Genomic DNA, 281,109 nt, shown 5'->3' with positions numbered 1-281,109 from the left:
TGAGAGATGCTGGAAAAATAGACAAGAACCTTAGGCTGGAAAAGATGATGGAGTGGCTTTTTGCTGGACTCTTTTTGCATAGCCATGGACAGGAGCATTTTTCCTGTGATCCAGAGACTGCGTCCGGGGGGGGGCAGTGCCTCAGAACCAAGAGGGTTCAGTGTCGGTGCCCCTCAGCCCCAGGGGCAAACAAATTTGGGGGGCACAGGTGTCCCGAAAGTGAGAGACTGTGCCCTTTGTGGAACTGGACAAAGCAGCCTTACAAAGGACAAGCCTAGAAGCAGCTCTGCTCCATGGGCAGTGCTGGGAGCACTGGACAAGAAAGGAAGGGGTCACCATGGCACAAGAAGGACTCCTCTCTTCTTGACAGATTGAGAATGGAGTATTTACAGGCTGATGATGGACTGAGAGTTGAAAGTTGGCAGATAGATGTATTGGAAATGTGGTGGGGGCCAGGAGGAAATGTTTCTGTCAAGTTTTCATTTTCCCTGTGTGTGTTTCTTTGGATTTCTAGTAGTAGTGTAGTTAAGAAAGCTTTCTTTCCTCTATTTCTAAGTAGAAGCTTGCTTTGCTTATTGCTGGTCACATCTCCCAGCAGACACCAGGGAGGAGGTATTTTCATGGGGGCACTGGTATTGCGCCAGTGTCAAAGCATGACAAAATGTCACGGGCCAGGCCCGGCCTAGTGGGCCACAGGTGCTAGCTGCCGCTGCCCTTCTGGGTGTTCAGTCCAGAGCAGGTTTCAAGAGGTGGTCCGAAGAAAAGGGAAAAAAGAAACAAAAACCACAGTGCAGGGAACGTCCTTGCCTCAGCAAGCCAAAACCAACTCAAAGCAAAGGAGAGCTCTGGCCCGCTGTCTGTTCATCCACAGACAACACAGTCCAGGAGCAGGAATGTGGAGGGGTGAGTGCAGTGTCTAAAACAAAGTGCATGCTTCTTCTCTTCCCCCCTTCACCCTCTGCAACAAGTCTTAAAGGTGCAAGACTTCTTATTCAGCAGACTTCTTATTCATCAACAGAACAAGATGATTGGGGATAAAAGCATCATCTAGTCAACCAAGGACAACTGCCTCTCTCTTTCTCCTCCTCTTTTCTATTCTCTTCCTCTCCCTAATTCCTTACACACATTTGCTGTGGTCATTCTGTAAAGGTGCATTTGTTTGGATCCTGCAATCCCCTTTGCCTCTTGTCTGTTGCACTCCGAGATCAGTTAAGGAACCATCACCACCCCCGCTGGTATGAGCGGATGGTGACAATACCTTCTTTCAAGCTGAAATTGCTTCTAGTCCATAGAAACACACGGGTAGGTAAAAGTAGACTCTAAAAGATAATATTCAGGATGTATTTGCCTTGTCTTCCCATTCAAGCAAATGAAGAAAGCAGACAGGAGGTCTTCAGATAACATGCTATGCGAATGGAAAAGATTCTGTCCTTATTTGAAGCAACTGAGAAACTGACACAGTGAAATACAGTTCAGACAGATGGAAGGGTCACATCTGATGTCAAATCTCTACTTTTCATGTTGGAATGAAACAAGATTTCTTGAAGTACAATCCTATCAAATGAAGGTGAATTTGCAGAAGCAATTGAACTGGGTCTGTTTTATAAACACCTTGTTTTCTAATTCAACTGAGGATTCAGGAAGGCAAGCTTGGAATGAAAAGGACTTAGAAACATACAAATACCAAGACTAGCAGTTCATTAGCTTTAACAATCTCTTTAAAATAAGAGTTACTTTTAACTTCTTCTTCCAGTAGGTCTGAAGACATTAGGAATGATGTAATTAAAAAAAACAACAAACAAAACAAAAAAAAAAACAAAACAAAAACAAAAAAAAAACAAAAACGACTTTGTCAAAAAGCTTGGAGAAACCAGAGAAATTATGATTTTGAGGGGTTAAGGAGTCCTTTCAAAGTTGTCTCTGGGAAAAGAGAGAAAAAACCACTAGTTGACTGTGGAGTATATTCCAAACCTGCCGTGAAGCATGGAAGGGGCAAGAGCCTGTAATAAAACTACTATGCTGGCTTCATCTGTTGAAAGCATTCCAGAATGGTTGAAATTATGAATCACATCATGTGGGATTAAAAATTAAAAAAAAAAAAAAAAAAAAAAGAAAAAGAAAAAAGAAGAAAACATAAGGAGAAGAATATTTTGAACATGTTTTCCCATTGCAAGATGGTAGAACGGCTTGATTTCATTTTGTTCCTGATTTATAGCTTACGAAGTGTCTTACAATCAAGAGGGAGAGTGTTGACACTAACCATACAATTTGGATGGATCTCTTTGCACAGCAGCAGATACGGTTTAGCACTCCACAATTCAGTCCCCAAAAGTGTATGGGTGTGACAGATTTAACCTAACTGCCCAGTCCACCAGAATGCTTAATTCTCTTGAAAAATGCTTTGCTGTATCTCATGATCTGGACATGTCTCTCTCTAGCTCCGCTTTCAGCTCCTTCATCTTTCATCTACAGGATGAGATCCAATTTAGCTTAGCAAGGATATAGCCTTTCAAAACCACATCTTTTCTCTTCTCTATTCATACAAGTCCATTTCTACTGCAGGGAACCGTTTGGAAGATGCTAGTTGTTTTGTTTCTCAGCTATGTTGTTGCATCAAATAGCTCTTCTTTGAATTTTTTCCCTGCTAAAATATAGGCTCTGTGCTGAAATGATTGTGATGCTAACTCACGATCATCTCTTCTTCAGTCGTACAGAGTATGCAGCCAAGTATTCTTCTGAGGACATTCATTTGATGAGAAATGCTGAAGCTCTGACTTTAGTTGCAAAGGTCACTGACTGACAGCTTGCAAAATTGTTAAGTCCAGTAGCAGCAGGAAAAGTGTGCTGTTGCTCTGTCTGTAAATGTCATGTCAGCTACTGTTGGCATAAAAAGCATGAGCATAAGAAAAGATACCTGCATGGGTAGAAAAGAAACAAAGAAGACATTTGTTGTCATTTCTGCACTAAGGAACAAGAAGAAGTAGGAAGCGCTAATTTCAGTGGCTAAGAGAGTATCATCCTTGGGCCAGTTCTCTTCAACATCTTTTGAACAAGCTGGACACAGCACTTGAAGGAATATGAAGCAAGTTTGCCAAAGACACTAAACTGGGAGGAGCTGTGAACTAACTCCTTTGAGGGCACAGAGACCTTGCAGAGAGATGGTGCCAAAGAGGAGACATGGGCAATTTTCGCTGCCTGGAAGTCTATGCACAAATGACAAAAGGGATGGGACTGCTGAGGACCGCGTCTCAAGCTGTTGTATTTTCCGGCATCAGTCTGATGACATGCTGATGACAATGGGAAGCTGCCAGCAGCTGACGTCCCCAGCAGCAGACAAAGAACTTCATGTAACAACTTCCTTTCCAAGTTTTTTCACCAATCCCACAAAGCAAAAGCATCTTGACAGTGGTTCTATCCAATCGCTAGAAACACACGTACCTGTGGTTAAAACAATGCTTGCTTCTTTCGAAGAAAAGACCTGCTTGTGAGCCTTAAGATACAATGCACAGAGCTCCATTCTTAAGCTTAGAACTTCCTAACATCCGGCTAGATCTACTTTGCTGTAGCTTTGGCAGTTCTTCTAGACAAGCCATTAATACACAGACCAGTTTTCTATTTGTCCTTACTTTTCTACTTCTCATCTCATTTTTCTGCTGACAAACCTTATGACTACTGCTTAGCTTCAATGACAGTTCTGCTCTCTCTGAGGCCTGCCTTTTGCAGCTTTCCCAAAGCCCTCTGTTTTTGAGCATTCCCACAGGCAATCAGCAAGCAGATGGAGTTGAACAAGGGCACGTGCTGGATTCAGCACCGGCCACAGGGCAGTCCTGGTGTGTGTACAGACTAGGGAGCAAGAGTCTGGAGAGAAGCACTGCAGAAAGGGAGCCAGGCTCCTGGCCAATGGCAAGCTGAATGTGCATCAGCAGTGCCCTGGCAGCCAGGAGGGCCAAGCCTGTCCTGGGGTGCATCAGGCACAGCATCGCCAGTTGGGCAAGGGAGGGCATTGTCTTTGCTCTGCTCTGCTCTGCTCTGCTCTGCTCTGCTCTGCTCTGCTCTAGGGCGGCCTCACCCTGGTATTAGAAAGTCCTCAAATGAGGTCTACAAGGACAGGACTCCAAGAAATGGCATGCAGCTGAGTCGGGGGAAGTTTAGGTCGGGTATCAGGAAAAAGTTTTTAACCAGAGGATGGCTGGGCACTGGAAGAGTCTCTCCAGGGAGCAGTCACAGCATCACGCCTGTCTGAGTTTTGGACATTGCTCTCAGGCATATGGTGTGATTCTCGAGGATGGTCCCATGCAGCGCCAAGAGTTGGACTTGATGATCCTGATGGGCCCCTTCCAATTCAACTGATTCGACCACTCGATGGTTCTGTCCTGGCCGCTCAAGGTATGTTGCTTGGTCTCATCAGATTTTGATCTGCTCTTGTTGCTCAGACTTTGTCACTACTGGCTAATGATGTTTCTCACAAAAGACCAAGTGCTTTTTCTCCATTTTCTCAAGACATTGGAACATGCACCCTAGAATCCTGAAAAAGTCTTTTCCTTGAAACAACACTGTCTCCTGCCCAGTAGTCTTTCCAGATCCTAAGGAGAAAGAAGGCAAAACGAGGGGACGTATTACAAGGAAGCATTGCCAAGTTTCTGGTTCTTTAGCAGTAGATTTATACTTCCACTCTTCTTTTCTATCAAATCCTGCTTTTGTAGAACATCCCATTTTCTAGCAAGACACATTGCTTCAACTGAGCCCATCAGTCTCTGTGAAAATCTATTGTCAAAAGCACAAAACATATGACTAGGCAGTGACAAGTGAGGGAAAAAAAGAGTATGAGAAGCAGTTCGGTGATACTAAAGCGAGACAAGAAGGAGGAGGATGTGCTCCAGTTGACGGAGCAGAGAATCCCTCACAGTCCCTGGAGGACATCATCATGAAGCACGTTATATCCCAGCAGTCCCTGGAGAACCCTCCCAACAGTCCCTGGAGGAACGCATACCTCCACTGCAGCTCGTGGAGGGCTCCATGCCACAGCAGGTGAACGTGCCTTGAAGGAAGCCGCAGGTTGTGGAGGGAGGGCCAGAAAACCATCCTTGACCTCTTCTTTAGTGTAAGAGTACCTGCAAATGTTCAACAGCTGCTAACTGGAATCTATTCTCTTTCCACTTCTTGTCTTAGCTAAGTAAGAAGACAATCCAAGAATTAAAAGCCTAAATTCTTTCACTTGAGGCTCCCATGCTCCCTGCCATTCCCTTCAAATGTGCTTTGCTATGTAGTAAAAGTCATGATCAAGTTCTTAAGGCTTGATGTTCAGGCTTTTCAGAAAACAGGGAGTGCAAATCACTCTTGTCACTGTCATTTTTTTCATACAACGCAAAAAGTGAAATGACTCTTTTTGAAGGACTTACGGAAATCAAGTGGTAGAGGTGGTGCGACTGAAGAGTAGAATGAATCTGAAAAGAGAATCTCATGGAACTACCTCAGCTGTGTACAAGTTTTTTACCAGGAACTCGAGGCTTTTAAAGAGACTTAGCACACAAGAGTTATCTCTGGGCATATTTGAGTATGTAAGGTACATTCATCTTTCAATCGTTCTATCTGTTTTACAGTTATGAGTTAGCCTTTAAATTTGATGTGAAAAGAAATAGTTGGGATTCCGATCATTTCCATTTCTGAAGCATTGCAGTTGTTGACAGTTTTTGCTGTCTCCTGAGGGCAGGAAAATAGTCTTTGGACCAAGACTGAAACAAACTAGATGGAAAAAATGGTTTTCCTCATTCTTTTCTGTCTATTCTAACAGGCACAGCAGCAAGAGCACTGCCAGGAGTCTGAGTGGCCTTACCACTCCTGGATGACAAACTTGTAGGGGCTATGATTTGATTTGCACACATTTCTGATGCCGGTTGTTAGCTGTTGTGCAGAAAGATCTGGCAACTGTTTTCACAGGAGGACACTCCTCAATTGCTTCACTTGTCTCTGAAGCAGAGAACTAAGCTGGCACTCCATTTCTGAGATCTTGCTTTGCTAGCCCCCAAACCCATTTCCTTCAAATGCATTTTACTCTCAACCAAAGCACTTCATTCCTTCATGGTGTCATCTCTTGTTCTTCATGTTCGCGGGATTGTTTTAGAACATATTCCAGGAAGCAGGTAGAACATCTCTCTTAAGTAGTATCCATCACTTGGCTTTGGTTCATGCATCATAACATCTGCAAGGAATGTCATTTACAATCAACAGATGGGCTGGAGGAACAGGCCACAGCTTTAGGAATCTTTCTCCAATTCATTTTGCTTTTAAATTTAGCTCTTATAATTTCAAGTGTGTCTTTTTCAAAACAATCAATTATTTCTTACCTGTGCCACAATAAAGAACAATCAACGGTGGCTGACCATCCTCCAACAATTCCAAGAAGAAGAATGGTCTGAGCCCCCAGTGCAGCACACGGAGTCTGTCATCAAGCCAGAGTCCTGCAGGCGTTTTCTCAGCCTGGAGAAGAGCAGACTCTGGGCAAATTGTTAGAGCAGCTCTCCAGTAGCTGAAGACAGCCTAGCAGAAGGAGGCAGAATGAGCTAGAGAAGGGCATGGGGTGATAGGAAAAGTGTGGATGGCTTTAAAACCTCAAGAGTATATGTTTCCTTTGGATTTTGGGAAGAAATTCCTTGCCAGGAGGGTCGTGAGAGACTGGAACATGCTGTGGGTGACCCATTCCTGCAAGGGTTCAAGGCCAGCTTGAATGGGTCTTTGAGCTGAAGGTGGTCTAGTGGAAGGTGTCCCTGCCAATGACGGGGGGGTGAAATTAGGTGAATTTAAGGTCCCTTCCAAACCCAAACATTCTATTCTTCTATGGTAATATTCATTCTGTGCAGTAGCAGTAAGTAGTTGAAGATAGAAAGAACAGACTATTCATTCTGAGAAACTGCTACCCAAGGAGTTGAACTGTTTGGGTCTCACATATATGTTCCATTGAGCAATACTATAGCTAGTATCTAGTCTTCGCTCTTTATCATACATGCAAATATTTTATCATTTTTTACATTTCTGACACTTGGGAATTTTTTCTTTCTTTTCCTTCCTTCCTTCCTTCCTTCCTTCCTTCCTTCCTTCCTTCCTTCCTTCCTTCCTTCCTTCCTTCCTTCCTTCCTTCCTTCCTTCCTTCCAGTCCATCCTTCCTTCCGCCACATCCTTCTGCTACTTCCTTCCCTCCCTCCCTCCACTTTGATGTTAATTTGTAAACTGTCAAGTAGTTACAGGAAATTACTCTTCTTTAAATATCATTTTAAAGCTTAGAAATGAAGAAATAAGAAAATTGTGTCAAAACAGTGCATTTAAAAGTGCTTTTAAAGTGAGAATTAGCTACTGAAAATTCAAAAATACAAAATTGAAATGATGGAATGGATGGCTTGAAGGGATATTCTTTGTATTTCTGTGATACAAATGAGGATCTCAATTTTTACAAGTTCTAAAAACACATCTTGAACGTTACTACTTTCAGCAACAAAAATACTTCCAAAACAAGGGAATTGATTGATGCAGATGCAAATGTCATCTTCCAAAAGTCATCATCAAGTCCAAAGGATTACCCTCCTTTTACACCGTAAGCTTGATGCAGATTTCTATTCTCACATCAACACAGAAGAATTTTTCAAATGACTAGAAAATCTTGAAAAGCAAATTAACCTTTGAGAAACAAGATCCAAAAAAGAGCAGGAAATTGTATACATCCACACTTACTACATGTTGGTTACTAAATATCGGCTTTGGTTTGTGGGCGAGTACATTTGCCCTTCACACACGCAGATACCCCTCTTCCTCCAGCACAAAGATGTGTTATCACATCTTTGGGTCTCAAAGAATGGACAATCTTTTTTCCCATAGATAGGTTTTTGTTCTCAAAGTAAAAGCGTATGTTTCCTGGATCTATTACCTGGAATTTTTTCCTGGAAAGTAATGTGCTTGTGTCGGTTCAAAATGGGGAGGAGGGGACAGGGACCCCAGCGATTTGAAAACAACTTGCAGCTTAACTAAGAAAGAGGGGTGCTTCTCGAATGTGCAGCAAATGAAAGATCAGGGGCACAATCAGAGAAAGTTTGATGTTCTGGTAGACTTTCTCATTACAACAGCTTTTAAAATTATAGAAAGCAGTACCTTTCCGCTCTCCTGCCTTTTCCATTCACATTAACATTCGAATACAAGGCGTCTTAGACAACTTTCTTTTGCTTCGTGCAAAACACTCTGCATACCTCCGTGCAACTTCTAGAACAAGATCAGGGATGTTTTCTGCCCTGGCACAGTTTCTCCTTGCGAGACAGAGTGGAAAAGCTTTTTGATAAGATGTAAGTGACAAGAGACGCTAAAGATGAAGATACGGAGCTCCCCGAAGCTAAGCGCTGGTCCCGGGAATCTTTCGGTAGAAGCCGCGCTCCGGAGCACACTGCGACCGGCACAATGCTCTGCCACCGGCAGAATGCTCTGCGACCAGCAGAATGCTCTGCCACTGGCACAATGCTCTGCACGACCAGCACAATTCTCTGCCACCGGTACAATGCTCTGCCACCAGCCCAATGATCTGCCACTGGCACAATGCTCTGCATGCTAAGAAGCCACTTCTTCGCCTCCGGGAGACGGAGAGTGTGGCAGCTTCCAAAAGGCCAAGAACGAAGCCACACAACACTGACATTGTGTGTGCAGCTTGCAAACTGATAGAAAACAGCACCTTACCACTCTTCTGCCTTTTCCATTCACATTAATATGGCAATAGAAGGAGTTTTGGACAACTTTCTATTCCTGCGTGCAAAATACTCTGTAGACCTCCGTGCAACCTCTAGAACACGATGGGAGATGTTTTCTGTCCTGGCACAGCTTCTCCTTGCGAGACATATTGGAAAAGCTTTTTGCTAACATGTAGGCGACAAGACACACTAAAGACGAAGATACGGAGCTCTCCAAAGCTAAGCGCCGGTCATGGGCGTCTTTCGGCAGAAGCCGCGCTCCGGAGCGCACCACGACTGGCACAATGCTCTCTGCACGAAGAGGCCACTTCTTCAGCTCCAGGAGACAGAGTGCGCAGCACCTTCCGAGAGGCGAAGATCGGAGCCACACAACACTGGCATTGTATGTGCAGCTTTCAAACTGAGAGAGGACAGGAGCTTACCACTCTGCTGCCTTTTCCATTCTCATTGACTTTCGTTCAGAAGGAGTCCCCATACAACATTCTTTTGCTTCTTGCTAAACACTATGCAGGCCAGATCAGGGGACGTTTTCTGTACTGGCACAGTTTCTCCTTGCGAGACCTACTGGGAAAACTTTTCGCTCAGACATAAGTTAAAAGAGAGGCAGAAGACGGAGATATGGAGCTCTCTGATGGTAGGTGCTGGTCCCTGGCGTCTTTTGGCAGAAGCCGCACTTCCGAGGGAAGCGCGAACGGCACAATGCTCTCTGCACAAAGAAGCCATTCTTCGCCTCAATAAGACGGAGACCGTGGCAGCTCCCGAGAGGCGAAGAAGGAAGCCTCGCAACACCGGGATTTTGTGCGCAGATTTCAAACTGAGAGAGGACAGTACCTTATCACTCTCCTGCCTTTTACATTCACATTTACATAAATAGGGAAGAAGTTCCGTAACCACTTTCCTTGGCATCCTGCTAAATTTTTGCAGCCTTCCATTCAACTTCTTGGTAAAGGTTGGGGGACGTTTTCTGTGCTGGCACAGTTTTACCATGCAAGACATAATGGAAAAGCTTTTCACTAAAATGTAGGCAACAAGAGATGCTAAAGACGAACATACAAATCTCTGCGGACCAAGTGCCGGTCCCGGGGGTCTCTCAGCAGAGAGAGGGCTGTGCCAAGTAAGAATTTGTAAACTTTACTGGATTTCCCCAAAACTAAATCTACCAGAACCAGGACCATGTAAGGCTTTAGAGCACCAAACACCACGTTTCAACTGATAACCAGACCATGGGGAAATGACTTCTTTTTCCCCATGGGAAATGGCCTCTCTTTCTGGCCACTCGCTCCGACCGACAGAGCAGTGCCAGGTTAGAAATGGGAAAACTTTTCTGCATTTCTCCAAAACTAAAGCAACCAGAGACTGGGACCCTGCACGTCCTTAAAGCCCCAAACATCACCTATCAACTGATTCCCAGACCCTGGGGAAAGGACTTTTTTTCCTAAAGGAAAATGGCCTCCGTTTGAGCCGACTCGTTCTGGCTGACAGGGTGGTGCCAGGTTAGAAACTGGCAAACTTTGTTGGATTTCTTGAAAACTAAAGGTGCCGGCAACTAGGTCCCTGAAACTCCTATGACCCATAAAAGCCAATTTTCATCAGATTCCCGAACCATGAAGATGTACCTACTTTTTCCCACAGAAAATGGCCTCCGTTTTGTGGCCACCTACCTTTTCCAAAAGGGCGGTGATAAGCTAGCAATGGGCAAACTCTGTTGGATTTGCCTAACACTAAATATCCCATCAACAAGGACCCTGCAAGTCCTTAGAGCCCCAAACATCACCTTTTGATCCCCAGACCCTGAGGAAAGGACTTGTTTTCTAAAGAGAAAATGGCTTCCGTTTGAGGCCACTCCTGATGGCCAATGGTGTTGTGCAGGATTTCTCCAAAACTAAAGATGCCAGCAACTAGGACCTTGCACGTCTTTAGAACTCCAAGGGCCACCTTTTACTGATACCCAGACTCCGGGGAAAGGACTTCTTTCCCCCTGGGGAAATGACCTAAGTTTGCGGCTTCTCACTCTGACCGACACTGGGGCGCCAGATTAGAAATTGGCCAGCTTTCCTGGATTTCTCCAAAAAAAAAAGCTGCCAGCAACTAGGACCCTGCACATCCTTAAACCCCAAAATGTCAGCTTTCAACTAATACCCAGACCCTGGGGAAATGACTTCTTTTTCCCACAGAAAATGGCCTCCGTTTTGCGGCCACTCACCCGGGCCGACTAGGCGGTGCCATGTTAGAAATTAGAAAACTTTGTTGGATATCTCTATAACAAAAGCTATCAGCAACTAGGACCCTGCAATGCTGTAGAACCCCAAACGTCACCGTTCAACTGATATCCAGACACTGGGAAAAGACTTTTGTTCCCATGGAAAATGGCTTCCGTTTGAGGCCAGTATTCCTGGCCAACAGTGATGTGCAAGTTTAAAAATGGGCAAACTTTGATGTATTTCTCCAAAACAAAAGCTGCCAGCAACTAGGAGCCTGCAAGTCCTTAGAGCCCCAAACATCACCTTTCAACTGATCCCCAGACCCTGGGGAAAGGATTTCTTTTTCCCATGAAAAATGGCCTGCGTTTGCGGACACATGACCTGAGTCACAGGATGGCACTTAGCTCGACACTGGCAAACTTTGCTGGATTGCTCCAGAACTAAAGCTGCCAGCAACTAGGACCCGGCAAGTCCTTTGTGGCCCAAACTCCACCTTTAGACTAATACTCAGGCCCTGGAGAAATGACTTCTTTTTCCCATAGAATATGGCCTCCATTTGGGGCCACTCGCACAGGCCAACAGGGCAGTGCCAGGTTAGGAATTGGAAGACATTGGTAGATTTCTCCAAAACTAAAGCTACCAGGAACTAGGACCCTGCAAGGTTTTAGAGCTCTAAAAGTCACCTTTCAACTAATACCCAGATGTTGTAGTGTGTTTTTATTTTGATGGTTATTGTTTGATTTGTTGTTTGGTAGTTATTTGGACTTTTTCCCCCCCTGCTTTTGGAGTCACACAGATTGTCTTTGTTATTCAGTTGAGCCAGGTGTTGGTTTATCTCTTTGCTACTTAGCTACATTTCTGCCAAGTTTCAAAACCTTTCCTCCCACATCCAGTTGTTAACCCCTCCTGTCCCAAGCAGTTTTCTTCCCTTGTATCCCTTGCACTTGTGTTCCACCCGGAGTTCTCCTGATTAGTTGAACATTGTATCCTCCCTTGAGACCTGTCCCCCCTTTATAAGCTGTTGTTTGCCCTCAGCTCATGGCCTGGGACCCCAAGGCTCAGGGAGTGTAACATCAAATAAAGTAACCCAGTGCCACCCCAGGCCCATGCTGCTGCTGTGGCCTTTTTGTACTGTGTTGCACCTCGCTGGTAGCTGGGATTCTGTGGAGCTCCGAAAGGGGGACTGTCACCCCCCCACTATCACCATCTAGCTGGGATGTGCGACACCCAGGTTCTGGGGAAATGACTAATTTTTCCCACAGAAAATGGCCTCTGTTTGCAGCATCTCGCCCGGGCCGATACTGCAGCGCCTATCTCTAAATTGGCAAACTTTGCTGGATTTCTCCAAAACTAAAGCTGGCAGCAACTATGTCCCTGCAAGGTTTTGGAGCCCTAAAAGTCACCTTTCAACTGATACCCAGACTCTGGGGAAAGGACTTCTTTCTCCCACAGGAAATGGCCTCCATTTGCAGCATCTTGCCGGGGCCGATAGGGCAGTGCCTAGCTCTAAATTGGCAAACTTTGCTGTATTTCTCCAAAACTAAAGCTGCCAGCAACTACGACGCTGCAAATCCTTAGAGCCCCAAATGTCACCTTTCAACTGATGCCAAGACTCTGGAGAAATGACTAATTTTTCCCACAGAAAATGGCCTCCATTTGCAGCATCTTGCCGGGGCTGATAGGGCAGTGCCTAGCTCTAAATCGGCAAACTTTGCTGTATTTCTCCAAAACTAAAGCTGCCAGCAACTAGGTCCCTAGAAGGCTTTAGAGCCCTAAAAGTCACCTTTAAACTGATACCCAGACTCTGAGGAAAGGACTTCTTTTTCCCACAGAAAATGGCCTCCCTGTTAGGCCACTCGCACTGGCCAAGCTAGAAGTTGGAAAACTTTGCTGGATTTCTCTAAACTAAAGCTGCCAGCAACTAAAAGCCTGCAAGTCCTTAAAGCCCTAAAGGAAAGCTTTCATAAGATGCCCAGACCCTGGGGAAATTACTTCTTTTTCCCATGGAAAATGGCTGCCATTTGTGGCCACTTGACCTGGGTCACAGGATGGCGCTTAGCTCGACAGTGGCAAACTTTGCAGGATTTCTTCAAAACAAAATCTGCCAGCAACTAGGACCCTGCAAGATTTTAGAGCCCCAAACGTCACCTTTCAACTGATACACAAACTCTGGGGAAATTACTAATTTTTCCCACAGAAAATGGCCTCCATTTGCAGCATCTTGCAAGGGCCGATAAGGCAGTGCCTAGCTCTAAATTGGAAAACTTTGCTGCATTTCTCCAGAACTAATGCTGCCAGCGACTAGGACCCTGCAAGGTTTTAGAGCCCTCAAAGTGACCTTTCAACTGATACCAAGACCCTGAGGAAAGGACTTCTTTTTCCAACTGAAAATGGCCTCCATTTGCAGCACGTCGTCCTGACCGACAGGGCGGCGCCAGGTTAGAAATCTGCAAATTTTGCTGAATTTCTACAAAACTAAAGCTGCCAGCAACTAGGACCCTGCAAGTGCTTAGAGCCCTAAAAGTCATCTTTCAAAGGACCCTAACCCTAAACCAGACCCTGAGGAAAGGATTTCTTTTTCCCATGGAAAAAGTCTGCGTTTGCGGCCACTCGACCTGGGTCACAGGATGGCACTTAGCTTGTGTCCTAGGGTGAGGTTATGATGCTTGTATCCCCATTCATATGTTCTGTTTCTGCAGGATATTATGTTCTGTGTCTTTAAGACTGGCTTTGAAGAGTGGAAGTTTTGTTTGGGTTTTTCTTATCAGGGACACAGAGATGTATTTAAGGCTGCTTTGGCTTTCTTACTTTCACTTTCTGCTTTGCTTGCTCTCTCTCACTTCTGCTTGCTTTTGCTTCTGCTCTTTAGCTAGTTTAGCTAAACAGTCCAAATTTCTTCCTGGACTGTTTATCCTCTTCTTTTTCCTGACCATCTCGAACCTGCTCCGGACTGGGACCTGGGAACACCGTGTGGCTTGCAGCAGCTGCCCAGCACCGGAGGGACTGAGAACAGAGTGACCACCCCCCAAGAGGGACTTTCTGAATTTGTCATCTGTTTCAGAGTGGTGTCACCTGGTATTGTTCATTTTGTGTGCTGGGGGGTACTGTGCCTGTTAAATAAACAGGTTCTTTCCACTTCTCTCCGAGGAATTCTTCCCGAACCGGTTGAGGGGAGGGGCCGTGTGGGTTTGCTTTCTGGAGGGGCCCCCTTTGGAGATTTCTCTCCCAAATTTGCCCTAAACCAGGACAGCTCAACACTGGCAAACTTTGCTGGATTGCTCCAGAACTAAAGCTGCCAGCAACTAGGACCCTGCAAGTCCTTTGTGGCCCAAACTCCACCTTTAGACTGATACCCAGGCCCTGGAGAAATGACTTCTTTTTCCCACAGAATATGGCCTCAATTACCGGGCACTCACACAGGCTGACAGGGAAGTACCAGGTTAGAAATTGGCAGATATTGGTAGATTTCTCCAAAACTAAAGCTAGCAGCAACTAGGAGCCTGAAAGTCCTTAGAGCCCTAAAGGATACCTTTCATCTGATCCCCAGACCCTGGAGAAATTACTTCTTTTTCCCACAGAAAATGTCCTCCAATTGCGGCCACTTAACCTGGGTCACAGGATGGCGCTCTGCTCGAAATTGGCAAACTTTGCAGAATTTCTCAAAACCTAAAGCTGACCGCAACTGGGACCCTGCTAGCCTTTAGAGCCCCAAATGCCACCTTTCATCTGAGCCCCAGATCCTGGGAAAATGACTTCTTTTTCCCATGGAAAATGGCCTCCTTTAGCGGCCACTCGCCCTGGCAGACAGGGCGCTGCCAAGCTCGAAATTGCAAACTTTGTTGGATTTCTCCAAAACTAAAGCTGCCAGCAACTTGGACGCTGCCAGTTCTTAGAGCCCCAAATGCCACCTATCATCTGATCCCCAGATGCTGGGGAAATTACTTCTTTTTACCATGGAAAATGGCCTCCGTTTGTGGCCACACGACCTGGGTCACAGGAAGGTGCTTAGCTCGACACTGACAAACTTTTCTGGATTTCTCAAAACTAAAGCTGCCAGCAACTAGGACCCTCCAAGTCCTTAGTGGCCCAAAGGCCACCTTTTATCTGATCCCCATATCCTGAGGAAATTACTCCTTTTCCCCACAGAATACGGCCTCCGTTTGCAGGCACTCGCCATGGCAGACAGGGAGGTGACAAGCTCAAAAGAGGCAGACTTTGCTGGATTTCTCCTAAACTAAATCTGCCATCAACTAGGATCCTGCTTGTCCTTAGAGCCCCAAATGCCACCTATCAAGTGATCCCCACACCTTGGGGAAATCACTTCTTTTTCCCACAGAAAATGGCGTCTGTTTGTGGCCACTCGCCCTTGCCGACAGGCAGTGCCAAACTGGAAATCGGCAAACTTTGCGGGATTTCTCCAAAACTAAAGCCTCCAGCAACTAGGACCCTGCAAGGTTTTAGAGACCCAAACGTCACCTTTAACCTGATTCCCTCATTCTTGGGAAATTACTTCTATTTCCCACAGAAAATGGCCTCTGTTTGCAACCACTTGACGTGGGTCACAGGATGGCGCTTAGCTCGACACTGGCAAACTTTGCTGGATTTCTCCAAAACTAAAGCTGCCAGCAACTAGGACCCTGCTAGTCCTTAGAGCCCCAAAGGCCACTGTTAAACTGATACCCAGACCCATGGGAAATGACCTCATTTCTCATGAAAAAATAGCCTGCCTTGCAGCCACTCACCCTGGCCAACAGGGCAGTGCCAAGCTGGAAATTGGCAAACTTTGCAGGATTTCTCCAAAACTAAAGCTGCCAGCAACTAGGGCCCTGCAAGTATTAAGCAACACAACGGCCAACTTTCAAGTAATTCCCAGACCATTGTGGAAATTACTTCTTTTTCCAAAGGAATATGGCCTCAATTTTGGGCCACTTGCCCTGACTGACATGGAAGTCCATGATAGAGAATGCCAAACTTTGCTGTATTTCTCCAAAACTGAAGCTGCCAGCAACTAGTACCCTGCAAGTCCTTAGCGGTCCCAAATGCCACCTTTCAACTGATATGCAGACCCTGGGGAAATCACTTCTTTTTCCCACAGAAAATGGCCTCCGTTTGCGGACACTCACCCTGGTCGACACAGGGGTTTCAAGCTCAAAATTCACAAACTTTGCTGGATTTCTCCAAAACTAAAGCTGCCATCAACTAGGATGCGGTCGCTCACTGGAAGTGGCCCGGCACGCTCCACAGAGCGGAGACTCTGAGAGGGAGAGTTCGCGAGCGGCCACAGTCTGTCCTGGCCAGAGGACGACTGGCTGTCGAGGGACAGAGCCAATCCCCCGGCGACCTGGGACCCCTGGGCGGTATAGCCACAGGCGGCGTCCCAGAGAGGAGAGACGAAGAGGAGCACAGGCAGCGGCAATAGCGAAACGGTGGAGCAGGTGAAGAACGACGCGAGTCAGTCAGCTTGCCGCGGTAGGAGAAGGGTTTATTAAGGGGCAGGGAAGGCACGAGCGGGAAAGGGGTCACGACAAACTGACCACGATCCTCCCCCTGGTCAGGCCTTATAAAGCCGACCCCAGGGGGAGGGAGAAACAATACAGAACCAATCATACGACAATACGTCAAATGAGGTGACATTGGGCCACGAATCAACAGAACTTAAAGGAGTGGCTCTCCCCCCTAGCCCAATCACCACCCGAACCCCGAGGAACTTTCCAGACCCTGGGAGTGGGGAGGGGGTGATGGACAGGGGGGTCACCAGGGAAACAGAGGAGGGGGAACATTAATTGACAAAGGAATTAACATAAAACAAGGAGGACCCGGCTGATTGACAAATAACAGACACCGTGGGAGGGGGAGGGAACCCTGGAAATCCCCTGCTCAGTCGCCATCTTAACTCAATGAAACTTAATGAGAATAAAATATAAAACTTGTAAAACTCAACTACAGAACAGTAGAACAATGAAAAACAACATGCACCCCAACACTAGGACCCTGCAAGTCCTTAGGGCCCCAAAGGCCACTGTTAAACCGATACCCAGACCCTGGGGAAATGTCTTCTTTTTCCCACAGAAAATGGCCTCCATTTGCAGCATCTCGCCCTGGCTGACACTGCGGTGCCAAGCACGAAATTGGCAGACTTTGCTGGCTTTCTCCAAAACTAAAGCTGCGAGCAACTAGGACTCGGCAAGTCTTCAGCAGTCCAATGGCCAGCTTTCAAGTGGTATCCAGACCCTGTTATGAATATGAACGAGGCCAAACTTTCTCCAGAGAAAGAGGTTCTCGTCTATTAAAATTGCTACAAGGAACAGAGTACCCAGGATAAGCCCAGGCACCCACACAGCAAGCCAAAAACCAAAACAGTGCGCTAACCCCAAGTGCACTGGGTTCTTCCCAAAAACAAACCAGTATCCAAAAAGAAGAACCCCAACCCAACTGAATTTCCTCCATTTGTAGCCCCCTTTGAGTCCAGGATTGGTCCATTTTGGATCCGCATGATGATTGGTTCATTTCCAGGCTTCTCATTGGTCTTTAACGCCGTTCATTCTGGACCAATCGTTTCCGCAGGGCTTCGAATGATTGGTCAGGTCTTCTGTCCAATCCCGCTTTGACCTCGCCTTGCCCCGCCAGACCACTGTTCCACCAAATCCTGGACTCTTCTAGAACATTCTAATAAGCCCCCCCCTTTAACATAATACAATTAATATAACATAATTAATACAATATAATTGAACTATATACCCTAATTTAACTTAACTTTTACCTATAACAACCCTGTGGGAATGACTTCTGTTTTCAACGGAGTATGGCCTCAATTTGGGGCCACTTACCCTGCCTGACATGGCAAGGCCATGCTAGAAATTGCCAAACTTTGCTGGATTTCTCCAAAATTAACGCTGCCAGCAACTAGAACCCTGCAAGGATTTTGAGCCCAAAAGGCCACCTTTCAACTGATCTGCAAACCCTTGAGAAATGACTTTTTTTTCCCCACAGAAATGGACTCCCTTTGGGGCCACTTGCCATTGCCGATAAGGTGGTGCCAAATTGGAAATTGGCAAACTTTGCTGGATTTCTCCAAAACTAAAGCTGCCAGCAGCTAGGACCCTGCAAGTCCTTGAGCCACAAATGGTTAAATCTGATACCCAGGCCCTGGGGAAATGACTTTACTCATGGAAAATGGACTCCGTTTGCTGCAGCTCCCACTGGCAGACTGTGACGTGCCAAGCAAGAAATTGGCAAACTTTGCTGAATTTCTCCAAAACTAAAGCTGTCAGCAACTAGGACCTCTCCAATACTAAGAGCCCCAAAGGCCACCTTTTATCTGATACCCAGACCCTGGGGAAATTACTTCGTTTTCCCTTTGAATATAGCCTCCATTTGTAGCCACTCCCACTGGCAGAATGAGATGTACCAAGCTCGAAATTGGCAAACTTTGCTGGGTTTCTCCAAAACTAAAGCTGCCAGCAACAAGGATTCTGCAAATCCTTAGCAGCCCAATGGTCACCTTACAAGTGATACCCAGACCCTGGGGAAATTACTTCTTTTTCCCAGGGAAAATGGCCTCCATTTGCAGCCACTCACCCTGACTGACAGGGTTGTGCCAATGTGAAATTGGCAAACTTTTCTGGATTTCTCCAAAACTAAAGCTGCCAGCAACTAGGACCCTGCAAGTCCTTAGAGCCCCGAAGGCCAATATTAAACTGATCCCCAGACTCTGGGGAAATTACTTCATTTTCCCATGGAAAATGGCCTCTGTTTTTGGCCACTCACCCTGGGCGACAGTGCGGTGCCAAGCTCAAACTTGGCAAACTTTTCTGTATTTCTCCAAAACCAAAGCTGCCAGCATATAGTGCTGGGGTGCTAGATTCTGAGCCCAGGCTAGTTGCAGCACCAGCCAGTAGCCTGGCGTGGCAGCAGCTGCAGCAGTGGAGCAGCAGCTCCAGGACAGACACCGCCTCCGGCGAGCTGCTGCCTAAGGACAACTTCCCCACGGCAGAGGTGAGGAAGCGTCGCCCTTGGCCGAAGGCTAGAAACAGCTCCAGCTAAGCACCAAGAAAAACAGAAGTCCGACAGCTGTCTGCAGCACGAAGAGGATTTATTCAAAAAGCTTGGAGGGCGGCAGGCAACTCCCGAGAGATGGGCAGGGCGAAACACTCTTTTAAGAGGCTCCGGGAGGGCGGTGTCGCCTATCTCCGGGCAAATCATAATACAAGGAATTAAGATAGACATAACATAATAACAAATGAGGTGCTACTTGAGGAGGAGACACACTCTTTGATCCAATTACCTTCTACTCAGAGAAGAAGGAGCTCGAAAAGGGGCAGTGAACAGAGAGAGACAGACAGTGCTGTAACTAAGGAAACAAGGGAGGGGTCCAGGAGAAACTATAGCAACATAGGCGGGGATAAATGACAGCCATAAAAAGGGATACAATGGTGGCGGGAGTTGCCATGACAACCAAGGGGGGGGCAGAAAACTGACAGAGACTGTGGCGGGGAGTCCGAGGCAGAACCATTTGAACAGCTGAACGGGGGAGAACGGAACATACCAACTATACAGAACTTACAAAACTTTACATAAAACATTCTGAACAAATAGAACTAGAAACTCAGGCACACCACAACAATCTAGGACCCTGAAAGTCTTTTGCAGCCCAATGGCCAGCTTTCTAGTGATACCTAGACCCTCTGGAAATGTCTTCTTTTTCCCATGGAATATGGCCTCAATTTGGGGCCACTTGCCCTGCCTGACATGGCAGGGCCACGCTAGAAATTTGCAGACTTTGCTAGATTTCTCTAAAACTAAAGCTGCCAGCAACTAGGACCCTGCAAGTCCTTAGAGCCACAAAGGCCACTGTTAAACTGATACCCAGACCCTGGGGAAATGACTTCTATTTCCCAGGAAAAATGGCCTCTGTTTTCAGCCCCTCACCCTCACCAACAGGGCGGGGCCAAGATCAAAATTGGCAAACTTTGCCAGATCTGTCGAGAACTAAAGCTGCCAGCAACTAGGACCCTGCAAGGTTTTTGAACCCCAATGGCCACATTTCAACTGATACCCAGACCCTGGAGAAATGACTAATTTTTCCCACAGAAAATGGACTCCATTTGGCGGCCAGTCACCCTGACCAACAGTGCGGTGCCAAGCTCAAAATTGGCAAACCTTGCTGGATTTCTCCAAAACAAAGCTGCTAGCAACTACAACCCTGCAAGTCCTTAGAGCCTCAAACGATTTAATCTGATACTCAGACCCTGGGGAAATTACTTCGTTTTCTCATGGAAAATGGTCTGCCTTTGCGTCCGCTTGCACTTGCAGACTGTGACCTGCCAGGGCGAGAAATTGGCAAACTTTGCTGGATTTCTCCAAAAGAAAAGCTGCCAGCAACAGTGACCCTGCAAGTCCTTAGAGCCCAAAAAGCCATCGTTCATCTGATACACAAACCCTTGGGAAATGACTTCTTTTTCGCATTGAAAAGAGCCTCCCTTTGGGGCCACTCGTACTTGTATAATGTGGCCAGCCGAGCTAGAAATTTGCCAACTCTGCAGGATTTCTCCAAAACTAAAGCTGTCAGCAACTAGGACCCTGCAAGTCCTTAGAGCCACAAAGGCCACCTTTAATCTGATCCCCAGACCCTGAGGAAATGACTTTTTTTTCCCATGAAAAATGGCCTCCCTTTGTAGCCACTCCCACTGGCACTTATCACTGGTACTTAAGACCGGTTTGCAGCAGCAATTCCAGTCCCATCCAAGACCTGACTGTTTTACGCTGAGAGAGAGAAAACCTCTGAATAGTTTGATATATTTCTAGTGCCATCACAGAGATATTTTCTTCCATTTTCAAGCCCTTTATTTTTTATTTTATATACATAAAAGTTATATTTGCTTTTTAAAGCCCTATATATCTATATTTAGAATTTCTAATACTCCAATATCCTGTATATAGTACAGTAGATACTAGGTTGTATTTTGAAATCAATTTTAACAATAATATTTTTTTATATACCTAAAAGAAATGGTACAGGTTTTTGTATTTTTTGCACAAACACCCCCAAAACTTCCAGGCAATTTTGGGGTTTACAGCTCCAAAAGGGCTGTAACCTCCCTTTTTTGGGAGGACCCCCACCTAACCACTCTTTTAGTCTACCTTCTCCTCCACTGCATCTTCACTCTCTCCCAGTGACATTCAGCTCCCCCAAATTACCATCTCTGTATCACCTCCTAACGTGGGCTCCCTCATAGCTCATTCCCCAGTTCTAAGGGAGGGAAAGGCAGCCAGTATGGTTTTATTCCATCACTCACTCACCAAGTTACTTCAGCAAGTCTGTTGGCACTTGGGGGCCCTGACACTGGAAATGACCCCAGGACGCCTGACATTGTTCCACAGCAGTGCTTGTCAGACTGGTTAGTTGGTCACCTCCTGGAGCAACAGGCTGCTGGACAGAGGTGGAGTCCACCAAAATTGAGCAGCAGGGTCCATGATGAGAGAAGAGGAAGAGGCAGGAGGAGGTTTTTAATTTTTTTATTATTTTCTTCACAATGTGTTTTTCCCAGGGAAGATGATTTGGGCTGTGAGGCATCTGCATTTCCCACTCCTGGAAGGAGCTTGGATCATCCCCAACTTACCCATGACATGGGAAGGAGTCCTGGGAGCAAGGCCAGGTGGGCACTGCCCCTCACATCTGGAGCCAGGCGACACTATGGAGCCACAACAATCCCAAAGGGCTTGGAACAGCCCCAGGATTTTGCTGGGGATGCCATGGTGAGAGCACTCTACTTCAAACTCAAGGAGAAAACACCACGCCTTTTTTTCAAGTATTTTTCCAATAGTTGAGGAACTCACAGCAAGGGGAAGGGAGCAGGAGACAACAGTGATGCTCAACAAGATCTCACATTTATTAATGAGAAGTGATTAATGGTGAAAAGAAAGGCAATGCCCAGTCCTCATTGGCTTAACAAGAAACTGAAACATAGTCACTACACATTTTACAATATTTCTTCCTTGGTTTGTTTTGGGCTTTTTATTGTCCAAAATTCATTTTCCTGTAAACAAGACAAGTTTTTACCACTGTTCTCAGCTTTCAAAAAATCAAATTCATCCAGACCTAATCTTTAAATCTATATACTGCACAAGAACAGAACATTTCTTAGGACTCCTAGTACTTGACTTTTGAGTAACAAAGGGTCAGAGAAAAATGAACCACCTTTAAGACATAACCTCTTGGACAATTTTCTGTTCAATTCTTCTTAGGCCAAAACCCCAAATTCCTCACAGAACTCCTCCTCTTCTGGTCCGGGGAAAGAAAAAAAAAATAAAGTTACTCCACTTTGCATGGTGGATGCTATAATTCAGTGTTCCAAGTGCAAATATCAAAACCAGGGAAGGAGGCCCAACAGGGTGGAAAGAGGAGGAACAATGAGATTTAAAAATTAGACAAAAAAAAAAGGCATATGCCACTTATGGACTTGAAAATCTAAAAACCATAGTAAAAAGACAAAAACAAAGGGTATGCTCTGAAATCACAACCAAAGCCAAAAGAAATGGGACAGGTTTTACCTCTACTCTACCTAGAAGGGATTTTTTTGTAGTTGTTTTTGGTTTTTTTAGTCCTATGTCTTGTGATATTCCAATACTTTTTTTTTTTTTTAATTGGAAGCTTGTAAAAGTCTTTTTGAAGTCAAAGGAATTAAGAAAAAAAAGTCCTAATTCTTTCTGGGATACTCTTGCTCCTTTCTCTCTCTGAAAGACAGCTGAGATGCAATGGCCTTTTACTTGACACGGCCTTGGCGTTCCTGCAAAAAAAATAACAGAGATCATATTAACTGAGAGCAGTTTTATTCGCCACTGTTACACATCAGCATTCCAAGACATGGCTCTCCCATGGACCCTGTCCCAGCAAAGCCAAGGAAAGAGGATTGTTCTTGTCGAAAGAAGCGCTGCTACTGCATCCAGTCATTGCAGAGATGTGACACTGCTGAGGTCAAACAGCTCCTTATTCTCCTTTTTTTATCTCAGATGATTCACCACCTGCAGAGCTCCATCCAGCTCTGGGGATTCCAACATCAGAAGGATGTGGAACTGCTGGAGGAACTCCAGAGGAGACCACAGAAACACTCTGAGGACTGGAGCCCCTCTGCTCTGGAGATACGCTGGAGCCGTTCATCCAGGGAGACCTCTGAGGCCCTTTCTGGTGCCTAATGGGGCTCCAAGAGAGCTGGAGAGGAACTATGGACAAGAGCCTGGAGGGACAGGGCAAGGAGGAATGGCTTCCCACTGCGTGAGGGCAGGGTTAGGTGAGATCTTGGGAAGAAATCCTTCCCTGTGAGGGTGGTGAGACCTTGGCACAGGGCGCCCAGAGAAGCTGTGGCTGCCTCATCCTTTTAAGTGTCCAAGGTCAGGTTGGACAGGGCTTGGAGCAGCCTGGTCTAGAAGAAGGTATATCTGCATTGGAATGAGATGGTCTTTAAGTTCCCTTCCAACCCAAACCATTCCATGATTCTATGAAAAAATGCCACCTGAACTCCCATGTAGGCATCAAAGTAGGCTGGAGCTCAAACCCAGGGAGCACTGACATCAGTCTTGGTCTGCAGGGACTGAAACAGTCCCAGCCCCCCAGCAGAAAATCTCTCCAATACCCCTGTCACAACTTGGTGGTATCTCACTTGAAAAACAAGAACTTCACAGGAATTTCCCACTGACTGCTATCACCCTGGGTTTTCCTCCAGCACTGTAGAAACACCCTGTCCAAACACTTGCACCAGAACAAAGAGACAGCACAGCACCAAATACCCCCAGACACCAAAGGCTGCCACCCCCTTTGCTGTTCTCAGCACTCCATGCCCATCTCTTCAGAGTTCTGTTTGAGTTTAATGGAGAAGCTCTCACAGAAGCAGGTCCAGGCTTCTTCAAAGGGTTATGAGGTGTTTGAAGTGTCATTCCCAGATCATAAGACACCACCTCAAAAATGAAACCTGTCAGCAGCCAGAGGGCCCTGAGCTGATGCTTCTCCCTGGCTCTGCCTCTTCCCTGAAGACAGTCAGGTCCCTGTAGTCCAGGCATGACATGCACTGCAGGGCTCCAGCTCCTGCGGAGTGACCCCACCACCACCTAGCTAGTCCAAGAGGTGCCAAGTCCATCCCACTTCCACAGCAAAGCTGTACCTGCAGCAGGTACCCACAGGTACAGCAGGTTTTCCCTCTTCACTCAGAGAGGAGATGCTGTCAAGGCTCTGAACCTAGTACTTTGGTTCAGCTGAGGATGTTTCCCTGCATGTCCCTCTCTGCCTGGAGTTGTATCACCTGAAATAAGGGCAGCAACAGAGTCCCCTGCCTGCTTCCCATGGTCCCATGCTAACCTGCTGATGGGAGGCATCTTCCCATCTTGGCAGCTCATGCAACCTCTGCCACAAGCACACAGGCTGCTACAGGAAACCCCATCCTTTGCCACTGCTGAATCCAGGGAGAGCCCATCCCCAGACAGCTTCAATCCTGGGACAACAGCATGTGCAGCCATCTATCCTTAGAAACCTTCCCAAAAAGGGAGGCCTGGTCTCCAGCTTAGAACACCACCACTGGCTTTAGCCTCACCCACAAACCCAAGGAGGCTTTACTTCCCATTCCTCTGTAGGATGCAGAGCAAGGCCAGCATGATCCTCTGCTGTCTTCTGGGGACGGGGATCAGACGAAGGCACATGTTCTCATCAAGAACAGTTACTCAAGTAAGTCAATTTAATTCCCCTTTTCCTGTAATTCTGCCCAAGTCTGTTGCAGGTGCTTTCATTGCCAAAACACCACAACAGCACAGCAAAATCCAACTGCTAGGTTGGGAAGCAGAGCCAGGCCTGAACACAGAGCACAAGAAGCACCACAGGGAGAGCCATAAATCCAAAGGAAGGTGCCAAGCCCTGTTCCTGGTTCAGCAGCTAGCATGTTGTGTTACACAGGGACAGATGGCAATGTCACACATCCCTTTGGGAAGCAGCTGCAACTGCCTGAGCTAATGTAACCACTTCCCAAATGCAGACATGGGATAAGCTGGCTGCCATGTTCAATCATGCCTTGTACATCTCCAGGGCCAGTGTCCTGGGCTGGGACAGCGGCCAAGGTTCCTGCTGCACACATCACCCTGTTAGCTGAGCGGCTGGACCCCAATCAATCACCTCTTCCTGCTGAGATGATGCTGCTCCCAAGGCCTGCACGCAGCTAATAAGGAGCCAACCCCAGGGAAAATCCCCCCCTGAAATACCGATGTGTCAGAACAGAGCCTAGAGCAGACGTCCCCCATGTCACCAAGCTAGAGAGGGGGCCAAAGTGAACATCTTCACTTCAGACCTGCTGTAAACCAGGACTGGGGAAGGGGGTCCCCAAAAGGTCCCCATTCCCCTTCAGTCAAGAGCCTGCCTCAAGGAGCATGGCAGAGGGGAATAGAGGAAAGGTGGCTGGATATGAAAGGAGGTGGATCCCTGATCCAAAACCACAGAACCTAAATGGTTTGGGCTAGAGAGCTGAAATCTCATCTTGCCATAGACAGGCACACTTTCCACTAGACCAGGTTCTTCCAGGCCCTGTCCAACCCGGCCTTGAACAATTCTGGGGATGGGGCAGCCACAGTTTCTCTGGGCACCCTGTGCCAGAGCCTCACCACACTCCCAGGGAACAATCCCTTCCCAATATCCCATCTGGCAATAAGAAGCCATTCCCTGTGTTCTGTCCCTCCACTCCTTGTCCAAAGTCCCTCTTCAGCTGTCTTGGAGCCTCTTTGGGCACTAGAAGGGCCTCTAAGGTCCCCCTGGAGCCTTCTGTTCTCCAAGTGAACATCCGCAGCTCTCCCAGCCTGGCTCCAGCTCTCGGAGCATCTCTGTGGCCTCCTCTGGACTTTCTCCAGCAGCTCCACATCCTTCTGATGCTGGAATCCCCAGAGCTGGATCCAGTACTGCATGTAAGGTGTCATCTGAGTAGAGCAGAGGGATCCAAGACATCTTGTCCTCAGGAGCATTACAGTGATCATTCAACCACCAGCCAGAGCTACCAGAATACACAGCAAGGCTAAACCACATTGCAAACATTTGTCCTTCCTGGCTCATCCTTGTCCAAATCCACAGGCTATGTAACAGTGTGTCACAGCCGACCCAGCTACAGCCCCAGAAGACAAAGCAGCATCTGCGCACGCAGACTGGGCTTTGCTCTGGGATACGATCCCTGGAGAGCAAAGGGATTCCATCAGGAAGTGTTTTATGCCCTTTGGCTGCACTTTCATTAAACTTGGGTCATATCTTATTGATCCACATGGGAAGAAATAAGAAAGACACCTGCTCAGACTCATCCCCATCCATCAAACCCCTCAGGAACAAGAAGGGCAAGAGCAGCGCGTCATGGAAATGGCTGATTTGTGCCATGGCTCAAATCCTGTGCTGACACAAAGCAAGTATGCAAACAGGAGCTCTCTCTGATCATACCACTCAAAGCAACTTCAGTCCTGTCACTACTGTCCCCAGGGGCTGCAGCCATGTCACAAGCCAGGTCCTGATAACAGCAATTGAGCAATATGAGATCACCTTATATATTCACACTGCAGGGGAGCCAACAACAAAAGGATCAAATGTTTGCACCTGACAAAATGACAGTGAGAGACAACACTGCCCATCTGTTCAGAGGCTCTGACCTTGATTGACAACCAAGGTTCAGCATCAACACTCCCAGCAAAGGTAAGGATTTTACTGCTACACCACAGATAGGGAAATAGCCAGACTAAGCCAAAGGAGGACCTGGAGAAGAAGCCAGGGCACAGCTCCCAGCTGTGCAGCATACAAACCCTAGTTTGGTGGGACCTGCCTGAGCTGCAGGCAGGCACAGTCTCAGTTTGGCCTGAGAAAGTCCTCCAAGCAAAAGGCATCACTCACCCAGTGCCTGCCCATAGAGGAAACAGCAGGCAATTCCTTCATTGGAGCAATGAAACTCCCAGTATCATTCCCCAAAATGCTAAGACACCCATCCAGAAAATCCTGAGTTGGACCCACAAGGATCATCAAGTCCAGCTCCTGGCCCTGAACAGGACACGGCAACAATCCCACCCCATGTTAGAGAGCATTGTCCAAATGCTTCTGGAACTCTGGCAGCCTTGGGGCCCATGACCATTCCCTGGAGAGCCTGTAATCAAACTCTGGCCTTGGTACACACAGACACACATCAAGCACCTCAACAGCCCCACTTAGGCTGCGATGTTGCACTTCGCTGTTTGATGCAATCCCCAGCCAAACAACCCAGCAGGACTTCCATGTGCCCGTGTCTCCAAGGCAGACATCTTATATCACTGCCTTAGAAATCACGAGTTACTGCAGCCCATGGCCCTCCCAGCAGGATCTGCTCAAGGAAGACACAGCACAAATGATGGATGATGTATCACTTGTATATTACGCTCCACAAGCAGTCTCAAGTCCCAGTGCTTTCAAACCAAACATGACTTTTCCTGTTGTCAGCATTAGAAAGCCATAAGGGTTACCAAAAAAGCTACATCCTTGTCTAGAAAAGGGGATAAAAATCATGTAGTGATCTGCTTATAGCCTGACACCTTCATCCTACTTCCCATTCACTTAATGGGGCTCACCTCCAAGGAAGACAGGAGATGAGGCAAATAAAAGTGATTCTTTGTCATGACAGGACAGGCCTTTTGTTCTACAGATCAAAATCCAACACAGCAAACCCATATATCCACAGAACTCTAAACAGAACAAACTCATATCAGTGAACAAGCAGGAGCCAAGAAGAGACATGGCCTTGGACACCTAATTTCCATGTCAGAGCAACCAGCCTGGGACAAGAAGGGCATGAAGACAGCCAAGGCTTTTCCTCTACAGGAGGGTTTACACAAGGTGGTCCGTGCTATTGGATTTCCTCAGGCACACTGCTGTTCCCCAGAATCTTTCCAGGCACCTTTTAAAACTGATTCAATCAATTGCAAAGAACAAACCTCCTCTTAAACAAACCTCCTCTTAAACATCATATTTAATTGCCTGAATAAAGCAGCCCAATTCCCATAAACATTTCTAATTACTCTTACATAGGAACTCTTGTCCCACAGGGCAGGAAACCAAATAGTGAAAAGCTGAGAACATGCATGAATATTTAGAGCAAAGGAGACAGAGCAAGCTGGGAGGATTCCCAGTGACATTCCATGGAAGGACAACTTGGCTCACAACACAGCCTGGAACTGGACTGGCTGACTTTGGAGCACAAAAAAAAAAATAACACGAGTCCTTTCCAGTCATTAGGAAGAAAGAAAATTCTCCTGGTCTTCAACAACCAGGGAGATTCTTATTCTTCCCCATCACTACAAGGGAAATACATTTCATTACTTTGGTTACCTTAAGCAATCATTCAGGCAAAAAGTCTTACCACAAGTGCCACAAAACTCTTCAGAAAAGGAAGGAACTCCACTTTAATGTTTCAAAATCTTCACTGCTTTAGAGTTAAAGCCTTGGCAGTGCCCTCTGTCACACCATGCAGGTGTAACGTCAAAGACAGAAAACCCACAGAGCTTCAGTGGAATCTGTGGCTCCACATATTCATAAAACATCTAGAAAGAGGACTGACCAAGTTTACTGATGATATTAAGCTACTCAGAGTAATAAAAACAGCAGTTGACTAAGTGGACAACTTTGTGAGAAAAAGCTGCTGAATTTTACAGGTACACTTGGCCTACCAGGTTGAGAAAAATTCAACAATACGTGTACATAAAATCCCTGCCCTAATTCCAAGAGTACAGGTTCCAAACTGACCATTAACCATCAGAAACATGACCTGTAACTCCAGAAAACTGACTAACCTGAAGAAAGGCAAATGTCACCCTGAACAAAACATACCACTGTGTTGTTATACAAAACCAGACAGGATTTATCCTGAGCAGAGTGTAGTTTTGCTCATCTCCACCTCCACAGGCATGAAGCAGAACTGAAGAAGTGTCACAGAAAAACAGGAATGAGCAAGGGACAGAAGCATTTCCATCTGCAGAGCTACTGTGCTTTAACTCTCTGGCCTGGAAGACAGATGACTGGAAAGGCAGAGTAGGCACAGAAGAGAGTGAAATAATTGCTCACCATCTTTTCTCACACAAGAAAAAGGGAGAATCATGAGGCAGACTCAAAGCAAATCAAAAGGACACATTTCCCCACACAACACATAAATTAGCTGAAGCACTGCAGATCCTGTGGATGCTCAAGGAGTTCATTGAGATCATGGACAGAAAAGTCATTAATTGAGAAAGACAAAGATACATCCTCGGGGTAATGTAAATTCCAAAGCCAATATATTGTTCAAGGGAAAGAAAACCTTCAGAGATGAATATGTACTGTACTGTCCTCACAGCTGTTTGCTCTCAACTGTTATTGCCAGCTGGACACAGGACTTTCTAAAGTGGAAAGAGAAGGGATACCCAAGCAATGGCTCCCTCTGTGCTCATCAGACACGCAGCTCCTGCAGCCACAGGAGACACACACAGACTTGGATCTGACTGACTGCAGCTGTCCTGGTATTTGAGGCTTAAACACCACCTCCATCCCAAGTAAGACAGAAGAGACACTTCATGCTATCACCACTACGAAAAGGTGCTAAGAAAAAGACACCACAATATTCTGTATTGAGAATATTCTGTATTGTGAGGGGACAAGAGGAGATCTATTTGCCTGCTTCTGAGAGCCAGGAAGAGCAAATTCACAAGCTCAGGTAGAAGAATCAACACTCCGTATAGCATGTCCCATCATTTTACAGCCACTTGAAAGGGAACATAAAGCCACATTCACTGGAACAGTTTTGTATTTCACCTTTTTTTTTTTTTTCCTCCTCTAAGTGTATCAAGAACATGGCTCTGGAATCAGCTGAACTCTAAATCAGGCTGAAACAGCCAAAAGGCTGATGATCAAGACTTCTCGATTTCCTTTATTTTGTAATGATGATTTGGAATTTGGAAATTCTCTGAAGGTATTTTACAGATGGTACCACAAATAACAGAGCTGAGATGGAGAGAGCAGAGCCCCTCCCCACTCTGCATAGATACAATGAAGGAAACTGAAGAGTGTGGCTTCCTTTTTCCCCAAGATTAGAAACAAAATACAAGCCTTTTAGGTAGATTTTATATAAATCTTCCAAACTGGGATTACATTACAATAGCTCTGCAGTTAACCACACAAAAGAGCAGCTCAGCATTGTACTTTTAAGAAAAAACATTCTAATTATACAGAACCAGAGATTTCCAAGTTCTTGCACAAACCCCAAATGGTTCATTATTAACTGCTCAAACACACTGTTATATGACTTATATGTCAATTAAAAAGGTTCATACTGGGGACTAGTCACTGGAAGGAGCTACAAATAACTTCTATCCTAGCCATCAGTTTGGGTAATGACCATCCTTGTTTAACAGGGACTTCCCTAGGAACTGCTGTGGTAGAGCAGGGTGCTGGCACTGTTCTGGCTGACAAGCCTCCAGTGATTTGTACCACTAAGGAACTAATTATTAACTCACAAAGCCATAAGACAGCACAATTACTACCAGGTACAAACCAGAACATGCAGGAAAATGAGAGGACTAATTGTAGTGAGAGTGACCACAACACGAAACAAGGAACTTCGTGAACCTGAAACAGAAAAAAATAAAACAGTTTCTTTCAGGCAAAAAGCTGGTGCAGAATTACAGTTTCAATAAGAACAAGGAAAGAACATTGTGCATGGAGCTGCTCTTGATCGACTGCTCACAGAACAATGCACTTCAACTGTTTTCTTGGGATCCTAATCGGCTTTCAAGCAATGTCTTGTGACCCACTGTACTTCTGCATTAGGGAAAAATCCAGGGAACTGAACCAGACCACGCACTGGGGTTTCACTGAACGAAACAGACGGCAAAGAGTCTTGCTTGGAAGATAAGAACTTTTTCTGGGGAAGCAGATGTTAATAAAATAACCTGAAACACATACCTGTGTAAGTTGCTCTTAACCTTGGTGCCAGCAAGTTATCCAGAACTCTTGGAGCAAAAAATAAGAGGAAGAAAACCAAAGCAACCCCTGCTGCTGACAGCTTACACACTCCCTTCTGCATTCCAAGCCCTCCACAGTGCTTCTAGGGAATTTGCCAGCCATACACATACAATTTATCACAGAACCACAGGCTGGTTTGGGTTGGAAGGGACCTGAAAGCCCACCCCATTCCACTCCCTGCCATGGACAGGGACACCTTCCACTAGACCAGCCAGCTCCAAGCCCTGTCCAGCCTGGCCTTGGACGCTTCCAGGGATCCAGGGGCAGCCACAGCTTCTCTGGACAACCCTTGCCAGGACCTCAAAACCCTTACAGAAATTAATTTCTCCTCAATATCTAATCTGAATCTACCCTATTTCAGTTTAAGGTCATTCCTCCATCATAATTCATCTGCTGAAGGGAAAAAAAAATTATAAATTTTAAAACATTAATTTGAAGTCATTCATATGTTCATAATCAATTCAATTAACATATTTATAAGAACAATTAGTTCAGGGTATTCTACAGCTCAGAGCTGAAATCATGCAGCTGAGATAATCTGGAGTGGGGGGACATGAAGCTTTGCCCACACCAAGAGGGCAAGAAGTAGGCTGGGAACAAGTTCACAAGAACAGGGTGTGGAATAAATTTCCCATGGCTGAGGCCATATTTCTAAGAGGTGAGAAACCCCATTGCAGATGGCCTGCACTCTGTCTGGCCCAACACCAATCCCAGTCCTTGAATCCTAGAATGGCCTGGGTTGGAAAGGACCTTATAAATCTTCTAGTTCCAACCCTCTGCCATGGACAGGGATAAAACAATTGAAAAATTTAAACAGTGCATCTCAACAGGCCCTTAAACTAACATCAACAAGTCAACTTTAAATATTATTTTATAATATTAACATTACATTAAAATATTATTTTAAAGACTTCTAACACAACACTAGTAGTGAGAGACAGGACTACAAGGCAAGTGGTTTGCCCTTCCACTGCTCTGATTCCACTTCAATTGCAGTGAAAAGGCACCTAGCCCCAGCTGCTCCTGTTTTAGGGATGAGGAAACACAGCTCCCTGCCTCACAGCAGAAAACACGGATTAGAGCATCAGACGGATCTAAGTCTTCCCTCCAGTTTTCGCCTTTATGTAGACACAGCTAGAATATTGATAATGGGACCCTGGAAAATGCTAAAGATAGATTCTGAAAATGTTAGGCTTTGTGTTTTCTCAGATCACTGCACCTGTGTAAGCAGTATGATAAATTATATAATTGTTAAGATGTGATGATTGTTTAGTAATTAAATATAATTATTATATAATCATAGGAAGAATCATGAGAAACTATGTTGGAAGCTTAAGGGGGGCTATGCTTAGCTGAAATCTATGTATACAATAGAACAATATAAGTTTAATAATTAACATGAAAGTTATATAATGATAGAATATAAAAGCATGTTAACCTCGAATGTATGTTGGAATCAGATTTGAGGTGAAAACACCCCTGATTCCCAGAGCTCTTAATAAAAGCACCTACATATAATCGCTTATGTGATTATGTGTTTCTGAACGCTAACAACATCAGCAAAAATCTGTGAGTGCTGTTAAGGGCTCGCTTAAAAATATCATAAGCACAAAATATTCCTTACAAACAGCCAGTGCCAAGCCACTGGAATAAGCAGGATGGTTTGTTTCCTCCACTCCTGGGCAAATATACAAGCATGGACACCGACCTACAGGATTTAAACAGCCTGGACATAAACTGAAACCATATGCATTGCTGAACAGCATAGCAGAAATTCTGTCTTGGTGTATCAATCAATTAATTTCACTACGGCCACAATTTGGAGCAGAAAACAGCAAATAGCCCTAGGATCACCAAATGAAAGGAACTGTGTGAGTGGAAGGAGTGTTCCCTTGCTGCCACAGAGAACAGTTGGCTTTGCCTTGATACGGAATATTCAGGAATTGAATCTTCAAGTCAGAAATACTGTCCTGTGGAACACGGTAAAGCCAAAGCAAATGCAGCATTCTCCAGGACAACTCTAACAGCAGGAGAAAAGAGTGCTGGTCCACCCTATAGGGAATATTCTCCCTCCTCCCCTCTGAAATTACAAATTGGGAAGAAGTAAAAAAGAGCTTTGTAAAATCCATCAGAAAGCATTCATGTATTCCAGTGACTGTGAAATAGCCTGCCCATTTCAAACAGGCTCATACAAAACCCCTCAGTTTCCCCTTAAATCACATGTTCCGAGGAGACAGTGACACTTGCCAGTATTAATACTCCCTTAACCAGCAGACAGCATCAGCTGAGGCACAAAGCAGCACAATTCCAGAAATAACAGATCCAATCTGGCCAATCCGACCTCTGTGCTTTGAGGCTGATCCTCATCATGACAAACCCCACCAAAGCTCTCCCCGTTCTGCACAGCTCAGCTTGACTCAACACTCAAAGTCCCAGCAGACAGTGTCTCTTCTCAGCTACAAATCTGACCATTAAACACTCTACACAGCACTGGTTTTCATGATAGCCTTCCTAAAATCCCTGGAACCTGTGAGTAGCCAAATATCTCAAGCCTGAGCAGGCAGAAAGAACCAAAATAAACTTCCCTTGGAGTTTTCCACTGAATGCATTTCCACAAAACACAAGCTGTCAACCTTTCACACCAAGCAGATCATTATGGGAGACCTTTACTACAAGGTCAACGCAGCATTCCTAGAAATCCAAGTGCATGACCATGGGGCAGGGATTGTGTTGTCATTTTGATTGTTTAAAGCAAAGATAAAATAATTCTTACATGGAAGAAGTCAGTGACAAGCTCTACCATAAAAGCAGCTATTCTGAGTTTCAAGACTGCTCTGAACAAGATTGCACTGCAAGTTGGTTCCACCATTGTGGGTCAGGAGAATATTCAAACCTTTTAAAAAAATGGATTAGTAGAACAAAGCAACACATGGAAAAGGAATGGGGATTAGCTTTAGAGGAACAGGATGGGCACAGGCAACAGGAAAAGAAAGAGGATTTATTTCAGTGTTTTCAACACTAAACTAACTACCCACCCCTCTCCCTTCACTGGACAATGGAAACAGCATAAACACTATACGTTTTTCATCTAATTTCTTGGACCTGCTTTAGGGGATTCTGAAGAAATGACCAACAGTGAGAAGTATAAAAGAATAATCAAGAGTTTCCAGACTTTCACAAGTGATCATCCATCCATCTGCTCAGGCAGCAAGCCACAACCAAACTGCAAATGAGACAAAGATTTGGGCAAGCTGCAGCTGAATGAAACAACGGCAGCTCAGGATAAGTTTGAAGCAAGCCAAACCTTGAAACATTTAAGCTTCAAAGAATACAACTGCAGAGCATCAACATCTCACACTGTAGGGGAAACAAAAGAGCTGGGAGCAATGGAATCTCCCCAGCACAAAAAGCAGGCAGGGAGCTACTGCCAGACCAGCGTTTTAACTTTCCAGTGCTTCAATTCTGGTTCCTCATATATTTTTTAAATTCAGGTGATTACTTGAGATGCCTCAAGCATACAGAGCATGGTTTGGGCTTTCTGGCACCTCTAGTCCCATGGCAGGAATCACTCCAAGAAAAAAGAAAACCCTCCTCCACCAAAAATAACTGTTCCTCAATGAAACCATGAAAGAGAAGTTACAGAAACCTTAATCACATTCCAGGCTGTGTCAGTGAATGACTGAGGAGGTCAAACTGTTGCTGTAAGAATGACCAAGGCCCAGAGAGTCACGTCCTCCGTGCCAGATGTTACACGGGCCCGAGCATGAAACACAGGATGAGTAAATAGCAAAGAGCAAACACCAACTGTGTTTACACAGCTCCCTTCTCCTCTGTGAATTCCAAAGACCTATGACTAAGTTCCTTTGCAGAGAAAGAGTGCTTTCCTAATCAACTACTGCTGCATCCACTAGAACGTGGTTCAGAAAGGCAGCACTGGCACTCAGACTATCACTGCTGCTTTCAACTCTCCACACCAGCACGTCTCAAGAAGCAAGCAAGGGGCGGAGACTTCAAAATGCAACTGAAAAGATGAATAAAGATAGTTTACAGCTTTAAAAAAAGTGCTAAGCCTTACTTATAGTATATTCCTGATTTTCAGACTTTAAACAGCAAATGCAGCAGCCTTCCAGAAGAGCCCATCATTCTGTCTGCTTTTCCCAAAGCCTTCTCTCTTTTCCTCCTCCTTCTGCTTACCCACACCTAGTATTAACTCTTTTCATCCATCCATCCCTAACCTGTCCTTAAGGAGCATTTTCCCCCTTCCCCTGCATTCTCCCACTGTGCCAAGGTCTGACTCTCTAACAATGCTAACTGTTGCTCCCTGAAGTCAGGTCTGGAGGGTTTCACAGAATCCCATAAGGATTTAGGTTGGAAAGTACCTTACAGATGATCCTGCTCCACCCCTTGCTGTGGGCAGGCACACCTTCCACTAGACCAGGCAACTCCATCCAACCTGGTCTTGAACATTTCCATAGATGAGGCAGCCACAGCTTCTCTGGGCCAATCTGTGCCAGTTTCCCCACCCTCACAGGGAAGATAAAGGCTGGACAACAAGTGTAACAATTCTACGAGGTGAAATCACACAAAACAATCAGGTCCTCACAAAACACCAGTTTACACCTTCACACCTTGCCATTTATTATTCCTCCCTTACAGACTTTCGCTAAGCACTGCAAGTTACCACATTTATGCTTAATTATTATAATTTATACGATGCTCCATGTAAAATATATATAAAAAATTTAAAACTGCATTCACTGTCACAGTGAGCAGCTGCAGCTCCTGATTCTGTTCTTCAAGTGTTGGGGGAAAAGTTCCCCATTGCTCAAACTAAAGAGATCATCAGGAAACTTGGCAAACTCCCAGCCAGCTGTGCTAATGCTAATTTTTATAATTATTGTTTTGATCAAACATAAGCCAGATCCACATTGAGGGGAAGGGCAGCCCCAGGTGACTTTACTACAGCTGAACCCAAGTAAGATTCAAAGCCCACTGGTTCCTGAATTTGGGGCAGGATTTTCAATTAATGTATCATTAAGGAGTAGATGATGACAGGAAGATTTGAGAGCAGCTGCAAGGCAAGTTGGGAGCTCAGCTTATGTACCACACTGCTGGCAGCACCATGCAGGTGACAGCCCACCATGACCCCAAAGAGAGCAAGGAGGAACACAGCAACCATGTCCACAGGACAACCAGGCATGGACTGCAATCGCAGTGAGGGAGATTTAGGTTGGGCATTAGACAAAGCCTCCTTACAGGAAGGATAATTAAGGAGAGGGATAGATTGCCTGGGGAGGGACAGGAACTGCTGTTCCTGAAGGTTTTACAAGTGGAGGGAGACATCTGTCATGCTGACCCCACTGTGGCCAGGGGGTGGATTAGCAGCCATTCTAAGACCCAGCTCTGGTTTCTAACAACTTCCCAAATGCCTTGCGGGTCTCCAGTTTCAAACTGCTATGATCCAGGAGCTAATAATGGCACAGAAATACATTTTGTTTACATCACAGCACTCGGCAAAGGCTGAGATTCAGCATAACGAATACACAGTCAATCGCAGGCAGGGCCTGGGCAAGGCTTCTCACCCCGCTCTGCCAAGTGCTGGCACCTATTTCATAGAATCATGGAACAGTTTTGATTGGAAGAGATGTTAAAGATCATCTAATTCTAACTCATGGGCAGGGACACCTTCTGCTAGACCAGGCAGCTCCAAGCCCCAACCAACCTGGCCTTGGACACTTCCAGGGATGGGGCAGCCACAGGTTCTCTAGGCAACCCGTGCCAGGGCCTCACCACCGTCACAGGGAACAATTTTCTTCTAACATCCAATCAAAATATATTCTCTCAATTTAAAGCCATTCCCCTTGTCCTGTCTCTCCAGGCCCTCGTAAATAGTCTCATTTCATCTTTCTTGAGCTTCCATCAGGCACTAGAAGGTCACAATTAGATCACCCCAAAGCCTTCTCTTCTCCTGGCATAATAATCCAAATTCTCTTAGTCTTTCCTCACAGGAGAAGTACTCAATCCCTCTAATCACCTTGGCGGCTTTTCTGGACATTCTTCCCTGCAAAGTCAGGCTACTATTTGGGTGTGGGTTCCAGGTATGAGGAGGCAGATAGCCAAAAGGCAGGCTAATATCCACAAGCCCACAGCCCAGAGTTTGTCCAGCGCAAGGCAGCACTCACCACCTCTTGCCCTGCAGAACTCAGACAAGACACACAAACATGTTACCTTTTTAACATTTTCCTCCTCCTCTTGGCGTTTCTCATAGTGTGAGAAGTCATCAAAGATGGAGGTGGTGTGCTTGTAGGTGGCAATAATTTTCAACACCTGCTTAGCCTTTTCCAGAGGCACCTCCTGAGTGTCCCTGGAGTTGGTCACTGGTTTATTCTCGTTGTTCTCTAGGCGGATGTGTCGCAGCTGGCTGTTGGGAACGTCCTTCACAAAAATCCACCTGACATCAAAACGTCCCTTCCATTTGTCCTGGGACCACACACCTGCACAGGTGTTATAGTCCACAGCAGATTTCATTTCTGCTACGCCGCAGAAGTGACCACTACCATTGACACTGAACAGTAAGTATACGGGGCCCTTCCCATTCATGGAGCGATAGGCTGCATCCAGTCTCTTGTTGCCATGCTCTGTACTGCACCAGATATTGTATTTAATGGAACGGTGGATATCGTCCTCAGAGTAACTCTTAATGATGAAAACCCGCCCATGCTTTGGGTTCCAGTCAAAATCCTTGGGGTTATAGTTGTTAACAGATCTCAACTTCTCCAAGACTGGGTGTGGCTCAGAAGGAGAACCAGAACTGGCCTGAGCCTGTCCCACTCCGTTACCGTCCACTCCATTCTGGCCAAAGCCGTTGCCACGATTCCGAGGGGCAACCCAGCGGGTGGGCTGTGCCGGTGGCACAGGCAGTGGGGCTGGCGGTGGCAGTGCCGGCGGCTGCTGCCCACCCGGAGTCTGGGTAACCAGTGGGCTACTACTGATCTGTTGGCCATGGGGCTGTGGAGACACCTGTGGTGGCTGCTGAGCAAGATTCTGGACCAAGGTCTGTGATGGGGCTTTTGCCACTGGCCCTTTGTTATCCCAAGTTCCGATATCCATGTTATGTTTTATGGGAGGCGGCGGAAGACTTGGCCCTGCAATGCCATTCTTGGGCTTCAGCTTGGGCTGCTGCTTGGCAGGTTTGCTGGCAATGTCAGCCCACGAGGTTGGCTTTGGTGGGGCAATCGTTGCCGGAGGCAAACTGTTCGATGTCACAATATTACTGGTGATAGATCCACTCCCCACGGCTGAGCCAATGACTTTCGGGACACTGTTCACCACGTCCGTGCTGCCCAGCTTGAGGGCTGCCATACCCTGGTCAATAGTGTTCATGCCAGGAGCCTTGTTGAGGGTCTCATTGGCAAAGGCTGACTGCCCATCAATCATGGCCCCTCCCAGTGAGCTGGGAGCATAGGCATAGTTGCTGCTGTAGCCAGAGCTTTGAGTGGATTGTCCCTGAGAATTGTTATTCCCCCAAGCTGAAAAGTCAATCCCACTTGGAAAGAAGTTAAAGCCGTGCTGCCCAAGGAATGGAGTGCTGCCAAGGGCCCCTGGCTGCCCGAACATGGCATCGGGAAGGAAGTGAGGCTCCCCATTGCTTAGCTGTCCATATGAGGTCAGGTAGGGCATGGGGGGGTCTCCCCCTGTGGACCAGGCAGCTTCGCCTAAGGAGTAGGAGAATCCAATGGAGGGACTGAAGTAGCTTGGTAGGTAGGAATCAGACATTGCAGTGTATGCATTATTCTGAAAGAAAACCACAAAAACATAAGCACTGAATTGTTAGGAGTTGAACCAATTTTAAGGGACCAGGAGTAAAGGCACCTTAGACTTCCCCATGCTGTACTCCTTCCTACTTTAGGACTGGGCAGATAAATAGGCCCAGCCTTGAACACCTCCTTTGTTAGAAGGGCTCTAAAATCTGTTCCATTCCCAGAAAGGTTAAAGACAAAGGCTAAGAAAGGTTAAAGACAAAGCTTCTCATGCCAAGAGGGGAGTGTGTGGTGTTCCTGACATACACTGGACACTGGGAATCCCCGGAGCTCCTGCTCAGGCTATAAATCCAGTATCTTGCATCCAAATATCATCTTCTGCTAGTAGCTACCTCCAACAAGGATTTTTCCTGCTTGTGTAACATACTTAACCCATATTAGGGGGTTCCAGGGAGGATCTGGGGAAAGAATGCAGAGAGAAGGAGAATAAGAAAGAAAAGGATCCAGTAGGAACACACAGTGAAAATCACAAGTGTCCCTGATTGCTTTCCTTAAACTTACTAGCCATGAAAACAGCTTTATTCCTACAATTTGAAGTTCCACACTTCACAATACTCCAAGCAATTGCAAACAAATAGGGATTTAAGGCCTATTCCTCAAAACACAAACTCCTCCCATGCTGTGGGTACACACTGAAAATTACCTGAAAATGGGAAGTAATCAACAGAAGCCTTTTGCAGCACAGTGACAGCACCAGCACAAGCAGGTTTCAAATCCAGAGAGGAAAATAAAAACGCGCCTCCATGCCTTGATCTCCTTTTTAACATCCAAGTAGACTTTAGGTTACAAAAAACAAATGCCTAATTTGACAATTAGGGAAGTCTCTGACATCCCCAAGATTTGCTTACATGGAAAACATCTGTCATTTCCCATTCAAACCCAGGTCCCCTCTGGGGAGTGGTTTCAGTCCTGCTAATGGGCATCATCCTGAGTAATTTGAACCTGTGAGCAGCAGCCTCACCTGCCCAGCCCCCAAGACACCAGCCCAGTACAGACGAGATCAAAGGTGCATTCAGTTCCCAGCTAAAAGCTTGGCTTGCAGCAGGCTCTGCTCCATTTTTCATTGAATCACGTACTCACATGCGAAGCACAGCTCCCAGAGGATTTTATGCCACGCTGAAATCCAGGGAGTCTCTCAAGATGGCTCTGGCACTCTCCAGAAAGAGCCGGTTTGCCACTACCTTCTACTTACAGGAGAGCAACAGGTTTGGGGTTAACCAACCCCCAACTTTACAGAAATTAATAGGAATTATTTAACACCATGTGTTCAGAGACAAGATTTCTGTGGTACTGCCTGAAAACTCAAGAGATGCTCTGTTCAACCTTTGATTTCACAAATGTCTCCCAAAAGCAAATTAGTAAAAAAACTCACTCTCATCCAGAGTTCTACTAACTGAGGAACTCAATCCTGCTAAACCCAGGACTCAATATGTCCAAAAGCACCAACACCGACACTAACTTGTAAGACAAATGAAACTTAAACTTCCTATTACTATTTTGAGCCACTAAAATCACTTCATAAGTTTATTGCCTCAATGATAAAAGTAACATTTTCTCTCCTGAACTCAGCTTTAAAGAAACAGGAACATGCCAGCCCATCCCTAAACCTGAGGCAGAGCCTCTCTCCATAAGAGTACTCAAAGCACATCACCGTCAGATAAAAAAAAAAATCTTTCTTCTTGCCAGCTCAAAATATTTTCCCACTGGTCAATTATGTCCAACTTTGACATATCCAACACAGGGCATATTAAGCTATGACCTGTAGAATACTAAGCACCTGCATACAGGTAGTAAGGGAGCAGAGTAGCTCAAGAGTTGAGCACAGGCAGCTCAGAGCAGATTTGGGACACAGTCACTGCTGTTCTCCACCTGAACATCTTCAACACTGCTTTGTCATCAAACACAGCACCTCACTCTGCTCCCCTGCCCTCGCACAACTGACACACTTGCTGATTACCATGCAAATAAAACAACACCAGCTTCTCATTCTCTCCATGACTAAGACTCTTTGCACAGTTATTTCCTCAAATTCACTGCTCCTCTTCACCTCAGACCAAGGTTCTTAGTGAGCCTTGCCGTTGAGCTTTTGGATTTTAAAGGGTTAAAAAATCATTTACTGTGTATCTGAGCTTTAAAATACACAGTAACCTCCTGGGAACTGAAAAGTAACAGTCATACCTGAAAGAGCAGGTGGGGAAAATACGGAGCAGTGAAACTTTACAACATGGTTACCTCACGGGTGTGTGGAGAGCTCAGGAAGCAACTCCAAAACTCATTTACTTCAATTATTCAGAGTAGTTTCTGTAACTCCCTTTCCCATCTCCACCAAAGAGGTGTACCCCTGGATACCTATGTATTTTTGCCTCCCTCCAGACCAAGCTCTGGAGGTTTTGGACTCTACACAGCACAACAAGGAACTGAGAGTCACTCAAAGGTTCCACTCCAAGTTAACTTGTTGGTTTCACCTTGCTCTGGCTCAGTTTCTGCCTCCTGGGGCACATACAACCACTTCCTTATTTTTAAAATTAATTTTTGCCAGCCTGAGACACACTGAAAGAAATTAAAGATCCAGAAATACTTCATCAAAACATGTAAAAGAGAGTAAAATACTGTGTTGCTTCAAAATTATAGTAAACTTTTTTGTCTTTGGGAAATTAAATAAAACAGCAGTTTGTATGAAAAACATCCATATTCAGAAAGAAGCTGGGAATTAGGGATGTTGATAGCTGAGAAAGAAAAAAAACAGCATTAAACAACAGCTACTAGGAAAGCACCTGCTTTTATTCAAGACTTGAGAAAGTAATAACATTCTCTCACCCTATGAAGGCTGAGCTTAGGCTTGTAATTTTTCAGGGGGTTGAATGCAGTGAGTTGTCTTGATGCACAGGCTGAATTCTGAAGATTATGAACAGCTGACAGACAAAGAATACTTATCCTCAGATCTTTAGCACAAACTAGAAAATACTTGCTGAAAATTTAACTGAGACAGTAACCTGTTCATGTGTTCCAATAAAACATGCATCACGTTTACATGAGAAAAATAACGTACTGAAAAATAAAAATATGCAAAAATACAGCAAGGGGAAACTAGAACAGCTTATTTTTACTGATCACAACTGGAAAGAGAAGGCAAGAGAACAACCTGTCTGCCCCAGTGCTATTACAGATGTTTATCTATGTACTCACTTGTACATCTAATCAGCTGAACTCCATCTGTTCTGTGTCACTCCCCTGCAGCTCATTACAGAAAACAAACACCAATTAACAGTGGTGTTACTCTAAGAGAAAGTGAAGAGGAAAAGTAGCTGCAAGTTTGACTTCCAGGATCTGGTCACAAAGCTCCAAAACTGTCTGGCTCAACTTCTCAGAAAGTCTCAACACTCGTATCACATGTGGGCTCTGGGTTTGGGGTTTTTTTGTAAAAATCAGAGAAATCCCCCTGATAGACATCATCAGTTGACTTAGTGTTGAGGTAAGAAGGTTGATCTGATCCTCTGAAAGGTGCAGTAGCCTGATGAGAAGCAACTTCACAACCCAACTCAGCACATTTCTCTGGTGTAAAGAACCAGAAACCAACACAGTCACAACACTAAAACTGAAAGAGCAGAAATGGTGACTTTGAGACAGTCACGTTGAAAAAAAAGAGCTGGACACCAACTCTAGGAAGTTCTCAAAAAGTTGCTAAAAACCTTCCTACCTCACCCACCACAATCTAAGGGCAGTCAATGATTTCTAGCAGCAGAAATACAGATATAGGATAGAATATTAGTTAAGGCAGCTGGCAAACATCAAGAAGAAATCAGTGGAGATGGGGAACATACAAAGAGGCCAAACTTCCCTCCACTGGAGGAGCAGGAAACCTTGCTGCTCTTGGTCCTCCTGCCTGCAACAGGTACTCACCGGGCGAGCCTGGGGATTCAGGTAGGGCTCAAAGTCATCATCATTCAACCCATCTTTCTGGTGCACAGAGCCGTTTTGCACTGAGAAGAGATGTGTAAAGTTAGAAAAACCTAGGCAATAAGCTCCCATTATTATGAGCTTAAAGTTTTTAAAGCCAAACCCTAGAATATAATGAACTTCTGCCAATTCTAACACACCACGCTCAGCCCACGGCACACAGACACTTTCCCACCGCACAGGCATCACCTGCAAACTGTCCCCAGCCCAGCAGCCAGGCCTGGTCGCAGGGTCTATTTCCCTCTCGGCAGAAGGATCCTCCCTCTCCCAGCCAGGCCCGCCCGGCCTCCCAGGATCTCACCTTTGTTGCCTTGGCCCTTGGGTCTCTGACGCGCCAGCAGCGACGTGGGGAAAGAAAAAGGGAAAGCGGTAAGTCAGAGGAATAGACCCGGCTCAGGTGAGGATACAGACCCGGCCCAGTGAGGGGAGGACAGAGCTGGGGAGGGTAAACAGACCCGGCCGAGTGAGGGGAGGACAGATCTGGGGTGGGTAAACAGACCCGTCAGAGCGGGGGAAGCCAAGGCCCGGCAGGGACAGACCCGGCCCGGAGAGGGGAGAGATCCGGCCCGGCAGGGTCGAGCCCTGCGGAGACAGGCCCGACCTGGCCGCACCACAATGGAGCGCGGCCATGCGACGGGAGAGGAGTGAGGCAGCAGCCGCCGCCCGGCCTGGGGCGCAACCCGTTAGGCCCAGAGCCGCGGCTTCGCCCAGCAGGGCCGTCCCGGTATCGGCGGGGGGACTCCTACCTGCTCCAGGAGGCTGCTAGCCGACATGGCTCCGCGGCGGGGCTGCTGGCGGGGCGGGGCGGGGCGGGAGGCGGCGGCGCTTTGTCCGGGCCCGGCGGGCTCGGGGCGGCCCTGGCGGACTCGGGGCGGCCGCCGGCAGGGCGGGGGGACGCTCTATCCCACCATCTCCACCCCACCCCCCCGGCCGCGCGTCTCTATGGCCCGGGCCCGCCGCCTCGCGCTTCCCCCGCCCGGTCACGCGGCACCGCGCGCACCCAGGCACAATGGCGGGAAATAGGGGGGAAAACGGGGGGAATGTAGGCTTGGGGGGCGCAGTGCATGCCGGGACGGCGGACGACCGGAGCGGGGGAGGCAGCGCCCCCATTCGACTGGAAGTGGGAGACCTCTTAAAGGGCAAGGCGGCCTCGCTGAGGTTCTAAGCAAAAAATGGCAAATTCGGGGCCCGGCTGCGGGCTCAGCCCAACCTCATCCTGTCGCGCGCGACATTTTAGCTCCCCCCATCCCCAGTCCAGCACTCCAGGTGCAGAGAACCCAGGGAACATCGCAGTCCCATGGGACCCCCACCCAGGTCAAGGGGGCTACCTGGGTGCTGGGTAGGTGTACAGCAATCAGGGAGTGCAGAGTCACCCCACTTTCTGGCCAAAAGACACAAACAGCTCCAGCAGGGACCTGACAGGATCTGCTGTATGCCTAGACTGGGGAAGGGGGTCCCCAAAAGGTCCCCATTCCCCTTCAATCATGGACCTGAGGAAGCCAGAGGAGAATGGAGGGAAGCTGGCTGGATGTGGAAGGAGATGGATCCCTGATCCAAAACCACAGAATCCCAGACTGGTTCGAGCTGGAAGAGGCCTGAAAGCTCATCTTATTCTACTCCCTGCCGTGGGCAGGGACACCTTCCACTGTCTCAGGCTGCTCCAAGCCCCATCCAACCTGGCTTTGGACACTGCCAGGGACCCAGGGGCAGCTACAGCTTCTCTGGGCACCCTGTGCCAGAGCCTCCCCACCCTCACAGGGAAGAATTCTTTCCCATAACTCCATCTAACTCTGCCCTCTGGCAGCGGGAAGCCATTCCTCTTTGTCCTGTCCCTCCAGGCCCTTTGTCAAAGTTCCCCTCCAGCCCTCTTGGAGCCCCTTTAGGCACTGGAAGGGGCTCTGTCTCCCCAGAACCTTCTCTTCTCCAGGCTGAGCATGGGATCTGGCTCCCACAGCTGTTCCCACCTCCACTCCAAGCCAGGAAGCACTTCCCAGAGGCCAATGTCAGAGCAGCAGCGACCACTCCTCAAAAATGGAGGTTCAAGAATCCCTGCCCATCCCCTGCTCTCCCCAAGGCGGTGGAGGCACTGCCTTTCACCTCTCCAATGAAAAAATCCATTGGAGCTTAACTCCGTTTTTCCTTTTAATACAAAAAAATAGCCAGACACATCTTCTTGCCCTTCCTCCACCCTCCCCAGGTGTGTTTCCTTTGCTTAGTATTTCCAGCCAAGCAGCTCCCACCCTCCCAGCCTCCCAAATCTCCGCACCTCTGAAGCCACCCGTTGCTTTCCCCCTCCATTTTCCCAGTGTGGCAAAGCCCAAATGGATCTCCAGCCACCGGAAAAAAAAAGAGGGAAAGTGGGAAAACAGAGGGGTCCACCGTATTTCAGCAATGTGCCAGTTCTAACCCTGCCAAGAGATTACAGGAAGAAAGAAGAAAAAGTAATACAAAAATAAAACCACCAAACAAGAAGCGACAAGCACGGAGCAGCCTCAGCACACAGTGTAAACAGAAGCTGTCCTGATCCAAAATCTGTCTCTCCCAGAAAGCAACAGCACAACATGCTTTGTACACCCTGAAAGGTCCCTGGGGTGCTGAGCGCCAAGGGGGAGGACTGGGTTTGAGCTTGAGTTGATATTTTTTGCCTTATACAAAAGGCTGAAGTGATTTCGGAGTCTTCAAGTGGCATTTGCAGCACCGAGCCTTGCCAGGCAGGGAAAGGGATGGGGGAAAAGTGCCATGGGAAGAAGAGGGATTGGGATACAGGGACCCTAAGAGAAGGTCCCAGGGCTTTGCAGCTGGGAAATCTGGACAAGGGAAGGGAGAGAGCAAACAAATACAAAAAAATAGAGATATAAAAACAATTTGTGTGGAGGAGGAGAACATGGACAGTAAATTCATTGTACTGTCGGCCTCCTCAAAGCAAGAAAAATAATAAAAATCCCATTTGAGGTGACAGTGAAGGGTCTGATGGAATTCCCTTTCCCTGGGGAAAATAAAAATACAAATGAGGTACCTGTTCCACCCCAAATCCGTCACCCCTTCTCACAGCCACATCCACACTCAAGTGTTATTGTCTCTCAAATAAAGTCTCTGGGCCAGGGCAGCCCTGGAGCAGAAGCACCGAGGCATGGCTAGTTCCTCCTGGTTGGGCTGTCCAGCAGAGATTCAGTCTCTCCTTGATCCTGCCATGGGTGGTATTGTTCAGTGCTGCACTGAGACAGAGCCTTATCCATGTCTCATGTGTTTCTCCAGCTTTGTTTAAAAAAAAAAAACCAAACTTTTTACATATACATATATATATATATATATATATATATATATACACAGTACAATGAAAATATCCATGGTAACAACTGGGGTGGCTGGAAAAGATGCTTAACAAAAAAGCCTGAAATAAAACGAATTCCCAACTCTTCCCCTAACTGATGCTTGCCTTCCCCACTAGTCTTCCAAGACCACAATCTCCACATTATGGACCTGGTGCTGATGGTCTTCCACATCTCCCACCACTTTCTCCTCAGTCCTCAGCTCTGTCTCCAGGATCACAGCTTTGCCCTCTGATTCGTCTGTGTCCGCCTCAGGATCCGGCGCTGGGTCGATCTCTATGATGGTCTGCCCATCGTCCGAGGTGCCTTCCACAGCTTGGATGGTGGAAGTGATGCCAGACTCCATGGCCACTAGTTCCACAGGGTTGACCATGGTCGCCACATTGGCCAGGGCCCCGGTGTCCTGCATGGCTGCTGAGCTCAGCAGTGCCAGGCTGGAGGACGGGTGCAGGGTGACGGTGTCCGAGGAGCTGGTCTTGGAGGATGAAACCACGGTGGCATATCGGAAGAGCTGGGAGCCAGACGGCAAGGTATGAACAGTCACTGGGCTGGAGCCTTGGCTGAGGGCTGCCACTGGGATGTTGCCCATAGAGAACTGTTGTCCAACGGGCGCAATGGCAATGGGGGAGATGACAGTGAACTGAGGCTGCTGGATGGGGGTGGAAGGGCTGAGGATGGTAGCGGAGGCTGGGCGCTGCAGACGGGGTCTCTTGGGAGGCTTGGGAGTGCTCATGGGCATCAGCACCACATTCTGGATGGTTTGAGACTTGGTCTTCTGGTCCCTGGCAAGTTTCTTCTGTTCTTCCAGCTGCCGCTCCAGGTCTGCATAGGGAATGGTTGAGCAACATGTCACGGCAGGGTAAGTAGGAGCTCCTGGGGCTCCAGAACCAACCATCACTCCCACGTTTGTGACAGGAGGTCACCCAACCACCCAGCGAGCCTGATCTTGGCTTCTCCCTTGAGATCAAATGGCACTGAAGGAAAAGGCTAGGTTCTCCTGCCACCTACATAGACCTGGTCAATGTTCCAGCTGCCAGCGCCTGGTAACAGGTAACATTCCATACGTGTTGGCTACTCCTACTGACAAAGAGATGGACATTTCTGCTCCCCACAAGGTAAAACCCACCTGCAAGGGAGAGTGGATAAACCCCCCCAGGAAGCTGGAATTGCTTCCTGAGCTTGGCTGGGTCACCTCCCCAGGAGCCAAGCACCTGCACTGGGGACAGCTAGCAGGATGCCGGGGTCCATGAAACATCCCCCTCAACACTTATCAGTGGGAACATTGGGAGCCAGAAGTAGCACAGTGACCTCATTTATCCAGGGCAGCAGGGGACTAGGACATCTCATATAACAACAGATCCTACAGTACATGGTGGGGAGGGAGACACATCCAATGAGCAGCTCTGGGGATCCCAGGTCAGTCAGTGGCTTCAGCTCAGAGAAAACTGAGCAGGATACTCAATAGCACTATAAGACAAGAAGATAGCCCAGATAGCCAAGACAAGCAGAAGCTCTGCACCCCATACTCAGAGAGGCTTATTAGCTTGGGTACAGCACAACACTGTCCACGGCTCAGATGATCATGGCATAGCGCTGAGCTGGCAGGTCTTGTCCCTAATCCTGAGGGAATTGGACTGATGCCTGCAGCACCCCCGCTGCAGCAAAGGGCACAGACTTTGAGTTGTCCAAAGTCCCAAGCAATTGCTCTCTGTGAGACAGGGGAGAGAGGAAATTTCACTCAAGCCCTAAGACAGAAAAGGATTGGGATGCACTTGTTTTGGGGCAGCCTGTACTGAACACTAACCCTAATTAATTGAGGAAAAGGAAAGAGTATTCCCAAGAGTAGCAGCAGGATGTGAACTCTTGTTAGGCCCTTTACCTGCCAGTGTGTAAAGAAACTGTTCCTCTCCTTGCTCTGTCTGGTTTTTCCTGTTGTCCAGTACCTTCTTGACTGTGTCCATTAAGCCAAATGTATGGGCGACGTTGTTCAGGACTGCAGCATCTCCAAGGAAGGGGCACAGGGATGTTAAGACTTGGGCACTCAAAAGATGCTCCTGTTACACCAAATATTTTCTACTACTTTTTAAAACTCTCTCTGTTCTTTCACAAGGGCTAGCTGAAAAAAAGGAAACTCAACTCCCTCATCCTTCTGACATCCCAGGATTAAATCATCCCATTCACATGATAAATCAAATTTGACAGAGCTGTGTCACTCAAGCAGCTCCTAATTGCTGCAAATGAAAGTGTAATTTGCAATCACGGAGATACAAAGGAGCTCTCCACCTACAAACCATCACCCCCATGCTCCTGACAGTGTCATTAACATGCCAAGCTCCACAGAAAGCTGTGCAAAATGTCTGTTATAATCCACTAACTTCAATCACTCATAGTTCCCAAAACCTGACACCTATCAGACACAAAGATGGACCAGCCCAAAGTTAAATTAGAAAATTTAAAAAATATATATCCTGAGTAAAATGAAGTTTGTGGCTACATGTATGTTCTCCCAGGAAGAGCATCAACAAGAGGTGTTCACAGGGGCATGTGCCAAATCAGATTAGGGAGCCTGTTACAAGTTAAAAATAACCCTAAAAAGGGAAGGGGGATATATTTTTAACCCAGATAATTTCCCTCATCTGGTTCAGCCCCCAAAACAGGTTTTCTGGCACCAGTAAAAGCAGAATAAGAAGTGAGGGGGCAGGACCTGTTTAGGACTGCAGTGTCACAGAGAAGTGTTTGAATAACTCCAGTCCAAGTGACTCTGGGAAAGCTTCCATCAGGGCTGGGAGCTGTGGACAGTCATCTGATGGTCCGAGCGAGCTGCCAGGTTCACTTTGCTCAGGGAACAGGAGGGAATGGTGTATCCTTGTCCTTTGAAGTAAAGGCACTTCACAGCTGGGCAGGCTGAGAACACAGACTATGCTCCCACAACTCAGCTAATGAGTGGGAACTCGCTCCCCATCCTGACTCACCAGCTTCACATGCTGGAATAGACCCTTAGCACTGTTTTTTTTTTGCTTGCAACTGCCCTTTTGAGGCTTTTTCCTCACAACCTACCTGTCATCTGGAAGGGAGACTGACCCAACCGCTGCTGCACACCTCTTAGGACTTCTTCTATTTCCTTTTGGATGTTGCACACCACCTCTTCCATCAGCCCCACATCAGCTATTCCTTTCCAGAACATCAGTGTGTCCTCTGGCACAAAAGAGGAGGAAAAGTCAACATATACAAGCATTTGGCATTTTTCCCACAGGGTCACCTTAAACCTCTAAGGCAAATGTATCTTTTCAAGGTGACTACCTTTGCAAGGTAGCTTAGCTACTGGGGTGGACAGGACGTGTGAAAAAAATAACCAACCCCAAACCAAGTAAAATGGACTCAGCAAATCAGGAATAGGTTTTTAAGCAGGTCCATGACTTCCAAGGCAACATTTCACATTTTTGCAAGATGCAAAGCTTAAAATCATCATTTGAGGAAATTCTAGCTAAGCTTCCATACTGATACAAGGGGACAGAAGGCCAGAGAGACACGACAAAGAACAAACATTACTCTGCTCTTTGTTGGTTCCAGCCTGGCTCCAGGCTGGCAGATGTATTTCACATTCTTTGAATAAAACAGAAAAGCCCCTCACTGCAACCAGTAACATCTGGTCTGAGGTATTATCCATCAGCCATGAGGCCAGAGCTAAAGTCCTGCAGTGGTGAGGAGCTCCATTGGCAGAAACCCTGAATGCCTGGGTGATGCTGAAGATCTAAGAGGCTGAGGGACAGCTTTGTCATTGCCCAAACTTTACTTATTTGCAAGATTTAGGTTTCCAAAAATGTAACGGGGAGGAGAGGGGAAGAAAACACCCAACAAGCAGCCTAAGCTTACCTGAAATCTCATCCGTGTCCTTTTTCATGCCTTCCTCAGTGGCCATGGTGACAGCAGCTGTCAGAGCCGAGTTCCACTCTATCCCCTCCTCCATACTCTCCTCCGACAGTGCAATCTGGGTGATGCTCCCTGCCAGAAAGCCCCCATCAATTCACTCTGACAGCCTGAATCCCTGCTTTGCTGCCCAACCCCTCAGCCCTCCTCAGGCTCTCTTTCACCCCTTGGGTAAGGTTTATGCTTGGCTTCTTTCAACCAAACCAGTTAAAAGCAAGTATTGCTGCTTCTCATTGGAAATGTGACTGTGCAAAGCTCTGGAGCTTCTGGAGGGAAAACCATGTGCCTTGCACAGTGGAGTCCTGGCTCAAGGGAGCAGAAAGAGATCAGAATAAAGAAGGGAACAAATAAGGCTCAGCCCAGCCACCCTTCTCCCCTTGCATCATCCACAGGAAGCTCTGCACTCCTCATCCCTCATGAAATGGAGCTAGGGTCCCAGCTGGTTTATTAAAGGGAAATGGATCTGACCCAATTTAAAATTTCCAGATCAAATTTGGGACTTACCAATGTGCAGCCACTGTAAGTTGGCTATGGTGCTTTCCAAGAGAGTCTCCTTAGCCTATGGACAACTCTGCCACGTCACCCACCCAGGGGCAGAGAAATGTAACCCACCCAGCTTAACAATGGGGTACAGTTGGGAATAGTCTTCTCCCTTAACCTCAGCAAAGAGATCAATATCTGATCTGGAGCACAGGAACACTCAGAACTTACAGCTGGAATGACAATCAAATCATGTCCAACCACCACATCCTGTTCATGGATGTTCTGAAGGAGGACAGCATTTCTAAATTCACTCCTGAGACCAACTCATGCCTTTATAACAGACTCGCAAATGGGAAATATATCGGAAAATGCTGTGCAAGCTCTCACAAGTGTTTGCTCCCATGATGATCCCAGAACAAAGATCCCTGCAAGGCTCTCAATCCTTCTCCTGGCTATGAAGGCTGCCTCTCTGGAAAGCAGCTTCTTGATGCCAGCTGTTTTCCAGCCTTCCCAGTCCCGTAGAACAGAGCCCCTGACAGATGCTGCCAAGACTTCTCCAAACAGATACAAGAAGCATTTTCCTTTCCAGAAACCAGAGCAATCTCCTGGTGGGACTGCCCTGATGTGCCCGGGAAGAAGGTGTAAAGTGTGTGTAGGAGGGAGAGGAACATCAGAGGGAAGTTCCCATGGCATTGGTAACTGGTTTCCTACCATCGGCTGAGGTTGGAGTCTGCACCACGCTCTGCTGCCCCGGCACTGGTGCTCTGGCACTGCTGATCAGGAGATCAAACTTGGTGCTTCGACAGGTGTTGGTGCAAACTTTGTCGTGTTGGTAGAAGTCAATCTGCCCTGAATCCATCATCTTCCTGTGCAGGGAGTAGGGATAGAATCAGGCTCAGTTCAAATCTCAGCCTAGACACAAAAGGGAGTATTCCACCTGGGAATGCTATGGTCATGGGAAGGAAAGAGAAAAGGAGATTCCCCAGGCCACTCTGCACCCAAAAAATCTCCTGCAAGGCTTTAAAATGGCAAACACAAGAGACTCCCAGCTTCACACACACTGTTTCAGTCCTGTTCCAGCCCAGGTTCCCCAGGCGATGCCACTTCTGTCCAGGGTGAGGGATCCTGACCCTCACATCATGGGGCCAGGATCTCTGCAGGCTGCAGGTACTGTGGGCCTCCAAGAGCCCTCCTGGAGACTGCAAGGCAGACAAAATGCCTGCTGGGGGTCCTGCAGCTGCAGGGGTAGAGCCCTGAAGCTGGACAGGGGTCAAATACCTTAGCATGATTCCTCCAAGGCGAATAGCTCTCTTCCAGTCCTTCAGGGTAGACTTCCCAGCCAGGTGAACAAAGTGCTTCGGGCTAATCAGTTGGTCATTGAACTGGCAACAAGACAAGCAAAGGGTAATATCACTTGGGAGGACTGGGACATCCAATACAGCTCATGTGAGCCCCTACTTCCACCCAGAGAGAGGAGCTGCTTCTCAGACCCCTCCCAGCTTTGATCCCCTGGGCACAGCAATGCTCATAGCTCCAGGAAGCATGTCTGTAGGGATGACCTGCCAACCACAGGCATTCACAGCCCTAACCAAAAACAGCCCTGAAGGGTTTATATGAACCAAATAATCTCCTATGAACATGTAGGGTCATTTTGGAGATCATTACAGGAGGTTTCTGTTACATCCAATGGCCCAGCAGCATCCAGCTGACACAGGTCTTCCTTTGAGCATCTGTTCTGCCCTGCTCCAGTGACTTGAGTAGCTCCTGCTGAGGGGCAGGAGCACCAGGGGCTTGGCTGTCAAACTGCCATGCTCTCAAGTGGGAAAAGGTAATATCAGGATTTCCCTTCTCGATGCAACCTGCTAGCCAAGGAAGTGACAGAAGTGGAATACCAGGACACCAAGGAAAAGGGAGGAGGCAAAGCTCTGCCAGATCTCAACACATATCTCCTGCTTGCCTTCAGTCCTTCCTCAAGGGCAAATACCGCTGAAATATGAAGTGGGTGATATCCTTCCCTCCTTAATCCACTATTTGCATGCTTCTCCCCATAAAAAACAACTTTGGCACCAACAATCCAAGGACTCAGGATGAAACACAAAAACTAAGGAATTCCTGTGGAGGCCAACCAGCACACATGAAGAGCAGAAAGGAATCCACTGTGAATTTCTCCTTTACCTTCACACACTTGACATTAATTCCTGGGCAGACAAACTTCTTCCAGAGGAGGATGGCTTTGCTCTCCCCACAGGTGATGGGATAGGCAATCTCGATTTCCTCACTCGTTTCAAGGGTGCTGGGGTCTGAGGGAGGAATGGCTCAAAATGAAACTTTCCACCCAAGAGGCTCCCCACAAGGCGGGAGCTGAAACCTCATAGGTTATGAGACCTGCACTTGGGAAACCAAAAAAAAAGGGCAGATCCCAGCTCAGGATCAGTCCTCTCCATCTTCTCAGAGTTAGTTCAGCACTAACAACAATACTGCCGGCGGCCGCAACTCTAACAGCAACTGGCACCTGCTTTTTGGTATAACATTTGGCTCCAAATGAAGCTCATCTATAAGGAAACATGAAATCAGAAATCCAACGCATCTGTAAGGGGGGAGGTGTCAATGAGAACAATCTTAGTAGCAACAAAATGGTTTAAAATTTGAAGCACAGATATCTCTCAGATTTTTGCAGCTCTGTTATCTCTTTAGCAATGATATCAGATATTTACTGATAATATATTCTCTTCATGTGCAGAGTTTTTGCTAATCCTGCCAAAAGACCCAAACCGACACAGAAATCAGAACTCTAGTCAAGATCTACTGACAGCATCCAGTGACAGGAGCCTTTTTCCACACACTGCTCAGGATGGGAGAGAGCAGTTGGAGCCAACCTGCTCAGTTCTTATGAACATCCAATCCAAACCATCAGACGGCTGGTTCAGCAAAGACCCCACAACCAGAGCCTGATGCTTCAGTCACCACATCCTCATCACTATCATTCCTGCTGCCAGTGTCTGCACACTAGGACTAGGGTGACATCCCGGCTCCCCTGGACCCCATGGGAGCCCTTACCATTCATTGAAGGAGAGCCAGGATCTCACTTCCAGGACTTTGAGACCAAGCAGTAACAGCAGACTCTTATTCCAGAGAAAGCCCAGCCCCTTTACCCACATCCATGCCTGGGAATCAGCATCTGCAGGGGCAGAGCCAGAAAGAAGCCCAGCGAACTGGAGAAAACCAGCCCTGCACAGGAGGGGATTCATCCACACCAAGCTGGATGGAAACTCACCAATCCCTTCTTCCAGCTTGTGGATGGTGTGGGTTTCCACGGCCACCACAGCGGCACTGGCCTCGGAGCCCTCTTGGTAAATCCTGTGGTGAAAGCGGCCATCCATAAACAAACTATATAAATCATGGGAAATTAGGATTCACAGGGTTAAAAAAAAATCAGTAAATTTCTTTTTGCCTGTCCTCAAGGGACATTAATTTTGTCTGATACAGTTGCAATCACCTGGAATTTTTTGGTGAACACTAATAAAACAAAACACTAATAATCCCAAGGGCTGATAGATGCAGAGGTATTCCCAGTACTGTCATCCCACCCTCCACTCTGCCAGCACCACTGAGGCAGCTCTTCAGGCTTCCCTGTGCCCTTTCCTTTGCCCTTGGTCACCCTCGACATAGGAAGCAGAGCCCAGTGTCCTAGGATTTCCCTTCCAGCCCTGCATGACACTGCAACACAGATGACCACAAAGGGAAGCCACTGTCAGGCCCACAGTCACCCTGCCCCTGCAAATATTATCAAATTAGAGCCAGTTTTTTTTTCCATCCTGATTGATCTAGAGTGAAGATGAAGCCACTCGCTGCAGCAGCTGCCAGGGAGCTACAAAATTCCCTCCACATCCCAGCCCCACTTTATTTTAGAAGAGGATTATTTTAGGAGAGAGCTGGCACAGTGGCACATGAAGGTCTGAACACACAGACCACCACATCCAGCACCTGCAGTGTGGCAAAAACTAACCCAGGGACTGGAGAAGGAAGAGAGAGACTGGGACAGCACTGCTTCCACAATCTGGGAGCACTGCACCAACACAGCCTTGCAGGACAATTTCAGCCCTCGGAGGCCCCATGACAACCATACACACAAAAGATTTAATCTGTTGTATTTTCTCTCTCCCCTTCATGGCACAAAACTGATGCAGATCTGGAAAACACAGTGACACTCTGTACCCACACCATGAAAACCCACAGGGCTCCCCCCCATCCCACCTCGCACCTCCCAGGTAGTACCATCCTACTCACCCTTGCTGCACCGGCTGGAGCTGCAAGATCACTTGGGTTTTGGTATCCTCTGGGCTCTCCCCTTCATTCCCGTCACTTGGTACAACCACCACATCACCCACAGGGACGCTCACCTCGGCATTCGCCATCTCTCACATGAATGTGGCAAGGTTTTCTCCTCCCTGTGGATCACGAGAGCTGGGAACAGATCCCAAAGGCAGATCCCCCCAGTGTCATCCCACTCATAACTTCCCGAGCCAGCAGCTCTTTCCAGCTCTGAACTCCCAGCCTGGCACCAAGGAAGAGACCCACATTGGTGGGTTTTGGCAAGAGTGTATTTTCAACACAGAGCTTCTCCTACTGGCCCTGGACAGCAGTGCCTCCAGCCACCCCTGGAATGCTCTGGTCCACCCCTGGCATGCTCTGATACCTCACTACCCGGAACATGCCTGTGGATGATCCTTCCCAGGAGAAGCTGGTGTCAAGGTGTGGTGTTAACACAGGAGGACCTGACAGGGGGTCCCGGAGAAGCTGCACTCCCAGGGGATGTGCCTATGGTTGTGCACATGGGACAGAGGTAGTTTGGTTACAGTGTGTGGCTGAAGGTCATCCCTGCAAGCCTGAGGTCTACAAGCTGCTGGGAAAGCCAGTCTCAGAATCGTGGAATGGTTCAGGTAAGAAGGAACTTGAAAGCTCATCTCGTCCCACCTCCGGCCAAGGACAGGGACACCTTTCACTCGACCAGGTTGGTCCAAGCCCCATCCAGCCTGGTCTTGGACACTTCCAGGGATCCAGGGGCAGCCAGCTTCTCTGGGCAACCTATGCCAGGGCCTCACCACTCTCATAGGGAACAATTTCTTCCCAATATCCCATGTAAATCTCAGAGATTTCAGGTCAGGATCTCCTGGTGAGTGACAGGGGCTTCGGTATTCCCTGGTTGGGATACACCAGGACAAACCTGGGGAGCCGCCGACACCGGGGCCACGCACCCACCCGGCTCCAGGAGTGGGACTCCCGCGGTTTCCCGCACCTCATCCCGCACCGGGGGACAGACAGAGCCACCCGGGACCTCGAGAGAGACGGCAGAGCTTCGCCAGGATATCTGGCGCGGGGGGGGTCAATAGGACACGGACAAATCGCGGCGGCGATCACGCCGAGGCCTTAAGGGAGAACGGGGGAGCTACACAAGAGAACCCAGCCCGCCCCCGCGGGGTCTCCGGGCGGCGGCTCGGGGGTCGCCGCCTCCCCCGCACCGGGGTCGAGAGGTCACGTGACACAGAACCCGTGGGACCACCCCGCGGCGCGCACGGCGGCGAAGGGGCGTGGCCTGCCCGGGGGAGGGGGCGTGGCCTCGGCCCCCCTCCCCACGGCGCTGGCTACCCCCCGCTGCCCCCCCCCCACCCCCCACCCCGAGCGGCGCGCGCGCGACGCCCGCCCTCGCGGCAGCGGCGGCGGCACGTACGGCGGCGACCCCTCCCTCCCCTCTCGGCGGAGCCAGGCCCCCTCCCGTCCTGCCCCGCCCCTTCGCGCCGCATGGCCCCTCCCGGCCCCCGTAGCGCGGCGCCGGCTGGGCCTTACCGTCGGCGAGCGGCCGAAACCGGGGGCTGTGGGACGGGGGAACGGGGGGATGGGGAGGGGGGAGGCGGGCCGGGCAGCAGCAACGCATGCGCAGTGCCCGCCGCGGCCTCGGCCGCCAGCACTTCCGGCCGCCGCCTGCCTTAAAGGGGCCGACCGGTGAAGCACGCGGCGTTTTGCTGCTCCCTGGCGGCCGCCGGCAGTATTGCCTTCGCGGCGTCACCCACCAGCCCAAGCCAGGAGTTGCCGGCGGGGCTGTCACGGCGAAGTTCGCTCCCCCCCGGTCACAGCAGAGAGACGTGGAACGCACTACAGGGCATCTCCCGCCCCGCCCCAAGCCAGCCCCGGCGGGACCACCGGGACCTCCCACGGCCGGCCTGCCGAATCTCCCACTGCACCGGCGTGCGTGCCGGTCGACTGACAACGACTCTGACCAATGGTGACGCGGGGTCGGGCGGTGACAGCCAATGGGGGCGCCCAATGGGGGCGTGGTAGGGCGGAGAAGGGCGTGGCCGCGGCGACGGCGCTGCGGAGCCGTGGCGGGGCCAGGGTGGCGGCGGAGGGAGGAGGATGCGGGCGGGCGGTGGGGCGGCGGAGGGGGTGCTGATACTGGTCTGCCAGTGCCTCCTGCTCGGCTCTCTGGGGCTGCGCTCGGCCGGCGCACAGGACGGTGAGTGCTGATTGCGGAGCACCGACCGGCAGCGGGACATCCCATACCGGGACGCGGCACCGGGAGCCCCACTCCCACCGGTGCCGTCGGAGCTTCTGCTTCGCTCGCCGGGATGGGACCGGAACTTGGTGCGGTATGGGGACTGGGAAGGGGGACCGGACGGGCTCGCCTCTGCCCCGGGACGGGCTCTTCGCTGTGTCTGGACCGGGATCGAATCAAGATGGGCTCACGGGATCGGTTCCCCGCTGTGACCAGAGCAGACCACACCGGCACAGGGTCGTCATGGTGCGCCTGCCCCGGTTCTTTTCCTGAACGGGATCTCTGCCATCCCTCTGTCCCGGTACCGACCCGGGACAGGGTCCTTGCCGGCCCTTTGCTCCGGTACCGAACCCAAACAGAATCCTCGCCATCCCTCTGTCCCGGTACCGGACTGGACGGGGTCCCCGCCCTCCATCTGTCCTGGTACTGGTCCGGGACGGGGTCCCCAGTATCCCTCTGCTCCGGTACAGGACGGACGACCTCTGTCCCTGCTCCCACCACCCCCGCATCACGCCGGTCCTGCACCAGCCCATTTTCCCCGCAGCCCCCTTAGCTCTCTCTGTCCCTGCCCCCCGGTGGCGACTACGCCGGGGGTCCCGAGAGTCCCGCGTTCGGCTCCATCCCGCCTGCAGGGCTTTCCTGGGGAACCCCTAATCCACTGGTTAAGAGGATCGCTGAGGTTTACGTGCAGAGCCGGGCAGTGACCTCCATCCCGGGAATGCCACTCCCGGGGAATTTGTAGCCGCGGGGTCCAGGACGACCCCGAGGAAATGTTCACCCAAACAAACAAACCTTTGATCCCAAAGTTCATGTTTCCCGGTGTCACTCGTCCCCAGCTCATCCAAGAGCGAGGCAACAACGATGGGTCATCCAAAGCATTATTCCCGAGGGGAAACTGAGGCACGGGAACAGGCTGGGATCACTGGAGCAGAATCCCAGTACGTTCCCGGTCAAAAAGTGTGGTTTGGGGCACATCATGCAACGGGTTTCCACCGGATCCCCAAACCACTGGTGGACACGGGGAGCTTTCCCAAGGCCAGCAGCATGATCTCAGAGGCAGGAATGTGCCGGGCTTTTGTCGGAGCATCGCCCTGTTGTGTCTTTCTTGCATCCTGTGAGAAAGCAAACAAATCCCTGGCAGGAATGATCCCAGCGAGGCCAGGCTGAGTTCACCCTCGCCCACTGGAAATCCAGTTTTCACATTTTTTGGGAGGGGAGTAAAGTTTCTGTGGCTGGGGGCAAGTCCCCCGTGGCTCTGTCTTGGCTATTCCTGGCCCCTCGGTATCATCTTTGGAGCCAAATTCCCAGGAATGCCTGCATCTCTCAGTTTATCTCTGGCATTCCCTCTCGACACGCGCTAGTCACACTCAGGATGTTTTCAACAAAGATTTCCTTTCCTTGGATGTGTTTTTTCTGGAATGGGTCCCCACAACTTCTCTGCACTACCAGTATGGATATAGAGCTGGGGGGTCCATCCAAGACCCCCCAGTTGGGCTCACATGTCCAGCTGTCCTGGCCATAGAGGGTTTTCCATGCAGATCCCAGTGGCTTCAACTTTCTGTGCTAGAAACTCCCCCTCAGATACCCTAAATTTCTCTCCCCCAGCAGAGCATCCCTTCTGGGAGCTATTGTCCTAGCAGCCCTGGGGTCCCTGCTGCCCCCCCAGCCCCCACTCTTGGAGGGCCTGATCCTTCCCAGCTCTGTTCTGTCAGTGGACACTGCCCAGAAAGGCAAAAAAGTTGGTGATTTTTCCCAGTCCCACAGAATAAACCTCCCCCAGTTTGGATGCAAGCCCTTCCCACAGGCTGAGGAGGAGAGGACTCTGTGCTGGGGCTGGCATCTTTCACTGCCAGCCCCCTGGTTTTTATTCCTGTAGGATTTTCCCTTGCTGGCGCTTTGTGTTGTCTCCCAGTGACAGCAAGGGGAGCCAAGGCTGGGTAATTCTATGCCCACCGTCCCTTTTCTTTCTGGCTGTGCCAGGATTATGCTTGGCAGGAGCAACAGCTTTTGGGGGATGTGAGGAGGAGGTGTTGAGCACTGGACCCCTACAAATGCCTGGCCCACACAGTGGGGCTAAGTGGTGCTTTCCCCCTTTCCCTGCACCCCAATTCTGCCCAGAAATTATGGCCAGGTCTCAATGCCTGATGCTTTCAGCTTATTTCCAGGCTATTCCCTCATGCTCAGAGGCAGTGAGCCCAGAGAAAAGCCCCTTTTGTGGTGAGTCTGGCATCACCCTGGGAAAGATGCAATGGGGATGCAGCTGCCCAAGGTTATCCTCAAGGTCAAGGCTGCAGTCAGGGGTTCCTGGGGCTGCTCAGTGCTGTACAGCCCCATGGAGTGGGGATATTCTCTCCTTGAATCCTTTTATATCCCCCCAAATCGGGGTTGTCCTGGACTGGAGGATGTAGAGGAGCTGGAGGTAGAGGGTCATGCTGGGTGGCTGTGGGGGAAGCTATGGCAGCTTCATCCCTGGATTCCCATGTGGACAGTTCCCAGTGCCAGGAGCATCCAGAAAAGCCACCAGAAAATAATGCTTTGGATGAGGAAAACATCTGAAGAGGCTGCAGGTGCCCAGGGGTTGTTCTGGGGGCTTCACCAAGGGGGAAAACTGAGGCAGGGAACAGCCTGTCTGAGCACTATCCCCGGTGTGTCTGCAGGAAACGGCTGTGGCCACACGCTGCTGACACCCCACAGTGGCACCCTGAGCTCCAAGAACTACCCAGGCACGTATCCCAACCACACCATGTGTTGCTGGCGGCTCCAAGCCCCCCCGGGCTCCTCCCTACTCCTGGCATTTGGGGATGTGGATCTGGAGCCCTCAGAGCACTGTGCCCGCAGCTCCTTGCTGCTTGCTGACCCCCAGACTGGCACTGCCTACGGTAAGGGGGTCCTGGGGGAATGGAGGCAAGGGTGATACAATGTTGTGGATAGGGAGAATATCAGGAAAATCTGGGGTTTTAGCTGATTTCATCATGAGGAGGGAGAACATCTAAGGAGGGAGGTAAACAAGTGGGGCAGTATCCAAGGAGGGGGATATCCAAGGAGGGGGTATCCAAGGAGGGGAATATCAGAGGACAAGGGGTATCTGGTATGCGATGAGTGGGTTATCCAAAGAAGAGAAATATCCAAGGAAGCGGATACCCAAGTAGTGGGGGTGGGGATACCCAAAGATAAGGGTCGATATCCAGGGAGGAGGATATAGAAGGAGAGTAATATTTGCGAATGGGAATATCTGAGGAGGTGGGTACCCAAGGAGATGATTATTGCAAAGCCTGGGGGGAAACTGCCCAGCTGGGACCAGATGCAGCCACTGAATAATTAATTTGTCGGCCCAGCCACTGCCCGAACACTTCCAGGATTTTCCCAGACAGATTTAATGGTCTTGGAGGGATTTGGCAGCACTGGGAACATGACGAATGCTGAGGAAAACATCTTGGGGGTGGGGGGAAGAATCAAGTGGTGGGGTGGGATGGAGGAGCAGCGCTGGTGAGGGGCAGGGGCTGGACAGGAGATGCAATGGGAAATGCGGGATCGAAAGGAGCTGGCTTGGATCCATGGGACTCGGAGCTTTCCCTGTTCTTCAGGGCTTTCACCCTTTCTGGGCTGGTTCCCAAAGGGGTGACAGCACGCAGGGTCCCTGGACCCCATCCACTCTGCTGTGGTGTCAGGGACATAATTGTCCCTAAAGCTAAGAGACATCCTGGCCCCATGCTGAGATACAGCAATGTGGAAAAGGGGGGGGAATCCCAGATGATGCTCTTGGGGGGCTGGGGGAGGTGGCCAGGCACCCACAGACCCTTTGGGTGCCACCAGAGCCATGCCAGCATGACACAGAGCTTGGGTTCCACTCCCTCTCCCGTGGCTGACACTGGTCCTTGAGAAGTTCCAGATGTTTTCTGGGAAGTGGCTGGAGCAGGCAGAGGCTGTGGGCTCCTTCCCTGACTCAGAGCTGGTATCTGGCCCCTGGCCTGATTCTGCTGGGATGTGGCAGGGTCTCCATGAGAGTGGCAGCCTCTGGGGCTCAGCTGAGAGGTCGCCAGCTCCCAGGGTATCACCGAGATCCATACAGAGGTGGCATCAGTGACCCAGGGCAGCGCTGCCATCTGGCAACCAGTGGAAGGGAAATTTGCATGGGGCTCATCTGCATCTCATCTGCATATGGTGCAGATCTCAGTTCTATCACATATGTGAGATCTCTGCGCACACATGTGTCCCACATCCCCTGGGATCGACCTCCTGGTTCAATATGACCCAGGCAGGATGAGGGTGTGGGTCAGGGTAGAGAAACTGAGGCACAGGGGGAGTTGTCACCAGCAGCCCCAGGGGAACACAGGGACACAGTTCCCTGTCCCCAGGACAACGATGGCATTTGCTCAAAACACCTCTGGGTGTCCAGAGGCCCAAGTGATATGCATGATACAGAGCAGAGCGATGCAAGGGACGGGGGTGGTGGCAGTCCAGGGAGTGGGGCCACGTTCTGTCCCCAGCTGGAACCAGAGATGTCCCTAAGGAATCCGCCTGCCTGCTAAGCCAAAGTTTTAATCAGGGAGATAGAATTGCAAATTAATGTGGATTAAATGGGGGGAGGGGGCAGTTTAGGAGGCAGCTTCAGCAGCACCTATGAAAGGGGGCATGTGGAGGAGACAAGGACACGGCTCCCATTATGGGGTCTTGTGGGGTGATGCCATGTGTACCAGTCCCTGCAGTGGGGGATGTGGTGGCAGGTGCCCAGTGAGGGCAATGGAGCCACACTGGGGCTGGGACCAGCCTGGGCAGGGGACCATCTGTCATGATGTTGCCCTGGCCTGGGACCACCCTGGGTGTGGGACTATCCCAAAACATGAAACCATCTTCAAGATGGGACCAGCCTGGCATGGGTCCATGCTTCATGGGACCACCCTTCAGCACTCTGGTGGGGATGGGTCACTCTGGGTGTGGAACAACTCTGGGACAGCCTGAGCACAGCCCAAATGCCTGAGCCCCCCTGGCCGTGGTGAGGGCCAGGCCAGGGGAGGTGAAGTCCTGGGGTCTAGGTGTCGAAGTGTGTCTCCAGGGACCCCAAATCCTCTCCTTGGTGCCATCCCTGCTGGCAGGGCCCTACTGCAGGAACTCCGTCCCTTCTGCCCCACTCCTGGTGACAAACTCCAGCACTGTGACCGTCCTGTTCAACAGCACCAGCCACCGCTCGGGACGAGGCCTCCTCGTGTCCTATGCCACCTCACAGCACCCAGGTATGGGGGCAGCATCCCCTGGGATGCAGAGACACCCCTGGGATGTGTCCTGGCCCATGCAAGGACGTGAAGGAAGCTCCTTGCTGACTCCAGGATGAGCTTCCATTGCCCTGAGCTCCCGAACTTCCATGTTCTCCCTGGCTGGGGGCAAACATGGGAGACCCGCAGGCCATACAGCCAGCTGGGACCCCTTTGAGAACCCTGAACCCCCAAGTCAGGTGGCACCCCAATATCAGGCAGAGCCACAGGCAGCATAGATTGTGCCACGGGGCCAATGGCTGCAGGGACCAAGGGGCCATCCCTCCCTGCCCCTCCAGACACGTGGGCATGAAGGGCAGAACCCAAGTGAGGAACAGGATTCAGTTGGGAAGGGGAATGGAGTGCCCTGAGGCAGAAGTGGGTATGTGCTGTGGGGCAGGTGGGGATCCCTCACCCTGGGGTGTTCCTGCCTTGCAGACCTGATCTCCTGCCTAGTTCGAGGCACCCACTACACCCAGGAGTACATCAGGTGAGTGGTCGGGGTGGGGAATGGTCCCATGTTGGTGTCCCCTGCTGCAGGGTCCCTATCAGTCCTGGTTTCATCCCCATCCCTCTCCTGACGTACAGCTCCGGTGGGATGGGGAGCAGAGTGGGTATGAAGAGGGGGTTTGGATGGGAGGGAGCCCTGACCCACCCCTTACCATGTGTTTCAGTGTGTACTGCCCCGCGGGCTGCAAGGACATCCATGGGGACATCTGGGGCAACCCAAGCCAGGGCTACCGGGACGTAAGTGTGGGCACCATGGTGCACCTGCTGGGGATGGTCCCCACAGCATGTGTGGCCACTGCTTGTCACCCTCAGCAACCCAGAGGTGATGAGTGTGGCCTTGGGGTGCCCCACGGGGAGCTCAGGCCTGCCGTGGGGGGCTGCCCTTACTCCCCACTCCCTGCAGACATCGGTGCTGTGCAAGGCAGCTGTGCATGCTGGGGTGATTGCGGATGAGCTGGGAGGGCAGGTCACCCTGTCCCGAGAGAAGGGGATCACGCTCTATGAGTCGGCCTTTGCCAATGGGCTCCGCTCCAAAAGGTGGGTGAGGCGTGGCTGGACTGCACCCCCCATGGAGCTGTGGCACCCACCCACACTGACACTGGGAAACTGCCACCCCTCAGACACCCTAGGGTTTGTTCACCCTGTTTGATGCTCCTCCTGCTTTCTTCCACACAGGGGATCTCTCTCTGAGAAGCGACTTGTATTCCACAAAGGTATTTTTTTCCCATTTCCCTTGAAATTAAGGCAGGATTTTAGCTGTCAGACCTGCTGCCACCCCCCTGTGCCTAGTTGGGATTTCGAGGTTCCCAGTGTGCTGTCTCCTGTCCCCAGCCTGTGATGATGTGCTGGAGGTGGTCACCTTCAATGCCTCATCCTGGTGGCATGAGGTGGATGTGCTGGGCCAGGACCGAGCCTGGGTGGCCGAACGGGCAGCACTTAGCACCACTGGCCACTCCTGGGCAGCTGAACCCGGTGCCAAGGCTGCCTGGCTGGAGCTGGACCTGGGCACCCGAAGGAATGTCACAGGTGAGAGTTGGCCATTAGAGGGGGACAACAGCTGCCTGTGTCCCCATGCTACCCTGATCACTGTCCTCCCGCTGTGCCAGCTTCACTGATCCCCACAAAAATGCCCAGGGCAGTTGCACCTCCATAATTCCCAGGATACACTGGAGTTCATTGTGCCATGGTTTTACTGGTGCAAACAGGGATGCAGAGCACACCAGCCCCTCAGGCTGCTCCTGTCCTCCTTTTGTTCCTTTGCCCCCCTCATCTGCAGCCATTTCTGGGATGAACAAGTTAATATTATGCTCTTGCATCTGGTGCCAGTGAGCATCTTTTGTGCGGCCCGAGCCTACCAAAAGCAGGGGCTTTATGTGCCAGCGACAAGCGACTGCAGCGAGGAAAATGGGAACATTGTCCAGCCAGAGGCTGGAGGAGGGAGGAATGCAGGGCTAGCAGCCAGGGCTGGAGGTTATCAGTTCGTGGGGGCAGACCAGAGTATCCCACACTGGAATCTGCCACGCAAATCCCCTCCCAGGGTCAGAAGGATCCCCCTCTGCCAGGTGACATGTCCTGCCCTACTAGTCCTTTCCCAGCTGGGTCTTGAGTATCTCAGAGATAAAGGGCTATTCCAGATGGGAGAAGAGGGCAGTGGGGTAGAGAGCAGCCCTTCCCCAGCCCCACAACCCCTAACTGACAGCAGGGAACTCCCTCCTGCATTCATAGGCATCATCACAAAGGGCTCCTCTGAGCAGCACGACTACTACGTGACGTCCTACCATGTCTCCTCTAGCCGTGACGGGAAGAATTGGAGACCCTACAGAGGCAGCAGTGGTCAGGAGGACAAGGTGGGCATGTGGAGAATATCCCTGAGCAGGCTGAGACCCCCTGCCAGTGGATATTTAGCCACTGGCGCCTCTTCACCCTCTCTGGTAGGTGTTTGAAGGAAATGCTGACAGCCAGGGGGAGGTCTCTAACGCCTTTATCCCCCCCATCGTCGCCCGCTACATCCGTGTCACACCGCAGAGTTGGCACCAGCGTGTTGCCCTGAAGGTGGCCCTGACGGGCTGCCAGCTGGCACGGGTCCGCATACCCCGTCCCTATGGTGAGACCCTCCACAGGAGCTCACACCCCCATATCTGAAACATCTTCCTGGGACCTTCACCTTCCTGTGCACCCTGTGGTGGTTCCACAGTAACGGTCCCTGCTCTGTCCTGTAGTGCCCAGTGTCCCCAAGGAGGTGCTTGAAGCCACCAGCCACCCAGCCAGCCGCACCCCCATCCCTGGCATTGCCCTGCACCCGGAGAAGGCAGGTGGGTGCCATGGGGGGGCTGTCCTTGGGGTGCAGCATTGTCTTTTGGTGTTCAAGGTGCCACTGGGGCTTCATCCCACCGTGGGTACACATTTTTCTCCTCTAGTGGCCCCAGGTGGGCTTCTGGCACTCATGGGTGCAAAGGGGTGGGATAGGGGCCCAGGGCACTGACACTGCCCTCCCTCCCTAGGCTCCACACTGCTGGTGATGCTGCTTATTGGAGGCTTTGTGCTTCTCTGCTCCTGCCTCCTGCTCCTGGCTTTCCTCTGCCACAGGAAGAGGTTGGTCCTGCCTTGTCCCCTGCTTTACCCTGGGGGACTCAGCATCACCTCCCCAAATTCCAGCAGCTTCATCTAGCTGCTCACCAGGTCCCAAGGGGCCCCTAAGGCAATGGGTGTGAGGAGGTAGGTGGTGGTGGGCACAGGGTAGCTGGGACCTCTTGTCTTATCTTGCATCTCCCCTTGGCAGGAAGTCAACAGTGGAGCTGAACTGCGGGATCACAAAAGGTAAAAGGGTTCACAACTTCTCCCTAAAATCAGGGGTCTGTGTGCCGTGGGGTGCAGCTGGTTTAACTGATGCTGCTGCCAAGCTTGGACTTGTTCCACGCCCCAGGGATACCTGCACGTCCAGGTGACAGTCTGTGACAACCAAGGCTTTCCTCTCCCTGTCCAGGGTACCCCAAGCTGGAGTCGAGCCAGGTCTGCTCCCTGCAGAGCCTGCCAGCCCCCAGCCTGGCCTCCTTCCCCATGGCCCCCACACCAGGGGATCTCAGCTGGACCCCTTCATCAGGTAACAGGGACATCAGGGCAGGAACTGGTCCCTCAGCCCAGAGCTGGAGCCAAATCTTCCCAATTGTACCTCCTTCCCCATTCTGGTCTGACCCCTCCTGCATCGTGGACCTGTGCAACAAGAAGGCCCTGATAAATTAGACATGCCCATTTAATTATTATAATTAATTATTATCATTTATTGTAATAGCACCACACATTATTTAGTAGTAGTAAGTAGTCCACCTCAATTACAGCTGTTGGCACTGGAGGGTGGCTGGGGACAGCAGGAGCCCCTCTCTGTGGTGTGGCAAAGGAATGTGGGGTCTCCATGGGTGGGTACCCTGTGTTGGGTGGGTTTTAGCAGTTTTTCTATCCCTGAAAGTCCAAACATGCTCAGTTTTTCAACCAACCTCACCCACCTCTGCTGCAGCACCACCACCCACCTTCCTGACATGGCAGCCTCCCTGTTTCAGAGTACACTGAGCCAGACCTGGTGCAGGTGAACCCCAGCAGCCAGACAGGTCCCTCCACCTTCAAGCCACTCTTAGAAGAGGGCTACACTCTACCACTGGTCCTGAACCACTACGACATCCCAGGGAAGCACAATGAGTATGCGGAGCCACTGCCGCCAGAGCCTGAGTACGCCATGCCATTCAGTGAGCCGGAGCCTGCCGGGATGCACCGCAGCACTTGCATCATCACAGGACCTGCCGGATGCTCCCTGGTGCAGTACCAGACCCCTGCCCTGCGGCCCGGGGAGCTGCCAGCTGCGGTGGAGGAGACTGGCACCCCCTATTCTGAGGGGTCCCGTGGGTGGCCTAGGCACTGTCCCCTCGCACACGTGTACCATGAAGCTTTGTGAGGAGGGGAGTACAGCAGCACGGTATTGGGCAGGGGGGAAAGCGTGTAAGGGAGGACCTTCCCCGCGCTCGCAGTGGGCTTTTTAAAAGTAATCATATGTAAATATATGCTTTATATATAGAAAGACAGATATGGAGTGGAGTGCCTTGCATCGCCTGGTGGCCGCGGATGCAACCAATGCACCCGCGCCAGAGTGTTACAGTCCTTGTCCCACCTTTCCCGCCGTCCGTGGTGTCTCGGCTCCAAGCGCCAGGAGCCCCTCCCAGCTGCAAACGCCGCTGGCAGGCCATTCTCTGTCGTTTACCGATGCCGGGGTGCCGGAACAGGCGGTTACCGGCAGCCCTCCCTCACAAAAATTGTGCTTCCGAAATCTCTTGATGTCGATTCCGCGGGGGTGGCGCGCGACCCTCCCCGTGCCACGCACGGCAGAAGCCCTTTTTGAATCAACGCTCACGCCCCACCCACCACCGGAGAGCGCCGGTGTACCGGCTAGGACAGGGCGACAGACGTCTCAGCTACTAAACATGATGATCGGTATGTCTAGGCTTTCATCCGTCCTCAACTCATTTCTTATTGCCATTTCTGTGGTTTTCCCTCAAAAAAGCGCCGTTTTCCCCGCTTTTTAGCCGGCCAGGGTTATGCAAATCGCGCGGGGCATGCTGGGCACACCTCTTTCCTGAGGCAGCGCGGGGAGAAGGAGCGCTTTTGGCGGGAGCGCTATGGCGCGCACGCGCGCGCAGGCGAACTCGCCCCTGATTGGCGATGATGCGCGCGCGCGCAGGGGACTCGCTCCCCATTGGCAGCGGCGACGGCCGGAAGCGGAAGCGCTGCCGAGTGGCGGCGGGCGGCGGTGGCGGCGGGGCTTGGACTGCCCGCGGGTCATGGGGAGGTACGGAGGGCTTGAGGGGGCTGCGCGGACTACCTGGGGGTTCCACATCGGCTGTTGCAAATCCGGGAGGGAGCACAAGAGTGAGCGCCGAGTCAGTCCCGGTGGCGGTCGGTGACCTTCGCTCTGCCCCGCGACTCCCGGCGGGGACGTTCTGCACTGGGAGGGGGATTCGTTCCCATCCCGGCTGTCTCCGTGGGGTGAGCGCTTCAAGCTCGGAAGTTCAGCGTGGAGAAGAGCAGGCCCCGGGGAGATTCTTAGAGCGCCTTCCAGCGCCTGAAGGGACTCCAGGGGAGCTGAAGAGGAACTTTGGACAAGGATCTGGAGGGAAAGGACAAGGAGAATGGCTTCCCACTGCCAGAGGGCAGGGATAGATGGGATACTAGGAACGAATTTCTCCCTGTGAGGGTAGTGGGGGCCTGGCTCAGGTTGCCCAGGGAGACTGTGGCTGCTTCATCCCTGGAAGTGCCCAAGGCCAGGTTTGACGGGGCTTGTAGCCACTTTGGACAGTGGAAAGTGTCCCTGCCCATGGCAGGGGATGGAATGAGATGACGTTAAACTTTCTTCGCACGCAAACCATTCTGAGACTGTATGATTGTATTTAGATATTTGGTAAAATTCACTATGGTTAATGGAAGTGGGAGCCCCCTGAGCACTCCAGTGAATGTGCTGTTTGTCATTAACGTGGATTTTAGTTACGGCTCTAATGCTGTGCTGTCACAGAACTGAACAATTCGTCGTGCTGATCGCAGCACCCAAACCTCCTCTTGGCCTGGAGGGAGCTGCTGCTGTGAGGATGTGGGCTTACCTGCACATCAGCAGGTACCAGGATGCTCTGTTTCCTGGCAGAAAAATGAATTTTGAGCATATTTTTCTTCAGAATCCTGTGGGATGATGTTCTCTGCAGCAGCGACTCTGTGTGATCTATTCTGACAATGCAGTCTGTGGCACTGTAGTGAGGACAATTTGTGAAACTGTTTCCTCTAACCATCTTATATAGAATTGGTGATACAAAAAATATCTAGTGTTTCTGTAGGAGTAAGAGTTACGTGAAAGAGGAGGATGCCAGAGTAGATAATGCTGACTGGTGACATTCTGGGAAGGGTGTGGGCTATGGTTTCTCCACTCACTGGGCTCACAGCAGTTGCTGATGTAATTAAAGATCTAGATACTCAGATAGCTGTAAGTAAATGGGGCTGGCATGTGGGATTTACCCTGTGGATCTGGTCCTCCCATTAGTTTTGTATTCAGGGATCTTAGTGGAATGTGAAGGGTGCAGTAAGATTGGGCATAAACCAACAAAATGATTTTAGGCTGCTAAAGTGCTTCTGCCCAAGGATACTGGGGCTTTGTGTCCGAGGATTTCGGTGCTTCCTTCCCTCCTTAGTGGGTAGGAGTTCCTGCTTTGTGGATCTGTGAAGTGAGGCATAGGGTGAACAGCCTGAGATCAACCCCAGCTAAAACCTAGACTGAAGGTCCCTCTCAATCGTGTGCTGGACTTCTCAGCCAGGAGTGTCAGCTGAGGGGTTTAGGGTGCGAGCGTAATGATTTTTCATTGTTAATTCAATTAAAATGGAGCTGGAAACTTGCCGAGGGCACTGCAGAAGGCTGTTAGGGACATAAATTCCCCTCAGAGGGCTCCATGTCTGCAGGTGCATGAGTGTGCATTGGAGTGAAGTACTAAAGCTTCTAAATTCTCTCATGTACTTTCTTGTGTGGGTTTTGATATTAATTAATCCAAACTGACTAGGCTTGCTTTGATGAAGGGAAATGTCTATTTGTAGATCAGGGAGCAGACACTGTGTGTCCCTAAAACTGGTTAAACAAACTCTTCTTGTGAGTTCAGCCGTAGCTTCTCAGCCATCTCTGGCTGAGAAGGCTTTGCCATAAAACCGTTCCTTAAACTCTCTTTCCTGTGACAGGCCCATCAATGCTGCCCACGGTGGTTGTGATAGTGGAAGGTGCAGGGTTTGGATGAATTTCCTGTCGTGGAGCACTGAAAACAGAGCAAAATTTCATTGAGCCTGAGGCTTAGAACAGAAACAGAGGAGGTGCCAGTCAGTGTTCGCCCCATGACCAACAACCTGAGTAACTTCAGCACCTGGAGGATCTATGTAACCACACAATCCACTTGTAGTTCACCATTGTGAGCTCTGTGAATTCCACTCCATTTCCTGCGGCTGTCAGTTGCCCAGTGTGGGCACACACATGTTCCTCCACCTCTGAGCACCAGATTGTGTTCTCAGAACCCAAAATGAACCAATGTTGTCAGTCCCACATGGAGGAGTCACTGCAGGCCGAGCTGTGAGCGTGATGCTGCCAAAAGTGAGACCCCAGGGAGGCTGGGTCCTGCTTTCTCTCTGGGGCTCTGGATTGTGGGGATGAGGGATTGCATGCTGCTGCAGCAGGAACAAACCATGTCCTGCAATTAAATCTGCTCTGAGTGGTCTGTTCTTTGTGGGAATTGGGTTCAGGAAGGCTGTGTGGGGTTGGATGTGGTGGAGTTCAGCTCAAGGGATGAATGGGTGGGTGGGTCAGTGCTGTCACCAGCATGCAGCCACTGTGATGCTGGAAAACTTAATTTTCTGTACAGCAAGGGAAGGTTTTCTCTGCTACTAAGCATCACTTCTCCCTTCATGCTGTGAGCAGAGATTCCTGATCTATAAACTGCAGGCCCTGTCAGAACACTGCAGTTTTCTTTGGACAAAGACCAGTTCACCCTGCTGAATTCCTTCTGTTTGCTAACCATGGCTTTTTTCTCCCTTTCCAGTTGATTGGTTTGGATCCCCACAACCCCAAGAAGAAGCAGGACCTAGACAAGCTTTATGATCTAAAAGCTAAAGCCCAACAGATTATGAACCAGTTTGGCCCTTCTGCCTTGATCAACCTCTCCAACTTCTCCTCGATCAAGCCAGAACCAGCCAGCACCCCCCCCCAGAGCTCCATGGCCAACAGCACTACTGTGGCAAAGATGCCAGGGACACCCAGTGGAGGAGGGCGGCTCAGTCCTGAAAGCAACCAGGTAATTCCATCCTGAGTTTGGGACAGCAGGGATGATGCTCGGGCATCACAAGTATCACAGATTTGCCTGTGGCTTTGTTCGCCTTCTTTAAATCACCAGCAGAAATATAATGTTTATTAAATTTACTCAGTTACTGAGTGAACAAAACTTCCTCACAGAGTTCTTCTCTCCCAGGTGCTTCCTGGCTGGATGGGGTTTGGATGCTGTAGGTGTAGAGCTTTTTCCAGTCTTAGGAAAGTGTATATTGGAGTGTGACAGGGGAAGTTATTTTTAAGTGGGGTTTAGATGGGAACAATATGGGGAGAAGTGGGTGGTGAGGTGCTGGTTGCCCAGAGAAGCTGTGGCTGCCCCATCCCTGAGAGTGTCCAAGGCCAGGTTGCATGAGGCTTGGAGCTGCCTGGGATAGTGGAAGGTGTTCCTGCCCATGGCAGGGGGTGGAATGGGATGAGCTTTAAGGTCCCTTCCAACCCAACCTGGCACAGGAGCCTTTGATGCGCATAAAACAAACTGGTGCCCAGGGAATGTCCCGGCATTGCTCCCTGATGGCTGTGCTGGCACCCAGACTGTTAGGAAGTGCACTAAACCCCAGCATAAAACAGCCACAGCAGTGAAGGAATGAGGAAGGGCAGGAATTTCCCATGTATCTGGTTGACCCGACCAGGCTGACAACTTCCATCCATATCTTTTAAGACTCGGCAACCAGTTGTTCAGCCCAGTGTGGTTTCTGCTCCTGCCGCGTCTGACTGCCCTGGAATAACCCAGCACTCCCACAACTCTGTTTTCCACGTGAAGCACTAAAGCTGATAAGTGCTAGAGCGATGGAAATGCTTCCCTCATGCCCTAGGCACAACTTTAGTCACTGATACGCGGATTGCACTTGCTGTCTGCTTCTTAACACTTGTAGTTTTGTCTTTCCACTCCTTGTCAGCCGCATTTTCATGCTAGAAACATTTATTCTGGCTGCTGCACTCCAGTTGCTGTCCAGAGCAACCGCTGGTGCTTGAAAATGACTCCTGAACACCTGATATTTCTTATCTCTGCCATTCCTGAGCTGATAGACTGTGTCAACAGTGTGACTCGGCCCTGGGGGCATGGGGGAGGAGATGGTTGTGGTTGTAGCTGTGCTCTAAGGGCAGCTTCTTTGCAGGAGCAGGGCAGTAAATCCTTCCTCTCCTCCCACACGCTCAGGTTTTAACCAAGAAGAAATTGCAAGACCTGGTGCGTGAGGTGGATCCGAACGAGCAGCTGGATGAAGATGTGGAAGAAGTAGGTTCCAGCCCATGGAAGGGACTGCAGAAAGAGTTAATTTGTAATTTGTCACAGATCAGTGGCCGTTTGTGCAAGGAGGGAGCATTTAGTTCATGTAACACTTGTTTTCCTATGTAGCCTTCAGCCACCCCTGGTTTTCTGCATCTCAGTCCCAAAAAGGCTTTTAAAACAGCAATTGCAGCAGACACCTATGAAATCCACTTCTTTGAGTGGAATTTTGCACACCACAATATAAGAAAGATCTAAAGCTATTAGTGGGCTCCCAAAGGAGACTCTGAAGATGGGGAAGAATCAGGAGGGACCATAAGAGGAGCGGCTGAGGGCACTTGGTGTGTTCAGCTGGAGCAAAGGAGATTGAGGGCAGAGCTCAGTGGGGACTGCAGCTCCTCCTGAGATGCAGCTCCGACCTCTGCTCCCTGTGGCAGGGACAGGAGCCAGGGAATGGCTGGAGCAGGGTCAGGCTGGAGATCAGGGAAAGGTTCTTCCCCCAGAGGGTGCAGGGCACTGGCCAGGGTCCCCAGGCAGCCAGACTCAAAGAGCATTTGGACAATGCTCTCAGGCACAGGATGGAGGTTGCTGGGCTGACCTGTGCAGGGCAAGGAGCTGGCCTGGATGATCCTTGCAGGTCCCTCCCAATTCAGGGCATTCTGTAATTCTAAATACCAGTTTCTGAGGGCTTGTTTTCATCTTCCCACATAATTTCAACTGCTCAGTGCTGACCAGACTGATTGTTGCCCTTGTTCCACCACAGATGCTGCTACAGATCGCCGATGACTTCATTGAGAGTGTGGTGACAGCCGCCTGCCAGCTTGCACGGCACCGCAAGTCCAACACTCTGGAAGTCAAAGATGTCCAGTTGCACCTTGGTGAGTGACTCTTACCTGTTTTTTTCCCTTCTACCCCCAGCTCTCAGATCCTCCTGAAGTCAGGGCACAGTTGTGGTGCTGTGGTGGAAGCCTGTGAGTAGATAATGCATCCCTGCTCGTGGCAAGGGGTTGGAACTGGATGAGCTTTAATGTCTCTTCCAACTGAAACCATTCTGTGAATTCCAGAGCGCCAGTGGAACATGTGGATCCCGGGCTTTGGTTCTGAAGAAATCAGGCCCTACAAAAAAGCCTGCACTACAGAAGCTCACAAACAGGTAAGGAGCCCTCACAGCACCAGGAATCACATGGAAGGCTGATATGAGGATGGAGGTCATGACCTCCTGGCACTGTGAATTTATGGCCTCTTCCAAGTTGTTCAGACCAGAAATAACTTCCAAAGCCTCCTGACCTGTTTGTGCAACAGGCTGAGGTTGCTGTGTCTCCTCAGTTATGTTGGCTTTGCCCAAAGAGAAGCAGCAGCTCTTGGTGCTGAGGAGCTTGGAAGGGTTAAAACCAACTGGGAGCTGCACACAGGCACTTCTCAGCTGCCCCTGGCAACTCCATCTCTGTGCAAAGGAACTGAAAACTCCCTTAATTTTGCTTTTAAACTGCATTGGACCATTGTTATTTAAGCTGTGGTCAGAGCCTAGAAGGAGCTGCCCTGCAGTGGGTTCATGAGTGATGCTGCAGCTCCCACTGGGCAGAGAGAGGGGCCTTGAGATGGGCTTTGATTCCACTGCCCCAGGTTGCCAAGTGGAGAAGCACAGATACTTCCTTCTCCTCTTCAGCCTGGAACCCCATTAAGATTCAAACAGACCTGAAAGACCTGTGTGGAAGCAAGTCAGACCGCGTCCTGGGAGCACCTGGGATGCCTTGTTTCTGCTGTGGGTGGTTGTGCAGTCACCCACTCTGAGCTGCTCAGCTTCCCATGGTTTTCCCTCTCTTGTTGCAGAGAATGGCACTGATCCGCAAAACTACCAAGAAATAGCCCCTGGACACAGCTGGAGACACCACCAATGCAGTTTGGGATACCTGCTGCTCCACTGAAGCCTCCATGATGTCACCTGTGGGATATTTTTTTAATGCTTTACAGAGAAGCATCTATTTTTTATTAACGGTGCAGCAATATCTTGACTTGATGAAGAGACCTGCCAAAAACATTCTACCCCCTCTTCTTGTTCCTCCTCAAAGTGCAACATATCTCAAACAGACTTTTATTTGTGACTTGAAGGTGGTTTATTGTACAAGTGATTATCCAAGGGACAGAGCATTTGATTGTGTGTGGGACAGTATTAGAAACATCTGTAGAGGTTTTTGTTTCCTCCTTCCTGCCCCTACCTGCTCCAGTACTTTGTAATGTCAGTGTTTATATAAATACTTGTGTTTGTTTTACATGAATAAAGAAATTATTCTAAGCTGCTGGTACAGGCTTGTGCTCTTCAGGCAGCATTGCACAGGGATGGCAGGGGGAGGGTCCCTGTCACCTCAGCTCTGTGTGTGTGGTGCTGTTCTGTGGGAGATCTCATGAGAGTTTACAGGGAACAGAATCGTGGAATATCCTGAGCTGGAAAAGATCTCCAAGGATTATTGAGTCCAGTTCCTGGCCTGCCCAGGACACCCCACCAATCCCACCCTATGCCTGAGAGCACTGTCCAACGCTCTCTGAAGCTGTGGCAGCCCTGGGGTGTGCCTATTCCATGGGGAGCCTGGTCATTGCCCGAGCACCCTCTGAGGGAAGAACTGTTTCCTAATATGCAATCTATGCCTCCCCTGACACAGCTTCAGCTGTTCGCTCAGATCCTGTCTGGTCACAGGGAGCAGAGACTGGAGGTGTCACTTGGGAGGAGCTGCACATGCTGGTGAGTCTGCCCTGTTTCCTCCAGGGTGAACAAACCAAGTGCCCTCAGCTGCTCTTCCAGAGGTTTCCTCCCCTCCAGACCCTTCTAGACCACAAGAATTTGGCCAGTCCCTCACCTGCCAGTCAGGATGGCCAGGTCATTTCCCTCCTGACCTCCAACCCATTGCTGGGATATTTGGACTGTTGGGAGGGGGATGTTGTGACAAAGCAGGAACTCAGAGTCCCCCTGATTCTGTTTGTGCCTGGACATTGAAAAGGCCACATGCCCCTGACTATTCCCACTGCTCTGCTCAGACCTCAGGGAAGCTGCAGGGGCTGTTGTGGGGATGCAGGAGTTGACAGCACTGCAAACCCCTGCATGACAGGAAGGCTCAGGAAGGCTCCTGCAGCTCTAGGCAGAGCTGGGCTCATCCTCCTTGTCCAGCTCTCTGGAGGCTCCCGGTACCTGCAGGGGAAATCAGGGTGGGTGAAGTGATTCCATGACCATCTTGGACTCACTCCTCATGTCGCTGTGGGATGAGGAGCCTGGGGAGCTCCTTTCTGCAGAGAAGGAGGAAAGGGAGAAAGAGCCTGGGGAGCTGCTTTCCCTTGTAGAGAAGGTTTTTTTTTCAAATTATATTGTATGAAGATTAATCTGAAAGGGAAAGTGGGCATTTCCTCAGAATGGTATGTGGTTATTTTTGCTTTGGACTCAACTAGGCATGTACTCAGCCGGAGTGGCAGATACATCATCCGAGTTCCACAATAAATTTGTCACTTTTAATTCTATTTGAAAAGACTTAAAGATTTAGGGCTTTATGGTAGGGATCTCAGTCAGTACAAGAGAGCATAGGGGAAGGGGTAACATTGACCTCTGCAAGCCTGTGGGGTTCCACCTGGGGACTTCACCTTTCCAACGCGCTTCCCATGCCACCCCTGCCTGTGCCTAGCTGCTCCATATCCACTTCCCCTCCCCAGCCCAGCATGTCCCTGCCTTGCCAGTGTCCTCAGCTCTAGCACAAGCATCTCTTCCGTTTCTCCTCCTTCTCCAGTGCCTGAGCCTTGGGCAGCACTGGCAGTGGGATGCTGCTCTTCACCCCGTCCCACGCCTCAGTGGCCACCAACTGCCCCGTCTGCAGCGCTTGGTAAATGGCCACTGTCAGCATCTGGAAGGCCAGGACCACATTGGAAGCATCTTTGGCTGAGGTCTCCACGTACTGGATACCCAGTGAGGCCGCCAACTTCTCCGCCTCCATCTGGCCCACCCGGCGCTGCCCAGCCAGGTCACTCTTGTGCCCCACAAGCAGGAAGACCATGCGGAAGGGTTGGATCGTGTCAGTCACCTCCCGGTGCCATTGCCGGATGCTCTCGAAGGACGTGCGGTTGGTGATGTCGAAAAGCAGCATCCCCCCGGCTGAGTTGCGGTAGTAGGAGCGAGTCACAGACCTGGGGTAGGTACACCAAGAGCAGGGGAGTGAGTGGCCCCTGGGGTTTCCTGTGTCACCTTGGGCAGCATGTTCCCTGCCTACAGAGTGGCCCTGGCTAGGACCTGCTCCTGCAAGCAGCACCCATCTTGCATTCAAAGCACCATGAGAGGAGTGAGAATCAGCCTTTTGCTGTGTCAATAAGAGCTCCAGGGGCAGCTCTGTCCGTGCTGAGCCACCAAAGTTCATCTCTCTCCTGCAGCCCCCAAGTGGCCCTGTGTCTGCAGCCATGTCCCCAGGGCTCCACCATCCCTGCTGTCATGGTCCTGGAACTCTTCTGTTCCTGCTGCCATGTTCCCAGTACTTTCCCCTCTCTGCTGCAACACTCCTGGAACTTTCCCAGTCCTGCAAACCCAGATCTGCCACTCTCATCCCCTGCAGCCACATCTCCCAAGCTTTCCTGTTCCCAGGAGCTGCCTGGCTGGTGGAGACAGCCCCACAGCCAGGTGTGAGGCTCCTAGCAGCTGAGGAAGAAGTTTTTCCCAGCCCTCAGTGGGTTCCCAGCTGTTCACCAGTCCCTCTGCAGCTGGTGTCGCAGGGGGGTTCTTAGGGAAGTACTGTACCCCCTTTAGAGCTGGAGCAAGGGCTCACAAGGCAGTCCCAAGGGCTCCTTTCCCTTGGCTTTTGACATGGTGGTTCCTCACCCAAACGGACAAGTGGGAACACAGCCACATCAACAACCTCCTTGGGATTGGAATCACAACACTCCACCCCAAATCTGGAGGGGGACACCCATCTCCACCACCCCTCCTGACCCCATGGACCCACCTGAACCTCTCCTGCCCGGCTGTGTCCCAGAACTGCAGCTTCACTTGCAGCCCTGGCTCCAGCTCCACGAATTGGACGTAGAAGTCCACCCCCACCGTCTGGTTGACAGTGTCCAGGAAGACACCTTCGGTGTAGCGCCGCAACAGTGAGGATTTCCCCGCTGTCGAGTCCCCCAGCATGATTACCCGGAACTGGTACTGCCACCGTGGCTCCATCGGTGCTTCTGCCGCCTGCCAGGACCTGCCAGTCCCGCACCAGGAGCGTGTTCAGGCAGGCAGGGAGCTCCTCCACCCAGGAGGCGTTCCCAGTACCATTGGTGCTGCATGGCAGCTTTGGAGCCCCTTTGTCCCCTTTATTTTGGCTCTATCCAGCAGGAAGCAGTCAGGGGTGCCTGCTCCCATTTTCCCATGGACAGGACACCCTGAAAAGTGTCCCAGACAAGGGGAGCTATTGCCCCACCAGTGATGCCCCCCAAAGCAGACAATCTCCCATGCCATGGATTGAGTGCTGTGCCCCTGCCTGAGATGAAGTGCTTGGCACAGCCTTTATTTAGTGTGGAAAAGCCTTAGGTTTATTAAAAACACTCCTACATCAGAGTACTATTTTTTTCAGAGCCCCCAAATTAAGGTTTGAAATAAACCCAAGCCCAGGTGGGAGACCCAACCCTCATGATTACCCAAGGGCTGCAGGTGCTGGGTGGAGAGAGAAGCATTCCCACAACTGGGGGTCCCACGTCCCCCTATCCCCATCAGCACTGGCAGCGCTTGCGGGGCTTCCTCCACGCCAGAGGCTGGCAGTGACTCTGGTTGGGAATGAGCCTGATGCCATCACATCCCTGGTGTGGGGCAAGGATCCCCTGGCCCAGTGCCTGCTGGATACCTCCAGCCAGTGTCTGGAAGGCCAACTCCACGTTGAGGTTGCTGTGGGCTGAGGTCTCCACAAAGGCCATGCCCAGAGTGGCAGCAAGGTGTCCAGCTTCCTCTGCTGACACAGCTCGCTCATCCACCAGGTCACACTTGTGTCCCACCAGGACAAAGGCAGGCAGCCGGTCCCCCGCAGCCTCGTGGTACCACTCAGGAACGTGTTCAAAAGATGCCCGGTTGGTGAGGTCAAACACCAGCAGCACCCCCGCCGCGCTCCGGTAGAAGGACTTGGTGATGGATCTGGGCATACCCAGCAGGTTTTCAAAGGATACTGGGAAGCTCTAACACCAACAACCCTAGGATGGGGCTTGGGAGATTTTTAGGTGACAGGTCAGACTGCAAGAGCGGGAAAGGGAGACCTGTCTTGGGTATTTTCACTGCTGTTTTCTGTTCAGCATCCCTCTCCCCAGACTGGGGGGCTCCAGAGGAGACCTGTGGGGTTTTCAGGGACTCTGTAGTACTGTTTATCCCTGCAAAAGCCCCAGATCTGTGGGGATGGAGCAGCACTGAACAGAAATAGGGCACCACCAGAGCCAACCCTAGGGTCCCCAAAAGGTTTCCAGGGTTGGGGAGGGCCTGGGAGCCCAGCTCCAGGCACACCACTTTGGCCTTCAGCCCTTCGTGCCCCATTTGAGCCTCTCTCACACTCCCAGGTCCTCCTGGCTCCAGCCTGATGCAATCAGGAAAGAAACCACCCAGCCCCAGCCCACAGCAACGAGCACCTGGCCCTGCTCCCTTGGCTGCTCCCCTGAACAGCTACAGTGTCACTGCAAGCTCAGCACAAGGTGTCACTGGCCCCTAAAGAATCACCATCTCAGTGAGCCATTGCTGTCTGTCTCTGCACACCCAGCTGGGGATTTACAAACACCCCAGAGTGGGAAGATGACTCGGTGGCATGCTGGGGTCCACATACCCGCCTCACCTGAACCGCTCCTGGCCAGCTGTGTCCCAGAGCTGCAGCTTGGCCTTGCCGGTGGGTGGCATCAAGATAGTCCGGCTGTAGAACTCGACGCCGACAGTGGGGCCTGGCATGGCTGTCCCACCAGGACCCCCACCCGGCCTATCAGTGAAGCAGCGCAGCAGTGAGGACTTGCCCACGGCTGCATCTCCCAGCACGATGACACGGAACTGGAAGTGTCCCTCGGGATCAGGATCCTGGGGGGAATCTGTCACTGTCTCCATGGCTGAGCTGACTAGATCCCGACCCACCGTGTTCCTGCTGTGCTAGCAGCGACAGACAGGTCTCCACCCTTGTCCCCACCCCACCGCGGGACAAGGACGGCTCTGGCCCCGCAGTCACCCGGACAAACAAACAGTCCCAGGGAGGGAGCAGCTGCCAGCTCCGTCCTCATCCTTCCTGGTAACACTGAGGAAAGAAGTTTTCTTCCCAGGTGTACATACAAAAAAGGCTTTGGAGCTGCTGCATAGTTCTTTTAACCACTTAAGAAAACCACTGAATTTATTTACTTGGCTTTTTTATTCCCTTGTTTTTGAAACTATTTTTATCCATTTACCTATTTCCCAACCACCAAACTCCAAAACCCGAACCCTAGCAACAGCCCAGCATTTCAAACCTTAGCAGCAGCACAGCTTCAGCTCTAATCACATTGGCATTTACTCTCCATTTGCTGTGGCCAGGATGTTTAGTGTTGCCACATGCCAGCTCTGGATGTCCACCTCTACTAGCAGTCTCTCATGTCCCCACTGCCTGGCTTTGGTGACAACAGGGACAACCAGGCAGTAAGTGCAGACTCCCTGCTGTCCCCAGGAGCCAAGATCCTGGGAAATGCTCCACAGGGAAGGGGCTCTCACCACCTGCAGGTAGGAGACTAGAGGAGTCAGAGGCACCAGCCCAATATTCCAGGACAAAAATTTACCTCAAGCTCAGGGACTTTGCCACAGCCCAGCCACCCAGGGACAGAAATAAGAGTGGCTCCAACTCAGAGGCTGTGGCTCCCCACAACCAATTTTTCTCCATGGTGAGAAAACAGGGAACCACAATCACCAACTCTCCAGCTGAGGGTGTTGGAACATCCCAAGGTTGCAAGGAGCTGCTCTAGCCCCTCCGTGAAGGCCCACGGTGTTTCTGCATTCTAGGGACCCCTGCAGAGGGCTGTGGGGGACATCCCACTGGCAGGTGCTACAGCAAGCACAGGAACTTGCCTCGGAGCACTGGTGAACTCCACTGGAAGGGGATCCTCAGGCTCCATGGCTCAGCCAGCCCAGCCTCACCCCATCCCAATGCAACTCAAACACTGGAGACACCACAAAGATTTGAAATAATTGCATTTATTCAAACTCCTATCACACACAGAATATTCCAAGCTGGAAGGGACCCACATGGATCACTGAGTTCAGCTCTTAAGCGAATGGCCCATACAGGATCAAACCCACTGCCTTGGCATTACTGGCTCTCTCCTCTAATCAAGTATTTAATATCCAGACCCCCTCCTGAGAAAACTGCATGGAACAGACTGTTCTTCTATGCAGAGCATCTGAACCGGAGCTTCAGATATACCTGGAGCCAAACCAGTTCTACCTGCCTCCACTGCAGGTGAGTGGAGCCCAGAAGTGGCTGATCCCACTTGGCAGAGCTCATAGCTCAGGAAGGAGCCAGGATCCGGCTCTGCAGAGCTCCCACTTCTGGAGGAGGGCTGGGAAAGAACAGGCTGGCACTGCAGCACCAAGTCCCTCAGGGATGGTTCACCCTCTGCTTAGACCTGAAAAAAGGGATAAAAAAGAATCCAGCTGAAGGATGAGCAGTCAGGCTCAGCACTGTGTGAGATTCCATTCACATTCCAGAACTCCTGGATGTCCCCTCCCTGCCCTGTGGTTTTGGGCAGTTCATGCCTGGCCTCAGCCCCATATCCGCAGGACTCATCCAACAGTCTCCAGACTCAGGAATCATCATAGACCAGGCTGCACTGCCACTGATCTCATCCACATCCTGCACCACAGAGCACAGCTCTGGTCAATGAAAAGCCTCAGAAACAAGGTTGATAATTCCCACCTGCACAGTCCAGGTGAAAAGCTGCCACTTCCAGCACAGTCAGCTTCAACTGCCCCCTGTCCTCCAGACCTCACTCCAGATCACACAATCCCAGAATGGTTTGAGTTAGAAGGCACCTCAAAAGCTCACCCCATTCCACAGCCAGCCATGGGCAGGGATACTGTCCACCAGACCAGGATAGCCTAAGACACATCCAACCTGGCCCTGGACACTTCAGGGAATGGGGCAGCCACAGCTTCTCTTGGCAACCAGGGCCTTCTCACTCTCACAGCCAAGAACTTCCTCCCAGTATCTAGTTTCCACTTACTGCCCATCCCAACACCAGGAGTTCTCCAGAGGACACTCACATGCTCCACACTGCACCTTCCTCACAACTCCGGTCCTATAGAAAGCAAGCTGAAGCCCTTGGGACAGGGCTCACAGATTTGAATCTTTTTCCACAGAGTTACTGCTGAAAAAACAGAGCCAGAGTTTAGTGCCTGAAGCCAATGGGTCACTGTAAATCCACGGCTCAGATATTCCCGACAAATTCCAGCCCCTCAACCCTCATGGCATGTCTGCCCCCTGGGCCCCATGCTTATCTCTTCTCCTGACCTGGAGTTTCCTTCCTAACTAGAATTCCCAAAATAGTCACTCCAGCGCAGCCTGTCTTCCTAGTGGCCCCTCTCAGCACAGGACACACCTGCAGAGAGCCCAAGACCAGCATGAATGTTACTCTTCCTCCTTTTTCGACCACAAGATCGGTACTCAGATCTGGTGGGAAAGGGATTTGGAGGGATGGGCTGTGGAGTTTCAACAAGGGTACTACCCTCTCACCTGGGTTTATCCATCAGATGGGTGAGCTCTGGAACAGCCAGGACCCCTGGAAGACATCACAACATACCCCCAATATCAGCAGTAGGCTGCAGACTTTTGTGGAACCCCTTTGACTCATTACACCCTGGAACCCCAAGCAAGGAACAGCCCAATTCCCAAAAATGTATTGGAGGGGTGAGTGACAGTCCCAGGCAGAAGAGGCCCAGCAGTCAAAGACCTTCCCATTGCTCTGGCATGTTGTTGGAGACCTGTAGCTACTGCATGGAGCCACAGCTCTTGGATTAACATGCAGGTTAACACAGAGTTTATCTGGTAAAGCCTGTGATGGAGTGATTGAGCGTCTCTGGGATCAGGGTTAACACCCAGTTCTGCCTCTAGCGGGCCCCAGAGACAGGAATTGCCCTTATCTCACCCATACGCCGTATGGATGGAGCAAGTACTAAGGGAGTTTGCAGGGCCCAGCCCCAAGAACAAGCCCCGTGGAGGATGCACAGCCTCGGAACAGCACATGCTAGCACTGTCCAATAGCAGAGGGGCAGGAAACGCTGCTAGTTCCTACTCCGGTCCAGGGACGCATCAAAACCAACCAACTCTCAGCCTCTCAAAAGAGGACTCCAGAACCAGGATCGCCCATCTCACCTGCCCAAAGCTGGGGCTATCACCAGCCATCCCATGTCCCGGGATCACCTTCTACGCCAGGATGCTGCTGGGGAAGAAGAGAGCTTTAAATAAATTGCAAGGGAAGTTAAAATAAAAAACTACAGAAAGAAGGGATACACACCTTCCCCCTCTCCCCACACCGTGCATCAATTTGGACCCCAGGGGCAGGGATTTGCGGCAGCCGCCTCCTTCCAGCACCAGTACGCCCCCCTAGCCCATGGCGGGCCATGTACTTTTCCGAAATGTTGCCGGACAGTTACGAAGGCTCCAACTGAGCGGCGACCGTCGAGGAAAACCCCTTTGCTCTCGGCTCCTTTTTGACTGCATCTACCACAGCACCGACAGACGCAGCTTCGATAGGGCCGGGCGGCTCTTCCACCCGCGGCCGCCTGTCCCGGGACAGGGCATTAGCTCAGCCTGGGGGGGTCCCCCACTCACCCGGGGCCGGGCCTGGCCTGAGGAGGAGGGCGGGGACAAGGCCGCGCTGCCCTTCGCAGCCTTCGAAGCGCACCGAAGCGCCGCCGCCGGACGCGATGCTCACAGGGCGCCGATGCGGCGGAGCCGAGTGGCGGGAGAGCCCCAGAGAGGACGGATGGCGGCGGATGGTCCCCGATGGCCGCCGCGGAACCTCCCCCGCTCGCCGCCATGGCAGAAAGAGGCGGAAACCCTTCCGCGGCCATTTTTTATAGCGCTGCAGCGCGGGCTCCGATTGGCTGCTGGTGCCGGGCTCTCCCGCAGAGGCTTCTGGGCGTTGTAGGTCGCGCTGCCTACAGTCCCAAACATCGTTCCTGCCTTTCTCCCTTCCAGCCTCCCACTCCACCCCATCCCAAATGATAAACGAGACTCCCGAACACTCTGCTCTAGTGGCAGGTGTTCCTGCCCATGGCAGCAGGTGGAATGAGATGAGCTTTCAGTCCTCTCCCAACCCAAACTATTTCATGATCCCATGATTCACAACCCGCACTAGCAAGGGGAGCAGCTGCACACACTCACCCCACCTAAATGACTCTCCAGTCCGGGTGGGACAAGTACTATTTCTCTCTCCTTCTCCATGCAAGGTCAACACCAGGGGCTGCTCTTTGAAAATTTGAAAACAGCAGCTGCATTTCCCCTTCTCCTTCCTCCCTTTTGGAACGGGTGGGGGGAACACTCCACCCTCGGAGAATAGAAGGAAAGGTTCTTGGAAACAGAAGTCTGTTTGCCAACACAATACCTCTGTAAAGCTCCCGGTTCATTACTCATAATTCGTAGAAAGTATTTAAAATGGCAGCACCTGTCAACGGGCTGGAAGGAAGTGCTGGAACAGCTGCTGGTGCTGATGCTGAAGGCACAGTCATAGTGGGAAATCAGCTGGAAATGCCTGAGAGTGCTTCCTGCCCAAGTCCTGGAGAAAGGGCAAAATGGATGGTCATGTTTTAATCTGTTCTGAGCAAATGAACAGATGAAAAAATTCCCAGTGTTCAGTAATGGCCTTTTGAGCTGGTAATTCCATCAAACATGGCAGATCAGCAACAAAATAAACCCTCAGCCATTTAAGGCAAAGTCTGGGAACAAGCTCCAAACTTTGTGTGGCCAAACTCTCCCCAAGATAGCCCTTGCCAAAGCTGTCAGGGACAAGGTACAAGCTGCTCCCAGTCTCCTCCTACATGGATCTCACAGCTGCTCTGCCAAGTCACAAGGCAATCCCTGGAGTCTCCTTGGCACAGCCACAGATAGATGAGCCTAAAAATCATGTCAAATCCTAGGGCAGACTAAAGCTTGGGAGATCACTGTGGAAAAAACATCAACCTTCCCCAGAAATTCAAACCTTGGCAAAGACTGCTTGGGAAGAGACTCTTCCAAATGGTGAACTGGGAGAATCCCCAAAGAGCAGCAATGAAAAGTACTGGATGCTCAGCAGACCTCAGCCTGCCATGACAAGATGGATGGAGATCCAAGAGGGGCAGAGAAAAATCCCACTGCATGTCCACGGTCAGCGAAGCCCTGATGAAACCTCCCGAGAATCTCTCACCAGCCTCTTCCACAGCACAGGACAGAGAGCACATGCTGGAAGAGGCTGCAGTTCCCAGTACCTGACAGATGGGAGCAGACAATGCACAGAGATGTGAAAACTATCTGTAAGGAAAAGCAGGTATGCATTAGTGATCCAGGGGGACTGTTGTGCCTATGGCTCCCTGGAATGCATCAAGGGGCTGAAGCAAGTCTTGGCCATGGTCAGCTCTCAATCTCTCCCAATTGTGTTATCCACCATTGCTTTTTCCCTGGAAATTTTACAGCTGAGTCAGCATGATCTTTGAATGATAGAATCATGAGACATCCTGATTTGGAAGGGACTCACGTGGATCATCAAATCCAACAGAACTGCACAGAACACCCCAAGAATCCCACCATGTGCCTGGGAAAAATGAGTGTGTGCTGAGCAGGACCCCAAACACCTACTTAAAAAACTGACTGCACTTGGAAAAAACATTTTGACTTGGAATAACTCCTAAGGATGAAAAAAAAAGAGATATTTTCTGAAAAAATGCTCTAACCAGGAAAAAAAGGAAAGTGAGCTCTGTCAGTGACATTTCCCGAAGTAGCTCTATCAGTTCCTGCTACTGCATTTCAAACCATACCCCATCCTGCCACTGAATTAGTTTGATGGTTCAGCAATTCCCAAGCTAAACCCAGAAATGGGTGTATCCAGTAAGCTTTATAAGATCACTGGAAGATAGCAAGGCAGGAATGTAAAAATTTCTCAGATCTTGTTTAGCAAAAACTGAAGATTAACAAGCCAGTAATGAGATAGCCAGTACAGGAAGATTAGAGTCAAATATTTATTTCTGTTCCTCAAAAGAGATTTAGAGAAATTCCTAAGGGTGTTGTGTATGTCTCAGTATGTGGGATATGAACCTGTCTCCAGAAACTGATCCAAGTAACAGGAATTTTCTATAGTCAGACTCACATGGAAAAAAAAATCACTGTCAGCCCCTTTCAACCCTCTTATAATTTGCTAAAGAAATGCTTCCAGACTCCTCATCCCTTTGGAAGTGGGTGAGGATCGTCCCCAGGGCACCCCAATGTGTATTGTCAAGCTTTTAATTAAACACAGACTAATGGCAAGAGCCCTCCCTGCAGCCTCAGAGCTCAGCCTTTGGAAATCACCCCTCTGCGCCCTTAAACACCCATGTTCCTTCAGCTCTGCTGAACATTCCCAGTCTGTGTAACTCAAACGAGAATCGGAGTCCCTACACTTTCATCTAAATTGGATGATCTCAACTCCATCAAAGAACACAATAAGAATATTTGAGTTGTTTTTGGAATTGCTATAAACCCTGCCTGCTGAACGGCAGAGTGCTTCTTGATCTCTGTTGCCGATATGGATGCAATTTTCAGGAGCTGTGATATCATCTGCCTTGGACTTCTTGCCTTTAGCACATAGAGATAAAAGCAGATTTTATCTTACTACATGGAGTACTTGTCTATCATCCTGTGTGACACTAAATGGTAATTAATCTGGGCTTTTCCTGTAGCCATCCAGGAAAAACAAAATCCCACACTCTATTTAACTGGGATTCCGAAAGGAAAACCTTACAAATCCCAGGAGGTGGCTGTTTTGTAGCTCAATATAAAAGTCTCTCCTTTTATATATAAGACTATATAAGACACAGCAATAATGGCTGGGAGCTGAAAACAAACATTAAGATGAGTAAGTGATGTTAAAAAAAACAAAACAAACCCAAATAATGCAGAGGTTTAACAGCTCCAAACAACCCTGGCTGAGGTTCTCCCAAGCAACCCCAAAAGCCTGGCTCATACTTCCAGGGAATGAGGCCCAGAGCCTTGCATCAACCTCTCTCCTGAAACAAAAGCTGGAGCTATTTTAAGCTCTGCAGCACCAGTAAACAGGAGTCAGCAGGTCATCTCTGCTGGCTTCTGCACTCACAAATTATTCCTCACAAGGGTCTGTACATGCCCAGCTCTTCCAGGAATTAGGGGTTAGGATGGGCTGGATTAATATTTACCATTTTTCTTTCCACCACAAAACAAAAGCAGAGAGCAAAAGGATTTTCCCACAGGGTTGCTGTCTGATCCCTGATAACCTGCTCCTCTCTCCTCTAGAGACAGACTTGTATAGATAAGAGTTTATCCAGGCATTAGGGAATACTCCACAGGCAGCAATGCTAGGCAGATGAGAACAGCAAAATAAATTTATATTGATAAATAAATGTGGCTTCACCCCCTGGAGGAAAATGGGACGGCCACATTGTAAAAGCCAAAATTCATGGAGAGTAGGAAAAGACAACTCCAAAATAGGAGAAGGGCAGGCACACAGGGCAGCACAGTAACAGAATGATCTAGAAAGTGTTTTAAATGCCCTTCTTTACATCATTTCTGCAATGCCACTCTGCTGAACTTCCCAAGAAGAGGGGGTGTCTTGAGCTGAGTGGCCACATCAGAAGATATAAAGCTCTGCTCTCTTCCACTTCTGCTGCTTCCGAAACTCCTGGCATACGCAGGGAACATTCCCTTCCTTACATTCAGAGCAACTGAAGGTGAGACAGCAGCACAGTCAGGGGCACAGCACGAGGAAAATTCACAGCAGATGAGAATGCAGGAGTGCAGCAGTCCTCTAGTTCCTCTAGTCACTCATTAGGAATAACCTAACTCCAGTCACATCACCATTCCCCTCACATCCCACTTCCAGTTGATAAAAAGGAGACCACAGACTGACAAATAGGTCATAATTATGGACACAAACAAAGGTGTAGTAGAAGTAACTTTATCAAAGTATTTAAATTTTATGGTAAATCTCTGCATCAACATGGGCAGGGAGGCAACGAAATGCTCTGCAGTAGCAATTTCAGTTACCAAACTATTCCTTGGATAGACATTTATTACAGGTAGTTTCTCTGTTCCTATTTCTCCAAGAGTTTAAGGCACAAAAGCCTGAAAAAGGGCTTATAAAATGTATATAAGTGCTATTACTTTCACTTTCACCTCTAATGCAACATATCAGCTTAAATATATTGCTTGTCCACCCAGCTTATACAACATCCAGTAAAAAACTGCTTTCCAGGTTAACAAACATTTGTTGCACAATATATCAAGGCAATTGCTCTGACCCGTTTTTGCTGCAAGATCTTAAGTTTCACTCTGACTGGACAGTGGAAGACACTACAAAATCGCATCATCTCAATGAGACCATCATGGTATGTCCACAACGGAAAAAAATAGGCATGATACACAAAATAACATTTAAATATGGTTGCTGGAAAAGGTGTTTTAAACTGCTGGTGCATGGGGAATTATTTCCTCATACACAGGTGGAGAAGCAGGCCAGGTGTGCAAGATACCACCAGGTAAAAGCTTTATAACACTCCTTTCTGCCTTTGCTCTCCAAAGTGCTCTTTGGGTTGATTGCTTAAGAATATCAAACTTGCAAGCTCAAGATCACAGCTTAAGTTAACCACAACATAAACTTTCATCCCATGCTCAAGTTATAGCAACCTCACCCAGTCACTGGAAAGATTTTGAGACATTTTAGTGGTGTCTAAAAATTATCTTTTTTGAAATAACACATTCATGAGCATTGGGTCAAATGACTTAAGACAGTTGAACGGGCAGCAAAGCAGAAAGATGGGCAGGAACCAAATTGCAAAGGGTAATTTTACTTAAAAGACCAACTTTTTTATTGTGCGATGGAGTAGAGTTTCTCTCCTGTGCCATCTTGTTGAAAGTTTATAAATTACAATTCCCAGTATGTATTAAGTGTTCATTTCAAGACAAAAGGAATAAAACTTGTCGCAGTTCTAATTTTCACCATGAATAAAGGTTACCGTGATGCTCCTACAATACTTGTTCTCTACAGGAAAGGCCACAGTCCCCCTGTACTCTGAGTACCTGGCCTGGGTGGGGAAAGGGCCACCCCTCACAACTGCAGGATCCAGGGGCAGTGTAACAGTCTGGAGCACACTGGGAGGATGTCTCACAGACACCACGCCTCAGCAACGAGGCTATAACACAGCTGGGATCTCTGATGAGACAGTGTCCAAAGGCTGCCAATGACAGTCCATCAAGGCATCATAGAGCTCTTCACTCTGTTCCATAAACTGCTTGTTTGCTTCATGGACATCTAAATGAGGTGTGGGATCTATGGGAGGAAAGACGGAAAATATGTCACACATCAAAGGTGTTCAGAAAAAAAACACCCTGTAAACAAGTTGGTATATTAAAACAAACATGGGGAGAGTCTCAATATCTCCAGGTCAGGTGTCAAGAGGACAGTGCCAGACTCTTTTCAGTGGTGCCCATTGACAGGACAAGGAGCAACCACTTCAACATGAACAAGAAGTTCTTTTCATGGAGGGTGGCAGAGCACTGGAACAGCTTCCCAGGGAGGGTGTGGAGTCCCTCTCTCTGGAGACTTTCCAAACCCACCTGGATGTGTTCCTGTGTCCCATACTCTATGTTAGCCTGCATTAGCAGAGAATTGGACTGGATGATCTCCAGAGGTCCTTCCAAACCCAAGTATTCTGTGATTCTGTGAGTCACCAAACATTCCCAGCACTTGCCCAATCATAAACCTGACCCCATCAGTCCTACTCAATTTCTCTGCAATAAGATAAGGAATACCTACATCCAAACATGTCCCTTTTGACAACAGTGATTGCCCCACAGGACAGCCAGTGGAGAGAACACACACCTGCACCTCACAGCCCAGTGCAGCCACCTGCACTGCCCGAAGGGGTTTGCCCTGATGAAAAGGGCAGAAACAGAGGCAGGGACACTCATTCCCTTCTGCTCTCTCCACTGTGAGGTCACAAATGATGGATGGATGGATGGATGGATGGATGGATGGATGGATGGATGGATGGATGGATGGATGGATGGATGGATGGATGGTGGATGGATGGGAGCATTCTGTGCTGCTGCAACCAGTCACCAGAGCTCATCTGCCAAAGCCTCCAGCAGTTCAAAGCTGGAGTCACAGTTAGGAATGAAGGGAGTGTCAGTGGCACCACGGCATCATGGTGAGCATAGCCCTATTTTACATGTGGAACAAATGCTTGGAAAGCATTTTGGAGCTGGACAACAAGCGTGCAGGTCCAATCCTGCCACTCCAAATGCACAGCGATGGACTCCCCAGACCCCTGTAGGGTGTAAAGCTCACCTGACAACACCAGCAACCCAAAGCTCAGGTTATCAGAGTAGCACAATCACAAAGGTCAGTGAATGACTCTCAGTACAAAGCTGAAGGATTGGAAAGACTCTAAAACACATCAGGAACAAAAAGTTTGTAAACATGTAGCTTCCCTGTGAGGGAGGTGAGGCCCTAGCACAGGTTGCCCAGGGAAGCTGTGGTTGCCCCATTTCTTTAAATGTCCAAGGCCAGGTTGGACAGGGCTTGGAGTGACCTGGTCAAGTGAAAGGTGTCCCTGCCCATGGCAGTGGGTGGATAAAGATGGCTTTAGAAGTTCCACCCCACTCAAACCATTCCAGGATTCTATGTTTGGTTTTAGCTACATCATGTTGTAACACATTACAGGAGAAGAGATTTAAGGAAAGGAATGATACAGTGACAATACATTCATTCAGTTTCCTACAAAGGTAGGAATCTTTCATTTAATCAACCAGGAAAAGAAATATCCAGAGATATCCCAATTCTAGTCCTGGTATGTTTGGTTCAGCAAAAGGAAAGCTCTCCTAGAATGCTTTTAACAGCTTCCACACACATCATCACGCATATCTGTGAATCCTGTAGATCTGTTACTATCCAATTTTTAATTTTTTTGTTTTTTAAGAATAGAGTAAGATACACTGCATTGTGCATATTGCACTCAAGACAGAAATCTGGAATGGCTGGCATGAAATTATAGTTTCATGCATCAATAAATAAAAGCTAGTTGTACAGGTATCTAAAACCCCAATCTGGTTTAGTGACCCATTTCAAGCAACAACTGCTTGAAATATTTTATCAGTGTGGTGACTAATATTACTCCCTTTTACTTGTAAACTAAAACACAATGAAGTATTCTGGGCTCTAAATGTCAGGATTTTATAGAAAACCAGAATATCTACTTTTTTCTTGGTAGCGTATCAGAAAAAGAAACCCTAGTAAAAAAAGGATAACAATTTCAGTACTACAGAAGATTAAAATCTCAGGGCTGGGAAAGTCAAACAGTTTCAGTCCTCACCAGGTTCAGAACAGGAGCAGCAACAGTAAAACCAGGATGCAACTGTTCTAGGTGATAGTGACTCACAAATTTTCTCAGATTTACTCGAAGATAAAGGTATATTATAAATTGAAATTAGGGCCAATATGAGAAAGTCTATCTCCAAGCAGTGCAGAACATACAACAACTTCAATTTGAGAAACATACCTTCCAATGCATCTTCACCAACTTCTTCATATGTCTGCAAGGAAAAACAACCCCCTTAGGACAGTGGATAATTATCTTTTCTTTTGCAAGCATTGCTTGTTGATTAGTACTGTCAGAGACTGACTTTTATACTGGAATTATTACAACAGAATTCTTCACACCTAAGCCTGTATTCCATTCCTAACACTCCATAGGCAAGACCCTACACTAAACCTCTGTCAGAGGCTGTTCTTGAAATTCCAGGATTGAAGTGGGGTGACTGTTCTGATGTGTTCTATCCTTTATAATAGAGTTTATGAAGGATCCCAAAGGCACTCAGCACTGCCTGTACCTGTACTCTTCTGCCATCACAACTGTACTAAGAGACCTTTTGTGTCCTCCAGACTTTTTTTTACTTCAGCAATATACTCTCTATAATGCAACAGGACACACTAGGGGCTGAACACTAAATAGTAGCGATATTAAGACTTCATTATTAAAAGGTATATACTAAGATCTCTTGGTGTGTTCAGTTTGGAGCAGAGCAGACTGAGGACAGAGCTCATTAGGGTCTGCACCTCCTCCTGAGGGACAGCTCCATTTCTGCTCTCCATGACCAGGGACAGGACCTGAGGGAATGGCTGGAGCTGTGTCAGGGGAGGTCAGGCTGGATATCCAGAAAAATTATTCCCCCAGAAGGAGCTTGGGCACTGAACCGACTCCTCCGGGAATAGTCACGGTCCCAAGGCTGCCTCAGCTCCAGAAGCATTTGAACAATGCTCTCAGGCACAGGGTGGGATTGTTGGGGTGTCCTGGGCAGGGCCAGGAGCTGGATTCAATGATTCCTGTGGGTCCTTTCCAGCTCAGGACATTCTGTGATTCTCAGAACTGAAGATGAGATGTTCCCATCCCACCTTTCAAGCTCTGTGGTGTTTTTGTGCTGCCCTACCTGCATGGTGCTCTGCGTGTAGCCATACTGGGGGTAGCTGTAGCTGTAACTGCCCGTGTTCTGGTCATACCCCCACTGAGCGTAGTAGTTGTGATACTGTTGGTAATACTGGTTGTAATTATAGTTGTACATCTGATTGTACTCCATTGGTTTCACACGATTACTTCAAAAATAAAGCAGGATAAAAATAGCAATAAAATAGCAATAAACAATTTTTTAAAATTGCAATAAAATAGCACAGAATAAGTATGAAAAAAGCAGTGAAATAGCTTAAGATACAATGTGGTAAAGAGACAAGGCTTAGTCTAACAAGCAAATTTCAATCTTCAAAATATATTCACTATTTACTGCAGCCATATTTATTATTTGCATAAAGAAGTGGTTTAAATTTAATACCCTTTCCTGTATTCATATTCCTCTTCATTAATAAACATGACTTTCATTCTTTATGAGCTAATTGGATATCACTTCCTGGCTTTGGGAAGGGAAGAGTTCAGGACTATGAGCTTCAGTTTAGAACAATCCTGAACCACAATCCAGATACTGGAGTCCCTTCTTCTGTCTGGTAAAGAGGATGAATTTAAGTGATCCGCAACTTTCTGAGAGAAAGTACTGAGTCCTGCTTTACATGAAGAGTTAAAGACTTAAAGCCTGGCAAAAAACCTCACGATTTCTTTTGTAAGAATGGAAAAAACTTTCCCTTCTGCCACTGTCAGACAGAAACCTAAGCAAGGACTCGTCTCCTTTCTCTCTGAACAGGGTGATCTTCAATGCACAGACTTGAGAAAGTTCATTAAATACAAACAACTAGTAAACAAAAAATAAATACCCTGAGAACGGACTAAAATTTCTATTCCTTGCCACTTTATGAAGTGGCAGCATTCCCAAGGAACACCATTCCACCTAACTACCAAGATTTGAAATAATGAGATGACAAATATAGTTTGGAAATGAAAATATGTCACACATAAAGCTATTTCTACTAATGATGAACTTAGTGAGAAGCAGGAAGAAGGAAACATCAATCTTCTCACCACAATGCACCCATTTTTTCTGCTTTTCTCTTCCTTTCCCCACCCCCAAGCCTTTGAGGTGACTGAAAATCTAAATATTATTCAAATAGGGAGCAATTACTATGATTCGTATTACCCTAGTGCTACGAGCCCCAAGTCAGACCAGGATCTCATTGTATCAGGTTCTGAACAAACACAGAAAAAAAAGTTAATCCCTGCCCCAAAAGTCTTATGTGTAGTAGACATCATAATAGAATTAGCAAGGTAGTTGAGCTTTGCTATTCAGACATCATTAAGAAGATTTAAACTATTTCAATTTAATGCAAAGGAACATACATTTTAAAAACAATCATATTTAACTACAGTGTGTGCACATGTGTACGGATTTAACAACATATACAATTCAAAACAGTGTAAAATGCTTAGTCTTGAGCTAATTTTATAATTTCTTTGAACTCCTGGGCATTCTGATACTCCCCATATTCATGGGTATTCTTTCATTTTGTGATGGCCACATCCAGGACATGTATCCAAAGCACTAAAAGGCATTTAAAACGAGATGTGATTTTTCATATAAATGTCCAGCTGTTCTTCTACTCACGCTTTTGGTATAGCCACACTCAAGCGTACAGGTTTAGAGCCCAACCCCACAGCTCCCTGACACTCTGTCAGCGCTCTCTTCTGTTCCAGTTCATCTGTGAATTTCACGAACCCATAACCTCTGCAGAGACATAGAAAAACTCACATAAAGCCAACCCCAAAGAGCAATGCCACCTTATAAAAATTAGTTACAGTGAAGTTTGATTTGGTTTGGGAAACACAGTGCACAAAAAAGTTCATTAGGGTTGTTGTCCCTGCTCTTGGGAGAGATGAAATTATTCTGCATTTCAGTTGCTTTTCCAGAATACCTGAAGCCACACGTCCAAGCTCTGGCAGTACTTTCAAGGGCTTGTCAATGTAACGTAGTTCTTGTGCCAGTGGATTCTGGGGAACTGGAAGTGAGCTGACACAAGCCATGTTGAAATGTGTGAACTGACACATGGTAAAGCCCCAAAACTCTGCTGGGAGGATACTGATAATCTCAAAAGCGCAGCTGGAATGGGGGCAGCACAGCCAGTGTAGGAATGTGGCCTCGCTGATGGAGTGATAAAATTATCCTTTGTCTCCTTAAAAATTAAAAAAGCCCAGAAGTTTCTCTCCTCAATTAGGTAAAAATACACCTCATAGGACCTGGGGGACTTCACCTCAAACTTTAAGATAACCAACTGGACAGAAGCCAAAAAGTCCCGCCTAAGCAATTCACTAGAAAAAGAAGACAACAAAGGAACTAATAGCTTTTATGAGCTCCTGTTTTACCAGGAGCAAGAGTGTCTTGCACCTGGCTCGGATTTTCCCTGTAAAGAGCTTTGTTATTTTGCCTTTTATTAAAACTTTTGCGTTTCCCACACTGCCACAGAAGCCATCCTGCTAATTTTATGCCACCTGAGGTGGCTGAGCTATCTCGGGTGTGATACAGATCTCCAAGAGCTAATAAGACCTGGCTGGAAAAGACTGTTATATCAATGCAGAACCCCTGGACTCTGCAACAAGCCTTCATTGTGATGTGGCAGCACTGCACGTCAGCCAGACAGAAAACTCCAACTCCCTCCAACCCCAACAGTTCTTTGCATGGGATTTTGATGCTGTAGTGAGTCAGAAGCAACGCAACAGCATCCAAGAGGGCAGTGCCATGATCCCATCATGGGATGGGCTGCCTAACGCAGCAGAAAGATCAAAGGCTTAGATGTGGGAGGGTAAGAGGAATCCATCTAAGCAAAGGAAGAAGTTTGGGAGGGAAGGGCTTGTCTACCTGGGGAAAAGAACGAGCCGTAACCAAGGGTGTAAATTTACAGTGCATTATCTATTCTGTGGGAACTGCTAAACACCAGGTTATGTTCTATTTTGAAAGCAGCATCATGTACTACTCATGGGAGGTCCCCACTGGCAGCTATTTCAGAGCAGTTCATGCCCCAGAAAATGCAGTACCTCGCACAACAAGCTCCACACACAAGATATATAAATATCTTATATATATATATACACACATAGGTATGGATGTATCCTCCTCACAAAAAGACCAGATCAAAGCTTAGACTTATCTACATACAAACTAGATTATTAAACACAAGCAAAACTCTACACAGACCCATGTTCATTTAACTTGCCCTCTGCCAAAGGTCTATGGCAAATTAATCCAGAGCAAGTCAACTTCTAAGTCAGTTTAAGGTGTTCACACACAAACCCAGCTAAGTTTCTAAGCTGCCAAAAGACTCCTCCAGATTTTCAGATGGGACCAGGAGCATGTAAGAGAAACTGGGAAGACTGGCAGTTCCAAAACAGAAACAGATAGAGATGGATGCAGTGTACAGGAATAGATGCTGGGTGCTGCAAGGGAGACAGTGATTCTTCCAAGTCTTCCAGACACTGATTCTTCCAACTCTTCCACACATTTCGCTTTTCCACACCAATGGTTAAACCACTGGTGAGGAAAGAAATAATTTTTTCCTGACCAGGACCTCCCTGGAGACCTTCTGTCCTGCCCCTGAAGTTTGGAAAACCCCAGCACCTGTATCCTCAGCAGAAAGCAGAGAAGTAGGCACAGCACCACAGCACCATGCTCCAAGCTCCTCTCCTGTCTGGACAAGAGGTGCTGGGAAGAGGCCTTCCTGATCCCCCAGCCCTGGCTGGAAGGGCCAGGGCTTCACTGGGCATGTCCACAAGCCCTAAGCTCCTCTCTCACATCACACTGACACCTGCAGATGCCTCAGTTTTGAGCAATTGCACAAGTCTCAACAAAGCCCCTGGCACCAACACTCTGGCACTGCTAGGGGAGACAGCTTTGCTCTTCCCAGAAACAGTACTCTAAGTCCCTGCTCCTCCCTCGCTTCCCAAGCTACCACAGCTTGGGAAGCTACCCAGCAGCTACCTTTCCTTGAGGTCTGCAGCACCAACACCTGTTCTATAGACAAAGACTGAAGCAGGTGCAGCACAACAGGAACTGTGGGGTTTACACTGAGGAGGAGCAGAAGGCACACAGAGCCCAACTCAGCAGTGTCAGTCCCAGGGGAGGTGGCAATGACAGCATGAGGACCCAACAGCCAGAGAGACTGAGTAGCTCTGCAAGAGGTTCAAGATGCACATGAAGAGGAACTTCATGACTGGGGAGAAGTGCAGCTCTGGAACAGGCTGCCCAGACAGCCTGAATTAACTCCATCCTGGGAGGTTTTCCAGGCTACACAATCCATGGATGATATGATCTAGTGCTGGCTGCAGTCCTGTTAGGAGCTGGACCACAGACCTCCAGAGATTCCTTCAAACCAACCTGTCTAAGACTAAGAAACCACATATGAGAAGGTGGAGGGACCTACAGCCATAACCTGTATCTTATCCCAACATTCTCAGAGGTGTTATATCACAAAATTGTGCTTCACTGAAGCCATGCTCTGCTTTGAAAACAAGGATGCTCACCAACTGCTCCTTCCCTGGAAAATACAGCTTAATTTCGTGCTATTTAGAAAATGTTTTAATTACATTAAGAGATCCAACCTCTTGATACCTGTTTTTAGCAAGACATTTTCAGGAAAGACAAACAAGGCAGCTACTGAGAACCTGACAGTGAATCATAGCTTTGTGTGCCCTACCCTATTTGAAAGAAAACATATACAGCTCTCACAGGAATATACACTCAATAGCCTGAAGTTTGTAAAGCACAATTCCACCCAAGAGTCCAGGAAGAGAGTGTTTCAAGATTACTTAAGATATTTTTCAGCATTTTAAGAAGTGCAATAACACACAAAGGGCCTCACACTGACAGAGGAGTGACAATACCCATGGTGGCTATCAAAACTCAAGCAAATTGCAGACTGAACGGCCAAAACCATTACATTTTAAGATTACTAAAATCTAAGCTAAAAGAATTTTTTTCCCCTTGCTGTATTCTATTTTTCCTGTTGCCACATGTGAAGTAAAAAAAAAAAAAAGTGAATAAAAGACAACTTACTTGGATACTCCTGCCTGGTCCAAAACAACTTTTCCACCTCTACACGATGGATAAACTTTAACAAAAAATTCATACAGCATCCCATCATCCACATCAGGAGTCAGGTCTCCAACAAAAAGGGAATATTCTGGACTAAAGAAATCAAAAGAAAACATCTTAAATACAATCATTAAAAAAAAAAGGGGACATGCTGAGTGACAGTAGTGCAGTAGTGACAGTTACCATTTAGCCTAAATATCTGAACTCAGAGAAGAGTGACACTAAAAGACCATTTAATGGAGAATGTAAATGCCACTAGTTAAGCTGCTTAACTAAAATTTTGATTGACACTGCTTTTTCAAGTTAATTGAAGCAGCACAACCAATCAACTTAATACTGCTTTTTATTTAAAGATTATTTCCAAGCTTATCACTCACAGGATATTTCTGATTTCTAAAACAGCAAGAAAAAATATCTCATTTATAGATATTCTATTTCCAATACATAGATGTAAATTATAATATATAGATCTTAAATTATAATATATGAATTAGATACTTTGATGCTACAAAGTTTAAATACCTTAAAGGACACTGGATAAATCTGCTGTGTCACACACAGTGCAAAACACAAAACTGGCAGTCTAAGTTCTCTTCCTTCTACTAAAGACTGGCAGTGATGAACTTTGGTTTTACATATTTTGAATACTTTTTGCAAGGCAATTAATAGAGAGACATTAAGCAGGAAAAATTAATATTTAAATTGAGCACTTACCAGTTATCAGGCTGTTTTCCATATGTTGCATAATTCAATTTAAATCGCTTCGCCTGAAACAAGGCAAAAATGAATCCATACATTCAAATGTTGTCATGTGAATTCAAGCAATTAGGGAAAAATACAATAAGCTGATTTAATACAACTTAATGCTGACACATGTTCAATGCCTTCATGCCAGCCAGTTAAGGTAACAAGCACGTTTTTATTTAGCATCAGTACAGATATAATAATGAAAATCAAAATGTAAACAGAGGTAGAAATAACAAATGTTAAATTTCTTCCGATTTTAAGGTCTTAAAATGAAATGACAGTACCATTACTGGACTTTTGTGATTTAACACAAACACTAGCAGACCAGAATCCAACACACTGGAAAATGGAATCAACCTGAGTCTGGAAGTGTGCCTAAATACTTGGTTCTGGACATTTAGTAAGACTGACAATTAAAGGGTTCTGAAAGAACTACATGGGACACTGGAGTCCTCTTTAAATTTTGCATCTGAATTTATTTTTAAAACAAGTCTCGCAGCAGCCCAGATTTGTGCCCTCTGGCACATCTGAAACTCTGTCCCCCACCTACCAGACTTTTAGCAACTTTTATCCAACTTACATCTAAGTTTAGACCAAGATCTAAGGAGACCAAGATCTTTGAATCAGCTCTTAGAGATCAGGGGCTAATCTCAGGATCAGGATTTCAGATCCTAAAATCGGGATTTCAGATCACAATCAGAAATGCCCTAGGGATCAGGGTACTTGTTCAGTACAGTGAAGAGCCCTCATATGATGGATTTCCTTCCCTCAAAACCAGGTAAATACTTCTTGGGAAATAGAGCACAGACTTAACTCTAGGCTATAATCCTGTTCCTTGCTTGCTTGCATTCTCTGGAGCACAGTACTACACAACTTTCTGTGGATTATTTACAAGCTAACACAAAATTTAGATTCCACTTTGAAGCACGTACATCTTTTTTGGGGGAGGTCTTGCTCTTCACTGCAATATTCTGGGTTTAAAATCAACAAGACACCCGAGAGTACTTCCACTCAGATGGGAACTGGGAACACCAATGCTTGGAAAAGAAAAACACCACCAGCACCATGGCTCTCTGTTATTCCCTTGACTGATTCAGTATTTAAAAATAAATAAAAGCATGAGCCACACTCAAGTTTTCTGTAAACAAAATTCTCTAAATGTAAAGGATGAGCTGGGCAGTTGCCTGCTGAGTGCATTGATTTGGGCTGCTTTGGATCTCTGCCTGACATCTGTAGTTCTCTCCATGTGTTATGTAAATCATCCCTCCACACAGCACTGTGTTTTGAACAAAACTGTGAAGAAAGATAGGTATTCCCAAAACCAGATTTCCATTATTATCTTACTCCTTGCTCTCTGTCTCTCCAGTGACTATAGAAGGCACCCAGGATGATCAGCTTGCCTTAATCATGAGCAAACATGTGAAACAGGTATCTCCAGGCCTCTCATCGACTCCTTTTAACAGGGCACATCACCCTCTCAGGAATGTTGACTAAAAAGCTCAATCTGAACTTCCCAGTCTCCTCCGGGTACTAACCACTCTGAAATAGGAATCCATTTACTTTGTATATCATACCATAAGTGAGGTGATTCTAGAGCTGCTTTATGAATCATTCACCCCAGCTTACTGCAGCCAGCTCCTGTGGGTACAACAGACAGCTGTGTCAGCCATCCCATTTTAATCTACCACATATTCAAGTCAACATCCTAAAATTAGCCTCTCTGCCTATTCCTCTTCTTCTCCCTAACTACCCAGCTTTTATGTAGAAGAGACGCTAGTTATGCACTGCAATTATTCAATACTCTGTCTCATTCTCCACTGTAAAGAGGTTTGAGTAACCTCTGTTTGCTAAGGGCCAAGAACAATACAAAATTAAGAGTCAGGTTTCTCTTGCCAATCAATGTTACTCAAAAGACAGTGTAAACTTGCAAGTTCATCCTCTACACACGCAGCTAAATCCTCAGGTTGCCTCATCCCTGCAAATGCTCAAAGCCTGGTTGGATGGGGTATAGAGCAACTTGGTCTAGTGGAAGGTGTTCCTACCCATGATAGGGGATGAAATATGATAAGCTTTAATGTCCCATCCAACCCAAACCACTCTGTGACTCCATGATTATACAAAAGGAGAGAGATGGAAGAATTGAGGCAGACATACACTATACTCAGTCTAATTTCTTCCTTGTTCTTCTCAGGTTTCTGATTAGTCCAACTTTGGTAACAGCAGCAATGGTTAGATATAAAAAGCATCACACTCCACAACACTTCTACACTTGAATTTTATCTAGACAGTCACAAAGAAATCAGTGGTTTTTCTCAACAATTTTCTGAGCAAGAACATTAGCAGTTTTATAGTCATAACTTCAATTCTAAAGCAAAGACGAATCCCTGTTTGCTAACCATTGAATTATCTGTAATCACTAAAAATACACATTCTACACTATCTGTCCCTACCAAGTTTTGGTTCTCAACTGGCTGATCCCATTTACTTACCGGTGTAGCACCAGGAAGTGGTTTTCCATTGATTTTGTGTAAACATTTCTCTGCAGTAGCTAGATCTGCAAATTCTACAAAGCAATAGCCTGCTGGAATTCTGAACATACAACACAGAAGAGAAGAGACAAAAGTTATAAACTTAAAACACATTTGATGAGGAAAGCTGTATTTTACATAACTGGTAAGAAATTTGCTATGTTGCAATACATGGAAGAGCTTCTTTCTAAAGTATAAATATTGGCTACCAAAGAGAAGCCAGATCTCAAGAGACAGCCCCTACTTACCATAAGTCAGGTAAATAAGCACATAGAAGATGGTTTAGCCTACAGTTTACTTCCTACTTTCATTGACTATCAATTTGCCCGCCCAAGTTTAAATTACTGAAAACTGAAATTACAACACTTAAAAGAATAATGAATAAGAATGAAACTACTTTATTCTGCATAAATCACTCATTTTATTTCAAATGAACTTTAAAGGTTCTCTTATTGCTCTGAGTCCAACTTCCCACCTCTGCCAGCATCACATAGCTGTACGACAGACTAGCAACCAAAGCCTGGGGAGGCGTAATTCCCAGAGGGATGGAATGAGATACATACACTGCTCTGGCTGAGTGCTGGAGCACTGCAGGATGCAGGCCAAACCGTGTTTGTTGAGGGGAGGCTGAAGAGCCAGCAGTGCCCTCTCCATTGCTCTCATCAATATTCACATATTGGTGGCAGCAATAGTGAGAAACTCAAAGGGAAAATTCACTCTGATATGGAAGGACCACAGCGAGGCTTCAGTCCAAATGCGCTCGGAGAACAAACAGAAACAGTTACCCTGTCAACCTGTTTCGAATGATTTTTACACTCAGTACAAGCTCTCCCATGGTGGCAAAGGCTCTTGAAACAAAGTTTTCATCCATATAGGGCTCCAGCTATAAAAGTAAAAAGAGAAAGAAAGTTAGATTAGGGCATCTACAAAAAAGAGAATATATGTGTCAATGTCCCTCTAAGCAGTTAAAACATTATTGAGAAGGATTTTACCCTTACACTTCAAAAAGAAGACTCATTTAAGAGGGTCGATGCCACTCAAAACCAGCAGGCATGCATGAACCAGGCTCAACAGTCTGCAAAGTGGAACCCAAGAGACAGCGTGAATTTCAGAGAACAAGGGAGCTTCACAGAAGGACAAAAGCCACTCAGAAACATACAGCAACAAACTGAGCATTTCCTACAGGGAGCAGGGGAGAAGGTGGCAGGCTCCTTCTCCAGGTGCAAGCGAGTCCAAGGCTGGGCCAGCACTGTGGATACACAGTGTGGCACAACCCCGGGTGGCATGTGGCAGGTGACACTGCCCCGTGGAGCTGTGGTAGGGGTCTGCAGAGTGGTGTCTGCCTCGCACAACCCCAGTTATACCAGGGCAACACTCGGGGGAAACCCTGGAATCGCGTCCCACAGCAGCTCTACACTTCATCCTGCCCATGGGAGCACTGACCATGTTCATGTCACAGGGAAGGACTGCACTGTGCAGGTAAGAGTGCATGTGAACATGCTGGAGAGCAAGTGTCTGCGTGGTGTAAGGTACTGACAAGTAGGAAATGGTGCTGGAATTTGGATCAAATATACTACGAAGAGCCTGAGTGAACAGGGCACCTCTGTGTATAACAGAAACTGGAGGAGGGTACTAACCAAAATTAGAATGGGGAGCGGTGCGTGTGACAAGTAACATGGAGCTGAAAAATGTATGTATAAAATATATATAGCTCCATGTATTTACCTGTGTAAGACAGGTGGCTCATGGTAACCTACAGCCCTCAAGTATTTGTGTATCCGTCAGGTACCAGGTGGCTCCACCACTGGCATGTGTGACAGATTGTGCAGTATGTGAAAGAAGGTGACCATACTGCACTTGCACGTGTCAAAGGCAGTAGATGCCCTGTGGAGGTGAGTGTGAAGCAGAACTGACTTGTCCCAGGAGCAGAGGCAGCACCACCCTGCACAGACGTGCCATGGAGGGTGATCCTGGCTGTGTGTGTGTACAGGAAAGCTGTACTTGTAAACACAACCAGCTGTTTGGATATGTCCATATGGCTCAAAGAGCCACGGCCTGCTTGTGAGAGTAGTGATGAAAAAGAAGATGGCCTTTATCATAGAGAGGTGGCAGAAAACTCTCTCTGTGGGGAAAAGGGAGAACAGACTCCACAGAGTCTCCATACACGAGCAGAGGCAGGTAGAGGATGGCACCCTGATACTATGGGTGTGCTGAGTGTGTGTGTGGGAGAGAAGTACCCAGTGGGATTCTCAGGGATGTGTTGAGCTGTGTGTACACACACATTTGAGAGATGGGGAACACCACATGCAAGCAGGACTGTGCTGGTGTGAGCTGCAAGAAAGGGGCTGAAGGAAGATGTGCGTCCAAGAAACAGGTGGCAGAGAAGTTGTGACATTGTGGAGTGCACACAGGTGTGTACAAGTGTGTGATGGACAGCAAAGACACTGCACACAGCAGTGGGACCGCATGTGTGTGTCATAGTGTACCACAGTGGCAGCAATGCAGGCACCACAACACACTGAGCACACACACATGCAGTGCGGCTGAGTGGCAGAGCACTACAACATGCTGGGGTGAGTACACATGTGTGTGAAAGTGTGTGTTCAGTAGTGAGTGTGAAGGACACAAGGGCACAAGAGTGAGGGTGTGTGAAGGGCACACAAGGGACACTGTGGGCTGTGCATAATTGTGAGTGTACCTATAGTGTGCATGTGAGTGGGCATCAAGACACTCTTGGGTGAAGAAGCCCCTGTGAGTGTGCTTCACACAGCTGCTCTTTCTGCCAGGTACACACACAGGTAGGAATGAGGGACCTAGCAGGAAGTGCAAATGCTTTGAATGTGCGTGCATGCAGGGGAGTCAAAATCTCTGTGAGGGTGTAAGTGCACCCACAGGTGCGCACGTAGGCGGCAGGTTGTGAGGGATAATCTTGGACAGGTGCATACAAACATGCCTACAATTGTGAGCACAATTAGCAGCACAACCATGAGTATGTGTAAATGCCTTGCACAATGTAAGCATGTAAGTGCCTATAGCAGCTGAGCAGGTAAAACAGCAGATAAATCCTTGAGGCATGCAAGTGTACATGCTGTGAGTATGGGAGTAAATGCCTCTTAAGAGTATGGAACTGTGAGACTTTTTGGTGCCCATGCATGTGTCTGACCACCAGGGACATTGGTGTAAATCTCGCTGTGACCTGGCTGCAGGCAGGCAATGAGGGTCACTCTAGGGTGTGTGTGTGTGTAACTGCTCACAAATGAGCCTGTCAAGCTGGGGTTTATGTCTGAGTGTGTGTCAGCCTGTGTGAGCATGTCAGCATGCACAGGAGTGTATGACGTGAGTGTCACTTGGGGAGTTCAGGTGTGTCTCAATGTGTGAGGGGCTGTGAGGCTGTGTAAGTGGTGTGAAGGGGTCAGTCGGCCAGGGAGAGGGTCAGCTGGTGTCAGGTGTCAGTCAGAGTGAGGGTGTCAGAACTGTGAGGATATCAGTCTGTCGGTTGTTGTGCGGGCGTTAGAGTGAGAGTGTCAGTCAGTCAGAGTAAGGCTGTCAGTTGCTGTAATGGTGTCAGATAGCCAGTGTGACGGTGCCAGAGGGACGGCATCGATTGGTGTGAGAGTGTCAGTCAGTGCGAGAGTGTCAATGAGAGAGCGTCAGTCGGTCGGTGGGAGAGTGTCAGTCATTGTGCGGGTGCAGGTCAGTGACGGTATCAGCCGGTCAGCGCCTCCCGCGCCCCCCCGGCCCGGCTGCGTGCCCCCGTAGCCCCGTCGCCCCCCGCACAAAGCCGCGCGGTCCCGGCCGGACACTCACGTCCCCCATCCACAGGCTGGCGGCCATGCTGCTCCCGCAGGCCCCGCGGCGGGTTCAGCGGGGCCGCACGTTCCACCTCCCGGCCCGGCCCGGCCCGGCCCGGCCCGACCCGGCCCGACCCGGCCCCGCCGCCGCCGGCCCTCCTTCCGTCCCTCCCCCGGTGCCCCGGTCCCTCGGTCCCTCCCCCGGTCCCTCCCGCCGCCGCCCGGGCCGGCCCCGCCACCTCCTCCGCGGCCCCGGCGGGCGGAGAGAGCGTCGCCCCTTCCGCCGCAGCGCCCCCTGGCGGCAGGAGGAGTGACAGCCGCGGGAGGGAGCCGGGGGCGGGATTTGAGGCAATCTAGGGCGCCTTTGGGGCCGCTGCAGCTACCTGGGGGGACACTGGAGTGCGGTGGGAAGCGGTCTCTTCTACAGTGCCTGCAGTGAGAGGGCAAGGGGAAATGGCCTTAATCTGAGACAGGAGATTCAGATATCAGGAAAAAAATCATAGAATATGCTGAGTTGGGAGGGACACACCGGGATCATCGAGACCAACACTTAGCCCTGCACGGGACATTCAGACAATCCCACCCTGTGCCTGAGAGCATTGTCCAAACGCTCCTGGAGCTCTAGCAGCCTTGCAGTTATGGCCATTGCCTGGGGAGCCTGCTCAGTGTCCCAACACCCTCTGGAGGAAGAACCTTTTTCTGCTATCCAACCTAACCCTCCCCTGACACAGCTCCATGCTGTGACGAACACTTTGATCATCTCTTCAAGGCACCACTGCTGTCAGAGATGGCACAGGGTTTACAAAGTTGGACAGTTTTTGACAATGCTGAAAGGCTAAAGACTTGTGGTTTTGTTTGTTGTTGTTGTTGTTGTTGTTGTTGTTGTTGTTGTTGTAGAGAGGTTTGTGAGACCATAATCCCGGCTCCCCTCCACCAAATGGGGCAGCAGCTGCATCAGAAGCTTCGAATCCCAGCCAAATTACCTCTTCATACAGATAGGAGATCCATCCTCGGGATCATCAGCCCGAGACGCGGGGTTGGATTGGGTACGGTGCGATCCTCTTCTTTTGTTTACTTCCGCAGGCCTTCGACAGCGTGGGTGGCAATTCCTGGAGAAGATGAACCCCCCTTACCGACGGAGCAGAGACGAGTGAGCCTGAGAACTGGTTGGTATTTTCGGCATCCCGAGAGCCGGTTGGAATTTCGGCACGTCCCGTCACGGGTAAGACCTTTGCTCTGTTACGGAACGCCACGCATGGGCTGAATCCCTGGCTGTGGTTGTGCAGGCGCTGCTGCACGCCATAAATCCAGCTCCTGGCGACAGGGACACTTCAAAGCCTCCGCGCTATTTTCGCCGCGGTGGCTCGGGCTCCGGGCGAGCCGGGCGCTGCCTCCGCCGGTCGTATCCCGGGAGGGGGCAGCAAGAGCCCGCCGGTGTCGGGTGGAGGCTTTCCGGTGCTGGCATTGGGCAGCTTCGTGTGATGGAGCCAATTCTGGAACTCCTTCCGAAGTGATGTGCTAGCGTTCGCTCAAATCTTGCCCCACAATATCCCTCTTCCATGACCAAGGGCAGACACCAGCCGGGAGGGGAACGGAGAATCCTTGGTTTGCTTTTCCCTGCGGATAGAGCAGGGCGCGTTTGAGCCTTCCTACATTCCTGCAGGAGTCAGTGAGAATCCTTCATCCTTATTCTGAGCAGGATCTGCATCTCTCATCATGCACGTCCAATATTGGCTGCTCTAGAATATCAAGTCTTGGGGGGGTGCAAGATGTGAGATTAACGGTTTATGTGTTTTCTGACTTCTGAGTCCTTAGAGCACCCTCAGATAATTTTCCTCCAAGCTCCTCCTTAAAATCTAAAATCTAGCATGAAATCAGAAAGGCAGCAAGACCCATAGTTGATAACTCAGCTGAACAAAGACCTTGGGTTGTCAAGTTGCACTTTTTGTGCCTTGGTGTCACTGGCAACCTGGTCTCTTGCAAATTCACCCCCTTTGAAGCCCCTGCTGTGTCTGCTGTTCAGATGTCAGCTTCCAGAATGGTTTTCTGTTCCCAACATGGCAATTTAGCCACTGGTTAACTTGGAGCTCTGCTCTGCAGAGCCCACAGAGCTGTCGCTCATTCTTTGTTATTACTAACAAAAGCCAGTAGTTCTTTGTCATTTAATGAAGTGAGTCCAGTGTCTTTAATAATCCCTTTCTGGCTTTTTCCTTCCAACTGAGTAACATGAAACTTGCTTTTCCTAGGAAAATCCATAGACGTGGATATTGGGCAATGAAAATGCAGAAGCATGTGATTGTGTTGGACCAGGAGAAGACAAGTTTAAATTCAGTGTTATATCTGAAGTGACTGCTGTTTATGCACTTAACCTTGTGACGGAGTAAAAACAGTGCCAGGAGCATGTTATTACATGAAAATGTGTTTATTCCCCTTTAAAAATTTATGATCTGGCAAAGAGACCATGAAAGAAAGATGTGGGTATTCCTCTGTCCTGAGTATGAGTGCCAGCAGTTAGCACCCAAAGCATATGTGTCCCTTGTTCCCTTTGCTAGGACAGCAGGAATTTCAGGATCTAGAAACTTGGTCCTGAAAACTGCTGAGTAAATTCCAACTAGTGTTTACTGGAATCCACTGGAGGGGTGATCCCTGAGCCCACGTTTAACTGGTCTCTGGGAGCTGTAGCCTGTTGGAGGCCCCAATCCTGGAGGCTTCATAGCTCTTTCAACTCTTGGTAACTTTGATTTGCGTTAAGGGTCACTCAGTACCTCGTGGGAGGAGGCCCTGACTACTTTCAACTTTTAGAATTAATGGTTTTGATCTTGAGAATCTGGCCTGGGAGATTTTAATTTGAATTTGCTGGTTTTAGCTTGAACTTGAAACTGACTTAAATGGGTTTTGTGCCCTCAGTACTGGATGTTAGTGTGTTAGAACCTTCCCTTCGTTGGTCTTGCAGGTGCAAGGCAGTCCTTTTTCTTAGGCAACTGTATGCAGTGGACTGAGATCAGGGGTTAATTTGGCCAGGGATAATTGAAATAATAAATAAAATAAACCAAACCAAACCAAAACATAAAGCAAAATTTTGAGTTTGGAATAGCTTCTCAGATTCTGAAAATAATTGAAGTAATCCAGAAGAAAATATACCATGAAATCTGTTTTCCATTATTGCATGACATAATGTGTCTTAACATTTGATCAAATCCATTTTTCATGATGAAGATAATGCCACTTAAAGTGATGTAGAGATCTGGGGTCTTTTTCAGTGTAGAATTACAAATTATTGTAGGCTTGACATTCTCATTTGTTTATTTATTTATTGATGATTCACTGTTCCTGTCATGATTTCACAGCAAGTAAAAATAATTTCTGATTGATTTCTAGCTGCTAGTAGTATTTTTGAAAGATGTCTTAGCAAAAGCTCATTGATGTGTTTGTGCCTGCTAGCTTTCTTATCCAGACCCAGTCTCTTGTATATAATCAAGGTGCAGTTGGAGAAACTTGATGTCCTGTCTTGCATTCTATTTAAGAAAAAGTGCAGTCATTTGTGTGAAGTCCTATGCTCATATTTATCAGTGGGTTTTGTGAGATCCCTCGACAAAGTCAAGATCAAAGGACAAGGACAGTCCATTCTTTTTGCTTTAAAGGAATGCATTTCCAGCTTCAGTGGCTCCTGAATGGGATGACTATGTTATGAATAAGAAGCTTGACTAGGCCAATATTCAAGCAGCAATCAATTTATTATTTAATATGGTAAAGTATGAGCAATACAGCGCTGGGTACAGTGGGGGAAGTTTTCCCTCCAACTGCACACCAATAATTGAAGATTACAGGTATTTATAGGGGTACTCATCAGCTTTTTCAGCAGTTTCTATTTCCAACTTTTTTATTCATCAGCAATATTTATTCCTAATTATTACATCACAATTCAATACACTATTGTGATTTAGTTTTTCTCAGGATGTGTTTTTAAAGGAGTATCCCCAGATGGTGGTGGTCCAGTTTCCGACCGAAGGAAGGCGAATCCCATCTGGTGCAGTCCAGCTCCCCAGATGTGGGTCCACCCTTTTAATTGCAGAGACTATAAATCTAATAACAGTGATGTCCAGCTTCCCTTGGTCGAAACCATAAACCCTGGAGGTGCTGGTCATTTTCCTCTCTCAAGCTGTTTTTCTTTGCTTCAATAGGGTGTGAGATAAGCATATTTCCTTTATATATTTTCCGAAGCTATAGTTTCAAGGATATAAGTAATATTCTAAAATTATACTTCAAAAGGTTATTGTTGCAGAGCTCTTTATTGATTAACTATAAGCAAAAAGCAACATCTTTAACACTTTAATTCCAATGCTCCTAAATCAACTAGGGTTAATTTCAAAGGCCTTTTTCCATGCTTCATTTTCCTCAGTTATTATTCAAATTCACAGCTCTCCCACCATCGGTGCACTCACAAATACACACGTCACCTGTTTGTACCTGACATGAAACACAGCTTTGTATTTCGCAACTGTGAGCAATAACACAAGGAGTTCAGTATGGGGAATAGCTGAGCACATCCATGAGTAAGTGGGACCAGAGGAATTTATTGCCAGGGCTGTCAGTTTTGCTGTCTAGGGGCAAACGTGCTCCCCTTGCTGGTTTTGCATTCCTATTCCCACACCATCAGTCAATCCCCATCCCTCTGTAGTTTTTATCCTCTTCGTATCTTCACTGAGGGATGTCCTTACTCCTCAGAGAGAATTCTTTGGAGACTACATTTATCCTCCACAGGGATGAAATAATAGTCTGCTGTGTCTCACCAGGATTCAGCAAGGGCCATCTCAGATTATGGATGGAATTCACCAGGAATAGGGTCAAAAAGAGGGCTGCTTTGTGTTTTCTTCCTTGGTAATACAGGGGATTCATCCTCAGAGAATTTATGGAATGGTCAGTTGGTCAAATAAGAGTGTTCTGGGTGTTCACAGGAATAAGTTACTGTGGTAAATAGGTATGATTCGTGCTTATAAAATTGAAACAATAATTAATATTGATACAGTAATTAATATTTTGGAAATAATAAAACAGTTTAAAAGTTGAAATGCCAAAAAGAAAAGCAAGAGGAGGGGCTCTACCCCCCCCTTCCCTGCAGATGTTCAGGGATAGGAGGAAATAGCAAGAGATAACGGTTACCAAAATTAACAAAAAGAAGGGAAAATCTGGTTGGGTCCCAAGAAAATGCTAATTATAAGAGGTTTATTGCTTTGATGCTAAAATGTATAAAATGTTAGTTTTGGCTTACATGGTACTGGCTTGGTGCGCATGTGTAACCTAAAGGTGAATTAAAGGACAAAAGAGGAAAAGGAGAGGCCTTCATCATGACGACCCCCAGAGACTTGTGCGACCACCAAAACGAGTGATGGAGCATGCGTGGTAAAGGTGGTGATGAGGGCAGAGGTAGAAGTGTGATGAATAGAAAATGGGAGGAGATGATATTGACACCTGGCTTATAAGGGGTGAATCTTCCCTTGGCAAGCTCGTACGTGAGGTGGCCGGGGTCCAAGAGCCCTGCACTCCGTACCCCGCGGTTATCTTTTGCTTATGCACTATTATCTGAACCAAATTATCCCTTATTTTAATCAAATTATATTGGCAATATGTATTTTCTAAACTATTCAATTAAAATTGCTGCTATTTTAAATATTGTTTGGTTTTTTTATGATGGGATAGTTGGGCAAACATAACATTACTAACTGGCAGGGGTGGTTTGTTTACATCCTCCATAAGGATCCCATGGAAGAGATTTAATCCTGGATCTGGATATTTGATTGTGAGTAGCTCTTGGGATATCTGTTGGAGTGTTTGTAGTCCATATGCAGTCAGCTGTGGGATCCTATGATAACGATGTTTTAAGATAAAGTACATAAATGAGCTTTTCCAGCCCACCAAAGTGAACATCCCAAAGTGTTCAGCTAATGGCCCAGTACAACAGTTCTGATGTTGCTGAAAACAAGTCCCAGTCTGTTCAAATTGATTCTAAGGCAACAGGAAACACAGAAAGTCATGCAAGGGCCTTGTTTGAATGGAGCCAGCACAGAGAAGGGCACAGTGCAAGGCTGGCAGGAAAAGAGGGAGAGCTGGAGGCTGAGACCATGGATTCATCAGGGCATCCATGCTGAAAACAGCATGGCTGGAAGATGGCAGTACCAGGTGATCAGTTTTCACTGCAGGAGCTGGCACAAGTCTCTGCTGCACCCTTTACACTCAGATAGGCACCTGTGTGCATGTGTCTGTGTAGCAGTGCAGGATGTGTGGAGACGGCTGCTCTTAACTTTAGGCATCTATTTGAAGCACGTCAAAAAGATACCTGGAGTTAAGGAGCTAAATCAGCCTCTTTTCTCTTAATCCCCTCTGTAAAATGCAGTTAAAAGCACTTTCTCTTTGTTCCAGTTTAACCAAGCTCCAAGCAGTTTGTGGAGTGTTCAGGTTTTTCTTCACTGACTGTGTGTATTTTGCACTCTGTAAGTTAAAATCTGGACCTGTGTAGATGTGACACCCATGTCATGAGGCCACGGCAAAGCTGAGCATGGGGTGGCAGAGCAGAAGCATTTGGTGGTCTGGTCCCAGTTACGTGACATTTGGCTCTACGTGCAGCCTTAAAACTGAGCTGGAAACACAGCATCAAGTGGAGATGGCTGGAAAGGTCTTGCATGACCCCACAAATGGTCACTGATCAGAAAATTTACACTTGAGGGACTCCTGTCTGAGTTTCTGGTTTCTGGAGCAGTTACAAATCTATCCTTGCCCAGGTGGGGCTGGAGATGTGCCAAGAAAGCTCCTCAGAGACCTATCCCTCATCTCTTTTGTCTCTCCAGAAGCTTGTGCAGTTGAATTAATATATATTTTTGGTTCATTCCTTCCTGTAAGTCTGGAACAGGTAGGTCAGGTTCTCCTGGACAAGCAAGGAAAACCCGAGTGGATTTGTAGGAATGGGAATTTGCTCATTCCCATTGACATAGCAGAGATTGATATGGAGTGGTGACACAGGAGAGATTGATGTGGAGTTTTTAGGGGACCACAATTTAACAGTTGGTGCTTAGGAAAAAAAAAAAAAAAACCCCAACTTTTTATCCTAGCATATATTAGCAGGAAAGTCATACGAGGCACAGGGTGATTAATTGTGCCACTCTGGGAGTCTTTGGTGCACTGACAGAGAGAAAGACACACTGGAGAACAAAGGAGACCCAAAAGAACAACCAGAGGTCTAAAACTCTGGTGCTATGGAGGAAGCTGGAGGAACCGGATTTATTTAATCCAGAAATCGAAGATTAAGGGTAGGATTTGCTAGGGGCAGTCTTCCAGTGACGAAAGGGAAGAGGCTGAATCTGTTCTCTGACTGCTGTAGAAAGGATGGGGAGGTGCTGAACTTCCAGCAAAGCACATTTCAAGAAAGTTTTTACAGGTTTTCCCTTATTAGACAGGAGGCTTCACATGGGGGTTTTTTACCATAGCAGACCCCCTGAATATGGTGTATATGTGTAATACATATGGAAAAAGGTAATACACGTGGAAACTGGATCATGACTTTGAGGGAGGAAAGATTGCTCCTCTGTGCTTGGGATGAGATTCAGTGGCATTGGGAAGCAGGGAATTTGAATGGGTGTGAGTGGTATAACTATGCACAAGGATCTGGCTTGCCAGATGTCCAGTGCCATCTGCAAATCTCCCATGGACTCAGGGAATTTTCACATTTACAAAATAACACTGGAACTGACTACACAGAATAAACCAGAACAAATTCCCAAAATGACCATTTCTGTGAATGAGACCATCACAGTTACAATTACTGGATAGATTATCTAAAGGGAATTTTCTAAGCATTTAAACCTTATATTTAAAAAACCCCAGTCAGTCCTAAGGAAGGAGGAAGGGAGGGGAGATAAGATGATATCCACACCTCTTTCCAGGATGGAGTACCTGTGGCTTTTGCACACTGCAGGGTATATAAAGTCTGTAAGGCTGATCTAAGATTATGTGGGGAGAGAAAATGCAATAAATCCCTGAAATTCTCTGGATTTGATGGAGCAGTACCCATTTTGGGGGTCAGTGGGGGAATGTTCTGCTCCAAAGAGGCCAGCTGAGTGAATACTTCAGTGAACAGAGAGACACTTGAATATTTTCTTGGTTGCCAACAGTCCAGTTTACCAAGAGCTGCTTTCTTAGAGACGATTTGTCACTGGAAAAAAAAAAAAACAACAGAGAGATCAGTCTAATATTTACATTGTTTCTTTAATTCCAACAAACATGGATCGGGGAATCAGGGTGGGAATCTTGAAAACTTTTCTCTAAAGTTTAAAGGGGTGAAGCCTTGCTGTCTGAACTCTTTGGCTGGAGGCTCAAAAAGTAAATTGTAGTTTCCTTATTTCTGCTTGCAAGGTTTCCATCAGGCTCTGGGAGAGGAATACAGTGGGACAACTTTTCTTGATCTTGCTCTTGTCTTAGTGAATGCTGAAAAACTGAAGGGAAGGTAGAATTCCCCTCTTTTTTCAGGCTAAAAGCTCAACAAGTTTTCAGAGGCTTGGGCTTTTCAACAAAAGTTTTGTGGGGGATTTTTGATTTTAAAATTTCAACCTGTTTTCTCCTATTTCAGTGTTCTTTGTACTGAAGATATGTTGAGATAATTTCAAATCCTCTGAAGTGGTTTTCCAGGTATTCCTTGGCTTTGATGGAAGAGAATTAGTGTCCATATCAAAGGCATCCAGAAAAATTAATAATTTGCTTCTTTTGTGTGGCAGGGAGGTTAATGGGGCCACCAATGCTGAAGCCGGCCCAGGTTGAAGAACTTTGATCTCCCTGTCTGGTTTTGATTGTTTGGAAGCCCCAAAGCTCCTGAGTTTTCCATGGAGTGGTGCTGCTTTTAGAATTACACCTGCCTGTTCAGCACAGGGCTCTGGACCTGAGGAAACACAACAAAAACACCCATGAAAGCACTTAGTTTAATGTTCCTGACTCCCTTGTTGCCTGTTGTACTGAAAAATTGTGTCCAACCCCGTCTGATGGGATGAAGTTCAAGAGGGGAGCAGAGATAAAAGATCCATCCCAGCTGGATTCAGACATTTTAACCCCCCTGTTCTCCTATTTATAGTGAGTTACTGGTTCTTGGACAAGATGGGATTTAATGGGAGTCTGGTGTGATTCAGTTCTTCAACAAAAGCATCCTTTCTCTGCAAAATTAGTTACTCATTTTTGCTGAATGAGGAATGAAAAACAGAATTTGAGGATTTAATTAACATTTGCTTCTCCTTTCAACATATCAGTCTTTACACTCATAACCTTGGTGATAAAACTATTTTCAGTTACTTTCTACTTGTCTGAAAATCTTCCAACCTCCACAGGATCTGAATTTCCAGGTTAAGAAACCAAGTATGTAAAAAGAAAAGCTACTTTTTTAAAAGGACAAATGTAATTTTTGTGTGCATATGTATTCATTTTTAGCCCAGCAGTGATTACTGTGTGTGCAAGAAGTAACTGTTAACATTAAAGCTTGTTCACAAATCTTTTGTTCTGACATAAGTTGAGTGGGCACAGTTTAAAAATATGTGTTTTTTTAATCGTGATTTAGCATATTCCCATATAGGATTAGGTAACATACCATTATGACAATCTGACTGTGTCTAAGTAAAACAATATTATCTTTACCACCAGACTGGCATAATTAATGCAGTGTTGGGAAGCTATAGTTAAATGTTATTGCTTTGGACATAAACCAAGGAATACTATATTTTTTTTTAAAAGTGTTTCTTCTCAGAAGTCAGGACTACAGGATTTGATTCAGAGTTCTTAATTCTGGAAAGCATTTTGAAGTGTACTAAAGGTGCCATTTTTAGTCATAAAAATAAGAAAATGAAAAATACAGAAGTGTATTTATAGGAAGAATAATGAAGATTTATAGGGTAACGATAGTTGTAGTGCTCCTGGCCTAGGAACCCTATATTGAACAGAGTGATTGAATGTTTGGCTTTTAAAAAGAGAGAGAGAGGAAAAAAAATCAAAAACCAGATGAATAATGAAAAACAAATCCTTTCTCTAGTGAAAAGCCAAACCTGTGTTTTGAAAATTAAATAGTTTTTTGGGTTAAGCAGTGAAAAAATGGATTTGATCTTTGCAATAGGTTGGACTTATTATTGGAACCAGTTGGCTGTGCCATAGAGGAGCAGAATTTTCTGGTAATGAGTGCAGGAACTGGGAGTCAGAAGCAGTAGGGTCTGTTTCTGGTTTGGGCACTAGCACACAATGGAGCCTTGGGAAATGCTGCCTGGTCCGCACCTTGCCTTTCCCAGCCATAAAAGAGGGCTAAGAAAAGAATCCCACTTCACAAAGTGTATGCACTAATTAAGGAACATTGCCACAGCACCTTGCGTGCATTACTACTGGAGGGGGGATTTTCAACAAGGACATGCTTTATCTGTTTTTGAAAAATCCTGCACTAAACGTTTACCAACCTGATTGCCCAGACTCCTAAATCCATGTGTGGCCATCTGATTTCCAGAGGTCTGTCTGCTGGTGAAAAGAACATGATAAGGGAGTGTTTTTTCCTGGGCCATGAAAACAGAAGGATGACAGGATTCCCTCTCACTGGGATCCTGGCATTTGCCTTGGCCCATTCCACAGGATTTCCCCTCCCAGCAGTGATGTGTGACCCCTGCAGTCTCCACTTTGGCTCTCTGAGGCAGGTGGGGAATGGTCAGCCCAAGTAATTCATGCAATGGATGGATCCTGATGGGCGCGGACAGGTCCTGCTGGAACAGCTCCCTCAGGAAAGGAACAGAGTTAATCTGCACATCCTCACTGCAGTTACCCCAGTATCCCCAAGGCCCCAAATCCAACTTGGCTCATCTCTCCCAGTCATTCAATTCCTAAGTCACCATGTATTAGCATTAAAATTGCTCAGCCACCCCTTCCTCCATCTGATGTCATGGTTCGTGAGTGAAAGGAATGGCCTTGGACACCATCCCTCCCTCCCTGGATCAGAGGAAATGTGCACTCACAAGACAGGAAATTCTCCTGAACCACAAAGACCTGGAGCTCATCTCTCACCTTCCTGTGGGCCTTACCCAGTTCTCACCCTGGGTCTTTAAAGGTTATTAGTAGCACTGGTTGCATTAACAGATTTGTGTTTTTCTTCTTCTGTCAACCAAGTTATTAAACTGAGATTTTCGGGTTGTTTTTATTCAAAGTATCAGAGATGGACCCAAGAATGTTGTGGTCTTGCAGGACAATGATTCTTTGTTGCTAATGGGCAGCCAAGTGGGATTTGTCTGTGTGGCAGGCTCTCAGTCAGCAATGGACAGGCTCTCAAGTCTCCAGTGAAAAACAAATAGCTCCAAACTGGGGCAGGATTTGGTTTCACAAGTATTTCTTTACAGCAGCAGTGCATTTCCAAAACCCCAGTCACATTCTCCTTGTTACAGCTGATTTTTCCAGAACTCAGCTATGTTCTCCTTGCTATGGCTGATTGTTCCAGAAGCCAGTCAAATTCTCCTTTCTGTGACTGATCCCCTGTTCCCCTCTCTCATCTTGTTGTACCATTTGCGTGGCTATGAGATGGCCTAGCTTTTGGAATTATCTCAATTCCAAAAGACAACCAGGACAAAATCCCCTTTGTTTTTGATTTTTCATCCTGTTAGGTTATTTTTTTCAGGTCAGTTCCCTAATCCATATTTCAGCTGCAGAAAAACAGTTGTGGAGACAGTGAGAAGGTGACAAGGAGAGGAAATATAGGAGTTTGTGCGGCTGGAGGCTGAACCAGACCAAAATGAGCTCCCTTGTGCTCCTCTTTGAGACACAAGAACCTCAAAGTGAGTCTTGGCTGCAAGGCACATGTGTGTGGTTTGGTGTTTGCGTCAAAGGAAACAGTTTGTGTCTTTGGTGTTTGATCACTGGGTAAAGATGCTGGTATTTGTTGGGTATAAAGCTCTGCCATGGCCAGCAATCTCCCAGGCTGGCTCTGGGTTTGCAGGCAAAAAAAGGTGATGTAGGGATTGGAAAATACTAGGTTCTCTACATTTCAGGAGTGTGACTTTCTAAGTCCTGCAAGTTCAAAAATTATTGTGTGACTTTTCATTTTTTAAATTGCACCTCTCTGTGTGCAAATTTAGGAAAAGAGTCATCCAGGGTGGAATATCGGATGTATCTGATATTCCACCCTGGAATATCAGGGTAACGTTTTGGTGGCTACTGGGGACCTTAAAAAGGCGTTCTCATAAAACCTCTGCAGTACAAGGATTCAGACACAGGGAGTAGAAGTTCTGGTTTTAAAAGTGCTAAGCCCTTCCTGCAAACTAATGATTTCATCTTCTCTGCTTCCTGCAGTTGATGGTGCTTGGTGCCTTGCAAGAAGGGATTTGGAGCTGGCACACAGGTAAGCTGTTCTGCTGCCTTTGGAGAAAAGTGTTATTTTGCCTAGCAAAGCAAGGGAAAGAGTGTTGAGAAACATCCATGCAGCCAAGTAACACACAGGATGGGAAGCAATCTGTCCTCCACAATGTCTGCACTGATCCTCACAAGGAGTTAAACTAGACAGAGTGAATAGATGGTGGGCTGGTTCTCTCTTGAAAATGTTTTTTTTTCACAGGAAGAAGGACTGAGAAGATTAAAAGTTCAACTTTGTTTATCCCAGATTTATTCTGGAGTGTAGTATGTATTGTAAACAACTTTCTTCATAGAAAAGTATGTGGATGAAGCCCAGTCTGATTTATTTTCTCTGTTGTTCAGATTTAGCCTGAACTGGTATGAGTTCCTAGTTTTCCATAAATGTTAATGCTTTTAAAAACAAGCCCAACATGTAATTTCACTTACTGTAGGCTTTGTGTTTGTCATGTAGAACAACAGCCACAGCAGAGCACGAGCTCTGAATGGCCACCCTGAAAACAAAGTGCTCTGATTTCCAGTGCAGAGTCAGGTATCCCTGAAATATGTGAACAAACCTGGAGCTGCTCTCTTGGTCTGGAACCCCCAGTTCTCTTGACGGGGTGCCTAGGCTGTCCTCTGGCTTTGCTCACCCTCCCTCTCTCTGTGTGGGATCATAGCACTTGGGAAGGGGAGATCAGAGACATTCTTTCCTTGTGATCAGGCTGGATCCCTCTTTTTGTTGATTCCATAAGGCCTGAGAGAGCCACTCCACCTCCCTCCTGGGACCAAACTCAACCCCTAACAAGGTTTCCTTTCCCCTGACATTGCTACTGACCTTTGGGTCACGCTCAACGGCTGTGTCAACCTGACAGCCCTGGAGCCTGTCCTGGCCTGGCAGCCTTGATGCCGTAGTCACTGAGACTGACTGGGAAGTCACTGGAAATGAACTGGCAGCATCAAATCCTCTGGCAAGTGATCCTATGGGGTCAGATTTTGGATCCATCTGTTGGTTGCTTATCTCCATTTAAATGTTGATAGCAGTTAAGATCCCACCCAATGTAACAAGGCTTAGAACTGTAAATATTCCTGGAATACCTGTAACGGCAGCCAGCCTTCTCATATGGAGTGTGGGCAAAGCAGTGCTCCCTAATTATGGATTACTGCAAAAATACTGCATGTGTTTGCTCAGTGAGTTGGAGACATTTGGATGTCAACTTCAGCACCTCAAGACATCCCTAAATCTCCAAAGTAGGCTGTTCTCACAACTAAACCTCTGAATTAGAAGAATTTAGTTGTGGGGGTGAAAGGATCCCCTTTAAACTGGTGAGCAGATGAGAGGGAAACAAGGTTCTTGAGTTTCCTTGAGACCCATGAAATAACCATTTGAGTTTTTTCACAGAGCTACATTTTCCCCATTGCTATTTAACTAATTTCTTTGCTGGTAACTGCAGCAATGAAGACCAAAGAGCACCAGAGCAGCTTTGGAGCAGAGTGAAAAAGATTCAGTGTTGTATGCTCTCCTTGATTTCTACCTCAGCCTTATCCTATACTCCCCTGTGGAAGGAGAGCTGGATCTTGTCACAGACTCTCAACAGGGCTGGCAGCCCAGTACACTTCCTCATCCTGCCCTGGAGGTGCCTCTGAGTGGCAACAGTGATCCCACAGCTCGGGACAGAACAGGTCCTGTGTGATCGGTATGGAACATCCACCCTTTGAGCAGATCCTTGTTCTGGGGCTTTTCCAACATCCTGCAACATCTTTGAATTCAGGTCTTTGTTCTCTTTGGTCCACATGGAATCTCCAGAGCTTGTTCAACTCTGAACACATCACCTTGGCTCTATCTGAAACCAGTATCTGGGAGTTTTGGGGCACAACTGGACAGCAGGAACTCAGTTGGCTGCATGGAAAAGAAACCTTTATCCGTGTACTGCATCAGGCCTTGCGCAGGCAGCAAGATCCATCTGTGGAAGGGGATGTGACATCCCTCTGATATGCCACGGGCAAGTGGTTCCTGCCAGCAGCAGGATGCTGGATTTGCCAAGCTTCTGGACAGCCACTCTGGTGCTCCCCAGCCCTGGTGGTGGGTGAGATCTGTCTGACCTCAGCGCTGCCTTTAGGAGCTGGGAGAAGGGAGGAACCGCCTCCCGAGGAGCTGGTTGGACACAGCAGGCAGTGTGGGATGGAAGGGCCTTGCCTTCTGGCTCAGGAGAGCATGGCGGGTTAGGAGAGGAATTTTTCTGGCAAGCAATGAACTTGTACAAATAAACAAGAGGCTAAAACCAGCTTGTCCTGAGTCCCCTTTAAAAACTCTGCAGCAAATGTTGTCAGTGACTGTAGGTCCTTGTTGGGAATTCCATGGATAATCACTGACAGCAGGGAAACACGTGGCAGTACACAGCAGCTCAGAGAGGGCCCTCTATTCTCTAAAATCACTGGAATATCTGTCCTGTCTGTGCTGATGGAAACACGGCAGACTGAGCAGAACTGCCCCGTGCTTCTGGCTTGGCCATGCTCAGGCTCTGTGGCCTCCAACAAGTTCCTACTTTGCACTGTAGATCCTTCTATGTGTGCTGAGATTAGGGATAGACAGCTGCTTCTCTGGGGATTCTTGGCCAGGCTTTTAAACAGCGAGGTGCAACTGGAAGGGACTGTGTTCAGAATAAGTACATGTTCAACATTGGTCTAATTTTTTACATCCTTAAAGATGAGCAGGGGCTTACCAAAAGCTCAGCTTGTTACAAGACAATTTTTTTTTTTCCACCAGTGAAAATGAGAAATGCTGCAAAGAGATGAAGAGGCTGGGTATGATCAAGGTGACACTGGACCAGGCTTGGCCTCTCTCACATTTAATGCTTTTCTCTCATTTTGCTGCATTGTGAACCCAGCTTTTTGGCTCTGTGTTGTGGAGAAATTAACTTTATCCCATCTGAAAGCAGGACATTGTTACAAGGTGGCTCGTGTCCAGGCACAGTGATGGCTGTGGGAGGTGGCTGGGGCTAGGAAGGGCAGGAATGAAGAACTGAGTGTGGCTCCAGTGTGTGAAAGGAGCAGGGAATCTGGGATTCAAGGAGTGAAAAGAGGAGCCAGGTCAGGCTGTGCTGTGTTAGGTGCTCCCTTCCTGCTCCTTTCTGCACATTGCTATCAAGTCTCATGGCATGCAGATAAGAAATAAATACTTGTTTCTTTGGATTCATGGACTTCCTTCCTTTCAGAAAAATCAAAGTGAGGCAGAAGGTGGGAATCACTGTCAGAGTCTTGAATTTAAGGGCATGGTATTGTCTTCTCCCTCTGTGAATATGGAAACCTCTTTCAGATCTGTCCATATCCAATGCTGCCAATTGCTTTTCCCATGGAAAGAATGAACCTGCTAAGCAAAGCCTAAACCTATAAAAATCCTGGGATGTAATTCTCAGCAGGAATATGGAAAGCAACCATATAATTCCTGTTACACCTAAACACTACAGACTAGTCTGGGAAGTGACAAGATTTTCCAGATTTCTATGAAATCTTCTTTTATCATTGAGGGGCATCCCAGGGACACAACAAAGCACTTTTCATGAAGCTGTGAATTTGTGTATGCATGGAAATTTCCTGTGAATGGGGCATCTGGAAGGAGAGAATGAATCTTGGACTCATGTGAAAATATAAAGGCCCACACATGGGCTCCACAAACACAACAAGCTGGAGCTCTTTCTCAAACCACTTTTCTCTTCTGCTTATTTTATTCCTTCTTGAGGCTTTTCCAGCATCCCTTGTTGGAATTTATAATCTGTCTATTCTCATCATGGCTTCTAGTCCCAGGCTTGGTGCAACTCACACCCCTCCTTATGAAGGAGTAGCAGACTATTCCCATCTGATACCATTCCTACTAATACTGAGAAGTTGCAATTGAGTTAAAAACTCATGTGTGTAGTTAACATGCCAGGAAACACCAAAAGGAAAATATGTAAGCCCAAGAAGAAGTGACTGGACTGTTTAATGTGATTGAAAATCAAGTTAAGAATATTCAGTGGGCATTAACTCATGGAAGTGACTATCTGTTCATTGTAGCATAGTTATTTTATCTTCTGAGTCTTCTCATTCCTGAAAATGACCATTTCATATTTCTGGGAAAACCTGGATGGTCCCTTTATTAGGATGTGCTGGTCACAGCAATCCGTCATTCAGAACTATGGTGTTAGTACAGCAGGAACTGCACCTGGAGGAGTGGAATGTCAAATAGCTGCAGCTTTTCTGCAGGGAAGAAAGAAAATATGTTCTCTCATGCACTGAAAAACTTCCTAAGAAATGCCGTGGTACTGTAAAACTTGCCAGGAGATCTCCAAATAAATGTTTATTTGTTTATATGAAACTAGTTTTCCTTTGGGCCATAAGGTTTGAAATCCCTAGATCTCAAAGAAGGCAAGGGAAATATAGGGAAGTGGTTCTGCAGGAAATCTTCTCTGTGTTGTTTTGTAGGTTTGTATTGATAAGACTTGAATGACTTAAGTGGTTCCAAGAGGCTGGATATCAGGAAAAGGTTTTTCCCCCAGGGGGTGCTGGGGCACTGCCCAGGCTCCCCAGGGAACTGTCACGGCCCTGAGGCTGCCACAACTCCAACAGCCTTTGGACCACCCTCTCAGGCACAAGGTGGGATTGTTGGGTGTCTGTACAGAGGCAGGTGTTGGACTCAATGATCCCTGGGGTCCCTTCCAAGTTGGAACATTCTATGATTCTATGAAACACTGCAGCACTTAAACCTTTTAGAAACCCCCATGGGTCCCCATGGACCTTCCCTAAACTCTTTCCATAAAAGTCTGCGCTAGAAACAGTCCATCCTCATTCTCTCTCTCTGCACAAATTTCCTTCTCATTAAAGAAGAATAGGAACTTTCTTATCTTGCATTGGCCAGGAAACACCACAGATCTGTCACTTCAAGGAAGTAATTCTTCCTTAACCGTTACCAAAAGCAAGATTGGCCTACAAAGTCTAGTATACACTTTTTTGGGGTTTTTTTTTTGGGTTTTTGTGTCCTTTTTTTTGTTTGTTTGGGTTTTGGGTTTTTTTTGTTTGTTTGGTTGGTTGGTTGGGTTGGTTTGGTTTGGTTTTTGGTTTGTTTGTTTGTTTGTTTTTTTCTTTTTTTTTGTTTGTTTTTTCCTTTGGATTCCCTGCTGTTTTGGTAATCCCAGTAACTGGTTAGAAGACTCTGCCATGGGCTATCTGGGAGCAGAGTTATCACTTCGACAAACTGTGTTTTGAAATCTCTTGGCTCTGATTTGTCTCTGAAGGTTATAAATACTGTTCCCAGCACAAATATTCTCTGTGTCTGAGAGCTAATGAGCCAAACAGCTGCACTGGGGCTGTCCACCAGGAAACACTAAGGCATGTGAAAAAGATTTTAGCATGCCCAGACACTCCGATATAAGAGACTTAATGTGTGTCTAAAATGCAGGGGGTTTCCCTCATCTAATTTATACCTTCAAATGAAACAGTCCTTTAATGATCTTCTCTGACACCTGTTTTGTCAGGACAAGAGAGCACAGACCATCATCTCTGTGGCACTGGTGCAAATCCAGCTGTTTTCAACAAAACAAGCTATGTTTACAGAAGGAAGAGACCATAAAGTGTCAAAAACCTCTCTCTGAGGAAAGTATGCATTTTTGTAAGGATCCATCTGAAATGTACCACATGCAGACAAGTATTCACTGATGAACTCTGACTCTCTGAGCAGCTTCAACTCCAAAGCACCAGTAAATCCACTTTAACTGGCCAGCTAAACCAGGTTTTGACTACTTTGCACTACCAGAAAAAGGAAAGGTGTCCTGGCTCCTGCTGGCACATCTGATCTAAAGTATCCAAGAATTTATAAACAGGATCTAGGAACTATTTGAAGAATCAAGTAACTTTGTCCATAAATTTGGATCAACAGCAGTATCTATAATTCACTTCAGAGGTGACACAAACAGGAGACTTAACTGTGTGTCAAACCTAAGTTAGTCATGATAAGAGTGCAAGGGATCTTGCAGTTCATGGAATCATAGAATGCCCTGAGTTGGATGGATCCAGCTCCTGGCCCTGCACAGGACAACTGCAAAAACAACACCACATGCCTGAGAGCATTGGCCAAACACTTTTCAATTGTGAGAACCTGAGTGAGTGTGCAAAGATAAACATTCTGCATAGAAATCTGCTTCTGAGCCCTCCTTTGAGAAGATCACTAGACCTTTCCTGCAAGACTTTTTCCCATCAGTGCTCATCAGACCCCAAACTCCCACCAGGGTTACATATGGCCCACTGAAATAGAAGTAAAATGCAGTTGCACCTCACTGTACATAACAGCAAAAACTCTTATGTTATCAGGTAGATCTCAAAGCCACACCTGATCCTTGTTTAGAAAAACCCCTCTGACTCTGCCTGCCCTTCTGGAACCCCTGAGAGCAACAGCAGTTGTATTAAAGGACATCCCAAATCCTTAGATTCCTGATCTGGGGCTATGGGAACCATTCTTTTCGCCTGACTCATGTTGACTTAAACCCAAGTGACTTTTAGTTCAGGCAAAGTCAAGCCCAAGTTGTGAATAGGATCTTTCAATTCATATTCCTAGTAAGGCTGCTTCTTCTTAAAGAGAAAAACAAATAAACTGGGTAAGCTGAACACAGTAAATCATTTTCTCTCTTGTTTTGGGCTGAAAACTTCCCAGTTCCTTAAGTGAAAATTGCTGTGGCTTAGAGAAATGTGTTCCAAGGCCCCTTTATTGTTCGTCTATCATTAATCACTGGAAGAGCCTTTCCTTAAGGAATGCCATTAGCCAGTTTGCTTTTAGTAGCTCCAGGCTGGATGCTGATCTGGTTCCTCTGCTTGCATCTGGCATGAGTCTGGTGAAGGAAGTGAAGTGACTTGGAATTCACAGCTGTGTGAAAGAGAGCAGAGGAAAGCATCTGAAGCCATCTCAGATCTTTAGCATCTGGAGAACACAATTTACCAAAACACACAAACATCCATTAATAACTGCTCTGACATCCTGGTCATGACATTCTTTCCAGCAGGGAGACTGTGCAAGGGTGGGAAAAGAACAAAAGCAATGGGGGATAAAAGAAGCATTGAGCAATGTGGATTTCATATGCTCATAGAAATGGACAGCATACACTCTTCATGCTGGGTTTTCTCTGCTCCTGGCCTTTGGGATTCAGCAGAATTACTCCTGATTTACAACCATTTGAGTGGAACAGGTTCACTCCCCTTTTCTTCAGCAAAACAAACATTTATTACTTGGAAAGAAAAGCATAGGATTCTTAAAATTTGACCCACAGCTGAGCATAAATTCTCAGTAATGCAAGATTTTGTGTTTCTTTAGTTTGTAAACAAAGAAGGAGCCCTTGGAGGGAGTGTGTGGATTAATGCCAGAGGAATGGCAGAGGGACAGTTGCTATTGTGGTGTAACTGTGGATTCCTCCTGCCACAGGCACAGAAGCTCCATGTGTATCTCATGGGGAACATGGAAGAGCAGGATGGTCAACATGAGAGAGTTGAGCTTTGGGAATGCTGACAGCAGCTTCTCTGCTGGCTCAGGACCCTCAGGCAGAGCAGGACCTTGATCAAAACAAGCTCAACTGCCTGAAGGAATCGAGATCCAGTGCTGAGCTGGAGGTAGTTGGGGGTCTGCAGCGCAGACATATGCTAAGAATTATTTCCAAAATCACCCTGAGTACCAAAAGGGAATCAAGGTCAGATGCTCAACTGGTGTAAACTGGTGTAGCCCTCCTGGGTCCTACCTCTGATCTATGTTTTTTTAGCTCTGTCCAGACCTCAGGTTCCTATAGCGCCCATGAAGAAACTCCAGATTTCCTGATAATGGATGACTTTTTTTTTCTCTTCCTCCTGAAACACATCAGCACTGTTTTGACGTGGTGATTTAGTCCCTGGAGAGCCACAGAGATCCCTGCCTCTGAAGAGCACAGAGCAGCTTCCCCCTGGGAAGGGAGAGGAACCGTGTGTGTGCATCCCCATCCACAATGCTCACTGAGCACAGTCCATTAAACTCAGCGTGAGCTCCAGGCCCAGCCACAATCCAGGGTATTTATGGAGTGAATGTCTTCCTGTAAAAATGTGGGAGGATGATGCAACCACTGTAGAGCCCCGACCCTCCTTCATGTCCTCTCACCTTTCATACACACATTTTTATGATTATTTCCTTTATCTGGGACTGGAATAGCTGGGAGAGATCCTGGCTGCCTCTCCATTCTGCAAGGAAAGGGCAGGAGAAAGGTCTTCACCTTCTCCCATGCCCTGGGGAAAGCCAGGAGAATACCAGTTTTTCCACTACAGGTAAAACAGTACCTGCACTGTCCAGGCAGAATGTTTCAGGGGACACATACAGAGCCCTAGCAATTAATTAATGCCAGAGCCAGGAACATTTCTGTGGGTTCTGAAGGTGCTGAGTGCCAAGTGACCAACAGCTGCCCTGGCAGGAAAAGGCTTTTTGCCTAATGTCCTTGAAACAGAGCCCAGCCCTACAATTTTCATCTCCCCCATCCCATTTTGTGAGGTTAGGCCATCTTGGGCTCAATTTTGTAAAAATCTGAAAATCCCCCAAAACTTCCTTTTTTACCAAAGCATCTTGACTTTGCAGACTTGTCTCTCTCTGCCAGGCAGGTCATCAACTTCCAGTCTAATACACCAGAGAGAACATTGTGAAATGACTGTGCATGAAGAGGCATTGGAGTAAAGGTGATTTGAGACTATTCGCTTGGCCAAGAAATGGAACGAGCTACAGCTTTTCTTTAACCTGACTCATGGCCATATTGCAGGGATCAGGTTGGAAAAAACCCAAGTGACTGTTATTTGCCTAAAGTCTGCCTTCAAACCCATCTTATGCACCTCTGTTGCCAGATGACATCATGTGTCTGAGGGGGAAACAATTTAAAATATAGAGGTGCAAATTATTGGTTCAAATAGCTTCCTTAAAGCAGAAAAAAATAACAGACTGAGGTTTTGCAAAACTGATTTGAAAATATCTGTTATTTCATTGAAGTAAATGGCCCAAACTGCAAAAGTTTGAGCGGTGTGTCAGTGGTTGCTTTATAGTGATTGGGAATTTAAAAGACAGTGTGGCAAAAGCTGTACTGAAAAGACAGGTTCTGAACTTGAAGTGTTTTAAGTGGTTTTGTAGCAGCAACACTGTTGTACATAAATGGTATGAAAAAATGCAGCATTTGTAATAACTTTCCACTACAACTAATAACACTGTCACCTCTAAATATATATAGGGGTTTCTACCACCACACAACTTTCTGGGAAAGTGAGCCAGGGAATTGTGCAGGAAAAGCATCCTCTCTGGAGCACAGTCGAACTCAGCTTGTGTGAGTTTGGTCTGTCTGAAGGCAATGATGGTTCCAACCACAGACGATTTCGTTATCTATGTGTTTAAAATCCCATCATTCCTATAACAAGGCTCTTTATGGAGCTTGGAATTTGTCTTTTTTTAAACACTTGTGATGTGAAACTTCAAAAATATCTATTAGTAAGGAAACAAATGAAAAAAAACCCAGACCTCATAGATGTCTGTCTGTAACTCTTGGATGGCTGGTTGTTAATTGCTGCCCCGAGATGTGCAGGATGTCTCTGCTTCGGCCTGCACGGCTGAAGAACGAGTCTGGACTCTTCAGTTTTCAGTCTTGAGGTTGTTTATTAATTCTTATCTATAAAATTTTCTTTCTGCCCAGCCGAGGTCTGCTCAGCAGGGCAGCCACAGGCACTCTGACCGCCCCTGAGGCGGTGTTGTCCTTTTATCCTACAAACTATGTATAACATATTTACACTTAATTCCCAATACCTATCACCTGTGTTAGACAGTGCGCTTCTACTCTAAACCAATCCCAAAGTGCCAGCATCACAGCAGAAAATGGAGAACAAGAAGAAGAAGAAGAAAGGCTGGACACGCCCAAGTTCCTCCATCTTATCCCCACAACCCCCACACCAAAAATCCTAAAATCTACATTTCCACCCTGTGATAATTTTATTATTATACTATTCAAACCTCTGTGACTTTCAGGTCCTCATACAAAGCTGGTAACTTGTTCCAGGGGTCAAAATCAAATCCCCAGGTGTTCTGGGCTGTGTGCCAGGGTCTCCGAGCCCCCTGATGGAGTCCTCAGCAACTCTGGACACCCGGAGGGATGTGCTGAGTTCCAACATGTAACCACAACAAAAAGAATTAAGAACAGGCAAGTGAAAGTCTCACACTTAACATCTCCCAGATAATTTTAAGGTTTAGTAACTCAGCTTGTGCAGTCCTTTGGAGGAAGATGCTGCTCTTTAATCAGCAGGTTTGCAGCTGATTTTGGACATGTCTGTGTTACATTCTATGGTTAACAATCCCTTCAGCTGGGAGAAGTCCCTGCCACTCCAAAGGTTTCAGCTCTTTGTTTCAGGGGGCTGGAAGCTAATCAAGGATTCCTGTGCTCTGATTCCTGTGTACAGGAAAGGCTGGCAGAGCAGTAGCTGGGTGAGCTGGGGACCCCACTGACCTGCTCGTCTCTCCTGGTCTCTGAAATCTACCCCTCTTCTCTATCCTCAGGGCTGGGTTTGGGCTGCAGGAGGACCAGATGACCCAAGGGTCCTTCCAGCTTAGATTATTGTCTAATTTCATGTAATGAGCTGGAATAAATCCAAAACCTGAATGGGAAAGGTGTGGGCAGGCACCTGTTGGAATCTCAAACCCCTAATGAAAGCTACACAAATCCTGGGGGGCCACCCACCCCTCCAGGTCCTCCCAGGCTTCCAGAGCTCAGGGACTTGTTGCTGCCTGTTGAGGTTCCTGAGATGTGCAGCTGGTGTGAATTACAGAACTATGTCAGAGCTGTTTTTTCTGAGTCCTGGATTTTAAGGCTAAGATCTTAGGTGATGCTAGAGGTCTTTGGAGGGATGGGATCCAGAAGAGAATTTACCCTTGCACCTTTTTGGATAGAGCTGTGTAGACACAGGCACCAGAGGAGGCTGCTGGTCCTTGTGGCAGAGCTGCAGCTTCTTCAGGAGGTGGCAGATCCCAGTGTCCATAAAATGGGATGAGAAAAAGCAGCATTTGTAGGCAGAACCAGTAATGTTATTTCATAGCCCATAACTGGAGAGAGGTCCCTTTGTGCCTTCTTCCTCCCAAGCAATGTTACCTCCGGCACATCCTGTGGTGCCTTGCCTGAGCAGGTGTTGAGGACCAAACCCCCCGAGACACAGAGTGGTTACAGACACCAGAGCTGTGCTCCAGAGGAGTCCTGTGGCACTGACAGACTCCTTAAATGATCCTGTCCAAGTCCACCTTAAAAATGCCCTCCCTCCCTGCAGTTTTCCTTCGGGATAATTAAGCATTCAGTAAGTTAAGAAGTGGAAAAACCTGAGGAAGCATCTGTTTCACAGGTGGGTGTAGCTGTTTCCTCCAAGGGCTTGTTCTCCTGCAGTTCTGTGCAAGCCTGTGCCTTGGTACAAATGCTCCTGGCCATGATGGTGACTCACACTTGTATCTAAACATCCAAATTTTGCAGTTGTTAAGGGTCTCAGGGGATCAGTTGCTGTCATATTGCAGTCTTGTTGCATGGATGTCCTTGGAAGTGCTGAATTTCTCACTGTTCATCTGTTCTGAAACTAGGATCCCATGTTTTGATAAATAAGGTTTGGTGTCTTTCCCCTGGGTGCTCTGGGCTGTAACTCTGGTACTGCAGAACTGAGGTTTGCATCCTGCCAAGATCAGGCTTCAGAGTGGCATTTATTTTTTTCCTAGAAGTCAACATGTGCTTTTGCTGGCTAGCTCTGTCAGAGCACCATCTCTTTCTGAACTTATGATGTTAAGATTGTTTATATATATATAATATTTACAAGGACATCAGCAGCCACCTCACCCATCCCAAGTGTCACATCCCTTGATAAACTTCAATGTCACAATAAATCCTCAAATACAATAGTTCCTCCCAGAACTAATATCATTGTGGATTTCACAAGTCAACTCTACAACCACAGACAAAATTTGTCGCCTGCCTGACATCCCTTTTGCTACGGGCACAGCAGTGTGGTCTGGGGGCTGTGTATCTGGCAAGCTAGGCAGAGGGAATCCCAGCTCTGCTGGAGCCAGCAGGTGTTTCCCGGCACTCAGCATTTCATCATGGCAGGGCTGTGCTGGAGTGAGCAGGGGGTTGTTTTCCTGCCCTTTCCATCCACAGGGAAGGGAAACCATTGCACCCAGGTTGGAGTTAGACAAGGTGAGGCACTGAGCATTTGCTGAGCTCTGGTGCTGCATTTCTGTGACACTTTCTTTTGACAATTTACAGCCACTACTGTGATGCCACAGCTGATGCACTTGGACAACAGAGCCAGCGATCTCAGAAGGCTGTTCAGGAGCCCCAGCTCTTCTTCACTTATTAAAAGGAGCCTAGAGAGATTAGGCTACAAATGGAGATGCCTTAATTAATTTCCTCTCAATTAGACAGCATTAATCTGACCCTAAATATATCCTTCTAGACACACTGAATTAGTACTAACTTAAACTCAGGTCTGGAAGAGCCCTTCTCAGCTGTTAGTTCTCTGGGAACCATGTTGAGCCCCAAAAATTTCCAGGGCTGTTTATCTGTCTTGCCCTAAGACACACAGACCAGCAGAACTCCTTCCCAGCCTTGCAGCAAACACAGACCCTTGAGAGACATCGATGGGTTTTGTTCTGTTACAAGTAATAAACCACAGATGGAAGAAACACCAGTGGCACTTGAGTCCCATAGCCCTGTACCAGCAGGACAGAAGTGAAAGGGCCTAGCCCAACTTAAAAATTGCATTGTATCCTCAGACTGGAACAAAAAGCAGGGAAAGGACACCTCCATGGCCCTGGATCTGGCACTTGTGACAAGCCTGAGTGTGGGAGCAGGATGCATCAAGCGGGCAGCACTAGTTGGGTAATGACCAAGGAAATGGAACCGTGTTTCTGACCATTGAGTAGGATGGATCTCACCATCTCTGCTGGGCCTGGTTCGTGTTTGGTGTCATCAGGTTAAAAGAGTTTTATATCATCAAGTCGAAGGAGTCCCAAATGGGAATGAGGACCTGTCATCCACTCCAGAGGTAACTTTTATCAGAACTGACCAGCTGTGAGAACACAAACCTGCTGCAAGGCTCCAGAGGCTACCAGTGTGTTCTGGGGGTGACCAAGCAGCTCTGGGACAGGAGACAGTTCTGAAGTCACTGAGGACTGGTGAACACAATTCTCTGTACCATGCTGCTTGTAGCAGCTTTTATTTTGGCTTCTGCAGGCAGAGGGACATGGGGAGAGATCCTACTGAGACAAAAGACTGTGTGTATGCTTGCCTTCATTTTATTCTTTGGCCTGACATGATTTTTAACAATTATTTAAATATCTGTTTTTCAAATAACTATAAATCCAGAGAAGCTGCTGGTTGGGCATGGTGACTGAACCCAGAAGAGTGTAACAAGGTGTATTAAACAGCCACTATTCTTTGCTTGAGGGAGATTTTAAGCAGGTTTGACATCTTTATCGCTTCACTTGAGGCAGCTCAGGCAAAAGGAAGAAATAAAAATTGGTGTTAACTTCGGTGCTTCCTGCCTTTGATCATTCTGAGTCACTCAACCATCATGTTCTTCTTTTACCTCTTGGCATGTCCAGTGGGGTTAGCAGCTCAGTTCTAGCATGAGGGGTAGTTTTGTTTGTCACAGTGCCCTACGAAAATCTTGCGCAATGGGTGGAGTGAGCTCCCAAAATCAAGGGATCTCCAGCTGATACTTCTTCACATCCTGCTCCTATAATCCAATAGGTGGCTTGAAGGATGAACAGGACTGAACTTGGTACGTTTTACTGCCCTGGGAAGGTGGAAGCATTCAGGTGGATGATGATGATGATGAGAAGCTTGGAAAGGATGATTTATAATCGAATTATTCTTTACTTTTTGTTGTAGGTTGAAAACTTAATCAGCCATCATAATACTGGCTTACTGCTGAATATTCCCCACAGAACTCCTGACAAGCGAGTGATGTTGGGATTTTGGCTGAACAGTTCATCCGAGGTCACACAGCAGGTTTATGTTAAAGCAGAATTTGGAAGATCACAGTTTGAGGTGCAGCTGCTACTTCTTATAGAATCAGAGAATGATGGAATGGTTTGGGTTCGAAGGGAACTTTAAGTTCATCCAGTCCCACCCCCTACCATGGGCAGGGACACCTTCCACTGTCCCACTGTGCTCCAAGCCCCATCCAACCTGGTCTTGAACACTTCCAGTGATAGAGCAACCATAGTTTCTCTGGGCAACCTGTGCCAGGGCCTCACCAGCCTCACAGTGAAGGATTTCTTCCTAATATCTAATCTAAACCTGTCCTCTTACAGCTTAAAGCCATTCCTACTTGTCTTGTTGATGCATAGAGGGGGATGTTTTATTCTAGCAGAAGGAGGAATAGATTGAGCAACACATTACACACTGTCCTTTTAAAAAGCCACAAATATGCCATCTTCCCATCTTCAGGGGCCCTGGGTGGTCAGAATTCAGCTGGGGTTTATATTCTTGCCGTCTGAGAAAATGAGACCAGAAGTGTGCGGCACTTTATCCCTGTCTTGTTTACAAGCAGCAGGAGAATGTCCTGGGAAATGTGAGCAGCTAATTTTAGGTGACTACATAGTTCAGGCCTTCCAAAAGGAGAAGGAATGTATCTCCAGCCAGACTGCCTGGAGCTCCAAAGTTCCTGAAGGCAGTGGATGTTTATGGCATCTCCAGAACCTGAAATCTTTTGTATGCAGACATAATTATCTGGTGTGCCACAAGCAGAGGTGGCTGTCATGGACATGATTGTGAAATCCTCCATCTCATGGAAGAGGAGAAGCTGCATCTGGGGTGGTTTGCACGGTGCTAATGCTCTCCAGCCCCAGACCCAAGGGGATTTCCAAATGCTAATTAATTAAGAATCAGAGTTTTCTGTTTCTAGTAGTGGACACACAGGGAGCGTGGAGGCTGATCTGGTGTTGCACAGGAACCTGAAAGGACCTAGATGAATTGCAGGGCTTGATTCCCAGGTAAACTTCCCTATCTTGGAGGCAGGAAGGAAAGAGGCTGAATTTAAATAACCCACTACATATTCCCTGTGTTTTTTTCCGTCTTCTGTCTTGTTTCCCAGCACTCAGCTGTGGCGGGGATATGCTGGGGCTGCATTGCACAGTGCCTGGGCTCCCGGCCCGGCTTTGTATTGGCCCAAAGAAGGTACCATCTGTAGGAAGTCCCGTCCCGTTCGTGCCTGTATATAAACTGCCACCGCACCATCCCTTGTACCACTTCTCCCCGGGAAAGCTTCCTGACCATAAGGAACGGCTCCATCTTTCTCAAGTCACTCCATATGTACAGAGTCTCCTGTCCAAAATCTGACTGCTCTGTCCCACCCTGGCCAGCAAGGACTAAGAGTGCCCTCTGCTGCACTCCTCCTTCCGTGGCAGTGCTCTGCTTGCTCTTCAGGAATAAACAAAACGACTCTTTACTACAAAAAACAACTCTTTCATATTCTAAAGGTCGGCCGTGCTGGCTGTGCACAAGCCTGGTGCTGCATTTCAGCAGCAAACAGAAAGGATCATGACCCCAAATAAACATGTGTGTGATCCTGCATCCATCCCAAAGCACTTTGGGGAACCTCTGCCCTTTATGAAAAACTTTAATCCAGGAGCTTTTCATTGCCTTATAAAATACACAGCTCCTCATGCAGGAGTTCTAATCACAAAACTTTCATTCCCCGGAGCTGACAGGTGATGCACAGCCAGATATGTACCCGACAGCACCAAACTACCCATCCCTCCCTCCTGCTCAGACTCTGAGCGCCACAAATCTCTGTTTCATCACTCTTCAGCCCTTGCAGCCAAAAAGGAACAAAGGGGGTCTGTGTCAGGAAAGCTGTGCCGAGCTTCATAATCGGAGGTAGAAAGAGGAAAAATTTAAAAATAATAATCCTGCTTTTACTGGGGTTTGATTTACCCACTTGGAAAGTAACCAAGCTGCAGGCAGCGGTGGCAGCCCCATAACCGCCGGAGCCGCAGGAATCCGCTCGTGCTCCCTGGAATTTGGGCATTTTTTGTTGCACCCTTTTGGGCTCCGTTCCAGCCTGTCACTCAGCTCGGGGCCCGCCCCTTCCAGAGGATATTTAAAGAGAAGCTGATGCGCAACTTGCTTCAGAGAGACGGGAAGCTCCGAGGGAGAGGGAGGGGGTAGCCAGCAGTCTGGATCCCTGCCCTTCGCAGTACTCGGGATGCCTGGCAGCTTGGGGACAGTGCCCCGGACCCTGCTCCTGCTCCTCCTCGCCCCTGGCTGGGTACGTACGGCCCTGCAGCAGCTCTGCCTGGGCACTGCAGCTTCTTGCTTCGACGCGTGCGAGGGCTTTGGGCTGACTCTTCCCGGCTGACAGCTGCTCCCGAGTTTCCGAGGGGAGCTGGGCTGGGAGCAGAGTGATGCAAAGGTCCTGGGTACCTAAACCACACTGGGGGCTGCCCTGCGTGACCTGTGTCATCCACGGGTCTCAGAGCTCCTGGCACATGGGAATGGGTTTTGTTTCCTCCTACTCCTGGAAGCCAGAAATCGACCCTGGTCTAGAAGCGGGAGAAGAGAGCAGAGAGAGGGGAAGTCAGTGAGTTTGTCATTGCAAAGAGTAACAGTCTCATATCCCAATTCCTTCCCATCACCACTCTTCCCCAGCTATCACTGAATCCACCCATGTGCTCCCAAAAGCAGTGATCTCAAGGGGAAAATTAGACTGCATCATCTCCAGAGCAGGATTTCTGCCTGTTTTCCTGTTAATACAGGTTCTTGAGAGAGCAGCTGATTCCTCTGTGGACATTTGAGTGCTGTTTTCATGTCAGCAGCATCAGGAACGTCACTGCCATCAATAAATTGCTGTAAGTGCTTTTTGGCTCAGTGAAACTGGGTTCACAGAGCCCCTTGCAGGGCTTGTTGAGGTGAGAGAGGCAATCAGTTCCTGGTTGGTGAGGTTTCTTGGATTGCTCCTAGCAGTACTTAGTGTGTGCCAGCCCTTTTCCTGCCAAGAATGCGAACTGGGCTGCAGTCTAAGGGAAATAGCTGCCATTTAGGGTGGGTATCTTGATTCTTACTCTGGCTCAGCTGTGGCAGCACCACGTAGCTCATATAAACAATAACAAGTAATCCTACCACTGTGTCTCTTGGTTACCACTCTGAGACAGGTGATTTTCCCTAAACCTCAATGTCAAATGCTCAGAAATGTGAGTTTTTACTTTCTTTAAGCCTTAGGTTGGATTCAGTGACCTTTGGTGTCTTTTCCAACCTTAATGATTCTGTGATGCTTTGTGGATTAAGGCAGAAAATGAAAGCTGTTACTCCTCAATCTCTATTCTGTGTTGTTCAGAGGTAGGAGTAGCTCCAGGATTACTGTGAGTTGGTTGTGTTTAGGCTCATCCTGGGCAGGTGTCTGTATCCCTGTGCTCTGTCTGTGAAGGGGATCCCTGGTTCTTGTCTCTCCAAAGGAACTGTTATACTTGCTGCAGCAGCTGTAGGAAGGCATCTTTAGAGCCTGAGATGGAGAGAGAGCAAAGGTTATCCACAGTCATTTGGAGTTTGAAGGATGAATAGCTGTGTTTTGGCTGCTTAGTCTTGGAGCACTAAAAGAAGTAGCTGAGTGTTTATTATATCACCTCTACCTTGCAGCATTAACCCCTGACTCCCAAAGCTCTTTGCAAACACCCAGCTCAGCTCAAAATTGACCTTTTCCTGCCCTCTGAGTACAGTGGGATCAAAATGAGACCAAGCATATTTTGAAACATCCTCTTTGGTTTGGCTCCCTTAGCTGGTTCCCTGGGCTTCTGTAGACATTAGTCAGGAATGAGAAATCCAGACAGTGACACAAACGTGCTGCAGTGGTGGGAGCTCACGTTGCAGCGCTCATGCCTTCCAAAAGGTGCAGGGGAAGAGGTTTTATGTAAATATGAAGCAGGAAGAACATTCTCAGTTTTTCTTACCTGCAGGTAACTGGGTTTGATTTTGGCAGTTGGGAGGGAGCTTGTTCTGGCTTGTCAGCTGAGCAGACAGCTCTGGGGAGTCAGAGGTGGAGAACACAATGGAGTAGAGCAGAGCAGGGGAGTCCTCTGGTCTGAGTGTTGGCACTTCTGCTGTGGCTTGGCCATCACTCAGGGGTCCTGGAGGTCCCACAGCTTCACATGCAGTGTTTGTGATGGAAGCAAGAGCTGTCAGAAAAGCCAGGAGAGCCAACACTCCAGGCTTTAAAACCTTCTTAAATCCATGGCCTGATCTCTGGTTCTGTTCTGCTGCTCTCAGAGTTCACAGCAATGCTCTGCAAACCTCAGCAGAAGCCAGGTCAAGGTTGTCGTGAACTTGAAGTCAAGTGTGCGCCCAGTGAAGGCAGAAGTGAGTTTTGGGGCAACCCTTTCTGCAGAGGCATGGATGTGACAGCCTGGTCAGAGAGTGAGAAAACTAGATAAGTTTTCCCAGAATTGGCTTGTGAGACTTTAGGGAGCTGAAGATAAACAATGATAGCTTATTATTATAAACAACCTGCAGGTGGTGTTTTCCCACTCTCTGTTTTCCTGTTTTTTTCAATGATTGTTTATAAGAATGGCTAATTAACAAAACAGCTATCAGGTGAAATGTATTGATTATTGATCAATATGATCTATCTGTATTGGAACAGTGTATAAAAAGAGAGAATTCAAAGTAAAGTGAGGTGCTGTGCAAAGCAGCCTTCTGGTGAATCTGTGTCATTTCTTACTTGACAGTGACACAGATGGAAGAAAATGAAATATTCTCTGAGTTGAATCCCTCTGGACCCAGGTCAGTGGCAGGTTATGTGGAAATATTGCGCTTTGTGTTACCTTTGGGTCTGCAACAAAGCCCTGAATTCCAATCCTGGCAGTTCTTGGGAACGGTTTATGGAGTTCTTTGGGGCGGTTTTAGGGTAGTTCTTTGGGCAGAAGAACGAGAAGCAGCCCTTGGAAAGAATGCAGGGTGAAGGGTGCTCCATGCAAAACAAATATAATCCACTATTCAGCCTCTCTGAAAGAAAATTCAGTAATGGAGGGCTCAAGGAAGTTGGTTGAACATTGACTTTTTCCCACTTGAGAGCCTCCCTGGCCAGGCAGTTTTTCAGTGCTCTGGCTGCTGGGTGTGTGTGAGCCAAACCCCATTCCAGCTCATTCCCTCCTCTTCCAGGCCTTGGAGAGCAGCAGGAATTATAAATAGCTTGGGCTGACTTTGCTCAGCAATAAAACCAGCAAACAGGAGCCCCAACACCTCCTGGGCAATGGAGGGAGACACATCTGAGCTGACTAGTGGGAGCATCTGGGAGTATTTAGAAGGGTCCTGAAAATCATGATGAATTGGGCTTTTGAGCTGATGGCTGGGGGAGCTGAGGTACAGCATAGGTGGGTGCAAGGTCACCAGCTGGTCTCTGATGCAACAGAGATCTGAATCCAGATGTTCTCCTGCTGAAAAGCAGCTATGATACAATGAGGAAGTGAGGCTGCTGTGAACAGAAGGTAAAAGCAGGTGGGCTGGTTTATGTAGGTGAGTTATTAAGGAAATAACTAGTGCCAGCAATGATTAATGAGGGTGGGGAAAGAACCACAGAATTGTAGAGTCATGGAATGGTTTGGGTTGGAAGGGATCTTGAAAATCATCCAGTTCTATCCCCTTGTCATGGGCAGGGACACCTTCCACTAGACCTGGTTGCTCCAAGCCCTGTCCAACCTGGTCTTGGACATTTCCAGGGGTGAGACAACTCAGTTGGGTTTAAAGCTGTTGCATTGTCTTATCCCCAAAGAGCTTGGTTTGGTTTGCATTTCAGCAGGAGAACTATTTTGGGAATGTTTCTTTCTATGGCCTGTGGCTGACACTGCATTGGAAAATGCTTCTTATTATTTTTTCTTAAGTGCATGAATTATGTCTTAATATAGATCCCACATTAGGAATGCTTTGTCTCTTGTGTGGTCTCACACACCCACTCCAACTCACCTGGGACTAAATAACATGTTCCTTGGCATCTCCAGCAGCTGGAGCTGGAAAAAAGTAGGGAAGATTTCTGTATTTTTAGTTCTTTTAATGCACTTCAGCAGTTGAGAATTGATTCCTGGGACATGCCAGGTTCTGGTGAGTGGCTCGAGGACAGTCAGCTGGGAACAGCTGGGCTGCAGGCTGGAGAGGCTTGTTTCCAAAATACTTAGTGCTAGGAGTTATCCAGGAGAATTATGCTGATTCCTGCTGAGCAGGGAGTCTCTGGAAAGACTCACCCCTTGGGACCACCAGAGGCAATGGCTGGAGCTCTTTCAGGAGTGGTTTAGATGGATATCAGGAAAGGCTCTTCCCCCGGAGGGTGCTGGCACTGCCCAGGCTCCCCAGGGAATGGGCACGGCCCCGAGGCTGCCAGAGCTCCAGGAGCCTTTGGACAACACTCTCAGGCACAGGGTGGGATTGTTGGGGTGTCTGTGCAGGGACAGGGGTGGTACTCCATGATCCTTGTGGGTCCCTCCCGACTTGAGATATTCCATGACTTTGAGGGAATATTTAGCCTAATCCCAGTCCCACAGTGCTGTGTTGGTGACACAGCTGTACAAAGAAGGTTGCACATTCTGACCCCACATGAACTAAAGTCAGACCAACAGTAAAAATAGCTGGAAAATTTTTCCTACTCTGATTGGTGACAGACACAATATTCAAGGAAGCTATTTCACAAGTGAGGGCTGGATGGGATCTGAAAAGTGCAAACAGAGCCATAACAAGATATATTTTTTGACTTGTTCCAGGTGTGTGTGCCCCTCCCTGCTGCCCTCAAGGCTATTACCAGCTCAGCTGCTGCTCTCCTGGGGTGACAGCAGAGCTGTGAGGGGTCTGTCTTCCTCATTGTATGCTTCCCTCTCCACCCTGTTCATAGCAGTGCAGGATCCCAGGGTGTTTTGGTGGCATCATCCATGTGCCAGGGTTGTGTCAGACCTGGGTGGGAGCTGAGCTGTGTCCATAACAGTGGAGTGGTGCATGGAGCGGGACAAGGGGGAATTTGGATGGGCAGGATCTGAACAGTAAATGAGGCTGCAGCTGGCACTGATGTTTCTGAGGAGGTTTCAGAGGATCTCTAGAGACCACATGTTCTGCACTGTTCACAGTCAGGTTGTTACATCTTGCCCAAATCTGGGCACAGCCAGAGCTGAGCTGGTGTTCCTGCTCTGAGCTGATGCAGGATAGGGATGGCACACACTCAGTGACTGGGATGCTGGACCCATCTGGTTTTCCAGAGCAGGTAATCCTACTTCAGCTGGTCTCTGTTTGGTGTCTGAAGTGTCATGAAGCCAAAGGTGGGTTTCAAGGGCTGCCCAGTGAAGTGCTGCCAAAGGGGGGCATCTGTGCACTCACAAGGTCCCAAGGAAGGTTGGTTATGCTGCGCTCCTTGGAAAATGGAGAGGGCATATGTAATAAGGAAGAAAGTGTGAGATGCAGGGGACAAAATGAAACTTGCACACTTCTGGGCTGGTTTTCAGCATCCCCACAGTCCCACTGCCTGGCTTTGGGCAAGTCCTGTTGCTGTGCACATTGCTTTTTCAGCTTCCACTGGGTCTGATGCTGGTACAGAGGCTTTGATAGTTGTCCTGTGTAAAAGCTGGAATTCCTTGCTGTTAATGATTACTACTTTATTGCTTCCAGGGAGGGTGAGCTGTGCTGGGGACTCTGAGCTACTGCTTGTCCTGTTTGGTTTGGATCTGCTTCCAAGAGACATCTTTTTTTTTTTTCTTCCCCCTTGAGCTCCAGATGAAATAGGGATGAGGAAAACATGAGTCCTGTGAGTACTTGGGAGCTGCATACACCCCTCTACCCTTCTGGCTGGTCCCCTTCTCTTCTGGGGTATCTGTGCTTTCAGCAGAAACGTGTTTTTCCTCTCCCTGTCCAGCTGCCTTGCAATAGACTCATTCTCTCCATGGCTTTTTGCCTTCCAGGTAGAACCACAGGCCTGCATGTTCCCATGCCAGTGTCCCTCCCAACCTCTGCAGTGCCCTGTGGGTACCAGCCACATGTGGGATGCCTGTGGCTGCTGCAAGGTGTGTGCCCAGCAGCTGGGCGAGCTCTGCTCCTTGCACAGGCCCTGTGACCATCACAAGGGACTCTACTGTGACTTCTCAAAAATCCACAGAGGCAGTGGGATCTGCTTAGGTGAGAGCTGCAGGTTCTGTCCTTGTGTGTTTTTTCCGTGGTGCCTCCCCAGAACACCCATAGAATTTCCTTGGCGCTTCATCCAGTGCCATGCTGGGAGATCAGTGCCAGCCTGGGAGCAGCAGATCCCCTGGCACACACACAGCTGGCGTCTCACAGCTCCAGCAAGGTATGAGTGGGACTCTCCTGTGTCTTGTGACATCCTCAGGGGACATCCTCTACCCTTTGGGCAAATATCAGCACTCTGAGCTCTTACTGAAAGTACTTTCCTTGGAATATCCTACCCCAAATCCCTCTGCCTTGTGCCAGGGATGGGTGTTCTGCACTTGGCTGCTTCTGTGCAAGAGGCAAAGTGTATTTCTGGCCATAGCGTGTGGGTGGGAAGAGCTCAGTAGCTCCTTCACCACATTGTGTCTCTGTGGAACATGAGAATTCCAGAGCCAGGTAATGCAAATGCAGAAACTGCTTTCTCTCCCGACACCTCTTTTCAGCTAAAAAAGAAAAAAAAATTTTTTTTTTAGTAGTTCCTTCTGAAGCAAGCCAAAATTATTTTGGTCTAGAGGAAAATAAAGTATTTCTGCAACCTCCTGGTCTTTGTTTAAAAACAAGACTCCTCTGCCCCATCTCTGACCGGAGCCAACATTTTTTTCTTAAATTCAAGCTTTTCAAAATAGTCAGGAAGACCTAAGAGTTGGCAGTTTATTGTGAGTACTTAGGGAAATGTTTGGCCACAGCACTGGATGTCTCTGGAAATGATCCAGCACCAACCTGAGACAGAATCATAGTATCATGGAACAGTTTAGCTTGGAAAGGATCTTAAACCTCTTCTTGAGCCACTCCCTGCCATGGGTGGGGACACCTTCCACTATCCCAGTTTGCTCCAAGCCTTATCCAACCTGGCCTTGGACACTTCTAGGACTGAGGCAGCCACAGCTTCTCTGGGCACCCTGTGCCAGGGCCTCAACAGCCTCACAGGGAAGAATTTCTTCTCAATATCCCATTTATCCCTAGCCCTTGTCTAACTGAGTCTAACTTGTTGGTGTTCAGTCCTTCAAGAAGTTTTCACAAGTTGCTTCATTTTCATTCCCCAATTTGGGGAATTTTTGGAAGCCGTGGATTTTTGGAGCTCCTGGTACTTTCTGCAGACATTGAAACACCTGAGAGCTGAGGATTGAAGCCTAATAAGGCAGACACAGGTGTGATGACATCCAGCAGGTGTGAGCTGCATGCTGCCTCATTCCAAATGGGAATGAGGTGTCTGTTTGTGGAGGAAAGGTAGCAAAATCACAGGAATTATTTCCTCAGGAATGTGGGAGACACCATTTCAAAATCTCTCCATGAAACCTTGAAATCATTCTAATAAAGGTGCTTTGTATTCACCAGACATCCAGGTTTGATCCAAACATTGGAGTGAGAGTCCCAGATCCTGCTGTGGAGGAAATCAGACTTGCAGACACAACTATCCTTCCTGGTTTTAAATAAGAAATTAGGCTTTTCACAGCAAAAACTGCAGTGAACACAGGCCAGGATTTATTTCTAAAATGAGCTGAGGATTTGGGCCATAATATCCTTGGGTGGTGTTTTTATGATGTCCACATGGATCTGTTGGAAGATTTTGGAGGGATTTTGGAGGCGCTGAAGGAAGCTGGAGGAGTGAGTCAGAGGAAATGAAGGATCAATGTTTTGACTTAAATTTATCCAAATAAGCAGATGTGCTAGAAGGAGAAAGGAGCTGAGGTATCAAGAGAAAAGTGTCTCTGTTGAGACCAGTCTGTAGGCTGTATTGGGAAAGATGGGAAGGGAACCATCAGAGGGAAACTTATTTTATATTTGTGTAATATTATCACATTCCACATATTTCAGAGGAATCCTTTCCTTCCTGTGGAGACCTTGGAGTACCAGAAAGGTAGACAGGATCCTGTAGTAACTCTAAAGTAGGGGTCCTGCAGGTGATAGGGGGTGCAGGGAGCTGGTAGAGCTTTACAGAGCAGCTCTTTCAGCGGTGCCATATCCTCTGAGGAAAAGGGCAAAAAGTCTCCTTGGCTGGGCTTGGTGTTTGGGTGTGGGTGGTGCCAGCCAGAGCCAGAGAATAAAGAGCTGGATCACTTAACGGGTGCTGTCTTTTCGGAGCTTTAATGGGACCAGGTCAGAGGGAAAGGGAGGTCATGGAGGGCAATGAAGGGCACAACAGAGGGATTGAGTTTGGAAAACAAAATCAACCCCTGGAGCAGGCTGCTATTCTTTGGGAGGGGAGGGAGGATAGGGAACAGCCTGATCTGCCGTTGAGATGGAAGAGAGTGTTTAAAAATAAGTGTGAATGGTTATTGTATAGAAGTGAGGGTGGATGGATGGCTTCCACTTTGATGGGAAAGTGAGGATTTTGAAATGTCAGAGTTGGAGCACAGGAGTATTTTTATCCCAATGACATTGTAAAGAGTTGCAAGATGAGATGCAGGTCTTGATAGAAACAGTCCAGAAGGATTTGTGTCTCCTCAAGGGATAGGGATGGGATGGAAAGAGATTCTTACTCCTTGTTTGATTCAAACACTTTCTATCTGAAACAGTGTCCCTGGGCAAGCAGGACTTAGGGGAAAACAGATCAGGTTTCCTGGGAAGCCTCCACAAGCAGTCAAAAATCCTTCTTTTTGGTAACTTCCCCATAGAGGTTTGCATTTTTAAATTTTTTTTTTTTTTAAGATTCAGGATTGCAGAAAACAGCAGCTGCTGAAAACTGACCAAAATCAAGATTTCTGACTTGTGAAAACTCTGAGATTTCAACATTTAATTCAGGCTGAGAGAAAAAAATATATTAACTATATATATATATATATATATATATAGTATGTTTTTAAAAACCTCAAAATTTTCCATGACTCATTTAGAATACTCATTTGGCTGTGCCAAAACTTTCCCTTTCCATTATATCAAAATATTTCATCTTCATAGTATCAAAATAATTACTAGAGCAAAATGCTTCCCTCTGTGGGTACTATCCCACGAGTATTTTGGTTGAGCATAAAGGAAATCGTTCATGTCAAATGGTTCAGTTGGTTCTTCTTGAAAACATTCTTGATCTTAATCAGCTAAGAAATTTCTCCTGGAAAGCTTCCAGTGGGAAAGTTCTGGCTAATGCAGTCATAAGAACTTGGGAGCATTGTTGTGCCTGCAGAGTAAAGGTTCCTGCTCTGTGTCAGATATTGTTTCCTTTTTTTTGCCCATTTAAGTTTTATTGGGAAGGAGGCAGAGACTGGTAGGAGGTCTGGAGATGAGAGATCCAGAGATCAGAAAGGAGAGAACTGGAAAAAATTGAGGCTGGAAGGAGGAAGAGATTTGTGCATCATAGAGGGGCCAAAAAGGTCATCAGCCTGAAGTGTCATTTTCATTTGTAGGTACCATTTGCATGGGGGAACCAGCCGTTCTTAGAAGAGCGTTGCCTATTAGTATCCCAGGAGTACTGAGGAGCAAAGCCATGTTCACATGCCATGTCAGGAATGTCTTGCACAGCACCACTGACCTGTCACTCCAAGCTGGTTGGGAAGAACTCTGACAGAGAAACAGGTTCTTTACAGGCAGCGAAGACAAAATCATACTTAGTAGCTCATCCAGGTGGAAAAAAAAATTTTCTAGAGAATTTTGGGAGGACCAGCACTTCTGAAAAATCAGTGTCAAGAATAGCCTTGGGTCCAGGGAGGCAAATATGACATATCCAGCACTGGGCAAAGCAGGGGAGGATGGGCTGTGTCCCTCCTCAGGAGCTCTGTGTCCCCAAGGCAGGGCTTCAGCCTTCTGCTTACTCCTCATTCTCCTCCTCTTCCTCCCCTAGCTCATGCGGGTGCGACATGCGACCTGCTGGGCAAGATCTACCTCAATGGGGAGAGCTTCCAGCCCACATGCAAGCTGCAGTGCATCTGCATGGACGGGGCCATTGGCTGCATCCCGCTCTGCTCCGATGACCTGCGCCTGCCGTCCCCAGAGTGCCCCATGCCCCGGAGGGTGAAGTTCCACAACAAGTGCTGTGAGGAGTGGGTGTGTGAGGAGGGCAGCGAGGATAACCGCTTTGGAACAGCCATGGCAGGTCAGTGGGGCACGTGGCATGGGGCCGGGAGCTGTTTGCTGGGGAAGAGGGGTGGATTTGGAGCACTGACTGGTTTGGGGCTGGGGATGGCTTTGTGCATCATCGTGATGGGGGTGAGTACCAAGTGTTGGGTTCCAGAGCTAAACACTAGGTCCAGCACACCCAGCTGCTCTGTCACTCCCCTTCCCAGCTGGACAAGGGGGAGTGTAAGAACCATGTCTGGACGGGCTGTTTGGGTCCAATCCAGCTAGCTACAGACCTTAGCCCACATGAGCTTACGTCGATGAAAGCAAAAGACTGGAAGTGCTCTTCTCCACATGGAGATGAATGTCCTCTGCTTATTGACTTGGAGGACACGCCTCAGACTCAGGCAACCCCCAAGATGGGAAAGAGGGTGTTGCCTGATGGCGGGAGACTTTTATACCCGGGAAATGGGGGCGGAGGAAGAGGACCACGTGTGACGGTGGTCACAAGGGTTTTTGGGTGAAGGAAGAGACGAGATCCTTGACTCCATTATCAGAAGACTTGATTTATTATTTTATGATATATACATATACTATAACTATACTAAAAACAAAGGAGAGTTTCCAGAAGCTGCTAAGCTACCTAAGAATAGAAAAGTAAAAAATGATAACAAACCCCACTCTCTCAGACTGTGTCCGAGAGAGCTCTCAGTTCTGGATTGGCCATTATTTCTAAACATCCAAGATGGGCCAATCCAGACTGACCTGTTGCATTCTACAGCAGCAGATAACCCATTGTTTATGTGTATCTCTGAGGCCACAGATTCTCAGAAGGAAAAATCCTAAGGAAAGGATTTTTCACAAAGAGAATGTCTGTGACAGACCACGGCCAATGGGATACCAGTGAGGAGTGGTGAGGGGACACATAAACAAGGGGAGAGACCACCCGGGCTGACACTGGCGGGGAGGGGGAGAGGAAGACCATGTGGTCATAGGATACAAATCATGTGAATGTGAACAGTGCAAATTACCAAACACCCAGTGCAAACAACTAAATAACCACTTAGTGCAATACAACAGGGGAGAAAATAAATGGAAAGTGACTTGTAGGTTGAGATAAAGGAAAAGTGAAAGTTTGCATGTGCACAAGCAAAGAGAAAAAGAATAGATTTATTCTTCCCATCATCAAGTGGCATCCAGCCACTTCCTAGGAAGCAGGACTTCAGCACATGGAGCAGTTGCACCAGAAGGCAAACATTGTGAATAGCAATTTCCCCCTCCCCCTCTTCCTCCTCCTTTTCTTAGCTTTTATATCTGACCTGACATCATACAGTCTGGAATATCCCTGTGGTGAATTTGGGTCAGCTGTCTTGGCTGTGTCCACTCCCAGGATCTTGCCCACTCACAGCCCCTTGATCTTGTGGGGGGGGAGGGAATGTTGGAGAGACATCACTGATGCTGTGCCAACCCTGCCCAGCAGTAGCCAAAAACACCGGTGTGTTACCAACGCCTTTCCAGCTCCCACTGCAGAGCACAGCGCTGGAATGGCTGCTCTGGGAACATCAACTCTAGCTCAGCCAGACCCAATACAAAGTGAAACCTCAGTGGTGCTATGGGAAAGCTTCTATGTCCTGAAGTGTCCCAGCAGACCTGTCTGGAGCTGGGCTATGTAGGAAATGGCCCCTGCCCACCTGCATCCCCTTCCTGCTGAGAGGCCAAGCATCTCATGGGATGGGCCAGACCTTTACTGATGTTCCTGAAGTGTTAAACTGAGTTGGGAGCAGCCATGGAGCTGCCACTCTTTGTCCAAAGCCCTGAGACTTGCCTTGTGTCTCTTCCTCATGGCTCAGTTTTCAGGAAGGATCCAGCTCACAGGCCAGAGCTGAACAACCTGCAGGAGAACTGCCTGGTGCAGACCACAGAGTGGAGCACATGCTCCCAGAGCTGCGGAATGGGCATCTCCACCCGTGTGACCAACAACAACCCCCAGTGCCGCCTGGAGAAGGAGACCCGGCTCTGCATGGTCCGGCCCTGTGACTTCTCCATGGAGAAAACTAAGGTACGGTGAGGTATGGTGCTGGAAGATAGGGGACACAGCACCCCAAATGCTGGGGACAGCCTTGGGAATGATCCTGGCTCACAGGATCCTGGCTCTATGCTTCCACTTCCTCTGTGTCCCATTGCCCAGTGATGGGGTCAGAGCACAGGCCTCAGTGCATCTTTCCTGTCATGTCCATGGTAATTCATCTGCTTTCTCCCTAGAAGGGGAAGAAGTGTGTGCAGACCCCAAAGCAGCGCCAGAGCCTCCACTTTGAGTTTTCAGGATGCACCAGCACCCGATCCTACCGGCCCCGGTTCTGTGGCAGCTGCTCGGACGGGCGCTGCTGCACCCCATTCCTGACCAGCACCGTGGAGGTGGAGTTCCACTGCCCTGAGGGGGACTTCTTCCAGCGAAAAATGATGTTCATCAAGATGTGTTCCTGCCACTATGACTGTCCCCGAGACAACGACATCTTCCTGGCCACATATCACCGTTGGATGATCGGAGACCACGTCAAGATAGAGCAGCAATAGCCCTGCCTTGCCAGATCTGAGGTGTGCAGGAGGGCTCTGCAGTGCTTTCGTGGCTGTGTCCTGGCCAATGCAGCCTCTGCCCCTTCTGTGAGGGGCTGTGCCTTCCACAGCAGCACCACCAGCGGTCCCTGTGGTTTTCCCAATGAGCCAAGGGAGGAGCTGCAGGTGCTTCCAGCCCCCTGACCCCCATGCACAGTGTGCAAAGGTCAGTGAAGGAACCAGAAACAGGCTTGAGCTGCAAACTTGATCTGTATTCCTGCTGGCCAGAAGAGAGAGTGGTTCAAGATCATGTGGCTCCCGCCTGTCTCCAGCCCAGAGCACAATTCCTGATTCAGACCCCGAGAATTCTTCCAGCATTAACTGGGGGTAGACCAGGCTGCCAGACCAAGGTGTGTCCCCTGAAGGTGCTGCTCTGAGCAGCTTTTAGTGCCTTGATGAACATTCATAGAACCATGGAGTGGTTTGGGTTGAAAGGCACTTTAAAGCTCATCTTGTTTCAACCCCCTGTCATGGATGGGGACACCTTCCACTAACCCAGGCTGCCCCAAGCCCTGTACAACCTGGCCTTGGACACTTCCAGGAGTGGGGATGGGGCAGCCACAGCTTCTCTGGGCAACCTGCGGCAGGGCCTCACCAGCCTCACAGGGAGGAATTTCTTCAGAAATGGTTCTGGGGTGGGAGAGGGACTGGACCACACAAGCTCACACATGCACAGTGAGGCTGCAACTGTTTCAGCTCTGGAGTCTTTGCTCTGGATGTTTGTAAGTAGGAGGAACACTTTTCAGCTCCAGTCTCCCTGGTGATTTTAAGGTACTGGCAATAGAAATCTTCCTATTTGTAAATGGAGCAGATCCCATCTGGAGTTACTAGGGCAGTGCCATGGGGAGCTGTTGGCACTGGTATCTCCAGCAGTGGGATTTCCTCCTGGCCACAGACTTGGCAGAGTCTCTCTGCCCAGAGAGGACCCCATTGCCAGCCCATAGGTCCAGGAAAGGCCACCAGCAGCCAGTGCCAGTGGTATGTCCAGCAGCATGTTGGCAGCTTTGTGGGACTGCTAAGATCTTGTCAGGTGTGGAAAAATCTTCTGATTTTTAGCAGAAATATCCAGGTACAGCACCTGATGCTGGTTCTTAAGTCATCCTTGCCTATCACCATTGGAAATCATGAAGAATTTCTGTTCCAGCCAGGCAGGAGCAAGGCTTCACCTCACCATATCTTCCTACCCCAAATTAGAGCCTGATGCCAAGGGACATTCCTAGCTGTCCCCAACTGCTGCCCTGAATTTCCAGACTGCTGACACACCAGCTCAGGCCCCATGTTCCATCCCAGCCTCTGTTCTTTCTCTCAGCCTGCAGCAGCTCATGAATCCTCACCCTCCTGTAATCAATTTGAACTGTAAATAATTTATCTGATATTGTTTCTAAGGCCTTTGTACAGTCCCAGGATCCTGTTGGCACAGCCGTGCTCAGGCTCTTACTCCTCTCTGAGCTTCTCTCCTGCCATTTATACAGTTGCTGAGTCTCAAACCATCCTGAGGTTGCACTTTACTCAACGCTAATAAATATCTCTATTTTTTATATCTCTGAACTCATCCCTTTTTGTGAGGCTCCTGCCTGGTTCCTCTGCTGACCTTTCCCCAGTGCTGGGATCTTCTGTAGAGTTGATAGCTGGGTACTGGAGGGGAGGGCATGACAGGGTTTTTTTCCCTGTTCCCAAATAGCAGCAGGATTGATGTTAGTGTTTCACAGACACCTCTGCAGCCCACAAAACACAGCTTCTCTCTCCACAGCTTGGAGGGGGGACAAGCAGAGCCCCCCTCTGCCTGCTGAAGAACCCACAAGTCCTTAATACCAGATTAAAAATAACTCCGGGAGCAGATGTGAACAGAAGTCAGTGATAACAGGGCCAGAACGCAAGGGGCTTTGCAGTGGCTTAACAGCTTATGGATTCATCCCCCTCTCATCACATTAGCAGAGACTCCCCCCTCTCCCACTCCGCAGGGCCAAGAGGCTTTTCCCGCTCCCAAACCTTCAGCCTCACCGGGGAAGGCTTAGGGCTCCCAGAGAGGGGGAACAAACCCCCGTCAGGCTTGAGCTGCGTGGTGTTGAGGTTCTGAGCTCGGGGCGGGCTCCGGCCCGTGCACCTCTGAGGGCTGCAAAGGCCCTGGCAGAGGCAGCGAGGGACATACAGTCACGGTCCTCGCCAGTGTCCCCAGGGCCGTGACCATTAGATGGCACTAGGAACCTCCCCATGGGGACACTCCGTCCCCAGGGCAGGGTACAGTGGCGTGCCCCTGGGGTGCTGAGCGTAACCCCGGGTAGCCCCTGCCAGGAGTGCCCGCTGGGTACTGCAGCCCAGGCCCGGCACCCAGTGCCATCGCAAGGCCACCACCGCCAAGCCAACGGAGACGGCAGCGAGGCCCTCGGTGCTGGGGCCGAGTTCCATTCGGCCGCCGCCTCCGTCCCCGTCCTCGCGGGGGCCCTATTCCACCTTATCTCCGCAGCCGCCGCCTGCGCGGCACCGATAACCCGGGCGTGGCCACAGGGATGGGGTCGGGTTTGGGGGCGCTGCAGTGACCCTGACGCCCTTACCGGCTCCGGCCACGCTGCAGCCTCCTGCGGTGGGCTCAGGATGGGGACACCCCCGGCTCCTCCAGCCCCCAGCAAGGACGGGGTTTTCCCTAAGCAAACTTCGGAAAATAGTGAAAATAAGCAAAAATATCTACAAAAGCCCTGATTCTGCCGGTTTGGGGGACTTTGGGGCTCTGCCATGACACGGGGGGAAGCCGGGGGGAGGGACCTTCTCCTTATTTGGACCTATGACGTCACGGGAGCGCAGGCGGACTCTCTTGGCCCCACCCCCCGACCGTCACCTGCGGGCCCCGCCCACTGCAGCGGCGCGCGCTGGCCTCGCCCCCTCCGCGCTCTGACGGGCGGGGGCGGCAGCCAGTGGGCGCGGCCGGGGGGGCGGGGCTCGTGTGGTGACGTCAAGGGGCGGGGGCGGGGCCGGTGGTGCAGGTGGAGGCAGCGCGGAGCGGAGTGGCGGCCCCGGTGAGCGGGGGTAGGTGAAGTTTCTCGGCTGTCAGGCCTGTTATGGGGCGAGAGAGGTTTAGAGGGGAGGGTGAGGGCTGTAGGAGTCAGGCAAGTTATGGGGTGCGGGGATGCTGTGGAAGTCCTGGGGTGCTTTGGGGGGTATAGGGATCAGGCAAGTTCTGGAGGATTTGAGGCTCCCTAGAGGGACTCATGGTGGGTCAGTCTGGTCGTGGGCTGCGGGATTTTAGGAACAGTTGTGGTGCTGTGGGGGCACATGGGGGCTCAGGCTATTTATGGAGTGGAGGGGTTGCCAGGAGACATGGGGTGCTATGAAGCAGGGGGTCTCCGGTGGGGTCAGGCTGGATGTGGGGTGATCTGGGGCTGCGGAAACCAGGGGCACCCGTAGAGGTCAGGCTGGATGTGAGCTGGTTTAGGGTGCTCAATGGTTTGGGGGAAGCTGGGGATGTCAGTCCCCGGGTGTGGGGGATCCACGGTGACTGAGGTGTGAAACAGGGGGTTGTGGAGAAATGGGGATGTTCAGGGGCTGGAGGAGACCAGGGAAGCGCCTGCAGCGCTCTCAGGAAGCCTATGGGGCAGAAGGGAAGTGAGGTCCTTTGGAGCGGGGAGATCCCCAGTAGGGTCAGGCTGAGTGTGGGGGGAATGGGGTGCACTAGGGCTGTCCTAGAGACTCTGAATGGGGCTGCAGGGGAGGATATGGGGTGGAGGGCCACCCACAGTGGATTCATGCTCAGGAGATGGATGGGGCCCTGCCTCACGGGGAGTGGCCAGCCCCGGGATGTTTCCCCCCATGCTGTTGTTTCCTCTGGTGCAGTGGAGGGGAAAAGGCAGGTGCAGCCTCGGGGAGTGGGGTCCCCCCTGCATCCCACAGTCACGGCAGCAGCACTGGTGTCCCTTCCTGGGAGGTGGCAGCTCCCGCTTTGGCATTTGGGTCCAGCTCTGTTTCTTGGAGCATTCGGTGTTGCTGGGGCTGTGCCAGACATGCAGCAGTTCAGCCTGTGGCTTCGGGGTGGCCGCGATCTCTTCCCGAGACACCGTCTGTGCCCGCCGGGACGGTTCCCAAAGCCGGCGGCAGTGGCCGAGCTGCGGGGAGGCGGGGGCTGCTCCTGCCGTCCATCCCAGTCCCGGCTCCCGTCGGGGCCGCGCTGAAGCCTCCCATCGACTTCCCCATCCCTGGGGGTGTCGATGTCTTCACGTCCCCTCCTCGACGGGGACACTGCGCTGATGTTGCAACCACGGGCGTGTGCAGCGTGCCCGGCGGTTCCTGCAATCTCTTCCTCTCCTGAATTTCGCCCTCCTGCAGTCGTGGTGGGACGAGAGGCTGGTGAACCGGCTCTGGTGAACTTGCTCGTTAGTTCGTGCCGTTGGCTGTGCCGGTGGCGGGTCCGAGCGGCTGGTGGGATGGCAGGGGACAGCGGGGGACAGTGACTATCTTTAGGGCTGTGTTGCAATGGAGGGGTGTGCCTTGGCTCGGCGCTGACGGCAGCCGCCTCCTCGCCCGAGGATTGACTTACGCCGAGGCTCCCGCATGGGGAAAACCAACACTTGCTCTGCGGTTTGTGTAAGCAGGAGGGGGGGTTGTGGTGGGGCTGTGAGGCTGAGCCAGGGGTCGGACAGTATGGGGGCTGGTGTCAGTCACACACGCCCTGCATGAGATCAGGCTGTGCGAGGTGTGCAGGGCCGAGGTTTGGGGTGCACCATCGGCCCCGGCACTGTCATGTGTCACACATGCTCTGCCTCTGCCTGGCAGTGGGAACAGCTGAGCTGGAGCAAACGGCCAGCATGGGAAAGGTTGATGGTGGAGGGAATCTCTGTTGCTTCCTGGGAGAGAAGTTGCCCTGGAGCATGGGAGCAAGTTGGGTTCTTCCCAAGTTGGGTTCATCCCAGAACGTTCCCATCCCTATGCTCCCTTCCTGAGGCTTGGTGGAAGCACAAATGCAGCTGTAGGAGAGAGCCAGAGTCAGGTCTCTTTTGAGTCCTGTTTCTGCCAGAGTAACCTGGTTAGTCTGTGGGAATAACTTGCACCAGAGTTGGGGTGACATGGAGGTTCTTTGTTTGGCCTCTGAGCCATTGCCCTGCTCATGGCCACTGTGCCTGTGGCGGTGCAGCTGCACCATGCCTGTCTCTGAGAGGAGGCAGCTGAAACTTGCGGAACAATTCGCATCCCCCCCATGAGTACAGTTCCTCTCCCAGTTCCGGGGCCTGCGTAGATGTGGGTCTCCTTCAGCTCAGGGTGCTGGCAGCCCCTCAGTTTCTCTGACAAAGTGGGGCACATGCTGCTTCTGCTTGTGGTGATGATAACAGCAAATCAGCAGAAGCAAAAAGTTGATCTGTGCATCAGACTGCTTCCTATGGTTGTGCTCAACATGTTCTGTGGATGTGCACCTCTCCCGTCCCTTCACTTTGCTTTTCCTCATGCTTAGGAACAACTTCAGGCCTTTCTGAGAGGGCTTGAAACCTGCTGAGGAGAGAAAGTGCCTTCTCATCTGCAGCGGTGCTGCTGGGATGAGGCTCCCTCTTCCTGACGCGCAGCCTGGCAGCTGCTGGAATTGCCTGCAGCCGCATTGCTCCGCACCACACTTTCTCCCAGGCTGGCATGGTCCTTTCAGAGCCAATGGCAGGGAAAGGATTTCTCAGAGAAAAGGCAAAACATCAGCTGCTTTCCAAGAAGGGCACTTCGGAATTATGTCACTGTTTAATATATAGCAAGGTTTTTCTGAGCTCCCTCCCCAGCTATTCCCCAGAGGGGAAGGCTAGTTGCAGGTGGTCTCTGTCCCAGAGGGCAGGAATTGTCCTGTCTCTGCTAAGCAGTGTTTAACCTTTGTGTTCACAGCTGCAGGAAGAGGCTTGAGGCTGTGGTGGCTGGAAGTTTAGAGTCATAATTGGCTCTTGGCCATGCTGGATGCTGTGGTTGGAGGTGTGATTTGGGAAGGGGGAGGAATTGCCTATCATTAGCCCAGAGGTGTCTCTCACTGAGCTGCCCAGGAAGGAGGGGGATGTCTTGGTTGTCCTTTTTATGAGTTTTGCTTCATGCAGTGATTTGTGTGAGCTCTGAGCTGGGATTCCCCAGGAAGGGCTGCAGTTGGTTGTCCCTATTTAGCCTGGGACTAGCACCCGGCGGTTGAGCAGTCTCACACATCAGTTATCCCAATGAGGCCATGATGGTTCGGGTCCCTCATATTGGGACTTTGTCATGCCATCCCATTCTGAGCTGGTGGGAACAGCCAGGGTGGGCTGGCTGGGGGTCTGGGGTCTGGCCAAAGCATTCACCACGGCTGCCCATCTCTCCCCACTAGAGGCTGCTGATGACCAGAGCATTTTCCCTCCCTGCTCTGAGAAGGCACTGGGGTCTGGAATTTGTAAGGCTGAGCATCCCGGCCTGAGCTTTTCCTGCTGATTCACCCTGGAGACAGCAGTGTGCTTTCCTTGGCAATGACTGGGTTCAGGGGGCACATCTGCTCCCCTGCCAGGCTCACAATAGATCTCCCTACTTAATGAAGTCCTAATTAGGTAAATGCACCGGGACCTAGTTCGAGGCCATTGCCAGGGGACATGGATCCTGCAGGGGAGCCGGCCATTGCCAGGGGACATGGATCCTGCAGGAGAGCTGGTACCAGGGATGCTGGCTACCATCCTGCCTGCCTCAGGGGTTTTTCCAGCTGGGTGCTGAATATGGAATGAGTTCAGGCTCTTGTATTGTTTTCCCAGAGGATGTGTGCACAGCGATAAGAGCTTCAGCCCTCTGGCATGAATCAATTGGCAGAAAAGCCAAGGATTAGTTAAGCCATGGAAAGGATCCTTCACCTCTGGGCACAGCCATGGTAAAGCCACCCTGCAGACACAAAGGAGAGTCTTAGACCAGGCCACCAAACACCTGGGCAGGATGGGCTGGAAAACCGAGACCCTGGGAAGATGGTTAATCACAAAACAATGAGGTGTAAAATGAAAGGCAGTGGCTGCTGCAGTGGAAGTGCAGGGAAGGAGTCTGTGGAGTTGCACAAGCCCTGCTGCCCTTGCTGGTGCAGGCAGTGCTGGGTGAGCAATGTGGTGCCAGATGGCTCTGGCACAGGGCAGCTTCCCTGACAATGGCAGAGCAGCACTTTACATAATCTGGGATTTGCCAAACAAGCTTGAAGGTCTGGAAAATCCTTCTGCTATTGTTCATGCTCAAAGTTTACTAAACTTCCTGGTTTGATCTGCAGGGCTGGATTTTGCTTTGGGACCACAGTGGGTGAAAATGCTCTTTGCACAGAGGGAAGAAAAGGGTGTTTGTGGTGTTTAATCCATTCTCTGTAGATGAAACTATTTTTGTGGTTCACAAGAGGTTCTGAGCAGCTGCTCACAGCTTTGTAGGGCTGCAGGACTCTCTGTCTATCCAATTAATATGGTTTGTGTCTAGTCCCCTCCTGATGCCCCCCTGAGAAAAGCCTGGACTACCAGATGAGGATGGGGTGCCATGGGCAGGGCTCACAGTCACCATCTGGGCTCCCAGCTCAGAGCCTGTGTCGGGACACAAATGCCGTGTCAGGACAGCTTCTTGCTGTCTCAACCCCTCAGACCCTGAGGCTCCAGTAAGGCTCCAAAACTGGCACTCTTTGGCAGATTTTAGGAGTAGAGGCATGATGGGAACTTGGGGTGTCTTGTTATGCTGTGTCAAACCTGGTGGTAACTTCCTGGAGATTTGGGGCAGCTGGGAACCCTTCTGGGAAGATGCTGATGCTGTGGGAGCCACCCCAGACCCATTGTGGCCTGTGTAAGGCTGTGGGCTCAATCTGGATGTGTTTCCTGGCCCCTGAGAAGTGTTTTGGGGTATGGGGCCTGCCCTTGCTCCTCCATTTGCTCACCCCAAAGCCCTTTGTCAACACAAATAAAGCCCCCATGTGCTATTCAATTAAATGGAGAAATCTTGTTAAAATGTTCTCTGCTTGTTTGTGGCTAAATGATTGAGAAACCCAACTTTTCCTTCCATTCCTGGGAAAGGCAGGTTTTGTAACAAGGAATGGGGTGAAGTTCTTGCTGGTCCACTTACTGTGAGGCAAGTTTTTGAGCCCTGGAAAGCAGCAGAAGAGGAGGAACCTCAGCCTAACAGTATGAATACATCCTCTTATTAGAGGTGGCTTTGAGTGCCTTTTATGTAGGTTAATTACATCTGGCCACAGTTGACCAGAGCTGTATTTAAGGAGGGGACATAAGGCTTGGCATGTGTTGGGAGCCATCTTGAGCTGACTGTAGTGACATTACAGCAATCTGGGAGGTGCTGCTAACAAGGCAGTGCAGGGCAGCTATGGGGAAGCTCTGAGCCTTAGGGCCTGGAAAACTTGGTGTTGGCACTGACTTCAGCTTTGTGAGGGGAAGTGGGGTGGACTGGTGCCTCAAAAACCAGGGTGTTAAGGCAGCTGTGTATCATGCTGTATGTGACCTCCGTGACCTGATCTCTGATTGCTGTGGTGGTTTAGGTGCTCACTGGATAGTACCAGCCATCCAAGGGCTTGTATTTTTGTATCCACTCTCCAAAACCCCTTGGAGATGGATAAGCTGCTTGTAGGCACTTCAGAACTTGAAGGAAGCTCTTTGTCTGTGCTGAGGTTATGTATTGGACAGGACAGCATGAGTTGCCTCCCTGCCCCCAGGTGAACTCAAACGTTGAGTGTGGGAACGAGGGAGGGCAGATGTTAGCCTGGCACAGAGCCACATTGAGCTATAACGTGACTTTATGCGTCTGTGTTGATGTTGTGTTGGAGGTGCTGTGTCTGACGTGGAGGTGAACCCCTCCCATACGGCCGGGGTTGGCCTCGGCCAATCCGTGGCTGCTCAGAGGCTCACAGGCTGGCAGATGGGGTCAGCACTGCTTGAGAATTTCCTTGGGTGCAGAGTGGAGGCTTTTAATAGCAAACGCAGTCATCTGCATCATGACATGGCCTGAAACTTGGCCCTGAGGATCCACTGGCAGCTGGGCACTGGCTGAGCAATATGTCCACTCCTGTTGGAATATTTTTTAAGTGTTAAAGTAAAAAGGTTTTGAGTAAAAATGAAGTAAGACCTAAACCTGTTGCTGGTGGGTTTGAGGTGCGGCTCCTCCCTGAGTGGTAGCCTGGAGAAACCTTGCCTTTCTCGGGAAGGTTATGTGGCCCCATCCCAGTGTGCTGTGCTGACAGATCCCATGCCTCAGCTGGGTGCCAAGACTTCAGCCTTCTAGGAAAGGCAGCAGGAGCTGGTATGGGTTTTCTTCTGCCATCCTGTGGGCACCTGGTGCTGTGCGAGCAGCGTCCAGAGTTGCAGATGGCTCATGTTGTGGTTGTAGCACTGCTTGGTCCATCCAAGCTGCCTTTGAGCAGGAACACGCAAGATATGCAAGTGCAGAATTGATCTGTGCTGCTTACCAGCGTTGTTTTTGGCACTGCTGCTTTTTCTTCTGCTGTAGCATGAGGTGAATGTGACTTCGGCAGCTGCCTAGCTCTGGCAGTTTGCATCCTTCCCTCCTTACAAATTGTCTTCTTCCTGCTCAGCTTCCTGACCCCTGTCCTAGTCAATACAAGGCTGTTATTGGAGCTCAGCAAGCCATGATGATCACATCCAAGTGCTGGACCTTGAACCACCTGGCAGTGCTGGGCTGGATGAAGAAGCTCATTTGCATAGGGTGGTTAATTCTCTGTATGCTTTAATTTCCATGACCATCTGTGTTCTTTCCCAGGCTGGGGAGATGGGAGCTCTTTGGATTTTCCCAGGAGGTGAACATACAGAGGACTGCTTATTCTGGGTATGCTGAAAACTGCCCAGGGTCAGAGCAAGACATCCTCATTAGCTCTGGGAGCAGTTGTTCTGCACCTTTGGGCAAGAAGGAAGCATCGACGTGTCAACTCTATCCTGAAGGCACATCCTGAGGAGATGCACGGAGGAGACAGGAGCAAAGACTAAAAATTGAAACCTCTGTGAATGCTGTCCAGCATTCAGTCCCAAACATGGAGGGTCTGTGACCAATTTGGCTGGCACCCTAGAGGGCTGAGGTACCAGGAAAGGCTGTGTTGGTCTGAGGAGAGACCAACACTAAAGCATCTCCTGGTCATCCGAAAAACCCTGCCAGGTTTTGGCAGCCTCTGGGGTGTACTCCACCAGCAGCTACTGTTGTGTCTGTCCTGGTGAACTGCTTGATTTGAGCTTCCAAAGCTGCTTTGGAGTCTGGGGTGCTCACACACAGCACCAAAATAAGAGGACTGGTGCTTATAGGTGAGCAACACCTGAATTCTTCCTCATTTTGTTTTCTCACATTTGGAGCCTGAGGCTCTGCAGACCATTTGCAGCCCCAGCTGGGATCCCACTCAGAGGTGACACTGGCTGTGGGTGCTTTTGAGGAACGCCTATCCTGTGGGGCAGCATGGCCCTGTGGAGGCTGCTACTGGCATCCAAACCCAGAGGGAATGATTCCTGCCCAGTAATGAAGCTTTCTGCTCCTGTTCACTGCACTAATGAGCTGACTCATGGATGTGCTCCTCAGAGCTGCTCTGGATCCTCTGTGTGGCTCTGAAGCTGGAGGTGACTTTCCAAGAGAGCCACCTGCAAAGGGCAAGATGTCCATTCCTGTCATGTTGGGGTGCGGTATGTGGGCTGGGAACCTTTGACTGTGAAGGCTTTTTCCTGACTACACCCTATGTGCTGTGAATTCTTCTGGCAAGGTACACCCTAGCTTCTTTGGTGAGGAGAGCCCTTCCTGCTGTTCATGCTTGCAAGGCTGGGCGAGATGAAAGTGTTTTCCCAGCCTTCAGCTGAGGTACTGAGGCTGCCTCTTGAAAGGAGAGCTGCTCTCTACCTGCATCCAGGCTGGATAATAACACTTAAAAAATAAATGGTGCTCCAGCTGCTCTCCGGGTTCAGTAGTTAGGGTTTTCAGTCTTGATAGAGATGATGGCACCAGGACTGTTGGCATCATGGTGCATCCCATAGGATGGGTATAGACTTGTGCCCAAATTTCCACCTGTTCTAGCGGAAGGTGTCCCTGCCTGTGGCAGTGGGTTGGAATGAGATGAGCTTTTAAGGTCTCTTCCAACACAAACCATTCCATGATTCTGTGATTCTCTCGCATGGCAGGGTGACTCTTGAGTCCAACTTCTGCCATGAGTGCTTGACTGTGTGCTTGTGTGAGGCAGGTCCCTGTACCCTCAGTGGGGCTGTTGCATGGTCTGGGGATCTGGCTGAATTTCAGGCCCTGGTGTGTGCCCACCAGAGCACACAGCCAGCCTTGCCGGGGCTGGGAGCACCGTTGCTCTCTTGAATCTCTTCATTTACTTAATGATCCTTTTGTTGAGAGGATTAGGGTTTAGAGGCCTCTGGCCGAGTGTTAATTAAATTAAGGCTCTGCTTTTTTATGGAATTTTTGAAGCCCACTAGAGGGCTCAGTTGGAGCCTTGTGGAGCCGGGGCCGGCGGCGCTGGGCTGTGTCCAGCCCTCCAGAAGTTTACCCGAGAAGTTATGTAAGTCCGGAGGAGCTCGACGGGTGCAGAAGTTGCACGGGGCCAGCTCGCAGCCCGCTGCTCCCGCAGCCCAGTCGTGCCCGGAGCTCGGCAGAGCCCGGCCGGTGCCCACGGGAGGCGGTACTCACCGGAGGGGTTGCTCACTGGAGGGGTTACTCACGGGAGGCGGTACTCACCGGAGGCTGGCAAGCACGGGGTGCCTACGTCACTGCTCACTGTATAATCAGCGTTAGGTAATGCCGAGCTGATGTTTTCGGTTGTTTTTTTTCCTTCCCCACTTGGTGTTTACATTTCTAAGAAGTGGCTGACCGTGAACATCCGGTTCCACCTTCACTTCTGGAAGAGTCAAATACTTAAGTTTGCTCTGTTGCCTTGCTCATGTGGGTACAAGTGTGAGCTTTTGGCTTAGTGGCTTGGGTTTTTCTGGTGGGTGCATGGGTTTTTAATGTTTAGCCAGAACTGCTTTTTAACCAGTGTCTCTTCTCCTTTCTCTTCTATCCATTGCCCCACGATGGATTTTGGTGCTTTGCCTGTGTGGTTGGCCTGGCTCTCATCTCTGGGTAAGTACCTGTTTTGTTAGATCAGTGGCAGAAATAGTTAAAACAAGTTGCTTTGACTTAATGATCAGACATATTGAAATAATGAACTGACCTATTTATTGTCTTAAACTCTGAAGCATTGGTTGTTGTCAAACACCATGATTTATTGTCCGTGTGTGTGTCGAGATTTTGGATATTGAAAAGCACTTAGTTGGCTTGGAAATTGCTGTATTTTATAAGAAGAAGAAGGCCCCAGTAGTAGTTTTTCCTACCAGCCTAGGCTGTGGAGCACTGACCTGGGGATAAAAACACACTTAAGTGCCAGCAAGTGAGCAAATGGAAGGGAAAATATTTTTGCGAATGGAAAGCAATGCTTGCTGTTTTTCCCAGGATGTCTCCTGACATCTGTTGGTGGCAAGTCAGCACTGTGGTTGTGAAAGGGGCTCTCTGATGGCACTGGACTACCTCACCCTTTGCAAACCATGGGTGTTTGGGGCTTTGTAGGGCATGGAGAGGAGGCTGAGGCCCTTCTGGCAGGAGAGGAGGGGAAATGCGTGTCGAGCTTGGAGAAGAGCATTAGGCACCGATGATTTCAGTTTGTGTTCATGGAGCGCCTGCTTTGCATAGGGGAAAAATTGCCATTGTGGGGTGGATTCTGATGGTTTCCTTGCAGAGGTTTGGTGCCTGCCATGAACTTGGCTGTGAGGTGGTGTTTGTATATTAAAGCCTCTGAGGACAAGGTCTGTGTGCTCAGGGTGGAGGGAAGGAAGGGATCTGCTTGGTGATGCTTTTTCTCTGGGTCCAGTGGTGCCTTTGCATCGGCGTTGTGTTCTCTGGAAACTTCAGTAAGTTCAAATTTACTTTTTTTCTTTTTTTAAATTCAAGCTATCCTCCTGCTAAGCTTTCCCCTCTCCATCACTCCTCTTCCCCAGTAACACCCTCTCCTCTCCTAGTAAGGGAAAGGGCTGAGCACATTTAGAGCAGCTCTGCTCCGTGCCTGAGTATTTCATGTGCTGCCAGTCACTGATGAAAGACTTGAAGGGAAAGCAGAGGAAGGTGCTGGGAACAGATTGCTTTATTCTTAAACTTGACATCATTATACAATGCCTCATGGCAGGGCAGGAGAGATGAATGAAATCCAAGCATAAACCTGTTTTCTTACTCAGAAGTGAGCACTATATTTGGAAGATGAGCAGCTGCCTCCTGATCTGAATGAGCTTTGCTACCAAATCTCCAAAAGCAGGATTGTTAATTAACTAGAAAACCTGCCTTGGTCAGAAGTGCTGAGCTCCAACCCCACCAAACACCCAGCAGCCATTTGAATGCAGAATAAAACTCCTCCGCGTGGAAGGTACAGCTGGAAGCTGCTGTGAGCTTGGATGTGGAGCAAGATACAAGTGCTCACTTGCATGATGGTTGGAATGGGTTAGTGAGATGCAAAGCTGTACCAGCAGAGCAGCTGTGCCAGGGTAACCTGGAGCAAGTCTTTGGCCAGAGAGTCTTCCAGCTCAGCGCTTGAGCAGGCCCTCAGGACAGTCACCAATCTGGCTATCTCTGTATAACAAGTCTCTGTTCAAGAGTGAATTTCTTCCTTGTGAAACACTGATAACCTGGACCATCCCTGGTTTGCTCTCCCTAGAACAGTCTCCATGTTACTTTTGTCTGTTTTCTTGCATGTATTACACAGAGGGGAGAGAATTGCATTTTGGTGATCCTGCTTGTTACATGCTGTAGAGGTTTTGATCATGATATGAGATGAAATTTGCTGCTTGCTGAATAATTGGTGTCAATCTTTGTCAGCAAACAAGAAAGCCATGTGGTACCTTGTTAGGGATAGCAAAGATAAAGGGGGTGTGGTACAGTATCACTGGCTCAGGGACAGCCCTGACCTTCACTCAGCAGGGAAAACAGCAGGCTCAGATTGCCTCTCCATCTTTAAGCCTAGCTTATCTCATAGGTAAACATAAAATGCATAGGAGTTTTGGTAATATATTTATATTAAATATAAATTTAGTAATCTCCTCTCCTGACCTGGTAAGTGTTGGGCAAAGTAACACACCAGCAGCTTCCATGGAGAGAAGCTGGGAGTAGCTGTGGGGCAGAAACTGTGAAGGAAAATGCTGAAAATGCTAGAAAACCCTGTCTGCTGGGAGTTTTGCTCTTGACCTTCAAGCTGAGATTCATATATGTTGCCATTATTAAAAGCCTGTCAAGAAATCCAAGGTGAGGTCACTGCTGAAAAAGTCAGAGCTGTGTCTGTGGTGGTAAGTGCAGAGTGTCCATTCATGGACTGTGTTTGGGCTCTGCCTTTCCATACAGCGGCACTGGTGATGCTGGAAACCACATCTATCTATACATGTTGTTTCTTTCTATCCTAGAATTGATGGGTGACCTGGAGAAGGGCACTGTTTTGCAGAGCCCTTGAACAGCTTGTGCTGTGAGTTTCTCTCCTTAGTTCTTGTTTACACATAGCCCAAAGAGGAAGAACAAATGAGGTTTCCAGCACCTTTCAGTGAGATTTTCTTCTTCAACCTCTCCTGTTGGTTGACAGTGCCTGAACATGAGCCCAGGTGTGCAAGAAGGCAAATGGCATGTGGCCTGTATGAGCACTAGTGTGGCCAGCAGGACTAGGGAAGTCCCCCTGTACTGCTCATTGGTGAGGCCAAACCTTGAATCCTGGGGTCAGTTTTGGGCCCCTCACAACAAGAAATATATTGAGGGGCTGGAGTGTATCCAGGGAAAGGAACAGAGCTGGAGAAGGGGCTGGAGCAGCAGGAGCAACTGGGGGAGCTGGGGTGGCTCATCCTGGAGAAAAGGAGGCTTGGGGGGACCTTCTGTCTCTCCACAGCTCCTTGACAGAAGGGGGCAGCCTGGAAGAGATTGGTCAGGGAACAAGGGACAGGATGAGAGAAAATGGCCTCAAGCTGTGCCAGAGTGGTTTAAGTTGGACATTGGGGAAAAGCTTCTCCATGGAAAAGGTCATCAAGCACTGGCACAGGCTGCCCAGGGCAATGATGGAGTCCCCATCCCTGGAGGGGTTTAAAATCTGTGTAGCTGTGGCACTTAGGGGCATGGGTTAGTGGTGGGCTTGACAGCAGTGGGTTAATGGTTAGCCTCTTTGATTGTGAAGGGCTTTTCTGACCTAAATGATTCCATGATTCTATGGAAATGTGGCAGCAAGGTATCTCTTCCACTTGTCCCACACATGGTCAGAGGAGACCATGGTCTCTAACATGGTGTCAAGTTCTAGAGCCAGCTTAGCTCAATGTTTTCACTTTGTTGCTTAGTAAAGCAGTGAAAACAGTTCTCATTGTGGCGTTCAGAATAGCAGTGCTGCCCTCTGAATTACCATCTAATTAAATGAAAGCAAAAACTCCAAAACAAGTGAGCTTTCTGTTGCATAAGAAAAGCTGTTTTGGTTGACCTAAAAACCAACATTGAAAACCAGCCTAAACAGAGATGCTTTCCCTCCCAGCTCCGTGGGCCATGCAGAGCAGTTGCTACTGTTCTTGGAGAGGCATTCATGCCGTGGCAGCTGTGAGCCCACTTCAAAACAGTTACGCCTTTGAGACTTGCTTCCCTTTTGCTTGATGGTTGGAGAAACCCTGCTGTGGAGACAAATAATTAGAAATAAAAGATGGCAGCTTAATGATTATTAGCTTTTCTGATGCAGCCTGCAGTGAGTGCAGGGTGAGATTGGCATCTCCAAGCCGCTGCTGCATCTCCTGCTCCAGAGATTTACTGTGTGCACTGTTACTGTGCAGCCTCAGTGGACCTGCAGAACACCCTGAATTAACAGAGTTATTTATTTTAGTAACAAACTTTTTCAGACTCTTGGCAATTAACTGTGACAATGGCAGTATACTTCCTGCCCTTGGCTCCCTGTCTCTCCATCCATGCCCAGAGCTTTCCTTTGCAATCTTATCCCCCTTGCCCTCCTCAATTTCTTGGATTCTGTCTATTAATATGAACCACTTTGGGTTCTCTTAATAAAATAAGCATGTAAAGTTACTACCTTAAAATGCCTCAAAATGCCTTATTTTGAGCTCCAGAAAATCTGGCAGCAGTGGGATGCTATCCTCTGGGATTCTGTCTTATTGATATTCATCTTTTTGAAGCTGGTATCCATGACTGCCAGTTTCAGAGGTTAATATACTGCATTTCAAGCAAGCTGAGGTCTTTTTAATTTGTGATATGGAAATGTGCACCAATTAATCATTGTGCACCTGCAGAAATGCTTCTGGGCAGACTTTGGCTGTGCTCTATCAGGTTCTGGGAACATCCATAGGCAGGACTCAAAGTGACAGGACTGATCCAGTTTAGTAGCTCAGGACAAATCCTGCAAGGTCCAAGGACGTGTCAGGCAGGGGACACCGAGGTGACCAAGGTGTGCAAAGCTTTGGCTCTTATTTGTGGAAAAAATAATGGTTAGAAGTTGTATTTGTTCTCCACAGCTAAAGTTTAATTTAAATAAATGTTAGGTTTTGCTAGGTGTCCCTCTCTGGTGCACAGGTCTAGCCCTCAACACCATTTGCTGTCTGTTGATTAGAGCTGGGTTCATGGCCTTTGGATTACATGGGATATGTTAGTGCAGACTCGAATGTTCTCTGCCAAGTATCTGCCTCAAACTTACTGCTAGGTAAAGTTAAATAATCCTAAATAAACCCCGGTCTTGAAACTGTCCTTCCCCATACCAAAGAGCTCTAAGTATTTTGAAGCCAAGGGGGGATTTTTGCCCAAAAAGAGCATAACAGTACGGCGTCAAATCTCCTTCACTGAATTGGTGCCTTTCTGGGGAGAAGCTGCAGTTGAAAACACACCTACCTGGTGTTATTTAAAGAAGCCAGAGCCTCTCTTGGCTACAGTTTGACTCCTTATCTATGCAAAGAGTAAATCAGCCCCTGACATCTTTTGTTTGTAGTGCAGCTTGGCTGCCTCCTGGCTGGAGCTCTGGTCTCTAGGTGGCACTCACTGTTATTTTTGGGAGCATTTCAAGAAAGGCTGCATAGCTGAGCTTGTCCCCTGCTGAAGGGACAGCTGCCTCTCTGGCCTGGCTGGCTGGTCCTGCTTGGCTCAGGAGGCTGACACAAGAGCTTGAACTTCTTCCTGCTGCCCAACTATAGGAGTTTCCAGCAGCATTCCTGAAAGAGGGGTAGGGAGTCAAGTGCTGTCTGTGAGCACACTCCTCTGGTTTTAGTTTTTTACTGTGACTGCTGGGAAATGAAATCCTAGTAAATGCTTTGAAGGAGGGTGAGCTCTCGAGGTGATGGAGATGAGTGTGCTGTGGGACAGTCTGAGGCTCCTGTGATGGTTCTTTCCATGGTTCAGTCAGTTTCTTAGGTTGTTTCTGGTGCTCAGGCTCATGCCACACTGACTTTTCCTGAGCCTGCACTGCTTGAATTCACAGCATCACCAGTATGCTATTCTCCAGGATTTGTTAAGCTCTTTATAGATCCTTTCAGTGCAGACACTTGTGTGTTTAATACCTCCTACTCATACTTGAGAGGAAAAGTGTTTCTCTGTCAATGTAGAAACATTCACCATATGAGCACTTGATCCTTCAGGGCTGCAGCTGACCTCCTCTAATCTTCAATGGTGCATCTTGGCAGAAATGTGCTTTACATGCTGACTCTAAGCCCTAAGTCTAAACCAAGCTGACTCTCCAGGAGCTGTTCTTCTGCACTGGCACACAGCCTGGAGAGAACTGAAGTTCCTCTTCTGTTTTGTTCCTCTTTCTACTTGGAGTTTGTCTGCTATGCTGCAAGACACTGACTCAAATGAACATCAGCTTCATACAAATCAATGAAACTCATGATGGGAGCTTTTTGCATCAATTAACCAGATTGCAGGTGGGATAGGAATTCCTGGATGTACAGACTTAGTTCCCAGCCACCCCATCTGCCCAAAAGGGATCCATTTGAGCCAGCCCAGTACCAAAAAGATCTAATGGCTAAAAAATGGGATTCTTCTGCCCATGGGAGAACACATGGTTGTTGTTTAGCAACAGCAGCTTTTAAAGGCTACAAATTACAGCCAATAAAAGAAAATTCTCCAGAAGGAAACCACAAAGAAAAGGATGGCAGAAGCAGTTTGGATTTAGCAAAATTGGAGATGAACTGCCCCGATACCAAGTATGATTCCAATACCTAAATCACTCAGTCTCTTTAGCTATGGAGGGTGCTTCTTGGCCCTTTAATAACTATCTCAGCAATGAATCAATGGTTGGTTTTGGAGAGTGTTATGATGGGCTGGACTAGATTTAATCTTTGGTTAAATACTTGATACAGGGCCAGGTGAGGGTGGATATTTCAGGTTGCCTTCACTGTGCACACCATGAGTTGTAGCAAAGCAGTGCAAGTGTTCTAGACCTTAGTGAAAATTCCTTGAATTTGCAGTTCAGCCTTTCAGAGACTTTTTCAGCAGTGAATTCTGTGCTGGAGAGAGGGGTGGGCAGGGGAGAACTGCAGCATTCTTTCCTTCCAGGTGAATCATTTACCTGCAATATCATAATTCTAGATCACCATTTTAGAGGAAGACAAAGCTTGAGAAGTCAAAAGGAGGTTTCCTCTCCTTCTCATTCTTGTCTACTGCTCATGGCCAAATCAGCACTGCTGATGGTGACAGCAAAGCTGGTAGAGGAGCCAAGGGCAGAGGGCCAGGAACTGGCAAAACTGAGCCACCTGCTCTCCTCCCACCTTGTTTGCTCTTGTGAAATGGCTGCTGCTGCAATGGAGACTGTCACTTGTTTGCAAAGTGTGTGAGTGTGAGAAGGCAAATGGAGTGTGCCTGTTGTGGGTTCACATATGTGTGCATAATACAGCTCATTTAGAGCAGGATAGATAAAGGATTCATCTGACCAGCCTATTTTTTTTTCCCTAGAACTTGGTGTAATCCCAAGTATTTCTCTTCACTTTAAGTCCTGCTTGCTTTGGGATAGGGAGCACAGCACCAGTGTGATGCACAATTGCTTTGTTTAGACTGGGAATTCCTCACTGGAGAAGCTCCTCAGGGCCAAGAGGAGAGAGCTCTGTGCCTTTTATTGTTGTGCCAGTAATGCTCTGGGCAGTGTTCCCCAGCACTGGTGTAAACTGGGAGCCCTGTTTTGCTACAAATCCTACCTGGAGTGTATCTTGTGGGGCCTACAGAGTGCTGGATCACCTTACAAAGATCTGTTCTATGAAGAACTTAACTTGAGCTAGATTTAATCTGCTATCTGGATGCTCCTAGGATGCTGCAGTGTGTCCTACTGAGCTGCTTGCAAGTGCCTGCACATTACCTAGGCAGAGGGCAGGGTTTGGCATTGTCCTCCATGACCCAGTTGGTTTACACCAATCCATCAGGATCTGGGCACTCCCAGTGGCCTTTCACTTTGTGAGGAACAACCTCTGCCTTAGCAACCCCAAACACATGCCTAAAATGAATATAATTCTTGTCCTTATTCCTATATCCAGCAGGCAAATACCAAGAAATCCTGACTTAATAAAATAATTCTCAGTCTCTAAATAACTCCCATAAAGTGACTTTAACCAGCTGTAACCAGGAGAGTTCTTTAAATAGTTTCAACTCAGGCTTGACACAGGGCAAACTGTTCTTATAGTGAAGAATTTAAGAAATTTCCATTACTTCCTATGGGATTTCAGAGGTCAGTTTGGGGCTATGTAGGAATGAAAAAGTTAGAAGCTAAGCCAGTGGCTTCCAGCAGAAGTGTGGTGGTGATAGGTTTATTTCCATGAGAGTGGTAGTTTTGGGTTTCATTTTCCCTTTTTTTCACATATTTTCTGCTCCCTATAAAAAGTTGCTTTATGTAGGCTTAGATCCCCTTGCCCCAGAAGAATGTTTTTCAGGCTCTCATGGCATAGATGAAGTGCCTCTTTTTGTATTTGATAATTCAACTTTTTAGTGTCTCTTCCTTTAGCTTTTTAGCCAATCAAGCTCAGCCATTTGTTTCGGGTGTGAAGAGGTGACAGCATCCGTTGCCCTCATGCACACTCATGTCGTCAGCAGCTTACACTAGTGCTCCCTGTGGATAAATGCTTCACCTGGGAATACAAAATGCAGGAGCTGCTGCTCTCTGTTCTCAGTTGCTAACAGATGGAGTTGGGGATCATCTGGTGATCTGAGCGCAGGGGATGATGCACTGTGTGGTGTTAAACCACTGCTTTGATGCAAAGTTTTTGTTGCCCTGGTCTCTCCTCCACGTAATCTTGAAGCAGTGTGGGTTTGTTTGCTTGTTTTTCTTAGTTGCAAGAAGCTGTTGCCAACCAAATCTTGTGGTTTCTTTGCTCCATGGTTTTCTCCTCAAAGCTCTTTGGACTGGTATTTCTCTTCTGGCAGCGTTTTAAGCCCACCCATGGGTGAGCAGTAGCAAAGGCAGCAATTGTGGTGGGTCAGCACTGAACATCTGACGCTCCTCCATGCACTGCCTGGGCTATTAAAATGTGCTAATTTATTGCACTGGGGACTGAAGTCAGAACTTCAGGGCATGTTTCAAAGGAACTACCTGTCCCTAATGTAGGAGCAGCGACTTGGAGCCGCCAGACCTTTGCCAGCCTGTCTTTTTTGTAATCAGATGTGCTTATCTAAGTCCAAGGAAACCACCAAGTAGTCCAGATTTAAGGCAAAAAATATCTGTCTTCCCTCTAATTAAGAACCTTATTGCAAGTAGTCTCAACACTGAGACACAGGGGAGCTGCTCTGTTCTTCTTGGCAGAGCTGACTGTCATAGGTGCATAAAGGAGAAGGGGTAAATATCTCTGAGAAGCATGTTAATTTTTTTCCAAAAATCTGGGTATTTTTAGCTTCATATAGCATAAATGCCCTCAGTGTGTGAGTGGCCCTTGCTAGGTCAGTATCAGTGGTGGAGCCATCCCAGCCAGTCTGCATCAGCCTTGGGTATTATCTGCTGATGAAGAGGCAGGGCGGTTGCTCTTAATCCAAGCAGAATAATGTGCCTGAGACCTTAATTCTCTATGAGCGACAAACGGAGATGCCTTAGTGCCAGGAGTATTTTGGAATTGTGCAAATATGCGAGGAGGATTCGGTTCCTGAGCTGGCCAGGCTGGCAGCAGCTTTGCTGTAACCTTTGGAAGTGTTCAAGAGGTACTGGGCAGCATGTTTTGCTCTGATGTACAAAGCAGGAAGAGCTGGACAGCTCTGCTTGACAAAAATAACTGATTCTAATTTGGCTGTAAGCGAGGGAAATCCAGGCCATGCTGGAGGTGCGGGATTCCAGAGCAGGGGCAGGGTGGGCCCCTCGGTGGGGCTGTGCTGGGCTCCTGGGGGCGTTTCTTGTTGACCAAGCCACCTCAATTGTCGCTTTTTTGGCTTGCCACAAGACTGAGGCAGTACCTGTTCGATTACGAATGGACTTATGCTCAAAAAAATTGAAGACTATAATAACAGCACTAAAAAAACCCCAACGCCCCCCCTACCTTTCTTCATACACTCCTCCTTGCTTCTTCACCCCGGGTTTCCCTTCAGAGCTGCGCCACGACTTTCTCTGGGAGGCAGCGAACGGTATTTAAAATTTGGGTCACGGAGGGTGGGGGAGCGGCACTGCCGCCCGCGGTACAGGCGGGCAGGACCCTTCCTGCCCCCTTCCTACCGGGGCCGTGCGGCGCCAAATTATCGCCCCCCCGCCACCATCACTTTAGCAGGGGAGGGTGTGGTGGTGGCAGGAACAGGCGGTAATCCCGTTATTTCAGCCTCTCGCTGCCCGGGTTGTTGTTGTGGCGGGCTTAGGAAAGCGCTCCGGGCTCTCCCTCCGGGCCGCCCGCGGCAGGGAACGGGAGAGAGCGGGATGGGGGGGAGCCAGGAGGGGGCGCACGCTCCCCCGCCCGCGCCGCCGGCCGCGGTTTCCCTGTAGCCAATGGCGAGGCGGCGGTGGCGTCCCGCCCCTCGCCCTCGGCCAATGAGAACTTACTACAGTGTTGTGGGGGGAGGAGGCGGGGCGCGGGGGGGTAGAGCCGCGGGCGGGCGGCTGCGGGCGCGGAGCGGCGTGCGCGGAGCGGGGAGGAACGGAGGCAGAGCTACTGGCTGGGCACGGCGCGGTCCCAGGGTGCCGCACCGCGGCGGGAGCTCTGCGGGGACCGGTGGGAGGCCGGCGGGCGCCGCGCGCGGGGGCGGCCGGGTAAGCGCGCGCCGGAGCGGGTGCGCGGCGCGGGGGATTGCGCGGCGCGGGGGAGTGCACGCGGCCTTTGCGCGGCGGCTGCGTGTCGTGTCCGCACACGGCGGGTCGGTGCGAGCCCGCGGTCTCTGTGCGGGCGGGCACGTGTATGTGCGCGTGTGTGGTTGTGCACGGTGTGTGAGTGCGTGTGCTCATCTGCGCAAGGTGCATCTTCACAGCGAGTGTGTGCGGTTGGTGTGCTTGTGCGTGTAAAGGGTGTGTGTGCGTGGGGTGTTGGAGTGTGCACGCGTGGTCTGCACAAGCACCCCGTGTGTGTAGTTTGTATCGGGGGTGTGTGGTGTGACTGCTGTGAGCTCTGCGTGTGAGCACTGCATGTATACGCAGTGCGTGTGCGTGCACTGTGTGTCTCTGCATACCAGGTGAGTGTGCCCCATGTGTATGTATGTACTGTGCGGGTGTGTGCAGCGTCTCTGTGTTTGCCCTGTGTGTGTGCACGGTGTATCTGTGTATACGCAGTGTGTGTTTGCGGTGACCGAATCCAGTGCATCTGTGTGCGCGCAGCGTGTGTGTGCGCGGCTCGTGTGCCGCCGCTCCGTGGGGCTGTGTGTGACATGGAGTACTGGAAGTCAAAAGGCTGAGGCTCAGCCCGAGACAGATTTTGCAGGAGGCAGGAAATGGGGATAGCAGGATAGGGACACACAGCTCAGGGGAGCTGGCACCCAGTGTCCCCCTGTGCTGGGGCGGGGTTGCCCGGGCTGTCGGGGCCGAGCTGGGATCCCCAGCTCTGCCCGGAGTCCTTTGTGCAGGAGGGGGAGGGAGATATGGCGGGGAAGGGCTTAGGGCTCCACAGACCGATGCCTGCTCACCCACCCATGGGACAAATGTGGGTGCTATGGTCTGGTATCAGTCAGGCAAGGGCTCTTTCCTGTCCCTGGATTCTGCTTTGCCCTGAATTCTAGCTCAAGAAAACACTTTGGCCCACTGGGAAGTGATGCTCTTACTGAATTTTCCACCAAGGCGTATTTTTATTTCCTATCTCCAGCGAGGCACCGTTTGTGATGAAAATTACTCCAGAATGTCTGGAATGAGTTAAAATCGACCTCAAACACCTCTGAGTGCTGCAGCTGCAAGTGTTCCAAGTCCTCACTTCCTTGTCTTTTGGGGAAAAGGAACTTGTTCGCCCTTGGTGCACTGGTTTGAGGAAGCTGGTTTTGGGCAGGGTCTGGCAACTTTTCCCTCTGTGGTTGTGTAAATGGTAATTCAAGAATTGCATGATTGCATGGTGAAGAGAAACTTTCTTAGAGATTGTCCAAATTCTGGGGTTGGTGCTATGCTGGTTCAGTTATAATTCTGTGTGTTAATTTAATTAAGATACTGTACAAACAAAGCAAAATAGGTCCCTTCCAATGCAAACTATTCAATGAAAATCTAATATTTGAACAGTACCACAAATCCCTTTTTGCCTTTCCTTGCTCTTTCCATTTAGGATTTGAAGGCTTTTCAAATACGCTGGATTTTGCTTGCCTTAGTTTGCTGGATCTGGAGGGATGGTTTTTGAATTAGTGATTCTTATTCACAGTTGAGATATGTAAAAATAATGCCTGTAAGATCTCATGGGGCAGAGAATATGCTGGGTCTGGATGAGGGATGCAGAGGGGCTCTGCCCTGGCTGCTGCTACTGCTGTGATGTGGTGGAGTGCAATTCCTTTCCCGGTTAGCAAACTCTTGTGTCACTGCCCCAGCATCTGCTCCCTTTGCTTCAAAGGTTGCTTTGTAGAGATCCAAAGTAGGTTGTTTTTCTTTTTTAATGGCTGGTCCAGCAATATTTTTGATGAATTTAAGTTTTTCCTGCAGCATTGTGGTGACTGGTAAGGGTTGTGTGTCACATGTCAGTGATACTGATACTCTTGATGTTTATATTTTACATCATCTTGCATCTTCATTTGCACTTCTAGGGCAATTTTGAGCATTGGGTGGGATTTAAAGGGCAGTGCATATCTCTGCTGCCATGGCCTTAATAAAGAAGGCGAGGATTTTCTAGGATTCCCATGGACAAACATAATCTGCTGTGGAAGATAAATATCAGGATAAACATAGTGCATGCTCCTTACCTTGAAAACTCAATTAGAGCCTTATGAAACATAGAGAAGGATGATTTTTCCTAATATAAACACATTCATTATTTCCTCTATCAGTTTAGATGACAAGAACAGGAATTACCTATGTTTTCGTCTGATCTCACAATTGCAAGTTAAAACAAATAATCTTATAAAAAGCAAAACATTTCATGGGAAAGCAGCAATCCTGAGGAGTAAGGACTCCTCTTAGCCTGTTTCCAAACATTGTATGTTCCTGAAGCCTATAAATGCTTCAGGCAGTGATACTCCAAACCTACATCTCCTGGCTCCAGTATCTTCCTGCCAAGTGCCTATGTGCTCTGCATGAGCATCCATGGTGTTTTTCATTTGACAGCATTTGATTTTTGGAAAGTGGTAAAACAATGTCTCTCCTACTGCCCCATTTACTCCTTGTTGAACAGATATTTGAATGAATGGAACATAGGCTGACAAGGATGTGGTTTATCTAGGGAGCAACCACCTCTACAAATTCATTTATTAGAGATCAAAGTGTTGCTCTGCTAGGATTACTTGCAGGGATGTTGGGATGCTCCATGTGCTTTGATACATTGATAGGTGAATGATGATGATAATGATGTTGTGAATGTGGCATGTAACATGCTGGAATAAAGTTGTGTATACAGAAGGGTTGCTGATGGAAGGCAGTGGCTCTGTACTAGGTTTTCACCAGCAGTTACTTGGCATCTCAAAGGAATCCTGGATTTTTGGGGTCAGCAGGTGAACCTCAGGCTCTTCATCCTTGGATGTTCCTGAGTATCCACAGCATCTGACTAGGAATTTTTTCTCAGATATCTTTCCTTGTATTCCCAAATGAGTGGCATGTGGTGAGAGCCTCTTCATTTGGGGGAACTGTGACACTACCTGTGTCACTGCAGGTGGATTTTTCTTCAGCCCCTTACTCCCATATTTCACCTATTTATTGGAAAAAGCCCTGGAAATCGGTGGTGCTCAGAGATCTTGTGTCCATGCCAGGTGGGAAAGCTCTGGGCTCTCCCCACCTATCCAGGCCAGAGATCCCTGCTCGTAGTGGGAGCTTCCCACGCCTCTTTGGATGGAGGAATGTGTGGGTGGGGCTGCGATGGGCAGGTAGAGCTGAGCTGTACTGTGTGCCGCACTGGGTCAGTATCTGAACTTGCTGGAGCTGCTTTTACATTCCTGGGAAGCTGTGATGAATCTAAGGGCTTTAATAGGACAGTGTGAGGGTCCCCGCAGCGGCCCTATGAATGCAAATAATTTCCCATCATAAACTTTACTTTTTACTTTTAAGCTCTACTGCAGGTCTGTTGGCTTCCCTCTAACTTCTGTGCAGTTTTCCTAGAGCGTTAAGGAATAGCAGATACTCAGGTTGTTCAGGCTTGGAGCTGTGTTTCTTGCTGTTGTGTATTTCTCTGGGAAAGTTCAATATAAAGCTTTGCATCAGGACTAGAAATCAGGAATAGAATAGACTAGTCTGGGCTTGGGGATCTTTTGCAATGATTATTCTTTCTTAGTACTTGGTTTATTGTTGTAATCTTGTGTAGGCTAAGCAGGCAATGATGTGTAAAGATTTCCCTTTGTATGTCTAATCTACTACTGTTTTGATCAGTATTGTGGTTTCTTAAGTTGCAAAGAACTGTAGATGCGGCATAGCAGGGATTTAACTTTGTCCATCGGATGGATTAGGTAGGAATGTTTATGGTTTGTACTTAATCCAGATTAATATTATTAGTTTCTTTACGTTCAGTTGGTTGTTTGCGCTTGTTTTCTGTTTATGTGAATTTTTGCTTGTGTAATGCCGCTCACATTGTGTATTAAAAGCCAGTGCTTTTAATTTGTTCAAGTAGATCATATAGCTGGACTAAATCTTTCTCTCTCTCTATTTTTTCTTTTTTTAAATGGAGCAGTTCCACAGAGAGGGAAATTGTGTGGGCTTCGGGGCTGTGTTCAAGCAATCGTACTCTTCCAGGCCATGCTCCTCCAGACCCTGCTGCATTTTGGATGTGGGATTTTTAAACAAATTCCCATGCCAGCTTGCTTTAGCTGCTGTGCTCAGAGCAAATGTTTATAGCAGTGGTTTGTAATTTATAATTTATAAAGTCTTACAGCACTTGAACTCTGATGCTTTTGGAGGAGACTGAGAATTTTGTATCTCCCTGATCTCGGTGCAGAGCCTAAAAGATGTAGGAAGATGGGAAGCTCAGGGGAGTGTTTTGTCTTGCAGGTGGTAGGAGAGCTCCATGGCTGCCTGGTTGCATGACCATGGCCACAGTGTTGGGTGCCTCCCTCCCCCATGTGTATTTTTGGGGAGCAGCCCAGTCCATCTGCTGGTGGGGGCGAGTGCCATGGGATATCAGCCTGGCTTTTAGACTGGGTCACACAATGGAATAACCCTCTGTGGCTGCATCAGGAAACCTGGAGCCCAGACCTGTGGAGGATCCTTTGCTCTGTCAAAATTGAGTCCTCCTTACAGGATCAGCTCAGCCTGAGATGTAACCACAGCAAAACACGCCGTGGCTGGAGCCTGGGGATGGGAGTATGCTTTGCAACAGTGGAAGAAGAATTGGGCTGGTTAGCTGTTTCTATGAAAACCACAATTCCTTTGAACCCTCCAGTCACTGGTTGTAGGCTGATTATTCCGCTCCTTCCCCACCCCATGGAATGTGTGTGTGTGAGAGAGATAATGAAAAGCTTTTAGTTAAATAAATAACTAAGCTGCTCACGTGGCTTTATACTAGAATTGCAGAGGCAGACCCTTGGAGGTGGAAGATGGTGTGTGCTGCTGCTGGTCCCACAGCATCTCCTCTCCTTCCCATGCTGGTGTGGCCTTGGAGTGTGATTCCATATGGACTTTTCACCCCTAGGGCCTGTGTATCACTGAATATGAGAGCGAGCAGGGTGTCAGTGGGGACAGTCCCATCCCATTGTGTCCAGGGCTGCAGGCTGTGTTTATTCCGTTATTCAAACTCTGCTCCAAAGACAGTATTACTAATTCCCATCCAAATTCATCTGCGATGCCTGTGTACAAATGAATCAAAAGCATGAGCTGGTCTTTGCAATTCACTCATGAGATGGTCTGGATGCTCCAGGATGGCTTGAAGGGTGGTTTGGTTTTATCCCTTTGACACGGAGCTTGAGGGAACGTTTCATGTTCCAACCCTGGTTTCTGCCTCTGTGAGCTGCCTGCAGTGCCTTGAGCCAGGCATTTGGAAAATGAGAAACATGCAGCTGGTAACCATTCCTGGGGAGTTTTAGGAGTTGTTTGTCATTGGGCAGGGTTTGGTGCATGGAAGGATAAAAATGTTTTAGGTCCAGCTTCAGCTGCCCTAAACAGCAAATATTTTTGCTCCTGCAGCTCTGCCTTGCATGCTGCATTCCAGTTCCTGAACCAGTGGATAAGAGGGCCCTATAGCCAATGTCATAGAATCTCCTGAGTTAGAAGGGACCCACAAGGATCATCAAGTCCAACTCCTGGCCCTGCATAGGACACCCCAACAATCCTACTCTGTGCATCCTTGAGTGGGTTATCCATTGTCCAAACGCTTCTGGAGCTCTTGGCAGGTTCGGGGCTCTGACCATTCCCTGGGGAGTCTGGTCAGTGCCTGACCAGCTTCTGGGGGAAGAAACTTTTCCTGGTATCCCACCTGAATGTATATTCCTGATTTCCCCTCTTAACATGAGGGACAGAGGAGAGCAGGATGCCCTGGGGCTTTATGGGAAAATGTAAATTTTAGTCAATGCAGGGGCAGCTCAGGGTAACATTTTGCAGACTGAGAAAAAACTGTTAAATCCCCAAACAAAAACTGCTGGTCTGTCCTTCAAATACTGGATTCTGTGTTTGCATAGTGTATTAGTCCTGTTGGCAAAGAGACATATCCTGGCAGTGTCACTTTGACATGCACATCAGACACAAGCCAGTGGGACCCTGCGGGGATGGAGCCCCTTGGAGAAGAGCAGTGGTGAGCTGTCATCCTCCTGGTACAAGGGAGTCCTCCTGTCCTTCATGTACCATGAAAACTCAGCTGCTCATTTGATCTAAAAAAATCTTGCAATCCAGCTTTAGGCCAAAGTTTTCTGGCCTTAATACCTTTTGCGACTATTGGTTGGCAGTGAATTGACAGGCAAGATGGAAATTGTGTGTTTAAATTGTGGGGATGGTTGTTGGTCTGAAGTCAAAAGAAGTCTCCTAACCAGCATCCCGTTCTCCTGCATGAGTGCCTGTAAGTGTATAGAGGCAGTAAAAAGGCCATTTATCATGTAAACATGCCCTGACACAGACAGAAGGCAGACCCCTATAGCTTGTAGGAGGAAGGGGTCACATTCCATGCAAGAAAACAGCATTTTTAGGACCCTTGGTAGCACGTTATTACAATTTGAACAGGGGAAACCAGGTGGGATGTGTATCAGGCACTTCCCTGGTGTCCCTCCATCCCTCCTCCTGGGAAGTACCAGTGCTGCTCCCATGTCCCTCCATTCCTCCTGGGATTGGTGCTGGTGGCCGATGCTGATATCGCTGCTTTTTTATCTCCAACTGCCAACTTGAAAGCTGAGTGTGTGTGGTGCGAAGCTCATGAGAGTCTTGGTGAATATGCACATGAAGTAGCGACAAGATAAACTCAGTGTGGACTGCCTGGTCCAGCTGTGGGAATAACTTCCATCACTTTTTCTCCTTTTCAGAGGAAAAGCTGGAAGCTTTTGGGGCCTGGAGAAGGGTTCAGTTGCAGGGAAAATGTGAGTTTTCAACTGTTCATAAATGTTTCAAGTCAAAAGGGTTTAAGGACCCCCACACTTTCTCGAAGAGGGGGAACAACTAGCAAGAGAAACTGTTTTGGAAGAGGAAGAATGTAGGGTACATATATATTACTTTTCCATGGATTTTCATGTGCAGCCAGGCTCCCCCAGGTGTTTAAACAGGATGAAAAAGGGGTCTTGCAGATGTATGAGTTTGCTGACTCACAAACATGAGCTGGCTTCATTCTTCAGGGCTTTCTGAAAATTTTAATATTGTCAGGATGGCCTTGGGAATGGGGTTTATCTGCAGTGGGAGCAGCTGCATCAACGTGGGAAGGGCATGCTGGTGATACTGGGGGGAAATGGTCACGTCCTGAATTCCTCTGGCACTGCTTCTAGTGAGTGCTATAGTTTCTTCAGACTTCTGGAGGGGTTTGTTGTTGTTGTAACTGCTGCTTCTGTTACTTCCATCAGGTCTGCCTAGGTGCTGCCTTCAAAAAACGCTTCCTTTGTTTATGGGTAGCAGTATCAGTTTGTTTGTTCCCACCCATCTCTGCTCTTTCCTTCGCTCCTCCAGGAAATGGTGGAATAAAGCTGGGGTTGGTTGATGAGGTCAGAGCAGCTGTTGTGCCCATCCCGGAGCAGGACCCCTTCCTTGCCCATCTCTTCAGTGAAGTTTGGGATGCTTCATTCCCTTGATAACAAGAACCCAAGGGACTTGTCGTGTCCAAGCAAGTTCGTCTCAAAAAATGACCTTTTTTCCTCTGCTTACACACTGAAGCAAGTTTTTTCACTTTGTTTTGTTCTGAAGCAAGATGCTTTGAGTAGCTGATGTCTCCCATCCCCTCAGTTTTGGGGCACCAATGCAGAAAGCATCCCTCTTCTTGGTTCAGGTGCTCTTCCTCCTACCTGCAAAACACCCATTGGATGCCTGTGGGGAAACCAGCAGTGGCATGGACAGTGTTAGTGGCTTCATGTTTTGCAGCTGCTGCTCTTGGCTTATTTAAAAATGACGATTGACTCTCTTAATCTATCCTGATGATGACGTATGGCAATATTCCTTTTGCAGACATGTGGTTTATTAAAAAAAGAGTCCCTGTTGCATGATGAATCGAGAGGGAACACTCGGGGAAACGGAATCTATTAGTGTTACTTACCTGTGTGCCTCCTGAGGCAGGAACGGGAGTAGATAATGGACATGAGGGATGAATTCACAAGGCAAGGAGGCTTGCAATTACAGAGAAATTTGGTATTTCAATGTGATGCTTTTCTTGCAGGTTTATTTTTTTTATAATTGAGCTGGACTCTCCAGCATGAGCATTGCTTGATTATTACACTGGTGGGTTTGACCTGCACAATGCTAATCACAGCAAAGGCTGCCAATCAAGTACATTATATTATACACAGCATATGCAAATACAGTGGAATTAAACTTTTTTCTCCTTTTTTTTGAGGTAGATGCACAGCTGCATCTGTGCCAGTGATAAGGTTCTCTGCAGACACAGGTGAAGGAGATGTGCCAGCGCCCTGTGCCTGCAGCTTCATCACACACGGGTTCAGGACGTTGGAAGGTGTGCACGGAGCTCATTAGTGTCTCAGTGGGGTGCTAACCTCGTTACAGGGTTGGCTCTGTTTGCTGGGGGAAGTGGTTGTACGTTAACCATTTCTCATGATTTCTTAGCACAAACAGTTGTAAATCACTCCTGTGGTAGGAGCAGCTGCAAAAAGCGCTCAGCTCTGGTTTTGCTATGCAGAGGTACCGTCTCCTGCCTGGCCTTTGAAAACACAAATATGAGGAAACAACTCTGCCCTTTTGAAGTATTAACTACAAAATCAGCTGAAAATTTGTTGATAGATTCTGCTTGTTTTGGAAACAGGTTAACCTTCTGAAACTTCTGACTCTGGCAGAAAACCAGGGAGTGATGAGTTACACTGAAACTGAGGTTTGATTAATTGTAACTTTCATAGCACTTCAGCTTCACCACTAGAAAAACAATATAGGATTGGTGAAGAGCATTGTTCTTTCACTAAAACACTTGTCCTAATAAATTTTCTGGGGTGGGGGGGGCGGGGAGAGAACATCAACTGGAGCTGCAGCTGTGCGCCTCTGAAACAGGAGGTTTGTGGGTGGGTGGTTCCTGTCTACCTCAAGTGTCTGCTTATGTTTTTCCCCAATTCCCTTCAGCAGAAACACTCCCATAGAAAATATTTTGAGACGTTTCTTTAAAACAAAAAGCAAGGGGAGAGAGAAAAGAACAAGCCTCTCTGTTGTAAAGGATTATCAGAGCTTTGCTATTGGAGCAAGAGTGTTTGGGTTTTAGGGAAGTAGGACAGACATGCAGCCAGCTGCACCTCATGAGACTGACCATCATCTCAGCATGCCTATGTCAGCCAAGCCTAGCAGTTGCTCAGTTCCACATCTCCAGAAGAAACAGTGACTGGGGAACGTGCAGTTTTTGTCTGTTTTTCCGAGTTAATCTCCTTGCCCTGCTTTCCCACCTATGGGCTGTGGTTTTGCCTAGTCACAAGGTATTTCATGGGTGGAGTCAGTTCAGGTGCTACAAGTCAGAGATGTCTGGGGATGAGTCACTAAAGCTCAGGATGGGGCAAGTTTCTCGAAAACAAGAAAACAGGCTTTGTGAAAACTTAATTTTAAGAGTTGATTCCCAGACACGAAAAGATCCAGACCTCTTGGTATCACCAGTGATGAGCTCTTTTGATGTGCTTTGAGAAATAGGCTTGAAATTTGTTGCTGTGTTTAAAAAAAAAGTGTCTTTGCTGCTCCAAGCAGTGAATTGTATTTTTTTTAAATCTGAAAAAAATGGAAAGTGGAAAAAAATTCAGCTTGGAGCTATGCAGATACTTGATTTGTAAGTTGATAATTCGTCACACAAGTAATTAGCCAGTGTGGTATCCAGCACAGTCCCTTCTGATTTTTGCAGTGATCATATATGTGATCTACTCTTACTGTGGAGAAAAATGGATGTGGCACTTGCATTTTAGTTGGAGGACTGGCTTTTTTGGGTTGAATCACTGTAAATGGGGATGTATATGTTTCATTTGGAATCTGAGATCCGCCCATCTGGTACTAATGAAGTGTTTGGTATAAGCCACCTGCAGCAGAAGCCTATGCAGCCATTCTTGGTTTCCCAATGGCACGAGCATTTGTATGATTATGTGGCACCTTCTTATTTTAAGCTGTGCTGGAAGTTGGTTTTGCTGCTTAAAATGAACTTCTGTAAAGTAGCAGCTTGCTGGGTGACCACTAATTGATTTAATTACTGCTCTTAATATGAAATATGTTGTGGATTGTAGAAGCATGTTCTCCTGCACCACAGTACTAGACTGATGCTGTCGCAGATGTGGGACGTGTTCCCTGTGTCCCCAGGCAGGCATGTCCCTGGTGTGTGAGCAGTTCAAGACACCATGGTGTTCCCCATCCCAGTACTACAATATGGATTTTTCTCAAAAGCTGTGCTTGGCAAGGTCTGGGAGCAGAAGTGAAGCACAGAGAAGAATTATTCTCCTTTTTATCTTTCCTCTTGTATTTGGATGTCTAGCACTGATCTTCCCTGCTGTTGTCAAGACTGAGTTCTGCAATGCTGTTGGTGGAACACTTTGAAAGTGCACTGCACCATGCAAAGGGAAACACATTTTTGAGAAAAAAAAATCTAATATTAAAAATAAGTAGATAATCATGGCAAAGTGCTGTTTCCTTCTGGCATATCACTGTTTCATGCAAGTGGCAGTGAATTGTGCAATAAAGATCTATTTGTAGAAAGCAAAAAAAGAAGCCAGAATTTACGGGATTATTAAATCTGAGCAATGTGAGTTGCACAATAGCTTGTTATACTGCTGTCTGCAGAGGCCACTGTGTGAAGGCAAACAGACATTCTGTGCTCTGTGCTCTTCCTGAAGGCTTACGCCGTACTCCTGTGTCCCTGGGCTCTGCACAGGGAGCTGTTTTGGGTCTTAACCTCACAGGGCTGTTATGAATGCCTGAACAGCACAGTTCTTGCTATAAAGTTACCTGTGCTTGAAGGGCCAGGTGCGCAGGCATTTCTCCCATAGAGTTTGGGTTCTTCATCCTCCTGGTTTTGAGTGCTTTGCCAAGGTGCTTAAAACTCATGGGCATTTATACAGCATTGGCTGCTGTTGCTGGTGCGTGCCCTTAATCCCAGAGATTTCTGGGTTAACATCGCCAGGCTTGAACTGGTGCTGTGTTTTGTTGAATACCATAGGGAAAAACGGATATTTATTGCTGTGGATACTTGGGGGATCCAAAGGGCTGCTGAAATCTGGGCATTGAGGCTGTGAGGCTCATGGTCTGTTTCACCAAACCTGCCCTTCATGCTCAGGACTGTTAATCTATCACTGGAGGAATCTCTCTCTCTTCTCTCACAGGAGAGACTGGTCCTGGATGCTTCAGCTCTGTGCAGTTCAGCAGACAGCAGCCTTGTTCACAGGGTACTCTGTAATTAATGTTGGCTCTTAAGAGCCAAGTAATTGGATGGTAACTTAAGAGTAGGAGCACAATTTAATAAAACAAACAGGCTTTCAGTTGTAGTGTCAGCAGGTAAAATGCCTGGGAAGCAGCAAATCCACATGGCAGTGACGCCAGTGAGGTCCATGCTCAGCGCAGGCGCTTCGAAGCCCAGGCAGTGAACCAAAGCCTGCAGATCAGGGCACGGCAGGTCCTCTTCTCCTTCTCTTGTTGCTGAACAGGGGACACAGCCTGGTAAGGCAGATACTTTTTAAACATCTCCCATACTGAGGAATAAGAGAATGAAATGTTCATGTTTTGGAGTTCTAGTTCACTTCTAAAGAGCTTTTGCAGCTTGTTTAGCTGGGGAGCTGGAGTGAGCTCAGGCTGTGCACCGGTGTCCTAACCAGAGACCAGCTCATTGCATTTGTTTCCATCTCGTTTTTGCTGTTTACTCTTAAACTACACTTCTTGCCACTGCAAGGGCTCTCATTAGTCTGCTTTTATTTTCTGTATTGCCCTGCTCACAGCTTATACTGACAAGGAGGTGCCTCCCAGCTAGCTCAACCCGCTCAGACCTCATTTGTATCTTCATTGTTTTCATCTCAGAGGGGAACAGGTGACTATTTACCTTCAGATTGTGTGTATAGAAAGAGAACTTGAAAGAAGTGCAAAGGAGGTTGTTTAAGAATATATTTATTGGAGGACCAAAGAGCGGGTTTGGCTGGGGCACCTGGGTGAGCTCACCAATGCTTTTTGCTCTCTCCACTCTTTCACCCTGGCCTCGTTTGAAGGGTCTTCTCATGGCAGTTTTAACCTGAACAATGGTATCACCAGAGCCTGCAGAAAAGAGGATCTGTGGCATTTTATTCCCTTGTGCAGCATGAATGTGGATTTCAGCAATATTGTTGTGTGGCTCCTGCTGTCAGCAGCACATTGAAAAGAGTGGCTCACTTGTCTGGAACTGTGACTCTGGGATTTGCAGCCCTTTAGCAGCACAATTTTAGCTGAGGCTCTCCATTTATTCCTCAGTACTGGGCAAGACCAATTGATTTTGGATCTCAGTATTTTGGAAAATACTGAGGATAATATGGTTTAGTCTTAATTTGCTGTTGCTTTTGATACTTGATAAACACCTGAGCTACGCCGAGTCCCTGTGAGTTTGTGGAGCTTTCAGCTGGATGAAGCACTCTTGGGCTCAGTGTGGCTTCATCTGTTCATGAAGCAATTGCACAACAAGGATTTAAATATAAAAAAGGGAAAAATAAGCAAAGCTTCTCCAAAAAAACCCATGTGGTTGTTCCTACCACCATTATATTGTTGGGGGTTTGTGTGTATACACACAAGCACACACTTTGAATAGAATAAGGATTATTTTGAAACCTAACTCATAAAATAAGTATAAATGGGATGCTAAATTGTGTATGTAAGGCCAGTAGCTTATCCAAAATGCAACACTACCCCCATGTACAATTCTCCCTAATTTATTTTATTAGGGAGAAATTTAAACCAGCTACTGTTTCCTGCATATGCATTATCCCTACCAAAGAACATATTTTGTTTTTATTGGCTCTTCATTTATTTTAAAATATTGCCATGTTAAAACAGTTAGAAGCTGTTTATTGTTGTCTTCTCAGCTGGTTGGTGGCCAGCACTGTCCTGGCTGTGCCATGACAGGTTGCATTGGCGCTGGTGGGAGTGGAGAAAGCTGGTTTACAGCTTCCAAGTGCTGCCCCAGTTTCCCCAGTGCACGTGCCCACCTGACTTCATAACCACACTCCCTTCAATGCCCTCGTGGCTGTTAAACTTCTCCCAGTGTTGTGTGTATTAACAGTATAAAATATCCTGTATTAACAGGATAAAAGGGAGAGGAATGTGGAGAAAAGTGTGAGTTGGTGGGGGAAGGCATCCTGGACAGCCCCTGGGAAGGGGGGGGAAGGTTGGAGGGAATCAGGGGGTGGTGGAAGAAAGAGCAGGTCTGGTGCAGCCAGACAGGAGGGTAGAAGAAATCCTTTTAGTGCATGTTGTCCATGGAGCTTCTGGGTGGAGCAGTGTGGATCAGCAGGATTAAGTGTGGCTGGAGAAGGTACTGTAGTGTTTTATTCAGAAACACAAGGGCCATCCAGGAGCACCACTGTGGTACTCAGCACTAACCCTGCTGTGGTGTTCTGGGAGGCAAAGGTGGGCGTTGACGAGGTGGAAAATACCTCTAGAGAGCGGGTAGAGCATGGCCGTGCTGGTGTTTGTTCAGTGAAATCACAACCCACGACTGGCCTCCCACACCAACCCATCCAGCACAGAAAGGAGGGTGGCGACCAAAAATATGAGCAAACAGCCCCTGAATGTGGGTGCAAAGTGTATTTCTGACACCCCTCCCTGCTGTACTGGGTGAACACAACTTCCTTTTCCTTTCTGTAGTCTGAAGAAAGCAATGTTTGTGTACATTTCCTCCATGCAAATAATTGCATCAGCTCTGGCTGATGCTGGAGCTGAGCAGACTGTGCTGCCAGAACCAGCATGGATCCTTACTTGGGTCTCCAGTGGTGAAAAAACCCTCACAATACCATCTTATCATTCATCCTATTCTTTAAATTGGTGCTCTCCTTTCCCCCCATGGTGGTGTTTAATATCCTCTTCACTGTTTCCTGCTGCTTATAGGCCAGGCTGCTGGCTGGAGCTCAGCTGCTGTGCCCTGGTGAGCCATTAATGCATCAAGATGGGATCTGGGGCAGTAATTCAAAACAGGAGTGAGCACAGGCTCCCTGTGGGATAATGCTGCCATGGCTCTGTGGGCAGGCAGAAGGTGTCAGCATCGTTATTTTCATTCTGCAGCAGAAGTGGGGGTGATAAAGTGCTCACTGAGTGTTTGCTGTCCCAGAGGATCAAAGGGATTCCTGACAGCTGAGCTGCTGAAATGGAGCATCCCCATTGTCTGCCTTTAACTGAGCTACTGAATGGTGATGGACCAAAATCATCAGCATAGGCACTAAAATGCTGTCCCTCCATCCTGTGGGTCAGTATTGGAGAGGATTGCTTGAAATGGTCACTTTTTTGCTGTAAACTTCTGAGAGCTGCGCTCCTATTCCAAAACCTCAGACTGCCAGTGGTTTATCTGCTCTGCCAAAGAAAGAGGTGACTATTTAATGAAAATAGCATTTCTAAGCTGTGTGTCTTGTTAAAGCATCCAGAATGCCATGTTGTGTCTTTTCCCTGTTGGTGACACTGCACAGCCAGTGTGGGAATTCAACAGCAATTTTGATTCAAAGCCACCTTCAGTGAAAATGGTTGTTTGTAAATGTGTTGCATCAGATGTGTCAATGAATGTAATTAAGGAATGAAGACTGCTGCACACCCCTAATTAAGGGGATTAAAAACTAAAGCTGCCTGATTCCACTGCTGGATGGAAAAAACAGACTGGTGGAAACAGCCAGAGGCTGAATCTTGGTGGGGTGAAAGGAGTTCTGCTGCAGTCCCTGTGCTCACAAAAGGAGCAGCTCTGGGAGGTGACAGGACTTAGCTGCTCTGCTACATGCCATAACTGACTGCTGACTGTACATGGTGGTATTTAATTGCTGCTTCACACTCCCTTTCTGTTTGGTTCCTGTTCCTGGTAGGGATGGGAGGATTTTCATCCCTGCCAGCCGTGCTGGGGTGCAGCCATGGGAAGCTGACAGTTGTGTCACCCCATGTTAGTTTGGTGTCCTGGTGTCTCCTACTATCTTGGTGCCCATCCCCAACTCTTTGGCTTTTCTGTATGGTGCTCTGGGATCTTGTGTCAAAGTAGAAGCGGGATGTGTGTGAGGATACAGGGCAGAACCTCCAGGCATCTGTGAGGTGCTTTTTGCAAGCCAAATTGTGCCAATAGCGGACAAAGAACATTGTGCAATGGAAATATTAGGAAGCTGTGCTCGCTGAGGGCTTTTCCCCAGCCTTGCTAAGAGGAGAATGACTTTATTATGGGATGGGGACTGCCAACAAGGATGTCTCATTAATGCAAGCACTGATATCCCATTGTTTTTTTTTACTCAGGGTGGGCATTGCCTGCCCTGTGGTGCAGGATCCCTGGAGGGACCCTGGAGAACATCCTCTTTGTGGGAGGTGTTACAAAACCCACTGTGATTTTCCAGGAACCATCTTCTCCTTTGCTGCCTGGCTTGTGGAGCCACTCCAGGGTCAAGGGTGACTTTGTGGTCACTGAGCATCACGAGCAGAAAGCTGGGAGGAAAACCATCCCTATGGAGGTGGTGTGAAGTGTCCGAGCATGTTCCTGGGGCATGCAGTGCTCTTCTGGTGCTGCATTCATTGGGGCAACATCCTTCTGGCTCCAGGTGGCACTGGAGCTAGTCCCAGTCAGAGTCAGTACCTTGAGGTTTTACAAACAGCTTCTGGTTCCTGGCTCTGTGTTTGGGGGAACAGCTCAGTGACTGGTTGTTTGCCTGTTGCCTGTGGACCTGGTCTGTTGGGAACATGGTTACACCCAGGATTTGGATCTTTGCCCGCTCTTCTTGAGCATAGAGAGGAGCCTGCAGATGTGCAGTAGGATTTTCCCCATGTGTTTTTCCCCTGGGAGTGGTGCAGAGTTTAACTATCACCTGCAATATTTTTTAAAAAAAAAGAGAAAAAAAAAAAGAGGGCAGCTTTCTGGAGGAGGTGTCTCCGTGTCTCCTCACCTCCCTCCTGTGCATGGTGCCCACAGAAGATACGTTGCTGTTCCCAGTCTTAAGGCAAGGTCAGCAGCATCCCAGTTTGCATTCCTCATTGCTACGTGCCTTGGGGAGCTGCAGCCAGCTTGGAGTCGGCTTTTGCTGCTACTTTTGATGGGGGACCTCAATTAGCTCTTAGTAAGCTCTAAAACCAAACTTCCTGATCTTGTGCGTTTTCAAGTTGTTCAAGGTTGGGTTCTTGCTGTGATACTGGGAGTTTACAGCTCGAGGTCTGTGGTGGGAATGGATTTCTTCTCCTCTGTGCTGTTGCATGTGATACTGAGCCCTGAAAGAAGAGGAGACTTCAGAAAAGGGTGAGTCTTCGTGAAACAAAGCCTTCCCCCAGCTCAGGAGCAGCACAGGCTGCTGCGTGCTGATACCTGTGGTGTTTGTACCCACCCAGCAAAACGTGGCTTCACAACCCCCCTGCTCACTGACTCATTCCCTTGGGCTCCTTGGAGCTTTTGCTGTCCCAGTTGTGTCTCCATAGCTGGCATCCGTGTCTGTGCTGGATCTGGCTTGTTCTATGCTGGTGGATGCTGAGGAGATCTCCTGCTTCTTCATCGCCTGTGTTGCTGTGCAGGTGTAAGTGGCTGGGGCTTGGCCAGAAAACTAAGAATTGAGGAATTTGGTAAATAATCTGCAGCTGGCCAGTGCCTTCCTGCACTCCTAGGTAAGGGTCATTAATCTTTAAAAGTGCAATGTTCAGGCTGATAATTACTGTAATGGTAATTTTAGTTACCTTGCAGCCCTTGTTTCACTGCTCGGTGGTAGCAGTGAGCATGTGAGAGCAAACCAGGTAAATCAACTCAGCCTGGCAGCTGGTACAACTTCTTAAAACTCATTAAAACAGCACAAAACCACATTGTTGCACCCCTGGGCAGACCCAGGCACCACTGGGTTAGGCACCATGTCCTGGGAGTTTCTTTCACTGCAGGCTTTTGTGGGGGAGAATGATGTTTCCTCTACATTCAATATGTTTGGAGTGTTGCTGTAAGAAGAAAAGGTCTTGAAATCAGCTTAGAGTAGTGTAGTGTCTAACTTAAGTGTCCTTAACAAGCTGAGGGAGTTGTGGGTATTTGTACTTGAGAAGAGAAAGCTCCAGGGAGATCTTAGAGCCCCTTCCAGTGCCTAAAAGGGCTTATAAAACAGAGGGAAATTGACTTTTTTACGCAGGCAGATAGTGAGAGAATAAAGAGAGTGACCTCAGGGCAGGATTAGGTGGGATAGTGGGGAGAAATTCTTTGCCGAGAGGATGGGGATGCCCAGAGAAGCTGTGGCTGCCCCTGGATCCCTGGAAATGTCCAAGGCCAGGCTGGATGGGGCTTGGAGCATTCTGGGATAGTGGAAGCCATCTCTGCCCATGGCAGGGGAGTAACGAGATAGGCTTTCGGGTCCCTTCCCACCCAAACCATTCCAGGATTCTGCGATATTTGATGGCAATTTTGAAGCAGTAAGCCCAGCTGAAAGCTGGAGTTGAGGATGTTTTCATCCAGCTTTTTCAGCCAGCTTTCATGAGGGCTCGGCAGAGAACAAGCCTAGTGCTTGTTCTCCAGCCTTTCCTGTAAGTGGGTCCCTCATATAGTTCAAATACTGTGCATTTTATGTGTGCTAATAGCATCTGAATAACTGCATGATCGTGGTTATTTTTAATGAATTTGGGGCGTTGTACCAGGATGCCGCAGATATATTTGAGGCACTTGGGTGAATGCAAATTGCATTCACCCGTGAAGTAACAAATGAAGTGCTTAAGTGCAATGTCCCTGGCACGCAGGGGAGGAGCAGCCCATGTGTGTGAACTGGGACAGTCAGTGATGGAGCCTTTTAAGAGGTTTTAGCATCAAACATCCTTCTGGCTCTTGGTGCAGCCGTGGTTCATCCTGGCAGGTGCCTCTGTGTTTGTGTGTGTGTGTGTATCTGTGTGCAGGGGTTGTATTTATCTAGTAAGCAGCTCTTTATCAAAGGAGTGTGCAGGGCCCTCGGGGTTTCTAATTATAGCTTTGGTTTGGAAGCAACCAAAGGGAGAGCAACAAAAGCAAAAAAGTGCTTTACTCACATTCTTGGGAAACTAAGGAAAGAATATGAGCCCTGTTATGTTAAACCTTGAGTGTAAATGAGGCACAGTGTAAGTAAACACATCTGTGTTCAGTCGGGAAAAAAACCACCTTATGAATAATTCATGGAAAAAATCCTGTTCAGCTGATGGAGAGCTATTGCTTATTTCTGTTGAACTGTTGCTTTAACAAGATGGAATGCTGCTGTGGGGAGAGCCATCGTCACTCGCAGAGGTGGCGTTGTCATCTCTGCTGTGCTGTCATCGCCACCGCGGGTATTCCTTCGGTGCAGAGTCAGGAGTGGCTGTGACAGAGTGACCTGCTGGGACGGAGCCTGTCCTTGCCATTGCCTCCATGTGATGGAGTGGCTTGCTCATGGTGCTTTTGTAAGCACCATCCTGCTGTTTTTCTTTGCACAGATTTCTGGCGCCTGCTGGGTGCCCGTGCTCCCTGTTTCCATGGGAGGCTGGTGGAGGGAGCAGCCCCAGGATGTTATCTGCACCACACAGGGGCTGAGCTGCTCATAGGGTGGGGATGGGCTTGGATGGATCCCTCTGCCAGTTCGGGCAGATACCGGCTTTTTCAGCAAAGGATGGTTTTGGAGTGACTGCTGCCTGCCAGGCTGAGCTGCTGTGTCCTCCAGGAGGGTTTGGAGACTTGTTTCTGAAGAAGCAGCCCTGTCAGGCACTCTGGGTTTGAGACCAAACCATGTTGTTTCTGCTCTGGCCTCTGTTGCAGAGGGGAAGGGAGCCCCAAGAGTTACTGCTTGCTACTGAATAGGAAACAGCACTTGTATTTTACTGATGCTTTTCTTAGTCTTCTTGGCCAGCTAGTGCGTTGCAGTGGGAGGAGGGAGGGTCTATGAGCAGCTTGATTTTGCTGGCAGTCTGGTGCACGTGCCTTCTCCGTGTCTCTGTTCTGGGTCCAACTGCTCCAAGTGAGTTTTCCAGACAGGTTCCACACGGGCAGCCTTTCCAAACCCATCGCCGTAGACAAGGCCCCAGTGACAAGTACATGTTTTCATTTAAATTTCAGCACTTCACCAATGAGCAAAGCCCATGAATTTCCATGTAAGGAATTCTGTACCATCTAGGAGGATTTTTGAGGATACGGAGGAGGAGCTCTCAGCTCCCTTTGGTTGTAATGCACTTACTGCTCCATTTAGTCAGGTCATTTTATAAGCCCAGTCTTCAATTTGACATAAATGATTTGCTTTCAGCAGATGGTGAGCTACTATTTTTGCCTTCATTTAAATAGGAAAGCTGTACGATAGCAGGAGATGGGAGAGGGGCACGATGCTGCTGACTTACAGTAGATTACCAGGGCTGGTCTAGTGAGAATTAAATCCAGGCAGCTGTAATGTGCCATCTGTGTTGTGTTGGGAAGTTAATTTTTCCCCCATTCAATGAGGCTCCTGAAGTCTCCTGTTACCCTCCAGGTCAGGCTGAGCAACAGCATCCTTTATGTTCATGATCCAAAGTACCAGCACAGAAAGATGAGCCATGTTAATTGTAAGAGGGTTTATAAAATGTCAGCACTAATTATTCCTCTAATGAAATGTATTAAATAAATTCTGAAAGGTTCTGAGTCTTTAGATTATTTTAAAGTTGTTTGAATTTCTGTTGAGAGGCTTATTTTATTGCATTTGAATTTCTTACCTTGTTTGAAATCCACAAGCAAACAGCTCTCTGCTATGGTCATAGTATCCCAGACTGGTTTGGGTTGGTAGAGACCTTAAAGCCCATCACATTCGACTCCCCTGCCATGGCCAGGGACACCTTCCACTAGATGAGGTTGCTTCAAGCTCTATCCAATGTTTTCTTTACTGTAGTAAAAATCACATGTAGGACGCATAACACACACACGTGGAGTGAGTCGTGCTGGTGGCAGCTGCAGTTTCCTCCTCTCCCACCCACAGCTTTGTTGCACGTGCACCAGGTCTTGACAAAACGGAATTTTCAGGCTGTGCTCTCTATTTCAAGCAGCATTCTGTGTAGTTTCCCTGGTGGATTATGTGCTTTTCACACACATTATGAAATGGGAAGAAACGCATTTAAAAAAAAACCCACCACACTGTTGCTGAAACTATTTGATTTTTGCCTATTTTTAGCAGAAATTTCTGTCTTATCATTATCTCCAGCTCTTGCTGGAGCAACAGTGTTCAGTGAAGGCACATATTTTTGCGTAGGAAAGTCAAGACAGTTTGTCCCACCCGTTATCTGGTGTTAGGCATCTCTGCAAGACAGTTTGTGTTTCCAAGAACTGAACCTTCCCCATGGACAGTCCTTTTTCTTATTTCTCTGAAAGGCTAAGCCACTGGGAATTAAGTAAGTTATGGCGTAAGCCATAAATCATTTTTCCAGGCTTGGAAACAAGGGTAAGTTAGATTTTTCACAGAATCACAGGCTGGTTTGAGTTGGAAGGAACCTTAAAGCCCATGTCATCCCACCCCCTGCCATGGGCAGGAACACCTTCCACTATCCCAGGGTGCTCCAAGCCCCATCCAACCTGGCCTTGGACACTTCCATGGATCCAGAGGCAGCCACAGCTTCTCTGAGCAGCCTGTGTCAGGGCCTCACCACCCTCACAGGCAGGAATTTCTTCCTGATTTCTAATTAACCCTTCCTTCCTTCAGCATAGGTTCAGTTTACTATCACTAAACTTACTGTGTGCCTAAATAAAAGAGACTGAAGTAGGCTGACAGGTAGGAGAGGGTGACAGACATATCTAAACTTGCCTGTTTCATTGAGCCACTGTAGCTCGTCATGGAACAGCCCAAATTAGCAGCACTGTCATTTCCTGGAAACTCAGGTGTCACCACTTAATGAGAACCTTCCAGAGCACAGGCACCATAAGGGAGGGATTTAACGTTCTCTTGAGGATTGAAGGCTTTCTCAACAGGGAGCTGTTGCAGTGTGTTGAGCTACTCTAAAATCTTTTAGATAAGTCTCTGTGTGTCTGTGCAGCATGGAAAATGAGGATGGTTTGGCTTAGATTGGGGTTGTCTTCTGATGTCTGCAAGAGCAGAACCCATGGAGCCATGGGGGGATGAAACTGAATTTAACCATCATCTGCTCACCAGATAATTAGTGCAGGGAGGATAGGGCTTGGAGCGGCCTGGTCTAGTCGAAGGTGTCCCTGCCAGTGCCAAGGGATTGGAATGAGATGAGTTTAAGGTCCCTTTAACCCAAAGCATTCCATGATTTTATCATTGAACCATGTATGTTGGGAGCATGGTGAGCAGTGAGCACTTGCACACCTTTTAAGTGTTTTGTTTCAAGGATTTTGATGCAGGAAAGAGGGATGAGTATGTATGAATTACACCAAGCCCAGGGAGATATTGTGTGTTCCCTACAGCTGTGCCCTTGGCCAGAAAGAAGGATAAGCCATGAGGTTGGGGGGCTCGAGTATCGGGGGGCTGTAGAGTCTTTGCAGTTAGAGCAGGTCCAGGAGGTGCCCCTGCACTGTTTTGCTTTGACATTTGGTGTTCAGAGTTTCTGATGCCTTTTGAGAGAAGATCTGTGGAGCTCCCTCTTCATCACCAAAGCACTGACATGAGGTCAGTGCCATTGAGGAGGTCCAGGTCCACCCCTGGGGTCTACTCCAGTCCAGATGAGGTGGGATGTTGCTGCTGGGAAGTCACCACATGGTGCAGGTGTACTCAGCCTGTTTTCTGCTGTGGAAGTATTTAACACCTTTCTCTTCAGGTTGCTTCCAGTTGCCAAAGCCGCCTTATCTGGAGGATGTTCTTCAGATTAAAAATCCTTAGATATAAATACATACTTGTACTCTTTTTCTGATGAGATTGTTACTCTGAAATCTCTCTCTGGGATCATACCTGAGTTTTGTTGTGGTTTGCTTATTTCCGTAGTGTTTAACACCTTCTCCATGCCAGACTTGTGAAGAGCGTGCCTTTTACAGGCTGTCTGACATCAAACCTTCAGCCTCTACCAAAGAAAGCCCCTCCAAATGAAGTATTTACAACAATGTGGCAGTTCAGAGCAGAAGGTTAACAGCACTGCTTGAGTGCTCATACAATAGCAGAGCATCTTCCTCCAGCATCCAGGGAGCTCCTGAGGCACCTGCTGGCTCTGCAGAATCATGGAATAGCAAGAGAAGAAAATTTAATTTAAATAAAAACTGCTTGTGGTTTGGCTGTGGGCAGTGCTTTCTCCAAGGGATGGGTTGAAGAGTGGTGGAACGGGAACCTCGCTCTTTGTGTCTGCTCTGCTGTGGGCTGGGTTAGAAACAAAACACTACTTGGCACCCGACTCCTTGCAGGAAAGGCCCTTTTCTTCTGTGTATAATCACAGAATCACAGACTGGCTTGGGTTGGAAGGTCTAAAGACCATCTCGTTCCACCCTCTTGCCATGGACAACCTCTCAGTTGTGTTACTCACAAATCTCTTTGCTTTTGATAATGAATGTAGGGGAAATAATTTCTGAGCATTAAACTTCCAAGGGAGGGAGCCGGCCAGGAGTCCATACATTGGAGCAATGCACTTGGGTCTTGCAGCAAGGTGTTTGCTGTACCCAGTGAGTTATTGGTGCTGGCTGCTATGAAGTGTTTATTGAGAAAAATAGGGCTCCTTCTCTGCATCCCCAGCGCTGCTGAGGGGATCTGGCTGAGCTGCAGCATGGTTCTCGGGGGAGGGAGGAAAGACAAGGAGATGTTTGCTCATTGCCAGCCAGACTCACCTTCCTGCACCAGGAAAAGTCATGACTGTGGCTTTGAAATGTAAACAAGTCAACAAATCTTGTTCCAAGTTGTTGGTGTTTAAAGAGAGAAAAGTACATCCAGAGGAAATGTTCCTTTGTGGACTGTCCCTGGGGCTTCCTGCAGCCAGTGAGAGCTGCTCCTCAGCTGTGCCCTCCCCACCGACATCATATCTAAAGCTTTGGTTCTGCCTTTTTGGTTTGAAGAGCAGCTCATCCAATGTTGTGCATTTTGATAACGATTCGTACAAATGTATTTATTCAAAACAAACACAGTGGGAAGCAACAACAAAGCAGGCTGCTGCAACAGCTGGTGCCTGAGGGAGCTGGCTGCTGGTGTGTGATTGTGATGGGACAGGCTTGCAGAACATGCCTTTCATTCTGTGTGTGCTGGGGCATTGGGAGCTTTGCCCTTGGTGTTGGCATAGTGGATTTGGGGTGATGGGTGTTTGGCTGAACAGATGGGTCCTTGGCCTTGTGGCATCTCCAGGAGTTCTTAGAGAGCTGACGAGAGCAGAAATTGGCTACGTGGTGGCTGGGGTTCTCTGCAGTAGGAGCCATGGGTTGCTAACGAGGCCTGCAGTATCTGTGGCAAGGGATTGCATAAGGAAAGGGAGCAGAAGTAAGAGCTGTAGGGCCAAGTCACACATATGCTGCCATCTGCAAAGTGATCGCAAACACATCTGGGCACATCTGGGTTCAGGCACCCTCTCTGCCTTGTAGCAGTTTCTTCAGTGCAGGTTGGAAACTGCTGTTTCAGTGGCATCTGCCACTCCATTGGGTTTGGAAATGCCCAGAGCAGCTCACAGAGGGGAGATTGTGAGTGGAGAGTAGTTCTGTCTAATGCTTCTGCAGGAGACCATGCTAAAATGAGCCCTGCAGCTCGTCCCCAAGGCTGGCTGTTGGGGCTGAGTCCAAGTGAAAGAACCCAACAAAAACCCCAGACCAAACCCTGAACCTCAGGAAATTTGTGCTGCTGCAGAAGCAAATTCAGGGAAGGTCTGTGATGCTGTGCTGATTTTACCATGGTGTTAGAAATAATATGAAATGTTTGCATTAAATGCAAGGGGAAAATCCTTTGAAGAGCTGGAAGGGCTTTTCTCCTTCAAGCACTCTGGTTCTTTTAGCAATCAGGATGAGTTGAATTGAAGTTGATGAATGCAGTAATACATAGGAGGATGACATCTTGAAATGTTTCTTAATTTTAAGTGTGTATTTTGAGCAAATATTTATACACTGAGGCTTGGGCTGGGGGATTGAGGCATATTGGATTATATGCTATTTGCTCAATGTAAGCAGCAACAATTTATTGCCACAGATACATGTGATAGGGTGCGCAAAGATTAGTTCTATCCCCTCTAAAGCATGATTATTTTGGGTCCTCTTTATACCTTAAATAGATATTCTTCTCATGTGATTTCCATCTTTTTATGTCAACAGCCTAAACAGGCTAAAGTTGAAATAAACATTGCATCAGCTTAATAGCACAAGCTCTGAGGAAATCTGCTCTCCATTATAGATGTTGTTTGGAAACCTTTTCATCTGACATTTTTCCAGTGTGCAGTACAAATATCCTATGAATCCCAAAGTCTGCTGGGCTCCACTGGATTCGTCTGGTACAGAACAATGTAATTGCTCAACACTGATGGGTCCTGTTCCCAGCAGTGTGGCTTGGTGTGTTTTAGATCATAGAATCCTGGAATGGTTTAGGTTGGAAGGGACCTTAAAGACTGTCTTCAAAGCAAACTGTAGCAAAAGGAATGACTTTGCTTTTGCCGACTTAGTAGGCTGGAGTCAGCCAGGGTTTCATCCCCTTACAGGCCATTCGCTTCAGAGTTGGACTAGATGATCCCTGTGTGTCCCTTCCACTCTGGTTCTGTGACAGGCTGGTGGGGCTGGTGAACGTGGCGTGTCTGTGGTTGGTTTGAATAGCTCAGTCAAACATGGGTAGTGGAAGCCTCTTGATTGAGCCCTTTTGCTCCTCTCACACAGCATCATCATGACAACAGAAAAGAGCCCAGCAGCTGACACTGACAACTCAGAGCAGCAGCAAGCCAAGGAGGAGGAAGGAGCTGCTGAAACACAGCAGCAAGAGGCTTCTCTGGAGGAAGGGGCTCAGCCAACACCAGAGAGGCAGCCCCAGAGGCAGAAGGCCTCCAACGGAGATACCCCCACGCACGAGGAGCAGGGCAAGAAAGAACATCGCGCCTCTGAGGGTCGAGGTCTCTCCCGCCTCTTTTCCTCCTTCCTCAGGAGGCCCAAGTCTCAGGTATCCGAAGAGGACAAAGACACTGATGCTCCTAAAGAGGCGGGAGGTGACCAGAAAGATGCAGGATTAGGAGCCAGCCCTGATGAAGATATCTTGGTGAAAGCCCCGATTGCAGCTCCTGAGCCCGAGCTCAAAACTGACCCATCGCTGGATCTCCATTCCTTGAGCAGTGCAGAAACACAGGTAAAACAGCCCATTCCGTGGGACGTGCTCCTTGCTGCTTTAAAATGTATCTTTGTAGCCAGAACTATAATACAACTTCATATCCCAGGCTGGTGAGCTTGACCAGAAAAGGTAATGGGATGCCAAAAAGGCTCTTGTTAGCTCCCTGTGTTTCATTGTGTACTTCCCCCTCTTGCATCCCTGCATCAGACCTGCAAAGTACCTGTTCTGGGAATTAGGGTCATGCTCCACAGCATAATTTAAAATGCCCTGTGCTGAATCATTGCTCTGCTGAGGCTTAGGATGTCACAGCAGAACACAGAGGGTTCACATTCATTGAGTCCAAGCCCAGGGTTGATCGTCAGGATATCCTTGGTGTGAGCAGGATCAAGGCAGGTCAGTGGCCCAAGGTGGACATTGCAAGAGTATTTGGATTTGGGAACGGGTTTCTTCAACTTCAAGGAGCCCAAGCACAGCATTTTAGGACTTGGTCATCTGCTTGGTCCGGGCTAGTGCTGAGCCTGCCAAATATTAATATTTTCTGCTTATGCATCATGTAGACAGGGATTTCTGCATGTCACATGCACTGAACCCAGCTCCTGGGACGTCTCTGATGTCTGCTCTTTCCAGCCAGGATAATTTTTCATGCAAAATTTAAAGTTTAAAAATCTAAAGCAGAAATTGAGGCAGAGACACCCCCGGGGAACATTCACTGAGCTGTGGCTGGTTATTGATTTGGGGGTGCTGGGTGCCCTCTCTTCTTCTTGGGTAGTTACAGCTTTACTATTACTTGAGGCTGAAGTGGGAAAAGGTGGGTATTCCTTATCCTCAGCTGGGAATTTCTTACATCCCAACCAACCTGTTTGTATTGCTGGAGCCAGACAGGGTGAAATCTGGATTTCTTACCCACTGCCTTAAGTTCACAGTGGCTCCAGATACCCACAAATGCTCAGTTTTGGAGCAATACTTTACAAATTCAAGCATTGCCAGTAGGCAATAATTGTAAATCCACCTCCTTAAAATTACAGTGTCTTAGAGAGGGTAGTAGGTAACAAACAGCTTTTCCTTTCTTTTCCCAAATTTCTGAACCTGTGAAGACCATGGGATGATCTCTGCTAATGTTTTATTCCTCTGAGGGTTGGGATTAGCAAGATGGGGAGGAGGGGGAGATCTTCAGGCAATTTCAGCACAGAAACTGTATTTTCAAGAGTAACTTGTTCTTGGAAGTGTTTAAGGCCAGGCTGCATGGATCTTGGAGCAACATGGTCTAGTGGAAGGTGAGATGGGCTTTAAGATCCCTTCCAACCCAAACCGTTCTGTTTTTTTTTAATGCATGATTTCTTTCCCTATTTATCTCTGATTTGCTGGTCCTGAGCCCATGTGAATTTGCACCCCAGCCTTTCTTCATGGGTCATTCATTTTAGACGATGCATTTGTGTCTTTTTTAGTTCTTAGTTTAGATCACTGTCAGTGCCTTTCTGAACTGTGACACTCGGCAGATATTTCTGCTGTGAAAGCATTTGCGAGGTGCTGCAGTTTGATAAATGCTGACCGACAGGCATTAGAAGCTTTGACTGATTCCCTGTTCCCAGTTGTCCCAGTTCTGCTGGAACAGAAGTCAGCAGCTTGTGGACATTATTTAGTTTTTAAATACCTCTCTGCACTTGTGCCTGGGTGTGATTTCATGAGATGTGATGGGCTGAACAGACAAGGTTTTGCTCTTCCTCTGCTGCAGCTCTGTGCTCCTGCTGCATTCAGCCCCTTCCAGCATCGTCACAGCCTGCCATGAACTCGTTTAACCTGCTGAAGTGGCAGAGGAAAAAAACCCAAACAGCTTCCTTCCTCCTCCTCTCCCCAAACTGCATCTCTCTCTGCTATTTGAGTGGATTAAACTGGCTTCCAAAGTGCTTCCCTAGGCAAAAGGGATGGTGGTGTGGAGGCTGCCTTCCCTTTTTGGTGGCAGAGAGCTGCTCAGTCATCTCCAATGGCCATGAAGCCTCAGCCCTGACCCTCCTTTTAATGCCACTGCTACCATAAAATCCTGCAATGGTTTGGGTTGGAAGGGACCTTAAAGCCCATGTCATCCCACCCCCTGCCATTGGCAGGGACACCTTCCACTATCCCGTGGTGCTCCAAGCCCTGTCCAGCCTGGCCTTGGACACTTCCATGGATCCAGAGGCAGCCACAACTGCTCTGGGAAACCTGTGGCAGGGCCTCACCACCCTTATGGGAAGAACTTCTTCCCAATATCCCATCTAGCCTCTGTCAGTTTAAAACAATTCCTCCTTACCATGCCAAGGGCCAGTGCACTGGAGCAACAGCTATGCCAGTGGGAGCACTGGGGGTCCTGCCTGGGAGAGAAAAAACCTTCCCAGTCCAGAAGGTGCTGTCACTAACACTACGCATGCATGATGTAATCTGCCTTGATTTCTCTAATCAACCCTTACTTCTTTTTTATTACATCGTTTACAAAATGAAAACTTGAAAAGTGCTTGGAAGAGTTTTAAAAATTAATACCATTCCCTTGATCACCCCAGTTGCTGCTCCCAATCCTAGGTTACAGGTTGAAGTGGGATAATGAATTCTGACTGAGATCCCAGCCCTGTAGTGCTTGTTCCATGTGATGCTTTGTTTGTTTCCTTGTTTGACACCTCTAAATTGGGGGTTTCAGCCTGCTCAGGAAGAGAGGAGGGACGACCAGGAGCCTTTGGGAAGAGACCTCGAGGACAGGGAAGAAGGAGAAGCAAAGGAAGAGGGTGCCAAGCCAGAACTGAAGCCAGAGTCTCTGGAGACTAAAGCAGACAAAGATTTGAAAGCTGCCCAAAAAGTAGTGAAAAGACACAGAAACATGTACTGCAAAGTTGTCTTGCTGGATGACACCATTTTTGAGTGTTCTGTGGATGTAAGTACTTTGGGGGTTTGGTTCTGCTTCTCCTCTCTTCCCTCTCCCTTCTGCTTCTTTTGAAAAATCACCACAAACACAATTTAATAGGAGCCTAATGTACTGCTAGGGAATTACATGACAGGTTTTACTGCAGAACAAGCCTGCTGTAAGCTATAACAACCTATTTGGTGTGTTGTAAAAACCTCTGGGTACTAGGAATCTTTATTTCATTGTTCTACAATTCTAGGGTGCCTTACTTTATAAAGGTGGAGGGAAGTTAAAAAAAAACAAACCCAAACTTTATATTACTTGCTGTTCATGATCTCTCTTATTTGTATCCCAGGCTAGAGTTTAGGTTTTTGGGGTAGGTTGCAATTGTCTAAATAACTTTGGCCTCCTTGGCTTCGAATAAAATGGGTTATATAAAATTGATTTGTGCTTTTCTAGTCCCCCAAGGTACCTTTACCTCTCAGGCTGCTTAGGTTCACTTAGCTCCTGGTGCTTGGATGTAAAGAAAAACACACTGTGTTTAGCCTGCTGTTGAATATATTTCCAGTAAACAATTTAAAATTATGTTGGCTTAGAGCACTGCAACCCTCTTCATTTGAGAGCTTTTTTCCTCCTTTAATTTGTGTATTCTCTCACAGGGCTGTGGTGCTGTCAGTGCAATAAAAAGCGAGCAGAAATCCCTATTTTAGTATCAAAGTACTTTTCTGGAATATTAAGAATCTGGTACTTACCATTGGAACATACTTCCACCAGCTTGTTTTCCCTCAGTCCTGCTGGTAAATGGGCCAGGAGCGGGTATGTGGGCACGGGGCTCCTCGTGGGAACAATCACCTTGGGTGATCCTGGGCAAGTAGGTCAGTGCCAAGTGTTTGTGTAATGGTGGCGCTGCTGGTACTGCCTGGGATCAGCTCAGAGCATCACTGCTCCCATCACCTTCCCCTTGGAAAGGGAGGCAGTGTGCAGCCCCAAGGAATCTCCTCCCCAAGTCCCGGTGACAGCTTGCTGTAGCTTTGTGCCTTCGTTTGCTGCAGCAATGCCTTTGGATACTGTCATGGACGCTGTTGGAAGGAGAGCCATGGAGAGTCAGGGAGAGCCTGACTTGAGCAGGACGTGAGAAATGTCTCTCTGTAGGTCCAGAGTGTCGTGATGGACGCTGCAGAGGTTTAGGGGGCCACTGTGTCAGTGAGACTCTTAACTTGAGAAGCACCCTTGGCTTTAGTGACAGTGTAATTCTGCTCTGGTGGTTTGAGAGTTTATTAAGATTTAATTGGGAAGGAATTGCAAAGGTGTAGGCAAAGAGCAGCACAAATGCCTTTATCCGAGGAGAATTAGTGTTTTCAGGCATCCTTTTTGACTGACAGCCCTGGAAGCTTTTTCATTTCTATATCAGTGCCAATTCCTTGAGAAATACCCAGGCTAACACATAGATTATGTTACCTATGGAGTCACAATGTGTGCACAAAGGACCTGACAGCTGAAAGGCTGAAATAAAGCCAAGGCTGGGGTCTTGGAGCAGTTGCCATGCAGAGATGGCTGACAGGAGAGCTGCGGGCATTAGTGAAGCTGATTTTGCGTCACTGGAACTGCACTTTCTTCTAGCAAAGCCGCCAATGGAATGAGCTGCTTCTGGTTGCCATAGTTTTATGCCTCAGGGATGTTTTCCTTCATGCTTTTGGACTAAAAGAGTGTTTGTTCCTTGGCCAGTTCACTTCTGCAGGATTTGGGGAAGAGAAAAAGAGGAAATAGGAATGCTCAAAGTGTATTTCTGGAGGTAGGAAGCTGTGTGCTGAGCAGCTTTGGGCACATGAGGCAGATGGGAGAAGCTGGTTTTCATCAGCAGAGAAGGGTGATGGAAAGGCCACGGAAATCATGGGCTTTGTTTTTTTCTGAACATAGGAAAAGTCAGGTTGCCCCTGAAATGAATAGGTTGTAGCATCAGTTTCATCTCTTGATTGACACCTGAATCTGGAAGATACTAGCACTGTAGATGTACCTTGGGAGGGAAAACCTGTACAGATCCTTGATGTCTATTAAGCTCTGTTGGAAACTCCAGCTTTGGGGGATTTCCAGACATGGAGCTGGTGGGAAGAGAGAGACACACTGTGGTTCTTGTTGTCTCCATGGGATTTTTATGCCTGGTTGTCTCTGGAATTTTTATGCCCTTTCCTGTAGGGAATCCTTGCTCTGAAACAGTCAGGAGGTAAGATTTGGAGCTACTCAGGACCTTTTTTCCCCTTACTGATAGTGCACTTCGTGGTTTGATCCTTTTCCCTTCTTCCCCTCTCCTCTAAACAAAGACAGGCAAAACCCAGCTCTGTCCTACAGGATTTCTTTGTTTATTTGCAGAAACACACCAAGGGACAGGATCTACTTAAAAAAGTCTGTGACCACCTCAATCTGCTGGAAGAAGACTACTTTGGTTTGGCCACATGGGACACACCAACCTCCAGGGTAAGCAGCTGCTGGTCTCGAGGGGATCCAGCTCTTTCTGCATTATCTCCCCAGGGCAGGAGGTGGGGCAGAAGCTCCTCTGCAAACTTGTTTTCGTGTCCTCCCTAAATATGGATTGCGGGTCATGACACAGGAAAAAATGGTGAATAAATGACTACAGGAGTGTAGATTTTTATCAAAAAGCTATGTGAATGAGTCCTAGTGAACTTGGGTCTTCACCTGCAGAAAAGTCATTATATTAATTTACTGCAAAATGATGTCATTAAGTTATAAAGCTGAAGGAGTCAGGCTGCCCTGGCACTGGTGTCAGCATTGGGAAGGTTTGGTTGGAGCCATCCAGAGCATTTGGAGTTGAGCCTTTGCCCTGCAGAAGAACAGATGTGACTCTCTATCAAAGCTCCTACTCATGGTTTCAGTTAAAGGTCTTCGCTTGATTTGACTCAAGCAGTGTCTTTTGAGACCTTTGTTACCCTTTAACTCAACGATTACTCGAGGTCTATTTCATGAAGTCAAAAGGGAGATAATTGTAATGAAGGGCCCAGTGCTGTGTCCTTCAGACCAGTCATATTGGTCTGTATTCTGACTCTTCCTCTGCTTCACCTTCAGCAATCCCCTCTGGCTAGGTTACTGACTGACAGATGTCTGTCATTAAATACTTTGTATTGTTTTATACACAGACAAAATAGCACCCAAAAATAACACTATTTGAGACAGGCAGAATTCCTACTTTGTTTTACAGTCTCTGGTGTCTTCCAATTTTCTTGGATGTGAAATGTGTTTCCATGCATATAACCTGGATATTTTTTATATCAGAGGATTTTTTTTTAATCAGAGTTTGTTCTTGCAGAGGGAGGGGTAGGTGTACTTGTAGATCCAATTAAGAGCAAAAAGAGTGTAACTGGAGCAGCTCAGCTTCTTCTGCATGTGCTGTGGGCAGCTCACTGGTGCATTTGGATATTAGGAAAAATTCCTTCTTAGAAGGGGTTGTCAAGCCCTTGGCACAGGCTACCCTAGGAAGTGGTGGAATGTCCCTGGAAGTGATCAAAAAGCTTATAGGTATGGCACTTGTAGATACTGCATCGTGCTAACCTTGGCAGTGCTGGAGTAATGATTGGACTTGATGATCTTAGAGGGCCTTTCCTAAATGATCCTGTGGTTTCCTAGAGCCTTGGACTTGCTCTTCTTGCCCAGACTTTTGGCATTGATTCTTCTGGAAGCAGAAGCATGTACCTTCTCCCCCAAACCAACAAGGGCTGAGAGGTTGCACAGCTTTTTAACTGTAGGGACTGAAAACAGATTGTTTTGTCACATTTTTGTCCCAGAGCTGGAAGCTGGGGCGGATGAGGCCACTGTCCATGGGTTGTTCAGCTCCAGTGTGGAACAAGCTGGTTTGGTTTGCTCTGATGGGTGAAAATACCATCATTTTTGTTTTAATCTTTCTGATTATGTTTCATTGAACTTTGAAATCTGAAGCTCTCCTGCTGTAACTTCCAACAAGACCTCCCCAGAGTTACTGATTCACAGGTGAAATGGTGTTAATAGGATCCAGGCATGAGCTCCTGCACCTCACCTGCAGCTGTGTAGAGCAGGTGGAGATACACGTGTATATTCCTAGATAGGGAAGGGTTGTATGTGACATTTTCCACCTTGATATTTAGGGAATAAACTTTCTGAGGACCAGTAATTACCCATATGGGCATAGCAGAGGGTGACAGTGGGATTAGGAGGTCGTGATAATGGCTGGAGCAGCTGGGCACCATGGAGCAGCAAGGAGCTCGACCCTGAAAAGAAGGCTTGTTTCCAACTGATTCGCGACCCAGTGGGATAAAAGTGCTGTTAATTGCTGTTCCCATCATTGTCTGCTGGATCAGGCAGGGTGGGATGCATGACTGCACCCTGGGCTCACCCCAGTAACAAGCAGTTGTGGCACCAGCTCAGCCATGGAGATGCTGTGCTCCAAGCTGTGACCCTAAAAAGACAGCAAATCTTCCTTTCAAACGAATTTTGTATCCCCACTTTTATATGTTAGAGTAGGCATATAAAAAGAGAAGATTAAATGTAAGTATTGATGTCTGCCTGCCATGAAGTTACGTGTCCTTCTGGTCAGGAGAGATTAGCCTGGGGGATTCAATGAGTTAATTCCTTCACCTCGGGAGACCTGGATGTCCAAATCCTATTCGGAGCTGGCGAAAATGAAGAGGTGGTTAAATGTAACCTCTCCAGAAGGGTTGCTAGCCCAGTGCCTGCAGTAGGACAGGCCCTGACTCCTGCAAAGGGAGAGGCTCAGACTATGGAAAAAGCAGGAATTGTGTTTTGAGGCTTAAATTGCACCACCATTCCACATAACCCCAAATTACAAAGGAGGGGAAAAAATATATTTCTAAATTTGTAGCAGAGATAATACTAGAAACTTGAGTCATAGTTAAAAGACATGAAGTTTATGTCACACTCCTGTAAAAAATTCCAGTCTTACTCAGGAATTGGATGTTTTTACTCGTATTTCAGCAATTAGGTCATTGAAAACTATAGCTAATAATAGAAAGTCTTGGTGATCTTTGATCTGAATAGGGTAAGTAAGGAGACAGGGTGCTTAAAATTAATGTATCTGTCCTATTTACCTATTTTTAAGGGTTCTGGAGAAAAAAGGTGTTGTACAAGTGCCCCTGGTAGCTGGATGTGGCTGTGGCCGTACCTGTTACTCTGTTCTTGCAGCCCTAAATAATCTGCTTTTTTTTTCCCCTCTTGTTACTCCTACCTCCCTTATGAATCCCTGGTAGGTGAATGGTTGGAAATACACCCACACAGACCACAGCCTGGAGTGAAAGTAGTGAAGAATGCACCATCTCTTCAGTTTCCATGGCTGCCTTTGTGTCAAATATTGTCTTTTTTTTAAATTTTCTGTGTTTTTAGCAATTTTCAGCTTTCTGTGGTGTTTCTAGAATGTCTGGTGAACTGTGAATGTTTTAATCCTCTTACAGACATGGCTGGATCCTGCCAAAGAAATAAAAAAGCAGGTTCATGGTAAGTAGATTTAATTTATTGTGTATGGCGGGGGGGTGGTTTCTCCCAATGTGGCTTTGGTGAGCCATCCAGGAGGCCCAAGGATGGAGAGAGGTCAAGTGAAGGTGTCTGGCAAGGATCAGCACAAGTTCAAGCAGTCTGTGCATTCTTTCTGGCCTTGTTAAGATCTTCTTAATCTAGATTTAGGAAAAAATGTTATTTCCTTGGCAAAACGGCTTGAGGTGTGTTTGCCTGAAGCAAAACCACACTGTCAATGCAGTGCTGAAATGGGGATGTGCTCCTTGCTGGAGGATAGCAAAATGGGTGTCAGTGGGAACCACTGAAATTCCAAAGGAGATTGGGAGACCTCAGGCAGAACTTTATGGTGGAACAAGGTTTTATGGACTCTGAGGCTGTTTTGGCGTCCAAATAGGGGCACTGGAATAATAAATGGCTTGAAAAATATCAGTTCAAACACCAGATGCTCTCCCAAGTTGTGTTTTAAGGTCTGCTAGCACTGAATTAGTTCAAAATGAGGGCAGTGTCAGAATTAAATATGTTTTAGAGGCTTTTCTTTTCTCTTGGCAGCAAGTCTGACTGCTTTAGAAGTTCTGGGAAGGAAAATACTGGTTTCTGGATCCTTTTGGTGGGAGGCCGAGGACCAAGTGTGTCATTAAATGCAGATTAGGGGGGCAGTGCAAGGCTGTAGAGTAGGGAAAGCTCCTGGTCCTACCATGTTCTCTTGGAATCAGTAGCAGGGTGCATGTGAAGGGCAGGAGCTGCTCCATCCATGAAATTCATCCAGTGAATGTAATGAATATCACCCTGCTGTGAAATTTGGTCCCCTGGGGATGGGTTAAATGGCAAATTACTTGATTTTACTTGAAGCGAAGGTATTTTGCATGTACATGCGAATGTGTGGAGACCAGTGTGTAGTGGTTTAGGTAACCTTTGTTCCCTTCATTGTCACCTTGGAATCACTTGTTTTGAACTGTGTGTGATGAAAACAACGTGCCTTGTGTTTAGTCCCAGTTATGGCATTGCATAAGAAGTAAATCCATGCTCCATTTCCCCTGTTCCCTATGTGAGATTGGGATGAACTTCCGAGTGAGTTGTTCTCTTTCTGAAATAAATCTTATCTTGAACTAGTGTTAAAGGGCACAGCAGAGGGAGATGTAACTATGGAAATCATTCAGGACTAGCTTCTATTGGGAAATGGGATTGTTTTCAAGGAAAAGAGTTACCTCTTCGGCTGTGTCATCTGGGCTGTCCATACCACATATCATGTCCGTTCTATGTGTGTTTATGTGAATTCTGACTCAGTTAATGCCTGTAATGGTGCTATACAAGGTTTGCAACAAGATGTATTTAAGCAATTAGGTCTGGACTTGAAAAGCTCTTCCTGTCTTGGTGCTTTCTGTCTTCATCCAGAGGTTGATGCTTGTGTTGGGCTAAGTTTAAGCTGTGTCTGAGCACCTGATCCCAGTGCATTAGGCTGAGGAGTGACTTAGCACAGCCTTCCTTGAACTTTGAAATTTGGCTTAAGCAGTAAACCAATCCATTCAATTGGTCAACCAACCAATTCATTAATTTATAGCCTATGCCTGACCTATCTTCATGAATCCCTTTTCAGTCAATGAAGAAACATGTCAGTCATTGAGCTTCTTAGCAATTAATTTAATTTTTGCTGCAAGTTGTGGTTAATCCAAGTGATTTTCCCTGCCTTGCTTTTTTCCTCCTGTTTTTCTTACCTTCTGTAAATGAAACCACATCTTACACTTAGACAGGTGTTAAGCTGCAGCCAGCTGTGAGAGAGAGCAGTATTGAATCATTGTTGCATCTGCTAAATTCTGAAGATCAGATTGGCTATTCCCAGCTCTTTTTTGTATCAACTGACCATCACAAAGCTGTCCCAGTGTGTTTATTTTTCTCAAGCTCTCCTTTGTCATTGCAGGAGGCCCCTGGGATTTTACCTTCAATGTCAAGTTTTATCCACCAGATCCCGCGCAGCTAACAGAGGACATCACCAGGTGAGTTATCCGCGAATCCTACTGCCATGTTCTCCTGGATGTGGAGTAGAAATTTTTCATATTTGGGTGATTTTCCCTCCTTCAGGAAGGACATCAGATACCTTCACCATTTGGAGGGGGTTTGGTTTGTTTTTAGCAGATGTGATGATGCTCCCACACTCCACTGGAGTCCATGTGTAAAGCAGTGTCATTTATAACTCTGCCATGTGTGTGTTCATATAGAAAAGTCAATTTTTACCTAAAGCCAAGATTTTCTGGTCATAGTGTCCTTTATTCCATTTGCAGAGTGGAGGTGACCTTGAATCCCCCAGTCCTCCATGCTGTTTACCTTGGGAATAAGTAAAACTTGGAAACAAGCATTGTCATATGTTCATCAGTGGCATAAAAAAAAGGAACTGATCCTCAGGTTAACAAATTTCTCTCTGTTCTCTGTGAATAGCATTTTCCTTTCTGCCCTTAGGTATTACCTGTGTCTGCAGCTTAGACAGGACATCCTTACAGGGCGGCTGCCCTGCTCCTTTGCCACCTTAGCTCTGCTGGGTTCCTACACTGTCCAGTCAGAGTTGGGAGATTATGATCCTGATCTCCATGGCCCAGATTACATCAGTGAATTCAAACTGGCCCCAAACCAGACAAAAGAGCTTGAAGAAAAGGTTGTGGAGCTTCATAAAACATATAGGTAAGGCACGGTGGCTGGAGGACTTGTTTGTGCACAGCAACATGAAAAAAGGGAAATAATGGGATTTTCTGGTGTTTTCCCTACCTCTGTGAGATACAGAAAACCTGTGGATGTCCCATGCCTGGAAATGTTCAAGACCATGTTGGATGAGGCTTGAAGCAACCTGGGATAGTGGAAGGTGTTCCTGCCTATGGCAGGGGGTGGAACGAGATGATCTTTGAGGGCTCTTCCAATCCAGACCATTCTGTGATTTTATGATGACTCTGTGAACATTAACTTTTAACAAAAATATCTAATACTTTGGACAAAATCTTTCTAGAAGCAGGAACTCTTTTTTCCTGCATGAAGAAGAAATTATGTTTTTAGGAAGCAGATGGGAAGTCTTGCAATTATTTAGTAACAAGTGCTTTTTTTCCCCCCCACAGAATAGCCATGAAAGTTTAATTCATGTGCAAATGCAAAATTTACTTGTTTGAACCTTGCCCTTTGCCTTTTTGTAGTATATTTCTTTGTGATTTATGTAATTTTGGATTGTAGTTTGATCTAGTTTCTCTGTTTACGCATTGTAGCCTACAGCCTGTTTGGGGCATTCTGCTACCACATTTAGTGAGTAACATTCATTTCCTAATGAAGGAAGTGGAAGGATTCCAGGTGATCCAGGAATTACAAACCTGCAGTAAGTGTTTCCTACTGCAGCCATTATCTGGGCAGGTGTGTTTGGTTCAGGTAGGATTGGGCAACTCTCCCTGGTATCAAATTCAAGGGTAAACCTCTTCCTCATCCTATTTTGGGCATATCTTCCTAGAAAAGAAAAGATGGAGCAAAGACAAGACTTTCTGACGGGCAGATGGCAGCAAAAAACTGGAACGCATTGGGAAGGGTGAATGTGGGCTGTGGCTGTGACCACTCAGCACCTCACTCAAGCCTGCAAATCAATATTTTAAATTGATTCCCCTCCATTTACACTGAGAGGAGAGGAAATGAGGGAAAATAAGAACTGGGCCTCTGACAAGCTTCATGACTTGGTGTCAAAGGCCATTTGCTGTGCTAGAAGTGGTGGATCACAGTGCTGAATTATTCATGGCCTCATCAGAAGGAGACTTTAATGTATAAGATGTAGTTATATTTAATCTGTCTGCATCTGCAGGAGAAGACAACACGTCCCCATTTAATTTCTGGTCTATATTTTGTGAACATTAAACTTCAGAGGGTTTTCAGTGGGAATCATAGAATCATGGAATTGTTTAGGTTGTAAAAGACCTTGAAGACCATGGCGTCCAGCCACTACCCAGCACTACCAAGCCCACCACTAAACTATGTCCCCAAGTGTTCTTTGGACATTTCCAGGGAAATCTCTGCTAAATCATGCTCTGGCTCTTGCTACTGTATTTGCAAAGCACAAGGCACAGATCAAGATGGTGACTGCTCCTGGGGCTTTCGTACAAGATTGTCCTTACAGTGGACTTTGCCCTATCTCCCTCCACTCAAACCTCTATTTACATTACACACAAGATGTATGTGAGCGCTCAGTAAGGAAGACATCAAAGGAGGGTAGAAAATGAAATGTATGCAGCTGAATCCTCTCCCAGCAGAGTTGTTAATGTACCTCATACACCAGAAATGTATTAACAGGGACACTTCAATAACGTTGATAATGGCCTCCATTATCAGGATGTCTTTGTTAAATTGTGCCCCTCCTGCAGACAGGGCACCATCTGTTCCAGAAAACCCCTCATTCATCTGGTCCCCCGGTTGGAATCTCTGCTGAGTGGTTTCAGCTGTCCATGTGTTTGGTTAGAGAACAATAGCTGGGCTTGAGGAGGTCTGTGGGGAATAGGACCTATCACCTTTTGCTCAGTTGGGTTTCTTCTGCTGAATCAAGTTTTGTCCCCTCGCTGCTCTTCCTCACTTCCTTCTCTAGTGCCTTTACAGCTTCATAGGAATAAAGTGCAGCCGTGTTACTGGGTTGCTCAAAGCACAAATTTGGGCAGTAAGAGTGATTTCATAATTCATTATCTGGGCACAGATTTGTTTGTGTTAAAAGCAAAAGGAAATCTAATGGATTTCATGAAGTCTGATCTGTCTCCTCTTAAAAGCAACAGTTTTGAGAATACCAATCCCTTTCTTTTTCTGCAGATCGATGACTCCAGCCCAAGCAGACCTGGAATTTCTTGAGAATGCAAAAAAGCTGTCTATGTATGGAGTCGACCTTCACCAAGCCAAGGTGAGAACCAGCATGTGTGGACCTACCTGTGGATTTTGTAATTTGATTATCCTTCCCTTGCAGGAGCAAGTTTAGCTGTTTTGGGAAGCTGCTTTGGAAAGAGAGGAAGTACGGAAATACTGACATATAACAGGAAAGCCTCAGGCATTCCTGCAAGAGAAGTGATTGTTTGTCGTTTCTTATTATTTATATGTCACAGGAAACTTTCCAAAGCACCTCGTATAGACAGGTCTTTTCTCTGAGTAACTTAAAATACAATACATATTCCCTAGCATATGAGCCTCTGGGCTCCAGGAAATGCAGGATGGGCAACCAGCAGAACAGGAGAGATCTGGAGGAGGGAAGAGGTTGTCAGGAAAAGCATGAAAGAAAAGGAAGGGTGGCCATGGAACTGGGAGTTGGAGTCCGGGTGGTGGGGAGATGAATTTATGGGAAGACCAGAGGGATAATTTGAAAGGCAGCTGCTGACATGAAGCTCAGAAACCTGACGCTGCTTAAATCCTCATCTGCATTCCCAGGACTTGGAAGGAGTGGATATCACTCTGGGAGTCTGTTCCAGTGGCCTTCTTGTTTACAAAGATAAACTGAGAATCAACCGCTTCCCATGGCCCAAAGTCCTGAAGATTTCCTACAAACGCAGCAGCTTCTTCATAAAGATTCGGCCAGGGGAGGTACGACTGGCCCCTGTGGGCTCCTGTCATCCTCTGTTTCCTTGGGATCCTCGCTGTGTGTGTCCCTGGAATGGAGCGGGGCGGGGTCAGGCTCTTCTCTGCAGGAACGTTTGTCATCGGGGTGTCTGATCCCAGCTGAAGCTCCAAGCCAGCTGGTGACAGTGTAACAACGCGTCATCCAGCACCACCTCCTGGCATCACTGGGTATTCCCAGCATCCAGGGAAAGGCATGGGAGGTTGACAGATGAAATTGGGGCAGAACTAACTCATTTTCTGGAAACAGGACAAGACAATGACTCTTTGTCTTGCTTGCATTCAAAGAAAATAATTAAAAATTAGAATTAGCTTTTCATCTAAGTGCAGGAAGCAGGGAATGGATGCATTGGTGCTGCCTCTCATGAGCAGGGAAATCCCTGGAGCAGCCTGGTTGCATCAGAGAGAGAGGCTACAATGGGGATCCACCTCTTTTCTCTTCTTCCTCCTTCTCCTGCTTTGACTGCCATGAGCCAGCCTTGCAAGGAGGTCAGTATTTGACCTCAGCTGACAGCTGGGCAGTATGACAGGGGGGATAAACCCACAGCATGTTGCTCTGCAAATTCCTGTGCATCCTGAGGGATGCCCGGGCTAGTGGCCGAGCCCTCTCTTTCCTCTGACCTGAGGTCCTGCTGCACGTTGTGGGGCAAGTTCAGCAGTTTGTGCCACAGCAGACCAAGGTGGTAGGCTGGGGACTGGGTTCCTACCACAATTATTTCCTGCTATACTGAAATAACTTATGCTTTCCGCAGCAAGAACAGTATGAAAGTACAATTGGGTTCAAGCTACCAAGTTACCGGGCAGCAAAGAAGCTCTGGAAAGTATGTGTTGAACATCACACCTTCTTCAGGTGGGTTTTCTCAACAGTAGCCTCACCCTAAGTAACTTAGTGCTTGAATTTAACTATTGAAAATGAACATTGTTCCTTAGCTTTTTGGAAAAATGGGAGAGAAATGGTTTCAGGGACAGTTGGTGTTTATTTTGCAGAAGATTTTTAAGCAAGTTTTGCTTTGCAAGACCCATAAGACAGAGATCTTTGGGTCATGTAGATGTGAGACGTCATTAGTATGTGCATTTCCTTGGCCAAGTGGGTGCAAGAGACTCCTTTAATTTCTATTTTAATTCTTCTGCACATGCCCTTTCCTGGCTTTAGAGGTGTGATTTTTAAATGTGTGTGTCTTTCAGGCTGACTTCCACTGAGGCTATCCCAAAGAGCAGGTTCCTGGCACTGGGCTCCAAGTTCCGCTACAGCGGCCGGACGCAGGCGCAGACGCGGCAGGCGAGCGCCCTGATCGACCGACCCGCGCCCCAGTTCGAGCGCACGGCCAGCAAGAGAGCGTCCAGGAGCCTTGATGGAGGTGAGTCAGTCCCTACTGCATCTTCTCTCTGCCTTCTGGAGTCACCAGGATGCTGAAGTACTCCTTAAGGAACACCTGGATTCCCTGCTGTACAAAAACACAGGCTTAAGTTGTCGCTGTAGAACAAGACCTTGTTCCTGCCTTACATGTTTAGGAATTTATGTGCCTGTAGTAAGACTGAATTGGTGCTCAGTTGGTTAGAGCAGGGTGCTGATAACGCCACAGGAATGGGTTTGTTCCCCATATTGGCCATTCACTTAATGGTGAAAGTTAGACTATGATCCTCATGGATCCCCTCCAACTCAGAGTATTCTGTGATTCTCTGATTCTGAGTTGTACTCGGTGATCCTTGTGGGTCCCTTTCAACTCAGAAAATTCTGATTCATCACACAACCTTCATTCACATCAACAAAACTGCCCAACCAAATGAAAAATTCCTCCAACACAGAACAAAAGTGGACACTTTGCACCTAATCCACCCCTTTTGCCATCACCACAATTACAACAAGAATTTCCCATGATCGTTCTGCTCTCTGACATTGCTCAGTACTTTTGCCCATTACCTCTCTCAGTTTTTATCCTTATCTCAATATCACAGCACAGTGAGGTCTGTTATGGGTAAATTAACTTCATCTCAGGCAGACCCAATACAAAAATGCAAACCAAGGGTGGTCCCAGCAGAACTGACTGATGAAAAGAATTTAGGTAGGTCCTGAAGGCTTATGGCTAAGCCTTCAGGACCTACCTAAAGATAAAAGATATCTTATAAAGATATTTCTTCATTTGATCTCAAAGCATTTTCCTTTAGAAAATCAGGAATTAAGCCATTCTGTTTGTTTTGTTTAATATGACTTCTTAAATTCTGTAGTTTTACGTGGGGGGAGATTTTTTGCCAGGATAGAAACTTTTTCAGTGTCTCTTAAAGCGATGCTCAGGTTGGAGTTGAGGTGTGTCAGTCAGATGGGCTCATCCCTGAGATTTTTTAAAAGAAATTGATAGCAGCAGAAGAGGTGAGGCATGGAAAAGGGAGTGCCTAAGCTTGGTCCACATGATCTATATCACAGGGTATTAAGAGCTAGGGAAAGAGGAGCATCCCTGTGCACTGTGAGGATCCAGGGAAAGAGGAGCATCCCTGTGCACCACGGACACCTGCCTGATGGAGCAGGGACTGTATTGCTTTGATCCTTCAAGTTTGTTCTGCAGCCTGGGGGAACCAGGGCTGCTCAGCACCCCATGGCCAGCAGCAGCAGCCAGGCTGTCCCTGCTCCTGGGCTCAGTGCCATCCTGAGCCTGGGTTTTATGTTATGGAGCTGGAGGAAAGGGATGGTTCAAGCTCCATAAGGCAGCAAAGCCAAATTGCAGCTTCCCTGCAGTCTGGGCATGCGAAATTCCTCAGGCACGGTGCACAGCAGCAAGGGAACCAGTGCTGCTGCTTGCCTATTGACCATGCCATTATGACCCCAGATGAGTAGGGAAATCACAGCTGCAGTGCTACACCTGGATGTCAGAGCTGGGAGAAGAGCAGCCTGGGAATGTGACACTCCTGCCCCCTTGACATCTGCACCTTTGCCATGTGGGCAGTCGTTAACCTGTGCCCCGTTTCTTCAGCTAAACGTGCGACTCAAAAGGTTGAGTTCAGAACCATAGAGGAAGAGAAGCAGAAGGAGGTGGTGGTGGTTGAGGTTCCTGAACCAAAACCTGCGGATCAGATCCGAGAGAAGCCAGGTATAGCTGTGGTGGTGGCTAAAACTCTCTGCAGTGCCTTTCCTATCCTCTACATGCTCCTTCCTGACAATTCCCAATTTTCACCAAATTGGGTGGCTTTCTCTCTTCATTTCTTTGCAAGAAGAGTTTCTCAGTGAGAAGAGACACAGCCCGGCTCTGGAAGACTCCTTAAATTTCTACCTTGCACCTTACTCAACTGCAATTCTTGTGGGGAGTTGTGGGGGGATGTGCTGGCACTTGAGAACTCTCTTGTTAAATGTGGGTAGTTTTGTATATATGGATTTGAAAACTTTAAGTTTTCAAGTCTTGATCTTGAAACTTCTCATGAAGCTTCTGAAATTCTTCATCCCAGAATGTCCTTGTCATTTTGGGTTGTTTTTCTTTTTTTTCTTTTTGTGTTTGAGAAATGCTGCCCATTTTGCTCTGTGGAGCTTATATTTCTCTTAGAATAGGTACTATTAATAAATATGAATGTCCTTAAGAGGTGTGTAGGTACAACAGCATGTTTGAATACTCATAAGTGTATCATAGCAGCAGTGTTACAAATATTTGCAGTCTTCATCACTTGGATAGTGACCACCTGTGGTGTGTTAGGGCTGGAGATAATTCACATGCAAATACTTTGGGTGTCCTCCTACCAGCCAGAAGTTTTGACTGCTTTACTGCTTTTGACTGCATGACTGCTTTTCTAGTATCTAGATCAAGTTTTCATGAAGTGTGGCAAACTTCCTCTCTATGGGCATTCCTTGAATCCTGACTAATCAGCATCTCCTGGTGGGGAAAGCCGGATGCTGTAAAAGCAGAAGGTGGGGAATTTCAGACACCAGAGTAGATTTGAAGTTGATCACTCAAGTACACTTAATTAAAACTGCTAGATTTTGGATAGCTTTTTTGTCTGGATGTGTTTTTCCTGGATTTTGACAGCCAGCACCTGCCTTCCTCCAGACTTTGCAGGCAGAGCCCTTCTTAGTTCCACACTCGAGAGCTGTTAATGTGTCCCATGTCTCCTTTTCTGGGCAAGGAGCTCATAAAGCTTATTTTTGTGTTCTTTCCTCCTCTCATTCAATACACTGTTGTGTCTGACAGCACTAAAAGCACTGACACACAGTTCCATGCTGGAAAATGACTACTGAGCTGCCTGCAAACCTCCTTGCTGTTCCCAGCTACTGAGAAGGATCTCCTCACTCCTTGCTGTGGTGACCATCATGTGTTTGTGTGGGTCCTCAACCCCCATTAACACCTGCAAACCTCTTTCTAGCCAAACACACTCTTGAAACTTTTGAAATGAAACCCATTGCAGAGGAGGAAGAGGAGGAGGAGGAGGTAGAGATCATTAAGGTTCCTGTTGTCAAGCCAAAGTCAGTGGAGCTGGTGCAGCCATGGTCAGGTACAGCTGCAGTGGTGTTTGGTGGCCGTGGCTCCTGTGCTGATGCTTCTGGGTGAAGTGATGCAGTGCTGTAGGACAGAGGTTACACTGGTTGTGGTGGTGTTTGTTGGCACTAAAATCACTCCTGGCTTTGCTGCGTGCTGCTTTTCAGGTGTGCTCTGGGTGCAGCGAGTGGGTGCCATGCCCTGGCTGTGTGTGGAAATGAGTGGGCATCTCTTAAAGCTCCTCCCATACTGTCCCTTCTTGTGAGGTTTGTTCCCCTGAGCTGTAGGAGCGTGCAGTGCCTGGAAATCAGGTTATGAGATCTGGGGCTGCTGGAGGTCACCTATATTCTACTTTATTTCTTCACTAGGGAGCTGCTACTTGCCTAGTTGGGGAAGGATGTCAGAGCGACATCGCTGCTGCAGACAGATTCATATAAATCATAATTAAAAGTAGAGCTGATTATTTGTTGCAGGAAGAAGACTTTGAAGCCATAGAGGGAGGTAACTGGGAACATCACATGTTTCCTTGGTTGCTATGAAAACCACTGGAGAACAGTCATTGCCCCAAGGCTGCCAAAGCTCCAGGAACATTTGGACAATGCTTTCAGGCGCTGAGTGAGATTGTTGAGATGTTCTGTGCAGGACCAGGAATTGGACTCAATGATCCCTCTGGGTGTTTTCCACCTCAGCAGATTCCATGATTCTGTATTCCACTGGATATGTGGCAGCAGATCGGACATCAGCTGGTGTCAGACCTGAGCACATCCAAGGCTCTCCTGCTGTAGCTGCCCCTTCTCATCCACCTCCTGTACTTTGCCTCATCCTGGCTTTTCTGCTCCCAGTAGGGACTGTTGGTGAGGTGATGGCCATGCTGATGATGATCGGTCATAGAATTCTGCCATGGTTTGGGTTGCGAGGGACCTTAAAAATCATCTAGTTCCAACCTATGTTTTATATCTCAGTGCTTTTTACTGTGTTTAAATAATGTGTTAAAATAGTCAAAGGCAGTTAATCATGAAAATGTAATTAAAATACAGTTCTGGCAGCCCAGAATTCATTGTTGGATGGCACAGGAGAAGCTTGGTGTCTGTTACTATTTTTCCTGCATGTCTTGAAGCTCTGGGAGAGCAGCAAGAGAGATGGCCCTTTGGATTTACTGGTGGCAGTATTTCCTTTGCTGCTTCCTCTTTAAGGTGGCATTTTAACACATCCATAACTTTTTTAGCCAAATGTGATCTTGGCAGTATTGAGATAAACCCAGTTGAAGAGGAGGAGGAAGAGAAAATGATGGTGGTGAGAGAACTAGAGCCGTTGCCGAAGGAGTCAGGTACCACCGCAATGACAGCTTTGCACTCCCAGCATCCTCCTCATCCCAGCCATCCCTGCCATCTCACCTCTGTGCAACCTTCCCAGCAGCTGTCACTGCTTCCGTGACATGAATACACTGGGACACAGCACCGATTGTCCTTTGGAGAGGATAACACAGTGTCTGGGTCACAGAAATGAAATGCTGTGCCAAGGAGCAGGGAGAGAGTGGAGCTGGCAGTGGTGGGGTGGGTTTTAAGGTTGTTTACAACAGGATGTGGTGTCTAGGAGTTTGTCTTGAAAGTGTCATTTCAATCTCTGGAAATTCAGAAATTAAAAAAAAATTCTTTTTTTAGCCTCCACCTTGTACATTTTTGGCCACATGGACCCCTTATTCTCTCTATGTTTTATTAAGACACAGATGAGATGCTGTTACCTTTTCAGTACAACAGGAATTCTTACTAAGGAGTTGCTTGAAATTACAATTTTTATTTTAACAGCAAATTTTCTGTGAGTGACTGGCTGGACATGAGTGACCTCATGCTGGCTGAAATATGATACACAGTATAGTCCTGTTGCAAACTGTGATTTTGGGAATGTGAGATCATGTCAAAGATATTCTTTTATGTGACAGGGTGTCTTTTTAGTGAAACATCCCTAAAAGCCATCATCAGGAGAACCAAATAGCTTATTATATACCTATGTGCATACAGGAAATTAATTTGGGCTTGCTTTGTCACACAGCTTTGGCTTGACTATTTCCTTGGGGTTGGGCAACTACCTGGCAAATCAGGAACTGAAGTAGGCAGTTAGGTGACTTTGTGTGGACCTAGTGCTTGTATTCACAACTATCATCCTCTGAAAAGATGGTTTTTGGCAGTATGCTGTTCATTTCTGCACTGTCACTGGCCTGGAAGTGCTGGGTATCTTCCCACTGTGCTGCCTTGAAGATATCCAGCTCAGACACACAGTCCCAGCCTGCCTTGAAACCCACTGGGAAGTTGCTGAGAAGTTTGCTGGAGCAATGCTTGTTGATTTTTGGTGGGGGGGGGGGACGAAAGCTTGTGTTTTTCTTCCAGAAGCCATCTGTTTCTGTGTGAGGAGATGCCTATGAGTACATAACTCCTTACGCTGTGTCTTTTCTAGTTGCATTGGAATGGAGTCCGTGTCAGTTGTGTGTAAAGGACCCAGAAATTCATGGCACAATGTCAAAAATAGATTTGCCTTTCTGGTGTGGCTTCTGGTGTGGCAGAGTGCAAGCTTGCTTTTTGTAAACCATCTGGTATGGGGTTTTATTTGATTTTATTTTAAACCATAAGGAAAATAATCTCAACTCTCCTGTACCAAATACACAAGCTGCTTTGCTCAACATCTTTATTTCTTTTCCCTTTTTTTTTCATACTCCTCCTCCTTCTCCCTTTCTTTTTAAATGACAGCACTGTAATTTGGAAAGACTTTGCACAATCCATTGAAAAGTTACCTGCTCTGAACCTTGTCCCTGTCTGTCTCCCATCCTCAGCAGTGGCTGTGATAACCCCAGAGCGGAGTCCCCGGCCTACCTCAGCCCCAGCCATCACTCAGAGCCACCCTGCAGAGCCAGCCCCAGCTAAGTCCAACGTGAAGGATGTGGCCACATCTAAAGTAGGGAAGGAAACAGCAAAATCTGATGTGAGACGTGAAGAATTTCCACTGGAGAAACCCGACGAGCCAGTGGATGCCTCAAAGGTAGGTCCGAACAGAGTCTCTTGGGAAGAGCTGGGCTGGAGCATTGCTCAAGGAAGTCACCCCAAAGCAGCAGCTCTGTTCTGGGTGATGAGGGGTTCATCCCTCATCCTTCAGTGCCGGATGGGAGCAGGCACAGGGGTCTGGGTGCCAGGGAAATCCCAGCTGTGACATTCGGTGGAAGAAGGAGCTCCAAGGCAATCGGGTATTGGTGGTTGTAATCAAAGCAAGTGCAGCCTGCTGATAGATGATTAAAAACACTGGCAAGAGCTGCATGTGATCATGTAACTAGAGTTCAGAGCTCACCCATGGCCAGGCTGTGCCCCCTGATTCCTGGTATGACAGCAGGAGTGAATTCCAGTGAAATCAGTGATAATGGATCTGGTCTGCAGCCCAGTGCCAGAATGTTTTTCGTCTTGATAGGCTTTTGCTGGGAGAGCTGGTAATACAGTGCTGCAAATTGGACTAAAACTTTAGTTGAAAATGGCACTGGTGAGACCTTGGGGAGTTTATTGTTTAAATTCAGTGCTTTTAACCATTATTTGATCTTTCTACAAATGTCTGAGTTCTTTGCTGGGGTTGATACGTGTGTGCTGTTCTAATAAGTTGAAATAATGTGCAAAATTATTGCTGATATTACAGTGTCCTTAATATTCAGCAGATATTACTGACTTATTGAAACCTTACAGTGGTGCAGTGGAAGTGTTTGCCTTGAGACAGTTTCCACATTACTCCAAAATTTAGCTGTTCTCAGCATTGCTGGAGCCACATAATTCTGAACATATCACATAGTGGGTCTTGTGTAAGCATCTCCAGGGAAGATTCCTATTAATTAAGGTTTGGAGATGGAGGTGAAGAAAGGGCAGTTGCTTCAAAAACTTCCATGGCCTGCGTGAACAGTAATTTTTAAATGAAACTGCTGAAGGGAACTTCAGGTTGGCACTGTGGGGTGGGAGTCAGAGCACAGAGATCCTGCCCTGCTGTTCCTGCCCAGCTGCTCCCCCTCCCTCATGTTACACTGAGAACAAGGAAATTTTACTTATCCCATCTTACTTATTACAGGTTTTTTCCTAAATGCTTAAACATTAGATTTTTTTCTCCTTTAAACATAGATGTGGGAGGAAAATGTGAATTTGAACATACTAAATTTACTGTTTCTCCAATGGAGCTGCATCACTTCTTTTAACACCCACTGATGCTTTTGCCTTCAGAGTATGTGGCAATCTAGTTTCCCTAAAATATTTCCCTTAGAGTGTTAAGACAATTTTGGCTCTCTACTTATGGACAGGAAAGAACCTAATTTGTGATGTTAGGCTTGGTTTTGTGGCTATGCCTCTTCTTACTGCCTCCTCCAACATAATACCTGCGATACAACCAATAATTTCTGGTTTTGAGAAGGTCTGTGTTAATTTGAGCATGTTGCTTTGTTTGGATTTTCACTGGGAGATCCAGCTGCAAATGCCGTTTGAAAACATTGCCTGACCAGCTACTGCAAGTGGGAAGCCCTTCTTCAGAAGCACTGGAGAGCACTGGTTTCAAATACAAATAATTCTCAAGCTGGAGGAATTATTTAACATGCCGTTGACTAACAAAGTGCTGGGGAGCTGCTGTGTCATTAACCCCTGCCCAGGGCTGCATGTTGGTTTTTGCATGTTCCCCCAGCACTTTATGCAGCTGTGTTTGAAACGAAATGGTTTCTTGAAACAAATCTACTAACAAGAAGTGTTTTTACCAATTTATTTCCTAAATGTAGGTGAGGAAAACACATATTGAGGTCACAGTCCCCACCATGAATGGTGCCCAGCCCCAGGTTTGTGCTAATAATTCAGTTTAGGTTGCTCACTTTTTTTTTTGCCAAGGTTCAATGTAGTTAAATGAACCAACAACTCTTTTTTTTTTTTTTTATCACTGCCCAACAGCAGCAGCCTGCAGAAAAAGAGGAAGAGCTGATAAGAATGAGGAAGGTTAGCCATTTTACCCTTTCACCAAATTTGACATATCATTCATGCCTATGTAACTTGTTTAAAAAGACAGTGCTCCAATTTCTTCATGGGCTTTGGGTTGGGGCGTTGGTTTTCTTTAAACTGTCAAATACTTGATTTGAAAATTAATAGCTTTTTGTCCCATAGATAACCTCATTGCTGAAATTATGCATGTTGAATGTTCAAAAGAAACACACGTGTTTTGATTTATTAAATTTCTTCTCTGTAGCAGATTTAGTTAGAAACTAAATGTAGCCTGCATTGCAGGAAATTTGCGAAACAAAAATCAGGAGAAAGCCTCTTCGGTATTGATTAAGTAATAGGGAAACATCCAAGATGGGAAAGTGGTTAAGGTGCAATTGCTGTGCACGTTGTGCTCGTAAAAGTTCCCCCAGGCAGTGCAGCCTCGAACTCAGGGGTGGGCCTGCATCTCTCAGGAGTGTGGTGTGGTGACTGTGCGAGGCTTCCACAGAAAACCAGGAATTGTGTCTTTGTGGCCACAGTCAATGTCCCCTGGGAGCTGTCTCTTTAAAGGACTCATTACATCTCCCATTCTCCATGAGCCAGACCCCCATTCCCAGCGGGAATTCTCACCCCATGCTGCCACAGCGCTGCACTCCCAACGCTGAGTTAACTTTTTAATTTGCCGATTTATCAATCCCACAAGACCAACGTTTTAATTTTTTGTGCTTTTTTTGTTTTGTTTTGTTTCCCCCTTTTCTTTCATTTTCACAGAAGAGATCAAAGAGGCTAGATGGTGAAAACATTTATATCAGGCATAGCAATTTAATGTTGGAGGTTTGTATGAACTTGAAGCTTTTTTTGAGTTGCATTTGCTAAACCTTCTGCATCTGCGCTGAACTTCTTCCTCTTCTGCTGCTGCCCTTGTTTTTGCATGCTCTTGCATGAAAGACCTTTTGATTTGGTTGATTTTTTAATTATGCTTCTGCATGGTGACAGTAAACATGATGATGTGCAGGCCTTCTTCCTTCTTCCTCTTCTGACTTTCATTCTCTCATAATACCTCCCCAAAATACATGATTGGCAGTGCTCAGATCTGCTCTGAGACCCACTGGCTGCTCAGTGGGTCATGGATTGTAGTGCTGGGCTCAATGACCAGTTTTTCACTGCTTGAAACAAATTATTTTCCTGCGGGAAAAGCCTGTGAAAATATAAAATTTAGGATAAGGTGCTGGTGAAGTTGGGGCAGATTGCCTAGAGCAGCTGTGGCTGCCCCTGGAATTGTCCCAAGGCCACATTGGATGGGGTGTGGAGCAAGCTGGGATAGTGGAAGGTGTCCCTGCCCAGGGCAGGGGGAGAATGGGATGGGCTTTAAGTTCCCCTCCATCCCAAACCATTCCAGGATTCTGTGAAATTGTCATCTCTATGATGTCCAGGCCACCACAATGTCTGTGTTGCTTCAGGCAGAAGGGATCTTTTTGGATGCTGCAGGGGTGTTTGCAGCTTTTCCATCCTCTTCCCAGCCATTTTTGGCCTTGCAGCACCTCATCACCCCTGGGCCCCATCCTGCCTCAGTGCCAGGTCCCTCTGGATCTGATAGACAGGCTCAGTGGTCACGAGTGGCTTATCCTTCCACATTACAGCTCCTCCCTTTGCATTTGGGAGCCCTTTCCACTTGTTTTCACCTAAGCTCAGTCTCAGAACAGACCATGCCAATCATATATTTTATTTTCTTCAATACACTCTGTTATGGGAGATGTTTTGTGGCTTCTGATACTCTGGTCCTGTGTTACATGTTTCTACTCAAACTTGCAGCACCAGCAGCTCATAGGGTTTCCCTGGTGATATCTCTAGAAAGTGGAGTGTACTAACTGCCTTCTCATCAGAATGTTCAAAGTATTGCAGCTTCTGTGTGGGTTTCTTGGGGTTTGTTGTTTTTTGGGGTTTTTTCTTTTTGTGTTTGTTTGTTTTTGGTGGTTTTTTGTTTTTTTTTTACTGCTACAACATAGAGCTTTGAGTGACAAATGAAGGGTCTGCACATGATAGGCAGAGTTCGGCTGCCACCGGAGCGCTCTGAAGACCACGCCTGTTGCTTTTTCACCCAATTCAAACAGCTCCAATTTCCCAAGCCCAAACAGAGCTTTGTCATTGCTTCTAACCTCTTTTTTCCCATCAGTGCAATACTTGACTCCAAGCCCTTTCCGTCTCCACTCCCCTTCCCACAGTTCTGTTGCAGGTGCTCCAGCCCTCCCCTACAATCAGGCTGACCCAGCAGCTCACCCCCTTTATTCCCTTTATTTTTTTAATCCATGCACTTGGCAGATCAGATATTTTCCTGGCAGACCTCACCCTCCTGAAGCTGCCTGGTGATTTTACTGAAAGCCTTTTTACGCTCCACGTGCACCAGCTTCCTGCAGAAAGGGTGAAACAGGAGGAAAAGGGTGACACTGAGCAAGCTGGTTCCTTGAGGTGCTTCCCAGACCCAGCTCCACATAGCTCCTTGCGGCTTTGGCTCCTCTGCCAGCCCTCCCAGGCCCTGCTCCTGCGCAGTGCTGGAAAGCCAAGGTGGTTCTTCTCTCTTCTCTGAGCCAGGAGCAGCTGTAGGGTTCTTGGACCAGGCAGGGATTTGCCCCAGAGTCCACAGCAGACTCATTTCTACTTTTTTTCCCTACCTAAGAAGCACTTGCCTTATACTTTCATCCAGGAAAGAAGCCAAAATTTGTTATTTTCCCCCAGAACTGTGCCAAAAAAAGTAAATATTGTTAAAGAGGCATGTGGGGTTTAGCCCTTTGGGGAGGGAGGGTGGTGTGTCCTCGGTGAGCTGCAGGAATGGAGATTTTTGGGAGGGCCCTCCTTTAGGGATGCATTTGTTGTCCCATCTTCTAAAATCAATGGGCTGAGTAACACCTAAAAGCACAGAAAGAGTGAGATTTGGTGATGCTTTTACTGACCTTGATTCCCCCTTTTCTTGCTGCTTTTTGGCCCCATCCTGAAAAGTTGTTTGCTGTCTGCAAAAGCTTTCTTTTCTATAGCCTCTGGTTTGCTTGCAAGGAAGAACTATTTTTAACAAGTTGACTTGCCTTGAAGTATGTGTGTTTATGCTGTAAACTGGCATCACACAGTAAAAATCTGACTTTTTCCAGATGAAAAATTTTAGCAGGAGTTTCTTGATTGATCCAGCATAAAATAAATTTTCAGTTTGATTTTTTTCCCAAAAAAATTATCTAATCTTTGCTTCTGAAGTCTAAAACTGCCTATGATAGCTCCTGGAGGGATGAGATGAGAGGGAGTGGAAAAATTGGTAACGGGATGTTCTGGAAACAAAAATAATTTCTGCTAGGAAAAAAGAGAAACAGGTATGAAGCAAGTAAATAAAATTGAGAAAACATTTTCTTTATCATCAGTTGTATTAATAACTGGAAATACTCAGGCTAGCAGAGGGTAAAGAAAGCAAACCCACAAAATTTAAAGATGTTAAATTAAATAACCCAAAGAAACATAGTTTGGCAACTTTAAAAAATCCTGTTTAGGGAAAATCCATGATATTCCAGCTCAGCTGTCACCTGGTTTGGTGTAGCTTGAGATGACCACTGGCATGTCCCACTGCTGGACAAGACCCTGTGCTGCGGTTGCAGTTTATCCTAATTAAAAAAAGAAGAGGAGAGAGGATGCTCCCTTTGTGTGTTTGCAGTGTGAGCATAGTTTGGGAAGTTGTCAGTAGATCTGCTGAGTGCAGCTTTGCTAAGCACAGCTTAGGCAGTTCCAGGTCTCTCCATGTCCCTTCACTTATCCTGTCCTTTTGCTGATAGGATCTAGATAAGACCCAGGAAGAAATAAAGAAGCACCATGCCAACATCAGTGAGCTGAAGAAGAACTTCATGGAGTCTGTCCCAGAGCCTCGGCCGAGTGAGTGGGACAAACGTTTGTCCACCCACTCCCCTTTCCGCAGCCTCAACGTCAACGGGCAGATTCCCACGGGAGCGGATGGAGTGAGTACCTCGGCATGGGCTGTTCCAAGGGCAGCATTGCACTGTGGGACTCAGCTCCCCTTAGCTTCTGCTTATTTTCAATTTTAATAGTTAGAATTGACTTGTAACATGTAGAATGTTCTCTGAGAGAATCGAAGCTTTAGTCATAGTATTATAAAAATGATTTTTTGGTAGAGAAGGATGTAAGAATTCCTTAACTGGTATTGATGCTACTTTTCCTAATGTTGCTGTCAATGTCAGATGCTAGAGAGCACTTCCCATGGCTGGTTTGGGGACTGGGTCATTCCTGGATCTCCCCAAAATGTGGAAAAAACCCTGACAAACCCAATATCCAAAGACTTAAATTATTACTTCAGAGATAACATTGCAGATAACCCAGCGGAGAAGCACTGGGATGGGATGATTTTTCCAAAATCACTTTATTCTCCAGTTAATCTGGTATGTCATTAGGTTTAGACTTGCATTAGGAACTCCAGGTGCTGATCTGCTATGGAGGCTTTGAGAAGACTTCTTGGGTGGCCACAGCAGGGCTGTTCAAACACGATGAGAATCTCCCTTCTTCCAGGAACTGTGTGTTAGTAACCACATATACTCACAGTTTCTCTGTGATTTCCTTAAAAAGGTAATTTTTCAAGGAAAAACCAGTCACCAGCTGGTTTCTTCTTGGCTAACAGACACCTTTGTGTCATACTGGTGGCAACTGGCTCGTATTTGGAGTCTGTGAGTAAAACTGTAGTTAGTGCCTGTGGTAATCAGTCTTTTAAGTGGTAAATGCAATTTTTTATTGCAACAGAGAAATTGCATCCTGACTGCAGATGGTGGTAATTGAAGACTCTCTTGGTTGAAAGCCCAGTTTTTCCCCTTCCTTCCCACAGCCCTGCAGATGAACTAGTATTTCATGTTCAAACAAGGCAGATACTTATTAATCAGGAAATAATCTTTCAGTAGATGGAGGGTAATTGTAACATGTACAAGGGGTTTAACACCAAGTTTACTACAGGCTCCTCAAAGCTTGGAGTAAAGCCAGGACAGCTAAAGGGCTTTTTGCCTACTAGAAAAATGAGATCTCCAAAATGAACTTACTCAGGGTTGATTGTTGCAGAATCTCAGAATGGTTTCAATTGGAAGGGAACTTAAAGCCCCTCCACTCCCACCCCTGCCATGGGCAGGGGCACTTTCTGCTTGTCCCAGGTTCCTCCAAGCCCCATCCAGCCTGACCTCGGACACTTGCGGGGATCCAGGAGCAGCCACTGCTTTTGTGGGCAACCTGTCATTGGGATTACCCTGTTTAACACATGGATAGACTTTGCCCTCTGTGGCTGAGCCTCAGCGTAGATTCCTCAGGAGTGTGGGCAGCAGAGCTCTGCTTAGTGCCCAGTGGGTGGGACAGAGCTGAGGCTCTCAAGCTCTACAACTGCAGTTCAAGAATGTTATCCTTGGTTTTTATGAAGAATTTCTTGCAAGGTGACCACACTGAGACCTTGGAGGGCTGCTGGTTACCATAACTGGATGGTGTGGGCTTGTCCCTCCTAAGGTGGCAGTGGGTCTGCAGCACTGCAGAATTGGTGTCAGCCCTAGATTTGCATTTCTGGAAGTTCCTTCTTAATCTGGTCCTCTTTGAAATGATCTCACTCTGAGGTTGCTATGTCCTGCTATGAACCTCCAGAAATGCATCTTCTCCAGGCACTGACCAGGGAGAAAGTTTTCCCTCATCTGCATGTGTTGAAAGATCATAAATCAGATGGTAATTAAGGATTGTAAATCATGGTGCAAAGCCATTGCTCCTGTTCATGATGGTGCTTTCACCCTGCCTTAGTGGCTGAAGGGTTTTTTGCCAGGGGCCACTTCTCTGCTATTCCTGTATGTTTTGTTATGATACAACTGAACCTTAACACGCTTTGTGTGTCCAGGTCAAGAAAGTCACTGTCCCATCTTCTGAGAGACAGGTTGGTGGGCTTGAGGTAAAGCTGCTGCTGTGATCTGTGCTTCTGAACCAGACTTGCTATTGCAATGGCACCGAGCAAAAACTCAACAGCAGCTGCTGGATAACTTTTTCTTTTTTGGCTACATGAAGTAGTTTCATAACTCACACCCAGAGGACTTTGGCACTGCTGCAGCTTTTGCAGCTTTCAATTTTTGCTTATTTTGGTGCATGGCTGGTTCGAAAAAGCTGCATGACCAATATAACCGTGTATTCGGGGACAAAAACAATTCTGAAAATTTAACTGTTCCCTGTTCTTTTTATGTTGTCTTTCTTTCTGGTTTTTTTTTTGTTTGTTTTGGTTTTTTTTGGGTTTTTTGTTTTGTTTTGTTGTTGTTGTTTTAATGATCATGTTACTCTTGCATCTTACATTTTATTTTGCTGCCCAGTCTCCCAGCTACTTTCTCCCAAACTCTCACCACTTAGGGGTGTGCAAAGAACCAGTCCCAAAATACCGCACTGACCAGCGGAGGTTGGCTCAGCTGAGGGAGCTAAGAGCCAAGTTTTTCCTGTCCTAAGTACACTTGGGTTTGACCAGGGCTGGCAAACTAAAGGGATGTAGACTTACTGAACAGCAACATTCCCACAATCTTTCCTTTCTTCAGCAGAAGTGCTGAAGCCCTTGCATGGTCCTGTGTGCTGATTTACTCATTCTGGGTTTTTATCATTCTTTAAACTCCAGAAACAAATATGCTAAAACACAGAGCAAAATTCCAGGAGTTTGTACTGCTCCTACTGCCACCCTGCCCGTTCCATGCGTGGGATTTTTAAGATTTACAGTTTTTCACTTGTTCAATAGAATTTTCAAACCAGCTGAAATTTTGATACTCCGGTCAGAACTTTAAAAAAATGTTTTTTATCTGCTCTTCAGTCTGGCTGTTCCATGGGATTTTCCAAATGCTGGGTTTTAAGGGCACTGTAGATTAGGAAGCTGTCAGAGACCACATTTTGTACTGCACCATTCCTGTTTCAAATGCTTCAAATGTTTTTCTCACCATTCCAATTCCAAAACACTCTGGAAGATTTTGGGCATCCACTTTTCTGGGAGGGCAGGCATCAAACACCCATGATCCTGATGCAGATGTTGATGAGTTCTGCAGAGAGAACATGGTTCTATAGCTCCAGGGCTGGTGTCACGCAAGCCACCAGCAGCTCTGCTCCCCAGGGCAGTTTATTTTATGTTGAGAAGAGCTGCCCTAATGCTTTGCACATCTCCAAGTGTCATTTTGGGCACTTTCCATCTGTCATTTTTGTTCATCTCTCTCTGTCTTTCTTGATCTTCTACCACGAAAGCAGACACGGGAACGGCCTCTGTTAGTACAGGATGAAGACAAACTAAAAGAGCAGGAGATACCTACTGAGACAGCCTTTCCCCGGCCAGCAAGTGAAGCAACTCTTCCAAAGGTTTCTATTGCAATCCCTGAAGAGCAGAAATCACTCAAAAAGTGTCAGCTGTACTCTAGCATTTTTCCTTCTCCACGTATTCCCTTTATGATGTCCTTCCTCCTGGTTATAGCACTGACTGTTTGGTGGCTGCTCTTTCTCTGAGTGGCAACAGGGTCATGTTGAAACCTCAAGACCAAAGCTCCTGAATTTCTGGGCTGTAGTCTCTGCTGCGTCTTCTTTGTCCTGGTTTTTGATCTCCGTAGTGGGCTGTCCCTGGGAGGGACACCCCGTGACTGTCGTGTTAATCCCGCTGTGTGTCCTTGTGTGGCTGTGATGGGACCTAGCAGGAGTGGTCGTGGATTGCCAGGTCCATTCTGAAGTTTCCTATGGTGCAAAAGCAAATTCTTTGAATCGTGTTCCCAACTGATGTGGGAGAGCAGATGGGTGGAGGAAATCCTGAGAGGAGAGTCTGGTTTCCCAAGCCCCTGAAGACTTCCCATAGGAATTGCTGGAGAATTGCTTTGAAGCTTGTTGTTTTAAATGTAAGATATTCACAAGCTGAAGAACATTTGATGCTGATCTAAAATATGCTTTACAGGAATCTGCTGAATCACAGAATCCTGGAATGGTTTGGGGTTGGAAGGGCCCGTAAAGGTCATCTCGTTCCCCCTCTGCTATAGTCAGGGAACCTTCCCCTGGACCAGGTTGTTCCAAGTCCCATCCAACCTGGCCTTAAACAATTCCAGGCATGGGAATCCACAGCTTCTGTGGGCAACAAGAGGTTGACTCTCTAGGAAGAACATTGGAATCTAATCCATAAACACTAAATTTCTAGGAAACTCAGATTGGCACTTAAATAAAAAGTACTGGTTCTCACTGCTGCTCTTGGTAATAAGTTAGGGACAGGGTCTGCCTTTCATTTTCTAGTGGGGGAAGCCTGTGACAAAGTATCCCAGCTTCCCTCTCCACCCCTATTCTCACATCCAAGAAAATACATAGTGTTACGGGAGAAAACTCGTTGCAAGGAGATATTTATTGTGAACATGGATTATTTTTTTTTTTTAATCTGAAGGACTTTGTGCACTTGGGATGTGTTTTATTTAATTTGTGTGGAACTAACTGATGCATGTTTGCTTAGGTCACAGGGATGGAGTTACCTGTTGTTTGAACGTTCTTCCCTCTGTTGGCAAGTTGGCTTGGCCACATAAGGACACACTTCTAATGTTAAAGCCCTCGATTGTTTTTGACTTCTTTAACCAAACTGTTGCATGCCGCTCGTTGTTTATTGCCTACAATGTGTCTGGATGATGCTCCCATTTATCCAAGTTATCCTGCCTGAGCTGTGCAGGCTCCAGCCCAACTAGACTGAGCAGAGCTGGTTTCTGAACTGGAGGGAAGGTGGGACTTCGTGTCTAAGGGGTTTCTTTTCTGTAAATAGTAACAATGGGGTTGAGCTGAGCCCCCCATTTCTCCTTTCAGCACTAATCTGTGTTCTCCTGTGTCCACTGCAGGACTGGACTGGACACAGTCACTCTGAGAACACCCCCCAGTGTCACCAGTGGTGGCAGCTGCTGCAGCAGCATGGAAGAGAAAGGAGCAGGCCTTTATTACATGGACTAAAATGTGTGAATATATATAAATACCTGTATTTATAACCCTTTCTAGATCTGTATCTGTGTGAACAGTATTATTTAGGAAGCTAGCAGATAAACTTGAAGGAATAAGGCAAATATGGCATGTGCTGTCTGGTCCGAGGGTCTGTGGGGTATTGTGGGCCACTCGAGCCCCCTCTTGCTCTTGAGGTACAGGTTGAGGTTCTAAATGCTGTCTCAGAAACTTAGGTTGCTAGTGAAACCCTTTGTTTTAATCCCACAGGAATCCTTCCAATTCGTCTTGTAACCTGCTCCGATTAGTTCACCAGTTTGTGCCTTTAGGACTTTGTTTTGTGAGGATGCTGATTTTTCATTGGAAAATATTCCTCCCTTTTCAAAACACTGCCTTTAATACACAGTCTTCCTCCTTTGGCACTAGGAAGTGTAGAAGTCTGAGGCTTGTTGTCCAGGTGTAGTGTGGTGTGAAGGAGGGTGCTGGCAGGCTGTGTCCCTGAATCCTTGGAGCATCCCTAGGAATGCGCTTGGACTCCAGCAGACCTGATGTGGAGTTTAGGAAGATGGAGGTGGGCCCTGGAGAGGAGAGGTTTGGGAGGATGCTGGGATGCCATGTGCTGTGCAGAAAATGCAGGGTGGAAGAAGTCAAGGGGTACTTGTGGTTGATATTCCCTGCCTGCATCTCTTTCCCAAAGTGTTAGCAGTTGTGATGAAGAACAGGGATTGTTTGTTTTTCCCAGCCTGGTGTGAAGAGGAAAGAAACAGGAGTTGTTTGGATCTCTCCGTCCATTTTCTGTCCATATTTCCTGGAGTTTGAACACAGGTGCTTCCTTCCCAAAGCCATTGCTTGGGATCACTGCCTGGGATGCTGCAGTGAGCACTGCTGAGCTTACTGCATTTCTGATCCAGTGACAAGAACTTGGAAGCCACGCTGGTGACTTTGGCAAAGCCATGGTTTCTATAGTTCTGTCACCCATTTTCAAAGGACCTGAATTCTAAAACTTTTTGTCCAGAGCAACCTTAGGCCAGAGTGCTCAGGGTGTCTCATCCCAGTGGGATAAGAGATAGGCTCTGTCATCTCTACCCAATTCTTTAACTCTTTAATTCAAGTGGTCTCTTTCTCTCTTTTTAAATCTTGAGATAAGGCTGGTTGTCATCAGCAAAAAACCTTGGAAACTTTACACTCTGAGAATGCTCAGGAACATTTTTGGAATTTATATACCAATTATCACTGCAGAGTATAAAGAAATTGAACAAATGCTTTCTGTATCTCTGGCAGTTTAGAGACCAGTTATCCATATTCATCCAGGTAGATCTGATCTCTCCTGAGAGATGAGGCCTGTAACTTAGCAGGAACAGAAACCTCATCTGTCCAATGCCCCAGGGATGTGCCCACTGGGCTACAGACCCTCTCCCAGGCGCTCCTCTGCTTTTTTCCCTGTTTGCTTGTGATGCGAAGGGAGTGACAGTGCATGGCAATCCACGTAAGGTCTCATTCCTGCACATTCTGTATCCCGTTTGTGCACATTCCATATCATTTACACCTTGGTGCTCTGGTTTCCCCCTTTTCCCATGATGTCAGCACAGGATGCAGCACCGAGCGGAGGATTTTGTGAGTCCTGCTGTCATCCCTGTGCACAGGAAGAGCTGATTGGCTCTAGTGCTGTTTAAAGGCTGAGATCTCAGGGGATCTGTAAAAGAACCAATACATGAACTTCATTCCTATTTTCCTCAGGAACAAACTTGATGGGAACACCAGCAGCTCTTGCCTGCCTGCCCCGACACTGGCACCCATTGACACGGGGATTCACACACTCAGTTCAGCCTGGCTGGTGCAGTGCCAGGCTATGAGTGATGGAGGGCTGAGTTATCCCTCCTGCAGGGAAGCTGTAAGTGTCTGCAGCATGTAACCATATCCAGGTTGGCATGAGAAATCCTGGCTTTTCAATGTGACCTGCTGCAGAAAATGTCATTCTGGTGACTGGCACACTGGTGACACAGGCAGGATAAGTCTGCCAGAAGTTTTGTCCAGTGTTTTGTGGTGTGGTCACTCAGCTCTTTGATGCTCTTTGATGTGTGTAGGATCCCACTGGGAGCTGTAGAGGGTTCAGTGATTCCCATAGCGATATTGACCGTTGGCTTCATACCCACTTCCTGAATCTCCTTACCCGGATTCCACCTCTTTTGGACACCACCTAAAACACACAGGAGTTTCTTGTGCTTTCTTGCTTTAGGAGAAAGTGGAGACCAGTATTCTGAAGCAGCAGATGTGCCAGAGGCAATTGCTTGGAACTCAGATTCAGCTCTGAGGCTCTGCTGGGTGTGGGGCTCTGTGTGTGATGATATTGAGGTCTTCACTGCTGTAAAACAACATCCCTTTTCTTTTTCAACTGCTGAAAGGGAGCAGATAAAGAAAGGTGTTGCCTGCATCTCCTCCCACCTTCTGCCTCGCTTGGGGAGTGATGGAAGGTGAGCTCCATGGGCAGCTCAGTCAGGGCAGTGTTCAGCCAAGACTGGCTCCCCTCTCTTGTGGTTTTTCCAGTAACTAGTGATGACTCTGAAGAGTAGGTATTCCATATCTCCCTCCTATTCTGAAATTATCAGTAGAGGATGATTTCCTCAGCACGAAGGGAAGTAGTTTGTGTTTGGAGGAATGAGGCTTGGCTGTACCAGCAGCTCCTGGGAAGGTTATCATAGAATCATGAAATACCCTGAGTTGGAAGGGACCCACAAGGATCATCAGGTCCAGATCCCAATGGTTATGGGCAAATTCTTTCACTTCACAGCAGTGTTAGTAATTTATCACTCTGAGAATTGTTTCACTGGTTTATTGGATTTTCTTTTTTCCTTGCCATGAGTTGATGGTGCTTATTCTGACCTATGGGATGAGGGAGGAAGCTTTCTGGATAAATTCAGCCCAAGAAAGCGTTTTGGATTCATGCAGAAGCTCCTTGGTCTATACTTATTGGTGGGTGACGCTGGAGAACCTGACAGAGGTGATTCCTCTTGTATCTGTGTTTGCATCTGTTGTGGTTTGTGGGGCTGGAGAGAAAGTCAGGCCTTGGTTTGGGCCTCTTTGGGATCTTTTAGCAACAGTAGACAGTCTTGTTAGACTAGTCCCGTGGGGACTAGAAACACTTTCTTTTTTTACCTAAAATGCTCTTTTGGAACACTTTTTTGGTTTTGTATTTTTTCTCAGATTTTTCTTTGTAAATATGTACATTTATCCATTAATAAATGTTATTGCAAATCAGATTTTTCTTTCCACTGCTTATTAACCAAAAAAGCTATATATGATCTGTGTTAATGACTTCTTGAACTAACCTTCAGTATTCCTTTCTCAAAGCAGGAGCCATCAGGCTGAGTCATTGCTGATGGCATTCAGAGTGTAGGGTCTGTTAGACACTCTTGGGTGTGGGCTGGGTGCTCCTGGGGAGAGGGAGTACACAAGGCTGCAGCTCTAAGATCTCAAACTGACCAGAATAATTCAATTGAGGATTAAATCCAGCTTGGTTTAAGACAGGCTTTGTTTGCAGGAGTCCTCTACCAAGTGCTTAATGTCACTCTAGCACCTTCTCCCTCTTCGCTTTGGAGACTGTGTGGTAGGAAAAATCAATTGCAGAAAGTTGTTTTGAGAGCAGAAGTGAGGCAGGTTCTGCACAACTACAAGAACCTCTGTCCCACCCGGTGTGTTAATCTGGGGACAAAAATGCTCCTTTTGGGTTTTGTAAGTGAAGTAACCACATTCCTAATGAACCACTGTTCCTCAGCTCAGTGATACAACACGAGCTTCTGGTGGATTTTTTCTGGTTGAAGCTCAGGTTGTGTTTTGAGGTCGTGTCAAGAGTCAATTTTAAGTCCTGAGTTTTTCGAGATTACAGGAAGGCAGATCTGGCTGCTCATAGTGCCAATTCCTGAGATGGGCATGGCATCAAGGCAGAGCTGTAACTTCATGTCTTGGTTTGAGAAGACAGGTGTCTGTTAAGGAAGGCAGGAGTATCCCTTGAAATGAGAAATGTAAGCCCTCTCCCTCCGAATTATTCTAATTTTGAAATTAAGAGCCTCTCAGGCCTCTTAATATGGGAGTAGGAATAACAGTTCTTTATTAGAGAAAAACTATATATTAAAAAAATAAAGATAAAAATAAAAATGCAGTAATACAAACAAAGCCTGCCAGAGTGAGAGCAGGCCCTGGCACGCTGTGGCTCAGGGGGTGGCACAGCCCCATCCCATGGGGGCTCAGCCCTCCTGCAGTGCCAGCTGTGCTGCTGCTGGAGCAGGGATCCTGCACAAGGGGGGAGTTTTCCTCTGCAGCTCCAGGGCTGCTGCAGATGGGCCTGGGCTCCCTCTGGCAATGCAGGGCAGCAGAAAGCTGCTCCTCTGGCAATGCAGTGGGCAAAGGCTGCTGTGCTGCTCCAGGCTCAGATTGGATCCAGGTAGGAATGCTTTGCTCCTCCCCTGGGCGCAGCATCTCCCCATGGGATGCTGGAATTGGATCAGCCCTGCAGGGACACTCAGTGGCCATGGACAGCAGAGATCTCCTGGAGGGAGGATTGGCTGTGGGAGAGATCAAGGAAACTGCCCCAAGAACAGCAGAGAACTGCCCCAGCTCTGACAGGTGGGGCTGGAACACACAGCCCAGTCACCTCTTGCAACCTAAGACACCTCATTTATGGAATGAGGGAAGTGGAATGAGCAGCACAAAATTGATGGCATTTATAAACACTGACTTTATCCCCTCTTTTCGCCTGCTGCTGCTGCACTAAGGCAGCTGTTGCAATGCCACTGCTTTGTTCTCTGCAGAGGGATTTTGGAATAAAGAGCCCTTCATGCGACAGTACCTGTCCCACAAAAGAGATGGGAAGGAGACCAGGGGGGGTGGGCAGAGGAATCATATTGCCCAACAACCTCATTTTGATCATTTAAGTCTTGATCTTGAGGTTGTTTCATGTTGCCCAGACTTTGATACAATGATTGGAGGTAATTGCTCTGTGTTGTGTGATACATTGGATTCTTGTTCATGACAGAGTTTACTCTTTCGAAGGTTTGGGCGCACAGTGTGCTTTCTAGCATTACTTTAACTTTTGGTCAAAATCTCTTTTATCTGTCTGTCATCTGAGTAGGCTGGTCAGGATGTTGTGATCAGATCAATGGCAGTGAGAAAATCCACTGAAAACCACAAATCCATAGGTAATGTCCATCCTTTTCAATGACAGGGTGTTTTGAACAGCTTCTGAATATTTTAACTTTTACCTTAAGGCAAAGCAGTTTGGTAAGGCAGTGGCGGGTACTGTAAAATAAGGATCTCTTGTTTTCTGCTTTATAATATTTTTTACCCAAGTGCTTTGCCAGCTGTGAGATTGAGCATCAGTTGATCTGGGAGCGCTCTCTGGTGAGTGTGGTTTGCTGCAAAACAACATCATCTCCTTGTGCATCCCTAGAGAGTCACTCTGGGCCTGTGAGCTTCTGTGGATCCTTGTTTGGGGATAACCTAATAACAGCGTCAACAATTCCATTGCCATGCTGGAAAAGAACAGGACTGAGAAGTATTAACCAGCTGGGATTCCTAGCCTTTCATGTGGTGGTTGTAGGTAGTTAATGTGCACTATAAATTCATGGTTTTAGCAATTTTTATTTAATATTAACTGGGAGTTGACATAATTTTAGCACTCCTTAAGTTTTCTGCAGGATAGTAGTCTGATTTGGGACGGGAATAATGGAATATTCAACATAAAAAGGCAGCAGCATGAAAAAAAATCTACTCTGACAACACAGGGCAACTGAGTCATACAAATAGATACTGATCCAAAACAGCAGAGTCTTGAAAAAATGCAAGTAAACAAATTTATACAAAACCACTTTTTGAGAAAAATAAATCCTTTTGGCCACTGGTGTCAAACATGAAATTGAGCCTGTTATTAATTTATCCCCAGTCTGAATTATTGTGCATCACTTCATTGCAATGCTTCAGCCGTATCTTCAGAGGCACAAAGATTTGTATTTGAAGGGTGGTGCTTTAGTTGCATTCATGTCTGGGTCAGTTTGTTTCTTCTGGGGCATTGCATCCTGTCCTGTATTAAATTTACTCTGTGTTTGACTGCTTTGTGCTTGATTTAGGCCTTAGTGGTTTGGGGCTATGTCCCTGGAAATGAGTAGTTCGCAGTCCAGGCACCTCTCAGGTTTCCTGGGTCTCAAGGTGAGCTTGGAACTCTGCAAATCTGAGCCCTAAATAGGTATGCTTTGACATTTGCAATTTTAAACAAATCTTGATAAGATCAGAATTTGTAACAGATGCTGAAATTCCTATGGGGGAGTTTTACATAGATAACTTTATTTAGAAATTAATACCTTCCCATTAGTTTATCTTCTTAATAACAGTAAGTGGAATAGGAAGGCAAGGCAATAAGTGTTTCTGATCAGTGTATCTTATCAGGATTTCATTCTGTCTTTCCAGCTTGCATGTTTGCTGCTGCACTTGGCTCTACTGGTGATGAGAATACGCGCGGCACAGGCTCCATTCCAGCTCTCCCTTCCTTTTTGCATCTGTCATACAAGATGCTTCCAAATGCAAATTATTTTATCTGTCTGTGAAAGGGAACTGGGAGGTTGTTTTGAATGTATACAGAGTTTTGCCTTTTAAATACATCAGTGTTTGTGTAGCTGCTTAATCTTCTTTGTTTTATCTGTGATTCTTCTGTTGGCTGAGTAGTGCTCCAGCTCTTACATAAGGAAATCTCACTCCTAAGGCGTGTTCCATTAAACCCCAGAAGATGAGCTGTGTCTTCTCAAGGTCCCATGAATAATTTGCAAGGTTTAGCATCTATAATTAAGGGAAGGTCAGCATATTGGCAGTATATAAATTCAAGTTTTAAACCAACAAGACATGGCTCTACACAGCTGACATCCCATTCATGTTCTGTTTTGTGGAATATTGCAATGTTGAGTCTTGCATTAGGAAATGAGGGTGGGATCTGGATATGATATCATAGAATATCCTGAATGGGAAGGGACCTGCGGGGATCAACCAGTCCAGCTCCTGGCCCTGCCCAGGCCCCCCCAACAACTCCCCCCGGGCATCCCTGGAGCTCTGGCAGCCTCGGGGCCGTGCCCATTCCCTGGGCAGCCTGGGCAGTGCCAGCACCCTCTGGGGGAAGAACCTTGCCCTGAGCTCCAGCCTGAGCTGCCCCGGCCCAGCTCCAGCCATGCCCTGGCTGCTGTCCCTGGCCCAGAGCAGGGATCAGAGCTGCCCCTCGGGAGGAAGCTGCAAACTGCCTTGAGGTCTCCAAGTTTCTCCTTGTTTGGAGAAACATGTGGAAGGGTTTGGTTCAGAAATAGCCTTTCCCTGTGAGCACAGTCTGACCTGCCCATCTCAGTGCTCTCCCTCCATTCGTATTAAATGCATTTTGCTAAGCAATATCCCAACAACTTAAGACAAGCAGAAGAGGCTGGAAATTCTAATAAATAGAAATCTTACAGCTAATGTGTCTACAACATAAAGAAGCAGAGAACTGAAAAATACCATGAGAAATAGGGAAAGAAGAGTAATTTCTTGAAGTTATGCTTTAAAAAAGCATCTATTTGTTCCTTCATAAAGCAGCTCCTGCTCTTATCCTACCATTGAGCTATGCCGTGAGAGGAGGTCAGTCAAAGTGGAAGCCTCTGGGGTATAAAAAATGAATCATACCAAATAACTCACAGGCTTCAGGCCTCACATTTTAAGCACAAATTGCAGTATTTTTGGTTGCCCAGGGAATCTTGTTAGAAAGTGAGGCAACAGTTTCAAGGAGTTAAAAGCAGAATCAGGATGGTTTTAGTGGGTTTTGTTGCCCATGGAAGTTTTGGATGTGTACAAGTCTCCTCTTGATACACTGATTGATACACTGAAATTATTCCAAACTGAGCAAAAAGTGCATAGTGGTGGCTCTTCCTCTAGGTGCAGAGAGTTTTCATATTACTTCCTTAGAATTTAGGAGAGTGGATTATTAATGTGCCAGGAAGGCTGTGTCAGTAAATGCACTGGGTACAGCACAGAGGTTTTCCAGGGTCCAGCCCCACTGTTGCATGTGTTACTGGAGATATGATATATGATAAGAACCTGATGTTTTACCTTGATGCCTTCTGACCTCCTGCTCTCTTTAACTCCCTGCTCTCTTTCTCTCTCTCTCTCTCTCTGGCCCTTTTTATGTATCCATTTCTTTTTAGAAAATGAGTGACTTTCTCTCCCAAGAGGATGTGGCTGCAGTGGCAGAGTGGAGCAGTTTTAACACTGGCTTTGCGTGGGAGGGCTCAAGGCAGTCGGTAGTTTTTAGTGAGACTCCAGTGCCACCTGCCTCACAGCCTTCTGCCAGCTGGCACTTTGGTGCTTCCTCCCTAAGCAGCGAGGAGGAGGAGAAAGAGGAGGAGGAGCAGGAGGCGGCGGTTCCCAGCCGATCCGCCCGCGAGGAGGACCTGACATGTGGAAAGGGGGTTTGTGTGGATATGGAGAAGGACTCGGAGCTCTCTGAGCTGGAGCCCCACCCCAGCCCTGCCACACTTCCCCGTCAGCCCTGGGGAGGAGAGGAGGAGGAGGTGGCAGAGGATGGTGAAGACAGCTTTGGCTTTAGAAAGCCACATGGCGAATGTCCCAACCCAGATGCTCCTAACAGGCTGCTGGAGCTCATTCGCTGCTTCCAGGTAGTGAGCCCAGCTCCTGCACCCCACACCCTGGCTACCTTTGGAGTGGGAACCCAAACACTGCAGCAAGCAGATGCCACAGACCCACATAGGAGTGGGGTTTGCTTGGCTTGGACTCGTGCTTGGAGCTAATGAGCCGGTGAATCTCCCACAGTCAGTGCAATAAGCCCCTCTCAACTTATCTTTGAATTAAATACGAGTCACTGTCAATTTGTCTTTGCATTAAATACGACTCCCTCTCAATTTATCTTTGCATGAAATACAGTTGCCACAGTGCAATGCCCTTTGTTCTTCTTGATTTGAAGCATCCTGTGGCATTCCCATGAAAAGGCAATATTTAGGCTCAAAAATTGTGTAATTTTAGCTCCTTAAGGATTTTGCTGGCCCCAGCTGCACTGGCAGCTGACTCTCAGCACAGCAGAGCAAATTTGAGGTGCTGTCCAGTGTGTCGCTTTGTGCTCCCCACTGTGGGAGGGATTTTTGCCTGCTCCAGTGTTGATGTTGCTTTTGATTCAACAGATGCCTGTTCCCCGCTAATGATCACAGTGGCATCTGGCAGGGTTGGGGATGGTGGCAGAAATTGAGCCCTCTGGGAAAGCACTGACTCTGAACTTACTCTGTCTTCTTCTGGATAATCATCAGGTGTTGGAACAACTGATTTCTCTCCACCCTTATTTTTCTTCCTGTTTTATCTGACATTGATTTAATAAAAGTTAAAGATCTGATGAGGATTTTTCATAATGCAGTGTTACTGTTGAGGTCAGGATAAAGCTGCTCAACTGTGATAAAGTCCTTGTGTGCCCAGGGCTGGTGTAATCCTGACACTGGCATCACCAGATGAGGGTCTTCTTCTCCTAGCAACTGGCAATGAGCTTCTGGTAATTAGAAAGTTAAGAATCAGTGGAGACAGCATCTGTGGTGTTGTGACACACCCATTAAACCCTTAATGCCTGGTTTGGGCTGACCAGAGTCCACGGTGTGGGGAAGGGCTGGAGGATTTTGCTGTCTGTCTAATCCTCATGCCTGATCACTGCCCTCAGAGCAGTGTGGTGTTCCAGAGACTTAAACCCAAAGATTTCCAGGCTGACCTTGGTTCCCACAGTACTTTTATCAGATCAGTGTCAGAACACTTGCCAGCGGCCCAGTCAGGATGTGGAGATGGGAACTGGCTGTTTACAAGATGTTTTTAACCCTGTCTCACAGCCCCCGCTAGTGAAGACACAGACTGTCACCATCTCTGACGTTTCCAGCGCCGTCAAAAGTGAAATTCCCACAAAGGAAGTCCCTATTGTCCACACAGAGACAAAGACCATCACCTACGAAGCTGCACAGGTAAGGTGTGTTCTGCTGAGTTTCCTAGGGGCTTAATTAAACCCAAGTAAACGTTTTGTTTCCGAATCATCAGGATGAGACAGCAGCACCTGCCTGTCTCTGCATGTCTGGGTGCAGCACAGGCATTAACTGATGCTGTGGACACTATTTCCAGGTGCATCTGGTATTTCTAGAGGAGCAGTGATTTTGCTGTCCCTGAAGAGTAATTATTTTTTCAAGATGTGCTTGCAAATAGAGTTTATCTTCAGCCACTGGTGGCTTCAGGGTGTGGCTTTTTCTGTACAAAGTTAACCGCAGTTGGCCTTTTTTCTGCAATAAATGCCTTGTCTTGTTTTCCCAGATCTGAAGAGGGTGTTTGTGCCTCTTCAGAACTTGGTTTATAAATTATTTGGTCATCATTAGGTTTCAAGACTGAAATGGTTGTTAAACACTAAACGTTCTGTACAAAATGCAACCTCAGTGGGTATGTGGTGACTGGAAAGTAAAAATCTTAGTGGAGCAGTATTACAAAGCAGAGGATATGCAGGTATGGATTCATTGCTGAGGTTAAAATTGATCCTCAGTCTAAAACAGGTTTTAATCACAGACTGGCAGGATGGTTTGGGGTGGAAGGACCCTAAGAGTTCAGTCAGTTGTAGCCCTCTGCTGTGGGCAGGGACACCTTCCACTATCCCAGACTGCTCCAAGCCCTGTCCAACCTTGGACACTTCCAGGGATCCGGGGCAGCCACAGCTTCTCTGGACAACCTATGCCAGGGCCTGCCCAACCTCCCAGGGAACAATTCCTTCCCAATATCCCATCCAGCCCTGCCCTCTGGCAGTGGAAGCCATTCCCTGTGTCCTGTCCCTCCATGCCTTGTCCCCAGTCCCTCTCCAGCTCTTCTGGAGCCTCTTTAGGCCCTGAAAGGGCTATAAGGTCTCCCAAGGCCTTCTCTTCTCCAGGCTGAACACCCCCATCCCTCCCAGCCTTTCTTCATGTATTTGAAATTTTGGAGCCTGTGTCAGCTTGGCTTTACCATCACTGTGGTTGTCCTCAGCAGCCTGTGCTCTCCTGTTGCAGAGAAGTGACTGTGGGATGTTGTTATGGATGCAGGAATCTCATAATTGTATAATTTGGGATTCCTAAGGAATGCTGTGGCTGCTCAGCATCCTCCCAACTGCAGCACCAGAGAGATCATTCAGACAATGGTGGTGAGCATTGCCCTGGCTTTCAGCAAGTGTGTAGGTGACTGGAGGAGTTTTCCCCTAACTGGGAAATGGAAAGGAAAAGTGATCTCCAGGGCTGTGATCAGTCGGCCATGTGTGCACAGGATGTGATGTGCCATGAGATCTCTTCCACACTGTGGAAAATGGTCCCACCTTGTGGTAATTCCAGATATTGTCCCAATGCTGAGCAAGGACGCTGCCCAGTGGGGACATGGACAGCGCAGCCAGGATGACTTCGTTTGGGATTTTTGGCAGACCTTGAGTGGTTGAGTCAGGCAGGATGAAATCCAAGAACCAGCTCCAAAATTTATTCCTGTTTCAGCAAATGTCTGGATGTTCTTTGCTTCTGCAGAGCATGAAAGTGAGGGATGTGCAAGGTGTTGTCAGGAAGGAGGAAGGGTGACAATTACCTTCTGAATAAGATTGTGCTCTTGGCTTTGTTGATCTCCATGGATGCAGGCAGGTGGAATTTGGGATCAGTGTCTGTGTTGGTCTCCTGTCATGGTTCAGGCATGGGTGGTATGACCAGCACTGCAGGGCCAGCAGCATGCTCACATTTGGGTACATCCCAGTGCCCCTGGTCTGAGGGGTGTCACAGGTCCTCCCTGAAGGATCTGTGCTTTTCCAGCCTTAAAGCATAGGGACTTTGAGCTTTCAGAGATCTTCCCAGCTCTTGTGCACCTAGGCACAGGTTGACTTGTGTCTTGTGCCCGATGGAGCTGCTGTCCTCAGATTATTCTCTGTCTGGCTCTGGTGATGTGGAGCCTTTGCTTCTGTCCCCACTGCTCAGGGACTGATGGCCTGTTCTTGTGTCCCACAGACAGATGGTGGCAATGGGGATTTAGACCCTGGCATCCTGCTGACTGCCCAGACCATCACTTCAGAAACCACCAGCAGTACCACCACCACCCAGATCACCAAGGTAACACCAGGGAGCACCACAAAACACCAGTTCAACCAACAGCCTGATGGAGAGATGAGCCGGGATGAGTGAGAGGAAAAAAAGTTTTTGGAAGGTCCTTTCAAATACATGATTAGTACATGGAGCAAAGCATGAAGGGTTCAGTTTTGCCTGAGTTAAATCTGTGGATTGTGCATTAATTGCAGCACAGTCTGGACATGGACTCTGATTGTCCTGTGGGGGACAGCAGGAAGAGCTGTCCTATGAGGAGAAGCTCTTCCCTGGCTCAGCTATAAAAAATAACTCTTTGACAGTTTTTCCTTGAGCAGCAGCAGTTTCCCCTGTGACTCTAATGCCAGGTACAATTTGGTGACACTATTTTTGGATACCGTCTTTAGACAGGCAGTCCCAGTGAGCTCAAACGCCTCTGCACTTTTACACTAACAGCAGCTTTTCCTTCTGCTCTAGACTGTGAAAGGTGGCATTTCAGAGACACGGATTGAGAAGAGGATTGTCATCACGGGAGATGCAGATGTAGACCATGACCAGGTAGGAGTATGGATATGATCCAAAAGAATTTCCCAGAGCTGGCAAAAATCAGTCAGGCTGCCTGTTCAAAGACAGTGTCACCAAAAAATGAACCAGGGAAATTTTACTGGGGTAGAGATGAAAGTTCATATTTTTATAAATTGTGGCAGCTCTATCCCTGTAAATGTTCAAGGCCAGGTTGGACAGGGCTTAAAGCAACCTGGTCTAGTGGAAGGTGTCCCTGCCTGTGGCAGGGGGTGGAATGGGATGAGGGTTTAGATCCATTTCCAATCAAGCCACTCCATGATTCTCTATCAGTAATAAATTCCTTTTGACATTAAGCATCTGAGCCAGGAAAGCTGAATTCTATTCTGAAACTGATGAGCAGCAAAGTTTTGATTCCAGAATTGTTTTGGACAGTTGTAGGCTTTTTTAAAAAAATCCATAAAAATGTGAAATAAAAGTTTTCCTTGACATCTGGCTGATCTGCATTCCTTTTCCCATAACTTTGAAGCACTATTGCTATTCTGATGTGCCAGATGTAATTTCAGAGCACTCAGCACCTGTGTCGCATCTCTCTGGCTTTATATGAAACCTTTCTGATGACTCAGCCTCGTTGGCCTCTTGCATGTGTTGGAAGTGATGATTTTGTCATCAGAGAATTATACTTTGAATTTAAATTTAGTCGCAAGTATCATGGGGGTGGAAAATATGACAAGATCTAGTTTATTAACTCCACCAGAGAATGTCTGAGATGTGCCTATCACACTTGCTGGAAGAATAAGCAGGTTATGCTTAAATGCTCTCATCCATCTTCTGCCATGGGGCAGTGGAGAGATGGGGGTATTCTTCAAGTAGTGCTTTTCCTTTCAGAGATAATGTAATAGCACTAAGAGTCACCAAAGTGTGTGGCTGAAGTCCTGGAGGCAGTGTTGGGCCCCACAATTTAAGACTTAAGACTTAAAACAATTAAGAGAGATTCCAAAGGAAGCTCTGGAGATGGTGAAGGATCAGGAAGGGCCATAGAGGGGGTGGCTGAGGGCACGCGCTGTGTTCAGCTGGAGCAGAGGACACTGAGGACAAGGCTCAGCAAGGGCTGCAGATCCTCCCGAGAGGCAGCTCCGACCTCTGCTCCCTGTGATAGAGGAGGTTTAGGCTGGAGATCAGGGCAAGGTTCTCCCCCAGAGGGTGCTGGCACTGCCCAGGCTGCCCAGGGAATGGGCACGGCCCCGAGGCTGCCAGAGCTCCAGGACAGTTTGGACAGTGCTCCAGGGATGCCCAAGATGGGGTTGTTGGGGGGTCTGGGCAGGGCCTGGAGTGGACTGGATGATCCCTGTGGGTCCCTCCCAACTCGCAGTTGTAATTTTCCTATAATTCTATCAAGTGCATCTACTTTTCTTTTTTACACTCTGGAGTTAGAAGAAGGTTCTTGTGTCCTTGGTGGGTGCCATGCTCTGACACTCTGACATGCTCTAACCTATGCTCTCCCATGCTGTCCTTCAGGTCCTGGCACAGGCAATCAAGGCTGCTAAGGAGCAGCACCCAGACATGTCGGTGACCAAAGTGGTTGTGCACCAGGAGACAGAGCTTGCAGAGGAGTAATTGGGCTGTGTGAGTAGAGACATCACCTCGAGGGGCAGGGGGTGACTGATCTCGGTGCACAGGAGATTTGGGTAAATAGAATCAGAGTTGAAGTAAAATGATCATTGTTCTCTGCTGAGTCCTGCTCATGCTTCTTCCTGTTAGATCCACGGAGGCTGATGAGGCAGTCACAGACAGACTCATCCTGTGGAAATGAGCCCAAATGGGTTAAAAGCTACACAGCTCCTGCCATGAGGCTACTTTGCCTTCCCAAATATCCATGTTGTGCTGGGAGCACATGGAGCAGCTGTAGGTGCCACGTAGACCCCTGCCCACATCAGTGCCCAGTAACCCTCAAGCTGGACCCCAAGCTTGCCTGGAAATCCCATTTTCTGCAAATTTTATAAGTTTGGGAAGGAGCTGCTGAAGGAATCCAGGAGCTCTGGGTGTACCTCAGTGCTTTAAAGGCCATCCTGCCCCATGCCACTGATCACAGAATCCTGGAATGGTTTGGGTTGGATGGGACTGTAAAGTTCATCCAGTCCCACCCCTGCCATGGGCAGGGACACCTTCTACTGTTCCAGGATGCTCCATACACTGTTCAGCCTGGCCTTGGACACTTCCAGGGATCCAGGGGCAGCCACAGCTTCTCTAGGCATTCCGTGCTGCCAGGGTCTCACCACCCTCCCAGAGAAAAATTCCTTTCCAATATCCCATCTAACCCTGCCCTCTGGTATTCTTGTCCTGTTGCTCCAGAGCCTTGTGCAAAGTCACTCTCCTGGAGCCCCTTTAGGCACCTCTCACCTGCCTCTGGTGGTAACTCATCCAACTTCAATTCCCATCCACTTCAGGGAGGCATATTCCTGTCTTTTCCAGCATGCTGCTGTTGGTGCAACTTACTGTCTTCCTCTCTTGCTAGGAAACGTTCCTGCCCATGACAACACCAGGAAAAAGAAACCCAGCAAAACTACCAAGAAACTACTTGGAGCACAAAGGCCTCGGATTTCAGACTTGACACTCAGAGACATTCATATAATTTATTAAGAGTTGCGCTTTGACATTTTACTTGAGATTTTTCCAGAGTCCACTAGATCCTACTGGATATAGGGTTTTGTTTTGTTGGGGTTTTTTATATCTATCACAACAGAAATATGCCATATTTCTAACTTCTAAAATATTTCTAGTATTTTTTACACGTTTTCAGTTTTGCATTCCCTCTCACGCAAAGCCTCTTCAGACACAGAATCTCACCTCACAGGGCTCCAGGGCTCCCTGTTTTAACTCGTATTCCCTCTGCCTCGTCAGGGATAACGGAGCTGTTCCATGCATGTTCCCAGTGCGGGCTCTGTATGCGCCTTCACAAAGCCATGGGTCCTTCTTCCAGGAGAGTCAGTTTAAAGAGTCAGACTTTGTGCAGCATTTCCAATTGCCTCTAGATTATTTTTGTAGCTCTGGGGAGCTCCAGCACCGCTGCGACCCCTGGGCTGCTCTGAGCTCCCTCCCCACTGGGTTCCAGCCCTGATGTGTGATCACAGTAGGGTTTTGTGGTGTAGCCTGTGCACACATCTGAATAGTTGACTAGATATAAGGAATACTGGAAGTTGCTTCAAGTATCTTATACTGTGAATTTTAGAGCTTTAAGAGGATAGCATCTCGCTTTCTTCCCGTGTGTCTCTGCCGAGTGCTCTCCACCTGTTTGTGTTTTCTAGATGCCATTAAATTAAAAAGCCCTTAGAAATGTGTGTTTAAGGTGTTTGGACTCGGGATGCGATTAAGGTAGGCTTGTGCAGCATTCACAGGAACTGAGCTTTTCAATGTCATAGTTTTTCACTTGTTTGTGTTCATGATTTTTAAATTACGGAGGGGTTTTTGGTTTTTTTTGTAAGTCATGGGTTGGGTTTTTTTCCTCCCCTCACAGTGCTATTTAAAGCTGAACACATTACCCATTTCTCAGAGCATGTATCCTACTAGCATTTAATTTCAATTCCTTTAGACAATCCTTCCTAGGCCTGCAAGCTGTATTTGGAGAGGCTGAACAAGGAATTTTAGGAGGTGTCAGGTGTTGCTGATTGTGAAAGAGCCAAACCACATGGGAAGTGTTGACATTCCCTCTTCCACACTGGCCTGCGGGTCTGGATTTGGCTTCATGACCCCCTTGCTGGAATGAAATATCAGGGTGATTGTCTGAATCTTGAGGCTGAGCTTACAGACCCCCAGGGCCATCTCAAGCACAGAGGGGGTGATGCAAAAACATGATTTCAGGGGCTGGATGTGCTCCCATTTCTGCTCTCTAAGCTTCATGGGAATGTTCTTGCCTGGTTTGTCCTTCCACCATTTAAATTCAAGAAGCAAAAAACCAACCAAGCTCTGTAAAGAGTCTGCCCAGACACTTGTGAACACTTTAGTCCACTTGAGGTTGTGATTTTTTTCCATGTATAAATATACATACATATATATATATACATATATATATATATATATATATATATATATATATATATAGTGTGTGGCACAGTGGTAGCTGAGGGCAAGGAGTGCTCTGCTTCTCAGGTGAGGATGGGAAAAAAATGGCAATAAAGAGAAAAGCTCTCCAGTTTTAAATTTGAATCATGTATTTCAAAAGTCACTGGATTTAGCTCAGGCTGCAACGACTCTACTGTTTAGCTGTGGCCAGCCCTGGAACTACACTGGGGCTGGTGCAGCTTCTCAGCTTCAGGTGCAATTTTAATTAAGCTGTCAGTATTGATTGGAGACTCTGCAGGAGCTGCTGGATTTTGGCTCTCTTTGAGCCTTGCTGGCCCTGGGTCCTGCTCAGCCTCCAGCCTTCCCATGCCAGCAGCTGCCTCTGGGCTGCTCTGGTGCAGGTTTCCCTCCTGGGACACTCTGCCTCCCTCAGGGCATCCTGCTCTGGGGATTTAGGGAGTCCTGGGCTATAGTGCAGAGATTAAGTCTTCCTATCCATGTCTGAAAAGCCCTTTCCTTCCTTATTCTGCCACGCAGGCCCTGGAAGAGGCCTGTGTCTCTGCTGTCCTCAGCTTAGTTGGGTAATGATTGCCTTAAACACCCATCATGCTGAGCACCCTCTGTCACTGTCCTTTTTCTGGAAATTGAGTTCTTTGCTGCTCAGTCCTTCCATCTCATTTGCAACAGACACCTGAAGAGTGAAGGGGCACATGGAGCAGTGGCTGAGAGGATTTCAGGGCTTTACCAGGCACAGCCAGCATGATAAGTTAAGTTTGTCCATAGCACTTAAAGGCACTTGGCTGTCAGGAGAGTTTAGGGGAATGTGGTCCATGGGTGTTCCCTTGGGGTGTCATGTGCCCTGAGCACGATGAGTGGGACAAAACACCCCAAGCAGGGGATTTCTGGGTGAGAAGCCTGCTGGCAGGAGAGGTGGTTCCTTTCTAAAAGGATGTGCTCACTGTTGCTGCAGGTGTCCCTTGTTAAAGGGCCTGTAGACTAGAACAACCCCATTTTTATTTTTTCCTTGGAGTTTGGGTGGCTGTTTTCCATTTTCACACTTCCCCTTGCTGAGTTCTTGCTTCTCCTGGAGTAATTCAAACAAGTCATGGCCTCATTTGCCCTTTGCCCTCACCTGCTGTCTAACCTCAGGGGTTTCCAGCCCCACTCCTGCCAACACAGTGCCCGAGCCCAGGAGCCTGGGAAGAAGATACAAGTGAAAAGCAGAAGCAGCTTCTCTCACCCTCAGCCAAGGCCATGGTGGGGCTGCCCACTTCCCTTCTACCTCTGGTGGGATTTAAAATCCTTGGCTCTGAGCATGCTGTGTCAGCTCGAGGGACAAACCAGCTAAGTAAGGTCTATTTATATGAATGTTCCCAGCTCTTCCCACTCCACAAATTCACCCAGAGACTGTCTTGATTGTATAATATGCATTATATGGAAGCTATTTATATATGAATGAATGTTTTTATAGAAAGGAAGGCAAGGAGCTCTTGTTCTTCTCCATTAAAATGGAATGGCAGCTCCGGTTGCCCAATAGGAATCCCTGACCAACAGAGGTGTGTTAGCAAAGGACTGGCTGATTTCTGATTTTAATAAACTGTGGTTTGCTGATTTTCCTAATAGTACAATTACCTTAAGAGGTGGTAGTGTCCCAGCCTTAGAGATGAAATTTGTAAAAAACAAAACAAAAATATTTAGTTGAGAAGATGAAAGAGCTTTGTAAAATTTTTAAGGCAATTGTGAATTGTCTAGGTTAGGCATTTACAACTCTTTATAAAAATAGGAACTTTTAAATTTGGCAAAACTTTCTAGATCAACTAGTGATGGGAGCTGTTATTTTGGATTTTCATAGTGAATCAAAGGGAAAGTTGCCATAGTGTTTAGGCAGACCTAAGTGTTCAGTATTGCTTCTTGTACTGCATTTTTCAATAAATCTTCAAACAAAAGTCTCTCCCTGGTGTTGAATTCTCTTCCTCCTTCTCATCTTCCTCCAGGTCTCTCTCCTTAGCCTGGCTTTGTGGTGACTTGGTTTTACCAGCCTAAACCAAAGCCCCCAAATGTAGCTACAATGGTGCCAAAGCTCTCCCAGCCCTGGGCCAGCATTTCCCTGGGCTCTTGGTGCCTTCAGACCCTTTAAACAGTTCCCATTGTGGTCACATATGGCACCAAAGCCCCCAGAAAGGCCAGAAGCAATTGCCAGAGTTCAAATTTGCCCCAAAGAAGCATCACTTGATGTAAAACCCTCGTTTGAGCTATGAAATTTGTGGTGAGACCATGTGAGGTGTGTGCTCAGCAGCTACTGCCCAACCCTAAGTAAGTGTGACTCGAGTGGGGGGAAATGTCAAATCCATCGATATTTTGGTCCTATCTGATTTTTTTTCTGGCTGCAGCAGCTTTAGGAGGGACAGAAATAAGGCACAAAAAGCTGACAGGGCATCTTGGCTGCAGGCCTGACAGAGAACAAGAGCCAGATGGCCCAGTTAGGGCAGTTGGAGACTGGAAATTGGCTGGGAAGAGCTTCCCTGGGGGCAGGGGCAGCCCAGGGCCTGGCTGTGGTGCCTCCCTGTGCCTCCGTTTCCCTAACAGGCAGAAAGAGAAGGGTGGCACGTGGCGTGTCCTGCTAAAAGCTCTGGATTCCCATTGCTTCAGACACAGCCATCATAGTTTCCACCCTGACCCCGGACAGTTTGCTTCCAAGTACTAAATCTCAGTGTCCTGTAAAGCCAAAATTACCAAGGAGCCTCAGAACCTGACCCTGGAGAGCTGGGAACCTGCCAACACTGGAGCTGCTTTCCTGTAAGTGTCACAGCAACATGACTCACTCACAGCTCTGTGGCAGAGCCAGGTCCCGTTATCTCCCAGGCTCCTGCCCACCCCAGCCCAGCAGGGTCGTGCTGCAAACAGCCCTGTTCCAGGGAGTTGGGGCTTGGTGAGGTCCCAGGACCTTCAGACAATGCACTGGTGTGAGGGGTCATGGCTGGGTATGAACCACAGCACCAAAAACATCACGTCTGCAGACAACCAACCAAGAAATGGCTTCGTCCCTTTGCTTAGCTGCACTTTGGGATGTCAGCCCCTGCTCAACGGCCAAGACATCATCACCTGCTCCCACTTTTGCCCCTGGTAAGCATCACCTGGGGACCAGCTCCAAGTTCTGTCAAGCTCCTGTGGGGCCCAGTCTGTCCCACAGCTACCAGCTCCAACAATGCTATAGGATTGTGCTGGACTTACAGCAGTGTGTCCTGGCAGAAACACCACTGCAGGGACGTCAGTGGCACCAGGGATATGGTCCCATATTGCCCATCCACCCAAACCATTGTGCTTTGCTGGGCCGGAGTGTTGCCTTCACTAGTGAAGGGACACTCCAGCACAGGTGACACTGGAACCCCATCCAAAATGCCCAGGGGAAAAGTGTCCTCAGCTTTCCCCAAGGTACAAGTGCAGGAACAGCAAACACCCACCTCGATGCTCAGCAGTCTGGGGCCATCCCAGGAGACTGGAAAGGCTTTTCCTTAAAGCTCCCCAAAGCCTCTCTGGGTGAGTGTGCCAAACCCAAGGTGCCTTTATCCACCTCGCAGCCAGAGCAGGAGGGGGTGTGGTAATGTTGCCTGTGGCATTTTGCCTGGCTACAGGCTAAGGAAAATATTAGGCAAACAAATACCATGGCAATCCAGATGCAAATAAATGAAACCCCCACCCCTCGTCCCAGCTGCGCAGGAGGCAGCAGTTCCTGGCACACCGAGTCTGTGCTCCTGCGTGGCCCCACACCCACCCCAGCCCCCAGATCCCACACCAAAGGCAATGACTCTGTCTTGGAGATCCCATCCTTTGGGAAGAAGCCACAAAGGTGGCTTTCCTTCATCACCCATCCCTGGTCCTTCCTCGTGTCTCCACCCAGAACTCAACCTGGAGAAGCAGCTGTCACATCAGGAGGAGAAAGTTCCCATTAAGTCACCAGCTTATTCCAGCCCAGACTATTTTTAGGCTGCTCCTCCTGGTTTTGGGGCTCAGCAGCCAGTCATGTTCCTGGAGGATCAGGGCTGCTCTCAGGGCTCCAGGGGGAATTGCTGTGGGAGCCAGGCAGCAGCAGGGTGACTCCATCCCTTCCACCTGGGAGAGCCCAGGGTCTGAGATAAACAGGACTGAAAGGGAAGAATTATGTTGGCAATGGGCCAGGTTGGATATGCTGAGCACAGCTCTGAGTTCCATCACTGGGGAAACTGAGGCACAAAAGAATAGCCAAAACCAGGTGAGGAATCACCTCAGGTCCTGCAGTAGCTGGGTCAATGGCCTTGGATTCATCCCTGCTCCATCCCCAACCACCCAAGAAAGCACCAGCGCAGACTCCTGCAGATTCATGGGCATCTTTTGCTTTTTGCCACCAGCATGGGCAGTGATCCCTGATGGGCTCCAAGCCAAAGCCCCAGAGATTTGGGCTCCAGCCCCATGCCAGCGCTCAGCTGTCAGGACACATCACACAGATGCTGACAACACTGAGGGAACTTTGGCTTTTGACCCTGGACCAGCCCCAGGGCAATCCATCCCACATTGCTCAGCCCATTTCTACAGCAGGATTAATGTGCAGAGCCTTGGGTGCCAGAGAATCTATACAGGACACCCCCAAACCCATAGGAAAAAAAATTTAAAAATAATCAAGCAACTACTCCCAACCCCACCCCAGCTCCAGCCCCGTTCCAGCTCCCCTGGGTACCGGGAAGCACTAGGATGGGTGCCTTTGGCTCAATGCTGGCTCACTAATGCAGAGAGGCATTTTGTATCACACTCTTGCCCTTTTTTAAAACAGAAATCAGCCCCCTGCCAAAAGGGACAGACCCGGGGAGCACAGCTGCACCCATCACACCGCTGCTCTTTAGCCATGGAGGGCAAGAGCCACACTCACCCAGCACAGGTGACACCGTCCCCTACACATCACCCTCCCGACACCTCGGCAGGAGATTTATGGCCAGGATCACTCACTGCTGGCTGTACTGCAAGTGTGTGCTGGGAGCCGAGCCCTCGCCTTCCCACAGACCTTAAATCTTAAGAAGGGCACTCTGGCCAAGCAGATTCATGGCTGTGACCGGCCCCTCTGCGGGAAGAGGAGGAGGAGGAGGAGGAGGAGGAGGAGGAGGAGGAGGAAGAGGAGAAAGAGCTGCAAACCAGCCAACGGCTGAGCAGTATCAGGGAGTGATTGTCCCCAGCTGTGGTTGTTGTGCTCCCTGGGGACAGAGCTATCCCCAGGAGCAAATCTGGAGACTGGCTGGCACTACTGGAGTGTCCCCAGGCATGAGAGACCCTCTCACAGCCACCAGCAGGGTCTGCACCTCCCCAGGGCACATCTCCCACACACAGCCTGTGGTAGTGGTTCCCTCAATCCATTTTCCCTATTTTATCAATTTTTGGCCCAAATTAAGCTGTCCTGTAGCCACGCACCAGCTGAGAGGTCTCTTGGTGGTGGGGGATAACTGCAATTTCCCTTGGTCTCTGCAGCCTCCATCCTCTGGTCCAAGGGACCCCCAGGGTCAGTACTCGTCAGCCTGGACATGCTGGTGTTGGGAACAATCCCCCAGTTTTCTTTGCTGGTGTTTATGATGAAATACCCCTTCTGTTGGTAGGAATCTCCTCCTGCAGTGGCCACCTCCTGGGGTGGGATACCCTGGGGGTGACAACAGCTGGATATTTAGTCCATAGCGTATCTAGCCTGTTCCTGACCAGGACAGAAGGTGCCACCAAGCACTGCCCTTCACAGGCTGCGCAGTGTGGCATCTCCAGGGCTTCCAGGATTGTTCCACTTCACAACCCTGCAGCCAAACAGTCAATGGAGGGATCCATCCAGGGTGTACATTTTTACTTTTACTTTCTGTTTCTAACCTCACCTTGCCCAGGTCACTCCCAGAACACTGAGGACAGCACATATGGCATCCATCCACTGAAACCAGCACTGCTAATATCCCACAAATACTCTGGGAACAGTGTCCATGGACGGAGCTGAAGGTGAGGGATGCACAGATGCTGCTCTTCCCTGGAGAAGGCACAGGGCTTCTCACCCTGCCAGATTAATTAATCAAACTGCTTTGCATTTTGAAACAATCCCTGTGTGACTCAGAAATGCCTCCCCTGGAGGATGCTGCTGAGCTGGGAAGGAGGATGGGGCAGGAGGATGATGCTGGTGCAGGCACATGGTCCATGCAGGTTGCCCTGTGGTCCAGCAATTTCCCACAGTTAGACTGAGCCTCAGCCAGAAAATTAAGGGGAAAAATTAAAACAAACACCCCCAGTAGCTGCTTGTGCGGCTCCTTGTGGCATTTTGGGCTCCAATTTCTTGCTGCCAGTTCCCAAAGCATGGCCCAGGGCCCAGCATTAGCTCTGGCTGCAGATGGTTAAGCCCAAGTAAAAAAGTTATTTTCGGACAAAAACAACCTTCTGGCACTTCCTCTGTGATGCTGCTCCAGGGCAGACCCCAATGGTGACTTTTTCTTGTTGCTGTTTATTGCATTGAATCAGTGCCTAAACAATATTGAGATTAAGCAGCCAAATAAATAGCTGAGCTTGGGCTGGTATCACTCCCAGAGAATCCTCTGGGATGCAACTGGGCCCAGACTGCAGCTGTGGGTCCCATCTCTGGTCCCTGCACAGGGGAAGTTGTACCCAAGCTCTCTGGGAGGGCTGGCACTGGAAACAGAGACAGCTTTTCCCTGTAAAGCAGAACCCCCACCCCAGTCAAAGCATTGTGGGGGGGCTGCTTTTTGGGAGAAGAGGGGGCTGGGGTAGAAAAAGCAATTTCCAAATGATTTTACTGGGATGTTTTGATCTGGAGAAGGATGTTGCTCCCAAAGTTTGCAAGGTCTGACACTCTGTGTTCACTTCAGACCAGAGAGGGAGAAGCAGGGACAGGAATAACCCCCCACCCCCCGCCCCCAAACATTTCATACAGACAAAAGAGATTTCAGTCATCCCAAGAGGCCCTGGTTTTGGGAAGGCAAAAGGCAAAGATCCCATCTAGGCTGCCACAGCCATTTTGAAGCCTCCCAAGTTCCTGGAGAGCAGAGCTGTCCCAGTCCTATCGCTCCAATCCATCCTTCCACATGCCCTGGCCTCCCGGGGCTCCTCCTGCCCAAGAGAGCTGGAGGGAGTAAGAAGGGATGGGATGAACCCCCAGCTCCCTTTTCTCCAGGAATCTACCCCCATGCTGAGGCTGCCTGTCTGGCCTCATCCCATAAAGCTCCTGCTCTGCATCCAAAGGCACCAAATAACAGAACAGCACTAACAGGACCTGGCAAAACCAGCACTGACACTGCCCTACCTCTCTGCCCCTTCACATCCTTCCTCCCTCCACCTGCATCCTCCGTCCCACCAAAACCCAGCACAAACAAACCTAGATCCACTGGGAGGCTCTCAGAATTGCTGCACCCCAGGAGGGCAGCAGCACCTTGCTCACTGACTGCAATTCCTTGGGCACCTTTTATATCCCTTCTCTCCATAAAAATCCCAAACCTTGCACTTATCACCTCACCCTCTGAATGTTGAGCAGCTGGTTATGGAGCATCCCTTCTCCAGTGGAGTCTGGGTGGGGGCACAAGGTCTCATGGACCCTCTGCACAGACTGACACAGGCGCCGCCCCTCCCAAGCATCCCACAGGCAAGAGGAGGAGGCAAGGCAGGACCACATGGCATCCAGATAATATTTAATAGCCCTGTTGGGCCTACGTGCTCTGGCCAAGCAAATTTTCTGGTGGGTTGAGGCTGGACAAGGGACATCACCCCCCAAAGCATCTCCCCACCCCAAACCTACTGAGATAAAGTGCTGTGGGGGCTGGTGGGGCTTCACCTGCCCCCATGTCCTTATCCCACAATTTGTGTGGGGTCTCAAAGTGAGGACTCCTCTGGAAAAGCCACCAGGAGAAGGTCTTGTAAGGCCAAGGGCATCCACCCAGAAGGACATCCCAGCTAGGCAAGTCCTCACCCAGAAGCAGAGGGTCAGGACCTTCCTCTTGGCATTGGCTTAAAAATGCTGCCCCCAAAACCCCTCTTGCATGTGGGATTTTGGGGTCGCTGGTGGGTGCTGCGGGCCAGGATGAGGAACTGGGATGTTACAGTCCCCAAAGGTGCTGGGGACATCAGACCCGTGTGCCCTGCTCCATTCCCACTACCCAGGAGCTGGGCAGGGGCTGGCCCTGGCTTGGGGACTCGCTGGGCTCCAGCAGCTGGTCCGAGGACTCGCCAGTGCTTTCCAGTTTGGCGTAGCCCACAAGGCTGACATGATCCAGCCGGGGCCAGCTCCGGTTCTTACGGTCCTTGATGGGGGCCACCAGCAGCACTCCCGGCTGGCCAAGGTCCAGGGATTTGGAGTGTCCCGGGGTGTGGAGGTGCACATCGGGGCTGAGCTCCACCAGCGGCTCCATGCCAGGACAGCTGTCATCCATGCTGATGACAACGTGGCCACCACCACCATCACCATCCTGGCCGCAGGGTGCGGTGCTGTCCCCGGTGGAGAGCGGAGCCCGGGAGAGCTGTGATGTTTTGGGAGGATGCTCAGCAGGGCCCCTCTCTGCCCTCCCACCAGCCCCCCGTGCTGCCCCGTCCAGCAAGCAGTTATTGAGTTTGATGATGGGCAGTGTCAAGGCCCCCACGGCTGAGGACAGGAGGGACTCGGCTCCAGTGCGGCGCGGGACGCTCAGGTTGGCCTCGGTGGAGCGGAGGCTGCAGAGAGAGGCCGCGGGGGAAGCTGCAGGGTGCTGCAGGAACTTGGCCATGGCCTGGAGCTGGCTGGGGCCGTAGCGGTCAGACCACTTGCTGCCAGGGCCGTGGCAGGGCTGACAGGACAGGTCCACCTGGTAACAGCCCTCCACGCACTCAGCATTGGCCTTAGGGAAGGGCTGGCTGTCCCTGTGCTGGCAGTGCCCATCCTCCAGGCTGGTCCCGCCAGGCAGCCCCACTGCCAGGCTGTAGAGCCCCTTCTGCATCAGCTGCCGGGTCTCCGTGTCCCTGTTCTCGTACAGCATTGTGTTGGCGCAGATGAAGATGAAGAGCCCAATGCCCATGATGACAGGGCCAATCAGCTTCAGCTTCTCGCTGTGGGGCATGTGGCGCCCAGCCACCACCTCCCTCCTCATGTCACCCACGACACTAGTGTTCCCTGCGCTGGCCCCGGTGCCCCCATGTCCCCGGTGAGGCCAGTAGCCCACCACGGCAATGGTCATGCCCACCAGGACCACTGAGATGCCCACCATGATGAAGGCCCCCGCGGGTGAGCGCATGCGGAGCTGCCCTTTCAGCGGGGGCTCTGTCGGGGGCTTGTGCCGCAGGCGGCGGCCCCGGCGCCGCGGGGGGACGGGGGGCACTGGCACCTTGGGCCCTCCGTGCTCCGGCTCCCGCATAGGCCTGTTGGATTCGGCGCTCTCTGCAGTCATCGTCTCTGGCTCAGCCACAATTCCTGCATGATGGGAGGAGAAAAAGGTGAGCAGGCATCATTGGGGGTCCCTGTGCCCGGGATGCTGGAGTACGGGCACCACAGGGACACTGGGAGCATGGGGATGCCAGGAGCACAAGGACACCAAGCCCACAGGTTACACTAGGGACAAGCAGCTTTGCTCTGCCCAATTGCTCCCGTCTTTCCTCAAATCACTTCTCTCTCCCCAGTGAGGAGTGAAGGGCTGAGGCACCCCTTCCAACCACGCTCCCAAAGCCCCCAAACTCATCCCTCTAAACCCCTGAGCTGCGCAGGAAACGAGGACAGCTGGGACCCTGCTGTGCCACACCCAGCACAGAGCCATCACTGGCATCGGAGCCTAAGGGACCTGTCCTAGGTCACCCCAGTCCTGCGACGCCTGCAGAAGGTGCCACTCCCAGTCTGCCACAACAGCAGTGAGGGAAGGGGCTATTTATTCGTCTGCTGGGGAAACTGAGGCACCTGGAAACCCAAATGAAAGGTCTGACACAGCCACATCACCCTGTGAGTGATGATCCAAGCAGGACCTAAAAACCTAAACCAGCATCAAGCCACTCATCAGATGGCAGGACCCACCAATCCATGAAGAATTTAAGCTAAAAGAGGTGTTTTTCCCAATTTTCTGCTGTCTCCTATTTCCTCTGACCTGCTCAGTGCATCCCCAGGATCCTGCCCTCACACACACACCAACATAAAACTCAACATCTAGGGATTTACAGTGCATGGTATGTCATTTTATCCAGAACTTTTTTCCTAGACGAGCAAAAAGTTTTGGAAGCTGCTGCCCAACACAGCAGGTGACCAGCCTGGCAGGAAGCATCAGCTGGGCTGGCACCATTGTGCTTGGGATAAGTGGAACCCTGGGAAGCTAAAACAGGCCTTGAACAAGTCCCAGACCAAAAACATCTTTAAAAAACTATAAATAAGCTCATGCTGACAGGAATCCGTGTCCTCGCAGCGTGGTGCTGCGTGCCCCGCCACGGCTGGCAGTGGGGCTGGGGCAGGACGGGGTGTCCATACACTCGCCTGTGTCTCCTGGCACTGCCAGCATGGAAATGCTGCCCAGGCCATTCCCAAAGGAACATCCCAAAGGGGATGTGAGCAAGGAGAGCTACAGGGTTGCCCCCAGCCGAGGGATACTGTGGGAGGGAGCTTGTCACCCCACTGCATCTTAAACTGTCAAGAAAAGCATTTGGACAACACAATCATGGATATTCAGCAAATCAAATCCAGAAACCAAACCCAAGGAGAGCCCTGCAGGAGAAGAGGGATGACCACTCCAATTTCACTCCCCAAGATGAATGAAGTACTGACAGCCAGTGACCAGCATCCAAACAGCAGAAAAATACTGCTTTTTTTCCCAGTTAATCATCTTAAGGTGTTATTAGCATCAGAGGGAAGGAATTAAAGATATGAGATCCAGGATGACAGCTTGTTCCTGGCACAAGGCTGTCAAGCTGTGACAACTCGAGTAAGGGAGATTTAAGGGGGAAAAAAATAAAGTCCCAAACAAACCAGTCTAAACCCCAGGCCACTGCTGAGTGGGGTGTTAAGGCTTTCTGAAAAATAAGTTGATAATCCCACATGGCAAAGGGAGAAACACAATAAAACCAAGGTAATGTTCATCCTGAAAAATGAGGCTTTAAATAATTTGGTATTAAAGGGAAACTACTGGACACTTGAACACATTCCAAAGAGTGTGGGCTTTTTGCCTCCAAATGCCTTGATTAAGGTTATGTCTCAATTTTCTCTAATTGCCATCTTAGCTTCAAACTCTCTTAATTTTATAGCAAACTCTCTTAATTTTATAGCAAACCTCTTGCTGGCTACTTAGAGATTAAGAAGAGAATAACCCTCTACATTGCAAGAGAAAGCTCTTGGACAGTGACTGGGGGGAACATGACCCCCACAGCTTATGACCCCAAACTCACACTGAACACACTCCTGTTTTATAAAACACTCCTGCTTTATTCTGGACCCTCAGCCATGCCTCTTTAACTCCAATTCCTCTAACCTCTCTAGCTGCCCACCCCCCCCCCCCCCCCCCCCTGTAGAATCAAGACCAATTCCACAGGGACCAGGAGCATCCCTGATGTCCCACCTATGGGGACAGAGAGCCTCCCATGGGGACAACAAGCTTTGCTGAGGTCCTGCCTGTGAGGACCACCACACATCCCCTGGATCCTATTCAGGACAATGCTTTGGGTCTAGGTGATGTTCACCTGAGCACCAGGCTGCTCTTGCCACACTTTTGCTCTGGATACAGTCTGGAATTCATCTAAGGCTGCTTGGGAAGGGGTACAGGAAGATGAGGGGCGCCCACCCACCCCACATTCACAGGGTCCAGACCACACTGATGCTGAAACAATCCCCTTCCCACCTCCTCTCCTTTTCCCTGGGCACAGGGACAGAGCTGCTCGCAGGAGGGACAGGCAGATGCCACCAATCTGGTTGCAGGTGGGGAATCCCCTCTGTAGCCCTGGCCACTACTCCTGCCCAGAGCGCCTGTCCCTTATGTGCCCAGTGCCATGTTCTGAACGTGGAGCATTTCCCTGCTCATTGCTGAGGCTGGTTGTTCCCAGAGTTCAAAACCATTATTTTTATTAATAGAATCCCCAAGGTTATATAAGCCTTTTAGAAAAAATAAATTAAAAAAATACAAAAGCCAGCGCTGCCATTCCCTCCTGCGCCCTGCAGCCGCCGACACTGCCGCGAATGGATGAATCCCACGTTGGAGCAGCGGCGCCAGACACAGCCCGGAGCGCAGGAACGGGGCTGGGACAGCCCGGACCCGTGCTGGGGACAGGCAGTGGCTCACCGCCTCCTCGACATTCCTGGCCACCTCCGTCCTGCCCGGAGGCATTTGTGGCTCACCAGGATGAGCTCTGAGGTTTCCACTCCCGGTGGGAAGGAATGACAGTATGGAACTGTAAATGTTGTTCTGGAGTGGGATGAGCACTGCTCTGCTGCCAGGTTAAGCTCCCAATCCCCACAATAAGCCTGACATTAAAATAAACCCAAATATTTCTCTAATCCCTCCCATCATGAAGGCACATTGCTGGCTCCACCCTCCCACCTCAATCCTCTCTGGCCGCCTTCGCAGATTGATTCTCCTAAAATTTGACACTAAATCCCAATGCATCTGACAGCAGCAGAGCTGAGTGGTGGAAAAGCAGAATTTGAGAAAGGTCCCTCCTGCAGGCAGATCCTCAAATCCCCTGGGTGTCCCTGGGATGCTCTGCCCCTACCATGACCACACTGCCAGCTTGAATTTCCAGCATCAAAAGATATCAAAAAGCATAAATAGCCTCCAAATCTCCCTCTGGATGAGTGAAGAGAGGCTGTAACAGTGTCTGGAAGTGCCACTCCAGTCCTGGCCACAGGAGGTGCCACTCAGCTCAGTGATGGGCTGGAGATGCAAAAATGCCATATGGAAAAGGGCCAAATGCAGGCAGCTCTGAGGGCCTTCTCCTCGCAGGTTTATCCCTCTTGCCAGTTATCCTTGCAGGAGCTTTTTCTTTTCCTTGGCTCACATCTGGAAAGGGCTTTGCTGCAGGACAGCATCCACCACACAGAAGGGAATCCAGCATCTCCCTAGGGAGAGTGTTCCCTTGCTGCCATGCCCCATGCCAGGCTGCGCTGCCCAACCGCAGGGCATGATCCCATTCAGCACCCAGGATCCCACCCTGGATGCAGGATCCTGTGGATCCTGTGCAGGGCATCACCCTGGGAGCTGGCACAGGAGCAGCCCTGGCTGAAATGAACACCCAAGAAATGCCCAACAAACAGAAAATACCTCTGTTTTCTTTTCCTAAAGTACTATCACTTTAAAGATGCTCTCCCTGATTTTGGGAATCAACTGGTTTTGTAATTCACTGCTAAATCAGCCAGCAAAACCTGCAGTGCGTCTAAAGGCTACAGTAATGGGTGAGACCCCAAACCAGCAAACACAGCCCAGACCTCTCTGCCTCATCCAAGTCCTGGGGAGCCTATGACATCCAAACCCGTGGTGGCTGAGCTCCCCAAATCCCTTTCCACAAGGAAAGGGGACCCAGGCAGACAAGACCTTCTGGGAATGAGGCTGAGTCAAGCTGCTGGAGCCCCCCCAGCTCTCCCACCCACAGGGAAGGTATGGAGAATGGGAATGACAGTCTGCACTGAGATGTGTTGCTTAAAAATAACTCCTTTTCAGCCCAACCTCTAATGCCGCCCCCGGCACAGGGCAGGAGGTGACCACAGGAGCAGTACCCAGGCACCAGCTCCTTCCCCATCCCACCTCCCATCCTGGCTGCAAGACACCGAAGCCAAGGCCAGCAGGGGAGCAGCAGCGATCCCAGTGCATGGTGCATCCCTCATGCTGGATACTCAGGGTGGTCTGAGCCCTCATATCCCCACCTGCGCAGTGCCTCCTCCTTCCCTAGTTCTCCGAGTTCACTTCAAGTTCCCCTCCTTGGCTACACATAAAGGTCTCCAGAGAGAGGGAACAGGAGAAAAATCTGCCAGACATTTCTGGGGGTTTCCCAGCTGGAGCAAACCCTGTCACCATCCCAGCATCCACTGGCAGCTCCCAGCCCAGAGCCTCCCCTGGGCTCATTCCCAAGGAATAAAACCTCCCTGTGTGAACCTGACACAAGTGTTCCCAATGTGGTGACAAAATCCGTGACTCCAGTTCCAGCTTCAGCTGGGGACACCCATTAATCAACCATAATTAATTAAGTTCTCTCATAGAAACTTTCACATAAACTCAGTAATGCTAATTACCACAGCATGGGAAGGATTATCCCCTTCCCAGTGGGAATCACCTTCTGGTCCTAGACTGGGAGTCTTGCTGGGGTTGTGACAGATTTTCACCTTTGCTGCAGCACAGAAGATCCCGGGATTGACAACCCAAAAGTCAGAAGTGCCCTGTATTCCCCTCTCCGCAGCACAAAGACCTCGGTTTTCCCAGGTGAAGGATGGGATGGAGGAAGGATTAACACAAAACCACCTCCACCAAGCACCTACTAACAGGGGCATCACCCCCACAGCTGGCCCAGGGTGTGGAGAAACATTGTGCCTGCTCCTCATCATCAGGTCACACGTCCCAGACAGCGGTCAGGAGCCACCAAGGCCACTACTGTCCCTTGGAATATAATTCAGGCAAAGATGGTGCGGGGGTGATTTGGGGACACACGGGTCTCTCCTTTTGCTTTCCATCCTGTGCTTGACCCCAGGCAAGAGGGTCCTGATGGGCAAATGGGACATGAGGACTGAGAGCCATCAGTACCACCAGTAGCTCCAGTTCCATTCACCTTGAGTTCCCCAAACTCTTCCCTGCTCCTAAAAAATGGGGCCATGCTCTGAACGCCTCTCTAACCCTCAGGCAAAAGAAAGTGTGTAGAAACATCCCACTGATTACTAATTATCAGAGCTTGCCTTACCCAGATTTGCTCTGCTAATTAGACTAATCTCCACGGCTGGGAAACAAGCCGCAGTCACCCATGGTGAGGAGCTCACGCAACTTGGATGTTGCTTAACTCTGACATGTCAGACCCCTGCAATGGGAGTGGGATTGTAACTCCCGACTGCACTGCGTCTGACAGGCCATTGTTTAAGGAGACAATGAAAATCCACACATTTGGTGTTTCTCCCTCAAGCCAGTGCTGAAATCAGGACATCTGCATTGCCCAACTTTTTTGATAGGAACCAGATGCAAATAATTAATAAATACAAATTCAAGATAATGCAGACATCTAAATTTAAATGGAGAGAGCTCTTTGCTCGCTTGGAGGAAGGGGAGGAGTGAGGGACTCAGGGGGACATCCTGGGAGAATTCCTGCCTCTGGGAAGTGGTGTGGGGTGGCAGGGTACCCAAGGATGCAGGCCGTGGTCAAGCACCTTGCAAATCCTCACAGCCAAGAGAAAAGGAAGCAGAGTAAAAGCAAAATCCATAGGCTGACATTTCCAGGGAATTAGGACCAAACTCTGAATCTGGCACCTTCCCTGCTGCACCTTTGAAAAATACCTGCCAGCATGGAGGGAGGGGACAGGATGGAAGGATGGAGTCCAGAGGCTGCCTCCCTGCTCCCAGGCATGGCCCATGTTATCCAGGGGGGTACAGACACACAGATCCCATCTCCGGCTCCACAGGCCCATATCCCACCTGGCCTGCAAGCAATGAAGCTCCCAACTGTATTCCCAGCTGGTATCACTCTTAACTCCCGGCTTTTTAACTCCCATCTCTCCTACTCTTTACCCTGCAAAAGACATATCTTGCTGATTTCATGAGCAAGGATCCAAACCCACCAAGAGATGAGACAGAGCCGTGGGTCTGGCTGCGGTCGCTGACCCCTCCGTGCCATAAAGCTCAGCCCCTTGCGCACACAGGCCCTCCTGATCCCAAACTCCGGGATCTACTGGGATAATTTCCACCCACTTCTCTCTCGAGTGTCTACATCAAACCCTGCACAGGGATGACCTGCGGGGCTACTCCTCACCCAGTCCTCTACCAGGAGCCTCGGGAATTGCAAAAACTGCTGGCATTGGGCAGCTCTGCTCAGCTCCCGGGTTTTGGCTGTGTGAAGATGCGTGTGCCTCTGTGTGGGCTTGCACAGGAGCGTGAGTGCACAACTGTGCACAACTGTGCACAGCTGGTTGTGCATGTGAGTGTGTGGTGTGCGTCCGCGTGCGTGTCTAGGTGTCCCTGCGTGTGCTCGGTGTCTGCGGGAGCAGATTTATATCTGTGGGTACACCGTGTCCGTAGGTGCCTGGTGCTCCTCAGTGCGCAGCACCTGTGGGTGCCCGGTGTCTGTCCATGGCTGCCCGGGGGTCCCTGGTGCCTGCCTCTGAGTGCCCGGTGTCTGTCCATGGGTGCCTGGAGGTGCTCACTGCCTGCCTCTGGGTGCCCGGTGTCTGTCCATGGGTGCCTGGGGGTGCTCACTGCCTGCCTCTGGGTGCCCGGTGTCCGTCCATGGGTGCTCGGAGGTGCTCACTGCCTGCCTCTGGGTGCCCGGTGTCTGTCCATGGGTGCCTGGGGGTGCTCACTGCCTGCCTCTGGGTGCCCGGTGTCTGTCCATGGGTGCCTGGGGGTGCTCACTGCCTGCCTCTGGGTGCCCGGTGTCTGTCCATGGGTGCCCGGGGGTCCCTGGTGCCTGCCTCTGAGTGCCCGGTGTCCGTCCATGGGTGCCTGGGGGTGCTCACTGCCTGCCTCTGGGTGCCCGGTGTCCGTCCATGGGTGCTCGGAGGTGCTCACTGCCTGCCTCTGGGTGCCCGGTGTCTGTCCATGGGTGCCTGGGGGTGCTCACTGCCTGCCTCTGGGTGCCCGGTGTCTGTCCATGGGCGCCCGTGGAAGCTCAGCGCCCGGCGCGCATCCCACCCGTGGTCTGTGTGCCCGAGGTGGATGTGGATATGCACGGCCGGTGCCCCGTGTCCGTGTCCCCCCGCCGTCCCCGCCGTCCCCCCCGTCCCCGCACTCACCGGCGGCCGCCGAGCCGTGCGCCTCCCGCCGGGGCCGGGGCCGGGGCCGGGGCCGGGGCCGGTGCCCCGGGGGCGGCGGGCGCTGGGGTCCGCCGCCGCGGCCGGGGCCATGGAGCGGCAGGAGGCAGCGCGGTGCTGGGATCGCAGCCCCCGGCTCCCCGCTCGCCGCCGCCGGGACGTCTGGGCGCGGGCAGGGGGGCGGCGGGTTCCGCCCGGCCCCGGGTCCCGCCCCGGCCCCGCGGGGGCGGAGCGCGGCGGGCTCGGGCGGGGGGGACGCGGACGGGACGGGACGGGACCCCCCTGTGCCCCTCCCGGGCCGGGCTCCGCGGGGCCGGCGGCCGCTTCCCGGCCGTGGGAAAGTTGCGATCGCGGTGCGGGATCGATGGGATTTGGGATTTTCCTGGCTCCGAGCGGGGCCGGCGGCGGCGGCGGGGGATGGAAGGGGCCGGGCTGGGATCCTTCCTCCGCCCCGCGCCCGGGTCCCCTCGCCCAGCGGAGACCCCAGGCCCTCCCGCAGGATGGGCCCTGCCCACGCCGGGCGGATGCTCCAGTGGAGGGTGTCCCTGCCCACGCCAGGGGGACGGCTGAAACTGGATGGTCTTTAAGGACCCTTCCCATCCAGACTATTCCGTGATTCTCTGGTCCTGTGAAATACTCAGAGACCCTTCTCCACCCCACCAGCAGAGCCCCCCAGCCCGCCAGCCTGCAGTGCACCAGAAGTTCCCAGTTCTTCAAGCCAGGCCAGCCTGCACTGGGACTGGGGCTGCTGCAGTGGTTCCCCCATTTCAGCACAGGGAGTTTAGCAGCTGGGATGAAGCATTATCCCACTTCCATCCTGGCAGCTGGAGGCGTTTGCGGCAGCCCCCCCAGACGGTGCTAACGCGGGTTCCAGAGGCACTTTCTCCTCCAGGCAGGCATAGTGCAAGGACCCTCTGCAAGGAGCTGCTCAGAGTGCAGGGCTTTGTTTCCCCTCCTCGGAACTTGCCAAGGACACAACAGATCTCTCTGTTAGCCCCAGGGATTATGGCACAGCACCCCCATTCCTGCATCCTCATCCACCATCTCCATCCCCTCACCCCATTTCCTCCTCCCTGTGCCCACATCCCCATCCCCACAGGGCAATGAACAGAATCGCACAGCTGTAACCATGGGCACATCCTGACACACCAAAACTGCCAATCCAAGCCTTCACCAGCACATTTCCACCCCAGCACCCCAGTAAGTGCTGTGGGGACACCATCTCACCCAGAGCTTCAGATGTTCTGCAAGGCAGAGGCTCTTTCTCAGCCTTTAATTAAAAGTGTGCCAAGGTCACATTCCTCAGATCCCTGCTCTCCCTAGGAAGCCACAAAACAACTCAACAACTCCCTGTGTAACTTTGCCACTGACACCCCACAGTCCAGAAGCAGATCCAAGATCCAGCTGAATATTTCTATGGCTGGGAGCACTTCCTGGGAAAAGTTTTTAGGGATAAAGCTTAAAAATGGGATGCAGGACACCAGGTTCCTCACCTGTCTCTGGTAGGGAGCATCATCCAGAGGGTTGATGATGAGGGGGTTTAATCCCCAGTTCTGGGGGAATGCTGCACAGGCTCGGTTCTTTGCCTCCTTGCTGGGATCAATTAAAGCAACTTCTGCGAATGTTTGGAGTTTCTTGAGGGAAGGGATTATGGCTGTGGATCCAAGGTGCCAGCTGCATTGCTGGAGTGGAGCAATGCCTCACTCATCCGAGCCTTCCAGGCAAGGAACACCACTGCGCAGGGAAGGATGGGATTTGACTTTGGCTTGTCATGCTGTTCAAGCAACACATTCAGGGTCTCCCTTTGCCACCACTGGAACCCATCTGGGTACCCCATGATCCAGAAGAAATTAGTGCTTTTGAGCAAAATTTGATTTCTATTCAGAGGCTGTACCTGTGCCAGGCAGTGCTGGCCAAAGAGCCAGAGAGGGAAGTGGTGGGAGCTCTGTGCTGGCAGCTTTTGGAGCAGGGCTTGGCAGCATGGGCAGGGCAGGGGGCTGGTAGCGTGGGGCTGGCAGAAGCCACCGTGCTCCAGTAGTGTCCCTCCCTGCCCAGGTTCTGTCTCCACAGCAATTTTCCAGTCACAGGTCACCGGTGATGCACTGAGTGGACTGGTCTTCCCCAGGGGTCAACTGTTAGTGTGGGAAGAGATGCTGGAGGCAGGGCTGGGGGAGAGGGAAGCTGCCTGTGGTTCCCTGGGGTTAAAGTTGGACTGTGCAGGGCAGGAAGAGCTCAGCCTGGATTTTCCACCCTTCCCAAGATGGAAGCTGCTGGGATGGAGATGTGGGTTCCTCCTGTGGGACCATCTCTCTCCAGAGGAACAGAGGGGTAAAGAGAAGAAAAGAAGCCACTGGGGACAAAAGTGACAGCAGGGAGAGAAGAGGACGCTCAGGGAGGAGGTTTTGGAGAAGAGCCCATGGCAGGGCAGGAGATGTGCAGGACCAACAGCTCAGAGCTTTTTCCCTATGCCCTGGGAGAGGGTGGCAGTGGTGGCTCTTATGGACACATCTGGGATGGGGAAAAGCAACAAAAAACAATATGAAAAAGAACCAATATCATTGTCTCTCTTTAAAGAGAGAAAAATTAGATCTCATGATAACTGGGCACCTCCTCTTGATTTTAGGGGAGAGAGGGAAACTGAATCCTTGTTTGAAGCTCTGGTAATCCTGGCAAAGCCTTCTCTGCTCTCTGCTGCTTCGGCTGGGGACTGAATCTGGGCAGGAGGGACCATGTGGATGGAGGAAGGAGGACCAGGCAGGGAGTGATCACAGCCAGGATCTGAGAGCAGAGAGAAGGAATGTTGTTATGGAGAGGCTGAATGCTCGGGGTGGGGATGACTCATGCTGGAGAACATACAGCTGTTGGAGTGGGATTTGGCAAGGGCTCGCGGGGCTGAGGAGCCTCCCCCATTACCAGAGAGGGGAAAGAGGAGCCTCCATGATGGCTCTGACCTGGCAGAGGGCAGAGAATGGGCAGAGAATGCTGCCTGCTAAAGCAGGGTCATGGCCTGGAGAGGTATTTTGGGCAGCAGAGAGTGCGCAGTACTGAGATCCCCGCTGGCTGAGGGATGTGTATCCTGAGTGCTGGGGCTCCTCTGCTCTCCATGACGCTGCCTTGGGGAAGGAGAGTCAGAGCAGTGGGGCTGGGATGGGGCTGGACAGGTCAGCTGTGAAGGACAAAGCATGAAGCAGGCATACCGCCTTACCTAGTGACAGGGGAACCAAGGCATGGAGCAGAGTTATGCTCCCTGTGGGCTCCTTGGCCCATGGTCACGGTCTCCTCGTGCTGGGAGAGGTGGATGTGGGGCCTGGAAGTGATTTCGGTCTGAGGAGTCAGACTACCATCCCTCCTGGGCTGCTGGCAGCTGATGGTTGTAGGGCACCAGAGCTTCCATCCAACTTCCATCCAGCAGAAGATGCTGCAGCAGCTTCCCCAGAATTCACAAGGCTGCCACAGAGCTAAGGGGGAAAAACAGCCCCCCACATCCACTGGAGCCAGGGCAGGCAGAGAAGGAGATTTGGGCAAGGCATTAGGAGCAGAAGCGTGACCCAACACCTTCCTGAAGTCACTTTCAGAGAGATTGTTTTTGTATGATGCCTGGAAATAACCACAGCACCAGATTCCTGGTGCCGTGGGCTAATAGCTCCATAGGCTGCTTCAGAGGTGGCCCCATTACTGGGGTAAGTGAAATAACTGTAAATACAAACAGACTTGTAATTAATCATGCTCTGTAAATGTGAAGTCATTATCTGTATGTCCCTGGAAAAGTAATTATCTCCAGTTTTTCAACAAGAACTTGGAAAAGCCTGAAGAGCTGAGTTCTGGAAATGTCATCCATCTCCATGTAGAAGAAAAGCTGCATATTTTCACATATTAATGCAAGTTAATCGAATGTACAAAATAAGTGAGATTTAATACATCTCCAAAGCTGTAAGTTAAATGCCTCTTCTCTTCCCAGAGACTTATGAAAGTGTTTCGCAAACTTTTCCAGTACTGGACGCATTCTGTGCTGCTGTGTTTAATTTTCTAGCCAGGGGACATAAGATGGGATCTGATTTACAGATCTGTCCTCCTCTGCCATGTAAAGCAATCTTTCCTTGCCTGACCGGGCTCACGGGTGCAGAGCTCTGTGTAACGAATTCCTCTTTCCAAACAACAAAACCCAAATGTTTTCCAGTTGAAGGGAACATCAAGTCGATGACTTCAAGCCAAAGCACAGCTCTGTGAAGTTTTATGCAACTGAAAGTCCACAGAAACACACCCATGCTTGACCGAAAATATCTGGGAAGACAACATTGCCTGCTGCATTTACATTCCTGATGCTCCAGCAGCCACTTGGGGAGAGGAAGAGCAAGAGGAGGAGGAGGAAAAGGAGGAGCAGGAAGTGAGAGGCTGCAGACCTGGGAGCAGCACTTGCCAGAAACTACCGGGCCATTGCATTTCCAGCTTGGACAGTGCAGTGTTAGCACAGGCTGGGTAGGACATCTGCACTAAAGTGGCTTTAATATCACCCTATGTCTCTAACACACACTGTGAGCAGAGAGCTGCAGGGAAGGTGCTTGAGCTTGTGTACACATACCCAGCACTCTGTGGGTTGCTCAGGCTGGGGTCAGTGCAGCCAGAATTAATTTTAAGCAGCCAGAAGCATTCAGAAGAGGAGCTTTTGCTCTGGAGTAGCTGCATCTGGTCATCACTTGCTTTTCTTGGTCACACAAAGGATCAAGATCCACATCCTGATGGGAAGGGTGGACTATCTCTAAGGATTATTCCAAAATGCACCAAAAGGCTCATCCTTCTATCTCTTCACCAGCTTTCAGAGAGTTTCTTGCATCAAAGTATTTTGGTTTGTCATTTCAGTTAAATCCTAAATTACTAAGCATTTGTGCTTGCTAATGTTGAAGTAACAGAAATAAAAGCTGAAGTATTTCAGCTAAAGCTGGGATGAGATATTTTACAGAAATGCAATATTCTGAGATTGCCTTTTCATTTCAAAATGAGCCATAATATTTCCAGCTCCACATGCTTCTTGGTGGGAAGGAAATTTGGATTTTTCAACCCTTTCTTGCTTTGCTGGAGCAGGCAGGAAAAGATTTGAGACAGACTGGGCTCTCACTGGCAGTGGCTGTGTGAAACCTTGGTGGCTTGGGGCAGGGGCTGAGGGATCTTCCTGATGTCTGATCCTACAGGAGAAATACCATGGGAATCCAATGAACCCATCAGGGCCAAATTTGAACAGTCACTGAGGGACATGCATTTTAGACCCTGTTTAATCAAATTGCTGAACTTGTCACTGCAGGAGCTCAAGAACAAGTTCAGAAAAGGCACACTGCAATTGAGGGGAAAGAGCTTCATCATCAGCTACCAAACGTGGTCCATGGGATGATGAGGTGACATCTGCACTGCAGAAGCTCTCAAGGCATTGTTTCTCTGAAGGGACGGAGCACACCAGGGAAGCATTGTCCTCCATCCATCCCTGACCCATGCCAAGATCCACATCTGATAACTCTCCCATTCCTTTTTCCCTCCTTCATTAAATCACACCCTCATTAGTACCCAGCCTTCATTAGCAGCTTGCAGGGCGAAGGTGCTGTGCCCTGAAGGAGATGTGAAACCACAGGGTCTGGCAGTGTCTCTGCTCCTTGTTCCCACAGTGGGACATGGAGCCATCCTATACCAAAAGCCCCTTCCTATAACGCTTCAATATCTGCTTGGGTGATGCAGGAGCTGAGCATCCCCAGTCCATCACACAAAGAAAACTGCACGACTCGGGTGCTTGGGTACCCATAAGACAGAAATGTCCCTTTGTCTGGCTCGATTCACAGGCTTAGGACACATCTTGGCTCAGAACATGAAATGGCTGTTATTGGCAATTCAGATGTTTCCAAAATACAGCAAATATCCTCACTGAAATGGTGTCTCTTGCTGTGCCTGAGCACCAGATCTTCCAGCAGCCCTAGAGAAGGCCCTACCAAGCTGCTAAAGGATTAGTAGTGCCTCAGCACTAACACATTTATCTGCTCCTTGGCCCATCAGCTGCATCTCAGCATCTCTGGAATATTATTGCATTTATCCACGTCCCTGTTTCAAATAGCGTCCAGGGAGCTGAGATCTCAGGAGGGGAGAGGACTTGGGTGAGATCCGCTGGAAAGGGAGATGAGCCCAACTCAGCCACAAAGCTTTCTTGTTTAGAATATTCTATTTCATCCCAGGATACAAACTCATCCTCTGCAGCCCTTTCCTTGACGGATTTGGATCCCCTCACCCACATCACCTCACAGACATGGAGCCACTGCACAAAAGAGCTTCTCCTGCTTTCTGGAGCATGGGAGGATGCAGAATGCTCCCCCACACCTCACAGCAGAGCAGCCCCCAAGGCTTTAGGGGATCTCAGCCCTAGAACATCAAAACCTCAGCACAACACCCACAAATCCTTCCTTCCCTGCTGCCCAGGGACATCAGCCTAGAAGCAGGGCTGGAGCTGTGCCTTGATTGTATTTAAGGTGTTGGCAAAATTAACCTGATGGGTTTGGAGCTGTGGGGCCCAAAAGGCAGGAAAACCCAGGCATTAAACAGCAACTTTCGAGGAACTCATTTCTCTCTGGTCTGCTCAGACATGGGGTTTGTCTTGGACAAATTATTTTCTCTCCCCTGGGAAGGTCCTGGAAACCCCTTGGCTGCACAGTGGTTGAGATATGGTGACTTCATCAAAAGCTGCGGGGCTTATATAGGGCTGGGATTCATCCAAAGGACACATTTCCACCCAAAGGGCACTTTGCTACCCAAAGCAAGCTGGAGCAGAGCCTGTTTGCCATATGGTGCAGCCAGGAGTAGCTGGGAGGAAGGCTGTGGAGAGCTTCCACAATTTCATCTTTGCAATTTCTTCTCTAAAGTGAGAAGATCAAGAAGAAGGAGAGAGGAGACATTTGCAGGCATCCTTCTCCTTCCCTGCTGGAAAGCTCAGATGTTGAGGATGGAAACGCACCACACCTGTGATTTCCAGGAAATTATTTGGGCTACAGCATCTCACTGTGCTTGACCTTCCCAGGTCACTGAGAGGCTCCATAGACAGAGTAAAAAGAGCTATTAATGCTAATGGGTGGGAAGTGGCCATGAATAAATCAGCAGCATCTTTCCAGCCATCAAAGCCTGAAACTCTCCCATATGGAGCGAAGAGCAGATGGGAGGAAGGGTGATGCATGTCTGGTTTATGACAAGGGTTATCAGATGCTATTACCTACCAACCCGAGAGACTTGGCCCCTCAGATCCCCACCCAGCTGCCATGGGGGGATTTTGGACCTCACCCCCCCAGCCCTGAACAGAAATCCCCTCCCAAAGCCACAACTGAGCATCATAGAAAGAAGCCTTTCCCTTTGGAACAGCTCTGGGCTGGATCTGTGCAGGGGTTTCACACTTCCCTCCCCTTTCAATGTCACAGATGAGAGACAAGATGAGGAGAAGCACCACCAGCCCAATACCTCCCTGTAACCAGACACATCCCTCTACCTCCATCCATCCAGCCTGGCCCCAGTAATCCCAAATCCCAGGCATTAGACATTTAATCTTGCATTTTATCATGTCTCCTCTTACCAGAGGGTCTGAAATTAAAAGGGAAGCAGGGAAGAGCTGAGCTCCTGTGAGTTTAATTGGTTTTGGCTGGTGGATAAGAAGGAAGAAGGGAAACACAGCAGTTTCTTCTGCTGGCTTTCCCTGGTGTTTCCTGAGCAGCTGTAACTATTCTAGAAGAGGGAAAGAGATGCAGGATCAGGGAGGGAGAGGACAAATGCCCCTCCTAGGACAGAATGGGAGCTTGTGTTTGTGTCTCAGCTGGCCCCGGGCATGTGGAGCTGAGCCAGCAGCCTTGGCTGCACCCCGTGGACATCATTTTCCATGATGCAAACTGGGACAGGGGGAGAGAGGCCAAGGCAGGGCGTGGATGAGGCAGCGGTTTGGTGCCTTTGATGTCCTCTTCTGCCACACAGAAAAGTTGGAGGCATCTCCCCTGCCCCAGGCTGGTGCTGGGGAGGGTCCCACTGGGGCTGTGAGTGGGGCTGGATGCTGAGCACTGGAACCAGTGGAACAGACTGAAGACAGAGCCAGAGGGGATGGAGAACAATGAGCTGAGGGCCAGGGATCCCCATTTCCAAGCACAGCAGACTGGATTTGGCTGTGGCTCCCAGGGGGTACACGGTGCAGGTCACACCTCCTTTTGCTAAAGCCCTATGGGTTCTGGCATATAAAAATTCCAGTTTCCATTCCCTCCCCCCAGCCTGTAATACATCCTTGGGACATCTCAGTTTTTTATCCCAGAAGTCCCAGAGCAGGATATTGCAACATCTTGCTTGTCATCCCTGGGTCCTGCTGATACTAATCAAAAAGGGTGTTTCCCTGGTGAATAAAAGCACTTATTTTATTAATATTGGCAGAATAAATAATTTTTAATTGCACCCCCCATCCCGCAGATGAAATGAGGGACTGTACTTTGATATCAGTTGAAATAACTACAGGTATGTGTTATATATATATGGATACATTTTATATATATATCAATACATTATTTTCTAGATGAAAATAGATCCACAGCTGACTGGAAATTTTAAAAAAGCCCACATGGTTAAGCTGTAGCCCCATTTTTCCTTATTTATCAGAAAAAAGCAAGATGTAGGAGTTCGAGCACCCCACACCAGTGTCTCTTGGATGGAGAAGGTAACTGGGAACCATGGGCTGGGATGCTGCAGGATTTCCCCAATGCCAGCCTGCAGGAGCTACTGGGAGAAGATGAGGTTTGGAAAAGTCTCATGTACTTAAAGAATAATGCAACCTGCCAGGCACTTAATGCAGCCTGATAAATGGAACTGCCAGCTGGAGCTCAGCCAGGAGAAACTGCCTGAGGCAGAGGCTCTGGGGACCGGGATGAGCTTGGGGATAAGGCAGGACAGCTCTGGAGCTGACACTGTGAGGTCTTTCCTTGTGTGGGTGTGCAGAGTCTTTGGAAATAGGGCAAGATGGGGAGTTGAGATCTCCCTGTGGTGCTGGGCAGGATCCCCAGCCAGGCTGGGATAGCTGAGAGTGCACAGGAAGGGTCCAGGAAGACTTGAGAGCCCCTTCCAGGGACTAAAGGTTTCCAGGAGAGCTGAAGAGAGACTTTGGACAAGGGCCCGGAGGCACAAGACAAGGGAGAATGACTTCCCACTGCCAGGGGGCAGGGATAGGTGGAACATTTCCTCTGAGGGTAGTGAGACCCTGGCACAGGTTGCCCAGAAAAGTTGTGACTGCCTCATCCCTGGAAGGGTTCAAGGCCTGGTCAAATGAGGCTTGGTCTAGTGGAACTCTGCCCATAGCACAGGGGTGGAATGAGATGGGCTTTATGGTCTCTTCCAAGACAAATCATTCTGGGATCCTGTGATCTGGGGAGATGGCTTAAATCAAGGGAATCACAGAATTGTTCAGAGATCATTGAGTCCAACCATTCCCCAGCACTCCAAGGCTACCATTGATCGTGTCCTCAAGTGATACATCTGCACATCTCTTAAATCCTTCCCTGCCCTGGGCAGCCTGTGCCAGGGCTGGATCACCCTTTCAGCGAAGAAATATTTTGTGATATCCACCCTGAGCCTGCCCTGGCCCCGCCTGAGGCTGTTCCCTCTCCTCCTGTCCCTGTTCCCTGGAGCACAGCCCGACGCCCCCTGGCTGTCAGGGAGTTGTGCAGAGCCAGAATATCCCCCCCGAGTCTCCAGGCTGAGCCCCTTTCCCAGGTTCTCAGCCATTCTTCATCAGATCTGTGCTGCAAATACCCCACAAGATGAACAAGAGACATCCTGATGTCCCCAGCAGCACCCTGGGCACTGGGGATGGGGCACAAAACCAGCAGCGTCAGGAGGTTTAATTTCCCAACACTGGCAACACCCCCAGTGTGTGAACATCCCCCAGACGGCTGCTCTGCAGGGAAATGGGCTCACAAAGAACATTCTGCAGCTTAAACTGATCCTGAGAACCAGGCTGTGCCCGCTGCCGGCCAAGCATCCTCCGCGCCGTGCTCCATATGGCAGCTATTACTGCTGGCAAGGAGAGAGGTGTGCACTGTGAACACACAGACACACAGACACAGACACAGACACTCACACACACACACAGACACACAGACACACAGACACACAGACACACACACACAGACACAGACACAGACACTCACACACACACAGAAACACAGACACTCACACACACACAGACACACAGACACACACACAGACACACACACAGACACACACACAGACACACAGACACACAGACACACACACACAGACACACACACCGACACAGAGACAGACACACAGACACACAGACACACAGACACACAGACACACAGACACACAGACACAGACACACACACACAGACACACACAGACACACACACACACACACAGACACAGACACTCACACACACAGACACACACACACAGACACACACACCGACACAGAGACAGACACACAGACACACAGACACACAGACACACAGACACACACACACAGACACAGACACTCACACACACAGACACACACAGACACACAGACACAGACACACACACACAGACACACACAGACACACACACACACACACACACACACACAGACACACAGACAGACAGACACACAGACACACACACACAGACACAGACACACACAGACACACAGACACAGACACACAGACACTCACACAGACACACAGACACACAGACACACACAGAGACACACATACACAGACACACACACAGACACACACACAGACACACACACCGACACAGAGACAGACACACAGACACACACAGAGACACACAGTGTGTCATCCCTTCCCCCCGTCCCAAGCCCCCAGCTCTTCCTGGTGCTTTAATCAACCCCACATTCTAAGGAGGGAGTGAAGCCAAGCGCGCCTTCCCCCTTTCCCCGCCTTGCTGTCTGTGTGGGCTTTGGGCCCAACTAGCTCAAAGGAGCCCAGCACGGACACAGGATGGCTCCGCCTTTCCCTGCCCCATCCTGGGCTTTGGCTCTTGGGGAGAAACATCCAAAAGCTGCCATTCTAGACCCTGGAAGTGAGCACTGTGAGCTCCTGCTCGCTCAGGACAGGTTTGGAGAGGGTGCCTGAGCACACAGGCATTTATGAGCGAAGTCAGTAATGCTGTTTGCAATTAAACAGCTCAGCCCTTTCCAGAGCAAGACTGCTTCTCACCCCTGAACCACAGCAACCATCAAAGCCTCTGGCCAGAGTTCTTTGGCACAGGGTGAGTTTTCACCCCTCCTGTCCAAGAGGTCTCTGGAAAGGACTCACTGACAGTATGGAGCAGAGCTGAGGAGGCTGGATGCTGGAGGGAATTCAGGAGGGGAAATTACACCAGTTACCACTCAGAAGTTTTACCTCAGAAACACCAAGGCTCCTACAGCCCATCCCAATCCATGCTCTGCATCCACAATGGCAGCGAGTCGCTGCAGCCGGGGCCCAACACCAGTCCCAGGACGGTCACAGCTGAGCAGGCCTTGCTGCAGAGGCAGCAACAACCATGAAAAGTGCTCTTCATAATCCCTCTGGAGAGTATTAAGCCATGCTGAATGCAGAAATGAAGACATTTTATGGCCACCTAAGGACTGGGCAAGAGAGCAGACACCAGCAAAGGGACCCATGAGAGAATGAGTGGAAGTAACCAGAAACTGGGTTTTTTTTGGGAGCAAAAGGGATAACTTTCATTTAGGGAACCTGACACTGTTTCTCCCAGTAAGTTTTCAACTACAGACTGGGAAAATCCTGTAATAATTATGTCCATGTTGTAGTATTACGGAAAATGCTGTAATGAGATTGGGGCTGTGCTAGGCTCCTCCAGAGAGCAGAGGGGCAACATGCACAACCTGCTCCATGTGCCCACTCCCCTCCATCCTCTCCTGCTCCCAGCAGAGATTCCAGGATTTGGGAACCCTCCTGATGCGCAAAACACCATCATGAGGTGAGGAAAGGCTGCGGGTTTCTCCACTCTAAGCACAAGCTGGAGCCGAGCTAGTGAAGGTCTCAAGATACGGTGGCTTGGCCGAGGCTTTCCAGCCCTCTGATCCTCTTCAGCTTCATCATCTCCACCAGTGAGATTTTTCCTGGAGGTATTTCTGGCTCCTTCTGTGTTGCTCTCCATATCCCACTGAATATTGCATGTGCTATCCTTCCCCAAGGACTGTTAGTCTGAAGAAAACGGATTATTTTCTGGAGCTGCTAAATGGCACCTCTCCTGTTCCCTGGTGTGATTAGATCTGTGCATTTACCACTGGTTATGTTTGCAGGCACTTTTGGGTGTGATTAGCAGCTGAGGACTGTCAAGGAGTCAAGCTCAGGCGTTAGAGCCTCTCTGGGGACTGCAGAGGAAACAAAAGCAGCATTTTTTCCTTTCCACAGAGGCTTGTGGTTGAATTCAGCACAGATGGGTGGCGGCAGAGCGACCCTGAGAGGTCTGAGCTGCCCACAAGGGCCCAAGCCACCCACCCCATCTATTCCCAGCCCTTGTGCCATGGGGTGTTTGGCTGGAGATCCTGACCCCGACAGAGCAAGAGAAAAGGAGTTGGAGCTAAAAACGGGGAAGAGACAGGGAGGGGAGGAGACACCTTCTCAAGCGGGGGTGGGGGGGGCGAATCTGTGCCATGGGGCCTTCCAAAGCTCTATTCCTTACAGAAGTGCTTATAGAGATTATTGTAGTTAATTTATGTAGATCTACTCTGGCACTAGAAGAACTTAGAAACTAATTAAACAGTAACTGAAGAACGGACCTGGCCTTGGGTCTCACCCAGAGGGAAACAATTCCTGGGAATCCTGAACCAAGAGGGAGCTCCGCTGTCAAAATGCTGCTTAATCTTAGAGATGATATGAAATCTGGGGTGATTTTCTGGAGAAAAGGGAAACAAATCAGCTCACAAATCCTGGAGCTCTCCCAAGACAACAGTGCAAACTCTTTTGGCATCAGTGGCCCAGGGGAGAGGAATCATCGGACGAGCAATGATTTTTGACACTATGTTAAGTAGAAGACTAGGATCCAGTCTCCAAGTGACTGTGTCTGGATGAAATCCAGGGGAAAAAAGGAGGTGACTTTTGGGAGGACACTTTGCTAACCCTATTAATGGGGAGTAGAGCAGTTACACACATGGCTGTCTGTAATAGGCAAGAAAATAGTTAACACTCTGCCACAGCTCAAGTAGTGATTTTATGAGTCCTGATGAATTTGAGCTCCCATAGGAATATCAGGGTGGGGTTTTTCACTCTTTTGGGACTATTTCAGGATCTCACATACAACTACTGAATTTTTCCATCTATGGATTTAACTGAGCTGCCTGATCAGCAGTGAATTAAGGGACCCTCTTGTCCTGGGAGGACAGAACCCCACCACACCTCAACTCTGCACCCCTTTAGCTGGGGATCCTTTCAGTTGATGCTTTCGTAAAGTTATCCAGCATTTGCTGAACATTGCAAGGAGCTTTTCTAGGTTAATCATGCTCAGAGCCTGGGCAGGCAGGCATGAGGAAAGTGAAAGGAGAAAAATCTTGCTGTGTTATTATAATAAAACACACAATAAATACGAAGGAAAGCATTCCATACATCCTGTCTGAGGAAATTCACCATGCCTGACCTCAGACAGCTGAAAATCAGGCGTTCCCTGGGCTCTTCTGAGGGTTAAGGGAGAAAGTCAGCATTTCCACGTATTTAATCCCGAAAGAGCTGTGTAAGGAGAAGGGGATTCCTTCATTTCATCAGATGATGATTCCTCCTGTGTCCAGCGCCAGAGCTGAGGTACCTCAGACAAGATGTTCAGCTTTGTGAGGGCTTATGCCACTTGAAACAAATCAGATTTTGACAGTGCCCAGCATGTCTCTGGACCACACCAGATCCCATCAAAGCTGTCCTATCTCGTTCCCAGCTCCCTTTGGCGTGCCAGGGAGAAGGGATGAGAGCCGGCAGCGCTCGCGCACAGCAGGAGCAGCTCAGGCTGCAGCTCCTGTCCTCGTTTGCCCTCGTGCTGAGCAGCTGACACTCCTTGTGGTAGCTACTGCAGTCCCTGCACCCGTCTGGGTGATGCTCCTCTCTCTCAAACCAGGCCACGGGATGGTCCCTCAGGGTCCAAACAAAGATCAGCACAGCGGAGCAGGGCAAGGGAAGGTGAAAGCACCCGGTGCTCGCAGGGCATCTCTGGCAGGGTGAGCCTGACCCCATGGGATCAACAGGAGATTTTGTTTTCTTTATCCCTTCCAATTAATCAATTTTATTGCTAAACAAAGATGATTCTTTGAAGGGGAGGTCTCCTATTTCAAATCTTGTTTCAGGAGATGTCGTGGATGATCTTGACCAGACATGTCTTCTTAAAGGGATGCAGATGCTACTGCTCTGGCTGAGCACCCTGGAAGGTCATGGAATCCCAGAATGTCCTGAGCGGGGAGGGACCCACAGGGATCATCGAGTCCAACCCTGGCCCTGCCCAGAGCCCCCAGCAAGCCCAGCCTGGGCATCCCTGGAGCTCTGGCAGCCTCGGGGCCGTGCCCATTCCCTGGGCAGCCTGGGCAGTGCCAGCACCCTCTGGGGGAAGAACCTTGCCCTGAGCTCCAGCCTGAGCTGCCCTGGCCCAGCTCCAGCCATGCCCTGGCTGCTGTCCCTGGCCCAGGAAGCAGAGATCAGACCTGCCCCTTGGGAGGAGCTGCAGACCCTAGGGAGGTCTGGGCTCAGTCTCCTCTGTTCCAGCTGAACACATCAAGTGACCTCAGCCACTACTCTTGTGGTCCCTCCTGATTCTTCAGCACCCTTGTAGCCTCTTTTGGATACTTTCTAGGACATAAGATCAAAAAGCCCTTGGAGAATTCACTTTAATACCTCATATTCCTCTTCAAAGATGAGTTACCTGCTTTCTAACAATCTGAAGGACTTAAACATGTATTACCAGCTCTTCCCACTGGGAAAGCTCATGCAGGAAGATCACATTCATCTCACGTGGTTGACAGAATGCTCCTGAGGAGGACCTGGGCTGCAGCACTGACCTTCATCATCTCACCACGAAGACTGAACCCCTGATGTCTTTGATGCTATTAAGCACCTCTTGAGTGTGGGTAAGAGCCAAAGCTCATGGCTGAGCCATGGCAAGTCTCCAGCTGGGCTGGATATTGATTTTTGGAGGAGTTTAACATATTATTCTCCTCCTGGTTGTCACCACAAGCTCTTAGTGCTTCCAAGTGGACAGGAACTATTTTGTCTGTGCTCATGTGCAATCTTTCCCTTTGCAGTTTACAGGGGCAAACTCTGTATTTTTATCCTGCCTGCAAGAAAGTTCCTTGGCTCAACGATCAGAAGCTCCAATTCAAGTTTATAAAGGTTTTCCATTTGTAGTGGATACAGAGCTACTTGCAACATCCAGCTGGAAATACAGTGCTAACATACAATAGAGCCATCCACAGCATCACTCTTGGTTCTTAATGGAATTTGCTTGTAAACAGACATAAACAAGCACCAGTTTCAAGGCAAGAGAAAATCTTTGGTGGCTCTGTCCTGGGAAAACCTTGTGCAATAGTAAAAAAACCCCACTGTCTGCTTCCTGCCCTGCTTACAGAGAGTCCTCATGCACATTTTATAAGAGAAACTGCCTGGGTATAAAAAGAAATGACTCACTGAAACTGGTAACACTGAACACAACTTGGTTTTGATCCAAAGCCAAAAATGTTTTATTTATTTGCAATGTAAATGGTTTCTTTATCAACTGCCTGTTTCAGGGGTTGTTTAGGGCAGTTTCCTTCCAAATAGGTTGCTCAGCCCAGAGTTTTGCAAAATCCTGGGAAACAGGGAAAGCAGCAAGGAAGACACAGAAACCCTGCTGGCTGATTTATGGAGAGTGGGATGGGGCCTCCCATCCCTGGTGAAAGCCTTCTTAGAGCTGTCTTTGCTGGAGACTTGTTGCTGCAGCAGGATGAACAGTGCAGCTCACACTACAGCCACCAGCACCGCTGGTGCTGTGCAGACAGACCAAGCACAGCTCCGAGGCTCCTCTCTGCTTCCAGCCCAGCCTGATCTGCAGCTGGGGAGCACCATGGGGGCATAGGGATCCCAACAGGATCCTGTGTCATTGCTAGAGCCTCTCCCCTCTGGGCTCCATGGGATTCCTGCTCACTTTGGGTCACCCTGGCCTGGCTCTGGTGCTGGGTGCACAGACAGGGCTCCTGCCTCCAGCTGGGCTGGGTGGATCCAGAGCTGCTGCTCTGCTTTACCCTGGGCTTTCTACCATGGCAAGGGTCTGCAGCCTGGCTTGGTGGGAGCAGGGGAGGCTGAGATGCTGCTGGAGCTGCACTGCTGCTGCCCAAGGGCATCTTCCTGCTGTTTTGTGACAGGATTTGGAGGAGCTGGAGGGAAATCCGTGGATCTGCTTTTACCCCGCCAGGCCCAAGGGACACCCCATCCTCTGGTGCTCATCCCACCAGCCCTGGGAGGAACATAGGGTTAGGGGCATTTGGAGAGTGGATGGTGTTGGGAAGGAGGGATGGTGGTAGAGAGAAGGGGATGCCTGTGGGCTCACACATGTGTGCAGCATTCATGAAAAGGAAAGGGATTGATAGCGGGATAGTGGCAGAATTAACCGATTGCATGAAGAATTGATCAGTGAGGAAAAAGCATCACAGGGCAGGGAAATCCTGCAAGGCACAGCCAGAGAGAGGAAAAAAAAAAAACAAGGAGAAAAAGGGAGATGGTGCTACTGAGCTCTGAAGACTTAATCTGGTTAATTCTTTCAGCATGTGGTATGCTGGCAAAGCACAAGGGAGAAGAAAATACTTGCTTGTGGGGAAGAAAACAAAAATCAACATTTCAACTGTTGTGTTTCTTCTGAAATGAAGAGCAAGACCTTCCCCAGCCACTAACCAGCAGCACAGACATGCTTGGGAAATTTATATCATGGGCAAATTAATATCTGAGCCTCTTCTCTGGCCTTTTTCAATTCCACCCATGAGAGACATGAGTTCAAGACATTGTGAAAACCATCTGGAGACTCATTGAATAGTTGTGTGGTCCCACTTTGAGCAGCAGAGACATAGCACAGCCTCCCCTGCTCCGGTCCTGCCAGGGATAACAAACGCTGGAGCCGCGGGCTCCGGGCACCTCAGTCTGGAGCGGAAGACCCCTCTCGAGTTTTAGGAGGGTGCACAAAGTGGAGGTGTTTTGGCAACCATGACCCACAGAGCTGCTGGATTCCAGCACAGCCACAACCCCAACCATGGAAACCACCTCAGTTTGGAACAACATTTTGGAAGCATTTCTGAACACCCGGGGAATTTGAGTCAAGTGCTGAGAAGGGACATGGACAACACTTGGGTTTGAAATGATCCTTCAACCAGCATTGCTGCAAAAAGCCACTCTATGGCCCAAAAAGACCTGCTGCTGATGACATGTGAGGGCACTAGGTTGAATGATGGTGGAACCATAACCCTTTTTTTGAGAACAAAGCAAACAATTGAAGTCATCGGTGTCCTGGTCCAGGATGGGAGTGGGTGGGAAGGGGTTTCCTGGGGGAAAACCAGCATCTCTGGGGGCTCTGGCACTGATACCCTTCTGCAAAGGCCTTCAGCACATTTCTTGAAGAAACAGCTGGAACTGTTCCAGCAGCAAATGTATCTGACTCCAAAAAATATCTTGCTTACATTAGAAGTGTCTGGATGGTGAATAATGTAGAGAGGAGAAAGTGTCATGGGGCAATTAATGAGCTGAGGCTGGAGAAGAAAATATTAGGGGAAGTGACAGGCAAAGTCAATAAATAGTGGAGTGGTATTTGGGAAAGGTCTGGCACTTCTGCAGCTGGCTGGGCAGAGCACAACAGCCCTCCTGAACATGCCAACACGCCGTTTTTCTCTAATGCCACCACTCTCTTTTTCTCCTGAAGCTGGAATTTGCCCATCAGCTGCAGAGTGCAGGATGGAGACAGCAGGTTCCCTCTCCATCCATCCCCACATCCTTCTTCCCACTGGGTTGGCCTGTCAGGGGAGTGCTGTGGTTTGTCTTTACAGTTCCTCCTCCTGAGAAAGTTGTAGGATTTGAGAATTTTAGGTTGTCAGGTGAGGTTTGTTGTGGAAACCAGGGTGGTGCAGGATCCAGACAGTGTGAGGTAAGAGTTGGGGTCTGTACCCCTATCCTTGTACACCCACAGTTAACAGTAGGTTACCCAATAAAATGAGAGACCCCTCCAGTCCCTCCAGGGGGTTTGCAAACCCCACTGACCATTGTGTGATGGGTCTTGGCACAAGGGACAAACCAGTCCACAGAGCATGGTCAGGGCTGAAAGAGTAATTTGAGCAGGCAAAAAGATCAACCACAGGTTTTCCCTGCCAAAGGAGAAATATGACTTGGGACAAAAAAAATTCCATGTTTGCCTGAGCAGAATAATCTGCAAATGCAATCAGCCATTTGGGTAATTGATGTTTCTTGCTGTGCTCAAACTTCTCTGTCAAAACTGTGGGGGAAAAAAATCGCTGCTGAGGAGAAACTCAGGTCTCTGAAGTGCAAAGGACACAGCCACAAGACCCAGTGCAGCCCCGAGGGAACTAACAAGAGTACAGAGCAGCATTTGATGTTCCCGAGGCTGCTCCAAGCAGCTCAGCTCCCCAGACCGGGAATCCGATCACGGTAACAAAAGCAAACAAACCACGGTTTAAATAGAAGCAAAAACATTGGAAGGGGAAAACCAATGAGAGCAAATGTTTACCCCAAAGATGGGATAGTTTAGAAATTATGGCTGGGAGCCAACTCTCCAATATTTTTAGTTTCAGAAGGTTTGCAAGCCTCCAAGCTGCCAATGTGGCCCTGGCCCCTCTGCCCTTGGAGCAGTGACCTGCTGCAGGTGCAGCTCCAGACACCCCTGGGGAGGAGCAGGACGACAGGTTCAATGCCTCATTTTGGGACACATTTGAGAATGGCTTGCAATTTATCAGCTAATTATGATTAGAGCAGAAACAGGTAAGGTAATTATCATGGTTATGGACACACAGTGAAGAAGCCCAGGGGCCATTAAGGAAAGGGAAAACAGACAGACCCTACAATGCAGTTTTAATATGGATTCATACCAACAACTAGTTCTTGCTAGCTTTAGTTAAAAACCCAACTTTGAGAGCTGCTTTAAGAAGATGAAGTTCTGGGATTGTTTGTGATAGGAAACCATGAGGGATTAAGGAATTCAAGAGGAAACCACAAGTCTTCCAGTGCCTACAGGGTCTCTGCGAGACCCAGAAAGGGACTCTGGACAAGGGTCTGGACGGACAGGACACAAGGAATGGCTTCCCACTGCCAGAGGGCAGGGATAGATGGGATATTGGGAAGGAATTGTTCCCTGGGAGGGTGGGGAGGCCCTGGCACAGATTGCCCAGAGCAGCTGTAGCTACTCCCTCTCTGGATGGTCTTTAGGGTCCCTTCCATCCCAAATCATCCCAGGATTCAATGATTAAAACCTGGCAGCAGCAGAGGAGAGTGAGGAATTGGACAATCAGGCACAGCTGCAGCAGCCAGTGCTGTCCTGTGAACACATCAAGGAGAGCTCAAGAGATAAGAGCAGACAAAAGAGATAAAAATGAAAACGCTGCCTTGTGTTGTGACTGCTGTTTAAGGGAAGGACATCAATGTGATGACCAAGCTCTCCCAGTGCCAGCCCTCCAGGGCAGCCAGCCCCTGCTGAGGTCAGCCCCACACACAGAAGAAACAAACCACGTGTGAACTTATATTAATTTTATTCACATTTCCAGAGGAAAGCATCGGTGGAGTGCAAGGTCATGGCTAGTGTAGAAAACTCAAGTATTTGGTTTAAAACAGGAAGATATTTCTGAGGCTGAGCCAAGCCCCTGCTCTCCTCCCTACACGTGCTTCCAGTTCAAGTAACAGGAATCTCCAAAATAAGCTGGCTCATCACATCATGGGGGGGATGTCAAAAACTTTAAAGCTCTCTGTGGTATAAATCCCTAAGTAGGGCATAAAAGTAGCAGGCAGGAAATCTTGTGCAGCTGAACTGGCTTATCCCTGGGCCAAGTGTTGGGCTTTTCCTTCAGCAGCAGAGTTTTGCTGTCAGCGATGCCAAATGCTCCTGTCCAACTTTAATGTGATTCATTACCCAGAGCTGAAATTTGCTGCTACTGGATTGCGGGGATGATTGTTGGTGATGGCACAGAAAAAATTTAACAGGACTCCCAGCCGAGAAGAAGAGAAAAAGAGAAAAATTTGATTGCTTTGAATTTCAAAAACAACAAAAAGGGAACAAAAACACAGCCAGGAGTAAGATTTTGAGGACTGGAAATTCCTAATTGCACAGCTGGCCCATGGGAACTTGACACAGCTCCGAGTTGCTTCTAAGGAATATATCTGTATTGCTAAGAGACTCCTGGGTTCAGCTGGGCCAACAACTGCTTCTTGCTGACATCCAGCAGACTCAAAATCCTCCCAACCCCAGGTGGCATTAACCAGCTTCAGATTTGCTCCCCACAGAGCCACAACTTTTGGATTTTTGCTTCAAAGTGCACATTTCAAATTACACAAGGCATCAGATAACCAAAGGCCTCTGCAGAGCCCTGGCCATGCCACAGGCCTGGAGCAGGACTGGGAACAGGCGGAGCAGAGTTTGGACAGGCAGCAGGAACAACTCACCGAGACACAGTGGAAAGCAGTGCTCCCTGACACAAGTGGAATGGCACCAGCAACCGATGAATTCCTAAGTTATGGGGCTAAAAGATGAGATGGTTTAGTTTTTTTCTATATTGTAAATATCAGGGAGTTTTAAATGTGTCCAGTGAAGACACTGGAAGTCTTTTTGTCCTGTGAAATTGCTGGATTTAATTGGAATACAGCTATATTTGGGAAAGGAGTGGGTAATAGATGTGTGCACATTCTTGCTCTGCAAAGACAATTATCAGATTACAAAAAAAGGCACAAGAAGCACATTCCTCCTTCTTTCATCCCTAAAAGGTTCCTCCTTCCCCCCTGCTGAAAGCACTGTGCTGGCTGTCACTGAACAACCTCCAAGTACACATTTTCCTCTTTGATCCAGCTGGCTCGGAAGCCCCAAGGATTAAAGATTTCTCTTCTGTGTGAATAATGTCACTGACTAGAATCTCATGGCTTGTTAGCTGATACTCTTCATCCTCCATCTATATATAGTAAAAAAAATGGAATTAGTATTATATTTTTGTTTATTGCTAGAGGCAATCTGCTGTCCCCCAAATCAGGCTCCCAAAGGAAGGAGGTGAAACAGAAAATCTGGAAGGACCTGCTTGCTTGAAACAAGAAAAAGGCAAAATTGCACTTGCCCCACCTGGCTGGGTGTCACAGAGGGGGAAACTGGGGCAAGGAAGGGCTCAGGATTATTTAGCAAGTCGGTGGAGAGCCAGGAATAAAACAGCCCAGCTCTGGATCTTCTGTTCCAGTTGTCAAGAAACAATTTTGCTTTGCCCAGAAGGTGATTTCTGTCAGAGGACAGGACATGCCACTTACAATTCAAGTCTTACTGTTGACACTGGATGTGCAGAGCGGGATAAAGGAACGTAACTCTTTGGTGAACATCCTGGTTATCCTACTAAAAATGTATTTTAATAAACTAAATTCACCCCTTGCCTAGTCCTTAACACTGCAATAAATTTCTCCCCTGCAGCTGCCTGGCTGATATTTAATGGTTCAGCTATTAAATATCCCACCAAACTTGTGTCTTCTCTGTGAAGGCCTAAAGCTCTTATTAAAAAAAAATATGGAAACAAATTGTTCTAAATATTACTCCAGGACTGAATGGCTTCAGTGGTGTGGATTCTATTTACAATTTTAAAGAACCTTCTGCTTCAGACAAGTTCTTGTGACTTCTCAGCAGCAGGAGGGTTGGACAAAGCATGTGGGTGACACAGGAAGGGGGAACAAGTGTGTTCCCTGTGTCACCACACAGTCATGGACAGCGTGTTCGCTCTGTTCCTGACAGCTCCTGGGAAGCCATGCTGGTGGCAGAGATGCCAAGGGAGTTTGAGGTGCCTGTGGACGGATTACATCACCATGCAGTGCCCTGAGACACCCCCACAGCCTGGCAGAGGCTGAGGGCAGAACCTGCCTTTGGCAGCTCCAGGTCACATCCCCAGTGCTCCCACAGGTTCCCACACACAGGATTCAGCCTGGCAGCTATGGACAAAGGGCTGCAAGGGCTGCCTGAGCTGAGGTGGTTCTAGAACAGCCAAACAGCCATCAGGGAGAGTGGCCAGAGGGAGAGCCACGAGCTGGTGCTGCCAGAAGCAAGTGGAACAGTGCACGGAGCCCAGCAGGACTCACCACTCTGCCACGGGGAGAGGAGAACTCGGGAAGTGCCCGTGGGGAAACCTCCACCCCAGATGTCCATGGGATGCTCCTTAAACTGCCTCTGCTGCAGCAGGAACCACCCGTGCTCCCAGCCAGGAGAGCACAGGCTGCATGTGCAGGAACACAGCCCCAGGCTCCACTCCTTTCCCCCCACACAGCAGCTCTCTTTCTTTTGGCAAGTTCCCTCATTTTGCTGTTTAAGTCTTGATTCCTCTCCAGTCTCACATCCCTGTGTGCTCTGCCTGCTCCCCTCCCAGAGGCAGAGGAGCTGCTATCCTGCCCTCCAGCTCTCTGGCAGAACACATCCAAGTCCACCTCAGGGGGCAAAGGCCAAAGCACTTCACATTCATCAGTTTGGATGGTTCAAAAGAAAAGCTATTTGTTTCTAGGAAATCTGTTTGCACACACACTCTGGCCACTGCTGGCTTTCCAACTCCTATTCTTAGGATTTGGCAGACAGTGGAGAGGGCAAGAACAAACACACACCAATCCCCAAGTGCTCTTGATTGTGCCATTTTGC

At 48.3% G+C, this 281,109-nt stretch overlaps 10 protein-coding genes, 1 long non-coding RNA gene and 4 other non-coding genes across 39 annotated transcripts; 4 read left to right on the top strand and 11 right to left on the bottom strand.

Annotated features, from left to right (window-relative positions):
* Positions 1-21,789: 21,789 nt before the first annotated feature.
* YTHDF2 (YTH N6-methyladenosine RNA binding protein 2) lies at positions 21,790-43,735 on the bottom strand. 2 transcript variants are annotated; one of them, XM_030964624.1, is made up of 5 exons: positions 43,462-43,735; positions 43,017-43,041; positions 42,659-42,738; positions 37,167-38,732; positions 21,790-22,707 (listed from the first exon to the last, which is right to left on the bottom strand). In XM_030964624.1, the coding sequence occupies exons 1-5, from the start codon at positions 43,486-43,488 to the stop codon at positions 22,684-22,686; spliced, it is 1,722 nt and encodes a 573-aa protein (XP_030820484.1). In that variant the 5' UTR covers positions 43,489-43,735; the 3' UTR covers positions 21,790-22,683. The 2 variants fall into 2 exon arrangements, with proteins under 2 accessions (XP_030820484.1, XP_030820485.1); XM_030964625.1 differs by lacking the exons at positions 43,017-43,041; positions 43,462-43,735 and adding an exon at positions 42,905-43,011.
* Positions 43,736-44,925: 1,190 nt separating this feature from the next.
* Positions 44,926-56,698, bottom strand: GMEB1 (glucocorticoid modulatory element binding protein 1). 2 transcript variants are annotated; one of them, XM_030964674.1, is made up of 10 exons: positions 56,299-56,698; positions 54,742-54,902; positions 53,729-53,811; positions 52,630-52,754; positions 51,733-51,836; positions 51,166-51,320; positions 49,918-50,046; positions 49,102-49,239; positions 47,924-48,037; positions 44,926-46,866 (listed from the first exon to the last, which is right to left on the bottom strand). In XM_030964674.1, exons 2-10 carry the CDS (start codon positions 54,867-54,869, stop codon positions 46,160-46,162), a joined length of 1,683 nt encoding a protein of 560 aa, XP_030820534.1. In that variant the 5' UTR covers positions 54,870-54,902; positions 56,299-56,698; the 3' UTR covers positions 44,926-46,159. The 2 variants fall into 2 exon arrangements, with proteins under 2 accessions (XP_030820534.1, XP_030820533.1); XM_030964673.1 differs by having other exon boundaries at positions 44,928-46,866; positions 47,924-48,046.
* Positions 56,699-56,865: 167 nt separating this feature from the next.
* Positions 56,866-67,149, top strand: LOC115912886 (discoidin, CUB and LCCL domain-containing protein 1-like). Its single transcript, XM_030964672.1, has 15 exons — positions 56,866-56,965; positions 59,662-59,883; positions 62,098-62,235; positions 62,692-62,743; positions 62,928-63,000; positions 63,167-63,300; positions 63,439-63,476; positions 63,595-63,789; positions 64,489-64,610; positions 64,699-64,867; positions 64,983-65,075; positions 65,265-65,355; positions 65,543-65,580; positions 65,747-65,863; positions 66,318-67,149. The coding sequence occupies exons 1-15, from the start codon at positions 56,866-56,868 to the stop codon at positions 66,704-66,706; spliced, it is 1,971 nt and encodes a 656-aa protein (XP_030820532.1). The 3' UTR covers positions 66,707-67,149.
* LOC115912959 lies at positions 67,016-67,145 on the bottom strand. The gene has a single exon (XR_004061361.1). It is a non-coding gene; the product is annotated as a U11 spliceosomal RNA (small nuclear RNA).
* A 376-nt stretch (positions 67,150-67,525) lies between the features above and the next one.
* TAF12 (TATA-box binding protein associated factor 12) lies at positions 67,526-74,163 on the top strand. Of its 3 annotated transcripts, XM_030964498.1 has the most exons (7): positions 67,543-67,594; positions 69,514-69,916; positions 70,362-70,613; positions 71,802-71,879; positions 72,634-72,748; positions 72,935-73,023; positions 73,701-74,163. In XM_030964498.1, the coding sequence occupies exons 2-7, from the start codon at positions 69,854-69,856 to the stop codon at positions 73,734-73,736; spliced, it is 633 nt and encodes a 210-aa protein (XP_030820358.1). In that variant the 5' UTR covers positions 67,543-67,594; positions 69,514-69,853; the 3' UTR covers positions 73,737-74,163. The 3 variants fall into 3 exon arrangements, with proteins under 3 accessions (XP_030820359.1, XP_030820358.1, XP_030820360.1); XM_030964499.1 differs by lacking the exon at positions 69,514-69,916 and having other exon boundaries at positions 67,526-67,594; XM_030964500.1 differs by lacking the exons at positions 67,543-67,594; positions 69,514-69,916 and adding an exon at positions 67,638-68,413.
* Positions 74,164-75,598: 1,435 nt separating this feature from the next.
* Positions 75,599-77,140, bottom strand: LOC115912898 (ras-related protein Rab-39B-like). Its single transcript, XM_030964690.1, has 2 exons — positions 76,838-77,140; positions 75,599-76,031 (listed from the first exon to the last, which is right to left on the bottom strand). The coding sequence occupies exons 1-2, from the start codon at positions 77,050-77,052 to the stop codon at positions 75,599-75,601; spliced, it is 648 nt and encodes a 215-aa protein (XP_030820550.1). The 5' UTR covers positions 77,053-77,140.
* A 445-nt stretch (positions 77,141-77,585) lies between these two features.
* LOC115912712 (ras-related protein Rab-42-like) lies at positions 77,586-79,035 on the bottom strand. The gene is made up of 2 exons (XM_030964373.1): positions 78,683-79,035; positions 77,586-78,000 (listed from the first exon to the last, which is right to left on the bottom strand). Exons 1-2 carry the CDS (start codon positions 78,940-78,942, stop codon positions 77,586-77,588), a joined length of 675 nt encoding a protein of 224 aa, XP_030820233.1. The 5' UTR covers positions 78,943-79,035.
* Positions 79,036-80,033: 998 nt separating this feature from the next.
* LOC115912936 lies at positions 80,034-82,891 on the bottom strand. Its single transcript, XR_004061357.1, has 5 exons — positions 82,685-82,891; positions 82,226-82,289; positions 81,587-81,632; positions 81,118-81,221; positions 80,034-80,480 (listed from the first exon to the last, which is right to left on the bottom strand). It is a non-coding gene; the product is annotated as an uncharacterized LOC115912936 (long non-coding RNA).
* LOC115912961 lies at positions 80,609-80,679 on the bottom strand. The gene has a single exon (XR_004061363.1). It is a non-coding gene; the product is annotated as a small nucleolar RNA SNORD99 (small nucleolar RNA).
* On the bottom strand, positions 81,748-81,878 carry LOC115912965. The gene has a single exon (XR_004061366.1). It is a non-coding gene; the product is annotated as a small nucleolar RNA SNORA44 (small nucleolar RNA).
* LOC115912963 lies at positions 82,472-82,614 on the bottom strand. Its single transcript, XR_004061365.1, has one exon. It is a non-coding gene; the product is annotated as a small nucleolar RNA SNORA16B/SNORA16A family (small nucleolar RNA).
* A 4,104-nt stretch (positions 82,892-86,995) lies between the features above and the next one.
* On the bottom strand, positions 86,996-103,884 carry TRNAU1AP (tRNA selenocysteine 1 associated protein 1). Of its 2 annotated transcripts, XM_030964706.1 has the most exons (10): positions 103,714-103,805; positions 100,905-100,981; positions 100,692-100,789; positions 99,868-99,967; positions 97,346-97,398; positions 96,593-96,724; positions 93,155-93,274; positions 91,541-91,703; positions 90,613-90,646; positions 86,996-88,382 (listed from the first exon to the last, which is right to left on the bottom strand). In XM_030964706.1, the coding sequence occupies exons 3-10, from the start codon at positions 100,775-100,777 to the stop codon at positions 88,246-88,248; spliced, it is 825 nt and encodes a 274-aa protein (XP_030820566.1). In that variant the 5' UTR covers positions 100,778-100,789; positions 100,905-100,981; positions 103,714-103,805; the 3' UTR covers positions 86,996-88,245. The 2 variants fall into 2 exon arrangements, with proteins under 2 accessions (XP_030820566.1, XP_030820565.1); XM_030964705.1 differs by lacking the exon at positions 100,905-100,981 and having other exon boundaries at positions 103,714-103,884.
* Positions 103,885-104,065: 181 nt separating this feature from the next.
* On the top strand, positions 104,066-144,978 carry LOC115912942 (CCN family member 2-like). 2 transcript variants are annotated; one of them, XM_030964753.1, is made up of 6 exons: positions 104,066-104,101; positions 104,781-104,919; positions 116,037-116,085; positions 142,071-142,322; positions 144,136-144,344; positions 144,548-144,978. In XM_030964753.1, the coding sequence occupies exons 3-6, from the start codon at positions 116,040-116,042 to the stop codon at positions 144,857-144,859; spliced, it is 819 nt and encodes a 272-aa protein (XP_030820613.1). In that variant the 5' UTR covers positions 104,066-104,101; positions 104,781-104,919; positions 116,037-116,039; the 3' UTR covers positions 144,860-144,978. The 2 variants fall into 2 exon arrangements, with proteins under 2 accessions (XP_030820613.1, XP_030820614.1); XM_030964754.1 differs by lacking the exons at positions 104,066-104,101; positions 104,781-104,919; positions 116,037-116,085 and adding an exon at positions 132,264-132,380.
* Positions 144,979-147,890: 2,912 nt separating this feature from the next.
* On the top strand, positions 147,891-241,287 carry EPB41 (erythrocyte membrane protein band 4.1). Of its 19 annotated transcripts, XM_030964465.1 has the most exons (24): positions 156,905-156,934; positions 173,831-173,884; positions 191,833-192,292; positions 194,943-195,173; positions 197,511-197,615; positions 200,594-200,636; positions 202,570-202,645; positions 203,106-203,324; positions 205,461-205,548; positions 206,067-206,219; positions 207,005-207,102; positions 207,438-207,610; positions 209,219-209,335; positions 210,594-210,722; positions 213,531-213,736; positions 215,487-215,543; positions 215,653-215,697; positions 216,451-216,513; positions 219,486-219,665; positions 234,516-234,644; positions 236,670-236,771; positions 237,219-237,299; positions 238,782-238,889; positions 239,779-241,287. In XM_030964465.1, the coding sequence occupies exons 3-23, from the start codon at positions 191,840-191,842 to the stop codon at positions 238,878-238,880; spliced, it is 2,847 nt and encodes a 948-aa protein (XP_030820325.1). In that variant the 5' UTR covers positions 156,905-156,934; positions 173,831-173,884; positions 191,833-191,839; the 3' UTR covers positions 238,881-238,889; positions 239,779-241,287. The 19 variants fall into 19 exon arrangements, with proteins under 19 accessions (XP_030820342.1, XP_030820325.1, XP_030820327.1 ...); XM_030964482.1 differs by lacking the exons at positions 156,905-156,934; positions 173,831-173,884 and adding an exon at positions 147,891-147,909 and having other exon boundaries at positions 191,850-192,292; XM_030964467.1 differs by lacking the exon at positions 173,831-173,884 and having other exon boundaries at positions 156,906-156,934.
* A 7,587-nt stretch (positions 241,288-248,874) lies between these two features.
* Positions 248,875-258,369, bottom strand: TMEM200B (transmembrane protein 200B). The gene is made up of 2 exons (XM_030964638.1): positions 258,226-258,369; positions 248,875-250,755 (listed from the first exon to the last, which is right to left on the bottom strand). Exon 2 carries the CDS (start codon positions 250,730-250,732, stop codon positions 249,440-249,442), a length of 1,293 nt encoding a protein of 430 aa, XP_030820498.1. The 5' UTR covers positions 250,733-250,755; positions 258,226-258,369; the 3' UTR covers positions 248,875-249,439.
* Between the last annotated feature and the right edge of the window lie 22,740 nt (positions 258,370-281,109).

Source organism: Camarhynchus parvulus, chromosome 23 (assembly GCF_901933205.1).
Source record: "Camarhynchus parvulus chromosome 23, STF_HiC, whole genome shotgun sequence".
In the NCBI taxonomy this organism is placed as follows: domain Eukaryota; kingdom Metazoa; phylum Chordata; class Aves; order Passeriformes; family Thraupidae; genus Camarhynchus; species Camarhynchus parvulus.
Note: the sequence above shows the minus strand (reverse complement) of the source record. Positions and strands in the feature narration are given on the sequence as shown.

Coding starts and splice junctions, on each gene's coding strand:
- LOC115912898 (XM_030964690.1), bottom strand. CDS start 77,052: ATGGAGCCACGGTGGCAGTACCAGTTCCGGGTAATCATGCTGGGGGAC. Junction 76,032..76,837: donor GCCGGGCAGGAGAGGTTCAG/GTGGGTCCATGG, acceptor TACCTACCCCAG/GTCTGTGACTCGCTCCTACT.
- LOC115912886 (XM_030964672.1), top strand. CDS start 56,866: ATGCGGGCGGGCGGTGGGGCGGCGGAGGGGGTGCTGATACTGGTCTGC. Junction 65,076..65,264: donor CCTGCACCCGGAGAAGGCAG/GTGGGTGCCATG, acceptor CTCCCTCCCTAG/GCTCCACACTGCTGGTGATG. Junction 65,864..66,317: donor CAGCTGGACCCCTTCATCAG/GTAACAGGGACA, acceptor TCCCTGTTTCAG/AGTACACTGAGCCAGACCTG.
- EPB41 (XM_030964465.1), top strand. CDS start 191,840: ATGACAACAGAAAAGAGCCCAGCAGCTGACACTGACAACTCAGAGCAG. Junction 210,723..213,530: donor GCTGGTGCAGCCATGGTCAG/GTACAGCTGCAG, acceptor TCCCATCCTCAG/CAGTGGCTGTGATAACCCCA. Junction 236,772..237,218: donor CCACCACCCAGATCACCAAG/GTAACACCAGGG, acceptor CTTCTGCTCTAG/ACTGTGAAAGGTGGCATTTC.
- GMEB1 (XM_030964673.1), bottom strand. CDS start 54,869: ATGGCGAATGCCGAGGTGAGCGTCCCTGTGGGTGATGTGGTGGTTGTA. Junction 49,240..49,917: donor GGACACGGATGAGATTTCAG/GTAAGCTTAGGC, acceptor CTTTTGTGCCAG/AGGACACACTGATGTTCTGG. Junction 48,047..49,101: donor GTCTCCCTTCCAGATGACAG/GTAGGTTGTGAG, acceptor CCTTCCTTGGAG/ATGCTGCAGTCCTGAACAAC.
- LOC115912712 (XM_030964373.1), bottom strand. CDS start 78,942: ATGGAGACAGTGACAGATTCCCCCCAGGATCCTGATCCCGAGGGACAC. Junction 78,001..78,682: donor GCTGGCCAGGAGCGGTTCAG/GTGAGGCGGGTA, acceptor GGGTATGCCCAG/ATCCATCACCAAGTCCTTCT.
- LOC115912942 (XM_030964753.1), top strand. CDS start 116,040: ATGGTGCTTGGTGCCTTGCAAGAAGGGATTTGGAGCTGGCACACAG. Junction 116,086..142,070: donor GATTTGGAGCTGGCACACAG/GTAAGCTGTTCT, acceptor TTCCTCCCCTAG/CTCATGCGGGTGCGACATGC. Junction 144,345..144,547: donor TCTCCATGGAGAAAACTAAG/GTACGGTGAGGT, acceptor CTTTCTCCCTAG/AAGGGGAAGAAGTGTGTGCA.
- YTHDF2 (XM_030964624.1), bottom strand. CDS start 43,488: ATGTCGGCTAGCAGCCTCCTGGAGCAG. Junction 43,042..43,461: donor CTAGCAGCCTCCTGGAGCAG/GTAGGAGTCCCC, acceptor CTGGCGCGTCAG/AGACCCAAGGGCCAAGGCAA. Junction 42,739..43,016: donor CAAGGGCCAAGGCAACAAAG/GTGAGATCCTGG, acceptor ATCTCTTCTCAG/TGCAAAACGGCTCTGTGCAC.
- TMEM200B (XM_030964638.1), bottom strand. CDS start 250,732: ATGACTGCAGAGAGCGCCGAATCCAACAGGCCTATGCGGGAGCCGGAG.
- TRNAU1AP (XM_030964705.1), bottom strand. CDS start 103,740: ATGGCCGCCAGCCTGTGGATGGGGGAC. Junction 99,968..100,691: donor ATTCGAAACAGGTTGACAGG/GTAACTGTTTCT, acceptor TTGTATGTTCAG/AATTCCAGCAGGCTATTGCT. Junction 93,275..96,592: donor GACCAGGCAGGAGTATCCAA/GTAAGTTGTCTT, acceptor ATGTCTCTGCAG/AGGTTATGGGTTCGTGAAAT.
- TAF12 (XM_030964498.1), top strand. CDS start 69,854: ATGTTGTCAGTCCCACATGGAGGAGTCACTGCAGGCCGAGCTGTGAGC. Junction 71,880..72,633: donor TGGATGAAGATGTGGAAGAA/GTAGGTTCCAGC, acceptor GTTCCACCACAG/ATGCTGCTACAGATCGCCGA. Junction 73,024..73,700: donor CTACAGAAGCTCACAAACAG/GTAAGGAGCCCT, acceptor CTCTTGTTGCAG/AGAATGGCACTGATCCGCAA.